Raw genomic sequence first — 288358 nt, forward strand, 5'->3', positions numbered from 1 at the left:
GATTGACCTGCTGGCGGCACCATAGCCCTGGAATGCGTAGATTTCTGTGTGTTGATTTGGCAATCTATCATTTTACGGTGCCTGGTTACTTTTAGGAAATTTAGTTGTTGTTGAATATTTCGGGTTTTCTATGTAGCTAATCATATCATCTGCAAATAGTGATAACTTGATTTCTCGTTTTTGCCAAATGTCTATGACAAGTACTTTCAATGCTATATTGAACAATAGTTGTGAGTGAAGGAATCTTGTCTGCCTGATTTTAGTGTTAAGGCTTCATTTTTTCGCCACTGAGTAAGATGTCAACTATGGGCTTGCAGTAAATGACTGTAACTAAGTTGAAGAAAATTACGTCTATACCCATTTTATTGAGAGTTATTATTGTGAATTGGCATTGAACTTATGAAATGCTTTCTTTGTATTAATTGATATATGACATTGTCTTTCCATGTATTCATATGGCATATATCATATTTGATTGACTTGTATATATTAGCCATCTTTGCATCCCTGTGATAAATTCTTTTTTGGTCATTGTATATGACCTTTTTGCAGTATTGATCCGGTCTACTAATATTTTAAGATATTTGAATTTATATTCATTACGATTGTAGATCTACAGTTTTCTTCTTCAGTGTTGTCTCTGCTTTCACTATCAGGGTAATGTTTGCCTCATAATAGCTATTTGGGAGGATGCATGTTTTTGTCAACTTTCTGAAGATCATGAAAAGGATTCATAGTATGTCTTCTTCAAAGATTTATAGAACTCTCTAATAAGACTATCTGGGCCTGACTTTTGTTTGAGGGGCGGTTTTGATCACCATTTCCATTTTCTTGGTAGTACTTGTCCTGCTCAGATCCTGTTTCTTCTTGGTTGAACCTTGGTAGTTTATAAGTATCCAAAAATGTATCCATTTCTTCCAGGTTCTCTAATTTCGTGGTGTATAGATTTTCTTAGTAATCCCTTCTTAAAACAGTCTGGACGTGATGACTGATACTGAGGAAGTACACAGAGATAGTTCTCTAAATTTAGTAGAACAATTCTAAACAACTGTTACACTTCTAGGGTTGCACATGGGTGTGTGTGTGGAGGGGAGTGGGGTGGGGATAGAAATTGGTTCAAGTTACTGACAGGCCTGCAGGACACAAACTCAACCCTCCAATCCTGTGTGCCTCCCACCTTTTGCAGAAAAGAAGCACATTCCTCTTTTGAGTAAATGTTCTGCAGACCAAACTCTAGAATCTGTTCTCTGGGAACCCAGAAAAGCCAAATTTAAATTCGCACAAGGATGCATATGCTGGTTGATTTTTTGTAAGGATCCAAGGGTAAATCAATAGTCTGTCAAGCAATGGACACTGAATTGAGCAAATAAAATTGCTTCAGGAAATGTTGTAAATCTGAATGTAGGGCGGATTGAAGAAAAGATAATGGTCCCATATCATAGTTTCAACACTAATCAGGATCTCAAGTGAGAGAGAATTTCATCTACATCTTCCTTACATTCTAAGGAGCTAGCTACCTTTTTGCATTTATATTCATCCTTAGGGAGCTTGCCAGAAGGGAAAGACATATTTTGAGTAACCAATTCTTATTGAAGAATTCCTCCATTCCTATAAATGAAAGAAGCTTATTTAAAATTAATGTCAAAGGCCTCAATGCATAAGAGCAGAGTGTCCCTTGGACCCAGGAGATCCAGGAGGAATTATGTGTAACAGTCTCCTGGTTCTTCCTGGGGACATTTCACTATATATTGAGACCACAATCCTCAGGCCAGTTTAGTCTTTTTAAACCCCAGCAAGGTCCTTATTCAGTTACCTCTTTTTTGGGTCATGACAGAGTTTGTCAATGACCATGCTCTTAACTTATAGTTAAGTATTATGGCGCTTGGCCTGGCCCATTTTGATACCAGGGTAGCTCACAGCTTGCCCTAGATCCATCCAGTCCCTTGCCAGGACCCTGTTCTTGGAGTGCTAGGAAGAGAAACTGAGGCTTAAGCCTAGTAAATATGGATGCCCAGGAGTAAATATTATTTTGGAGTCAATTAACTCCCATGTTACATAGCATAGCATTGAGTGTCTTCCTGTGTCTATACAAAAAAGACATAGCTAAATAAACCATACAAATGATATAAAGGAAAGAGAAAAACAATTTAGGATTATTAGTGCCTGATGGAATTGGGTGTGCCTTAGTTGCACTGTTGTGGAAGTGGCTCAGTAAATCTTAAGCTCCCTTCCAGAGAAGCAAGGACAACACAGTGTTATCCAATAGTATATTTTACTTTTCTTTAAGATATCCACTTGTTCAATCCTCTAAAAAACATTTGTAAAAAGTTGCTTGTAGCATTTTCAAAATCAAACTAAAGAAATCTCACATTTTAAGAACATTACTTATATATATACAATGAGCATTGGTTTATATTTCTTCTCTCATGTTCTTAGAAAAATATCTGATTGTCAAATTATCTGCTATTTTGGAAAAGTTTTGTTCTTTACTACAGCAAAGTAATATTAAGTCACTCTTAAACTTTTTATATTATTTAAAAATTTTGCTTGTTTACTTTATTTTCTTGAAATTTAGATAACAACTAAAGCATTATGTTATCTATCTACTTTAAATTTGTAAGGTTATTGAAAACCCTATAAGCTTAGCTTTAACTAAACCTTAATGACTTGAAAAATATTTTTAAAATGCTTTTTATTTCTGCTATTACATTTTAAACCTGTTTTATATTTAAAATAATTACATATGGGCTGGAGCGATAGCACAGCGGTAGGGCGTTCGCCTTACAAGCAGCCAACATGGCCGACCCGAGTTCGATTCCTCCACCCCTCTCGGAGAGCCCGGCAAGCTACCGAGAGTATTCGATATGCCAGACACAGTAACAACAAAGTCTCCAATGGAGACGTTACTGGGCCCGCTCGAGCAAATCGACGATCAACGGGAGGGCCTTTACCTTACCTTTACCTTGATGCTTTAGAAGATGGTAGTCATTGATATTTATTTCTATTTTATTTCATCATAATTTAATATATACTGTCTTAGTTTTTAAAAATGAAAAATACTCATTTGACTGATGTATGATCTGCATTTATGAAGTTTACTATTTTTGTGAAGAATAGATATTTTTTCTATGGACGTTTAAAATACTTTATAGTATTTTACATTTTTATGTGTGGTATATCATTATTTTTACTCTTTTTAGACTTACCAGCTATCCTAAAAATTTTCCTATTTCAGATTTATTTATAATACACATCTTTAATGTTTCATTAAACTTAAAATAGAGATGAATTTTATCAAGCATTTTTATCATTAGAAATAAATGTCTTAGTATACAAATAGATTTTTAGTTTTCTTTTAAAGTGAAATTTCCTCATCCTTCAAAAATATTGGTCTTCAGCTGGTCTGAAAACTACAAGGTATTTATATTATCTCTCTTATCTCCTGGATCTTTGCAATACTTGGCTAATTAATTCCACTCTCTTCATGTGGAATCTAAAGGCTACCTTGGATTGTACTGCTCAGTCAGTGTTACCAACCAATCACAGTTTGTCCTCAATTAAAACCCATTTGCCTTTGCTGTTTAAAACATTAGTCAAGATATAAGTAAATAAATAAATAAATAAATAAATCACAGTCACAGTCACAGTCCTCCCGTTGTTCATCGATTTGCTCGAGCCGTCCCAGTAATGTCTTTATTGGAGACTTTGTTGTTACTGTGTTTGGCATATCGAGTATGTCACGGGTAGCTTGCCAGGCTCTGCCGTGTGGGCGAGATACTCTCGGTAACTTGTCGGGCTCTCTGAGAGGGGTGGAGAAATCGAACTCGGGTCGGCCATGTTGGCTGCGTGCAAGGCAAACCACTGTGCCATCGCTCCAGCCCAAATAAATAAATAAATAGCGTTGACCAGGATCTACTGGACTTGGAAAATTACATCAAATTAATATTTCTTTAGTCAAGCAATTATTTGAGCAATTAACCAACACATTTAAACATAGATAATCTTAAGATGTACATTATCTATGATGTCATTAAGTAATTAAGTAATTACTTGACAGTTTTTTAATATGGATGAATCAGAATGGCCTGATTCCATTTTAGAAATTATATAAATTACATCATATTCATCAAAACCAAAAATTAAATGTCAGGCATGTGACTACAGCAAGGTATTCAATCACAGCACCACAAAAAAATTAAATAGACAACCAATTATAATTACAGAACAGAATGTACATCATTTGGACTTTAACAGTGGAAATGATACTACTGAGAAGAAATAAATTTAATCAGTTATCTAAAATCCATAACACCTTAATTATTGGGAAGATGTTATTGAGAAGTAAAAGTCTCTTGCCCATTTAACTTTTCTTTAAATAAATTAATAACTTAAGCACTGCACTTGCTAATTTGATTTGTGTGATAGGAAAAGAGTTCATATCTATTCTAGGCTAAGATTAAAATGATAGACAAGATTAGAATAAATGTATTTTTGAAGCTTGATTAGCAAGAATACCATACAAATTGTATTATTACCTGGGATATTAATTGAATATTTAATGAATAAAAAGCTTTTCTTCCTATAAATATCAGGAAAATTGCAACTAAATGCTTAATAGATTACTCTGGTCCAAAGACATCTTGTTCTGTAAGAAAAGCCTGAGAAACCAGAACTGATCCTTCTTTTTCGGTGCTTGTAACTTTCAATTATTGCATGATGAAATTACTAGCAAAGATTGATATTGAGTAAGACCATTGATTTTTCTGACTCATTTGATAATTCTTTAAATTTGCTGAGTAACAAAATCTGGAGATATGCATAGACAGAATTGCAAAAATGAGCATTGATTTCTCCTTCTTAGCTAGGAGTACAACAGAATTCTAAATATTACCTTATGGGGCTAATATATTTTAGTTTCTACAATTAATAAATTGTGTAGTATCTTGCATACTTGTGGGAATTTTAAGAAATAGTATCTCTCAATATGTACTTTTTTAAATTTAGCATATAACATATATGCTCCTAGTTCTTACCATTTTATATCCAAACAAACTCTTATTAATACTAAAATTAATATGTACTACCTAGTCACTCTAGAAAAATTTCTCTATCTACATATAAACCTACTTACCTATATATTTTTTCAGGAATACACACTTAAGAATATTTATTTGGAGAAATAGTTAATCAGGTAGAGCACTTGTCTTGAGTGAGACCAACCTGAGTTCAATCCCCAGCATCCCATATGTCTCCTGAGCACCAAGCATCACAAGCAGTCTCTGAGCACTGACAGATGTGACCCTCCTTCCCCCCCAAAAAACAAAGCAAAACAAAAAGAAGGTGTACTTAACATGTAATTCTTTATAGAGTACAATATAATGATTTCAATGACAATAGCATATTTTTTTTAAAAACTATTAGTCAGCTTTTTTCTAGAAACCATTGGAACTTTGCAAGCAAATTACCAAGGTACTTTCCCTTTGTGGGATCTGTGAGATCAATCTTGGCTATTTAAAAATGATCTGTTTCAAATATGACATTTCAGTTAAAAACCTTGATAATGCAACCATGTTTCTAATAATAGCTTAACAGGAGAAATGAAAGATCCTTCTAAGATTTCTGCAAACAAACATAAGCCACGAACAGGATACTAACAAAAACATTTCACATTCTGAGGGTCTCAAAGAGAGAAGGAAAATCAAACATTTTATTTATACTCACAAAGACTGTAGCACTGTAGCACTGTCCTCCTGTTGTTCATTGATTTGCTCCAGCGGGCACCAGTAACATCTCCATTGTGACACTTATTGTTACTGTTTTTGGTATATCGAGTAGGTCAAGGGTGGCTTTCCAAGCTTTTCTGTGTGGGCAGAGTACTCTCGGTAGCTTGTCGGGCTCTCCGAGAGGAGCAGATGAAAAATCGAACCCGAGTTGGCCATGTGCAAGGCATACAGCTCACTCGCAATGCTATTGCTCTGGTCCAAACAAAAGACATCACTGTCAATGTCCTCCCATTGTTAATCAATTTGCTCCAGCGGGCCCAGTAATGTCTCCATTGTGACAATTGTTACTGTGTTTTGTCATATCGAATACTCACAGGTGGCTTGCCAGGCTTTGCCGTGCAGGCGAGATACTCTGGGTAGCTTGCCAGGCTCTCCGAGAGGGGCGGAGGAATCAAACTCGGGTCGGCGATGTTGGCTGCTTGCAAGGCAAAGGCCCTACCTGCTGTGCTATCGCTCCAGTCCAACAAAAGACATAATTTAAAATATTGTTTCAGGTCACTGTCACTGTCGTCCCTTTGTTCATCGATTTGCTCGAGCAGGCCCAGTAACATTACCATTGTGAGACTTGTTGTTACTGTGTTTGGCATATAGAATACATCACGGGTAGCTTGCCAGGCTTTGCTGTGAGGGCGAGATACTCTTGGTAGCTTGCTGGGCTCTCAGAGAGAGGCGGAGGAATCGAACTCGGGTCAGCCATGTTGGCCTCTTGCAAGGCAAACGCCTACCTGCTGTGCTATCACTCCAGCCCTTTGTTTCAGGTGATACACAATAATATTTTTATGTATTTATTTTATTTTGTTAGTTTTTGCAGTAACACTCAACTGTGCTCAGGGCTTACTCCTGGCTCTATGCTCAGGGATCACTCCTGGTGATGCTCCCGGGATCATATATGGTGCCCTTCCAGCTATATTATCAATCCAGCCCCTCAGAGATTTTTTTTTTAAAGAAAATGTTTCTTAAGTCTAGAAAACAAAACCCATAAATTTTCAACAAAAGGCATTAAAAATGATATTCACCTCCATATTTCTTCCATTTCTGATTTTTGTTAAATATTTTTATATGGTTCAGTTTAATTTTACAAGTTCTGTAATTTCTCAGCCTGTTTTCCATGATAACCATACTTTCTAAAGTATCTGTCAAAATCATTTTTTTCTGATTCTCCTAAACAAATAGCACAGCGGTAGGGTGTTTGCCTTACAAGCGGCCAACATGGCCAACCCGAGTTCGATTCCTCCGCCCCTCTCAGAGGGCCCGGCAAGCTACCAAGAGTATCTCGCCCACACAGCAGAGCCTGGCAAGCTACCCGTGACGTATTCAATATGCCAAACACAGTAAAAACAAGTCTCACGATGGAGACGTTATTGGGCCCACTCGAGCAAATCGATGAACAACGGGAGGACCATGGACTGTGGTCTCCTAAACAAAAAAATCTGACTCATTTCACTTAGCATGATACTCTCCATGTCTATCCATTTATAAGCAAAGTTCATGACTTCATCTCTCCTTACAGCTGCATTCTGTAAATGTAAAGTTTCCTTAACCAGTCATCTGTTCTAGGGCACTTGGGTTGTTTCCAGATTTTGGCTATTGTGAACAGTGCTGCAATGAATATATAAGTACAGATGTCATTTCTGCTGTGCTTTTTTGCATCCTCAGGATATATGGAAGCTCAATTTCTAATTTTTAAAGGACTATCCAAATTGTTTTCCAGAAAGACTGGACTAGTGGGCATTCCCACCAATAGTGAAAGAGTGTCCCTTTTTCCCCTCATCCATGCCAGCACTGGTTGCTTTTCTTCTTTTGAATGTGTGCCAGTCTCTGTGGTGTGAGATGATATTTCATTGTTGTTTTGATTTGCATCTCCCTGATGGCTAGCAATGTGGAGCATTTTTTATATGCCTTTTGGCCATTTGTATTTCTTTTTTGAGGAAACTTCTGTTCATTTCTTCTCTTCATTTTTTTTGATGGGGTTGTAGGTTTTTTTCTTGTACAATTCTACTAGTGTCTTGTATATCCTGGATATTAATCCCTTATTAGATGGGTATTGGGTAAATATTCTTTTTCATTCAGTGGGCTCTTTCTGTATTTTGGTCACTGTTTCTTTTGAAGCACAGAAGCTTCTTAGTTTGATGTAGTCCCATTTGTTTATGTTTGCTTCCACTTGCATGGTCGGTGTTGTTTCATCCTTCAAGATAATATTAGCTTCAATGTCGTGGAGAGTTCTGCCTACATTTTCCTCTATGTACCTTACAGATTCATGTCTGATATTGAGGTCTTTAATCCACTTAGATCTCTGACTTTTGTGCCTGGCATTAGACAAAGGTCAGAGTCCATTTTTTTGCATGTAGCTATCCAGTTTTCCCAGCACCACTTGTTGAAGAGGCTTTTCTTGTTCCACTTCACATTTCTTGCTCCTTTGTCAAACATTAAGTGGTCATATATTGGGGGTCTGTGGTAGAATATTCAACTCTGTTCCATTGGTCTGCAGGTCTGTTTCTAGCCCAGTACCATGGTGTCTTAATTACTACTGCTTTGTAGTACAGTTTGAAGTTGGGGAAGGTGATACCACCCATCTTTTTTTTCCCAAGGATTGCTTTAGCTATTCGTGGGGGTTTATTGTTCCATGTGAATTTCAGGAGTGTTTTCTCTATTTCTTTGAAAAATGTCATGGGTATCCTGATAGGGACTGCACTGAATTTGTATAGTGCTTTGGGCAGTATTGCCATTTTGATAATGTTAATCCTCTCTATCCATGAGCAGGGGATGTGTCTCCATTTCCTAGTGTCCTTTTATTTCTTGAAGTAGTGTTTTGTAATTTTCCTTGTACAGGTCTTTCACCTCTTTGATTAAGCTGATTCTGAGGTACTTCACTTTCTAAACAGTTCTCCTTATGTGGCTAAGCTGCCCATGAAGTCTCAACATATCAGACATGTGTAGTTTATTTGATATATTTTATTAAAAAGAAAAAAATTACTATGGATTATGCCAGGATTTCTTTAGATCCATCACACATTTCTTTTAAGTAATCAAAGGCTTTATCTGTGCTAAAGGATAGTACAACTTGCAGGACACTTGATTTGCACATAGTTAACCCAAGTTCAATCTCCAACACCTCATATGGTCCCTCTGAAGCCCTGTTAGAAGAGATTTCTGAGCCAGAGTCAGGAGTGAGTCCTGAGCACTACTAGGTCTGACCAAAAAAAAAAAAAAAAAAGAGCCTATCTTTTTTTGAGTCCCTATTCCTGGAAAATGTGTCCTAGGTCTTAAAAGGTTTAAGCCATGCAGATTAAAGCAGGGAGAAAATGAAATGGGCTGGATGACATACCTTGAATGCAGCAGTCCTGTTTTATCTCTGGTTCTTCATGGTTCCCTTGCATAGTGCCAGGTATAATCGTGGTGGCTCCTAGTGGAACAACCTCATATCACCAACCTAAGAACCACTGAACTGTGGAGTCTGCACCACTGCACTGAGTATCATCTGGAGCAGCCCTTAGGACTCATTAGCACCACTAGGGAAGTCAACCCACAAAATAATAGGGGAAAGACCTTAATATAAAATTATGCTTAATTACTCATTTAACCAAAATGACAGAGTCCACGAGCAATTATAAAATCTTCCATTGTTGAAAAAAACTTAACTCACTTAAAATAAAAATCACAAAGTTTGCCTAAAGTAATTATGGAGGGGCCCAGAAGAGGCATGCAGCCCCAGAGTGCATGAAGTGACTTGGATAATATATATTGTCCTTATCTTCCAGGAAGACAATTTAAAATCTAAAATTTAATTTATAAGCAATTTTTAATCTGTTATTAAAAACTGATCATAGATTAAAGAATGTTTTTGTACTTTTAGCAAATGTAAGGAATTGAAGTTTGCGGTTCACACATGCACGCTATATTAAAGCTTGGTTTAAAACTTCTCATGAAAAAGTCATTTGACCTTATCCAACTTGACCAATTGTAAACTTAGGAAGTTTCTTTTCCTAAGGTTTTTTTTCACAAATCATGAATACAGTTCTTGTAGACTGTCTCATCTTTCCTTTAACCACTTCCAAATGTAACCAGTTTTAAGAAAAATTATAAGTATTCATGAATTTAGCTTAATGAAGGAGCATATATCTCTTATGCATAAAACTCTTCGTAAAATATGTGGCACCACAAATAATAATAATAATTTTATTTTTTGTGTAAGGACTGTGAACCTTGGCAAACACTGCAACCAAAATTTGCACAAGCATTAGAACCAAGTGTGAACCCTGGGTGAGCGCCATGACTGGAAGCACAAGCACACCCCAAGGTATGTCACTCCAGTAGGCCCAAGAACACAATCCCTAACCATGGCAGCACAAAGAGAAGGGAATGAGAATACAGAAAAGAATTACTGCATTTTTCTCAACAAAAATATATGCATTCTTATATGTTTTTTCTTACTGAAATGCACATCGTTTTATATAGAATTTTAAAAATCATTTTTAGTTAACATATTATGGGCAAATTTTATTTCTTCATGTTAAAAAATTGTAAGTTTAATTTAAAAAATAACAAAAGAGATGTGAACAATTGCACTGACCTTCCTTTAGATTGTAAAGCTTGCAAATAATTCTCTTACTCTAGAAATTGTATTTCCTTATATACATTTTTTCTCATGACATCAGATAGATTTTACTTGCATACTCAAAGTAAACCTACATTCAGCAATCAATATTTCAGAAGAATAATGATTTATATATTTAATGAATTCTATCATTAAGCTTACTAAAACTTTAACCTTCCAAAAGAGACTTGGGATATGAGTCAAATCCTGTTTAAAAGTAGCACTGTAGCACTGTTCTCCAGTTGTTCATCGATTTGCTTGAGCGGGCCCAGTAACGTCTCCATTGTGAGACTGATTACTGTTTGGCATATCGAACACATCATGGGAAGCTTGCCAGACTTTGCTATGCGGGCGAAATACTCTTGGTAGCTTCCTGGACTCTCCGAGAGGGGCGGAGGAATCGAACCCAGCTCGGCCAGGAAGGCTGCTTGAAGACAAATGCCCTACTGCTGTGCTATCAGAAAATGGTGGTGGTGCAGTAACTATACACATCCATGCAGTAAATTTATCTAGACTTCCTAAAGTATAACTTTTTTAAATGGAGTTGCAAAATCTTAACACATTTGTGATGTGCAAAGGAAATTATCTACTGCAGCTTTTGTTTTTAGAGATTAGGTAAAGAAACAAACAACAGGCAGACTGTATGATTAAAAAAAAAAGGGGGCAGTACTTTAGATAATCAAATGCCCAGAGAGAGATTGAGGGACTTATATAAATTGACTTCCAATGGAGTGGGGAGAGAGTCAGTAGGAAGACATCTGAACCAATCTACCATTAAGTAGTTTTGAATCCTGTCTCTCTATTGAGAGAGATTTTTATATTTCAGTGCTTTTCTGATAGTGAGAAATTTACATATACGTCTTTTTCAATGGTAGTGCCCCAGTCTCTCTGAACCTCCGTTCTAGTCTCCACTGCTCTCCATTCCTGTCTCTCCCACTCATCTCTCCATGCTCCATCTCGCAGCCTGGGCTCGCTCTCTCCACGTGCCTGCTCCTGTATTCTTCTACATTCTTCTCCTTCTTTCCCCCTTGCTAGACTCTTCGCTGTCCATCTTGCCGCCCTGCTCTCTCTCTCCTCCCTCTTACCAGCTCTCTTGCCTCTCCAATTCCTACTTGTCTCTCCTCCATTTGACCTCTGGGCCCATGCTACACCCAGTCCAGTAGCAAAATCAACATAAGAAAGCCCTTCCTGAGGGCCTACCAGGTTCAAAGAAAACACTACCTTAGAGGCATACCAAGCCCTTCCTGACTGCCTTGAGAAAAATACCCCTTAAGGTGTTTTTCTTTGGATACAGTAAGAGATAACATTGAGATTTGTAGGGCAGCTCTCCTGGGACCTTCTTGCCACAGACTCAGACTACAGCACTCAGGTCAGATTAATCATTTCTAACACTAGCAGGGTCGGAATCTAGTTATTATTTTTGGATCATGACAGCATTTGTCCATAACCAATTTGTCCATTTGTTCTTAACTTATAGTTAAGTACCATGGCACCTTGGCCAGGCCCATCTTAATGCCAGGGTAGCACATAGCTTACTGCTTGCCCTGGTTCCATCCAGTCCCTGGTTGGGACCCTGCTTTTAGGGGCACTAGGAAGAAAGGGCAGCTGAGGCTTGGGTGAGAGAACAGATGCCCAGGAGGAAAATATCACTGAGAGTCACATTACAAAAGCATAGCATATACAGTCTTCTTGTGTTCATACAAGAAGGACATTGCTCTGAATAAACTATGCAAAGGACTTAGGGAGAAGAGAAAAACAATATTTACAAGTCAACAGAGCACAAAGAAAGAAGTTAAAAATGAACACAGAGGAATGGGAGCACTGTGATGGGACCATCCCAATAAACCCAAACTACCTGAGACTATGCAGGAAAGACAAAAGCAGTGTTATCCTACACTCAACCTTTATTCAAAAATTTATTTTTAGATATGGATGGAAATAAAATCAAACAAGACATCCCCAGATCAATGATAGAGACTTGCCTAGGATGTGTGAGGTCCTAGGTTCAATTCCTGGCATCATTGAAAATAAATAATTAAACAACAACAACAAAAGGTTGCTCATTGTTAATTTTTTCAAGTGGATTCAGAAATTCCAGGAAACAGAATGAAAGCATTAATTGACCTTCACACTTATTGTTGCAGATGAGCTAGAGGTGGGAGATGTAACTCCATCAGAAGTGGGGTTTCCCAGGTAGTTTGCAAATTCTTTTGCAGGTCACCTGACTCCTGGCTATCTTCCCCAAGAGTTGTGGATGAGCTGGAAACATGATGCAAGGGAGGTAACCTTGAGAAAATAGTGCTTCCACCTCTCTGACTGATGCACCAGAAGTTCCTGGCATGAGTCTGGATGGATAGAGTTTCTTAGGAGCGTTTTTGAGGTACAAATGCTCATGTCCCACAAGTTTGTTGTCAAACTAAGTCTAAGCCCACTTGTTCTGTTCAGGATGGCAAGTGGCCCCCACTACTGGAGCTCTCCAGGAGACATGGACTCAGGCTGGAGCGAGGAATTTCTTTTTTTTTTCTTCTTACTGGAAAAGGATAGTTAGTCCTAACTTCAACAATGCAGTCCAAGTCTATTTAATGACTTCCCTTGCAAAAAAAAAAAAAAAAAAGAATTTAAGAAAGAGGTGCAACTGTGAAGTAAATTGTTTGGCAGAAGAAATTTAATGAATCCAAAATATAAAAATCATAGAAATTTTTGAAAAAGTTACTGTTTAAGGAACCCAGAGCTTTAGACTGAAAATGGCTTCTTGACCTCCTCTAATTTCTGCAGGCAAGGAGCAGGATAAGACAGTTATCCAGTTCACTCTGGAAGGACAAAGAAGATTCACCTTTCAGGGTTATTACTTAGAGCAAAGACTACAGTCAACAAAGTCAAAGATCAATGAATTAAGAGCAAAGGCAAAGAAAGTTCTCCCCAAGAACAGAGTCAAGACTTAAAGAAATCTCTGTACTTAAAGAAGAGCTCATTTGCCAAAAAAGACTTCAGAATTGATACCAATCTTCCCTTTCTATACCCCCATTTATGTACAAACTGCTATTGCCTCACACTTTTATCCACTTAGCAAATGGGATTGTTAAACTTTTAATTTATCAATTTCTGGGCCATTATTGGGAAGTCCTTCAGATCTGATACAGAAATTCATGCTCATTCCTAAAAACCCTAAACCTTGCCATGGATGTGTTGATTAATTAATAGTTGAGACTGTTCCCAGTGTCAAAAGTGTTAATATGTTGGAAGAAGGAAACAAAATATATATAGTAACTAGTAACATGGACAGTACTGTCAGTTATATATCTATGCAACATGAAAGTCAAAATATTTCAAAGCCAATTGGTTTTATAATTTTTCACATCTAGGTGTTAAATTAATAATAGCTCAGAACATTTGGATGAAGAATAATATAAAAAGATAAATTTTTAAAAGTTTACATTCTATGAAAGCTTCTTGCCTTCAGTTCTGGTAAAAAGTAATTTTATTCTAATATAACTTTTGTCTCCTAATTTGTGTTCAATCAATATTAGTGATGCTGAAGATTAAAGTGTAAAATAGAAATCTACTCAAAGTGTAGAAATTTTTAATATAAGGCAAATGTAAACAACCCAACCATATAATATGTATGTTTTAGATGTTATTTCTTGACCATTTTTCTCGATTGAAATTTAAGAAAATCACTATTTGGAACGAAGTTTAATGAGATCAATATGCATTTGTATTTTTAAGTTTATATAAACCAACCTCCCTCTTCGAGAGCCCGGAAAGCTACCAAGAGTATGCTGCCCATACAGCAGAACCTGGCAAGCTACCCATGGCTATTTGAAATGCCAAAAGCAGTAACATGTCTTACAATGGAGACAATACAGGTGCCCGCTCAAGCAAATCCATGAATAATGGGATGACAGTGCTACAGTGTTATATAAATCAAACTTGGTACTTAAGAAAATGGCGTGATGCATACAAAGCCCCGAGTTTAATGCTTGTCAACCCTGAGTACTATCTGATGTAGCTGTGGCGGATTTAGCAATTACTGTTATAATAATCTTGGGATATGTAATACTGGAGTACTCAAAAATATTTTTCTAGACTTTAAAGACATAAATATATAAAATCAAGAGATAAAATGGATCCAGTGTCCATGACCTGAGCAACTAAAGGGAACATTTGATAAACACTGTATCAATGTCATCCCGCTGTTCCTCAATTTACTCGAGTGGGCACCAGTAACACCTCTATTCGGCCCAGCCCTGAGTTTTTAGCAGCCTCTCTTTTCCAATGAGGCTCTTTCAGGGTCAGGGGAATTAAACATGTTATAGTTACTGGTTTTGGCATATCAAACATGCTATGGGGAGTTTGCCAGGCTCTGCCCATGTGGGCAAGATAATCTCTACAGCTTGCCGGGTCCTCTGAGAGGTATATATATATATATATATATATATATATATATTTTTTTTTTTTTTTTTCTCTATAATTTGGTGCCTACTGTCTGAACTCCATCAAACATGGTGTGGTAATCATGGAAAATGGGTAGGAAATGTCATTTTTTTTTTAAGTAGGAAATGTCTTAAGATGTGTCACATGGCTGCTTTAAATCTCATTTTTTTAAAGAACATATAGGTCTATGGATTTTAAGCAGAGTAAATGTAGTACATATCCTACATATTATAAGTGCAAGCTATCACGAAGTAACCGCTGAGCTAAAGCGGGCTGGAGCGATAGCACAGCTGTAGGGCGTTTGCCTTGCATGCAGCCAACATGGCCAACCCGAGTTTGATTCCTCCGCCCCTCTTGGAGAGCCCAGCAAGCTACCGAGAGTATCTTGCCCGCATGGCAGAGCCTGGCAAGCTCCCCGTGACATATTCGATATGCCAAACACAGTAACAACAAAGTCTCCAATGGAGACGTTACTGGGCCCACTCGAGCAAATCAATGATCAATGGTAGGGCCTTTATTTATTATTATTCTTTTATCCTACATATTATACAGTATATTATATAAACATGTTTAATTAATGTGTTATAAATGAGCATATTTTAATTAAAAGAAAGTTGTAGTATTTACATTAATGAGATAAAATAGAATCTAATGTATTTTTGATAGATATAAAAATGTAGTTAATTCTTTTAAAGAAATAAAATATCAAGGCAAACTTTTTGTAACTTATATCTAACAAAAATATTAATCAGTAAATTTGAGATGAATAAAAAAAAGTCCAAAACATTAATAGAATATTTTCACACATTTATTTCAGAAGCTAATTAATCAAGCAGAGAGAATAAAAAACAATAAAATATATTTTCAAAAAAGTCTAATGTTTCAAATCTGAAATAGTACATTTATATGGAGTCTGAAATAAGTAGAGAACATGCATTATTTTCAATAAATTACACAGCTGTAGGGCATTTGCCTTACAAACAGCCATCATGGCCGACCCGAGTTCGATTCCTCCGCCCCTCTCGGAGAGCCCGGCAAGCTACCGAGAGTATCTCACCCCCACAGCAGAGCCTGGCAAGCTACCCGTGATGTATTCGATATGCCAAACACAGTAACAACAAGTCTCACGATGGAGACGTTACTGGGCCCGCTCAAGCAATCGATGAACAATGGGAGGACCGTGACCATATGTGACCATATGTACTATTAACATAAATTTCTCATATTCCAGATCCCAAGTAAGATATCACTGTATCACTGTCATCTCATTGTTCGTTGATTTACCCGAGAGGGTGCCATTAATGTCTCTATTTGTCCAAGTCCTGAGATTTTAGCATCCTCTCCTTACTCGTATTTCCCAACGATTGGAGGCTCTTTCAGGGTTCGGGGAATGAGACCTGTTAGAGTTACTGGTTTTGGCATATAGAATATGCCACAGGGAGCTTGCCAGGCTCTGCCCATGCAGGCGGGATAGGTTGCTGAGGTAGGTTGCCGAGCTCTCCGAGAGGCATATGTGTGTGTGTGTGTGTGTGTGTGTGTGTGTGTGTATACATATATATTTCTCTATGATTTGTTTCCTACTGTCTGAACCTCATCAAACACGGTGCAGTAATTATGGAAAATGGGTAAAAAGTGTCTTATGATGTGTCATAAGTGGAAAGAGGCCTGCAGCATGGTGGTGGTTGGGTAGTGGATGTCAGTTGCTGATATCAACAATTTAAAAACCATTAAGTAAAAGAAAATGCTTTGAAATACCAATAATAAAAAGTAGTCATTTCTTTAAAAACAAATTTCATAAACAAAAGTTAAAGACAAAAATAATTCCTATAACAGTATCTGGAATAAAAATTTCTTCTTATAAAAATTGCAATGTAGAATCAAATAATAAAATTGTAGTGGCAAAGTTTTTGTAGTGCAGCTTAGATGTCCTAAGATGAAAATACAGATACTTATGTGTGCAAAGGAAATAAGAAATACTTAAATTTAATGAGCTATTATCTTGAGTCTATAAAATAATAATTGAACAACCCTAAAATATTAGAAATAAAAATAAAATTATAGAGCATAATAAAATAGAATGTGTAGATTTTTTTAAAGATTTTCTCTTTAAAAAACTAATACAGAAAAAATCAAGCTCTCACTATTTGCAGATGATATGATACTATAATTAGAGAACCCTAAAACCTCTACCAAGAAATTCCTATAAACAATAAACTTGTATAGTAAAGTTGCAGGCTATAAAATCAATACCCAAAAGTCCATGGCTTTCCTATATGCAAATAGTGAGAGAGAAGAAAGTAACATGAAGAAAACAATCCCATTCACAATTGCGCACCAGAAAATCAACTACCTAGGAATTAGCTTAACTAAGGAAGTAAAGGACCTGTACAAAGAAAACTACAAAACACTACTTCAGGAAATAAAAGAGGACACAAGAAAATGGAAAGATATCCCCTGCTCATGGATCGGGAGAATGAACATTGTCAAAATGGCAATACTTCTCAAAGCACTGTACAAATTCAACACGATCCCTGTAAGGATACCCATGACATTCTTCAAAGAAAGGAAGCAAGCACTCCTAAAATTCATATGGAACAATAAGCCCCCATGACTAGCTAAAGCAATTTTTGGGAAAAAGAAAAGGGGAGGAATCAACCACCCTAACTTCAAACTCTACTAAAAAGCAGTAATAGTAAAAACAGCATGGTACTGTAACAACAACAGAGCTGCAGACCAATGGAACACGATTGAACATACTGAGATCTCCCCCCAAATATATGATCATTTAATGATAAGGGAGCAAGAAATGCGAAGTGGAGCAAGGAAAGCCTTTTAACAAATTATGCTGGCAAAACTGGACTACTACATGCAAAAAAGTGGGCTCAGATCTCTGCCTAACACCATGTACAAAAGTAAGATCAAAATGGGTTAAAGAACTCAACATCACACCGGAATCCATAAAGTACGCTAAAGACAAAGTTGGCAAAACCCTCCATGACATTGAAGCTAATGGTATCTTCAAAGATGTCACACCACTGGCCAAGCAAGTGAAAACACAGATAAACAAATGGGACAATCTTAAACTAAGAAGCTTCTACACCTCAAAAGAAACAGTGACCAAAATACAAAGACAGTCTACAGAATGGGAAAGGATGTTCACCTGATACACATCCCACAAGGGGTTGATATCAAGGATACACAAAGTACTGGTTGAACTCCACAAGAAGAAAACCTCCAACCCCATTAAAAATGGGGCAATGAAATGAACAGAAACTTTCTCAAAGAAGAAATAAAATGGCTAAAAGGCACATGAGAAAATGCTCTACATCATTAATCATCAGGGAGATGCAGATCAAAACAACAATGAGATATCATTTCATACCACAGAGATTAGCCCACATCCTAAAGAACAAAAGCAACCTGTGTTGGCGCGGATGTGGCGAGAAAGGGACCCTCCTTCACTACTAGTGGGAATGCTGACTGGTTCAGCCCTTTTGGAAAACAGTATGGACGATTCTCCAAAAATTAGAAATTGAGCTCCCATTTGACCCAGCAATACCACTCCTGGGAATATATCTCAAAGAGGAAAAAAGTATAGTCGAAGTGACATCTACACTTGTTTGTTCATAGCAGCACTGCTTAGAATAACTAGAATCTGGAAAAAACCTGAGTTCCTGAGAACAGATGACGGGTTAAAGAAACTTTGGTACATCTACACAATGGAGTACTATGTAGCTGTTAGAAAGGATGAAGTCATGAAATTTACATATAAGTGGTACTACATGGAAAGTATCATGCTAAGGGAAATGAGTCAGAAAGAGAGGGACAGACTTAGAAAGACTGCATTCATCTGAGGAACATAAAGTAACAAAATAGGAGACTAACACACAAGAATAGCCAAGATAAGTCCAGGAGGTTTACTCCATGGCTTGGAGGCCAACAGCACACGCTAGGGAGAAAGGCAGCTCAGATAGAGAAGGGAGCACCAGATAAAGGATATTGTGAAGATCCGCCCAGGGTGGGAGATGCATGCTTAAAGTAGACTATAGACCGAACATGAATGCCACTTATTTCCTCTTTTGCAAAGCACAGCACACAAAAGGAGAGAGAACACAAGGGAATGCCCTGCCACAGAGGCAGGAGGGGGTGGGGGGGAAGGGGTTCAGAGGGATACTGGGATTAGTGGTGATGGAGAATGGGCACTGGTGGAGGGATGGGTACTCGATCATTGTATAACTGAAACCCAAGCACAAAAATTTGTAAATCTACAGCTGTACCTCATGGTGTCTCACTAATAAAAATTAAAATAAAATGAAATAAAATAAAAAAACTAATACAAAACAAGTGCAATACTAATAAAAATAGGTAAGAGATTTTACAAGTAAACAATTAGAAACAAGATATACTGAATGACATTAAAATAACAATTGGAAATTAGAAACAATTCACATATTCACACATGGGAAACAAAGAAAAGATGCAACTCTCTTCAAGTCAGCCTATAAATACAATGCAATACCAATAAAAAAAATCGGTGATATATTTTATGAAAATTTCTTGTCTATTGTAGATTACAAATGAGAGTCAATAATAAATTCTAAGACATACCTGTACTAATTATGAATTGTCACCAAAAACATGGATTACTATAAAAAGTGGTATGTTAGTATGTTATTGTTTTGTTATGATGTGAATATGTAAGGTGATGTGTTAATTAAGTTCATGGTAGGAATCTTTTCATGGTATGTATTCACATAAAATCAATACAATACACATTTAATATATTTGAATTTTAGTTGTCAAATACAATTCAGTATTGCTGATGAAGAAGGTAAAGTAAGGGAAGGGACTAGGAAAAGGTCAGTGATGGATTAATGGGATAATCTCTGGATGAAATCAAGTCTTAATATAGCATAGACGTTAGAATATTTTGATATGTTAGATATAACTCAGTGCTGCACCTTATGTTAGAAATTTATTTATTTGGTTTTAGAGTCACACCTAGTGGTGCTCAGTGCTTACACCTGGCTCTGCACTTAGGGACTACTCCTGACAGGGTCAGGGACCATATGGGGATGCTCTGAAGTCTTATCCACTGTACTATCTCTCCAGTCCCTTCAGGCCTCATTTAAGAAATTTTCAAAACAAAAACAATTAAGGCTTTTAAGGTAGCCACAACTTTCTCAGGTCTCTTAATGTTTTGGTGACTAACTCAGGACAAAAGTTCTCTTCTGATCTTAGGCCTGGACTCTTAGACCTTGTTACTCTCTCAGATGCTAGTAGACTAGCAGAAAGTTTATAAACTGTGGAACAAACCTTTCCCAAAGAGCCATGGTTTAAAGCAAAATACTTTTATCCCCTGAATTTTTGGACCACAACTAGTAGAACACAGGGACTACTCCTGGTTCTGTGTTTGGAAGTCCCTCCAAGTGATTCTTGGTTCCTTGAAATTCCACCTGGTACCAGGGTTCAAACCTTGACCAGCTGAATGTGAGATGAATGTCTTACCTACCATACTATGTCTCCTGTCCTGAAGCACAAAACCTCATCTTCCAGCTGCATTTACATTTCTGAAGTGGGTCAAATAAATCAAATCAGTGATTTTTAGCTTGGTGTGATTAAAATGTTTACAATGGTTAAAATGGTAAGCAAAGAAAGAGAAAAACTGAGACTTGCAGTGATCTAGGAACCTGCTTTATTTCAGAAGGAGAAAGCAGACCCACAGTCCATCAAACTGTAATTTCTTGGCCTGAAATACTTCAATTATTTCCTCAAATATTTGTCATTGTAGTAGGGGAAAAAAGAGTCTGTTGTCTCTATTAAAGGAATAGTCTAAAACAAATAATTTATCATTAGTGAGATTAAAGACTTTTTATTTAATTCTTGGCTGATAACAGAAGTGATTTGCCTTAATTTAGTATAAGTCAAATACATACAGAAAAAAGATGCTTTATATGCTTTTAGAGCTAAGCTTTTTAGGTCATAAATAATAAGACATTGCCAGAGCCAAAGAAACAGTAGAGGGGTTAAAGGTTAAACTTGGTTTCATCCCTTACATCACATATAGTAGCTCCCCCCACCCCTAGCATTGCCAGGAATAATCCTTGAGCATAAAGTCAGGAGTAAGCCTTGAGCATTTCCTGTTGTGGCCCAAATATCAGAAACAAAAATATAAAATGTCAAAAAATACATACAATATAATTTATACCAGGAAATTGAAGGACAATCAATTCTTAAAGAATAGTAATCAAAATACAAAGTATTCTGAAACTGATATAACCACTCTAAACCAATATGAAAAAAAGAAATATATTTTGATATACAATTAAAAATGTAATTATTCATTCTAAAGGAATGATTTCTCAATTTAGAAATCATATCTACCAACAACTTTCACTTATGTACATGCTCATTTTGTTTTTAAAGAGGATTCTTTGCTCTTGTTAATATAGTGATACAGTGAATATCATGAAAATAAACCTCTCACTCCAAGGATTATTCTAAAGTAAAAAAGCAGGGGGCCTATTACAAAGCCACATGAATTTTGAAATAAATGTGTACATATATATATATATGGCTATGTATAACAGATTGGCTAAGCACAAATGTTATAGCCATTTGAGTGATGGTATTTGGGGACAATTTTACTTAACCTTTTTAATACCTTCCCTCCATTTTTATTTTACAGTAAGTCTTTATAGGTTTTACATTTATTTTCAGACCAAAAACATTCCTTAGAAAGTAGCTTTGGGAGACTAGAGTCCAAAGCTTAAGGTGCTTGTCTAGCAGATAGCTTTCTAGTTCAGTACTTGACATGCATGTGGCACTAGAGCTGATCCCTGAGCAGAGTCAGGAATAAGCCTTGCTGGGTGAGGCACACGTGTGCGTGCACGTGCGTCCGCGCGCAGACACACACACACACACACACACACACAAATATCACACTTGCCTGGGTGAATAAGTTGTACGTTCACACGGAATTTTAAATGTGCATGTGGTTCTTTCTTCATAATGCTGGCTCTTTGCACAACTGGGGTTGAGTAAGATCTTTGCACTCTTCTGAAATGTTAATGCCAAGGATGTATTACCTTTGAACTATACACACACACACACTCACATGTACACACCTATACATCATCTTGAATTATAAAGGGTGACATTATATTATGGCTGTCCTATGTCTCACTAGAGCTAAATCACTGCTCTTTTATTCTAGACCTTTTATTCATGTCTTTTAATATCATCTCATTGTCCAGAAGCCAAATAGATTATTCCAAATTCTGAATAACTTGGTAACCTTTATCTGTCTTTGTATGGAAAAGGGAGCAGTGGCCATTATGGATGAAAATGCTGAATTTTAGGAACAGGAGCATAAAAATGAGAGGCAGGGTAGCATAGAATAGTTGGTAAATGTCAGGTCATGTTACGTAGTGGTTCTGGCGTTTCAAGGGGGATAACATTTATTGCTGCTCCCCCATACACGCTCCTAATGCTTCTGCTTTGTTTCTGCTTTTGATCTTGGCTCCAAATTTTCCAAGTCAAGAACATTTTTAGTGAGTTCCATGGAAAACTGAAAACTGTTCATGCCAAGGCAAGCCCTGGGGAGACTTGTTAACACCCACCAGGGAGGGTGGGTGCTCTGCTGGAAGACCTGAAGCTGGTAACAGCCCCATTTCATCTTTCACCGATACATGCTGCTTATAACAGAGGCTTCAGCTCAACCACCTTGTGGGCCCCTCAAGCAGCAAATGGAGAGAAGGAAGAACCATAAAACCCTGGGAGGGTCAGAGGTACAAATGCCCCAATCCTAAGGATGTATCTGCATTGGCTTATTTATCCGGTGAGATGATGGCCACAAATGTTAATTGAGTCCATCACCTCCCTTGCTTTGATGCTCAGAGCTTTCGTGACAGGTACCTTAAACGTTTCTCTTGTCCATTTCCTCACTTTCTTTCTCGTGGTGCCTCCTCAGGTTCAGTCGCATCTTCAGGAAAAGATAATATGCACATGTTTTTGGGTTTGCTTTCCCAGCAAAGTGTCACTGTGTGTGTGTGTGTGTGTGTGTGTACAGTGTGTGTGTGCTCATGCACGCATGCGTGCACGTGCACAATCCAGTGTACATTTTATGGACTGCCTGTGAGAACGAAAAAGGTTCACAAAGCTAATTTCCTCGTATTGCACACTGCAGACTACCGGGAAACATGGCTGCCCGGCAAGGGATCTGTGCCATCAGAACATTTGGTTTCTAGTCTCCCAAGTCCTCTTTGTTTCTGATCGTGACATTTCTTCACGCTCAGATGCATACATGATGTAACATTTTCTGTTGATGTTCTAAAATGTGTTTTAGAGTTATTTTGGCTGAGCACAAAATAAGAATGGGGAGCTAAACTTTTCTGGTTGAAATGCTAATCTTTTTCTCTTTCCCTTTTTCTTCTTTTTCTGCCTTGCTGTATCACACAGATTTGCAGGGCTTTAAACCCAAGTCTGGTGTTTAATAGACCCTAGACTGTTTTGTTGGAAACAGGGCAAATGGGAAGTCTCTCTAGGGGATTTGTGGGCCTTTATTGAGTTGGGGGAGAATGCCCTAAAGGGGAGCTCCTAGCAGCCTAATTGTTGAGGAATGATGGAAGTTCAACAGCATGGAAATTGTACTTCTCGCTTCAGCTAAAAAGGTGCTTATAAAGGTAGCTGGGCTATTTTAGCAATTTGCCTTATTTTGAAAATCCAATTTGGAAGCTTCATTAAAGGGCACTAATTTAGTGTCTTAGGGGAATATGTGTTTAAAGGAGCTTGTCAACAATCTTCATGTTTGCCAGTGTGTAGGTGAGCTCAACTCCCCAAGCTGGCATTCCTTGGTTACATATGTGCTCTTTGATTTCAAACATGATGTAAAGTTTAAGAGCACTGATGATGAGAGTGTAGCAGCATCAACTCCACGTTCCTTAGTCCAACCCTGCTTCACCATTCATTCAGGTCAGGATACTTTACGTGACCAAGAACCTCTGCAATTGGCAATTGGCCTTTAGGTCTGGCTTAAAGCAAGGAAGATACAGTTTCAGTGAGTTTAGGAGAGTAAACTTATGAAGGGTCAGTCATCTAGGGAAGTTAGTGAATCCAAAGGCACAAGAAAATAGAAACACTTTCTGAATGTCTAGAACAATCACTCATTGCTCACTGCCTGCCTAATATTCCCTCAAGAATATGTCAAACCCACATGAGGGAGACAAAATTTTAAGTTGGAAAGCTGAATGTTAATTAACTTCCTGGCCTCAAATAAACATGAGACTTTTGTAGGTCCTGGTTTGTTGGTAAAACAATAGAAGAAAAATTTAATCAAAGCAAATCAATGTTTATTCCTCATTGAGAGGCTTTCTTTAGTAAATGAAAGTTAAAATCCACAAGAAATTGCAGGACGTGCTGCCATCATGTCTCTACACTTAAGATGGTGAAGTGGTCTGTCTTGTTCTTTTTTATAATCACTGGAGTTTGTATTGAAGGTTTATCAAATTCTTCTTTTTCCATTTAATGTTTATAATTTCAAATCTAGTTTACAGAATCCAGTTTCTCTTTATTTCTTTCATCCTCCCTCCCTCCCTCCCTCCCTCCCTCCCTCCCTCCCTCCCTTCCTTCCTTCCTTCCTTCCTTCCTTCCTTCCTTCCTTCCTTCCTTCCTTCCTCTCTCTCTTTCTCTGTCCCCTATCCGCCCCCCCATATCTTTCTTGTGAACTTTTATTGACATCTGACTGTTCTAGAGTCTAGTCTCCTTTAAGCTAACTGTGTTGAGTATCTGCTTTTAAGGATTCCTGTTTGTAGATTAGTTCTCCATCCATTTAGGAGACACTTGGGTATAGACCTGCACAGAGAAAAATCAGAAAGACTGTTGTTCTTCCCATGCAGTCCCAAGTGTATGAATTTAGGATGCAGCAGAACTTGTCACAACAATTTTCCCCAAGGAAAGAAAAGGTTTTTTTTAGTACACAGTTTAAATGAAAGAAAGGATAGTTAACAACACATTTTTATTGCTTGCCCCTTGAATTCCCTGTGATTGCAACGAGGGGAGAAAGTTCCTGTCAAAATGCTTTTGGAAAAGACTGAGTATAAATGCTCAAAAATAGATTAAGTTAAAGGTCCTGAATTCTTTAGGCTTCCATTTTCCTGAAATATCATAGAGCAGATTCATTCTTATTCCAGTAAGAGCTGATCCCCCAGGGAGACAAATTGTAATATGTGGAAAATAATTACTATTCACCATGAACTGGTACAACCTTTTTCTATTTTTTTTATAATTTTCCAAAACCACACCTAGCATCTTTTGGATTTCTAATCACTTTCTTAGCATATATTAATATGGCCACAGCTGTTGAAACTGCATTTTTATAGAAAGTGGAAAATCCATCTCTTAATATTTAAAAAATTAAAATTATTAAAAAAATTTTAGTTATTAGACTTGGATGCCAATAAATGAAACCAGAAAGACTTGGGAAATTTCAAGACATAGAATATGTTGGTTTATTTATTTGTTGTTTTAGGGGGAGGGGTACCTAATTGCAGCTGGTAAAGTTGATTTTCTCCTCTTCAGTTTATTGTGGGATGGGGCGTTCATTGCCCCAGATCCACAGTTATCCAGAGACTACATTTCAGAAGCCGAATTGCTGGATAGTGTCAAAATGAGGTTTGGCAATTCCATGCAGGCGTGCACAACTATAATTTTGCTTCACATTAATAATAACCTAGCAAAGAAGCCCAGAATCAAATGCCTTGCTCTCAGCTGGGGGCAGAAAGCCAGAGGAGCTATCTTGGCTGGTGACCTATAATGTAGAAAAAGTGGGCTCCACGTTCTCTCCAGAGGGGTGGGCGGTATTCCGGAAATGTATTCCCGCTCCGCCAGGATCATTTTTTTTTTTTGGTAGTGTGTGCCCTGAGACAATGGGGGGAGAAAAATTACAGATAATAAAAATAGCACATCTCCAGAACAAACAGGAAATGCAGCGCTTTTATTTCTTCGGATGTCAACTCTGTTCCCTGCCCCACGCCCAGCCCTGCCTGGGTAGTCTCCGCAGCCCTTGGACCTTTTGCAAATCAGCGCTGCTGGGGGACCGCGCGCCGGGCAGTGCCCCCGGGGAGTGCCCCGGGCTCTGCGAGCCCAGACTTGGGGCTCTGCTCGCCACCGGCGAACCCCGAGAGCTGGAGAGCGGGCTCCAGTTGGGCGGGGTGCGGGGCTAAGATTGTGGGGTGTTCTCAGTGGAGTTGGGCTGGAGAGTGAGCAGCGCGCAGGAAGGGAGCGAGCTCGGCTGGGTCAAGAGTCCGCGGGAGTCGGAGGCGCCCCCTCGGAGCGGTACGCGGGATGTTGGGGCTCCTGGGCGGGGGCTGGGGGGTGGGGGCAGAAGGGGGTCGGCGTGGCGGGGCCGGGGTGGGATGGACGCGGGGCGGTGGGGGGTGGGGGGGAGGAAAGGCGTGCAGGTCTCCGCGGCGCGCTCGACGCTCGTTGCTGCCCAGCGCGAGGCTCACGCGCTTTGTCTCGGCTGCGGGGCTGCGGGGAGCGGCTGCGGCGGGTTGGCACCGCGCGCGCCCGGCGCGCTCCGACTCTGCCAACTCCGCGCCCCGCGGGCGGGCGCCCCGCGACCACCGACTCCGAGGGTGTGGCGCGGCGCGGGGCGGGAGTCTGCAGCCCGGGCAGCCGCGGGGGAGCGGCGGCCGCGGCGGCGGGGCGGAGCAGGGCGCCACCTGCAGCGGCTGTGCCAGCCGCGTGGGAGGGCAGCGACTCGCCGAGGGGCAGACGACGGGGGTGGTCAGGCGCGGGACTGACAGTGTGACAGAGGCGCGGACAGGTAGACGCAGCCCGACAGCTGGGGACAAGGAGATCGGAACGCAGAGAGAGAGAAGAGAGAGAAGAGAGAGGGGGAGAAAAAGAGAGAGAGGGAGAGAGAGAAGAGGAGAGAGAGAGAGAGAGAGAGAGAGAGAGAGAGAGAGAGAGAGAGAGAGAGAGAGAGAGAGAGAGAGACTCCTGCTCTCTCCGCCTTCCTTCCTCGACCCGAGGGACACTGCGTGGGAGAGAGAGAGAGAGAGGGAGCGAGAGGGGGGCACAGATCACCCCGGAGGGACCCTGCCTGCCTTCCGGGGGCCACGAGCGGCGCGGAGGGGCGGACCGACGACTCAGGCTCGGACTGACGGCGAGTGAGGGTAGCAGCTGCAGGAGCCGAGCCCCGAGGAGCCAGGACACCCGGCGCCGAGCCACGGGGCCGAGCCACTGGCTGTCCGACCGACGGACGCGCGCGGGGACAGACTGGCCGACTCCGGAGGGGGCGCGCCCACTCCCCAGCGCCCGGGCCAGCCCGAGCCGCCGCCGGCACCTTCCTTGCAGCCTGGGCCGCCGCGGCCGAGCCAGGATCCCAGCCAACGCCGCAGAGAGCTCCTTTGTACTAGCAGTTCAATAAATCGACCACCAAATCAAACAAACCAAAACTAAAAGCAAAAGCCAAGCCAAAGCAAACCAATCCAGCCAAATCAATCATTGAGAACAGTAATTTTAATAAAAAGCAAAAACTATATATAGATATATATATAACTAAACTAAAAATCAATCAAGACACCAAGACGCTGGGGGCACGTCCACAGTTCCGTCAAGGTAATAATCAAGGTCTTCCGACGTGAACATTGCGCGCCTTTTGTGATTTTTTTTCTCTTCTTCTCTGCCATTTATCTGTGCTTTTCTTTCTGACCATTTATAGTTTGCATTTTTCCATTGTGTTTGTGAAGAGCTGTCGTTGTATCTGTTTTGTGATTTTATGTGTAAAGTGGAAGGGCAAACTAACCCCTCCTTTAAATGGGGCAAAAATGGAGAACTGGAAGTCAATTGAAAGGGACATTTCTGTTCTTAAGAGATTTATGCAGGGCACCTGGTGGAAAGTTTAAAGAGCTTTTATGTCTTTTGAAGGAGACATATACAAGAGGCAGAAAGTTATGATGTGTTTGTCCTGGCTGGATAGGGGGTCAGGCTGCCTAGGAATTTCGGAGGGGTGGGGGGCAGGGGGAGGAGTGAGGATTGCTCCCCTTTTATATTTCGATTTTATATGTTTGAAATCTGTTTCATTGAAATTTCCAATTTTATGTCTTCTGTCTCAGGTTGTAGATGGTGGGAGAATTAAGTGGAATTGGATAGGTGTTTTAAAAGTTTTTTTTTTTTTTAAGAATAGAAATGGACTCACTGCATGCTTATGCTTACAAATACATCTGGAGTAGATGTGGTTGCTATTAGGTTTCCAAGGTTCAATACTTGTTCTCCTCCGTATAATAGAGGATAAGGGAGTTCATGAGAAAAAACAAAGAGAAAATTTTAAGTTGCAGGGATGGGCAGCTAGGGATAAAATGCAAGGCTAGAAGTCACCTTCAGGAACTGTGATTCAAGTGCATATATATATATATATATATATGTATATACATATATACACACATGAAGTTTTTTCATTTATGACTTTTTAAGTTTATAGGTATGACACTTCAGTCTCTCCAAACAAAAATAGTGTTCCCCCAAATTGAAATCTGTTTCAGATTTTGCTTAAATGTTGGATAAATAAATCCAAATGATCTGCATCCCCTTCCTCACTCACTCTGGAGATAGAAATTGCTATGATTGCCTTAAGAAAACAGAAATGGAGATGACAGGAAATCATTTTACATTTGATGGAAAGTTAGGAAATCTTTTGACACACACTTTAAAATAAATGCACCTACTTCTTTGATCCTCTGTGTTTGATACCAACAGGCTTACACAACATTCTTAGTGGGGTTTTTTAGTTAATATCCTTTTCACAAAAGGCGGTCCTTTGGAAGCCTGGAGTTTTAGCTATGTTTTGTTCAAATAGCTCAATAATCTGCTGTCTTATCAATAACCACTTCTGTTGCACTCCTCACGTGGATCATATGTGAGAAATTATGTATGCACTCTTTCAGATTATGTGGATTTTTAAGGTATGTATTTGTGCTTGATCCTGTCTTTTCTTGTCACATTATTTCACTTTGTATCATTTCAAACAGTTTTTTGAGATTTTCCAAAAAGTGAATTTAATGTATTTGTTTAGGAATACATTTCTTTATCACAGAGATACTAAAAGCTAACCTATTACTGTCTTTGATTATCTATACTATTATCATTTTGTTTTAAAAGTTATTTTTAGACATTTATGTATATGTGCCTTAATTTATCCTCTTTGGACTTGTCCGAAGACAAATGAGTTTCTCTTGATGAATGCCCATTTACCAGAATGCTTTGTTTAGTGAACCATATTTAAAGAAATTGATACAACTTTAAAAATTGACTTTCAGCTTCTCTGTGACTTAATTTTGGTACGTGCTGATTTCTCTGCCTTCAGCTCAGACAGAGATAGGTTTGTGAGCACTATAGATTTTGAAATTGCTGGTCTCCCAGTGACTTCCTCTTGCATCCCAACTGAGTATGGTTACCTTGAGAACTATGGCATTAGCCCTGTTAGAGCATGCTCCACTGGGGAGTTCAGTGCAGTCTATTTTTAATGCTATTTAATGAAGGAGCTAGCGCCTCACTCAGCTATAAAAGAAGCATGATGGAAGACAGAGCAATGCGTGGTTATGGATACTGGAGAAGGATATTTGGAAATGTTCAGACTGGCTGCTGGATATGGTAAAAGTCATATATTGTACTAAGAACAATCAATCATTTTACTGAATTACATATGAATCATTTGATACGTGTTTTCATAAACCTCTTCAGTAATTCTTAGAAAGAAGACTCAATAATTTGAATGCCTTAAAACTTAAGGGAGATATTAACCAGGGAGTTCCTTGATGATTTCTATTTTTAATACAAGCTGTCAGATTCTTGGGTGGTGAGAAGTGCAGAAATAATTTCAGATTCCTAAAATATTATTTTAGTGAAGAGAATAGAGCTTGTGAAATGCCCTATGCATAAAATAACTCACGTTCTTCTAAAATGTTATGGTACCTTGAAGTTCTGCCTTGTGATTTTTTTTTTCATTTTCCTTTATAAACTAAGAGTCTGTCTAGGTAGAAACTGAAACAGGAAGTTTTGTTGAACTTGAGTTGTTTTCTCACCTTACTTTGACATATGCATAGTAGATTATCTTACTGAAGGTATTTTTTTAATGTAATGAGTAGAGGCTGCACTAATAATATTTGGACTGTTAATGAAGAGGGAAAGATCTTAATATTATAGTGGGTAAAGCATAAAAAGCCATCTGTCTGCAACATTTGCATATATGCAGAACACCTGTCTTGAGGTAGAAAGGGAGGGTGTTCAGTCAGAAAGGTCTCAGTTTCTTATTAACAGCATACTATAATAAGGCTACTTCTTTGTTCAAAGTGAAGGTAATTAGACTAATGCTTATTTATAGTTGCAAGATTAGTAAACTTAAGATAAAGTGAATATTAAGCGGAGAAATCATACCATTGTCAAAAGAAACTGTGAAAATAATGTAAAAATTATTTTATTTTTTTTGGTCAATTTTTTTAAAGTCTTCTAAGGCACATACATTGCAAGGGCTTACTGTAATTTGTTGTTGTGGTTATATTTGTTAGGCTTTTCACCTGCTACTTCTGGAGGTGAGATAATCCCCACTGGCTGGAATATATCCCTTTGTGATCATGCTCTTTGGGACACAATGCTTATACTTTATTCAAGATTCTCGAGTCAGTGGGCACACTCTTCGGAATTCATTGTGCATTTTTTCCGTGGACAAGATAATGATAAGCTACAGGAGTAGATTGGGATGAGTCAGCCATGGAAGAAACAATATACAACTTAGCCAGGAGTGAATATGATTGAGAATTCTCATTAGTGTGGAAAGACAGTTTGAAGTTCATAAGGTTGAAAATTATAAATGAATGGTGAGAGTATGTTAGTTTAATTCAGGTATGCTTTGCGACATGGTTAGGAAAGAATATGGGATTTAAAAGTGATGTCGACACTGAAAGCCATTTCTTCAAATGGTAAGTACTGGCTTCTAGCTAGTACCACAGGGTGGTAGCCTGTTTTGAAATTTGTGAGTCTCTGATAAAGAAGAGAATGGCTTCCTTAAAAAGCATTGTGTCACTTGGAAAGTCCTAAGTCAATTTTGCTCAGTGATGATAAGTTTATAAAATATACTCTTCCTCTTTTCATATTTTTTAAGGAAATTGGTTTCCAAAGGTTCTCTGTTTCTGCTGACTTTGCGCTCTTTTATTTTTCATTCTAATATTTAAAGTTAAATATGATAGGTGATTTCAAGCAGTGACTCAAGTTAATGCTGAAGAGAATATTGAAGGTAAAATATTATTAGCAAAATGTATCTCTGAATAGATTTGTTCTTCTTGTGCTATCTTTGCTTCTGGGTATTAAGTTTCCTTTCAGGTGTATTTATGCCGAGTTCTAATAAATCAATTTTTTTCAGTGCCTTGGAGTCTTATAGTCTAAATTAATTTTGTTTGTCACAGATTAAACTTGACCTGAATGTTCAGAGTATTTGTTGCTTGTATTTGCATCATTTATACAAGGATTAAATACAAGATAAGACACAATGGAGCTAAAATATAAGCATTAATATCATATGCTTGACAAACAATAAAGTGTTTGAGATAGAGTATCGCATTCATTCATAGGTTTTTTTCAAGGTTTTGTAATGTTATCTTGGGGCCTAAAAATTCTCTATAGTCTGATATTTTCTTAAGGTATAATATGCCATATAACACTTGGATCGTACCTTTCTCTAAAATTACTGAGGTTCACCTGTGTCCTGTGAAATACAGGACGTGTAAATAAAAAGTAAATTAATAAAACTTTGTTAGAACAATTGAGGAGATTTTTTTAAAAAAATGAAATGAGTTGAATACACCAAATTGATTCTGTTTTCTAAATGAATCATTAACACTATTCGACACTCTTCTAGCTGTAACACAGAACCTTTGTATAAACAGTGTTAGATATTATTTTAATCAATGCCTATGCCATAGTAAATCAATATTTTCAATTCATCTACATACCTTTCCCAAGGAAATCTCTCCTTGCAGTTTATTATAACTCCCATCAAAATATATGTCAGTGCCATAAGTTATGTAAGATTTTTGTAAGTCTTATAATCAACTTATCCTATTAGGATACAATTATAATTGTGACTTATTAAAATGCTAAATTATTTAAAATTGTCTCACACAAGGTGCATTCATACTCATAATTGTCCTTAAGTTGTACATTATTATACAACTTGCTTAAAGTAATGTACTTTGTAGTTGATCCTTTTACCTAGCAATCGAAAATAATTAATTTTATCCAAATTTGAGAGTAGTCCACTAATAACTCTTTTAAAAACAAGCCCTTTAACCACGTTATAACATTTACATTACTTCAAAATAAGGTCACAGTTCTTACATTCCAGAGTTCATTGTGAATAGCACACAAAAAATGATTTGGATTTTGTTAATTAGATTGTGTGTATAATATTAGTTTTTAAGTTAAAAATAAAATGTGGCTTAATTGAAAGTGTTTAAGATCAAAAAGAATAAAAGTTGCATCACTTTTTATTTCAAGTATTTTAGCAAAATTTTAGAGATTTACTAGATATTTTGTGGTTAATGTCATTACGCAGTATTGCATAATACAATATACAGATTGCGGTTTTTTCCTTCAAATATATTCACGAAGCCTCTCTACCTAGTTAACTCTCCCTGATTGAAACCAACATAAACTATGAAAGAAATCTTTATAAAAACAGCACACGAAGGATGAACTAAGTGACTTCGCAACCAGATTTAGTGCTGTAATCCTTAATGGATGCGCATTCTTTTGTATTTGTATTGTCATTGGTGGTTTCATTATTACACACTAAATACTTGAGATAAAAATGAAGATTGCCTCCAGGGAATTGAAAATCAGAGGAATGGTGCTTATATATTTAGTGACTTTTCTTCTATTTTCATAGGCATAATACATAATTTAGAATATTCTAGAGGAATAAAATTATGCACGTTGGCACTTTGATCTTAGCTCAAACTGGAAATGAATGCAAGTAATGAAGGTAAAGTATGTCAAAGTCTTTAAAGATGAAAATGAAATTTAAATTTCTAAATTTTTTATAGTCCTACAAGTGTAAATATAATATCCGTACATCTGTGGTAAAGATGACCTAGCTACCATTTAGTTTTGCAGTAATTTGACTTGTTTTCTGGTGATCTCATCAACATTACATAAACCTAAAATCATGGGTCATCAGCAAGTGAAGAAAGGGCATGTACACTCAGAAAAACCATGGACTATAAATAAGCTTTTAACTTTTTTTTTGCTCACAAATTCAATAGAAAAACATAAAGCTATGAAATTGCATTTATGTTTCTAAAAACCTAAAGCTAAAATTCTCACATAAAGCTCTAATATTAATAAGTAAGTATCTAAACTCTGCATTGGTATAGTTTAGTTGTTTTTGTTTACTTATGTATGTATAACTTCAATGATAATGTCAGTGCTTCTGGCATCTGACTTAAATACTAAAGAACTAAAGGACAGAAAACAAGTAAGTTCTATGTAAGGATGCATCATAATCAAGAATTTGATATTTGCAAGCTTCAATCCTCAAGCACCATTTAAAGAAAAAAGGGTTTTAAAAACCTTTTGGTTATAAATTTTTAAAAATTTTTAAAATTTTCTTTCTAAAGAAAAAGTTAAGATTTTTAGCTAAATATTGACTCTTTAAACCACAATATACCATACATTTTTCTTAAAATTGCTATTGCATTCTGCTAAGTTAGCTAATTCTCAGGAATTTACAACAATTTTTATGATGCTATTTCTTTTACCTGGCTTATAAGAGTGATTAAAAGATCATGCCTTTTAATTACATAGATTTACATAGTCTTTAAATTTCTTGGGTATGTTGGTACTGTAGGAATCTTAGCAAATTATTGATCAAATTATTGATCTTTAGAATACCACTAAAAATGACTTCAAAAAATTGCACTCAGTTGGTATTAATGATTCTTCATTTTATTCATACTCATTTTTATTTCACCTTGGCCATAACACATATGTTCTTTCTAAAGTTTCAAATCTTTTTTTCAATGGCCAAAACTCCCAAAGACTAACTAACAGAATTCTGGGCTGATCACATAATACAGTATGATATCATATTGCATGAACATTCTATTGCCGTTTCCTTTAAGCACAGCCAATGCTCTGGCAATTAGATAACTTAATTGTCCAATTATTACAATCATTATCTTAGTCCAGAGCTATGGATCACTTAGTTTTGAGTATCTTTCACACCTTCAGGAGATGAGAGAATAGATGTGATTAAAAATTAAATATATATGTATATGATTAAGAATCTCTTAAAAGTATACATACTATTGGACAAGAATGTAAGTGTTTCTAGAAGAGGGGTGTTATATTGTTACTTAAATGATGTCATTTATATTGTTTGTCTAATACAGTGTGGGGAGTTACAGACAGTGTGATGGTTTCATCTCAGTGATAATACCCACTAAAATTCCTATTATACCTGGTGGAGGAATGTCGGCCTCATATGGTTTAACATGTTGATGGAATATATTTTAATACAATTTTATTTTATTAAAATAAAATTTTTGAGTAATCAAAACGTAAGTATGGTAGGATAGCAATACCTCACTTCATGAATACTTATTTCCATAACTATGCCTTTCACCACCTAGACAATCAGTCCTGGTATTTGTCTTCTGGATAACTAAAAGTATGACTGTAACTAAGATACTAAACTTGCCTCTGCATTAAAGTTCTTTTGGTAAAGTTGAATGGCAACACTAATTTAAACAAAGTACTAATAACATGAAGTTAGCAATTTAATTAACTCCTCATTGCTTCAACTTTCTCATTAATAAAACATAGATTTAACACACTGTTCTGTGTATGTGGTCTATAAGATACCAAGCCAAGGTCATAACCTATCTAGAATCTGTTATTCTAGAAAGATCCTGATGCCAAATAAGGTCATTATCTTCTGTCAGAAGGAAGAGCTGGCTTAATTCAGAGTTGTGTAAAGAATAAAGTGTTTTGTCCAAACACTTTAATAGTTTATGTCTGCCATTAGAAGGGGTGGCTGAAGAAAAAAAATATTGAATAGCAATGTGCTGTAATGTGTCCATGATAGAATAACAACAAAAAAAATTAATCCTATACTAATAAGTGAGAACCCATAAGCAGCAGATTTGGGGTGGCACTAGAGGTGGAAATGTCTTTGAATGACTTAGAGATGTTAAAACAAGTGGAGTTTTGGGCATGCTCTTAAGTCATGGCACTCCCACATTAGGTTTTGATTAGTAGTCCCAGAGTGACAAGAGTAAGCTGTTTGGAGAGGGCAGATGATATGGTCTGTGATCTTAAAGTAGCTGCACTTAATTTTATTGAAAGGAGCTACTGTCTCAGATTGTTTTGTAATGTCCTGTACCTGAGTGAAAATGACCAGAGGAAACAGATTTATCTCAGAACTAGGTTTAATTCATGACTTCTCTGTTAGTAAATGGAGAACCACTAAAAGTGTTTAGCATAGCAGGAGAGCTAAGCCAGCATAAATCAGTCAAATTTTAAAATATATCATTTGAATGTCAGCCATTCTTCTAAGGGATAACACAATTAGAAAGTTATACAGTGAAAATTTCAGAAGGTATCTGCCAATATTTATAATTCTTTGCTATTCAAATATTTACTGAAAAACAAAGATAAACAAAGTGTGGACAGTATGTATAATATACATAATATTTAAGGATATGTAAGCATAATGTATAAAACAAACAAACAAACACTGTCCTCCCATTGTTCATCGATTTGCTTGAGCGGGCCCAGTAACTTCTCCATTGTGAGACTTCTTGTTACTGTGTTTGGCATATTGAATACTCTCCATAGCTTGCTAGGCTCTCTGAGAGGGTCAGAGGAATCAAACCCAGCTGGTCGGGCTGGCTGCACGCAAGGCAAATGTCCTACTGCTGTGCTATCACTCCAGCCCAAGCATAATGTATATTTTTAGAAATAAGTTCGTAAGTAATTTATACAAAGGTAGGGTTTTTTTTTTCCATTGTTCTTAGCAGATATTTATTCTAAACTTGTTGGATTAAAGAGCAACCTTTACATTAATGATCTCTAATGTTAAAAATTTAAGATTAGTTCTATGTAAAGTTTGTTGTTTCCCCTTAAGTTTCAGCTTAATCAAATTTGATTCATCTTTCTGAGAATATGTTGAATCACAACTTCAGTAGATATTAGTTTGGCTCATAAATAACTTTCTTTTTCAAATCTCAGGCAATGACTGACTTCTAAAGGAACAGTAAGTTCCCTAAACTTCAGAATGCCTCAACTCAATATGACTTTTAAAAGACTAAGTGGAATTTTATGAAAAAGATATACATTTTTTTAAAGTCAAAAATACCTAAGTGAAATAGAACTACAGTTTAACAATATGGTCGTGGGGAGAAGAGATACAGTAAAGCAAGTTATGAAACAATTTTAAGCTACAGACAGGTAGAACCAGAAACAACTCCTGTTTAATGGACATGCGTTTTCAGAGACATTTACCATTGTGAAGGTGATCCAAGTAGTGAGGAAAGAATGTACTTCTCTAATGGACTGAATTCAAAGTGCAGTGGCATTAGAAAGCAAGGGTGATTGGAGTTGTCAGGGAGGAGGGAGAGAATGAGAACAAATAGGGACTTCTAGAGCCCTCTTACTGTCTTAAGCAAAACAACTACAATGAAGATATAGAAGAGTCACTCTTCTCTTCCTATGATAGGATTAACCAGGGTAAATGAGGGCCATTCAATTCACCTAGAACTAAGAAGAACTAGATTAATTTTTATTCCTAGCTAAAAAAATAATAGAAATCTAATCTGAAAAGAAGGGTTTGAGTTAACTGAGTAAGGTGAGTTGGCTTTCTTAACTTGCCTCCTACATTTTAAGATATGGTAACATGTATCTTAAATTCTGATGGAATGAACTCCTATTCACCCATCTACTTTCCAAAGAGAACCCAAATCAGGTTTCTTAGAGAGATGAGCAATATAGTCTCTTTCTTCTCCAAGACTGAAGCTGGGTCTAGGAATAGGTTGAAAGTAGTAGATTCTGACACAGTTGACATTCTCATAAGGGAACCAGAAATAAACTTTCTGCACACACTATGTCATAGTAAGGGACCCTTCAGGCAAGTTGAATTGTGGACTGGTTGCATGTGTTTTAATCCAGAAGACTTGTCTTTGCTTAAGTATTAACATACTTATTAATTATTTGATCATTTTTCAAAGATATGTTGATAAATTTTTATATGCACAACTCATGCTAACTATTTGTATAACTTGTATATATAAGTTTATATTACTTTGGGAGAGTTTGAACAATAAATTTTAAATGATTATAGTAAAAGGGAACTAAAAATTAAATAAATAGGACAGTGTCTTTCTTGAGTTATAAAGCAATATAAATTTGCTTTTTTAAAAAAAGAAGATTATTGTTACCATAAATTCCATGAGGACACTTGACACAGTGTACCTCAGGGTGGAAACCATGTTGTTTCCAGAAAACAAAGATGGAAGAATGATAAACACTATTAGTAAGTTGTTGGGGAAAGATTCTGTTGGTAATAGAACACAAACTCAAGTTAGCATTTGATAAATTTTCTAACATTGTGCAGCAAATGATTAAATTAAATGTATATGGAATAGTATGAGCTATTCACATTCCTTTTTTTTTTTTTTTGACTATCTTGGATCGCTTCACCAAAAAGAAAGAAAAGAAAAAGGTTTCAAGTAGGCCTAGAATTAGGTTCAGGCCTCACTCTCCTAATAACTTTGTTAAACTTTTTAATTTCATGCTTCCCATTTCTATAATAAACTTGAGAGATTTGGAGATAAAGTACTTAGCCCACTGATACTATTACTGTTTTACCCGATGCTGATATTTTTAGTATGTTTTGTCCTCATCACTACCTTTGCTTAATTCCATAGGCATCTCATATATAGCACACCTAATTTTGAGAATTCATGATGTGATTATTACTCTGAATATTTTGTTCATGAATAACATGAATCATACAGCAATAAATAAATACTTCTGTGTCAGTGGCTTGGTGAAGAAAGGCCATTTATAATTCCCAAATTTCAGACCAATATTTAGAGGCTATAGAGAATGAGGCATAATATTTTATAAGCTTAGATGGACAGTAGACCCCTTTGAAAAGAAATGTGGTCATGGATAATTTCAAAGTCCATGGTACACTAAATTCTATGTAGCATTCTGCTACCTAATAACAATATGCAGGGTGTAAAAAAGTGTTTCTGCTGCTTACTTAAAAACAAACTACATCTCCATTGAGATGTCTAGAAACTGTAGAGATTAGTCTTAGCACACTTATAGGAACAATTTGGGACTTAGAAAACTAGAAATGGTTTCACATAAAATTGTAGTAAACTTGTGATTTTTGCATTTGGCAGATAAGGTCAACAGAAATGTCTAGCAGAAACGCAGAAACTGTTCGCACAATCAGTGATTTGCCAACAGATCTAGAGAGAGGATGCTCCAAGATTAATGATTTCTTAAAATCACTAGATGCAAAACCCACTAGAGTTGGTTTTGATGTTTTAAAGGAAAAGATGAGGGAATTACACTTGTTGCATCTTGACTAACAGTTATTAATTAATTAATAATTAATAGTTAATTATTAATTAATAACTGTTAGTCAAGAAATTTACAGAAATGAGTCAGACTCATACCTGCAAACTTGAAAGAGGCTGATATAGTTTACTGCAAGTATTGTTGTACTGAATTGTAATGTACTGAATTGATGGAAAGCCAACTTTGGGATATTCCTGAGGAAATAAATAAATAAATTGTAATATGTATGTATATATGTATATATAAAGCATACTTCTTTCATATATATAAGAAGTATGCTTTATATAAAAATAAGTATGTATGTACATATACTTTTTTTTGAACTTTTAAAGGAAAGTTACTGAGTGGCCATTTATGGAGGAAATCTATACTTATTTCTGTATTGATTGGGCCATTAAGGCCATTTGTTATGCTCTGCAGGAATTACTTCATTTGGTTGGATCCTCCTGCTTTCTGAATTTACTTACTTCTTTGGGCAAAAATTCTGTCAAAGTAGTCATGCAAGATTTTTGTAGTCTTGTCTATTTTATTTGTTGAAACCACAACACAGTGATGAGTATCCTTTTACAATGCTGATATTGTAAAATATTAGTAATATAAATCCCACCATTAAGAAAATGAATAATGGATGAAATCCTTCTTTAGGAGACCACACCCATAGTCTAGGAGTTTCCCTGCTTCTTTTCCTTTAACTTAAAGTAAGTCTTTTTTGAAATTTGCTACTTGATAAGGGGGAAAAAAAGGAGAAAAAACCTATAATACATCTAAACTCCTAACTTCAGTGATTTGACCTTCATTATAAATAGACACCTAGAGATACCTAAAGTGCAATATTTATATTTTTTGGGGGGGTAGGTAAAGGTAAAGGCCCTCCCGTTGATCATCGATTTGCTCGAGCGGGCCCAGTAACGTCTCCATTGGAGACTTTGTTGTTACTGTGTCTGGCATATCCAATACTCTCGGTAGCTTGCCAGGCTCTCCGAGAGGGGCGGAGGAATCGAACTCGGGTCGGCTACGTTGGCCTCTTGTAAGGCGAACGCCCTACCCGCTGTGCTATCGCGGGGGGGTAGAGGTGGGAAATAAAATAATTAGATTAATATATAACTTTAAAAATGTATTTAAATGAGTGGTACTTAATTTTTTTCTTTTCTAATGGATATATGGGATTTGAACTTTTAAATGCATTTTTGATTGTCCTTTTTTGCAGGTTTTACTAGTTCAGGCCTATGGCCTTGTTTTTCAAACCTGTGACCCTCAGTCAGCAAGAGAAGAAATGTTCTGCTACTGATATTTTACCTCCTACCCCTTGGGGAGAGCTAATGTCAGGTAGTTAAAACCTAATTCAGCCAACCTGCCAACTCACATTTAGGCAATTTACTATATTGAAGATTACATTTTCAGTTTTTCTAAAAATGTTTCTGTTAAAATCATCTAGAAAACATGAATTACCAAGAGTGTTCTTGCTTCATAAATTGTTCTCAGTTTGTCTTCTACCAAATCTTAATAAACCCTGACACCTGGAACACATGTGTGTATGCATACACACTCACAACCATACACTTACACACTCCCACACCCTCACACTCTCACACATTCTAAATCACAGAAGCACTATCACTGTTCACACGTGTGCGATCGTACACACATACATACACACACTAATTTTTTGCCCAAGCTTTCTGTCTTTGTCAGAGAGAATGACGGTTACTATGGGCAGATGTGCAGGATCAAAGTGACCTTTCATCCTCTAACCCTCAGTGTCAGTTTCTCAAATGAAGGAAGTGGTGAGGTTATCACCACTTTCAGCCCTATTCTGAAATAAAAGTTAGTATAGTAGGTTTGGCACACCTATTTTTTAGTTAGTTGTCAATAGTAGTGACTTTGTTAAAAATATTTGAAAAGAGGTTAGGGACTCTGCTTGCAATAGTTAAAAGGTGAAATCTTGATTTGTTACCTGAAGCAAACTCACAACCTTAAACCCAACTGGTTTTATTGTTTTCTTATCTAGCCTAGCAGAAAAAAAGGAAAATCTTTGAAACACTATTCATAAATAGATAAAACTTGTTTTAACAGTAGTAATAATATACTTTACATCATATATAGAAAAATATTTTCTATTTTTTTAACCTGTGAGCTAAGTGTACTTACATACATATTAAACAGCGGAAGAGGATCACCTATAATTTAATTTCGGGGAACTTTTTTTCTGAAGAGAAAGTGCAGCAAAAATTGAATGTCTGCATTGTCTCTAATTACTCTAAAAATGCATGTACGTATACATATACATATATAAATATGCGCACATGTATATACACATATGTAGACACATGTATAAATATATATCTTAATACATATTAACTTAGAATATGCTTATATTATAAAATAGTAATCCCTATTATTGTGTCATTAACAATGAAATGACCTTACTGAGGACCTTTTTCTACTTAATTTCTTCTGAATTTAATTTCTTCTGAAATTTATTTTTATTCTTATGAACAATATCCCATTAAGGACAATTGTTACCAAAGGGAGTCAATGAAGTAAAGAAACTTGCATTTACCCATGCTTCAACCCATCAGCTTTGATCTAGTGCAAGGCAGATAGAGAAGGAAGGCTGATAAATTTATTAGTTCAAATAAGGACTTAGGGATTTTGTTATATTTTAAGTTTTTGATTCCATAGCTCTTCCCCAGGGACCAAAATCAACTATACTATCTTGTAAATGTTGCTTAGTGCTCTATAGCCCGTATATTAACACAAATGGGCTGTCCTAATCCTTTAGTGAATTCTATTATAGATGTAAGTCAGTGTAAGTGAATAAGTATGTCACCTCCAAAGGATATCACAGACTATGACTATGACATTCTTCCTTTTTTACCACATGGGGTTGGGATGGGAAAATTTGTTCTTGAGCCAGCAGTTCTCACACCTGCATGGACATCCAAAGCATGAGTGGTTGACTAAATACAGGTTGATAAACCCCATCACCAAAGTTTCCAAATGAGTGAATGCAGAATGAAGTCCACGTATTTGAATATCTAGCTAGTTTTCAGCTATTATATAGCTGTTTTTGCTAATCTAGAGACCACACTCTCTGAGAAACGTAGTCTAAAATATAACGTTAGTCCGAATGTAGAATTTGCATGATTGATGTTTCACAGTATGAACTACTAAAGAAACACAATAAAAGTTTAAGGCAAAAATCAAAATTCATTTAAATTTACTTTAAATTAAAAAGTACTTTCCATATATAGGGTTTCTAAAGAATAGATAGCACTGTAGAACTGTCCTTCCGTTGTTCATTGATTTGCTCAGGCGGGCACCAGTAACATCTGCATTGTGAGACTTGTTACTGTTTTGGGCATATCGAATACGCCACAGGGAGCTTGCCAGGCTCTGCGGTGCAGACGGGATACTCTCCATAGCTTGTGGGGCTCTGGGAGAGGGACAGAGGAATCAAACCTGGGTCGGCCACATGCAAGGCAAATGCCCTACCTGCTATGCTATAACGAATAGGTAAGAATTGCAAATCCGCTAGTCAGAAAAATGTGCCTCTGTTTTACATGATAAAAGTGACTGCAAGTTTATTATTTATTTTTTTTATGAGATAGTGTTCTAAGAGTCAGAAGTATAGGGTTATGAAAGATCTAGTCTAGAATACTGGTTTTATAACTAAGAAAAATTAAATAAACATTGATATGTACCAGAGGTTAAACTGTTAACATGAAAACATGTAGACAAAGCTTTCTGACAGTTTTATTTATAATCATTTTAAGCTGAAGCAGCTCAAGTATCCTTCAAAGCATGACTCTGTAAGAAAACTCTCATGCTTCCATATAAAGGAATATTATTCCACAATAAAAAGGAAAAAGACTATTAATATAGACACAATTTTGGATATCATGGATATCAAGAATATAATACTAAGCCTAACAACTTTATCACAAAATTCACAGACTGCATCATCTCCTTTATCTAACAACTTGAAATGGTAAAAACTATAATGTCAGGGGATAAGAATATGTTAATTATTCCAAGGAGATAAGTCTACGAGCACATGTGCTTTAGAAGGGATTACATGAGGACATGTTTTGGGATAATGGAACTATTCTATAGTCTGATGGTGATTACACAAATATATATGTATTAACTCTTCAAACTGCAGGGTTCTCTGACCCCACTGAGTCAAATTTACATGATTTTCAAAAACATCTTTTTTATTTGTGCCATGTAATTGGATTTCCATAATTAAGTGAATTAAAATCATAAGTTAATTTAAATAAGAATGCTATGTCTCAAGCAAAAGGAAAAAAGTCCTTTTGGTCTTTGAACTATACCAGGAGTTGTCCAGGTTTAAACTTGGCTCTGAGTTGAGGCATCACTCTTGGCAGTGCTATGGAGTTATATGTGGCATTAGATATGAAACGCAGGTAAGCTGCATACAAGGTAAATACCTTCCATGCTGCACTATTCTTCCGGTCTGGAAAAAATACTTTAAGAATGTACAAGAGAAGAATTCTTCATCAATGTTCCTAAGGTCATCTTCTATAGGTAATGATCCTTAGCAAACTTTGGAACATGGAAAAATCCTAGGCAACATTTGTATAACATAGTCTTTATTCTTGTCTTCCCTGGCACCCTTTTTCCTATTTCCTCATCTGCCCTTTTCTTAGAAATTTTTCCTGTAAGCATTGCCATTTTCTTTTTTTTATTATTTTTTTCTTTTTGTTTATTTTTCATTTTGGGTCACACCTGGTGTTGCGCAGGGGTTACTCCTGGCTCTGCACTCAGGAATTACTCCTGGCACTGCTCAGGGGACCGTATGGGATGCTGGGAATCGAATCCGGGTCAGTCGTGTACAAGGCAAACGCCCTACCCATTTTGCTATTGCTCCAGCTCCAGCATTGCCACTTTCAATCATGTTTGTTTTTATTATTTTTACTTGCTGAAAAAACTCTGATACCCTAAAATGTCTCCCAGGTACCTTCCACATATGAGTATAAGCCCTATGAAATTCACAGCTTGAATACCTCACTGATAACTCCCTGAAAGACTTGTAGAAAGCCCTTGTTGAAATAAGTATAATTTCTAAACACTCAGGTATCTAGAAGTATCTAGAAGGTGGATATTTCTAAAACCGTTAGCACTTCAGTTCCAATCAGAGCTCTAGTCAGATAAAATACCTGATTTCTACCCTGAATTTCTGTACTTCTGTTAACATTTCATTTCAGTTTCTACCAACCACAAGATAATCCATAAATTCTTATATAGAACTGACCTCATTGCACCAATTCTAGGGACATAAACATGTGAGTATCCAAATCTAGCCTCATGGGTTGCGGTTGTATTTGTGAGCTGCTGGTGTAGTTACATGCATTAACTACATGTTAAATTCACATTCCCAGGAAGAGAGACAGGGAAGTTTAAATGCTTGGTGCTGCCCGATGCAAAGCAGTACTTTTGTGAATTTGTGCATGATATTTTCTGTCTTATTTTAAAAATCTTATGCTTAGACCTTAAAAGTTCTGGTAGTTCAGAACTTCTAGATGTTAAGGCATGGGAACTGCCTGGTCATGTCATAACTAGTCCAAGAACTTTTCTGCTGAATTTAAGAGGCTGTTTTCCCCTGGATGACTATAAAAGTACTTGGCTGAGAATTGTGAGAAAGATTCCTTTTTTATCACTCTTTCTATGAATTTTCTTAAGAAATAGAAAAGTATACAAACTAAATCTTAGAAAGGTTTTCACTAGTGCTTAATGGATTCTCTTTTTTGCTAGAATTATGATTTCTGCATAAACATTCTCTTACCAAAGATAGTCAACTGAGTTTCAAAAGACAGCCATGGATTGAGATCAGATCACCAGAGAAGATGTACTACTCCTCAAAGCAATCTCTAAGTTATACAGATTCTAGCATGGTGGTCAAAGTGGTATCTCCTGAACCTCAGAAACAAGCTTTCTGCCCACTGATGTTAATCAGAGGCATGCTAACATTTAACAAGTTTATAGGAAAAGGTTCTGTTTTAGAATTAGTACAGAATAAAATACTGAGCATTTTTTTTGTTTTTGTTTTTGTATTTTAGCAAATCAGAATTTAGGACATCCAAGGAAACTTCAGTGATGGAAATGAAGTGCATGTTTCTGGTGAGGGATAGCAGAGATAATATTCATTTATAGTAGAAAACGTAGTTGCTTTGTGGTTTGGCATCTTTATTGATAAAGTACCTCTGATTTAATATATATACATATATATAAAATAAAACAAAATCCATATATATATATATATATATATATATATATATATATATACACTTGGGTGTTACATTTACACCCATCTAGGCAAATGCATACCATGTGTTTAGATTTAACAATGTGTTAGGAAGAAGCACTTGAAAGAAGCACTCAAATAAGTCTTTAAGACTCATTTTTTTATACAAACATTTAACATTTGTATAACAATTGTGTCATTTGACCTTGATCAGGGAATTACTCTTTCTGAACCTTAGTTTTCTACCTCCTTCTTTCCTTCCTTCCTTCTTCCTCTCTCCCTTCTTCCTTCTTTACTTTTTTGGAATATGTGTAGATGAGATTAGTGATAGTAGAATTAGAAACTAGTTTTAATGCATACTAATGTTTTTGGCACAAATTATAGTTAGAAAACATGCTAAGTTTTTATAGTATGGGTTAATATATCTCATTATTTAAATTGAATTAAATTTAAGTTGAATAAAGTACAAATCACCATGGAAATTTATTTTTATTATCTAGATACTCAATTTGTGATTTACTTTAGAGAAAATTGATATTATTATTAATTACCTTTGGCAACAAAGAATACTCTCCAGCTTGTTCTACTGATGGCATAAAGTAATTTTAATATAACTTTCATTCCTGTACAACAAAGAGGTAAATATACTTCTATAGAATGAGACACTTAATGCCTTTAAGTAGTTGCCTTTTAGATAGGTTCTATCTGAACTAACCACTCCTTGGCCCCTAGAATGATGTACTAGGCTGCACTTGTGCTGGGAGGAATTTCAAGCATGAGGACACAACTGTTGCACACATGGCCAGACATAGACTACAGGCCAATCTGCTACAGCTGGAAAGAGCAATTAGCAGTTAGATGAATTAGGATCTTGTTTATACTGTTGTCCAAGATAATCAATTGTTTGTCTTAATGAAGTTGCTCTATCCAAATCTGAGGCATTAGTCCTCATAGTTAAGTGATAAAGTCTTTGAATATCATAAATGATGTTTACATTTCACATCAGAAACCCAGTCACAGTCTCATTTTATCTCACCAGACATTGGTAGTTAGATGTGAATTATGTATATCCAAGGTAGTCTTCTGATAGATATAAGAAAATTGTGTGAACTATTTCAGTCATATTTTGGACACAAACATACTTTAAAAGACACCTTCTGTGTGAAGTCCCAACACATACACACACACACACACACACACACACACACACACACTATAAATACTTGAACACACATGTGTGAAATAGCATTTTACAAAACAAGTCATGACCTAACCAAGAATCAAGTATATAGCATAGTCTAATAATATTTTCTTGTGGGAATCAAACTTAAGATTTCACATAGTCAAGAGCTCTACCACTGAACTTCATCCCCTCCATTCCTGGTCCTGAAATCTAATTTATACATGTTTTATTCTAGTTAATTTTCCCTACTCTACTCTGCAATCCACTTATTTATTTATATATTTTAAATTATAACTAATTATTCTTGTTTATGATTTATGAATAGGTTGGCATTCATAATTTGAGAAAACTTTATCTTTGCATATGTTTATTTATGGAACATATTTGAAATTACTCTCTTTTAGCTTTGTCTATGTAAATTAAATCTCATCATTTATCAAGATTTTTATTGATTATTCAGGTAACTTGTTATCTAAATAATGGTCATAAGTCACTACTAAACTAAAACCAGCTTTATCTAGAATAATTATTGTTTAATAGGGTGGGCAGTGTATTTCTAGAAAATTCCAGCTGACCAAGTTATGTTTTTTCATTTAACCAGACCACATAAGAGCAAGTATTTTAAAAGGTGAAAAGTTTAAAAAACACGTTTTAAAATGTGAGAGGCTTAATATACATGCAGTTAACATTTTACATAATTGAAAGAAATAAGACACCTTTCCTGGTTAAAATTATTACGGGGAATTCATACACGGCATCTTTTTTAAAGCATTTATTGCTTTCTTCTTATGATACAGAGCCTTTGATGTTTTCTGGAGACCCAGAGGTAAAGCCCAGCATAGTTTATGTCCATCGGGAACTGATAGCCAGACTCTTAGAAATTTCTGGGACTTGTGACACTGCTAAAATGAAGTCATGTGCCCTGAGAGAGGTCAAAGTGAACTGAGAAGGAGCAGATCATACAGCAGAAAGACAGGAATTTGTCAGGGAAGTAATGCCTCTGAATCACACTATTGACTGGCTACTACATAGTTTTGGAACAGTGATGTTGTAAAAGAAATTTCTTAAAAGGGGGGATCCTTTTGAGAATGGAGCTGTCTGTATTTTTATTCTAAAAGGTATAAGAGTTTCCTGCTTTATACTTTGTGCTGTTCAGCAACTCAGTCAAGAAACATGTGAGTACAGCATGCTGCCTGGATGTGTAGATTCCTGTAAGTTCCTATAATAAAAATATCAGAGAGCTGTTTTATGACAAGTGTCACAGGTGTGCATTGCACCATCTGCTGGCATAGGGAGAGCATGAGACACATAGCCAAGGGCTGAAATATGTTCTCACTTAAGCATTCTTGGCATCTCTCTCAAGGATTCTGAGGGTATGGAACTTGACTTTTTTTCTTGCTTGATTAGGCACAAGACAGGAGTCCTAATTCAAATACTAACCATAAGGTGTCACTTCAAAGTTACTGGTGCTCTTTTAATATTTATATTTAAAGAGTATTTCTCCCCCCACTATTCTGGGTGACTCAGGGACCTTGTCTATTTTTATGCTAAAAAGTGAGTGCCATGACACCTAGCAGTGGTGGGCTGGCTCTCGAGAGGAACACTTGCTCTCCCACACCCATATGTGCTCTTGGCTTCAGACTGTGATAAGATTCTTCCAGATGTGGGTTCTGCCTCATCTCCAACCCCCATGCATATACAACCTAATGCACATTTCCACTTTAGCCTAATCTTTTGCTTCTTCAGGCCATCCTTACCATAGGCTATAGCCTGTGACCTAAAATAATCTCTGTTGTCCCTTTTCCTGGAGAATGTTTAGAAAGAAAATCATGCTTTGACTCTTAAGGAGGATGAGAGAGTTTTTTCCATCTCTTTTATGAATGAGAGCAGGTTATGCTGATGAAACAGTTCATTCTTAAAATTATAGTTTCCTGAGGATGTGGAGGAAATATTTCTTTTCTTATAGAACACTACTTCCTACATTAACACAAAACTTTTCTTTTAAAACACTCTTTTCTTCATCCAGATAAAGAAAGGTGCTTTCTTTGAATTGTGGATTAGTCTAACTTAACATTTTTCCTTATTAGATATCAGTGAATTGTACAACAAGGATTCATTTGGAAGCCACTATTTAGAATACTTAGAGAAAAACTGAACCAATAAGTCCTGTTAAGCTAAATTGAATGAACTATTTTCGAGGGTTGGAACTTTCTTGGTGACAGATCCTGGATGGACCATATCTGTCTCATAAATAGTGTCAAAACATCTTGTATCTAGTAAGAGCCGAATAAACCATTGTTTATTGTGTCTGTTGATATATTAACAGAACTTGATTACACACATAATCACACACATAGATTGTCTCAACTATTAACCCTAGATATCCCACGAAACAAAATGTTTCTACTTTGACCAACAAACCACCTCAATAACCACCTCAATCTTGTGAAATGTCAAAGACTGAATGCAATTTAATGTAATTTTATTGATTCAGTGTCATAGTATGAAAACTAGTTATTGAGCTTTGCTCATGAGAATAATGATTCATGCTGATACTTCACTCCCCACAGGCCTATCTACAAAGAATAATGAAGCACAGGACAATGGAGGGCTACAGTGCAATTAACTCAGTGCATCTTTATTGGTAAAATTCCTAGAATACTGCTCATCATAGAGGAACACAGTATAATAGGAATAACCTCTCTTACACTTGTTTCAGAAGATCTTAAAATGATAACTCACATGCACTTTATCAAATAATGACAGAAAAATCAGAGCATATACATTTCTGATGACCAGCTATAAAATTTTGAAAACCATCAATATGTAATGCTAATTGATCTTATTATGTACTGCCTCATCCTCAAAAGTATATTTTGTATATAAGCAACACATGTACAAGTTTTCAGGAAAAAGTGAGGAATAGTCAGTAGCTCCTAACTTGTGCTGTATTGGACAGGGTTCTTTGCCTCCTAGTCTCAGTTATCCTATATGAATAATAAACAGTCTAAACTCTCTGGTGATAGATGAGAGTGGAATTGATGAGATGGTTTATATCAAGTGCTTAACATTTTAGGGGCTTTAATTAAGCAAATAACCAATTTAACCACCTAACTAATTTAACTAATAAGGATATCTTGAATACAAACTATATGCTGGTATGGTATTAGAAGTTTATGGTTTGAAGTCACATTTAGTCACAGAGGAATCTACAAGAAGTCATTTAAAAAGACATACATAGATTGTTATGTAAACTAAATCTTTGTGAATTTTAAATATAGGCCATTGTTCATGTATGGGTAAAAATTCAAAACTTTGGGAAGAATAAGAGTTTTTTTTTTCAGTTGGCTTGAATTAAATATATGGTCTCATATCCAGTAACTCAGAAGTACATGTTGTTATATAAGGACCCAGGGCGATAGCTCAAGTGGTAAAACACATACCTAGAATGCACAAGGCTCTGAGTACTGCCCTTAGAAGATGATTTTCTAAACTCAGCAATACTTAGCCTTAATTGGCTCTGACTCTGAGCCATCATGGGGCCTCCTGAGCACCACTGATGTGTCAACAAGAAACCTATTTAATGTTTTTAAGTGTGAGAAAACACAAAGTGATATACAAGTGTGTACTGTGTAACTATGTTTTAATAGCTTCAGAAACATTTCAGCATTTGGATCAGCAATGAGGTGTCAGGAGTTAGAGAAAGTAATTTAAAGTAACTGCTTTGAAACCATGCCATGGTTTCTGATCTGAGTTCTATTACAACCAGAATGCATTTGCAACCTTCAAAGGATATTCTGAAGGTTGAGATTGGATTTTCAAAGCCAACTGATACTGACTCTAGTGTCTACAGTATCCACTAAAGAGAGTTCTTAGGATCAGCACTATGTTGGGAATGTTTTGGCAGGGAATGGAGCAGGAATAGCAGAAGAGAAAGCAAATTGCAGCTCAGGTCAAAGGAGGAGGATAGTTTTGGCCAGGTCCAGAGGGCCCTCTGTGTATAGAACACTTGAAAGGTAAAGATGGTCAATTCTACATTCTCATCTTCATCAGTAATTGAATGTGGACTAGTCAACGTAAGATCGTTCTCTGTGGGACTCAAAACTCTGTAGTGGAAACCTGTGGAGAGACAAAAAGTCCCTTGCAGAATGAAATAGGTCTTCCCCCTTGATCAATAAGAAAGCTGAAAGATTAATACCATGATGCTCTAAGTGTAACATAATGACTAGCTCAGTGTTTAAAAAAGTAGTTTTTCATAATTTCTAGGAAAAAAAGCCTTACCTAAAATGATGATGATTTCCAAAGTAGCTGTGATGTATAAGGGGTTTTAAATTTTAAAAAATTATGTCTGGAAATAAAAATCAGCAAAACATCAATCTCTCTCCTGTATGAACTGAAGCTCAGTTGGAGTATGTGGAGGATATATTTTTAAGATTATTGAATATCACACAAAAAATGTTGCAGCAACACATAGGGACTTCCATCTCCATTAGGAGTGATTCCTGTGTTCAGAGCAAGGAGTAAGCCCTGAGCACTACTGGATGTGGCCCCAAAACCAAAAGCCAAAGCAAATAAAAAAAACTGTTATCCATTATGGTTTTCATGATAGAAAATTTCAAAACATGCACAAAGGAGAGAGAATTGAGTAACACACCCCTAAGTGAACGTCATAGAATATCCCTGTTCTGTCCTCCTTGTACCAGGGGCATTTTCAATCATTTCAAGTACAGCCTCCCAGGTTGATCTGAAAGAGACTCCAGCAGGATTGTCCTCAGACAAGGGTGAGATTTCATAATGTTTGAAGTCATGAATATCTCTTAAGTGCTGACGTGAGTGCAACTGAAGCAATTGGATCTGTCGTTCTTAGAACAGACTTGTTCACCCGGGGATCCACACACAATTCCACAGTTCTGGCGTTGCAGCTTAGATTTGAAACTAGAATGTGTGTTGAGGTCTGGGGCTGTCTCAGTGTTTTGTGTCACCCAGGAAAGCTATAATAGCTTCACAGGTCAAGAAAGATGTGTTTCCATGTGTTACTTAATTTTTATTACTAGGTTGTGTTGGGGGCCGGAGCGATAGCACAGCAGGTAGGGCGTTTGCCTTGCATGCAGCAACCTGGGTTCGATTCCTCTGCCCAGCAAGCTACTGAGGGTATCTCCCCCGCACGGCAAAGCCGGCAAGCTCCTTGTGGCGTGTTTGATATGCCAAAAACAGTAACAAGGAGTCTCACAATGGAGACGCTACTGGTGCCCACTTGAGCAAATCAATGAACAATGGGAGGACAGTGCTACAGTGCTACAGGTTGTGTTGAGGAACCCTTTGGAAATTGATGAGAATAGGAGTGACATCTAGTTCCATGTTGAAAAACACAGATAAAAATTTCTGTTTAAGAAAGGGAATGAGGGTAGTTTCTGAGACTATTAGCAATGTTTGGGATATGATTGGGACGTGGTGACTTGAACATCCAAACAATTTTTTCTCTTATTGTTGTTGTGGTTCTGTCGTTTAAAATCATTGATATTTTGATTCTCCTGCAAGGCTGAGTCCCCAGGTGGACCCAATGAAGTGTTCAGCAGGATGTCCCAAGCCTGGTAAGCCATGCCTCTCTCTGCTGGGCTCTGTTCTAAGTAGAACAGCATGCGTCGGAGTGAATCAGCAGCTCACTTTTCTCCTCTGAATCAAGCAGGAATTTGTTGGTTATTTGGCCCCTGAGCAGGTGGCTGTGGGGGTTGTGGCGGTTGTGTTTCCTCTTTGAGGTGGGGGCTCAGCTGTTTCCTTGGTCACGGGCCCCTAGTAAGTGCTTGGAAGAGGCAGGAAGCCAAGAATACAGCTGAGACTTGAGCTGCAGCCAACTCAACAGCAGCTGCTACTCTGTTCTCTGGGCTGGAACTAACTCCAGGCTGCAATGTGGCCTGAGCTGGCATTTGGGGAGGGGCTGGGGGAGTGCTATTTGCACATTCTGAGTGACTTAACCCACCTGCTATTTGTGTGTGTGTGTGCGTGTGTGTGTGTGTGTGTGTGTGTTTGTGGTCTAAGTGACACTTCTCTGACATTCAAATTACATGAATTTTTTTAGATCAGTGGAAAATAAAAAATACTTTTACTCTTCAAGGGTAAATTGAATTTTCAGATCTTATTGAAAAAAATTTAAGATAATGCTGAAATTAACTCACCGATAGTGTATGTATTCAAGCTTGGTTTGCTTTATATTATGTGTCTCTACATAAGCATAAAAGCAGCTTAGAAAGGATATTGGGTCCTCAGCAAGAAACACTGAATGCTGGCTATGTAGCCTTTACAAAGAGAATAATTTGATTTTGGATATTACCATTGCCCTTGACCTAGCTTTATGTTTATCTGTTTGCTTAATATGCCAACTAAAGACAATAAATCTCAGATCAGATTCCAAAAGATTGCTTTTTTTCTTTTGTTTGTTTTGCCTTTCAGAATAAAAGTAAGTGGAACATTTTGGCATCTCTAAAGATGCTCAAAAACAATGTACAGAATGAAAATGTGCAACTAGATAACATATCTACATAGATGTAGATATAACAATTCTATATAAAAAAAGTTGACAAGGTCTTTAACATATATGTTATTTTATAAAATGTAAATATATTTACTTGGAGTAAAATATATCAAATACTGAAGAGAGTTATTTTCCATATTTTAGAAGAACATGCAGTTTTGTGGTTGAACACTAAACCATTACCCTTCTAAAAGTAATATGGTTGATGAAGAGTCACTTGATCTCTGGAAAATTCTTTAAACAATTAATACAACTTCCCCCTCAAATCTGTGTCCTCCTGTGGTGTGGGACTGTACTCTGGCTCTCATTGTATCTCTGTATCTGCCAAATAACCTATTAGGAGCATGTGCAGAAAATGAAAATGTATTTAATTTATCCCATTGATTATTGTTTTGAAAGGAAAATTGATGATGTGTCACTGCAGTTTTAAAAATACCTAAATAAAAAATCTGGAAAAATAGTAGAATGGGTAGGGTACTTGCCTTGCATGTGACTGACCCAGGTTCAATCCTCAGCATCCCATATTGTGTCAGAACCCTTCCAACAGGAGTGGTCCCTGAGTGCAGAGCCAAGAGTAAGCCTTGGGTATGCCAGGTGTGGCCCCCAAACAAAAAATAAAATAAAATGAAAATATCTGCTTCATCTCTCATAGTATTCCTTTCCTTTCATCCTCCAACCCTATCCCTAGAGAAAGAAAAATTGTTGCAGATATATATATATATACATATATATATATATATATATATATAGAGAGAGAGAGAGAGAGAGAGAGAGACAGAGACGGACAGAGAGAGACAGAGAGATTTCGTGCTCAGGGCTTACTCCTGGCTCTATGTTCAGGGATCACTCTCCTGGATGGGCTCAGGAGACCATGTGAGGTCTTGGGGATTGAACCCAGATAAGGTGCATGCCAGTCAAGTGTTCTGCCCACTGTACTATCACTCTGGCCCTAATAGTATTTAATAAAAAATCCCCAATTAATTATTGGCCTCACCCAAGCATTTTTCCTTGAATAAAAACTTATGAAACAGAAGGTCATCACCTTTCATTTAATGACGTATAGAAACTCTTCACAGTTCTTAATTATCCTTGAAACTTCAATTTTTATAGATAGAGTTAGCTTAAAAAGCAACATTCAAGCCATTGGCTCCATCTATTAATGTTAAATTCTTAAGAATTTTAACCCAGTCTGGTTAGCAATTATTTCTGATTTTAATTATAATATGCATTTGAGCTATTTTGACTTTGATACTTTTTGCATGTGTGAAATATATTTTATGATCATCTAACAGTGCATCTAGTATTCAGATATCTTGGCAGTATTAAAATAATTTTCAAAATGGTGTTTGGATATTTGGTTTCTGTGTAGGTTGTTTTTCTTTAGTTTAATCTATGACATTTATTGGAAACATGCCTTTTCAAAAACTTAATTCCTTTTATTACACATTTGATTAGAAGGATTTATTCTTTACTTTGGGTTTTATTAACAATTCTTTGTGTTGCATTTGCTTTCCTGTTTATCTGATTAAATGGATAATTACATTGCAAGCACAAAGATGTTGCACAGTTCAATTAACACCCTAGATAGGCAATTTGAATTCATTCATTGTTTTTTGGTCTTCTCTCCATCTTTATGTTTATTCTTTTGGTTTATAAACATAAGGGAGATTTATTTAAGAATGTTTAGCTAGCTTAGAGTGAGCAGACTCTCATTTATCCATCCCTTGTAATGACACCTCTTGAATCTGTGCTGGCCTCAGTTGGACTTGTCTTTATTATTATTGCCAAATGTGTGGTGATTATTACCTTGATATTTTCAAAGTATGGTGGTTGGGGATTGGAGAGATATCACAGGAATTAAGGCACCTGCTTTGAACATGGTCCAACCCAGCTTGATCCCAGACGGCGCATGGCTTCCATTGCGCTGCCAAGAATGACCTCTGTGCACAGAGCAAGGAGTAGCCCATAAACAACACTGGATATGCTCCTTCCCGCCCCAGTCTCTTCCCCACCACACACACACACACACACACACACACTCACACATACACAAAGTATTGTGGTTAAAGTTGTAGTCTTGAGACCAGTCTGAGCTTTGGTCAGTTATTTCCTAAAATGAAATCTATTTTTTAAAATTTGAGGATGGTTTAGGTTATATCTGGCAGTGCTCAATGCTTACTCTTTAGAGGAGTCTATCTTACTGCTCTCCGGGAACCATATTTGGTGTAGGTAATCTAAAGGGGGGTGGTCCTATACAAGACAAGTGCCTTACCCTCTCTGTACTGCTTATCTGGTCTAAGAGTGAAATCTTAGTGAGAATAGCCAGTGTCTCTGAATCCTTGTTTCTTCTTCTCTTTTGGGTTAATATTTTTTGCCTGTTTTATACATATCTGCTTTATGACTTGGAGACTTCATCTTGTAACATCTTTAATGTATATACTATTTATTTATTTATTTTTGGATTTTGGACCACTCCTGGTGTGTTCAGAGTTTAATTCTAATTATGCACTCAAAGAGCACTCCTGGCAGTGCTTGGGGGACCATATGTGGTGTCAGCAATAGAGCCCTGGTCACTGCCTTATCCACTATTGTCCCAGTTTCAAATTCTTTAAATAAGCATTTCTTCAAATCATTAACAAACATTAATTCAATAATGTTTCATTACAAAAATAAATAAAAAAAGGCAAGATGCTGGTTTTGCCTCTGTTTTGTATGGGGACTGCACACCTGGTCAAGGATCACTCCAGTTGGGACTCAAGGGACTCTCTCTGGTGCTGGGAATCATAACCATGTCAGCCACATGCATGGCAAGCACCTAATTATCCCTTCTGTTGTTTCTAAAAATGGTACATGAGAGAAAAAAGTAAGGGGCAGATTATTCTTAAGGATAAGACTGTCATTTTGGAGAGACACTGGGTCAAAAAAAGATAATATTAATTTAAGGAAAAGTCAAACTCATCTGAAATGGGAAGTTTTAATACACAAAACAATTTATCATAAAAACTTAAATGATATTGGCATAGCTGTATTCCAAAGTAAAACTCTTTGGCAAGTGGTGATGAACAGGTGTCTTGACAGTGTAAGTATCCATGAACACATACTGGTTTTCAAAAGGGAAACCTTCCATGGTGACTGGAGCATGCCTGCCAATGTGAATATCACCTGAAATATTTACTTTCCAAAATAGGAAGTCAAGTAAGAACTTAAACCACCCACTCAGAAGATCAGTAAGATCTCACAAAAAGTTCTTGCTACTTTTCAGTGTTAGGAATCTCTGAACTTTTCCTTAATCCATTAGGAGTGTGTGTGTGTGTGTGTGGGGGGGGGGTTACAATCCTTAATACCGATGTATTCATTTTTGCAGGGGCATATCACTTCTCTAATAAAAGAAGACAGATGAGATAAGAAGAGAAATAAGGGAACCAGAAAAAAAAGTTGGGGATTGAAGTTGTATATAGTATTTCTAATAAGTATCATCTTGCATTTTCACATAGGTCCCAGATGTGTATGAGTTTGTTTTGTGCACATGCACACAGGGATGTGTATATATTGGAAGTTTAGTCTGGGTTTCATTTTTCTATTTTTATTTTTGTGTGTTGGAATTGATCCCAGGGCTTGCACCTGCAAGGGAAGTGCTCTATGAATGAGCCCTATTCCCAACTAGAAAACTAATTTTAAGGTGATTGGAGACTACACCTTATGATAAATAAGGATTATACTTGCTGCCCAGAAAACTTTTATTTAATTTTCTAATTAAGTTTTAATAGGGGTCACCTCCAGTACTGCTCTGCCTAGGCCCAGTTTTGCAGTGCAGGGGAACCATCAGACCAAATTCTGCAGTGCTTGAGGGGCCATGTAGTGCTGAGGATCAGAATTGAGGCCCTGCACTTGCTAGGTATGTGCTCTGCCACTTGAGCTAGCCCCATCCCTGATATAATACATAGCTCAAGAAAAATTTTTCTTTACATTTCAAAGTTGTGTGCTGGTCTATTGTTCAAGAACAATCTTTCATTGACTTTGAAAATTCCCTATGAATCCTGCCCAATGTATTACTAGAGTGTTTTAAGACTAAAAAAAACCCAAGATAAATGGACACCTAATTTTCATAGGCAAATTTTAGAAAAAAAATACGTGAAAATGCTGCTTCATAATGCCTTTGAAGAAGTAAGTTACTGAGGGGAGGAAGAAAGAAGATGTAGACTGGAGTAACAGGGAAAGAGCGGGGCCCTCAGACTCTCTGATGGTGTAAAGTAAAGTAAGTAAAGGCCCTCCCGTTGATCATCGATTTGCTCGAGCGGGCCCAGTAACGTCTCCATTGGAGACTTTGTTGTTACTGTGTCTGGCATATCAAATACTCTTGGTAGCTTGCCGGGCTCTCCGAGAGGGGCGGAGGAATCGAACTCGGGTCGGCCATGTTGGCTGCGTGCAAGGCAAACGCCCTACCTGCTGTGCTATCGCTCCAGCTCTGGTGGTGTAGAGATGGGGTATATGTATATATCTGATCCACAGAACATCCCTGAAGGCAGGAGAGCTACACTACAATTACCAAACTTGAAAATGTGCCTGTCAAAGAGGCAGGCTGGGACCTGGAACGGACCTGGGGACACTGGTGGAGGGAAGTAGACACTAGTGATGAGATGGGTATTGGAAAACTCTATGCCCAGAAATTCAAGTATGAATAAGTTTGCAAATCACAGTGGCTCAATATAAAGTTAAAATACACACATAATTAATAATGAAAGTAATGATTTTTAAAAAACTAACTATTTACTAAGTTTGGGCTCATGAATTACGGCCTGCATGCAGTAGGACCCTAGTTCAGCCATGAGCAAAACAGGTGGGGTGGAGAGATAGTTCAGCCTCAGGAATGCACACTTTGCTTGACTGAGCCAGAGTTCCAAGTATGGCAACTCATGACACTCAGAAGACTGCAGATATAGCCCTGGAAGCCCCAGTACTATAGGGCTGAGCAGTTCTGCTTGCTTGGGCATCACTTTGGACCATCCAGCCCGAATCACTGAGTCTTTCTGGCGCTGGTTCCTGGGTCTCCAGAGCTTTTCTTGGAAGCAGCCTCCTTGTAAAATGAAATGAAATGAAATGAAATGCCCCTAACTAATTTTTAATAATGTTGCAAAGGCACAAAGCCAGAGGCTCAGGAACCTCATCAGGTTGTATCTTGAGAAAGCCAGGTGATAAGCTGGTTTGGGTTTACAACCATATTTTTTCTATAAAATGTTTTTGGTGCCCCAAAGCAAAATGAAATTTCAACATGGCTTACTTAGACCAGATAGAGAGAGCAGACATGAAGTATTTAGATTTTCAGCCTCTCTTTTTTATTTTTTTTTTAGTCACCTTCTGTTTGACATCTTGGTGAGCTCAGTCCCTCACCAGTTAGTTCTTTGCCTGTGTTACTCAGTCCCCCATGAAACTTCCGTGCATTGAAAGACTGTAAACTGACTTGGAACCATAATTAAGAGACATGCCCATGTTCTCTAGGTCAGGCCACAGTTTCCAGCATGGAGCTGCATTCTCAGCACAGAATTTATCAGGTTATAAAGAGAGCTTTGAACCACAGAGGCTTTAAATACCAGGGGATGTCAACATATATTATAAGATGTGTATATATTCTCTGCCCCCTCCACCTACATATTTCTATGCTTTAATATGCAAAAATTAAATTGGAATACCAATAAAGGTAGTCATAGTAATGGTCTTATAATTAATAGGTACATCACCGTCCTCCTGTTCATCGATTTGTTCCAGCGGGCCCAGTAACGTCTCCATTGGAGACTTTGTTGTTACTGTGTTTGGCATATCGAATACATCACGGGTAACTTTCTTGTTGACATGTACATAAATTTTAAGAGCTTACAAGATTCCATACATTCTTATTTTTTATTGGATAGTCTTTATTTTCAGTGAAAATGTATAATTGCTTGAATTGTAGAGCCAAGTTTTCTGTACATTATATACATAGTATTTAGTCACAAAGCTTCCTATTTATTTATATGCAGTGTATAGTATTCTTAATTCCATAATATACTTTTCTATACTAATTTTTAAAGGTTTTGTGTCTGACAGATGAATGATTTTTCCTTCCTTCCTTCCTTCCTTCCTTCCTTCCTTCCTTCCTTCCTTCCTTCCTTCCTCATTTAAATTGCTTTGTTGAAAGCTCATGTTGTAAGGGAACATTCCAACAGAATATTGGCTGCTCATCAGAAAAAAATAATTTTCTGTCAAATGAATTTATTTATTCTGCCTTTCAAACACATCTTATAGGAAGTCTAAGGATCGTATATACTACTTACTCATTTATCCTATTATTTCATCTTACATTCTTGCCTTATAAATACATTGATTTCAGCTCGATGGCTTTTTGCAGGAGTGTCTATGTATAACTTTGTGTCTGCAGGGGTATATATGTATAACTTCCTGTAGACAATATTAGATAGCACAGACAGGTGAATGAAAAATAATAGAACAGAAAAGGTTCTCACACTCAAGAAGGGAAAGAGCAGGTTCATCTGGTGGAGAGATATGATTTCCCCTTTTGGGTCTGAACACTGTGCCCTAAAGAGAGTGCTTCTTGATTCTAATAGGTGAGGGACTCATAGGTGAGGACCCTGTTAGAGAAAACACTGGATAGAGAACTTGGTGACATAACTGAACAGAGGAGAGGAACCAATTCTTTACCTCTCATTCATTTTATTTTATTGACACTGAAATATGAGCAAGACCTTGACATCTGACAAGTTTAATGTAAGAAAACACACATTATATAAATTTTTTTTAATTTAATTTATTATTTATTTATTATTTTACAATTTTTATTTACAATCAGCCAACAGCCTGAATCAACCCACACTTATATGTGCATTCAAGTGCTCAGCATTCTCCTTTTATCTTTAATGAAAAAATCCTTTGATAATGTCCATTTTCTATTCCTTTATCTACAATTCCCCTTAGGTTTATATTCAAAATTAACCTTTGAGAATAGGAGATGATGAGAAAACCTTAAATCTAAGGTGATGAATGAAATCTTTTATTGTACTATGTGTGTGATCTGCTTACACATATATTACACAGATTAATTATCTGCAATTTTTTTCTCCCAATACATTTATCTGTTCTAGAATTTTCAAGTTTGGTTGCTCCTTCAAACAATCATCATTTCTTTCTTTAGTATCTATCCATACTATGTGTGCCACATAGTAGGTAATGGTAAATCAACTTTGAGTTTCCCTCTGGAGGAATACACCTTCTATCATGGAGCTCACATGGTCCAAACCTACTTAAAGTACAGACAGCTAGAACTGCATCTGGATTTTTCCCTGAAATACCTTCGAGAGGTTGTTGGGTATTTTGCCTTAAATTTTGCCACACTGAAAACTAGATCAATGGGGAAGCAGATAATTCAGCTCTTAAGAAGAAAAACAGAAATGCCATACCTTTTTTACAGCCATAAAAAACTAAAAATTAGGTAGTTTGGAATTGCTTTTAATTCACTGGATCAACAAGTATAATATGTATTGGACAGTGCTCTCAAAACTGCTGTTAATAAAGAAGTAGACTAAAGTGATCTAAAGTAGACTAAAGTGATCAAATTCCAAGAATGCTGTGAATACAGAAGTAGACTAACAGTGGAGTGAGAATGATTTTTACTCCTTGGCTCAAACTCTGAGCCTTTTAAAAAGTATGTCAGGTTTATTGCTAAGAAGGGGCTCAATTTATTGAAAAAGGCTGGAACTAGTAAAGACAAAGGACAGGTGTGCAGTTTGCCGTTTTCTGTGCTGTGTGTTAGCAGTGAACCATGCAGTGTGCTTGATAGGAGGATAAAATGTGATGCTCTGTGAAAGGCAGTCCAAAATTACCAAGGTCATGATAAACTTGCAAAGCAAACTCTTACTGATGTGACTATTGAATCATACTCAGTCTGTGAGAAGAATCTGTGGTCTACATGTGAACACACAGTTGTAGCTCTGAGCTCTCCTACATAACTAGAAACTTCCTTTGTTCCCTTGTCATGAAAAGTCCACATGCTCTGTTTGGCATGGCAGCAAGAATCCGTCTCTCTTTCTCCCTTCCCCCCTCTCTCCCTCCCTCCTTCTCTCTCTCCCTCCTTCCTTCTCTCTCTCCCTCCCTCCTTCTCTCTCTCCCTCCCTCCTTTTCTCTCTCCCTCCCTCCTTTTCTCTCTCTCCCTCCCTCTCTCTTTCCCTTCCTACCTCCCCCCCTTTCTCTCTCTCCTCCCTATTTCTCCTGTTTTGTGTCTTCCCTTTGGGGCATGGAAGATGGCTCATAAAGTTATAAATCCTTTAGATGCACACTTGGACTTTTTATTCTGAGAAAACTCCTTGCTATTCCGTTGCTCTCTAGAAAATCTTTTTAATCTTCTGCTGTTGGGGGTGGGGAGGCAGCTGCGGTCACGGGTGGGTCGTTTAAACTTCTGTTGATTCCTTTTGATTAGGTTTGATAATGATGTTTGCTAATAATAATTCTGAAGAGGCAACATGAAGGTATAAAATATTCATGTGCTACCGTACCAAATACTGAGCATTGACATAGGGGAAAATAAAGACTTCCTAGCAATGGAGAGCACTTATTTCCCTCATTTACATATTACAAAAACATGACTGTTGCAGCCATTTCAAAAGTCCTACAATGCAACAATTTATATTTTTTAATAATTTTATCTAGATGTTTTATTCCCCCTTTCCTTTCTGCAAGAGAGATTTTAATAACTCAAATGCTTATCTCTCATACTGGCACCTATAACTGCGTCACACTTGTTAAGTTTCATTGTTTTTGAAATGACAGATGCTTCTTTTACTTCTTGTGAGAATAAAGGAGAAAGGAATTCATGTCAGATCTGTTGAATAAAATTAATATTTCTCCTCTTTTATTTGAAGTGCCTTTCCTTTTAGTGATGAGCTTTTATAATTTTGACTCCTCAAGTCAGTGTTGATTACATGTACTCTGTGCTAAATCCTTGCTCTAAGACATGGTATTGCCAGTGAATAACTGAATTGCCAATAACAGAAAAATAAATTATGAATTATTTTCTTAAAGTTTAGAGCAAAATACTTTTTATATATTATATTGAGTTAACAAAAACTCATTTGAGAATACATAATTTCTAGTATCTGTGTAGAGAACTGAAGTAAAAATGTTGTTTCTGTTCAACATTCCTCCATCCATGAAATTGTTTTACTTCTTGTAAAAAAAAAGTACAATTACATAGAGATAAAGAATTTAGGATAGTCCATTACTCAGTGAGATTCCTGGAATAGAATTATTTAGGAATATTTTTGTTTTACCATAGTTATATGGTATAATTATCAACATGGTCCAAGTGGTATTATTTGAAATTTCTGGAAAAAAATTGTTTTAGTTACACTTGAAATGTTGAGGAAATTCTACAAGTCTGGGATCCTGGGTTTTGTTTGAGGATTAAAGAGACATTTGCTTCTGAATGGTACATGTGTGCTGATACCAGTAGAAATTCTAATTAATTTTCACATTAAAAAAATATAGTGCCTTCCTAAAAACTCTAAGCACACTTTATGGAAATCAGACAAGCATGTCATTTCCTGTATGGCTTCTAAAATGATGGATGCAATGAATAAAAGAATGAAATTGGGCAGACCATGAGCAGATAATTTTAGGTCATCTGATAATTATGACTTTATAATTATGGATTTTCAGAATTTCCAAAGAAAAATATTGAACATGGTGCACAGAAACCCAAATGTGTCCATCTGATTTTAGAAATAAAGTGGGAAAGAAATATTCATATCATCCTGTATTTGTTTCAGTTTGGGAGCCATACCTGGCTATGTTCAGAACTTAGTCTTGGCTCTCTGTTCAGTGATCATTCATACAATCAAACTCAAATAATCTTCAGTGTGTCCTCATAGTCGTCTTGGATTAGTTTCTAATATGGCAGCAGAGCCATTGGCTTTTCCTATGTAACAATTATTTTGATCACTTAATACTCTTAGTCTGCAATAAAATATGCATAAAATCGATCTACTGATGTGAGAAAACTACTGGGTAACTGTGTTGTAACTCCCAGGTATCTTGTCAATAACATGGGAGCCATACCTGGCTATGTTCAGACCTTAGTCTTGGCTCTCTGTTCAGTGATCATATCCTTCAGGGAACGATATATGATTCCAGGTACCAAACCCTGGTTGGCCATGTACAAAGCAAGCACCTCACCCAGATTGCTATCTCTCCAATTCAGAGTATATGTTTTTTACATAGTATTTGTGGCTCATGTATGATGAAGGAAGATAACAGCATAGTTGAAAGCAATGTGTGAGTACCTCTATAATATTCTGGGAATAAATGCTTTAGATTGGGTGACTTTAATCTCAGTTTCTAAGAGAATTGGAGCAGTACAGTAGGTAGGGTTCTTTCCTTTCACAAGGCTGACCAGGGTTTGATTTCTGCCATCTCATATGGCCTCCCAAGCACCATCAGGGATAATTCCTGAGTGCTACCTGTGTCCAAAATCAATCTGTCAATCAAGTTAATCAAACAAAAAAGAACTCTTAATCCACATTAAAGGGACATTGTTTTGTTATGATTTTAGGTCTTGTCCAAATTATCTGATTAAGTGTCGACTAGATTCACTTGCTTCAAGTTTCTTAAGAATTTTCTCTGCGAATCTGTGCATTTGGTAAGGAGTACACCCAGCAGTGCTCATGGACTATTCCTCCTAACTCTGAGCTCAGGAGTGACCCCTAGTTGTACTCAGGGATCCATAATCATTGCCAGGGATAAAAACAGGGTCACTGTACACAAGGCAAGTGCTTTGCCCTCTGCACTATCTCTCTGGCCTATTAAAAAATAAAAATAATATATAAGTACTTATATATATTATTGTAGCTATGGTAACATATTTGCAATAATAATATTTATGGTATTGATATATAGTTACCATACCTCATCACTTGCACTTTTTTTTTCAGTTCCTACCTGATTTGGGTTGGGTGACCAAGTGTTCTCTATGGATAAAATAATCACAGAATCTTTATATGGTGTAGTAGAAGTATAAGCTAGTGTTTGGCTTTCATGAGTTATGAAACTTGAAGCTATTTAAACATCCTGGGAGGAGGTGCAGTGGTCATACAATCAAACTCAAATAATCTTCAGTGTGTCCTCATAGTCGTCTTGGATTAGTTTCTAATATGGCAGCAGAGCCATTGGCTTTTCCTATGTAACAATTATTTTGATCACTTAATACTCTTAGTCTGCAATAAAATATGCATAAAATCGATCTACTGATGTGAGAAAACTACTGGGTAACTGTGTTGTAACTCCCAGGTATCTTGTCAATAACATTGACGGGTTGATTTACCAAGGCTTTGCCCATTATAAGCTTTGAACCTCTCCCTTTCAAATAAAAGACAGGTTTGTCTTTTTCAGTTAGAAACAATGTCTATTGTTTTGAGTGAGGGCACTGTTCACATACATGTTCTGGTAGCGATGCAATGAGCGTTCTCTGAACAGTGTATCTTAACTTCTTGCAAATGCACACATGACATGGAAAGTTCACAAAACTTATCTATCCCAAGACAAGATTACTAAGATGAGGAGGAAGATTATCCCACTTATTGATATAACTGATTTTGCTAGTTAAGTACAAACCTAGGCAAGTTATATCACCCAACTTTTTACATGTACGTGCTATCACATCAGAGAAATTTTATAAAGAATAATAATTCCTCCTCTCCTACTAATATTTTGTGGCCCTTATATATTGATAAACATATTTGTTTTTTATTTATATCATAATCATAAAAATTAATATTCACCTCTATTGTGATAAAATATTCATAATATAGAATTACTCATCTTAACCATCTATAAGTGTAAAATTTAGAGGTATTAAGTATATTTCTTGTGTTGTGTAACTACAGCCACTTTCATACTCACAACATTCTTACAATTCCCCACCCCCCACAAAAAACAACACCCTGGCACTGGAATGACTCTGTTCTTACTTATTTATAGTTTCTGGTAACTTTCATCTATTTTCTATTTCTATGACTTTACTTTCTGAGTACCTCATACAAGAGATATTATGTTTTTATTCTGTGGTGATACTCCGAGTTTCCTCCAGGCTCTGTTTTCAGGGATCAATTATTACAGTGCTTGGGGAATTGTATTCCAGGGTAGTATTCAAGGCAAGTGCCTTAAACTCTCTCTCAGGTTCCCATATAATTTTGTTTATTCATGCATCCTGTAGATGAACTCTTAGATTGTATTTACTTATGGACCATTTTGAAGAATGCTGTTTTGAACATTGGTGTATAAATATCAATTTAGTAATTTTTCCATGCTGGAAATCAAACCTAGGTCTCCTGCACACAAGGCAGATTCTCTACTTACGCATCACCTTTGCAGTCCTGTTTCTGCTTTCAGTTCTTTTGAATGTATAACAGTGAAGGGAGTTCTTCATATGCTTTAAAGGACATATTCTCTCTTCAACTCTCTCTCTCTCTTTCTCTCTCTCCCTCTTTCTTAAGTGAAATTAAGTCCACTATCTCTTAATATGTTTCAGCATTTGCAACAGATATTGTCCTCCTGACTCATCTCTGTGTTTAAAATTTTGAACAATGAGTTAGAATTCTTTGGGGCAATGATGTAAATATAGAATACTATATGAATACCTGATATGTTTTGTCTTATTTCTTTCATAAATTATTTCATTCTGTGAGGATAGCCAACTATTTGTTCAGTGTTTTAAGACACCTTTCCCAAGTTTATGTCCTCTTACCTTTGAAATATGCTGAAGAACATTTAGGAATTAATAAAAGCAGGAGTCATTTTATTTTAGGGATCATGAATAATCAGAAAATAATGAAGAGGAAATTATGTAATCCATCTCTAAAATGTCTCATGTGCACCCTTTGAAATACTTAAATTTTATCTTATAATTTTGACAGTATCTTAGTTGACCTATCATGTCATTTATTATGTAGCTATCATCACATATAGTACGAGGTTCCATCAAGATTTGTCATATAAAAATGTAGAATTTAAAACTTGACTTTCTTCTTAATGTGTTTTATTGAACTCGGACCTCCTTAGTTTCAAATTTATGATTATTGTGAGATTTTTCTTAAGTTCAGACTTTTACCACAAACATGAGTTTCTGGTTAATATTTAACTAGGTTGTTTCTGTGTCTAATCTACTGTAATAAAAAGTAAACTGATGGTCTATATATGAAATATTATATGTTTATAAACTACAAAGTTTAAGACTTTAAGTAAGATTGTTTATGTAAAATAATTCTGTCACCTAAAGTACTGGTATGTAAAGTAATTTTTTTCTTAAATATCCTTCTTGGTTTTTACTCCTGTTTTTCAGTAATTTGACATTAATCTGGCAGTTCAAAAATATTGCAGAATTAATGAATTTCAGGCTAGTCACAAAGAGTTGAATTAAAGAGTGGAGCTTCGTGCTTGATTTTTTTATATACCTATTATAGAAGAAAAAATGTGGGGGGACTAAATGTGTGACAATTTTTAATTGATTTTTTTAACATTACAGAAAAACTCACTAAAAATATTAGTCTGCATACTCCTCTTTCTTTAAAATTAAAAAACAGTTTTAATGAGGTTAGAGAGCTAGTACAACAGATAAGGCACTTTGTTTGCCCATGGGTAACCCAGGTTCAATCTCCAGCATCCCTGAGCACTGCCAGGAATAATTTCTGTGTGTAGAGCCAGGAATAACTCCTGAACAATACTGGGTGTGTCCCCAAAACAAAAAAATCATTTTTATAGTTTAGTCAGCATGTTTACAATGGTATTAGTGTTTTTAGTTCTAATGTACAAAATTATTGATGTGCACTTCTTACCATGGTTGCACTCATTTCTGACAGAATTATATTTCAATTGCTTTTTAAAAACTGTTTAGCATAATCCTAAGTATTCAATAAATTTTCAATTCTAATTGGGGATCAAGAGGTAGTTTATATATATATACGTATATATATATATATGATAATAGGATCTGTCTTTGATTTATGACATGTACAGTAATTAAACATCTTATGCAGCAAATTGACAAAAATCACCAATATTACCAGAATTTTAACAATACATAGAAAACTGAAGGACATTTCAAAAAAGGAGCAGTACATAAAAAAGTAGAATTTTTTAGTTGTTCAACTAAGTGAACCTTGATTATGTTGTCAGAGTCTTAAAACACCCGTACTGATTTGGGACAAGATTAAATCTCTGTGTTAAATTTTAGTAAAAGAATTGTGGATAATAACAGTGTAGTGAACTTCTTCACTTCTTAATAGAATTCAGTTTTAATTCGCCGTTTTGTATATCCCTGGAAAACTAAAATTTAACTAAATTCTGATATTTTCCCCATATGGCACCCCCCCCCCATGTTTAATGTGCATTTTATGCACAGAAATAAGGTAAAGGTAAAGGTAAAGGCCCTCCCGTTGATCGTCGATTTGCTTGAGCGGGCCCAGTAACGTCTCCATTGGAGACTTTGTTGTTACTGTGTTTGGCATATCGAATACTCTCGGTAGCTTGCTGGAGCCATAGCACAGCAGTAGGGCGTTCGCCTTACAAGCGGCCAACGTGGCCGACCCGAGTTCGATTCCTCCACCCCTCTCGGAGAGCCCGGCAAGCTACTGAGAGTATTCGATATGCCAAACACAGTAACAACAAAGTCTCCAATGGAGACGTTACTGGGCCCGCTCGAGCAAATCGACGATCAACGGGAGGGCCTTTACCTTATGCACAGAAATGCAAAACATATTTATATTGTTTATATATTGTTGAGAACAGATAGAATATTTTTTGTTTGTCATATCTCATCCCTCTTTCATTCTGACAATCAGGTAATCACTATTATTCTCAATACTAAATAAGCTAAAAGCAAATTAACAAGCATATATATAGGGTGGAATGGTGATTATTTTACTTATTTTCCTCATTATAAATATCTGTAGCATTTTTTTATTAATCTTCTATTCCTAGTTTTACAAACAATTGACTGTCTTTGTTATACCACTCTCTAAATTATGGCTAGAATATTATTTTCACTTAGAAAAAAATAGTAGTTTTAATTTTGTGTCTGTACTCTTCACTACTTCCAACAATTTAGCTAGGATATCTATTAACCAAATGTTAAATAAGAGATATTTGTGGAAAAAAGTTCTTTTTGAAAGTGGGGAAATTATCAAACAGATTAAGATTAAAAGGCAGTGAAAGAGTGAGTTACAGAAAGCTGGAGTAGAATGAATTTTTGGCACGGCTTTCTTAGCAAAGAGAACAATTTTAATCAGTTACAAAAATATTTGTGATCCATATGTTCCTCTCTGCTCATTCCCATATGCCCATATTCTCTTTTATCTTAGTAGATTATGACTTTATGATTCAAGTATGCAAGAATAATACCTCGCTGACTTTAGAGCTCAGTGCTATTTCAAAATGAGTTCTGGTAATTACGCACACACATATTTTCAGGCTGTTCCTGCTTTGACTTGGTTATGTGACTATCAGTTTGTTCTTGCTGTTTCTTCATGGCAAGAATTTTATCTTGCATCCACCTACTGAGACTGGGATAAAGCAACTACAGCTCAAACTGGAGAACTACATTGCCATTAACCTGCTGGATTAAATGCAACTATTAAAACACTATGGTCAGAAAAAGGTTTGGTGATTGTTGATAAATTTACTTTCTTTAGGAAAAGAAAATCTGCATCCCAAAAGCACTTTGTAATTCCCTCTGTCTCTGGTGTTCATGTTGGGATATGCCAGATAATGGGGACGTGACCTAAAAAGGTGATAATTTTAAGATATGTTGACTTTACTCAGTATTGTGTGTTAGTGAATATCAGTTTGTTCTCCCCGAGGTAGCCACAAGGAAATTAATAAAAATTTAAAAGCTAAAATTTTGATTGATTATGGATCCACTGTGTTCCAGTTGTATGTTTGCTTTTCTTTCTATAGTCATAGAATTAGTAACAATACAAGAAACATTTTAAGGCCAAGTGTTTATTTTAATAAAACATGAATACAGACTCGAAATTATTGACTCTATGGGATTGCAGTTTCAACAGTCGTTTTCTTCTTGCACAACAAATGGTGCTGTAACCCAATATGTTGTTAATATAGCTGCAGTAAAATCCGGTGAGGAACCAGCTGTGCCCCTTTCAATGTGGGAGGGGGTGCAGCGGGGGGAGGCAAAGAAGGCTACTAAAGTTCAGACAAACTCCGATGCAGTTCGTGCTTTCAAAGATTGATAAATGTTAGAAGAGGTACATGTGATGTTGAATTTAGCAGGTGCACACCCAAGTAGAGCTGCAGAAAAAGGAGGAAGATAGAGCTTGGTTTTGGCAAATGTTATTAGGAATCTGTCTCTGTGTTTGCATTCAAGCTGTCTTTTGCCATTGCTCCTGTAGGAGTTGTGAGAAAAGAAAGTGCACATTATAGCATGCATTGTTTTCACCAGGCTCAAAGTTTGCAAATCTGTTGAATCCCTCTGACAGCATTTCTTTGCTGTCAAACAGAATGCCCAGCTGGTGGTGGCAATTCTAATGGGAAAGGAGGGGGGTAAAGATAGACTGTATTCATCATGCAACTAGAATATTAGGAATTCTTTCCAAACTATAAACAGAGAGGCAAGCAATGCCATTATGAAAGTTTTCTTTTCTCATTTTTTTCTTTTTGTAAACTTTTCCGCATAATGCCTCATAAAATCAAACATTTGAATACATTTCATTTGGTGACTTTCATAAAAAAAGGAGTCACAAAGACAGCATTAAAGAATATTAATCTATTATTAAAACAAAGACTTTGGTTAAAAAAGGAGGCAAGACTTTTGCTCATAGGTGCTCTTGATTCTTACTGAGGCAAACACACAAGCTTGTTTTTTTTTTTAATATAAAGTGCGAAATTTCACTAAAAAAGGTTAAAATTGAAGTGAGTAATCTTCGGTGCATAATGCAATTGTTAATTTTAGCTCCTTGCGTGGGTGCCGCTCTGACTTGAACAGCCGGCTGTAGCCTTCATTAGAGAAGAAGCAGGCAGCTTAAGACAGGTGCAGCCGGATCAAGCTGTGAACGTGATTTGCTGGAAGCTGGTCATTAGTGTTAGAAACCCCATCTTATTTATTTGGTCCTTCTCCCTACCATGATTATTGCAATTATTATTATTGACTTTTCATCTTTTTTCAGGTTGATGATGTGTCAAACTGTGTAGGGGAACCGTATGGAGATGGGTGTTCCGAACTGTTAATGGGGACATGGGACTCCAGTTGTCGCTGATCACCTGTGTGGATTTTCCTGGTGTAGAAGGACAGAAGCCGCTAGTAAGTCACCAAGACCTACAGCAGGAATTCTGCGCCAAAGGTAAGGCTTGCTTGTCTGGTGGTATTTTTTAAGTTATCATGTAAATATGGCATTTTATATAGAATAGTTCATTAAGTTTAACTGATGCAGAGACTCGACGACCTAAAAGTTTGGAGAACCAGAATCAGTTTGTTCATTGTGCTTTCAATCTGGTTGCGATCTGTTTTGATTAACACACTCAGAAGAAGGGGTAACAGAAGTCCTCTTTTTACTCCCTACTCAGTACACTGAGAAACAAGCTGTTTGCCATTGGAGGAAAAAAAGAACTTGTTGTTTTTTAACTACATTAGTGTTGCTGAAATCTGGAAATCAGTCAGAATACATTGGATGAAATGCCCTAAAACCTCTCTGAACTTTAAAAGCCCTGCTCATTTGTCACTCACAGACTCAAATCACTCTTCTCTGAAAACTTACCTTTTACATTCCCACAATCCTTTGCCAAATGAGTCTGTTTTGTTTTTAAAAGGTATCATTAGATACCAGCTGTTCCTGTCACGGTAGTTCTTAGCAAAATTTCCACAGATATTACTGTGTTTTAGATTTATCTCATGCTTCCTATATTCAGTTGCAAAGAAAGTTACTTGAATTAGTGAAAGGTAATTAAACACGCCCAGCAAGACATATGAACACACTGATTTGCCCAACACTAATTACCATTGTAATGACTGAGAACAGAACAGTCATTCTGTGGAAGAACTGACTTTCTAAGTTATCAGACCTTCTCTTCCCATTTCTTGCTCCTTCCTTCTGCTTTTCTTCCTTTTTTCCTTCCTTTCCTTACATTAAAAAGAAAAGAAGCAAATGCTAACTTATTCATAAACCTCATTTGACAGCCACTCAGAAGAGAATGTTGGGGCTTTTCGAGAGGAAGGGAGAAAAAATAATAACAGGCTTTAACTTTGAAAAGTCATTTCCACTGTCTTGATGCTAGTCTGTTGTGAGCCTGTAGTGGCGGAGTTCAGTGGCGACATCTTCATTAGAGTCGCCCGCCTAGGGCTTGTGTGGGATCTGAGCTGCTCAGGCAGGTGACAGGAGCTTGGGAGAGGGCTTATGCTTTTAATAATGTAGCTGTCAGTTTGAAGCCTGAAAATTTGGCCCCGAAAGGTTTATTGTCAAATTTAGATCTTGTGTTTATACTGAATTATTACCTCTTCAATTGATTTTTGCCCCTTGTAGGGTGTACTGTATTTGTTATACCTAGGAAAGGGTGGCTATGGTTGAAATTTACAACTAATTTTTGAGACAGCATAGAGATTCTACAGAACACCAAGTCCACCTCTTGACCTAGAAGTTGAGTATCATCTATTCGAGAGATAGAGCAATGCTATCTCTTTCTTCTACTTGGGCATGGGCCAGGAGACTCAGATACACTGAATTTCTGTGTCTTCACCTAAGATTTGTTGATCCATTTGGATGGCAAAGTACATTAACAGGTGTGCGTGTGTGTGTGTGTGTGTGTGTGTGTGTGTGTGTGTGTGTGTGTGTAAGTGGAGGTTTCTACAAAATCTTCCTATTTTGATTTGCCCTGAGAAAACCTTCTGGCTTGCACTTGTTTAACACTCCTTTTCTGTAAAATTGTATAACATTGGCAAAGATGCCTGAGTTGCTCTTCTGAATTTGAATACAATGGAGAAAAGAATTGGCTCCAGAACTGGAGTAAATATTTCACTCTCTACTGACATTATTTCCTCATGTCTGAACCTTACAGGGAATCAAACCTTGCTGTTTTAATTTGTGTCTGGGAGAATGTCTGATCAAGGAGACCTGAATCAGACCATAGTGGAGGAAAGTGGGACTGAACAGGAAACGGCCACTCCTGAGAACGGCATTGTTAAATCAGAAAGTCTGGATGATGAGGAGAAGCTGGAACTACAGGTAAGCCTGAAAAACATGTTTCTCACAACATGTAGTACATTTTCTTTCTTTCAGTTTTAGAATACTTTAAAGCTTTGTTTCCTTAAAAATAATTTTTGTCTAGTTACATGAATAAGAAATCCATAAAATTAACGTCTTCTTTCAAATTGTTAGTCACTGCCCCACCCCTTCTCCACCGAAGCATATTATAAAATGCCCTTTGGGGTGAAAAATGTCCACAGAATGCATGAGGTGACTTTAGTTACATGTAGCATTTCCACACTCATGTCCAAATCTCCTCCATGTGTGTGTGTTTGGGGGGCTTAGGGTGGGATACAAGGCAGTGTTCACCTTGCTGAGTTTGAAACATGGGCATGCTACTTCATGGAAAGACTAAGACCCAGCACATGAGAAACAAAGAACTTAAGAGCAAGGACATCAGAACTCTGCTGACCTTCATGAACAGGCTAAATTCCACTTTTTATTAACAAACAAGCATCAGAATTCCTCACATTAGGGGGATATATCTGCGTGTGTGTGTGTGTGTGTGTGTGTGTGTGAGAGAGAGAGAGAGAGAGAGAGAGAGAGAGAGAGAGTGTCAGAGAGACAGACAGAGTTGGAGACAGATAGAGAGACTTGAAAGAACTATGTGGAAGTGTGAGAGAAGATGGGACGAAAAAAGTGATATGATTAAATCTCAGTGATTTATGAGAGAAAGAAATTTGGTAGAGGGAAAACAAACTGTTCTTGCAAATAGCCTATATTGATTTTCTTTGAACGAAATGATAAAAGTGTTAACTCCTTTGATGTCACAGCAAGAAAAAGTGAGAACCACATAATGGCCCACAGTCCTCAAGGTCAGCTTTTCTCCCCTCCAAAGCCGCTGTGAGAAGAGAAAGAAAAAAGTTAAAAGGTCGAAAGTTTAGTGTAGAAAGGAGGAGTTGTTTCTTCTAAGTGGTCTTAAATTATCTAGTGGTTGTTACTTATGATTTCTATAGTGACCTCTCTCTCTCTTCCTCTCTTTCTCTCTCTCTCAATCTCTTTCTCTCTCTCATTTTTGGTTTTCTATTTGTTTGTTTTGTTTTGTTTTGTTTCTAACATACAGAGGCAACTGGCAGCTCAGAACCAAGAAAGAAGAAAATCCAAGGTAGGATTCTGGAGATGCTCTATGGACCAGATAGTTTAACTGTTAATGGCCGAGTTAAAGAATTTTGACAATAATCCAGATGGTTTTATGGAGATTCTGCAATGTATCTGGACTATCCTTGTGCTGTCTGCTTTTAATGGACTGCATTTGTGCTTTTTGGTCTTTTTTGTATGCTTTTCACTGAGGGAGCACTGACGGTTTGCAAAGTAGCAATGGTATATGTTTGATTCGGGTTCCCCTCTTGCAGATTTGCCAATGCATTACTAAACAGGCACTTGCTTAGTTTTCATTTTAAAATAAAACTGAGGGGAGGGAATATTATAGTCTTGCTTACTAGTTTCTACACTGAAATAAAGAGGTCTTAGTAGGGAGGTATCATTGTTCCTCTTTAAAGCATCTTCTCAGTCACATCCCTTTCAAACTTGGTTTTCTTAGACAACAGCATTGCTATCTTTTTCTGCTCCTATCTCCATGTCATGGTAGCAATCCCTTGTGTATTTCCTGTGTGATGGGCAGTTTGAATATGCTCCTTTCCAACTCACTGTCTCCGGAACCCGCATCCCATCACTGCTGGGGTGTAGGGCTCTGAGTTGAGACAGACAGTTCTGGAACTGCCAACTGAAACTCAGTTTCCAACATCTGACTTGGGACCAAAGGTGGTGATGATTTGACTATCAGAGAATGTTTTCTGTTTGTTTTCTTTATTTTCCTTTTCTTCCTTTTTCTTTGCCCTTTCCAGTCAGGAGCAGGGAAAGGAAAACTGACTCGAAGTCTTGCTGTCTGTGAAGAATCCTCTACCAGACCCGGAGGTGATCAGGTATACCCCCTGTCTTTATCCTTAATTGCATGCAGGGGATCCGCCTTTGTGTGCATGAGTATTAAATTGGTGTTATGCAATTATTGGCGGGGAGGGAAAGAACTCAATAAAGAATCATTTTCTGGTTTCACCCCCTTTTAATGGAACACTCTAAACTAGTTTGATGGTTTGTCACAGAGTATCACATTTGTTTTTTTCCAGACCCTCTGAAAACTGCAAATGGAAAGGAATTCAAAAGAATTTAGATTAAAACTTAAAAAGTTAGCACGGTAGTGCTGAATTTCCTCAAAGGCTCTCTCTTGATAAGACTGAACCAAATATAGTCCAAGTATCCCATCTCCTTCCTTTTTGGAGATTCTTACCTCTCACGTCCCCAAAATGCACTTGCCTATAAGAAACACAACTCTTGGCTCGTATGAAACTAGAAAGTCTGAATAAGGTGCATTGCGCTTTGGAGACATACTTTTATGGCCTTTGGTGGAGATTTTTCAATACTGGAAAAATTGTCCAGAAATGAATCTGAGTTGATGGTAAACTTAAGTCAATACTATTAATACATCATGGCATTTCCTTACACTTATTTTTACTCCTTTCAGTGAGCCTTTTAGGCCCTAAAAACTCAAATTGCAACAGAACCCGTCCATAACAAAATTTCATAATATTTTTCTTTGCTTTTTAGGCATCACTTAAGTTTTTATAAAAATAGTCTCATGATAGGAAGTTTCCTTATTTTATCAAAGACCAAACATAGTCAAGTCAGAAGCAAATGTTTTATTTGAGCCCAGGGGAGGGAAAATTGATAAAGATATTATTATTTTTGTTTGGTTTTATTTTACTTTTCTCTCTTTAATTGAAGTTCTCTAAATTCTCCCCATGGGTACAGAGAGCACTTTCTTTAAAAGGACCAAAAATAAATTCCTTATAGCTCTTGTCGTAGAGTATCTTTTTCTAGCCTCATTTTCTTAACATGCCCCCATGTTGTAAGGTATGGACACGCTATCATTCAATAGCCATCACTATGTTTCATACACAAGCTTTATTTTATTTGGGCTCTGAGAAATGCGTGGCTTTTCTTCAGCATTTTATCTGTGCTTCTCTTTGGAACGGAGATTGAAAAAGGGTAATATTGTGAATATCCTGACTTGTATTATTAAATGTTGATTGATGGCTTGTAACACACTGCACATGGTATATGTTAACTCTACAGAATCAAAGACTCTGGGAGAAGTCATGCCCTAGTTTCCCCCACTCCTAATGCCAGGAAGACAGCCTTTCTAGACATGATCTGCTTTGTGTCTCATTTGACAAGGTACCAGGAGGACGTTTTTTAAGAGATCATCTGTATCTTAGTGCCCGTCCTGGACCTCAGACTAGTGTCTCCAAACAATCGGTGCAGAGAAATAAGATGCAGAAATGGTGCTTTGTTCCTGCTGGTTCCAAGTTCAGTAATCAAGGCTAGTTTTATAGGAGAGAATTAGAACCTCGAGCTTCTTAACTGGCCTGGCTTATGGGTAGTGGGAGCAGGGGACTGATAGGAAAATATTCAGACTGATAAGCAAGTGGACATGCGTCTTCTTTAGTGAGTTAAAGAAAAAAAAGACTTTTGAGCTTATGCAATGCCTTCACTAGGCACCACTGGCACTTAAAAAATATGGGAACTGAATCCCAGAGAACCTTGATAAAAGTATACAGTATATGGAATGTATTGCTTCCCCAATGTTTGTATATTCACAGTATTTGGAAAACTGCCTTTATTTTCCTGTGTGGGAAAAACTCTTGCTACCTGTATTACTTGATCTCAGACCCATAGCTGATGGTTCAGCCTGTCTTTAAGTTAAAGGAGTTTTGCTTTTCTAATGTTATACTACTTACCTATCAGTGTATTACTGCAACTTGAATCATTCTTTTACTGTTGTTGGATATAAACTTATCCTGTACCAATGTATTTATTAACACTTGTATTTTATTATTGATAACATCAATAAAAATATTAAAAAATAACAGATTGTTTTTTACCAACTCTACAGCACTTTTGTGTGTTCTTTCAACACCATAATGTATCTTATTTATAGAAAATAACTTTTTCTGAACATAGTCTTTGTTCACACATGGCATTAGTTTATAACATTTTTTTTAGATGATGTCTTTTGGCCTGCAGTTTTGCATTTATATTCCCAAGACTTTTAGATTTTTGATTCAAGCTTACAGAGGCTGGTTGGTTCCAGTCCACTTCGAAAAAGCAATGAGGCCACCTCTGTGGACTGGTGCCCTCAGTTTCCCCTCCTGATCAACTGCTGAATCAATTCTCACCCTCTCTCACTGTTTCTTCTGAGCCAGAAATAGTTCAACTATCTCCTTACAAGTAGAAAACCATAGCCCGAATCTTTGTGGACAAAAACATTTCTGCCCCAAGTCATGTGATAAAATGCCCTGTCATTAGATTACACTCAGTAACGTATATCATATATTTCTGGCCCCAGCATTAAGACTTAGAAAATCTAGCTAAGATACTTATTATGAGAAATTGAATGTTTTATACCAGCTGGTGTACACAATGAAACCTCTCCCCCAAAGGAACTTGACTTTTATTTTATGCTTGCAAGATTAGCTGGACTTACAAAGAACATTAATAATTCCAGTTTGGTCTTAATTTGAGGATCTATAGGCACCAATACTGTCACGTGTAGAGAAGCATCAATTTAGTTCTCAGTGAGAAACACTATTAGTCACTGGGAATGTATTTTAGCCTTCATCATAAATTTTAATGTCACAGAATGGAAGAAAGCTTTCCAATCAAATGATCTCTTACATAAGAACAAGTAGGCTTAATGTTGACTAATTTGTCATAGTTTAATCATAGCATAGGTTTTTTATAAAGCTAAAAAGCATAATTTGGCTCATTCTCCTTCAAAACAGTTAACATACTGACAATGAAATGAGTGATGTGTGCATTAATACTAGATGATCTGTTGTCAGTGAAAAATAAATAAATAAGTAAGTAAGTAAATAAGTATATTCAGCCCCAATACCCTGAATGCTTGATTTTATATCAACTTTTTTCCAAAATATTATATTTTGGTAAGGATTAATTAATCCTAACATTGAAATAGTATTGAATATTTATAATAAATGTAAAATATAATTATACTTTATAATTGTATTTATAATTATAAATAAGTATAATTATATCTCTACCTTTTCAAAAAGACTGATTATAGTAACTATAGATTATAATTATACATATTTGTATACTAGGCATTTGTAAATAATATTCCTAAGATTTTTGAAGTTGTATAACTTGTTTTTTTATAGCACTAGAAACCACTATTGATGCAGTTATCAAACAGGCTTTTTATTGTAAATTGATTACTAGAGCCCTTATATCTGTTGTCTGTAATTGATTCGTAATCTCTGTCTGTGTTTGTGTCTATTTCTCCTTAGAAGACGCTATAGAAAATACTGCAGAATCCTTCTCTTCCTTTTGAGACATTATAGTGACTATGATGCAAGAACAATGATCAAGTTATTTTCCTAGGTGTTTAAAAATAAACCCGTAGGAAAAATAAAAGATGTGATCTTTGGGAATTTAACTTTTTTCAGGTTAATATTCATGAGACAAAGTTTTAGTACTAGATGTTTCTCATGACCTCCCATTGACTTCTGAAGTTTAATTCTGCTTAAAGGGCAATTATTTTTATGACAGGTTTAATTTTTTACCATTTAAGAAAGAAAAATCTGCAGCTGGCTTTCATTTTCCCATACTTAATGCCTCTATGCAAAAATGGAAACCAGAAAGAATTTAATAAATCTAGCCCTAAATTATTATATTTTTTCCCCAACAGGAATCAATTCATTTACAGCTTTCCAGTTTTCCCAGCCTTCAAGAGGATGATAAATCTAGGAAAGATGACTCTGAAAGAGAAAAGGAAAAGGATAAAAACAAAGATAAAACCTCTGAAAAACCCAAGATAAGAATGTTATCAAAAGGTGAATGTGAACATATTTTCTTCAGTCAATTTGGGCACATAGTCACGACTTCTAGATTTATAAACATTCCCCTTCCCATATAATACCTTCTAGATTTTTATAGACATGTTCCCCTACTACAGTACTATGCACATACTTGTGTGTGTGTGTGTGTGTGTGTAAAAGATGTGAACAGATTTCTTTTTTTGTTATGATGTTATTACTTGTGTAGCCAAGCTTATTTTTAGGATGACATTTCTTTCGTTTTTTTATTTGGGTATCCTATTTTCAATGATGAGTTGTTATATTTCCCTGAAACTAAAAATGAAATTATATTTACAAAGAAGTATATATGCATGCGCTTTTAATTCAGTTGATTAGTATAGTGGTATGGAGTGATTAACAATAGTGATACTGTTTTGTATCTTTGTGTTTATTTTAAAAGCGGATAGTGAATTCATAATTCTTAAATGATATGTGGTTCTCATCTCCAATGAATAGGCTTACATCAATAAAATACTTTATGAAAATTTCATATGGAAAAGATGAATTTGGTTTGGTCGCTACAATCCATGTACTATCATATTAAAATCTCATTTAAAATATGCACACTTTGTCTCAATAAAGATTTTCCCTCAGAGTCATTATTTCTAATACCCCAGACTTCTACAGCTTGTCTTTCAAATTGTTACCCTTTATATGTTTGTATGAAATGAAAGCAAAAGTTACAAATAAAGTTAGGTTAGGTTGAAATGAAACATGTTATGAATAAATAATTTTGCAGTCAATTCTTAAAAAAGAAAGAAAACGTAGCTGATTAGCTGAGGAATGACAGCTACTTCTAATATTATATACATATCTGCTTATAATGTTTATCTTTGTGAATATCTAAAAACCATAGTGTCAACCGAGTAAAAATATATGATTATTTGATACAGTTTTAGAAATTAGTGATGACGTTAGCGGATGTCATAAGATTTAAACAATTTGTAAGTATTTTGAACCCACCTGTGCTTTTCACTTAGTAACATTTGGTCTTAGAACCTGTTTTTTGTTTTGATTTTGGCTTTTCACCTTTCCTGGATTTGGAGAATGCTGGTTCCTTAGTGCCTCAAGCTCTTGAATTTTCTCTCTAAGAACTGGGAGTGGGAGTACACGTCACATGGCAGTGTGCCCTTGCTGATTTGTAGAACAGAAAAAACATATGACATTTGCCTTCCCCTGTACCTCCACCCCCCAGCAGCCCTCCTCCTGAGACTGTACATATTTCCCTTCCTATAGCAGTGGGATCTTTCTACACTCAGCATCTACAGGGTGTTCTCAGTTTCTAAACTTGATACTCATTTTGATGTTCCTAGTTGGGAAACACATAATCTTTCAAACCAATAGCTTCATCTTAAAATAACCTAAGCAGGAGAAAACCAGAAAAGATTAGGAGCACGTTCCTTTCCCCGTTCCACTGCACTGACTGACAATTCTATCCTACCATTTGTTTCAGATTGCAGCCAAGAATATACGGATTCTACAGGCATAGATTTACATGAGTTTCTGATTAACACATTAAAGAATAATTCCAGGTAAATTATTAGATAAACCTCTCATTTGCAAAAGAGTTCAGTAGTCTATTATAGTAATATTCCAAACACCTTTTTAAAAGGAAACTATAAAATGCAGTCATCTTTGCTGTTGTATTAAATACTTTTTTATATTTTCTTTTTTCTGTCAGTTGCTTGCATGTTTACTATTCACAGAGGGTCTTAATTATTGGAAAGTTACCCAATGAATAAATTCTAGTTTCTGGGTTCTACTTTCCTTGTCTGGAGCGACAGCACAGCGGTTAGGGCATTTGCCTTGCACAAGGCAAATCTGGGTTCAATTCCTCCACCCCTCTCAGAGAGCCTGGCAAGCTACTGAGAGTATCTCACCAGCACGGCAGAGCCTGGCAAGCTCCCCCATGGCATATTCTATATGTAAAAACAGTAACAACAAGTCTCACAATGGAGATGTTACTGGTACCCGCTGGAGCAAATCAATGAACAATGGGGGCGGGGTGCAGTGCAGTGCTTCAGTGCTACTTTCTTTGTCACAAAGAGGTATTGATTAAGAGGGAAAATAGATCATAAGAATCAATGTCAAATAAACCAATCATGCTTTGGCGCAGTTATATATCAATCTTCTTGGGCTTTGCTTTGTTTTACTTCCTCACAAATTTAAATACACAGTTTGTATAATGTGCTTTATGGGCCTAAAATCTTAATTACATTTAGCAATTAATACCAGAATGTAAAAATTTCAACATTACAAAATATTTAACTGATGAGATAAAAATAATCCTAAACAAAATGTAAGAATTTATAAATGGACATACACATGTTCAGTGGTCTTTTCCATACATCCAACTAAGTTTGAACAAAGAAAAAATATAAAAATTTTTATAATTATATTTATTTTGCAGGGACAGAATGATACTCTTGAAAATGGAGCAGGAAATTATTGATTTCATTGGTGACAACAAGTATGTTATATTGCAAGGCTGTTGAATTATATGATATGTCTTGAAAAAATGTAAGGATAGGAAAAAAATGTTGAATGAGTTGACTGATGTGTCGAATGGAGAATCTTGGGGATGAGGAGTTATATGCTGATGGGACTGTTGCTTGGCCCATGTGAACTTCTGCTTGTTAAATTTCTGACAAAAATGGCTACAGACAGGGACCACTGATTAGCATAGAATAGCAATAACAAGAAGCTCCCCTTTTCATTTTTATTATAGTTTTTTAATGGGATCCAGCTGGCTGCAGTCAGTTATGCCTGAAAATAATTGTGCTGCTTTCAGTGTAAACCATGTAATGACATGTCTCTTGATAGGCATCTGCAGTCACATATTATGTCATTGTCATTTGTCCTGTGGCTGGCTTCCTGGATAAGGTAGTATGGGCTAATCCATGGTACTTTCCAACTGGCACTAATTTCCCTTTGGTAGGAGAAATGTGCAACTGTCAAGGATACTAATTGTAGCATAATCAATAAATCCATAGTAAGTGGAAAATTTGTCTGGAAATAGGACATTAAGTGATACCAGAGGTGGAAAGAGGTTTAGTGGTTTGTATGAAAGAGAAATCATTTTGTGTGTGGAAATCATTTTGTGTGTGGACCCGTAATATGTGCCACAGTCCAGGAACACAATTGCTGACTCCACTTTCTTCCTATATGTCTTTCCAGTAATCATTATAAAAAGTTCCCTCAGATGTCATCATACCAGAGGATGCTTGTCCATCGAGTGGCTGCTTACTTTGGGTTGGATCACAATGTGGATCAGACAGGGAAATCTGTTATCATCAATAAGACCAGCAGCACAAGAATGTAAGCTCATTACTATATCTATTTAGCATTTTCTTTGTCTCTAATGGGTTCATTTATAAGACTATAGTATAAAATTCAAAGTACATGACATTTAAAATGTGCCATGTTATTTATCTCTTGCTCTTATCAGCAGGCAAGTGGCATTTATCTGTAGAAGATTATCTGAGGACCAGCAAAGTTTATAAAATTCACACAATAAAGTGGATTTATTCCATGGTCTTTTACATAGCTTTTGAAACATAATTTTCTTTTTACCCCTTTAATATTCCATGTGATCACATACAAAACCATGAAATATTTCATGTCAAAACATAGCCCAAACAGAAAACTACAGTCACTTTAAAGCACATAGAATGCTTGTCCTTTTTTTCTGCTTTTCAGGTCTGTTTTATTGTGACTTCTAGAGTAATAGGAAGCATTGAACTTGAAGACAGAAATCCTGTCTCTAAGATCAATTCTTTTAGCTTGTAGCTGTGTGACTTGGAACAAGCCATTTGAATTCTGCTATCTTAGTTTTTCTTTATTCTATAAAATGAGAGTTCTGAGCTTGTTATGAAAGAATGGCTTTGGCTTTTTTTTCCATTTGCATTTTTATTTTGCCCCTTAAGATAATTATTTATTTCCATTTTTAATGCCTTTTCATGATTCCACTTAGTCCACAAGATACTTAATCATACTCATTTGGAACCTGGAGCTCTTTCTTTTGAACCCATACAAGCCAGTTTTATAGTAAAATCCAACTTTAATTGGGGAGAAAAGTCTCCGTGTAAATTATTCTATTAGTACATTTGCATATTATCATTTTGTTTTTCACAGTATGCTTGGTAAATTGTGTAATCTGCATGGTGTTTTGGAATTCTATGTTTGCAAAGAGCAGCACAGCAGTGGAGTTAAAACACTATTTTATGCTCACCAGAGGTTGGGACAAGGCATACAGAGAAGAGACTCTTTATCTACTGAAGCTCAGTCTGTGTTCAGCAGGAATGAAGGTCATAGTGGAGAGAAAACAGACTGAGAGCTCTGAGACTGAGCTTGGCCATTATCTCAGGGACACTGAGCACTTTACAACTCTGGGCTTCAAATTACTTATCTGCAGGAGAGTTTGAAGTGGATAGTGTTGAAGGGCCCTTGAAGCTTCAGAATTATTGGATCCTGTGGTTGCTTTCTATTGTACTGGGAAAATACATTTAAAAATTTATCAGCTTTCTACTTTATCAGATTATTGGCACATAAACCTTTGATTCTGAACAATAGTCAGATGAAAGGTCACCATGCTTAGCTCCTCTCATATGTCCCTAGATGTTATTTTTTATCCTGCATTCTTGTTTTTATTAAGACTTTCAGATGTCATACAGGAACATAACATCCTTTTTGCAAAATAATCAAGAAATTGACTTTTATTTTATTTTAGTTTGTTTTTCTTTTTCTCAAAAAGACCATGACAGACCTAGACAAGTCCATCGATCTATGTAGTCCAACTTTTGGAGGAAGTGCACTAGTTTAATGCACATTATTTTTTTAATAACATGAATAGTGGTAAACATCTCTAAAACCTCTGTCAACATAGAATAGTCTTAGAGCAAATCACATGTTGAATACAACTCTTGATAAAATTTTATTAATGTCCCTAAACATGCTATCTTGTATAATATGGTAACCGTTATAGATAGCTACTTACACTCATTTAAAATATTAAATTTAAATAAATTTATACCTAAAATTTAATCCCACAGGCATGTTTAAAGAGAACATAGAGGACAGAGAGTATGTAAATTATTTTGCTTATTTCAGAAAGTTTTGTTAACTCTCTCTTAATTCTTGGGATTATTGCCATTCCCAAATACCACTAGAGAATATAATTTGGCCATTTTTTACTAGTTAATAGGCATCAGATTAGCATATTATTAGACTTCACTTATTAGACAATATTTATTGTATTTTGTTTTACTTTTTATAGAGGCAGGTTTTAAATAGAATCCATCCATGCCTTCAGAAAGACTGAGAAAACAGAGAACACCTCAGGTACAGAGTAGGTGGGCTTATTAGCTGCCTATTTTCTCTTCTTACACTCTACCTTTTAGCTCCCCAATAATGCCAAAACAAAAGTTGAACGGCTATACTTCATGAATGTCAAGGTATTGCCTGATCGGTTGTACATAACACTCTATAGTCTGTAATAGTCAAGTCAGTCAAGTATAATGTTCTCTCTCCATAAACTTTCTGACCATCCTCAGTTTGAGTAGCTCTTTTGTGGAGTGGGAAGAGGGGATGATATTTTTTAGGAGAAGATGATGAATTAAGTAGGCCATTGTAATTAGTAACAAATCATATAAATGGCTTTAGCAAAGGAGAAATGTTGTTCTGAGGAATGTTATATATTTGATTTTAAATCAGTTGTCATGTTCTTTTCCAGTTGAAGTTTGAAACAAAATATTCTGTTGGGGAATTTTGATTCAGGTCCTACATGTCTTGGTTTCTCTAGTTCTCTGAAAAATTTAAGTTGTACTATTAGAGATATTGGCATTGATGATTGTAGGGACTATACTAACTTAAGAATTATCGGATAGAAATGTTTCAGGAAAGCATGGAGACTGGGATTGAAATTCCTCAGATAGATCTTTATGGGTTTTTTGTGTTCTGGGAATGCCTTTTCAAAGTAGATGGTTTTATTCTATTCCAGAGCAAATATGCAAAAATGACTATTATAAATGCCATTGCAGCTTGGAGAATATAGAGAAAAATTTCTTTGGATATATATAAATGTACTATTAAGGTGAGGAGGAGAAACCTTTCAGCTATTTGCTTTTAATTTTTCTTCAATGGCATTGCGTTGTCATATAAGATGCTCTTCTGACAGAGATGTAGATCAGCCATATATTGGCTGAATTTACTTCTCAGAATCTCTGTTTTCCTAGACTATGGGCATTTTTATTTATTAAGAAAGGATTTTTTTTCATTTGTTATTTGTTTGGGAGCCACACTCAGTAGTGCTCAGGGTTTGTTTCTGATTTCGTGCTCAGGTCTCACTCCTAACTGGCTCATGAGACTATCTGGGGCTCTTGGGATCAAACTTGGGTCAGCTGCATGCAGGCAATTGCCTTACCTGCTCTACTATCTCTCTGACCTAAAGAATGTTAAGTTTTGCATAAATAAAAATAGTTTTATATGAAAATGTAAATAGTTTTATCATGGGAGCACACTAGGAGGATTACAAATGTATTACTACAATTATCCCTAGTATTTCCCTAGTAACATATATCCCTAGTATCATATTTATATATCTTAAATATGTTTCTTAATGATACATAGTTAGTATCAGTGACATAAGGTCTTACTCATACTCAGTGATAATTAGTTCAGTGACATAAGGTCTTACTCATACTACCTTTAGCTATTATTTGTTTATTGCTGCTTCGGTAATTTATCTCTTAGGTAGTAGAATGAGGTCTAAATCAGTGTGTCAAATGCCAAAAACAATTTTCTTACATAAACTCTCTTAAAACAAAAACCTCTGAGAATAATTAATGCTCAAGAAACTTTTAGAGCTGTATAGGAATTCCAACTCTTTTAAACCTTTGTTGTCAGATAGACAATGAATGAGGGATAAAATATATTTTATAAAGACTCACTGGTATCCATAAATAAAAATGCTTCCTACAGTTTGATCTTTCTTGTTGCATTTTATTATTTGGGCACTGATATAAGATGTGACACTTGCAAGGTGATGATAATTATTCCATTAAATACCTTTCTTTACTCTGTATCTATCTTTACTTTTTGGCATATAAAATGCTCATATATTTTCTAAAAATGAAGAATGTATTGATAATGTTAAGTGAGAAATGAGCTCACTTATTCTACTATTACAAAATAACTTGCTTACAAGTAACCAGTCCAGATCCAGGGTTTAATATCAGAGACAGAAAGTGTGGGATGGAGGCAAGAATAAGGATGTCCTGAGAGAGTTAGAACTAGCATATTTGTATTAGAGACACTTAAAATGCTGTCCTCATCTGAAAGAGCTAATGCACTCGAGAGAATTAGTAAAAAAATCAGTATAATAGTGTACCACTGACAGCGGTTTTAGGAGCTAGCCAGGTTCAAACAGGGGAGTGTATGTTATCTTCAGCCTTTCAACATGGCTATCAGTCCTAGAATGGGTCTAAATGATTGAAGATATTTCTTATGAAAATGTATACCTATTTGTTGAAATCATGAATGGACTTTTTGAGCTACAGTCTTGAGGTTTAGATTTTTCACTTTGGTTCAGCTATCAATGCCCCACAATTGCTCAGAAATACATTTCGCTCTCTAGCACTGAATGTTTATCCCTTTGGAATTCTTTGTGAACTGTCAGATTAGGTGATGACAACAAATAAGACCCTTAGAAAACTGGATAAAGGGTTTCTTAGAGTCTGTGCTATAAGCTGTTAATGTATTTTCTATCTGCAATGTGGTTTTTTTTGGTACAGTTTTAGCATTGAGGTTAAAATTGTAAACAACAATATTATTAAAAACAATCTAAATGTTATTCATCTGGGTCTATTTTCATGAGAGGCTTTGTTTGCCCTTCTCTTTCTACTCTCTACATTCTCATTATTTATTAATTTTTCCTTTGTTTAATCCAAAGAAACTCATTGTTACACTAATAAACAGTTTTTCTCCCAGTGACTATCCTCTCCGTCCTAGATAAGGGATACTTTCTCATGGTATATGATTTGATGACTATACGTCATTTACTTGAACTCGGCTTTGTAAAAGACATAGCAGGATCTGTTATATACAGGGTCCCATGCATATCAGAAAGTCTTTGCATATGTCAGAGTAACTGTTTAACTAGTTTCAGATAATTTTCTTGTTAAAGGTTGCCATTTCTTGAATACATTTTCTTTTGTCTTTTATATCCACCCACTGTCATGGCCTCAAATCCCCTTCTCTGTGAGTATAGAACAAAGAAGATAAATGGAAAAAAACATTAAAGGGGATTGTTACAGGACCCAAAATGCATAAAGCAAGAACAGGGGTTCAAAGATACTGGTTAGGTGATACCTAAACTTCTCCCAAGAGTACAACGCAATGCCTTGATTACTGAGAAGTGTGACCTGGCCTAGAATAATGAGTAGTTGATAGTAACTACAGTAGTTTACTGTAGTAAATGGAGGATTCGTCTGGTGTTAGTCTATAAATATTGGTTTTCTGAGGAAGTTAGGGCATACAGAGGAGATAATCAATTTTGATCATTTGGGACTTTACTCCTTGCAGGTTATTCAGGACTTTTATGAACAACCAACCAATCAAACAAAAAACATGCTTTTAATCCCACCTTTGTTATATATATTTTCCCTTTGGGAATAAAGTGCCACCATGAATAAACTGAATGGCATCCTGATACTGATGCTTGCTTTAATAATCCCCTGAAGAAGATCCAAGCATCCATTTATTTAAGTGCCTCTTCAAAATACAAGAGTGGTTGGTTGGCATTCTGTCATTTCTAAACATCGAAAATTTGCTCTGCGTTTTTTCTACAAGTAGCACTGAAATTCATCTGACTTGAAGTCAAAGACCAGAAACCAATGAAGAATTACATTGCTATCAGGAAAGTCAGGAAGTTTTGTATACTGTTTATAAGCAACCCAGTTCCTGAGTTATTGCATGCTTAAAGGAAGATTTACCCGTTAATATTGGTCAGATTTTATATCTTTTCTCTCTAAACTATATTCTCAAACACCACAGATAATGTAAACTCTGTAGAAATAAGTCACAGAAAAACATTGTGGGGAGAGAAATTAAATTTTTTTTTGTTGCCTTCAAACACTTGAAGTTATTTAGGGGCCATTGAGTGTTGAGTGAAAAAAATGACTAATTTTGGAAATGAAACTTGCAGGTACCTTGTATAACACAGACATACTTAAAAGTATGTAGATAATAATACCTTGAAATATTATTTTTTCTTACAAAAATTTAGTTAGGTAAGACTAGATCATTTTGTAGCAGAGAAAATTGAGCTTCATGTTTTGATCTTGGTCAATTCAAAGACAATCAAAACTGAAATCCACTGCTTCTGTCATTCAACCATGACTTTTCTATTAGCTTAAGGAAAGATGAACCAACAGTAGTAGAATCCATGGTAACTTATGGTAACTAAAGCAGAAGAGAATTAAACACTTTATTCACTGGTACCCATCTGCTCACTTACAAATTCCTAACTGGTCTTAATGACTTTAAAAATCAGAGAACCTAGAAATATGATAATAACATGAAGATAATAACATGAAACTAAAGCTATGATGTGGTAAAACTAGATCTCAAAGCACACTGGATTGGAAATTGTCCTACCTATTCAGTGACATAAAATTCAGTTCAAAATTCTTGCACCTCGTTATGCAAAAAAGTATGTCTCAAATGCTTAGTACCGGGTATGAACTAAAGTAGTATGTAGACTGTGAAATACTTCTTATTTTCTAGTAATAGTTTATTTCAAGAACTAGACTTATTCAATCATTTTAGACTTTCTCTAGAGGAAATTCATTTTTGCATAGAATCTTAAATGGAATACTTTTATGCAAACTAATTTTATATATAAGCAAAATTACCTTTCATCCAAAGAAATAATATTCAGCAATTCATTTTTTCTATTTTTATTTATTTTTATGAAGTTGTTCACAATAATTCATTACATTTAATATCTGGACACCAATCTCACCAACATTGCACCTTTCCACCACCATATTTCAAATGTTTTCACCCCAAATCCCAAACCATGACCTCAAAACAGAACCAAAATAATTAATTTTGTATTTCTTGTATGGATAATCCTCTAAAAATGATCCAAAAAAGTTTCCTTAGAGGAAAGTGTATGAAGATTGTTGCTTTTCACTCTAGAGCCATTAAGCCCTTGTATAAGAGATTACTAACATGTTTGCTAAAGATTGAGCCTTGCTAAAGATAGATGATAGATAGATAGATAAATAGATAGATAGATAGATAAAATTTTCTCCCCTGAAATTGGTTGCCTTCTACTTTAAATCCCATCACATGTGGTGTGCTACTCTTGGTACAACAGTGGTGTAGAGTATGAGATGTTGCAAATAGAGACCCCCCTCCAGGAATTCTAAAATTTAAAATGCAGTTGTACAGGAGATTCACTAAGGATGAGGTTCATGTGAGCCTGTGGAGAGCGACCTTGAGCATCAAAGCAATTGAGTTCTAAAGTTTTTCATCTGTCAGGGCTCTTTTGGGCCGGGGAAGGAAACTCATCCATCCCTCTCCTAGTTACCCCAGATGAGAGAGCCATTTTCAGCAATTTCTGAAGTAAACATTACCTCAGGAAAATTGTGACATCCTGAACTGGAGCTGGTGAATAAAAAAATTATTTGAATATTATAGTACACATTGTACTATAATTGAATTGAATATTATTAAATTGAATATTATAGTACACCTATTAGAGTCTAATACTAATGACAGTGTTGGTTCAATATTCAATGATATAATTTCTGATATGGGCTACCAAAACAAATATTAGCAGTGATATTTTCTTACATAAAATAAGCAATTGCAAAAGTCAAGACTTGCTTTTCAAGAGTGTATATTTTGAAGATTTATTAGACAGGACTTAGCAGTATTTATGCATGAATTTTTAAAAACTTGGTTATTGTTAGAACTACATTATATAAATGGAATTTGTGCCCATTTAAAAAAATAAAATTATTATTATATAAGGTAAAAGATTATTAACGGGAGGGTAGAGCTTCAGATCATGAGACACAATGAAAAAATTTGTACATTTTGAAAGTTCATGTAATACCTTAATGGAAGAGGAGAAAGATTAAAGAAAGGAATATGTACTAATAACCAAACTCTTTTTAGTTTTAAGTTTGTAAAAATTTCAGTTTATACTGTGAATTTCACAGTAACAACTGCTATGAATGATCACAAACATATTTATTTTTTAACCTCAAAAAACACGTTTTTTTTTTCTTTTTGGGTCATACCAGCGATGCACAGGGATTACTCTTGGCTCTGCAAACAGGAATTACTCCTGATGGTGCTCAGGGGACCATATGGGATGTTAGGAATTGAACCCGGATCGGCCACGTGCAAGGCAAACACACATTACCCGCTGTGCTATCACTATAGGCCCTCAAAAAACACTTTTTAATAATAAAATACATTAATTTATCTGCTTCTTGATGAATTTGTAAAGGAAACTTCAAATAATATTTTATGACCTAAAACTTCCAGGAAAAATGTCTATGTGTGTGTCTGTGTGTGTGCGGGGGGGGGGGGGGGGGGGCATGGTCGTGAGGAATATAATAAATCTAGGGGGCCTGAGCAATAGAACAGCAGATAGGGCATTTTCTTTGCATGTAGTCAACCAGGATTTGATCCCCAGTATCTCTATGGTCCTGCCAGGGTGACCCCTGAGTGCAGAGCCAGGATGAAGCCTAAACACTGCCAGATGAGGCCCCAAAACCAAAATAAATAAATAACTCTAATTACTACCAATTTAATAAATACCATGCCATTTTTCAATTTTGAGGGGTTTTATTAGAATTCTATCCTCATGTTGAAACATTCAAAATGATGTTATTTGAAACCATGGTCCATAATCCATTACTGTAGGACATTCATTTTATGGCTAAGGATAATATCACTCTGATGTTAATTTGTGGTAAAAGAGTATTTCTCAAAAGCTATAATGTAATGGTGAATTATCAGTAATTCATAGCTTAATCACATGCACTATAATGTAGATTTTAGTTTGCCTGAGTATAAAATGTAAATTGATTTTCAGCTCGTCATAGATAAGTCTCTATAAAATCAACCAAGAATAACATTATTAGGTTTATTTTATTCATTCCACACAAACTATAATTTGTTTCTCTATTTTCATTCAAAATATTTTTGGTTAAGAGTACAGGGAGAAAGGACAAGGAAAGAAATTGATTGGCAGTGGTGGGGGGAAGAAATAGATGAAAGAATCAGGGTACAGGGGGTCAAGGGGCATTCGGTACATCTGTGGTGTTAAGAAATGACAGCGCTAAATATCCAAACCAAAGAGTCAACAACACTGAAATCATGAGATCCAAACTTTAACAACCAAATTAAAAAAAGGCTGTTAAGATGGCAAGCTGAGATTGGGGGACTCAGAGAGAAACCTGTGAAAGTTGGTGGAGGAAAGCTAACACTGGTGGTGGGATTGGTGCTGGAACCTTGTATGTCTAAAACCCAATTATGAATAACTTTGTAAAATATGGTGCTTTAATAAAATAAAAATTTAAAAAATATTTTTGGTTAATAGATAAGGATAAGCAATTTGGACTATTAGATTAATATTTGAAGTAAATTTAATCAAAGTATTTTGAAAACCACTCGAGCAAATTGATGAACAATGGGAGGACAGTGCTACAGTGCTATTTTGAAACCAGTAGTAGTAAATACACTTGCATAATTTATATCAAAACAAGAGATTTTTTTTAAAGGGTACTTACATTATTGACTGGAACAGGCTCTTTTGGCTACTCTTTGCTTATTTGATGGATATGTTTTTCTTAATTATATTTTTTCTGTAAAAAACAGAAACCAGTGCAATCAAGTAATGCAAGTTAAATTTTATAATAATGGTTAAATAGTTCCCTTATAACTATAATATTTCAAGCAGAAAGATTTCAAGACTTGAAAAGTTATACTTTCCTATTCCCATCTCTCTTCTCAAGAGGCCCTCAAATTTGAAAAAGTTTTCCTAATGACTTTTAAGTCAACTTGAACTGTAATGGAAGTATAATTTTTAAAGATCTTATTGCTCTAGATTTATAATAAATTTATGTTCCTATTAATCAAACTTTGCCTGTTCTATTTTATAAATTATTTACAGATTCATATCTTAGTTACTCTGATCTGCCTTCAAATTATAGTGCGCACTAAAGTTTCATTCATTTATCCCCTGTTTTATTTATTCACTCAACTAGGGTCTCCCATGTTCCAGACAATGTTCTGGGAAACATAAATCTCACATTCTAACTTGTTACAAACCTTACTCAAAATGGTTTTCACCTTAAAAAAATAACTATTCCTTATGGTATAAAAAGAAATCACTTCACTTGTATCACTGTCGTCCCGTTATTCATTTATTTTCTCGAGCGGAAGCCAGTAATGTCTCCATTCGTCACAGCCCTGAGATTTTATTTATTTTATTAGTGAAACACCATGAGATACAGCCCTGAGATTTTAACAGCCTCTCCTTACTCATCCTTCCCAACGCTGCCATATTGGAGGCTCTTTCAGGATCAGGGGAATGAGGACCGTTATTGTTACTGTTTTTGGCATACTGAATATGTCACAGGTAGCTTGACAGGCTCTGCCATGCAGGCAGGATACCCTTGTTAGCTTGCCGGTCTCTCCGAGGGAGATGGAGGCTTTTGGGCCTCACGATCGCTGCTTTGCTCTCTTCCAGGAGCTTTGTTTTAGAGTCTCTGGATCTTGGCCATTGATGAGATTACGTGGCGCTGGGGGCACCCACAAACTGTCCCCAGTGCCACGTAATAAAAAGAAATATAGTAGGGAAACAGTAAATACCCAAAGGTATCAGAAACCTAGAACTGGTCTTTAGTAGGAAGCATATCAATGTAGGAGCATGGGGCGGGGAGGACAGAACATAGGACGGGATGGGGGCCGGGGGGTAGATATTAGCACAACAGTGGTAAGAAGCTTACACTCTAGGAGAGGGCATTATGCATGAAATTAGAATGCTTTATTAGAATGCTTTATGCATGAAAACTTGCCATTATCAATACTGTAAATCATGGAGCCTAAAATAAAATTTTAAAAAGAAAACTGAAGTTGCATTTTTACTTAAATTTCTCAGATTAATATCTAATCCATATCATCAAAAAGAAACAGATTTACTTTTGTGTTAATCCTGTATAAATGTGTGTATATATATATATATATATATATATATATATATGGGAAAATAAGCATTTTCAGTCATTTGTTGGTGAACTACTGCATCTTGGCAGGTTGTAAAAAGAATGAAAACCATTGCTCAAAAGTAAAGTCACTTTACATTCACAAGTCAAAAAGTTTTCATTCTCAAATCATTTTATTTCTAAAAAAATAGTCAACTACTATTAGCAGCAGTTACAAGAAATATATCTATATATCTTGCAACAAGAAAATAATTTCATTTACTATCGATTAGACTATAGATCATGGGGATTAGGAGAAAATTAACTATCATTGATAGAATCAACACTTTTATATTAGTTATTATATCATACTTTTATTGAATACATATAACTAATATATCAGTATTTGTTAAAAACATTAGAATGACCTGCCACTATTACAATGAAATATAATGAATTGTGAATTTAGCTCAGTAGTAGAGTGTTTGCTTTACACATATAAGGACCTGAGTTTCATTTCTGACAGTGCAACATCCACAGATAATCTATATATAATTAGATTTATAATATATGACTATACTGTGACTTTTCCATATCAAAATATACTCAACTTCTCTGTTACTTTCTTACTAAATAATGCCAGGTTATTTTGTTTCCTTAGTGTCCTACGAACAAAGTATCAATATTTGCAGTTCTAGGTTATTTTATTTTATCACATTTTAATTTGGTTGGGAGAGTTTTACTTCAGTCTTTTAGATAATATGATACATTGTTTTATTATTTTTTAGGGCCTCTAGCTTGTGTGTAACTAGATAAGTGAGAGAAAATGACTTTAAGTCTCTATAGGATGTGAGTATGTTGTTTGGTATGTGTAGCTTAGTGTACAAATCTATAAACTTGAAGCTATAGAGATCTCCTGAGTCTTTTTTTTTAATAATCTGTAAAAGAAGCAAAAAAAAGTTTCCTCCAACATTAGTTCTATTTTGGGTACTGAGCGCTGGAGCAATAGCACAGCAGGTAGGGCCTTTGCCTTGCACGCAGTTGACCTGAGTAAGATTCCTCCACTCCTCTTGGAGAGCCCGGCAAGCTACGGAGAGTATCTCGCCCGCACAGCAAAGCCTTGCAAGCTTCCCGTGACGTATTTGATATGCCAAAACCAGTAACAAGTCTCACAATTTGTTGTGAGATGTTACTGGTGCCTGCTCAAGCAAATCGATGAGCAATGAGAGGACAGTGACACTGACAGTGGTTACTGAGTAGAATAATAACACTGCAAAAATTGTAGAGCTCTAAAAACTATAACTCATGTTATTCCAGTTTTCTGTTATTGTTTTCAAACCAATGTTAGTATAATTTATGTACATGTATTTAAGCAAAGAATGCTTCTCATCAAGATTTGGATTATACACTCCAAATGTATTCCAATTATACAAACCAGTCCTTTGTTATCCAAATGCTATTTGCTTACTTTGGAATTATAAGGATCTAATGAGATTCCTTTAATTACTGGTCACCAACATTAAAAAATAAACTCTGAGAAGTAGTTTCCCATGATTAAATGCACAATAAACCCAGTAGGGAGAGCAAATCCACTGAGTTTCAAAAGAAATGAACTAAACATGACAATGCCACTTTAATGAGAATCATAAACTACAACTGCTTCTATACCCAGGACAAATATTTTAACACTTCCCCTGGGTATGAACCTAAACTCAACTCATTCATTGAGTTTTGTGGTGTCCAGTGACAGTTGTGGGAAATTACTAAGGAAGTGGAACCCTTTCCTATAATAATACAAAATGATTAAGAGGCCCTAAAACATTAATTGATTAATCAATAACGTGTAACTTCTGGGAGCAATTTCCCCATGCTAATAAGTCATTATGTTGTTTAAACTAAATATCTCTAGTTTCCCCAATTACTGAACCTTTCTATAAGATTTAGTCAAAGATGTCAGAAAGTCTTCTTGAACTAGATTCCAAAGCATTTCTCATTGGGAAAAAAGTGAAAATTATTTAGGGATAATGATCTTTTCTTTCTGTAAAACCAGAAGACTCTTGACAGGCAGCATACGCAAGGAAGTATTCTAGTTTCCAGAAGAGAACTTGTGAATTAATGTGGCAGCCCTACATTGTAAATGTGTATCAGTTGTTTGAGAATATGGGTGGAAACTTGATTTAATTCCAGAATGACAGAGGTCAGACTAACTATTGTACATTGCTCAGCAGTCCGTCAATCTCCTGCCTTGCATAAGCGAGTGGCACCTCTGTTGGTTCCCCAACAAAAATATCAAAAACATCTGCACACTATATATGCACAGGCATTCATATTTGTTTCACTTCAGTCATGTGAAGCAGCATGCTGCTAACAGGACTCTAAATTCAAATCAACAGAGTTATTCTAACAATACCTTAGGAAAGGACAGAGTATTACCTGTATATTGCCAGCAATTTAATGAAGAAAACCAACGTGTAAACTTAAAAAAAAATAATAAAATTGAATACCACTGGAGGGGATGGCGATGGTGGGGGAGAAGGGAGGGGAACAACACTAACAAATAACTTTACATCAGGGGGGAATCATTTTTATTGATATGTTTTACTTTGCTGGCAGACCAGAGCAAAGGTTTTGTGAACATTTAAAAGATGAAAAAGGTGAAGAATTCCAGAAGCGGTTTATCTTGAAGCGAGATAACTCTAGTATTGATAAAGAAGACAATCAGGTTGGTTCTGAAGTTTGAGAGTGGCTGACGTTGTTGTTTTTGAAGGTGGGCTGACTGATGTTCTTGTCATTCTTCTGTTGTTCCCTTCCCCTCCGAGCTCTCTCCCGCCTCTGATACTACTGTCCTCTCTCCAGCCTCCTTGCTCCCTGCCTCCCTCTCTGGCATTCAATGGGTAGCAAAAGTGAACGTGTGCTGGTCGCTTTAGCAATGGCTTTTGTTGGGTTGCATGGGTGGTGCTTGGCGCAGTTTCTGCTGCATGTCTTGGAGGGGGGGATGCCACAGACTCCGAGCTGTTGGGGAAAGCTTTGTCAGTTGCATTTCCAGATGTCTGTGTAACTATGGCAGTCGTTCCACTCCCTACAGCTTTGTCCTTCAGTTGTGCACAAATTGAGCTGGATTTTCAATACGGACCGATGATCAACCCGTGTAGCTGTAAAGAACAAACCTTGTTATGGTGAGGACAGGTGGATTTTGCAACTATCCTAAAATAAGTCTTCACAGAAAGGACTCAAGTTCATGTTTTAGTCCCCCACCCCTTCTCCTTCCCATGTTTTATTGTCCATGTAAATTGTCTGCTTGTTTTGCATGAGTTGTAGCAGAACTTTCTCCTTATGTGTATTTTGCTTGTGACAAAACATTATATTGTTCTAGAGTAGCTTTCTTCATGGTACTTCAACAAGGATAGAGGGCCTTGACTAAATCTCTTCTTCAGATGCAGGGAGGGGAGTGTGGGATCCAGGGTGATCAGAAAGAAAATGAAGTAAAAGGCAAAAAAAAAGCAACAAACTTTTAATGATAGGAATAGTAAAAAGCCATATAAATGCCATCACACTTACACTTTGTGTCTCTGACAATCAAAATAGATATTTTTGAAAAGGACTTTGCTTTTCAATTCTTAAAGGTAAGACAATATGCATATCACTCAAGTTATTATTTTAATTACTCTCAGTGAGTCACAGAAAGCCAGGATGTGCATCTCTGACGCACTTATTTTTTTAAAACCTGTTCATCATCTGTATCTCATTTCCTCCCACGGCCCATGCCACTGAGCTAACATGGTGGCTTGAGTTGACTCTGCAACATGTGCCTGTGTCGTGTTCTTTGTGGGTGTTTGTTGAATGGATGGATCTATGCAGTTAGCACAGAGCATTTTATGAGGGATGGCAAGAATTAAATGGGAAGGTAGTCCAGAGGCAAGCAGTGAATCCAAGGAAAGGCAGAACAAGAGCAGTCCTCATGCTGGGTTCTTTGAGTTGTTAATTTTCTCAATATTGACCCAAATCAACAAATAGGTCTTTCCAATGTCATTCTACTTCCTATATCAGTGGGACTTCTAGGAAATGTCCTTGAGTAAAAGTATTTAGAAGGAAACAAAGAAAAGTGTTCTATTATATTCCTAGGCTTCCTTTCCTGTTTCTCCAGTTCCCAAGCTTTATCAAAGTCATTTCTTTCCTTCAACTAGCCAACTTAAAACAAGTCACTTTCCAATTTTTCACCCACATTCTGCTTTCTGCCCAGGAGTCAAATCACATAGGTTAGCAAAGGGATGGAGGCCCTCAGTAATGTAGACATAATGTAGGTGAACTGGCTTAGCACCTACGTACTCTCATTCCAGAAGCACCTGTGCTTCTTGCAGCCAACAAGAAAGCAGACAGGAGCAGCAAACCTCTCCTGCTGCTGCATACAACACACCACACACACACACATACACACACAATACTCACACACTCTCACACGCACACACACACACATGCACACACCAGCACAGCTTCCCCTGGGACCAGAGGGAGTGAGATTTTTCATGCTCCATTTGTTTAAGTGAACATTTATTATACTCAGCTGACAGTTACTTAACTGCAGATTTCTAACAGCTCAATGTGGATAACCCTCCTGATTTCTTTTTTCTGTTCAGCAAAACAGAATGCATCCATTTAGAGATGACAGACGAAGTAAATCAATTGAAGAGAGAGAAGAGGAGTATCAGAGAGTGAGGGAGAGAATATTTGCACACGATGTGAGTAGTTGTTTTAATTGCCTCTTTAGTGTGGTCCTTCCATCAGCAGTAAGGCAGCCTCAATCCCCAGACAGTGAGCTGGCAGGGTCCAAGGGAGCTTGAGCCAAGGAACAAATCAAACTGTAGCAAACTAGAGGTGTTTCTGGAAGAGGATTTGATTCAGGCAAGTGATGAAAAAGAGGAGCCAGGCATTTGTGTGTGTTTCTAGAACATGACCAATGGGAAAATCTAGGTATAATTTCTATCAGTAGGACAGACTTCAAGTCCATAGGGACATTGCCAGCATTGAAGAAATGTCTGCATTTCTGTATGATTCAGAAGATACCCCCATTTTTGTCTTTTTAAAACCAACATTTGCTAGGGAAAATAATTACAATACAGAAAGAAGATTACAGGTGATCACATCTAAGCACAGAATTTTCTGCTTTCTTAGCAAGTCTGAACGTTTTCTTCTATCAAAGTTAAATACTATTCACTTCCCGTTCAAATCCCAAGCAAAACAGATTTGTGAGCAAATTCCTGGGCAAATAATCATAAAATAATGTCTTTTTGTTCAAATCCTTAGTAAAACTATGACTGGGAGTTTCTTTTTAAACATTTTACTTATGTCACAAAATAAAAAGCAATTAAATGAAATAAAACTGTAGGGTTTGAATGTGACTCAGTGGTAGAGCACATGTCTTATGGGTGAGGTCGAGGATTTGAGCCCAAACAATGCAAAAATAAAAATATACAGAAATTAAAAATAAAGGGTGTGAAAACTGTACTTAAATGCAATAAAATGATAGGAACTAGCTATTGTCAGAACTTTCCACTCCATGAAATCATTTGATAACCTCATAAAATGTGGGTTTCTCCCACTGCAGAAGTGGAAATATGAGTTTATTGTATAGACATTCTGTGGCAAATAGACCCATCTTTGTTATTTGGTGGGGCTACAGACCTCCAGTTGTACCTTGCTTCTGGTGACTATAATAAATCCAGGTTAGAGACCAAGGTTTACCTGTTTAGCCTGGAAGTGGATTGCTCTCTGTAGAGATTTCAAATCCAAGTCAAGTACCTAATCTCTTCCAGCTAAGGCTGGATGCAGATAATGCTACAGAGAAGTTCAAAATCCTCAAACACTGAACTCCTTTCACATTTGTGCAGGTTTCTGGTTTTCCACCTCTCTCCTAGATCCTCTCTTTCTGGATACAATAAAATAAAATTTTGATGATTGAATCATTTGGCTCAGGATTCTGGAATTAGGCAACCATGGCAGAGGGAGATGAAATGAGGTGGTAGGCTGCTTAGATTTCTGTTGTGGTCAAAATTACTGATGGTACAAAGCACTGCCCTATACATGGTAGGCTTTTCATTGCATTTGCTGGAAACAGGAATGAAGTGAAAAGAATCCTGATAGCTTCTGAATGCCTAAAGGGGCCTGGGAGGAAGCCTGTTCTTAGCTAATGCTAATGCCATTGGTAGAAAGAAATTTCCTAAGGCAAGATTATTTTTCATTTTTTTTACCCTCCACATTTACTGCACCATGCATGCACGCGCACGCGCGCACACGCACACACAGACACAAACACACACACACACACACACACACACACACACACACACACACCCCACACTCTTCCTTCCCCTTTACTCTGGTTGTAGTAAGTCATAGAATTTATGGATGAGTTATTGTGCTGAAGCACAAAAGTCAGTAACCCAAATAGCATACAATCAACATTACACTGTTTTCCCCTAAAGTTGTGACACACTGCTTTACACTTAAGAGCCAGGTGACGGAAAGTAACAGCCCAGAGGCCTGCCTGTTATGAGGGTGATGCTAGTATTCAGAAACTCATTTGCAGATGTTCATGCTCACAGAGAGAATCTCACAGGAAGAGGCCACGGTGGTTCCCCTCTCAGTGCCTTTCTCTAATTCTCTAGAAAAAAGATTCATAATAGGGGACCTGGGTCCTAAATTCGAAAGTAGAAGTGTTGCTGTTTATCTTTTCTGTGGCCGCATATTGAATTAACATTAAAAATTTTATTTGTGGCACTGTGATTTACAATAGGTTTTTATACATATAATGTTCCAGCACCACACCAACCCCCAACACACACACACACACACACACACACACACACACACATACACACACACCCCAGAGTGTCAGTTTCTCTCCATTATTTTCTCAGGGTGTCCCCACCACTTTCTATCTCCACACTATGGTAAACTCAGTTCTGTATTCTGGTTCTTACATTCTGTTGCTTTTGGCCATTTTTAATTTCTTTATTACCTTTCTCTGACATATTCAATATGCCAAACACAGTAACAACAAGTCTCACAATGGAGACGTTACTGGGCCCGCTCAAGCAAATTGATGAACAACGGGAGGACAGTACTACAGTGCTTTCTTTGTATCCCATATATATGAAGGGTCATTCTCACAAATATACTCTGATTGAATGTGAAAGGCTTTAATTCATATTGTCATAGCCTTCCTACATCATGAAATCATTTTCAGCCTTCTTCCACCTGCTGTGGCTTCTCCCTTCTACAGAAGTAGAAGTGTGAGCAACTTTTTAGGTCTCTTGTGGCCAAGACTTTTAACTAAGCTAATTCAAGAGGGCCTCTGGTCTGTTTCTCTCTCCCAAGTCTCTGTACTGAGAAATATGAGATCTTAGAACTGCAATCTCTGTGTTTTAGCTACTTAATTATACACAAAGAATCATCCCAAAATTGGGCAGCTTAAAAGCAAACGTACTTATCTCAGCTTTTCTGTGGGTCAGGAATCCAGGTGTTGCTTATTAAGGGTGATTCTGGTTTATGGCCTTTTTTACCCTTTTTAACGATGTGGTAGACTGTCATCTAGGGTGATAGTCATCTGACCCATGTCCTCAGCTGGTTGCAGGCTATTGATCTCACTGTCTTCACTTGGTCCCTCCCCATAAGTTGTAGAGCATCTTTGTGATACTGTAAGTAGTTTCCCCAGAGCAAGTGATCTCAGACAAAGAGAAACAAGGTAATTCCACAGTATTTTATGATCTAGACTGGGAAGTGATACACTTCCCATTCATAGTCCTTTGCTCATGAATAAACCAGCCCTAATACAATGTGAGAATACTCTGTTCAGGGCTGTACATCAAAGATGTGGGATTCGTGGAGGCTGCTCTGCATTAGCAGGATATGAATATAGCTGCTATTAGCACAAAGTCAAGGATCTGACACACTGATATGGACTTTTAAAGTATATATTTTAATGAATCTTCCTTATCACTTACATAACCAATAGCATACTTCAGAAGAGTTTCATCCATCCATGCAACCCAGATTCCCAAATCATTCCTACCACCCAAGTATTGAGGTAGGTACATGAGATAAAAATTAAAATAATTCAATTATAAGACAAATGCAAAGAATCCAGCATAAGGAAGCTATGTTATAGTCCTCTTAGTTCATCTTATTTCACTCTTAAACTCTGTAACAATGAGGTTATAAAATCAGCCCTTTGTTCAATTATTATTCAATTAGTGTGTTAGCAAAAGAGATTTAAATATTTATGTACTTAAGTAGAAATGTGTTTCACTTGAAGTAGAGTAGAAGCAAGAGAGTTATGAAGAAATTGGTACTATATTTTAGTAAAATTCAAATTTATTTTAAAGTTAGAAGTGTTCATGAGTATTTTCTAAATGTAGCCTATTGTCTAAAGTATGTATGTATATGTATGTGTGCTATTGTATGTTGGAGCACCATCTAAGTATGCATATTATTTGGGTTTCTCTGGAAAAAAATTAAATAAAGATTGAAAAGTTCTGTTATCTTGAGATAATACTCTTTTATTCATTATTTTAACATTAGATTTTGTATTAGAGCATACACCAAACTATTTCTCAAGTATTATGTTTTTATTGTAAGAAATATTAGAAATGTAACACCTATTTTCTTTGGCAAGAATTCCAACTCACTTTATAATTAATTCTATGCATTGTGGCTAGTTTGGGGGAGGTTAAGTTAATAAAACAATATCCTTGAAAAAGACAAGTTTTCTCTGGAAGGCAATCCCAGAATGATATTTATGTGTAAATAGGGATTCCTTGAGAAAGTTTTCTTTGGTGTTCTCAAAATATACTAAGATTTTTTTCTTCAGTGATAACTGATAAAGGCATGCAGTGTCACCTGGCTTGGGAGTAGGATGTAGGGAACAATTCCGTAAGCCATTAGGCAAAATTACATTTTCTGTTTTAAAAGAAAATGGAGCCATTTATATCTGGAATGCATACAGTGACGGTTTTGCAAGCTGCTCTTAATTACTGTGACGATTTTATCATTCTCTCCTATTAAATTTTGCAAGTTATTAATACTACTTTGTAAAATTCTATTTTCATCAGCAACTGAATCATAGCCCATAAATGTCTTATTTATGAAGCGGTAGAGTGATAAATGATCTTTGTTAGGACCTATCCACAAAACTAAAAAAAGTTGTGAAAATATGTTCGGGGGAACTTATCTTTGATTTACAGATGATTTATTTTCAATTGAAAGGGTTTGGGCTGCTTAATGTTCCCCCCAATACTATTGATGAATAAAACTGAAGAGCTTAGTAGGTCTTAGATCAATCCTTTCAAAGAAGTAGGTTCTCAGTAATTACAATATCCAACCAGAACATGAAAGACTTAATTGACTTCTTTACAACTACAGGTAACAAAGTATTGAATGTATAATGTATATCTCAAACAATCTCACTTTTTTCTATGTCCCATTATTTGAATCAAGCCAATAGTAAAACCAAACTAAAAGATATAAAGACAAAGGGATTTATATTTAGTTGACTGTAAAAAATCTTCATAAGAATGATGTTTGTGCCACATCATTTGTATTTGTTTCCCTTTATAAATATGAATGTCAAATTAAAACATTTTCTAAGGATCTGTTTTATGAAAATTAACCTTTGTTAAGTAAGGCTTTTGTATACTTGAAATTTAAGATGTATATTCAATATACAGAAATAATACAGACATGGTGCTAGGGCAACCCTTGATGAAATGCTCAGACCTTTGAGGAAAGCATATGCCTAAATTTAGCCTTCCAAATTCATGGAAGGAAATTAATTTTGCAGCAAACTAGAAAAGAATCTAGTAACATGCTTGCATTTGTGAGCAGTGGTTTCATATTAACAGTTCCTTTTAATTCAATAATGGATTTTATCATAAAGGCATTCCTGTTTTTCTAGCCTGTATTTATCTTAAAACGGACATGATAGGGGCTAGAAAGTTAGTTTACGGACTGGAACATGCAAGGCCTGGCATATGGAGACTCCAAATTCACAACCTGGTACCATATAGCCCCCTGAGCTCCTCTAGGCAGAGAGTACCAGGAGAAATCTTGGAGTATCTGATGCTCTCCCCATAAAAAATTATATATAAAGTCACATCTCTACTTATTCCTTTGTCAGGTTACTTTTTCATTTAGAAAATCTACACATACAGTACTCTACACATTAATGTCTGGAAATTTAATATTTTGAAAATGGTTTGTTCTTAAATCCAGTCACTCCATTTTAGAACTATTGTACCATAATTTAGGACTCTTGTTTATTCTTTAATTCTACTTTAGCTTGATGGGCTTTTTGCCAATATGTAGTAATAATGAAACTTTATTCTTTCTGCATTATGTATAAAACACAAAATGCTAAAGAAGTGAATGTAAGGGTAATGGAAGCTAAGCAGAAATCCATCGGTTTTTATGCAAACATTAAAAACAAAACAACAACAAAAAACATAAGATAGAACTTGACATTTTTTCTAGCTGCTTCATTTTATTCTCACCTGTCTTCTGCCCTCCTACTCCAACCTCAGCATCACTTAAGGCTCACAGTTGATGACATTTCTTCAATTTTAAAATTCTTCCAGTTAGTCTGTATGTGTCATGAGAGTTTATCACTGCCAGGTAATAAGTGAGGCTGTAGTTTTACAACTTTCTCATCCTCAAGTAGATCATGCCACATTTGCATGGTCTACCTTGGTTTGAACCTATCTTTTTCACTTATTGTTGGCTGTAACTGTACAGCCACAGAGGAAACCTCTTCCTAGAATTGATGGCCATGTGTTTCTCTAGCACTTTTATCCACAACCTCTCTCTTCTCACTTTCATGCTGGATGGGCTAAATCGCTTTGAAACCTGGAGATGATGGAAAAGTACTGTGTGATGCATGAGAAAGCTTTATACCTCTAACTCTAACCTGCTTTTCTCTCTTTTTTTAATCTCCATTAAAAATTAGTGTATATTTTTCTTTTCCTCGTGGAGGGGGAAAAGCAGTGTTAAAATCAGGCAAGCTTTACAAACCCTCAGCATATCTAGAACGTCTGATCCAATGCCTTTTTTTATCTTTCAGTCAGTTTGCTCCCAGGAAAGCCTTTTTGTGGAAAACAGGTAAAATAAAATTTGCTCTTCCATGTTTTGGGAGAAACAAAGTATGTCTTGTGTGTCTGTATATTCATGGATATATCTATATGTCTATATATTTATATATCTTTCATATATGTGTGTGCTTGAATATATGTATATGCAAATACATATATCTAACCATAAACACACATATATATGCATGTATTTTGTTACATAATGTCTAAAATTTATTCAGTTTGGGAAAAATTATTCTCAGTTCCATTCAACCACAATTTAAACATTTCCTCATATAAAGACTCAGTTACTTGTCCTTTCAAAGGCAATTACTATAACCTTGACCAGAAGTTAAAAAGTATAAATGTTGATAACACACAGGAAATTGCAGTTTCATTGGCTGATTAATTAGGCTGCTAAAACTTGTATATCTGATATTATTAGCTATTTCTGATGCTCATAATTACATGTAGGTTGACATGTGATATTGAATCATATTGGATAATATTGTTTTAAGTTTCTCATCATAAACTGTTAGTCTTCATGAAAGAATTTCTTTGAAAAATTTATCTCTATCTGAATTTAGTATACCTGACTGAAGACCTACTAGGTAAAATGGATGTTGCAAAGTATTGAGCATAAAAGCAGAAAATTTTCAAGTTTAAGGTATACTTTCATAAAAATCATTCTAAGCTGACATAGATATTAAAATGCTCCATTGATTTAATTGCAAATATTCAAGGAGAATTATGGAATTCAACATTAGCTATACTAATCACATTTAAGATGCACCAAAATGGACAACTTAGATTGGAAATATGGCATCCATTAAAAAAGTGGTGATTAATTTTATTTTGGATGTTGCTTTAATGAGTGCCCCAATAAAATTGATTAAAATGGAAGCAGTTTGATTAAATTCTCTTACTTAGAGAAAATTTAAACTGGGCTTTAGAGATGATAGTTTGAAAAGTGTCATTATTCATATTATCAGTTATAAATTTTCAGGTAACTAAACCTCTCAACTGACTAACATCTTTTAGAAGGAATTAAACCTGACCAGAGAGATAATACAATGGATGAGAAACATACCTTACATCTGACCAACCAGGGTTTGAGTCCCAGCAAATATGATACACTAAACATTGATAGCAGTGCTCTCTGAGCACAGCAGGGTGTGGCCCCAAAACCAAAAAATAAAATAAAAATGGAATGAAAGTTAAATACATTTCATATATGGCATCTGAAACTCTGTATATATTTAGACAAATTATCTCTATTTATAGTAAAAGAGAATTCACAAGTATTAACATAGAAGGCATGTTCCTGAAATAGTGAAATTTTTATAATCTCAGTAAAGATTAAGTATTTATAATTTAGTTCAGTAAAAAATCTAATCATCTAGTCAGTTGTTTTCTGTAACTAATGCCTACATTTGTATTTATATCATGTTTTTTGTAATAAAAAAGCTAATAATGTGCTGTTTTTCTTGTATTGAAATTAGATTATGTCATCAATAAGCTAATTGGTCACATATAGGCACTGCATATGTGAGCAAATATTGATGTGAATATCGCATAAAATATATAAAGATATATATGAAATATATCTCTATTCTTTGGTAATATGAGTTTTTCATTAAGCTCCAGAAAAAAATAATAATTCAGTATTGTCCACAGAAAATAACACAACAACTTTTTATAACTGAATATATTTCTTATATTGTCCTCTTCCTTTCTACTTTCTCTTTCCTCCTTTCTTCTCTAGCATTAGTGCTTCAATCTTTGGGTAGAAAAAAAATCAGTCTGTCATTATTTTATTATGGCAAAATTTAACATCACACAATAAAACATAGTGTATGGGTCTGATTTACAAACAGGTATACTAGTGAGTAGATATTTCGTAGTAGACTACACATCCATTTGACATAGACATTTAGTGCCTTTAGGTTTTATATCATAAAAACCATGTTTTTCATTTCCAGTAGGCTCTTGGAAGACAGTAACATATGCAATGAAACCTATAAGAAAAGACTGCTCTTTCGGTTGGTATGGTTTATTTTTTTAAAACTGTGTTTTTAGATATGTGGCAGAATCAATGTTAAATATAAGTGTGTTAGTGTAAAATATATCTGTTCATGAAATAAAATGTTTGGTTTTTCTTCGTAACGCTTGTTACAGAACTAGTGTCGAAGCCATATTGGATAATGTGAGATATGGAACAAGAAACATATTGCTTATATATAATCCTTTAGAGCTTTTCCTTTGATTTTCTGTTGTAGTTGCTTTCTCAAGGGCAAGCTTTGACAGCACACTGATTTAACATTTCCAAATCAACTTTGGTGAATTACTCTGAGTAAAAATTTCTCTGACAGTTTTGCAATTGTATATACATTTCCAGCACTCTAAAATAAATCAATGATAACTCTATTTGAGTAGTTTATTTTTCACTAATACTATCCCTCACAATATTTTAACAGTATTTTTAAGCACAAATTTTATTTCCAAAGGAAAATATGAAATTGCTTTTAATTACAATGAGCTACTTAAATCAGGATCTATATAGAATAATGGGTATATATATATATATTCCATACAGATGGTATATATATATCCCCATTATTCTGTACAGATCCACATGTATTTTATATACATATATGTATATAACATGTATTCTGTAGCACTGTCCTCCTGTTTTTCATCGTTTTGCTCGAGTGGGCCCAATAAAGTCTCCATTGTGAGATTTGTTGTTACTGTGTTTGGCATATTGAATATGTCACGGGTAACTTGCCAGGCTTTGCCGTGCAGGTGAGATACTCTCGGTAGCTTGCTGGGCTCTCAAAGAGGGGCCGAAGAATAGAACCTGGGCCGGCCAGGTTGGCCTCATGCAAGGCAAATGCCCTACCCGCTGTGCTATTGCTCCAGTCCACATGTATTCTGTATTTATAAAACACATGTTAGTTCTATACTAGTAGGAAAAACAACTGATAATGTTTTATGAATATTAGTATTATCAATATGTAGAAATATAAACAAAAGCCTCTTCAGAAGAAAATACTCAGAAATGCAAATAGTTTGCTTAGAAGGCATCTTTTTGCTGTAAATTTGAATTCATTGATTCATCATTAAAATATTAATTTATTTGCTTAACATTTTGGTAGAAACAAAAAGTTTTCACCTATTTTCAGTGAAATTATGTAATCTAATACCTTTTGCATCACTAGACAAATTATTTTCAGTTGAATAAAACCATCTAATATTTTTTTCCTTAAAAGTGCAGAGAGGAATTAGAAATTACCAGTGCTCCTTTATTCACATTCTGAGCCCTGTTTGTTTTGCTCAACAAGATAACAGGTGGGTTCTTGCCACCTTGAGACCAATTTGTTTTGAATAGCCCCAAAGCTGGCTATAGCCAGAGTTACTATCTAATCAGGTAAGTCATTCCCAATATGTACACTTTTACCCACTAACACTACCAATTACAGAAATTAAGATTAAAGCCATTTACAGGAAGATGAAAGCAATTCAAAGTATATATTCCACACATATCTGAGAAAAACAATTAAAATGTTTTCAGACACAAATGACAATAAATACTGAAAGTTATATAAATCAGCACAGAAACAGAACGTAAAGTAGGTGCTTTATCATTAATGTCATAAAATCAAATTTCAATAATATACAAGCGTGCCAGCCATACTTGACAAATACCCTCTTAGCATGGTATTCCTGTATAAGAGAATTAGGACTGGGCTTTGGAGGACTGAGTATGAATATGCTTTTCTATTATAACTATGCTTCCCACACAAACAGGTATCAGGGCTGGAGGAATAGCTCAATGGGATGGAGAGCATGCTCTGCAGGTAGATAATGGGATCAGAATTAATGAAATCAGTTCGGGGTTTATTCTCCAGCATTGCAGGTTTCCGAAGCACCCTCAGGAGCAACCATAAAACAATGAGCTGAGAGTATCCCCTGAGCTGGGCTCCCTAAAAATAGATATGAAATTCCTCCTGAATATCATGTTGCCTATGTTAACATGAGTAATTAACATATAGAACAACAATCAATACACAGAGAAATATTTTATACATAGAGGGTAGCTATATTTCTGATACATATCTAAAGATCCCAAATTAGGATTAGTTATATTATTTTGAATTTCCCTAATGCTGAGGTTATAAGAAGCAAATTAAATCCTGCAATTTTTTTAATGCATTGATCCAAACGTGGCTATGATTTAAGTTGGTTGAGTAAAGATAGAAGTTAAGGAAATTTTCGATTAATTTATTGGTCAAAGGTTACGGTACACATTTAGGAAAAGTACCTGGTGGTTCTAGATATTAGCTGTTCTATGGTGATGAGTGCAAACTAAGACATACAACTGCAGACCCTGCTTTGTAGAATAATGCTCAGCCAAATTGGCATTGATAGTCTTCCCAGGGGGTCAGAGTTCATAAGAAGAGATAATGGGATCAGAATTAATGAAATCAGTCCTGAATGAAGAACTTCCTTCTGAGGCAGCCTGTATGCTGAGTCTAGGGAACGTCGCAAATCTTTTCCCACAAACAGTATTTAAAATAGTTACAGATAAGATTATTGCCAAATCCCCAGTGCATCCTAAGATGCCAAATGATTTAGCCAGGCAATGTCAAAAATGAGTTGTTGATCAGAATACTATAGGGAAAGAGTGGATTGTATTTGGAAATTGGCAGAGAAATAATCAGAAAAGAAGTACCAAGTCCTAGATATTCCTAGGGTTTTTTTTTCATACCCTTCTTCTTTCAGGGTTCTTGAATTTCAAAGAATTTAAGAAGTAAAGTCATGTGACCATTTGTAACTGATCATTTCAGCTCACAATCTGATCATTTTTAGGTGGTCCTTGTTTGTAGAGCCAGTCTTTCCTAAGATAATATCTGTAGGAAAAATACTGCAGAAAACAGCAGGCCCTGAGCATCTTGTATCTTTGGGTTTTACTTCCTCCCCTCACTTAATCACATTCATATTATAAATTAGCTACTTTATTTTTTATCATATCTCAGATTCACTTACTTTCCTAAGCCTTTATAATAGGAAAGAAAAGTTCAGTAAGTAAAAACTGTTTTTTTTAAATATATAATCTGTTTGATGAGTTTCAATCAGATATAAAGTCTTCGAGCCTCTCAAAAGTCCATAGTCACCTTTCAAAGATCATTTACTAACAATTCTGTTGACCACATCTTTGAGAATTTTAGTCAAGACCTGAATCAGTCACATTGCATAGTGTTATATACTTAGGGGTTATCTCTATTGTCCAAGATTTATGGTTGGTCATTGATTTATTTAAAACCCATGATAATCTTAGTACATTTTAATGATGCATTATTTCCAACTATAGAAAAAAACTTTGAAACTGTTGAGTGACCTTTAAGCAGATTGGAAACCAATGAAAATGCAAATTTCATCAACTTCTTCAATTTTGCACACTGCTAAGAGATACTCTGGGGTCTTCAAAATTCACATCTGACTCTTGAATCTTTTCCAATACATTTACTCTTTTTCTATTTGAATTTTGACAAATGTGTTAAGTCACCTATGGCACATTTTTTGTTATTTCCATTTCGTTATTTTCTTGGGAAGTTTTATGTCAGTGCAATGTTTATACTGTTGTTATTATCACAAGCTTTTCAATGTGAAAAGGATGAAGGACTTTTTCCTCTGCCCATGAAGGTTAAACTCTCTAGAAAAAAATTTTTTACTCTACGTTTTTCACAGTAATCTTGTGCTGCCTGCCAAACCCTTCATAAATTTAGTTACCCATGTCATAATGTTAGGAAATAAGTTAATGAATAACTTTTCTGCATCCTTCTGCAATTTTCCTATGTAGTCAGATTATTTAAAGCTAAAGAAAGACAATTGTTTTCTCCAGTGGCAGTTGCTTTTATATTATTCAAGACCATAACTATTTCTGAACATCAATTCAACATTGACTTTGTTCAGGAAAATTTATCCCTTTACCTCCTCAAGAGAAGTGAACAATCATATTATATTTCTGATTGTTTTAGTTGTTTTTCCTTCAAAGGCAGAAGAATACTGTGGTATACCTAGGTTTGGTTTCCCCGTTTGTAATATGAGTGTTATGTGTGCTGTTACCTGTCTGTACATCCACAAAGTATTTGTGGCACCATTCATGAGACAGCAAGTTTAACAGGAAGGGTAGACAGAAGGATCTTGTAATGATCATCCTTCCAATAAGGATCCTTCTCTGTGTCCACATCGATTATGAAATGTAATGCTGTGCCTACGCTTCTTTTTGATGGCCACACTCCAGGGGCAATAGAGATGGCTCAGGAAGAACATCTGGGAGTCGACAGAGCAGCTCAGAGAATGAACTCAAGTGGACTGACCATCAGAGGGCCTGGAGCAGCACAGACTCTGACAGCTCCAACCGCAACTTCCGGCCCACTATGACCAAAACAGCGAGTTTTGGGGGCATCACGGTGCTGACCAGGGGTGATAGCACATCCAGTACCAGAAGTGCTGGGAAACTGTCTAAAGCAGGTAATTAGTACTGAGAGCTTTTTATGTCCTATGGTATTTTCTAGATTCTACCGACTGCACTCACCATTCCTTATTCCCTCTGACTCTCAGGTAACTAATGATAATGTTATCAATTACTAATAAAACTGGGAAGACAAAGTACAAGGAACATACTAGTACCAGTTCTTGCTATCCGTATGCCCGGGTCACATTAACTTTTCTAATATCAGTTTCTTCAATGATAAAATGTGTGTTTTAGTATTGTCATTCTATATAATGCATATTTTACATGTCACTCTAAACCATCATCAGCTTATAAGATAATTATAATATTACTAGCATTGGTTGCTGCTTTAACTAGCTCTTGATTGATCCTGATTATTTATTCATATCATTTTTCTCAGGTGAGATACAGGAAATCATAACAATAGTTCCTATATTGGAAGATTATTGTGAAGGTTAAGAATTAATATATACAGAGACTGGAGTGATGTCATAGGGGTCAAGACATTTGCCTTGCATGCAACTGACCCCAGTTTAATCCCCAGTATCACAGAAGGTTCCCTGAACACTGCCAGCAGTGACCCATGACACATAACCAAGAGTAAACCCTTGGCACCTACAATGTACCTCCAAATCACCTCCACAAAAGAATTGTACATGTACATGCAGAATTTTGTATAAGTCCCAGAATTGCATAATCCTGTAAGAAACAGTAGTTTGGTTTGTTTTTTGCTATTATCATTCAAAGTTTTCATCCTTGCTTTGCAGATAAGTGAGTAGGAGAGAGGTTTAGCATTCTAAGTAATTAGATACATGCATTTTAAACTTGTTTTTTCAGATTCTCTGCTCACTTCCCCTTCTGCTCCTTCTCTCTTTCCATTATTTTCTTTCCTCCTCTGCCTCACTCTCCTCCTCTTTTTTTAAAATAGTATTCTATTAAGGTAGGTAGTTCACTTACATGGACAGTCATTAGGGGTAACTTTGAAGGGAGATCTAGAAGAAGTATTACATAGAAACAAATTTAACTGAATGAAACAGTAACATTATGGAATTAATAGGAGGCTACAAAATATATCTCATAGCCCATGTCTAGCTCTTCTATAATTTCCAAATAGGACCATTCTCCATGGTCTTATTATTTTCTATTTTTATAATTAAATACTTTAAAAAATTCCAACAAGATGACATATAGTTATTCAACAGAATGGTTTGGTTTTAGTGTCTAGTTGATTTTATTTGGCTTTAGTTTTGATTATGTCTCAGAAATTTGAGTCTTGCCTAGGATGGCAGGATATGTGGGTTGTGCCTGTATGGGTAAGTGATGGGGAGGTCTGGGCAAGGAAAAGTTTATGTATGGACAATCCTGACTGGAGGTTAGACACAGACGCTCCTAAATTTGAAATACATTTTCAACCATGTTCACACTCATGCTAGAATGATTCTGATAAAACTCTTCTCACTTTACTAATTGTTTCACAAAGTTCTATTCTTGACAAATGCCTCTGAAGATATATCACATGAGCGATAGCACAGCGGGTAGGGCGTTTGCCTTGCACGCAGTCAACATGGCCGACCCAAGTTCGATTCCTCCGCCCCTCTCGGAGAGCCCGGCAAGCTACCGAGAGTATTCGATATGCCAAACACAGTAACAACAAAGTCTCTAATGGAGACATTACTGGGCCCGCTCGAGCAAATGACTTTATACATAGGCAGAAAATCAATAATATTTAATCACAGTCACTGCTTTGTGTAGATGTATGGGTAGGTTTGTAGCTAAGTAGACACATACATACAATACTTGCATACATAGATTCATCTTGCATCTTGAAAAGATTCAGGAGGGCTCCGATTTCATTCATCTTAAACTTACCAATTGGTAAATTCTGGATTTCTTGCTCCAATTAATTGCCTTTCTATCCTGTCACTGTTGCAACTACTGAAGTCAGGAAAAATCCACTGTAGTGTACAGGAGCTCTTGCAAATGAAAAAAATAGGTTAAATAGTTTTAAATCTCCTTAAAATGCAGAAGCCAAGTGCTTTAAATAGTGCACTTAAAAATTTCAGCACACCAAAAGAGCTCTTAAGATTTTTAAATTAATTGTCCTTTCCCATGAACCAATCTCCAATCGCTTCCAAAGCAAAGCTCTTTGGGAACATTTAAAACACTTCAAGAATGCTAAAATGCCATGTTCTTTGAAGAATGATTAGAAGTTGTAAGTGTTTTAGACTTTTTTTTCCTCTTTAAATCTAAGTGTTGCCATTTGAAAGCTTGTCAAGGTGCTGGAATGAAAAGCAAAAAAAAAAAAAAGGAAAAAAATTAAAAGAGATCAAGATAAGCTTGTCAAAACAAACTTACAATTTCCTAAAATGGTTTTATGAAGCAAAGCTGTCAGTTTTGTTGTCATGGAGCTCAGAACAGCGTTACTTCCTGATTTTTTTTTTTACCTCATTGTTCACAGGGAAATTTCAAACTACTGTCTTTTTTGACCTTTCAGAAACCAAGTCTGGAGTTGTGACATTTAAGTTATTCTGTTCATCTTCTAATTACATAGGTTCAAGCTTTAAGTAGATAATAATGCGACATTTTTTTTCAGGTGGATAACATGCTTTTCTACAGCCTGGGAAAAGCATGTAATGGAAGTCTGAAGGTACAAATGCATTCCCTTGTGACCTACAGCTTTTTCTTTATTTTATCCCTTTCCTGCTCAGCAAATAGTCACCTAACTGATACCCAGCACATCCTTGGAGGTAGATAAGGGCAGGGCAGCCTCCAGGTGAAGAGAGATATGAGAGCTCTCCACAACCTTGATTGTTTCTGGATAGTGACATTGTGGTTGAGAAATAAGTTTAACATCTCTCTTTCCATATTAATGGAACCACTTGGTTTGTCTCTCACTGCCTCTTGATCTCCACAGCAGGGCTTCTCAACTTGAGCTGCATTAGAATCACCTAAAGAATTTCTTAATCACAGGTTGTTCTCAAATCTACTTTGCAAACAACTGCACTAGAGAAAGAAGCTATCTTCTGTTTTAACATTTTTTACATTACCTTTTCCCTTTCCACCCATCCCTGATGTAAAGATATTCTTCTTGTTGTCACCTTCCTTGTCTAGAGAATGTCAGAAACCAATGCAAGACAACTTTCTTCCGTTGGTGTTAATCTTTATCAAAACGCTAATGAGTTTTGTACATGCTGTTCTCCCTCATAACTCCAGAAGTATTAGGTATTCCACTGAGCTCAAAAAACTATTTCTTGAACTACTAAATCAAGGTTGGAGCGATAGCACAGTGGGTAGGGTATTTGCCTTGCAAGCAACTGACTTAGCCGACCCAGGTTCGATTCCTCCTCCCCTCTCAGAGAGCCCGGCAAGCTACTGAGAGTATCTTGCACTCATGGCAAAGCCTGGCAAGCTATCTGTGATGCATTCGATATGCCAAACACAGTAACAAGTCACAATGGAGACATTACTGGGCCCGCTCGAGCAAATTCATGAACAATGGGAGGATAGTGACAGTGACTAAATCAAGAAACAATTAAAATAAAGGGTATTTAGAAAAGTATAATTACATTGGGAGCATTGAGAAAATAAAGAAAACTTTATAACTATTGCTATAGAGCTCAAGACTTTTACAACAGTGAAGAAATATTAAACTCACCCTTGCCGGAATAAAAGGTGAGAGTCTCTAAGTGCTGGTGGTAAGCTGGTCCAAGAGACTAGAAGATGTGAAAGAGGAGATTCATCAGTCAGTTTGATAAAAACATGTGTTTGCTAGAGGAGCTTCTACCTTTAACAAAGCCTGCTATGCAAGGCACTGTTTGTCTTGATGACGTATCAACGATATGGTTCTAAGTCCTAAACCATCCTGGATATTAAAACCGTTAAAGAGAAGCTTTAAGACTTAGATAGGACAAAATGATCTAAGAAAAGGGACATGGAAGGATAATAGTCTCAGAGAAGGCCATCTAAAGTTTTGTTAAACAGAGGATAACGTTAGCTCATCATCATCATCACCAGCATCAATGATACACTTAATCTGATAATATTCACAGAGAATGATATTGAGTCTAAAGATAATAGTAAGTATTCCTTTTTGTTGTTCTGTTTGGGGGCTACAATCAGTGGTGTTGAGAGGTTACTCCTTATTCAGTGTTCAGGGGTCACTTCTAGAAGTGTCTATGGAATCATGAGGTGACTAGGATTGAGCCAAGGCCTCCTGCAAAGCAGAGCATGTGTTCCAGCCGTTTCCACTCTCTCCCAGACTGTACGATGAAGTTGCTTTCTTAAAAATCATAGCTAGCAAGTCTGTGGCCCAAGTGGATCAGGTACCTTTCCTCTGTGCAGAAAGTGCTCCCTTTATTCCTACGAAGTCTCTCTGCAACTGTCCTGGTTTTCCATTTTGCTTCATCTTGTGATTGATTTGGCAATCTTTTTCCATTTTCCCTTTTGTTTTATTCTCTCTCTCTCTCTCTCTCTCTCTCTCTCTCTCTCTCTCTCTCTCTCTCTCTCTCTCTCTCTCTCTCCTCTCTCCTGTTATCTCAAATACCCTGATGTCCTCTCTCTATATATTCTCGCTAACTCCTTCTGGTTCAGTTGCAGCTTCTGAGCATCTCATTGTGAGTAGCATTGAGTTTATGAACAGTATTCCCTAAAACCAGACAAAGATGTGTCAGGGTCCTGCCCACCTGTTTCTTCCTTAAATGGCCCTAGAAAAAACAATAGTGTGACCTGCAGGCTGAGAGTAAGATTTATGTCATATTGCCTGAGTTCAAAATCAGGCTTTGTTGTATCCTAAAACTGCTTGTTAAATGTATACCATGTCTCTGAGGATTAGTTCTCATCTTCAAAATGAGGTTGCTGTGAAAATTAGTTTCTGTAATTCATATTGAGTGATTAGCACAGTGCTTGTCATGTAGACATATAGTTCACATAGTTCCCACTGCGATCATTAACTCTTTGAAAAAAGGAAAACAGAAGCACTAATCCCTACACCACAAATAGTAAACTTCTCAAATAAAAATTTCAGTTTACAAAACACTTTCAAGTACTTCCTGTGCCTTTTATCATCATGACTTGGTATTTCTTACTTGATTAAGAATCTTGGTCATGGGGTTGGAGAGATAATACAGCATGCTGCTGACCTCTGGTTCATCCCTACTACCTCATGGTCCTCTGGGCATTGCCAGAATAGCCAGGTTAATCCCTGCTGCCACAGGACACAAGCAATATAGCATCCTCTTTCCTCACCTTGGATTGATGATGATTGATGATGATTGACCATGTTTACTGAGAATTGCAGAGTGAGGCCCGCAGGCCTGCAGAACACCACCATGGAGGTTCCCCCATTCTCCCTCTCCAGAAAGAATATTGGATATGCTTCCTATATGTAGAACAATGTTCTACTGATCCTAATTCCAGCTGATTGATTCTCACTGCTTAAATGTGGTTATATGCTAACCAAAGAACAATTTACCGTACCTCACTATATGTTGATTTTGAATTGACTCCAAGGGAGTTTGAAGTTATCTTCATCTTGGTAGTTATTGGACAAGTATGTTAAATTTAGTCTTTGTTCATTACTTCTTTTTACCTGTGGAATCAAAACATTGTCCTTATACTGTCTTCTCATTTTTTTCCTGTTAATATCGTAGTGTTCCGCAGCTGATAGAAGGGAACACGATTACAAATCAGTGAATCATGGCAATGTTCAAAAGCTAAAATTAAATAATTTAGATTTATTTGTGGCACTCCAGTTTATATGCATCAGTTCTGAGCCCTCAGTAGACATTCCTGTTAGTACTAACTCACACCTCCAAGCAAAATTAATTCATGAGTTCTTGGTCCTTTTTTTCACAGTGTAGCTCTCAGCTTGCAGATGCATTGAATCAATTTTGTGTGATTCCAACTATCAGGAATGGAGTGGGGGCAGGTCAGGGACAGGGGTTTGTTATATTATTACAGTTTTGTTGTTGACTCTGCACTAGTGTCAAACTGAGATTGTAGCATCAAATCAACTATTACAAGTTCACAAGCACTACTAATTGCATTGAGGCTATGGTTTCAGGGTAATAATATCAGTAATTCAGTCTCAAAACTGCTCTGAACATTTTGAAATTTCCTTTCAGATTCATTTTGCTCCCCATACATTATTCAGAACCCCATCAGCATTCTACACCAGTTAAATGGAGCACCCTGAATTAACCTGAAACTTGACCGTTATTAATAAGCCAGTCATGGGAAAACTGGAAAAGGTTCCCAGCCCAAAAAAGATAAATTCTCTGTGTATGCTCATTTTCAGAAGGCAGTTTTGGGTCATGGTTAAATCTTGATCAATTTTTCTAGATTGAATTTTTGGTCTATTACTATCTAGCTCAAGGAGTCTGTGTTATCTAACTTCTTTATGCCTCAATTTTCCTATCTATGCAGGCAGTGCTAGCACTTTCAACCAAAACTTATATTCAGATGCTATTATACACTAGGTGCTCTATAAGTGTCATCATTCTGCTCCTTAAATACTCCAATAACCGAGCTTCTCTGCAATTGCATTCTTTCTTCCTAACATTTTCTTTAAAATGTCTCCAGTTTCACTTAAGGGCACATTTTTATTCTGAAAAGTAAGGTAAAGGTAAAGGTAAAGGCCCTCCCGTTGATCGTCGATTTGCTCGAGCGGGCCCAGTAACGTCTCCATTGGAGACTTTGTTGTTACTGTGTCTGGCATATCGAATACTCTCGGTAGCTTGCCGGGCTCTCCGAGAGGGGCGGAGGAATAGAACTCGGGTCGGCCATGTTGGCCTCTTGTAAGGCGAATGCCCTACCCGCTGTGCTATCACTCTAGCCCATTCTCCACCCCTCTCGGAGAGCCCGGCAAGCTACCGAGAGTATCTCGCCCGCACGGCAGGGTCTGGCAAGCTCCCCGTGACGTATTCGATATGCCATACATAGTAACAACAAAGTCTCCAATGGAGACGTTACTGGGCCCGCTCGAGCATTCTGAAAAGTGATGTTAACTATTCCTTACATATGTTAACTTTACTAACACATAAGAGTGCATTTTAATGACATGAGTAATTAGTTGTAAATTAAGACTTAAATAATTTCTTAGACTGTATTCTTAAAGCTATGATATAATCTATCAGTTGAACTTCTTATAGAAATAGAAATTTTGCTTAGGATACTTTTCCTCTAATGCTCTAGTTAATATTCAGTGTACGACATAGCTATGGTCAAGGGTGCTGATTACAGGAAGGATAGTGATCATTGGACTTGATATGTGAACATATTAATTTATCTATGATGGATGAAGAGGGAGAAATAATATTAGATTCCCCTTTCTGACCTTTGCACAGTTATAGTTACCTATCGTTTTGAGAATTTCACTGTCTCAACAGTCTCCAGGATTTTTACTCTCCTGTGCCACCTGAAGTTTCTCCATCAGTTTTATAAAGTCCATACACTCTTGGCCTCACATTGATAAGACTTCTGAAAAAATGTGAAATGCAGATCTTAGCATTCTTCTACACACACCAGGGAAAAAAATAAATTCTGACTATGATATTTCAAAATTCAACTCCAACTGTGTTAGGAGAATCAATGCTTAGAACCATCTGCAAGATGAGTACATCCAATGACTCTGTTACTGCATCTCAGTCATTTTATTATGTTAACGTAGCTCAGCAATATAGTTCCATGGTATTCATTACTCAGGATGTTGGGAGTTTTCAAGAACAGAGCTTCAGTTATCACTTACCAACATTTACCTCTAGTGCCACTCTAGAGAAAGCAGATAGAGTGCTCATTCTTAATCTCTTTTCCAAATAAATGGATACATCGGAAATACATGCAACAAACACTTAAATAAAATGTAAGCCTCAAAAGTGAGAGATGATGCTGTTAATGGGATCCTGCAGCAGCACCTATCTCTAACGATGGATTATGTAACCAAAAAATAGGCATGAAAACTTGTAACTATCTCACGGAAATTCAATTAAAAAAAGAGAAAGAAATAGAAAAAGAAAGAAAAAGTATGCATTGTTGAACACAAAGTTTTGGGTTCTCTTCTTGTCTCTCTAGTAAATGACTTGTTGATCTGTATTTTTGTGGCAGGTTCTGAGTCTTCCAGCAGTGCAGGCTCCTCAGGGTCACTCTCCCGCCCCCATCCACCTCTGCAGAATATGCCCTTGGTCTCTGGTGTGGCAGCCAGTTCTCCTGGCTGTGTGCCCTATGCAGAGAATGGGATGGGGGCGCAGGTTGCGCCCAGCAGCACCAGTTACATCCTTCTTCCACTTGAAACTGCAACAGGCATTCCACCTGGAAGCATCCTGCTTAATCCACACACAGGTTAGTGTATTTCCTCTGCTTTAGTAGAAATTCAGAATTGGGGCGTTGTTCTCATGTTGGCGTTTATAAACTCATTAGTATGTATTATGAAAAATTATTGAGAAGAACTCAGTGGATGAACAGCTGTTTGGGGTCTGAATAGAGTAAGAATAGAACTATATTTACAATATGTATTCCCATATCTATATAAATGTTGATATAGATATTTAAATATAGATACCTCCCAAAACCCACCTTCTTGTCACTGATCTCATGTACTGACAGGAACGTAGATGATGAGTTGGGACCTACAACTAAATCTTTATCTTTCTCAAGCTATATATCACCAGGTAGTCTTTTATTATGTGCAAAGTATTTTGACACATGCAAGATACATCAGGAACTTGGGCTGTCAATTAGGACACATAGTGAAGTCTTAACTCTAAATGCTGCTTTCTTGCTTTATGTAGCTTATGTAGCTCCAACTGGAGAAGCATTGCACTTGTCAAGATGGTATAGAGAATGCGGGCTGATGTTTTGTTGAGATTCAGGGTTACACTGGCTTTAGTAGGACATAGAGGATGACTAACTTTATGATTAGGATTAAGTGCATCATTAATGGACATTGCTGTTTATTCTTTTAATTTCTTTTATGATCAATGAGCTTCCACACCGATTACAAAAGACCAGATTACTGAGATCTTAATATCAACAAATAGAGTGATAATATATTTAAAGAGATAGTCTCTCAACTTAGATGATTTTGCCCAAACCTCTAAGATTATTTGGCAATAAAAACAGACATTTTGCTTATTATGACTTGAGAGGAGGAAACTGCTCATGGTATCTAAAATAGTAGAGGTCAGCGATTCTGTTAAACATCTTATGGTACACAGTACTTCCCTCAAACAGGATTATTCAGCCCAAAAGATCAGCTGCATAGTGGATGATAAACTCTGAGTTATAAACTTGACTAGTCATATGTCTATGAATTTTTATTAATAATGGAAAACTGTAGATTCCTTAAAATATATCTGTGAATTGGTTTAGATTATTCCACAGTATTTATTTAATTAGTAAGCTTGAAAACGCAAGCCTGTTTTGAATTGCATGAATGTGACTTGGCACAATCTTCTCACATACATAAGTATGCCTAGTAATTAGAAAATTCAGGGAAATATGAGAATGATAGTAAAATAGTTGAATGATTGCCACATATTCATGAAAGCATATGGCACATTCTCAAGGATACAGTTTGATTGAGACATTTTGAAAATGCCATAAGCTAGAGGGGAAAGAAGGCATAATCATTTTTTTGAAAACCATTTGAAAGCTTTCGGATTAGACACTTTAAAGGATAATATTATAGTGCCTTCTATTTAGGTCATTGTGAGCAGAATAAAGGAAATTAAAAGAAAAACTGGAAAATGTTCATTGTTGTGGGCACTGTTGAAAGTATGATTTTATTTTTTTGACTTAAATTCTTTCACTTTTAATTGAGATGAGAGCTTGTAGACAAGAGCAGACAAACTAATTATTTGAATAATTTGTGTTTTAAAAAGCTTAGCTGAGTCATTTTTAGGATATATTAGAAACAATAGTATTTGTAATAATAGCATGGTTGTGCATTATGTATTATTCTGTACATTCTTGTTGGTAGAAAAAAGAGATAAAGTGATGTCTTGTGCCAATAAAATCCTTATTCATTGTCTCTAGTTATTTATTATTTTCAAAATATCTCCTTTGAAAACATTTCCTCTGAAATGGAAAGTTTCTGATAAGACTGTTGAATAGCCTCTTCTGATGCACTGATGTGATCTAACAAATGCTAGGTGTAAAAATATCCTTTGACCAGAAGAAAAATATATTGATAATGTTGTAGATTTTTTCGGTGGTTATGTGATGGTATTTAACGAGAGGTATTGTTTCTGCATTTCCATAATGGGTTCATTTTTTGAACCCATTGATTTGAAAATATGCACACATATGTATATACGTATCCATATAGCATGTGTCCTATCTACATGTATGTTGATATATGAGTGAATATGTGTATATGTATCTATCAAATACCTTAAATGACTTTACAATTGAAATGGGAAATTGCCTCCTTTGAGCTGGAACTCCTGTCTATGAACTCCTAGAATCCATACCTCCTATACTATACTACCCTTACCTTTTTACCAAAAACATACCAGAAATGATTGGTGTAGGATTAGGAGCCTAAGACTACTTTGTGTCTTGTGTGAATTGCTTTTTTACTTCTTCTTAACATCATATTTATAAGATCTTTTCGAAGAGAGAGCAGTTACCTTTTTCCCACTTCTCTAGAAGTAAACAGAGTAACAAAGTAATCTATTAATCATTCATATATTGTAGCATTATGTATTTTGATGTGGATAGCCGAGGATTTTTTTCATCTAATGTGTTTAGATTTATAAATGTAGTGCATGTATAAAACCACAACTGATAAATTATCAGTCTTAGGCAAGTGAAACTCGAGCAATAATTTTTAAGTGCTAATGTTCCTAACATTTTTCTTTTTAATTTTTTTTTTTTTTTGCTCTTTGGGTCACACCTGACGAAGCACAGAGGTTACTCCTGGCTTATGCACTCAGGAATTACTCCTGGCGGTGCTCGGGGAACCATATAGGATCCTGGGAATAAAACCCTGGTGGGCCATGTGCAAGGCAAATGCCCTACTCGTTGTGCTATTCTCCAGCCCCAATGTGCCTACCAATTTTTATTTTTCTCCAGACTTATACAAAACCTGTTGTGCAATTAGTTTTTGCTCTCACTGAGTTATAAATATTTGACACTCTGAAAACGACCTTGCCCTATATATTCTTGCAGTTGTCTCAACACAACCACAGCATTTTATTTCTTCTGACCTCACGCTTAGCTCTCAGCTGGTGCATTTCTAACTCAGCATTTCTTGTTTGTTCCAATTTCCTTGCATTTTAGGCACCTTCACTAGTGGGTTGCTATAGAGAGCCTTTTTCCATGTTATCCCCATAAAACTTCATTTTTGCAAGTCATGCTTGATTTTTATTTTTCTCCATCAGCCTTAAATTCAACTTCCTCTTAAATTTAAAACATACAACTCATCTTTGCTTCTCCATTTTCTTTCAACTCACTGCTATACAGAGATGCCAACGACCATTTGAATCCTTAAAGTGCTCATTAGTGCTATAAATATTGTTTTGCCATTTTGCTTTGTCTTCATTTGAGTGCAAATTCATGTGTCAAAAGAAGGGTATGTCACCTGTAGAATTTGCTCTACTGTTAGAACTCTTCTCTTTCAAATCTACCTAATGGTCTTCTGTGCCACTACATTTTTGGTTTTTCATAGGACTCCTGCATTGTAGCACTGTCCTCCCGTTGTTCATCAATTTGCTTGAGCAGGTCCAGTAACGTTTCCATTGTGAGACTTGTTGTTACTGTGTTTGTCATATTGAATACGTCACGGGGAGCTTGCCAGGCTTTGTCGTGCGGGTGAGATACTCTCAGTAGCTTGCTGGGCACTCCAAGAGGGGTGGAGGAATCGAACCCAAGTAAGCTGGACTGGCTGTGTGCAAGGCAAATGCCCTACTGCTGTGCTCTAGCCCTATAGGACTCCTAAACACCTATTTATCTAATTTGCTTCCATATTTTTCTTAAAGTACCACGGTGTGTTTGGGTGCAGTCTATGAATTCATCTTCGCAATATCTGAATTCATCCTGCCTATTTTAAGCAGTGCTTTTCTTATAGTTTGGCTCATCACCTTTAAGAGCTGGGAAAGATAAACCTCTTTTTCTATACTCTTCTATTGGGGGAGAGGGAGGGGTGGTCACACCTGACCATGTCCAGGGCTTATTCCTGGCTTTGCTCTCAAGGATCATTCCTGTCACAGCTCGGGAAAACATATGGTGTGCTGGGGATTGAATCCATGTCAGCCGCATGTAAGGCAAGCACATGATGCACTGAACTGTTGCTTCTGTCTTTTTTTTATCTTTCTCTTTAAATAAGCTTTGGCAAATGCATGATAGAAATGTTTTGGTGTTCACCAAGAGCAATGGTTTTATTTCCATTTTAGTAGCATGTTCATAGTTGTTTGTGGAAAAAAATTGTTGTTTTGTTTTGCTTTGCTTCCCTAAGTGGGTAACAAATTAGTCACTGTGCAGGTGCTTGATAATTGGATATTAATCAAATTAATTCATCTATGCATGATGTATGGCTATAGGAACACTTTTTTCACAAGTAAAATATATTTGGGAGGAATAAGTACTCTTCATTTTTTCTGCTTTACTCCATTCCTGCACCCCGGTTTACCTCTGTCATTTTACACCCTTTTTCTGTATGAACATACATGCTAGGACTTCCTTGAAATGCTAGTACAGTTTCCAACATAGAAATTTCTTCTAAGCCGAATCATCTCATGGCTGGTATTATCTCCCTTCAACCTGGGTCTTCAGCATCTATTATTCAAACGAATTGCTCATGTCTAGTTGTAATTGCATCGGGAATAATGGAGATGGAAAAAGAGAGAGAGAGGTTATCATTGTCTTACTTAACACCCTACAGGCACCTAGCCTAGCTCTCCGGGGATTTTGTTTTGTTTTCTTTCGTGGAATCAGTTTTATTTTTCTCAGTTCTTGCAGTTTCTCCTTGGTTGCCATAAAAATCAATCTTAAAACCTCTTTCCAGAAGAATCTACCATCCCCAATACACAACTGAATGCTTAGTACTTTGCATATGCAATTATTCAGAACATTTCTTTTTTCTGGCCCAAAGAACACTGATAATATTTCAAACCAAAGATCAAAAATTTATCAAAAATCACATGTAAATATTTTGTAGTTGTATATTTTACCCTAGCAATAGTCTGTTTTTCATACAGCCTTAGTTCTTAATAGAACAAATAAAAAGTAATAGAAAAAAATGGTTCTTCTTTTACTCTCTCTCGCTTTGTGCATATGTGAATGTTTTTGTGTGTGCATGTATGTGTGTGTGTGTGTGTGTGTGTGTGCAAAACAAAAGAGAGAAACTGACTTAAGATTAGTTTCAGATGAAGATGCTGTGAATATTATTTTCTACTAGGTATGTAATATTTTCCCCATCTCAGGGGCCCCTCCCTATATTTCTTGGCCTATCCAGCCAGTGGTTCAGTGTCAGAAGCTGAAGTTGTGTGCTTGGGTAATGTGCTAGGCCCTCCTGGAAGTGCTCAATAGGTTTCCAGGGCCACAACCTGCACTGCTGGACAGTGCCAGGGATGGAATGAGGAGTGACTGGTTCCATCAGTCATGCAAGTCATGTGCTTTAAACTATGAGTTATTATCTCTCTCTGGCCCTCCTTTTATCTTTTTGAAGCATAAAACCAAATGAAAAGGCAGAAACTAAATCAACACTCAGTAGGCTGACAGAGTTTGGAAAACCGAACTCTCTTTTCAGCCTGTTCCAAATTGTTGGATTTTGGAAGGGAAATAGCTATAAAATATGGATTCAGAAAAAAGTTACTTTTTAAAAAATGAAATGAATTTGAAATAAAACTGCAGCTAAAATTAAATGACAGTGATAGGAAAACAAGTGGCAATGAAGAACATTTAAAAAATACCTTCTAAATTTAGTCATTGTTCTGTGACTGTAATTCTGCCACATTTGCTTTTCTATCACAGCTTATTGTGATTGTGATGAAACTGATGTCAGAACTTCCTGCGTTCTGGCAGGTACAGTTATAAATATGCAGCATTTAAGGTATCTTGATGCATGCACAGAGATACAACTGAGCAGAAAATTTCTGCTAACGATGGAGAATGCTTAACTCCCTTACAAGTCTGGAATTGAGCTGAAAACAGGTTTCCTGCTCTCTGCCTATGAATGTTTCACTGGAGTCCACTACATTTGTTAGTCCAACTTATTCCCAGTTGCATTCTTAATTTGAATATAGGCTACGTCAGTGAAGCACATGATTTGTACCCATATGATGTGTGACCTTAGTAAAAACATGCATATGTGGTCATCATATGCAAATGCTACCACCACTCCCAGAATAGAGACAGATAACATCTAGTTCCTCTCATAATGCTACTTTCCCTTTTAAAGGTCCCATAGTCTGGCTTCCATTCTCCTTGATAACATTTTCCTCATCTCAAATGTAATAGAAACAGAATTATGTATAGCAGCTGTCCTTTTGTGATTGCTTCTTTGATTCTTGTACATTAGCTAATTTGTTTTTTTCCCTTTCATTGATGATTTATTTCCTAGATTTCCTGAAATATAGGGAAGATTAGAACATTATACTCCAAGGGATAATGCCACTTGCGCTGAAGAAGCTGTTCAGTTTTAACAACATGAGGACAATTTACTTTATTTTTTTTAAAATTTTTATTATTGAAACACCATGAGGTACAGTTGTAGACTTACAGATTTTTGTGCTTGGGTTTCAATTATACAATGATCAAATACCCATCCGTCCACCAATGCCCATTTTCCACCACCACGGGTCCCAGTATACCTCCCACCCCCAATCCCCCCAATCCCACCCTGCCTCCGTGGCAGGGCATTCCCTTTTGTTCTCTCTCTCCTTTTGGGTGTTGTGGTTTGCAAAAGAGGCATTGAGTGGCAGTCACGTTTGGTCTATAGTCTACTTTTAGCATGCTTCTCTCATCCTGGGAGGGTCCTCCCAACACTCTTTATTTGGTGATCCCTTCTCTATCTGAGCTGCCTTTTCCCCTAGCATGTGTGGCTGGCCTCCAAGCCATGGAACAAACCTCCTGGTACTAACCTCAGACACTCTTGGGCGTTAGTCTCCTATTTTGTTACTTTATGTTCCCCAGATGAATGCAATCTTTCTATGTCTATCCCTCTCTTTCTGACTCATTTCGCTTAACATGATACTTTCCATGTAGTACCACTTGTATGTCAATTTCATGACTTCATTTTTTCTAACAGCTACATAGTACTCCATTGTGTAGATGTACTAAGGTTTCTTTAACCAGTCATCTGTTCTCGGGCACTCAGGTTTTTTCCAGAGTCTGGCTATTGTAAAGAGTGCTGCAATGAACAAACAAGTGCAGATATCTCTTTGACTATACTTTCTTTGCCTCTCTGGGATATATTCCCAGGAGTGGTATTGCTGGGTCAAATGGGAGCTCAATTTCTAATTTTTTGAGAATCGTCCATACTGTTTTCCAAAAGGGCTGAACCAGTCAGCATTCCCACCAGCAGTGAAGGAGGGTCCCTTTCTCGCCACATTCGCGCCAGCACTGGTTGCTTTTGTTCTTGTGGATATGGGCCAGTCTCTGGTGTGAAATGATATCTCATTGTGGTTTTGATCTGCATCTCCCTGATGATTAATGATGTGGAGCATTTTCTCATGTGCCTTTTAGCCATTCGGATTTCTTCTTTGGGAAAGTTTCTGTTCATGTTGTCGCCCCATTTTTTGATGGGGTTGGATGTTTTCTTCTTGTGGAGTTCAACCTGTGCTTTGTATATTCTTGATATCAACCCCTTGTCGGATGTGTATTTGGTGAATATCCTTTTCCATTCTGTAGACTCTCTTTGTATTTTGGTCACTGTTTCTTTTGAGGTGCAGAGCTTCTTAGTTTAAGAGAGTCCCATTTATCTATCTCTGTTTTTACTTGCTTGGCCAGTGGACATTAGCTAATTTGATTAGGTGCCATTTTATAACTTTTTGTTCTTGTTTGACAATACACATATTTTGATACTAGGAAATTTTTTCCTCTAGGAAACAATATGAAAAAGAAACAGTATGATTTTAGTGTATGTGTTCAATTTACATATGTATAAAATATATAAATAAATATATATTAAATAGTATATATATTAAATAAAAATATGTACCTATGTATGTCTCTCTTCTCTGTTCTATTTTTTCCTCTTTGTTGAAAAATTTCCTCGTATAACTAATAATCTTTAGGTCTGAGATGTAGCTCAGAGGACTGAGTTCATGCTTTTATGTGAGAATCCTAAGCTGAATCTTCAGCACATATGAGTCCTTTAGCACAGATCTGAGTAGTGCCCTCAGTGCTGCTGGGAATGGCCCTAAAACTGTCAAGGATGACCCTAAACCAAATTAATTATTCCAGATATTTTTCACTGATATATATATATATATATCAAACCCCCCGTGGTATACCCAATATGCCAAATACCAGTAACAATGATGGGTCTCATTCTCCTAACCCTGAAAGAGCCTTGAATATGGCACTTTTAAAAAAAAATCTCAGGGCTAGGACAAAGGAGACGTTACTGGGGCCTGCTCGAGGCAATTGATGAATAACAGGATGATCGTGATATATATATGGGCTGGAGCGATAGCACAGCGGGTAGAGCGTTTGCCTTGCACACAGCCAACATGGCCGTCCCGAGTTCGATTCCTCCGCCCCTCTTGGAGAGCTTGGCAAGCTACTGAGAGTATCTCGCCCACCCGGCAGAGCCTGGCAAGCTACCCATGATGTATTTGATATGCCAAACACAGTAACAAGTCTCACGATGGAGATGTTACTGGGCCCGCTCGAGCAAATCGATGAACAACAGTAGGACAGTGACAGTGATTTTTATCATCCATCCTCTGCCGGAGTGCCGCTCATGGGCTGGAGCGATAGCACAGTGGTAGGACGTTTACCTTGCACGCAGTTAATATGGCCGACCCGAGTTCGATTCCTCCGCCCCTCTCAGAGAGCCCAGCAAGCTACCAAGAGTATCTCACCCGCACGGCAGAGCCTGGCAAGCTACCCACAACGTATTCGATATGCCAGACACAGTAACAACAAGTCTCAAAACGGAGATGTTACTGGGCCCGCTCGAGCAAATCGATGAACAATGGGAGGACCGTGACTGTATATATATATATATATAAAGGACAAGGCTGATTTTCTTACCAGTACATACTAGTGAACCTGGATGAGAGTCCTTGTGGAAAACCTGTGAGGAACACAAGCTTGGGAAGAATTCCTACAGGTTATCTCTGCAAGAGGAGAACACCTCTTCTGAGATACCAGCTTCATTCTGGCAACTCTATTCCTTTCAGATATTTTGCTCTGATTCCTAGCAGATATTTCCAAGACTTCATGATCTGTGGAGAAACACTGTTAATGCCCCCCCCCCAACCCGACCCCACGTTGAGGAATAAAGTGGAAAAGGAAGAAAGGGATCAGAAACAGTTCCACAAACACTAGTTATCTATTTCTCCACATTTTTATTCTTCTCATTCTTTTGTCTAACAATTATGTCTGAGATTCCATTTTAAAATGTGACCCCTACCTCTCTTCAGTTATGATTGGATATTTTCACAGAGTCTAGGTGTATCGCTGACTCATTCTGTCAAGCCAAAAGAGTCATGTAAGTTACTTGGTGTGATGAAAAGTAAATGGGCTTTGGAATCATACTCACCAAAGTCATTTTCTCATTTACTGTTTTTTTAATCTTATCTTTCTGAATAAGTTGTTTGGTATCTTTGTGACCTAATTTTCTTGTCACAAAAGTGAGATAAGATTTTTTCATAATTAAAATATTGGAAGAGCTAAGATCATGCAGATTTCTTTTCTTTATTGCTTCCTCCCCATTCCCTTTTGCTTCTTCTTTCCTTTACTCTTCCTCTTTCAACTCTTTAGTTCTTCAAGCTCCTGGCGGACCCTCATTTCCTCTTCCAAGACATAGAAAGTACCATCTTCTTTCTTTACAAAATCATAACCAGGGCCCAAGGATACTCTTTTATAAATGACCCATTGCTCCAATAGGAGTAATAATAATAGAGAAAAATGTCATTGTTTCAATAAGAAAAGTCATATATATTTGTTTTCCAATGATAAAATGCTTTCATGATAAATTTACAATGTATCACCTTTAAAAATATATCCTTCAACTCTGTTTGTATGTATTATGATGAATGAGTTCAGGACTTTCCTATATTCCTGACCTTGATTATGTGTCTGAGCTGGTAGAAAGCAAAGCGTATGTATCTTTGCTTATATGAGCTCCAAATGCAGCTGGAGTTGTGTAAATTGAAAAGAACCATCAGCTCTGAGGAAATATCATTCCCTGATATTCATGAATCTGGGGTTGACTTAACATGGCTTCAGGAAGATTGTTTCTCTGCAGGCTTTCTCTACTGGATGTGACTGTGCACAGATGCACTTTACCTTTGGAAGATATCTCTGAAGATGGCAGATTTACTTGCTGCCTTTTAAGTGAGACCTGCTTTGACTGAATCAGTCATAATGAGTAACTGAAGAACGTACTGGCATGCAAGACTTCCACTGCCCTTCCCCTATATATATTCTGTACGCCCATCAGAGTGATTCGATCTACCAAAAAAGAGAATGACCAAGAAGCACACCTGGAACATGCTATGATTTCATTGCAGGTCAGCCCTTTGTGAATCCTGATGGGACCCCTGCGATATATAACCCTCCCACCAGCCAGCAGACACTGCGAGGTGCAATGGTGGGGCAGTCCCAGCAGCAGCCTCAACAGCAACCCTCTCAGCCGCAGCAGCCAGTCCAGCCGCCACAGCCACAGATGGCTGGTCCACTGGTCCCTCAGGTAAGTTGCTGATTGGAAGGCAGGGGGAGTGTTCTGAAGTTTAGAGAGAGGTGGGTAGCCTCTATGCAATGATATGCATGAGGGCAAATGAAGGAAGAGCTTTATTTTTCTTTAGATTTTGATTCTCTTTTTACTTATGAAAGAGCCTTTCTTGGAGACTAAATTCATAGTCTCATCCAGGATTTTGCATCACTTGCAACTCAGATCAGAGGATCTTGACTGCCAAGAAGTAGTATAAAAGTCTTGATCAATAGGAAGAGCAATTCATTCCAAGGTGACTTGGTTGTTTATGTCCCCCTCCCGTTGATCGTCGATTTGCTCGAGCGGGCCCAGTAACATCTCCATTGGAGACTTTGTTGTTACTGTGTCTGGCTTATAGAATACTCTAGGTAGTTTGCCGGGCTCTCCGAGAGGGGCGGAGGAATCGAACTCAGGTCGGCCATGTTGGCCGCGTGTAAGGCGAACCTTGTCGAAATATTGAGTTGTCCTTCTTTCCTAGGAAATGTCCACAGAAATCATGTAGGTTACCGAATCAAATCACATTTAAATTTTCTCTCAGTCCTTGAGTGATATTTTAAAACCCAGTGCATATAACCACCTAGAAAAACCATAACTTCAAGGTAGATTCTCTCTGGGCAAACAAGTGTCAGTTAAGGTTGGCTGGGTTTGGTCTCTATGACTTTGACATGTATTAGTGAATGGTTTATTCATCTCAGAAGTACACTGAACTAAAGGGACCTTACAAGGAAAGTGGTGTTCCTTAGATGTGATAACCATCCTCAGAATTGCCACTTTCCAATGCTTCTCTGTTACCTGATAAGCTTTTTCTCTCCTCCAGTCTGTCCAGGGGCTGCAGTCTTCCTCCCCATCAGTGCAATATCCAGCCGTCTCTTTTCCTCCCCAGCACCTCCTGCCTCTGTCTCCAACGCAACAGTTCCCCATGGTACTGTACCTAATGTTTAGGACATTTTTCCTAGGACCGTGTTTGCCTTGGTCCATCTCACTACTTGTCTGGGTCAGTGGGCTCTGGGTAGGAGCTTTGGCTGACTGTGAGGGTTTATGTGTGAGTATCTAATTCCATAACATTTCAACATGTCTCCAAAAAATGTTGAGTTCCATATTTGCCCTGCATTTAATATAAATCTGCTCAGTATACATTTTTTAAATGCTTTTCATGCTCAGTATACACTTAAGGAATTACCTATAATATAGGAATTGACTACCCTATAGGTTACAAATAAGGAACAGAAAGGCATAAGAACTTGGTTAAAGAGTTTGGAAAGTATACTAATATTATGTCAAAGTTTGTATCCATCATCAGCCTATGCTTCTTCAATAGGTGTTCCCCTGGCATTCAATCTCTTAATTACCTGGAACTGGATTCTTTTGAACAACAAAATATTAAATAAGCATTTTTCTTAAGTCTCAATAAATAAATATTCTCCCAAATACGAGTAACCCCACCCACCCACCTGTTGCTGAGACCAGCCCTGACTGCTCCATCTTAGCAACTGCCATGATGATGATGATGATGATGATGATGATGATGATGAACACAAATTCTTCTGCCTTTCTCTGAAAGACAGGTCCTGTGGTTTACTGCTGGTATGCCAGCTGACTCTTCAGGACAGAATCCCAAGCCCTGCATGGCTCAGAAGCATCTTAAGCCCAAGTCTTCAGTTGGTGGGGGACAAGGAAGAAATCATTTGTGTCCTTTGAAAAAGGAAAATGTGGGTCAGATAGTTTACTCTCTCGTGGTCCCAGAATGAATCTGGTTGCTCTTCTCATGTTCTTTTGGTCAGGAAGGAGAATTTCTTTATTTTAGTATTTTCAAATTAAACTTCGTCCCTCTCCAAGGATGGCAAGCATATATCCCGGGGGTTTGTCTGCCTCTGTCTTACTAAGCTGCTCTTGCTGATTTCCTCATTTCTCTCCCCACCCCACCCCCGCCCTTGACTTGCAGAGAGATGATGTGGCTACACAGTTCAACCAGATGAGCCTGAGCCGGCAGTCTTCAGGAGAGACTCCTGAGCCCCCGTCAGGTCCCATCTACCCATCCTCACTCATGCCACAACCAACCCAGCAGCCAAGTTACGTCATCACCTCTGCAGGCCAGCAGCTTCCTGCAGGGGGCTTCTCAGGCTCTGGGCCGCCCATCTCCCAACAAGTGCTCCAGCCCCCTCCCTCACCACAAGGATTTGTCCAGCAGCCACCACCTGCACAGGTCAGCATACTTTTTCTCATCTCTGTGACCTATAACTGATTTGTATAGCAGTTTAACCTCTAGCTTTCCATGGAGAATATCACCAGGTCAATCTATCTTGCCCTCCTGACAAAAGGTGGGAGCATTCCATTGCTCAATCTTGAGTAAGTAAGTTGAATGAGGTTGACCCAACTGCCTGAGTACAAAAGAGAAATGCCCCATTTTCCAAACTGCAGGCCTAGGGACCTCAGAAGAGCATTTCTTGCTGGGTGATGTTTTGCTCACTGATTGGCTGAAGACAGAAACACCTTGGAGATGAGGAAAGACTGCTTTTGTGGACAATCTTAGCACTGCTATGGAAATGTGTTCTTTCCTTTCTATGAATCCATAAGCATTTTTTGGAGCTAATCGGGTGCTCCAGGCAGAAGCTTCTCTATGAATATAAAGGAGGGAGTAAGCTCACATCTACTGTCCTTTTCTTTCCCTTTGGGGGGAACAGAGCTCACGGGTGCTCTCAAAGGTAGCCATTAATCATATTTAATTGACTTGAGCATGTAAGACACCACAGATCACTGATTTTTACTGTCTTCTGAAAGACTGATTATGTGTTACTGTTCACCACCAAACATCTCTGGTGCTCTCCTGGGCATCTCCTGCAGAATACTGCAAGTGATTACTGTCAAGATGTAAAATGCACAGAAGTGCTTTCTTGTCCATTTTCAAGGCACATATGTCCCAAGCAACTTCTATCTTAATTATGAAATATTATTTTATAGGAGCTGTTTAAAGTACAGTGTCACCTTTGTATCATTTGTTTCACTGCCTTAACATCTTGAATAAATTATTTTCTTTCCAAATCATACAAAAGCCTCTAGCATGAAATGATTTTCACTCAGTGGTTCATTTTATTTTGAGTGATTAATTGACAGTTTATCTTCAGTTGCCATCACTGTAATGGGTCCTTGCTACTAAGACTTAAGGAACTGTGAAAAAGAGTTCTAAGTTACAGAGGGAAGGGTTTCATTAATATATTAATTATATAGCTAATAATTTTAATTTTTCAAGTTTACTTTTTTGGAAGAATATAGTTTATCTCTTGTAGCCTGTAGAGGATGTAAGTGTTGTTTTACCAAGTTCTCTATTGATGAGACCAATTTGAAGATTGTTTAATTGAGGACTTTTTGCTTTTTCAAGAGTCCTTTATTGATGATTATTTATCAATGTAAGCACTGCAGGAACAAAGACAACTCAAAAACTTTAATGCATTAATTAAGAGAAAATGTTGCCATACTTGAAACTAGAAAGGGGGGGGGGGTGTTATATCATCATGGTTGATGATCCTCTTAACATCTGAGAACTTTTTCCTTTTCTTTCTTTTTTTCCCCTCTTTTTGGGTCACACCCTGCGATGCTCAGGGGTTACTCCTGACTCTGCACTCAGGAATTACTCCTGATGATGCTCAGGGGACCTTACGAAACTGGGTTGGCTTCATGCAAGGCAAATGCTCTACCTGCTGTATTATCGCTCAAGCCCCATCTGAATACTTTTCAAAAGAACTACAGACACAGGTATAGGATATATTACCCCACTGGCTTTCAATATAATAAACGTTTTTAAAATTGATTACCTGACTATAAGACAATGAAACAAACTCTTTAGAAGTAATCTGTGTGTAGTAGGGTAGTAGTTGTTACATGTACATAAGAAAGACCATATTTCACAATATTGAAGATCAGTTTTGTTTAACTCCATTGAGTGTGCATTCTGAATACTCAGAGAAGATGGAGCAAGAAATGCCCATGAGCAATCAGAGGGCTATGAAGAAGAGATGTGGGAGAAGTAGTTTATCCAGTTTATTAATATTGCTTTCTTTACTCTCCAATTTGCTCATATTTTGATTATATTTTAACAGTTGTTTAAAATATATCTTTCTTCCTTTCTGCTGTCTTATTATTTATTCTCCCCTTTTAAATATTCATACTAATCATGAAATTCCTCCTAGCCCAGTTAAACTCCATTATTCTTTGAAGGAAGGTGAAAATCAACCAAGTATCCATTTTCACCTGGTTTTGTGTGTTTAGGGACTGTGATTCTTAAGAAAAAGGGCTGTTATTCCTCTAACACAGCTGCTCAGAGAATCAAAGAAAATAAACTCACTAAAAAGAATAAAACAAGTAAGCAAAAGAGCTTGAGTACTAATAATGAGGTTCTTCTTTCTCTCATCCCTCAATACATTTTCATGTTTTGTACTGAATGTAAGAGAAGAGATGAAACATGTATGCAAGTTTATATTTAACAAAGATGCCATCTTTCCTAAAGAAACAAGATAGTATATCTTCTAAATAATATATGGATACAATTCTGACAAATAAAATTAGATACTAGTTTCTCTATTTCTAAATCTTAGCAAGTGTCTGATATATAGTAATCTTCAAAGCACCACAATTTACCAGCATGTTACTATGCTGATAATAAATTATTACTAAAATTATTAATTATTATTAGTTAATAGTAATTATTAACTAACTAGTTAGGTGATACATTATTATCAGGCATTTATAAATATCATTATTAATTATGCTGGAAAAAACATTTTTCCAGAATCATCTGGATTTTATTGGTATTGCCTTAAAAAGAAAAGAATAAGTAGTGCCCAAATTCTTTGTCATGTTTGTTTCAGAATCTTACTGATGAATTTTTGTATTATTAAACCATCTGGATTATAATTCCTAACGATTCCACAGGCTTACGGTAATACAAATGCACACAAATCATTATATTCTATGTCAGTTATCACACGCAACCTGTGTTTCAACAGCAAGATTTAAAAAGAAAAGAGTTTCCTATTTGATGTGAGCAAATCAGAAAATGATACAGCCATGAAAATCACAATTCTCAAACAGGAGACATAATTTTATTCTAAGTATAGAATTGTTACCTATTGCTGGGAAAACTCTAAACTTTAAGGAAGATGTTAGAAAAAAATCAGAATGTGGAAATTGAAAATAATTTTTTATTAGTCAGAAAATAGCCTTAATATTGAGGATCTTAGGCAGGCATTGTTCCAAATCATGTGACAACTGACGAATTTTATTGGAAGCAATTAAAGTTTCTCCAACCATACTCAGCCATTAGAAAAGGACAGAGGCGACACAAACAATATAGTAAAACAAGTTTCCTTTTTTTGATTCAATATAAATATTTTATATTCACTTTTTTTCAATTACTCTGCAGTTTTTTTGCAGACTTAACCCCATTTCATCATTTCTCTCTGCTTTCTTTTAGGCTGCAGGTGGACATCTGTGTTTGCATAAAAAAAAACTTATGTTAGAGATATTTGAAACGACCAAAAATGTTTATAGTTGGTTATAGTTGACTTACATTCTTTCAACATGTACTTTGAGGAGAGGAAAGTAAGCCTCTTAAAATCTGTAGTCATGTGAACTAAAAAGTTCTCTCAATCTTAAAATAAACCAAGTTCCATGCTTTAAGGGTTTTAAGAAAGGAATCAAGAAATCACTTAGAAGAGGTGAGCAGTGTGAGCAGAAAGGGCAGAGATGGCTCAGCTCTGCTGCAGGTGAAACTGATTCTGGCAGCTGGAAGGGAGCTGCATGACATATCTAGCACCTGGGGGAAGCTTGTATTTCCCATATGGCCAGTTCTACCTGGACTTCTTACCCTAGTGGTAGGGTATCCCTCCTAGAGGAGTAGAATCTCCAAGTCTTATTAAGGATCAGGCTCCAAAGTCTCAGAAACCATCGTTTCAGCTTACAGGCATTCATTAATGCAAGTTCTAAGACCAGCTCAGATGAAAGGGTTTGGGGATCTGGTTTAACCTCTCAAGCATGAACACATGCATAAATAGAAAAGTTTTGCGGACTATCTTTGCAGATCTACTACAACTGCACCCACCCCTCCAGATGACGTTTTGTGTTTTAGAAAATGTTGCTGATTGCAGAGTTCTCAGTTCTCTGCTGTTTCTCCCTCTGGTCCTCAGATACCCATGTACTATTATCCAGCCGGTCAGTACCCTACCTCAACCACGCAGCCGTACCGGTCTATCACCTCGGTCCAGTTCAGTTCACAGAGGGCTCAGCAGATGCCACAGGCAGCACAACAAGCAGGTACTTGGAATCTGTTTCTCCTTTTCTCTGCTAACCCAATTATTTTTGCATGTAAATCTCTCAGCTGTCTTCTTTGGATAAGTATCCAAGCTTAGCAATTTAAATCGGATCATTTCCCAGAGACGATAATGGAGCTTTTGATTAACACTGTGTGGAAAAGTAAAAGGTACAAGAAGGGGACAAACATGCCACTCCAGCCGCGCAGGCATGCATGATAAACAGTTTCCATCAATGAGTTTGGGACCCTCTTGGTTTATTTGAAAGCACAGCTTCAACGGCATCCTTGTCTCCCTAGATCTTACTTCTCCCCCGCCCCTCTTTTCAATTTAAAGAGACTTCTTCCCCTGTTCCTGAGGCTAAGGAACCGTAGCAGGTTGTTTCTAGACCATCCCAAAGAGCACTGTCAGTAGAAGAAGGTCATAGCACCGCAGCTTGTATCCTGGTGGAACTGACTCCATGGCCACTTTGCCCGCCCAGAGCTCGGCAGCCACTGTGCAGTGGGAAGGGGGGCCGATGCACTGTACGAGAGTGAGTAGCAGGTCTCACAGTGAACCGGTCTCTTTCCCTACTGTGTCACACATCTAATGAATGGGATGCCCAAGAGCAGCAGGAAGCAAGCAGGGCTGAGTGACCTGTACTAGGGAGAGGTTGATGTCCTGCCTGCTAACCACCTTGCAGTGAAAACTGCTCATTGTCATGCTGAAGACCGCCTGGCTGGGGGACTCTGCCTTCCTTCCGTAAGTAGGTCGTGTTCAAGAGCGCATGCTCCCCACCGCTGTCCAGCAATGTCTGCACCCTCATCTGCTTTCTGCACTGACTCCATGTATTTGCACATAGAATGTGTACAGATAAAGGTGTGCGATTTACACGGGAGATGGAGCACTTTGGTAAACCGTGGCATAAAAAGCACAATCCTTGCTGAGGATTAATAACGGTAACAGACGCTCTCGGAATACTAATGTGGGCACGGCTAGCATGATGTCAGATTGGAGAAATAATTAAATTGTTCTGTATTTCAGATAGCTGTTTGTTCTCAAGTTTATCTCAGGATCTATTTAAAGTCTGTGGGAGAAGTAGAGAAATGTATAGCTAACCAGAACTTGTCTTGTTTTGATTCTATCTTCAGTTGAATCTGGCTTGTGTTCTGAATGGACTATACTCTTTTTTTGTAGTAATAACAAAATAGTTTCAAATTATTATCTAAAGAAAATAATTATGCAATACTTTATCAGACGGTTATAAAATGCTATTATCCATTTGGTGGTAATTGTGCTGTCAGTTCAAGCACGTACTCTACTAAAGTACTGCTTGAATTTTGAACTCTTATTTTTCTCTTGCTAATGTTTATTGAAGAGTTAATTTACCGTCTCTTACTTATGAACCTATGGTCTCAAGTGGGAATTTACCTTTTGGTTGCCAGTGTTGCCAGAATAACTTTTGTACCAGGTGAAACAATCATATGAAAGTATAGTTTATATCTATGAATGTGGTTGTAGAAGTTCTTGGAAGATGAACCTGTTGTTGTTGGGTCTGTGCAAAAGTTTAATGACTATGTTAACAGGACAACAGAATTAAAAACAAGAATTTAAAATAAGCCTTGGGATGCCCACTGTCTCTTCTCCATTTACCTAACTCATGAGTTCCAATATAAGGTGGGCAAAGTATGACAATGTTGATTCATTTTAAAGGTACTTAGGGAGAATTTTGAATTGCAGTAGGCCCCTCTGCATCTCCCAAAGACTGAAATAACCGACTTCAGCTACCATTCCTTGACAGTCTGGTGGTTCTAACTTGTCCCATACTCCCAAATTGCTAAAGTAATGCCATGATTCGAATGAGGTAGCATGCTCAAAAAGGGAAGCAAATATTTTGGGCATCAAGATGAGTAGAAGCAAAAGTGGTTTGTGGGAAGGTGAAGACATGAGAAAAAGAAAACAATGCATGAACAGGTTCTTTCAGAAAATAGCACCCGTATGCAAAGGCACACTGAGACCTTATAGCTTTGGGGGGCAGCAGATCTAATATTGGGCCTTAAATTTCAATGTGGTTTCATAGTATTGCTGAATGTTGAGTGAATATTTTAAAAGGTCATTGGTGTCTCTGAACTTCATAAAGAGTTAAACTCAGCTAACAAAATCTAGGAAAATCAGATCAGGACATGACTCTGGATTTCAAGGGCCCTGCAGATGGCAGGACTTTTGATGATACTAAAGGAGACTTCTCAAAAGAACAGTTATTTGGGGATAACTTTATGTTGATGGACTGTTTCATAGAGGCAAGTGGCTCCTTGGATAACTGTAAATACACTACTGCCAAGAAAAGTTAGAAAATGCACCTTTCTGTCTTTAAATTGGCTTATAGACTAGTGTTGCAGGGTACCATCACAGAACGATGTCCTGTTTGACTCATTCCTTCCCATCTCTCCTCTATCTCCTGTAGTCTTAAGTCTGGAATCTGACCTCTCCTATCTTCATTTGGTAAAACCAGATTGTATTATAGTAAACTCAGCTATCATAGAATAATGCATTAGAGATTGGCAAAATTATGTCAGTTATAGCTAAATGGTATTTTAATCCTATTTGCTTCTTGGCACCATTCTTTATTTAATTGAAGTGAAAATTATCTCTTCTTTCTCCTACATTCTTGCCAACATGAATATCGTTATAACTTTGACTTCTTTCATAGGTCTTTAAATTATACACAGTTCACTTTTAGGAAGGGAATTAGAGTTTCTGTAATTTATAACATAGGACAGTTGAGTCACACTGGGATTGTTTACTCTTTATCCCAGTGTTTCTCAACCCCTCCCAACTGTGGACCCCTTCCAACTTTGTTTTCTTCCTACGCTACACCCTGCCCACCCCCCTCACCCAGTTCTACCATCTGGCTCTCTTGTCTGATACTGTATCCACATGTATGTGATTTTCATCTGTGGCCTCCAAAGAATATCATATTGGCATATAAGGTGGGTGATATATGGCCCCTGATTGAGGAATATTGCTTTATCCTATCCCCAAAGGTTTTTCACCAGTAGATAAAGCAGCTCATGCTGGAAGAAAGATAAGAAATTTTAGAGGAATTAAGAAATTGTACAGAAATAAAAGGGAGATTTTTATACTGGCATTGGATATAGTTGCTACATATATAAAAAGATTTATCAGAAATACCATTAGTGGAAAATTATTTACTGCAATTTGATATTATCAGTCATCCCTAAAAAGGGCAAGGAAACAATTTTCTTTATAGGACTACTATTGATAACTCAAGATAGGATAGAAAGACAGTTATTCGTGCATGACTAAAGTGTTTCTAATAAATCATTCTGACCTTGAAGACTTAAAATTGAAAGTATCTGATTAGTGAATATATATTTTTTCTGTGGCCAAACTTTTGGAAACAGAATTTCACAATGTTGAGAACATACCTTTCATTCCTTACTGATATTAGTTAATACTCATATTAGGCCTTACTTTGCTTAAACATTCTAAAGATCAGAAAATTGTTATTAATCATTATATCCACTATATTTAAAAACTTCCCCAAAATCACAAGACTGTAAGTAGTCATTATATCCACAGTCACTTCAGGATGTTTTATGGAGTAGTTTCTATGCTCAGTACTTACACACATAATATTGTTTAATCACCCCAGGGAATTTATACAAAGGAAATATTAGCAATTAGCTCCTTTCTTTTATAGGAGAAATGTATGCTCAGAGAAGTGAAAGAAGTGACTCTGGGTTCTAAGCTTGATCTAGTGCAGAAGAACACATAGGCTTGAGTGGTTTTAAGCTGGGAAAATATAACCACTTTATTGTTAACACAAAAACATTTATTAGCTAGATAATTGTATTGAAACTAGCATACTGGAATTCATCTCTGCCCACACTAATGAGTGACAAATAACATCTGATAAATTATAAATTATCCATGTCCACAGGTTGACTCAATAGCAAAACTCTAGGAGACTCTAAATTTTTGCCTCCCACTCCACTAGGGGGTTCCATATTATTTTGCAAAGCTGGGAGTACCAAATAAGAGAGCAACTGAGACCTTTATATAGGAATTTCTGGAAAGGGGAAAACATTCTCTCAGATCCTGTGTCTAACTTTCAATTCCCTTTCTATTTTGATTTAAAGAGATTGAGATAAATTTTTTGATGCTTTAGAATCTGAAGTATGTCCTAAAGTCAACAAAATGGAGCTTATAACATCTTATATACTTCCATAAATGGATATTTGAGGATGTACAAATCTGGCTTTGGTGATTTTAATAATACTGCTTTCATAAATGAATTAGAAAGTATTCTCTCCTTGTCTATTTTACTTCGAAGTTTTGTGTAAAATTGGTGCTAAATCAATGATTCCTTCAGTGAAGCCATCTAGGCCAGAAGATTGGTTAGAAGTATTTTTTTGGTTTTGTTTTTACATTTTATTTGAAGACAATTTTGGAGTTTTTAAATTGTGCATTTAATTTATTATTATAGGATTATTTCGACTATCTATTCACTGTACAGAGTTGTAAAACTGTGATCATTGAGAAAATGGCCAATTCTAAGTTATAAATTTATGAGAGCAAAATTGTTTGTAGTATTCTTTCATTACCCTTTCAGTGACTGCTTATGCTCTGATACTCTTTTATTTTCCTAATATTTATGACTTTTTATTCTTCCTAATTTTTGTCAATATCAATAGATTATTAATTTTATCAACATTTTCAATGAACCAGGTTATTGATTTTCTTAACTGGTTTATTATTTTGATTTCATTTGATTTTTCCTTTATTATTTTTTTCCTTTTGCACATCTTAGGTTGTTTGCTCTTTGTAATGTTTTGAGGTCAATGTTAGAATACTTATTTGAGACCTTTTTTCTTTTTCAAGAATATTTATTGTCATCTGTTTCCTTCTAGCTCTGTGTCAGTTCTTTCTTATGTTTTTAATAGGCTAATTCTTTGTTTCTCAATCATATATAATTTTTAAATTTTCTTTGAGACCTCTCTGGCTAATTATTTATTTATTTGTTTGTTTTTGTTGATAATATTATTGTCATGGTTGGGTCTAGGCCAGAGGTCAAATCCCAGGCTTCATACATACAAGGCTTTTCTTCTGTCACTGAACCAGAGCTTTAGCTCTTAGAGGTGTATTGTCTAAGTATTTGAATATTTTCTTGTGTCTTTTTCCTTAAGTCTAGGCAGATTGAGTCTATTATAGCCAGAACATACTACGTATAATTTCAGGTAATAAAATTGTTGAAATTGGTTTTATTGCCCAGAATATATGATCTTCTTGGTAAATGGGTCATTAGCACTTAAAAACAAAACAAAACAAAATCCCTGGATTTTGCTGAATGGATAGTCCTAGACTTCTTAAATCCTGTTTTGCTCTTGTTGCTGTTGTTGTTGTTCCAATCTTCTGTGTTTGTGCTGATTTTCTGTTTACTGGTGCTTTTCATTGCTGAGATCTTCATGACTGCAACTATAAGGCTTTCTGCAGTCCAAAAGTAATCTTGATGCAAAGATTTCCCCCAGAATCTCCATATTCCAAGTACTGAAATGAGTCTGAAGTTATTTAATGCATGCTATACTGTTTTTTTTTCCCAAATAAAAAATGTTGTATTCCCCAAAATAAGATAAAACCCTAGACACTGGACATTGAAGAAGCTATTCGTATAAATTGATACCTGAACTCTGGCTTCCCAAGTTTGGGGCACTATTAGTCAATGCCAGTAATAATACTTTTGGTTTAGGTAGAAGAATGTTATATATAAATGCTTACAATTTTCTACACTATGTTCAACTGCCCAAACTTTATGCTTCTTAAGTAGACCAGGAGACTGTATACCCAGACCTTAAGAAAATAGAAGAGGAAGATAAAAAGGCTGCAGATCTGAGCAGGAAGTAGAGGTGAGGAGAAAGGGAACAAAAATAAAAATGTCTGAGGTTATTATATTGGCCAGTCATTCAGTGTGTATTTTGAAAACTGAAGATGCCTTAAATTTGCTTTTACTCTTTACTTTTTTCTGTCATAAAGCTATTCAGTAGTGAGCAATTTTACTCCCAGTTTGGTGCTCTGAGGCCACTCTTCACAGTGCTCATGGGACATGTGAGGCTGGGGATCAGTTCAGGTCTCCTGCATGTGAAACCTGTGCTCAAAGGGCTGAACAGAGCATAGGTTTGGCCTGCAGGTGACCCGGCTTGATGTTCAGACTTACACCTCTACTTTTCAAAGTTTCCTTCCTCTTCCACCATCCCAAACTTCCCATCACCTTCTGAGTTAGCCATTTTGAGTAAAAACAAGTTTTATAGAACATTTTCCATGATTTTTTTAAAGCACCATTCAGAAGGAATCCACGGAAAGTAATTGTTAGTAGTATTTCCTGTGGCAAAACCCTCCACAGTTTTGGTGGAGCTTTATTAAGTACAGGCAGATTTAATCACTTAAGTTCTCTCATATTTCTGTGTTACATAAGTAATGCTTTAACTAGTCATCAGTCACAGACTTGATGTCTCTAGCAGGGGACAATTGTGTAGATCTCCATGAGGGTTTTGAGCTTCTTTCTCTCTCTTTTTGCTTTTATTTACAATGAGCTTCATTTGCACTTTCTCTTTCTCCTAAAAGTCATCATAAGAGTTGTTTAGTAGAAATAGCACTGGAGTTTAAGCACTCAATTTGGTTTAATGATAAAATTTGAGGAAGTGTTAGCATTCTTCTCAGATTGAACTCTATCTTGCCAGAACTTAGCTTCTCCTACATCCATATTTACAGACGTAAGTATCAACAAAAGCTTCAGAAACTTTCAGTTTAGTGAAATCTGACTTGTATATTCCTCTTGAGTACTTCAACTTAGTGTCTTCTAACACTGCCTGTGGTAAAGAACACACATACACAAAGTGAAAAATGACATTCAAATAAACTAGAAGATATGTTATCTCCCCACTAGTCCTCATCCTAAGGGTTTCTTAACTTGTCACCTGTATTTCTTACCTCTCACAGTATCTTCTGCAGCTATACTAATAAACAATGAAAACCAACTTTATAATAGGCCTGCTATTATTCAGTTAATGGGAGAAAAAAAGGGAGCTGGATATACAAAAGGCTCCAATGAATTAAAAAAATGTATGTAAATAAAAAGCATACAGAAGAGTGAGGGAAGAAGCAACCAGATGAGAAATGTAGTCCCTCTCTTTTTTATTTTACAAATTAATGGTAGGATAACAGAAATCCATGAACATTTCTGACCATCAAGATAGAGATTTCTGGCCAGGGCAATCTTACAGTGAGTAGGCAATTGCTTTGCATGCAGTCAATCCAAGTTCATTTATTGCCACTCTGTATGGTCACCTGAGCCCAAACAGGAGTGACCCCTGCGTACAGAGCCAGGAGTGACCCATGAACATCATTTGTTGTGGCCAAAAACAAGACAAAGCAAAACAAAAAACAAATAAGATAGAGATCATATTGATTCAAACCTCCATTCTGAATACTGAGAAAATAATTTGTGTATATGGTGATGCAGAGGGGGGGTCCTCACTTAGTAAGTGGAGGGTTTTAGGAAATCATCTTGTGTGATATATGAAACTGACAAAGAGGTCATTATATTTACCTGTTTCTCTGCAAAAAAGGATGCAAATGATTGCTTTTTACTTAGATAGATAGCTAGAGTGATTCAATTTTATCAAACCCAGCCATGTAAAAATCAAATTTAGGCCTCAGAAGATAATTCAGAAGACTTTGTAAATAAATTTTAGTACCATGTTCACACATATTATGGGTATGTGGATAAGGGTTACTAAAGCCAGTGCTCCTCAAACTTTGATATGTATATATATATATGTATATATATAAATATAAACATATTTGGGATTATATTCAAAGACACATTTAGATGCACAGGACTTCTGCTGTATGTTTTATGCTTGTTCTTTCATGATGCTGATATGCTAATATTACTGTTCTACTGCCTAGACACAATGTCATAGTACATTTGCCACAAGTACCTGTTCATATATATATGTGTACATATATATATGCTATTGCAAGAAGATGAAACCTAGCAAAATTCACATTTTTTTCAATATTTGCATTTTAGACACAGATCTAATATTTCATAGCCAGCATATATGATATATGAGTAATCTAGTAAGTTGTTTAGTATTAACAAGTCCTAAACACTTATTAAACAGTAGTTATAGATTGAAATTTTAAGAGATCATAATTATAGTATGATCCTACCACATAGCAGACAATTGTATGTGTTGAAAGAAGAGGATCTGGAGAAACAGTACATGTGTAAGATGTTTGACTTGTTCATGGTCAACCTGGGTTCAAATTTCAACACAACATTTGGCCACCCAAGACCCACCAGGAGTGATCCCAGAGCACCGGGTGTGGCCCCAACACAAAGCAAAAATGAAACAGAAAGAAAAGATATATATTTATAAGTTATTATGGTAGCTTTAAATTAGAAGAATGTGTGTATGTGCGTATGTTTGAGAGAGAGAATGGCTTAAAAGGCTAACTGGAGACCTCTTCATTGAATCAAATAAAATAGGAGCAAAACTGTTGCTACATGCCATGAAACAAAACAGAAAGTTACTCTCACATTAGCAGTAATATGCACATTTTTCTAACTTAAAAAATTCAAGGAATATGTTATAAAACCTTTAGAGTGTCTTTATAGAATACAGTATGCTTGGGTTTTTGTACCCATAGCAATTGGAGAATTTCTATAAGTTTAAAGTAGTACTGCTCCCATGAAAGCCATTGCAATGATTAGTTTTCAAAGTGTTCAGATGGAGGGGAATAACCACCTTGAAAAAATGTTCTTAATAATTCATTGTTCCTGGCAACTCTTTTCTGCCACCAGTTTTGTTTTCCTCTGAATGTGTAAGCATGTCATGTTTTTGGTGGCATCTCTGGCAAGAAGCTACAATATATGACATGATTATTTTAAAATACCAACCCTAGCTTCTTTGCTTGTAGAGATACACAGCAGTCCAGTAAGGAAAAAATGTGTCTTTTTTTTCTTTTAGGAATAATAATCCTGTTACTTTAGCTTATTGTCAACATTATCAGCTCTGTTAAGAAAGAAGACTGCTTACTCTTTTATATTGTTCTCAAACAGTTGAGATTGTGCAAAGTGAACTTTAATGGAATCTATTTAATCAGGGAAGTTGAAAGTAAAATTGACAGTGAATTTTATATTTTTAGCTTGACTTATTAAGCAATCATGTCAAAGCAATTGAGAACAGTATTTTTCATTTAAAAGATTCATCTCTTTATATTTTCTTAGCATATTATTCACCAGACTTTTCCCTTTTGGGGATTGATTGGAGGTAGGGGGAGGGAGCATAAGAGCTCATGAACTTAGAATTTCAGTGGGACCAACAAGATATATTATTTTATGGATAGCAGAATTTTGTCCTTTTATCTTAAAATGCCTTCCCCAAAGTTGATGATTTAAAAAATATATAGTTGTCAATGTATCCTACTTCCAATTTCCATGAATTTTAATACAGAAAATCCTTGTAATCAAAGAAGCAATTCAAAAATTATTACACTTGACAGGTCTAAAGAAGAGATTTATACTTTAGGTACCTGCATTACTATGTTTCTAAAAGTAAAGAGGTAAATTATCAGCATTATATGAGAATTTCATTGTCTGACTTTTGTTGACATCATTGGAAATCACATGGATAAATCCTTGTGGAACAAGCTGTTCTAAAAATATTATTCTGGAAAAGGTTTCTGTGGAAATGTTCACGTGTTCCTTTCATTAACTGGTTCAATTATTACATTTACAGAAACAGAACTTAAAAAGTATTAAGCTGAGGTTATGAGCAAAATTAACATTAATAGAACAATATGAGGTACCATGCTACTTTTAGACCTGAATGATATAGATAAACTAGAACCCTTGTCTCCTAGGAGTTTCCTTAGAACTTAGCATTTCATATGTATTTTGATGCTTATATACTAAATTTGTTATGCTCTTAAGCACTGTGAGAAAAAGGTTGAGATTTTAGTAAAGATAGGAAGAAAGACAGATCATAGCATTATCTGTTTTTATTATACAATAGCAATCATTAGCTTAGGGAGGAAAGGATAAGTTAGAGGTGATAAAAAGAGAAAAGTGGTAAAAAAAATTCCTGCTTTTTAGGAAAACCAATATACTGTGAAGTCTTTTGGAGACAAATCTAAGGAAGCTAAACTACTTATTCCAAGCTGTCAGTCTTACCTGATTGATTTAGCTGTATTAAATTAAGAGAAGTTAGGCTCTTTTTCTGGTCCCATATGCAACCTTAAACCTTCCTTTTTAGTTTTTTCCATTTATTTGTTCATTTGTTGTCAACTATTTCATCTGTTAGCTATATCCTGAATCTATGAATTATCCTATTTCTAATTTTTACTAAAAGTTCCACTTTTGTTGGAAACATTATTTTTTACAGTGAATTATTTCTCTCCACTCCTAAACCTGATTTTTATTTATTTTTATTTTCGAACTTTAACTCATGACTCTACACAAATTATCTGTATATTTTTTCTTCTACTAAACAATCTTTCACAGCAACCCCTGGGTAGTTTTCATATCATAATTTTACTGTATGTACCCTGTACCCCCTTATAATTCTCACACATTTCCCATTATAAAAATTCTTTTTATTAAGAAATAAGACTCTTCCTTCCTCCAGAGAATGACGAAAATCTAACATTCAAGTTAATAAGAACACTATGCTGAATTTCCCTCACTTCTGGATGCGACCACAAAGTATTTTAGACGAGCTCTTGTTCATCTCCATATTCCCAGAGTCAGCATAAAGTTGGCCCTTGGGTTTATAATTTAGCATAGGGATTTAAAGTGATAACAAAAATTGAACATTATAAATCATGTAATATATTTCACTTCTCAAAATTTAAAGATGCATTGGTACCAAAATTAAATTGTTGGCCTTTAAATATGTATGTTCCAAGTGATTCTTTGTTGCTTAAAAATTGGCTGCTTTTCCAAGTTAAAATAAAAAGCAATGTTAAAACCACTGAGTTTATAGGACACTACCTCAGAAACAAATAAAATAATCAGAAAAATATTTATGAAAAGTGTTGTTCTTGAAAATTTTTGGTGTGACTGCCTTCTGCAGACATATATTATCAATTCAACAAAACCATTCTGCATGAAATTTCTTCACTCACTGCATTCTTGCTTGTCCCTTTTTCATATAAGAACAAAAACTGTAATCATCCTGCTAGCTTTTCATTGCCCTAAGCCCTTTTGTTCAATTTAACTGGAGCCAAGGAACAATCCAGGAAGTTACAGGGTTGTATTTGCCATGTTGACTGAGGACAATTCCAAAAGAAACACAAACCCTCCTTACAGTCAATGAGGGTCCCTGGCTTACAAGTAGCATCACTGACTTACTCAATTGCTACAACAGGACTCGATGGCAGAGGCATTTTTGTACTTCTGTTCATTGGAGGAGCTTGTGACAGTGCCTAACAGCCCTCACACTTATGCTCTTGTCTGGATCTCTGAAGCCACCACAAACCTCCCTCTGTGGTTTCATTCAGGTGCTTTTCATAGTTGTCAGCAATTCTTTCCTGGTACAGTGATGCTTTTGATGCCCTTCAAGGACTCCCACCAATCCCTAATTGCCTGCTGCATCTTCTCCCTGATTCCCACATCATTTCCTTCAAGGTACCTAGAGACTCATTAAAATTGCATTTTTAACGGTCTCCCAGATGCTCTTACGCAGTTGTTTTTGTTTTTAGTTTTGCAGTCGGTCCAGCACCATTGCACTTTTTATGAGCCATTATGGATTGAACTGTTTCAGGGCGGGGGAGGGGAGAGTGACAGGAAAATGGGGCTACAATAGACTGCAGTTGAGTATAAATTTGATGTCTTATTGCAAGAATATACAGTTTTCTACAATACTTATTACTGACTCCCATCCTAGTTCCAAGTGTGTTTAAATAAAATTTTCCCAAAGGAAAATAATTTATAAACAAATATCACTAATAACTCAGTCAAGGTCAGGGTTAACAGGAGTGTGTGGTATTATACTCAGAAGGTCAGAGGTCTTGAGTTTCTATTAATTAACCTTGTTGGAGACTTGAATTTCTCTCGTAGAAAAAAATTTACCCACCAGATCTATTTGGTCATTTTAAAAGACTCCACTTCTATTAAAAAGGTGAGACAAAGCACAGTCCACACACTATTTATAACAGTGTGTGACACAATTTTGATAGCAATAATGAGTCACCTACTCCTGTTTTTGATATTGGGTATACCCACCATGTTCATCGGTCCAGAGGACATACCAATACTGCTGTGGGGACCATGTGGTGCCTTGGATGGACAAGTTCCACCAATTGGGATGTTTCCTGAACTTTAAATCCTAGCTTTGTAGGTCCAGAGAGGACTACCTCAGGTATAGGGGATGACCCCAGGTAAATCCCAATACTTCGTAGTGTCTTATGGAGGAAGAGCAATTGCAACCCAAGATATTTCCCAGCATTACCATATTCTGCCAGTTTTTTCAATACTAAAGCAGCAGATGTAGTGGGAAGTTAAGGCTTTCAAATCTCATCTTTATCTCTCCTCTTTAACTTCCATATTCAACAAACATTTCAGTCAGAAATTTGATACTATCTTTGCAGCTTTGGTCCCAAACAGAAACTATGCCAGAGAAGTTGCAGGGTTTTTCCCCCAATTCTGCCAGCGCTTTATTTTTTACATTTCCCATTCCTAAAATGAAACAATTCAAGGTGCTCGACATTGTTTGAGTTGGAGCCTATTTCAAGTGTCTCTGTGAAAGTGTCATACAGAGACAGTTTCCTTAGCAACACGACAACACGTACACATACCATAGAGACATTGCCTCCCTACCTTTTTCCCCAGTGCTTATCTGCACCACTGTCTGCCAGGCACAAAAACTACACTGTGGCAAGTTCCTGTTCCCGTGGGTTTAAACACTGGTGGCAAGATGCCACTACCAACCACTGACTGCCTTGAAAGTAGTTAGTTATTATTGGGCACTTTCTCTGAGTTTTAAGAGTGTGCCTGTCTCATTAGGAATGTGATTGTCCACATAAACTGAATAAAAATTACTGATAGCAGTTGAACCAATAGCATAGCGGGTAGGGTGTTTGCCTTGTACGCGGCTGACCTGGCCGACCCAGGTTCGATTTCTCTGCCCCTCTCGGAGAGACTGCAAGCTACCGAGAGTATCTTGCCCACATGGCAAAACCTGGCAAGCTACCTGTGACATATTCAATATGCCAAACACAGTAACAAGTGTCACAATGGAGACATTACTGGGCCCACTCGAGCAAATTGAACAACGGGAGGACAGTGACAGTCACAGTGATAGCATTCATTTTACCTTTGAATTCAATCAGTTCATGAAATTTGCATAAAAGTATATTTCAAATTCTGGCAGGGTCCAATGGTTGGTTTGTTTAATGCTGTGAAATTTAATGTGTTCATTTGGCAGAATTTATGACATTTATTAATTGGGTTTCTAAGTCAGCCTTCTTGGACACAAAATGCTGTCGTCCTATTAAATACAGCAGGATGAATATAGACATATAAAGTTATAGGCAGGCGAATCTGTGCTATCTGCTATCAAAGACACTATTCAGCAAGTTTGGGGATCAGCTGATGTGATTTTCAGTTCTAAATTCCCACTGTGGGCTGAGAAATCAATATATCATTCTCTGTCGGGATCCAGTGCTCAAACTCTTCTCAATTCACTATCCTTCTTATCTGTATTATTTTCTACTTTAGAACAATGATAAAGAAAACTTATATATAGTTGTTGATTTCTAAGTTATTTTGCCCCTGAGCTTTTCAGTTATTGAAAGATAGTGTGCTCGAGGCTTCCCCTTCCTTTTCTGGGTAATTGTACCACCTGTTTGTTCAGTTTGTAACTTGCAGAATTTTGGTGTTTGCCGCTAGATTTATTGCCTCTTCCAGAACAAGTCTTCAACACTAGTAGAAAAGTAAAAGAGAATTAGTGTTTGCTCCCTCTCCGCATTTCTTTGTAGATTATATTTTGAAATTTGTCTTCTCATTGTTCTTGAGGTTGTAAATTCAAGATTAAGTTGTTGGCAAGGTTGGTTTCTTCTGAAGCCTTTCTGGTTGGTTTGTAAAAATAAAATTAATGAAGGCAATGGAAATATTATGAAGTATGAAAACCAGTGTGCTTTGATGAAACATTCTTATAAGTAGTCAACACACTTTCACATCAGCTTGTTTTATTTTTTTTTATTTTATTTAAGCAGAACATAAATGGTGATCCAGTGTTCTTTCCCATTTTGAACCACTCTAGCTCTATAGGAATTACATTTCACCATCAGGTATAAAGTAGCACATCGCAACTACATGAGTATATGTAGGGAGATTAAGAAACTGAAAAAAAAAAGCCATATTTTTGTTCACAGAAAGTGAAAGGTAGAGGCAAAAGACAGCACAAGCTACCTTCAATTTCCACCCCTTTCTGGAAGTGCTTGTTAGTTTGTGGTAAGTGACTATAAATTATCTGAATCAGTAATACCAGTTCTCTGCCTCCGGAGAACTCTCTTTTCATATCCCAGCTCAAATCAGTGACCCTCCAGCTCTTCGGCATTGTTGCAAAGACTGGCTACTTGAATTCTTCACTTTTGCCTGTTGTTGACAGTCAGAACTTGTAGAACAACTGATACCTTGCTCTTCTAGATTTGTAGCAGATGCCTTTGTAGAGTTTGGGGGATGTGGGAATCTCCAGGAAAGCCAGAACCTCTGTGAAATTATCATGAATGGCTTTGTTTGGGGAGCTAACAGGCATGGAAGGAGAAAATGGAAGGCATGGAAGGAATGAGCTGGAACGCCAATGTCTGTATATAGGTCTTGAAGAAACTTGAGATAAACCTCATTGATTTGTTAGTACTGTGTGCCATACCTGGAACAATATGCAAGCATGGTAAAAGCAAATTGAAAGTTTAGCCTCTTCATCAGGAAAGATAGGGGTAGGATAGAATTAGAGATGAGTAAGCATGCACTTTCATGAATTCCCAAAAGCACTGCTTCTCAACACATATTACTCTTGCATTAGATTAGGAGGAAACTTATTAAATTGCAAATAACTAGTTTCTCTGCTTTTGCTAAATATCACCTCAATGATTATCCACATTATGTGAAGGGTGTCATTCTCCATTCTCTTAAAAAATTGTTGTTGTTTTAAACTAAGTATAACTGATGCTAATACTCAAATAAGCTTTTCTAAATTGCAGTCTCAAGCAATTAATATGTCATTAATATTTAAGAACCACTGACCTAAAGCTAATCTACTTTGAAAGTTCTTATTTTTCATTCCTTTTCCTATATTCTAAAGTATTCTAAAGTATCTGTGGGAGAAGGAAGCCAATGAGTTTAAATTGAGTAGAATTGTCCTTCCATATTGTCAAAGCTTTCTATGATAGTATTCATCAGGAATACAATCTGATACAGAAAATATTTACTTTTATTATATTTAGGGTTGCATTCAGAGATAATTGAGACTAGATATCTGGATGTTTAGGTAAAGGAAAGATATGAAAAAAGTAGTAGCTAACCAGCAATTCTTTACTACTTAGAAATTTTTCAGATGACCTCTCAGCCTCTGAGAGTGTTTCTTCTTTACCAGTAACACTACTCACAGCAAGATAGATTTGTATTGGAGAGGTGACTTTCTGTCCCAATATCTCGTAATGACCATGGATGTATCTGTTGCAAGCTGTTGGCAAATTTTGTGTTAGATTTAATTTTTAATAGGTGTATTTTGTTATTCTCCAAGAGAGAAATGATGTGTTGAAAAAAGAATCAATGCAATATTTAAAATTTTTTTAGTAGAGGCCATATTCATTCGTGCTTAGGTAGCATACATTGATGGAAAATTAATTTATGGGCTAAGAAGTTTAGCTATAGCACCAACCCCATGAATCAATGCAGTTTTTATTATTAAATGATGGAAATTGGAGCTAAAGATGACATGGGTAGTCAGTTTAGAAAGCTGGAAGCTAGCACTAAAGTCATTGGTGATTTTAATGCTGTGAGCAGTAGCTTGTTTGGGCTATATTATGAGTTATATTTCCTACAGATTTGATTTCTAAGTGAAAACAAACACCCATTTTGTTTCTAGGCATATATTTACTAAGCAAGCATTTATTATTGAGCCTCTCCTAGTATTGGGAAGAAATTTTGTGATACCTGATGACACAGACTTGGGCTCATTCAACATTGAAGCAGTGGGTACAAACCTTCCACAAATTCACCTAACTTATGATTTTTTTACAACACATTAAGTAACAAAAAATACTTTTTATGTTTTATAAAATAAAACTTTAAATATAAAATATAAAATAATACTACAAACACAGGACACTTAATACCAAAGTTGAAAATTTTATAATAATCTATATACACATTTTCATACCCACATAGTCATGCACAGATATTCGCTTGCTCATACAAAGTAATATCATGTCACCAAACTTAAAGTTATTTTTCAGGAGTCAGAATGTTAGTACAGTGATAAGACAGTTGCTTGGCATGTGGCTGACACAGGTTCGATCCTTAGTATCCCGTATAATCCACTGAGCACCTCCAGGAGTGATCCCTGAGTGAAGAGCCAGGGATCATTTCCAGGAGTGATAAAACAAAACAAAATAACAAAAAGTCATTTTCAAGTTTATATATATATATACATATATATGTATCTTAATCTTTGAATTAGAGAGCAATAGCACAGTGGGTAGGGTGTTTGCCTTGCATGCGGCCGACCCAGTCGACCCGAGTTCGATTCCTCCACACCTCTCAAAGAGCCTGGCAAGCTATCAAGAGTATCTCACCAGCATGGCAAAGCCTAGCAAGCTACCCGTGACATATTTGATATGCCAAACACAGTAACAGCAAGTCTCACAATGTTACTGAGCCCGCTCGAGCACATAGATGAACAACGGGAGGACAGTGGACAATGGACAGTGGACAGTGAAATTAGAGTCTATCATGATAGACTCTTATTTGTGTGGGTTAGCAAGATAGACTATACCTGAACCATGTAAATTCTGTATTTGTGATGCTATGAGGGAAGTTTCGGTATTATTTCTCATATTTTACTTTGTTTCTCTTCTAAAATACAGTTAATAATGCTGCCCCCACCACCACCACCATCACTGCAGGTGCACTAGCATTTAAGTTATTAGCATACCAGGCCTTTAATCTGAAACTTTCCATTTTTCATACAAACTAAATAATGCCATAATAAACACATAAGTACATCATGCTGTGGCTTGCTCAATTCTAATGGGGTAAGAGTCAATCTTCACTATTTCTGTATTATTTATTATATATACTACCCAAATGTCACTGAATTTTTACTCAGGTAGAACAGGTTTTATGAATGTTATATAGTAAATGTTAAATAACTGCTGAAGAACAATATCAGAGACTTCAATATAAGTCTCTTTATTTACACTATGTGCAAGTATAAAATATAGCAATTAGACAATACTGCATAGGAAAAATTCTAAACATGATGTTTAGTCATAATGTGAGTATAAGAAAATTATTACCCAGCAACTGAGAACAACCAAGGGTGTTCAGAAACTGAGAAAAAACACTTCTCTAATACAATTAAATGACATAATTTTGGTGCATGAATTAAAACCCCAATTACTCTAATAAGTGTGCTAGGTGCCTCCTTTCCCCTCCTTCTCAGCTCACTCATAAGAGAGTCAACACATCTGTACTGAAATCCTGTGGATATCTACATAGAGCTACATTGCAGATTGTGCATCTGATAAAGTTGCTTTGATAAAAGTCTTTTTATGTGTACACCATCCATCTGTTTCTCAATGTTATGTCTTCTGAGGAGTGATAAATTGAGCACAAGCTATCTCTTGTAGTGTTTTTCTTTCTATAATTGTATCTATAAGAAAGAGTTATATCTTAATCCTATGGAGCCACACAGAGCTTGGACAATCACCAAAATAGTAACCAAGGGATTCTGTTTCTAATAACCACAAGTCCTTTGGGGGTTATTGTAAACTCGAATCCATTTTTTCAGAAGTGACTCTGGTTTACTGAATCTGATTTTGAAATCACAATTGATTTTCACAACAATTTGCACTTGATCTTAGCCAAAAGGCTAAGAAGTGATATTTTTAATAACACAGCGGTAGGGCATTTGCCTTGCACGCAGCCAACATGGTTGACCCGAGTTCGATTCCTCCGCCCCTCTCGGAGAGCCCGGCAAGCTACCGAGAGTATCTCGCCCACACGGCAGAGCCTGGCAAGCTCCCCGTGACGTATTCGATATGCCAAACACAGTAACAACAAAGTCTCCAATGGAGACGTTACTGGGCCCGCTCGAGCAAATCAATGATCAACGGGAGAGCCTTTACTTACTTACTTTACATATAAATACCAGTACAGAAAGCTTGTGTTAAATGAGATTATTTCCAAAGTAGGTTATAATCAGGAGTTCACCTAGAGAATGGAACATCTTTGACCCTTACTCCAAATGATCCTCTACAACTTAGTTTTCTCTTGTCACAAAAGAACACAGAACTATTGACCATAAAAAGGGACTCCAGATAATATTTTATTTAATTTTCAGTTTGCATGGGTATTCATTTTGTCACAATGGTGTAGTAAAATAAATGTAAGCCTAACTCTTTTACTAAAAATTTGGGGCAAGAAAGTTTTAACACTTATTTTCAAAACCTCTTCACTCCTTAGAATCCAAAGCAATTCCCTTTTTTCTGTTGATTTGGTACAAAATCATGAGAAACACATATTTTTTCTCTTATCTGTTTAATTGCTCTTTCAAGTAAAATCCATTTAGATTATTTATTTTAGAAATGGAAGTTAGGGGCCAGAGAGATAGTACAGCAGGTAAGGTGTGCAACCCATCAGAGTTCAATCCCTGACATCCCATATGGTCCCCAGAGCATTGCCAGGAATGATTTCTTCAGTGCAGAGCCAGGAGTAACCAACCCCTGGGCATAGCTGAGTGCCCCCTCCCCCCACCAAGATCACTCAAAAATGCAAGTTACCTTTTAAAGTAACTAAAAAAATTTTAGACAGAAATATTGCAGAAGGAGTTTCCCTTTTCCACCTTACTAAAGAAAATATGTGCACCAAACATAATACTGTTCATTCTTATGTCAAATAACCCAAGACTACACATATTTTATTTATTCACAAGTCAAATGTCAAATTCCAAGCATAGTGTCAGTCCAAATTTTTCCCAAATTATTGTGATTTTAATTGAGAGAGTGATAACAAACCTTTTTAGAAACCTCTTTGAGACAGATTCTGAATAGTAGCTAAGTTTAACTAAAAATGCAGAGCAATGAGTTTAGTGCAGAAACACTATACCATTTGGTTTGAATATGACCTTCATTTTATGGCCTTCGTGAATATCGGTGTGCTGAAAATCTATCAGAGAACCATAATATCAGTTGTGTATTTCTGAGATGGAATTTTTTATGCTTCCCTACTAGGGAACAAAGCTCAGCTATAACAAGAAAAAAAGATGTGACATGAAAATGTAAATGAAAGTAGAATGCTTTCAATAATTATTAATTTAATTGAACGTAAGTGGTTTCCTCCTACTGAGATCGAAAATGAGAAAGATGGAAAAGATAAAAATATGTGCTTTTAAATAGATCAGCTTCAATAATCATTACATATAAATTATCCGATCTAATGGAATGGTTATGAATAAGAACTAAGGAATTAGATTACCTGGCTTCAACTCTGCCATTTATACCTGACTGTCCTTGAACAAATTAACCACTCTGTACTTCAGTGTTCTCATCTATAAAATAAAGATAACCCTGGGAAAAGGTCACAAGGATTAAATGCTATAATGATAGTGCATAGCTAAAATTGTTGAAAATTAGTAAGTTCTTGATATAGACAGCATGATCCATGGAACTGCATGGAGCCTGCAGGAGGAAGAGACACTGATACTAAAAACTCTTTTTCTAGTTAGGAGTTTTTTCTAGATGTTTTCTAATTAGGACATAGCCAATGCAGCAGAGTATTTCATTCAGCGATCTTCCATTAGAAATTTAACCTCATGGGTTTTAAAATGCTTCTCATGCAGTCAGAACCATTTTTTTATTTTTTAAGGGAAAGTTGGCATTTGGATTCTTTGACAAAATATAGGCATATGGCTCTGCCAAGTTCCATCCTGAAAACCGTTTGTAAATGTCTACCAGTTGTAGTTTTAATGACACACATGCATGAGGGCATGTGGAGTGCAGTGTAGAGATATTCACCAAATGATGATAGCAAGCTTTGTTATTTAGAAAAAAAAAAAGAAGAAAAGGTGGTATTACAAAATGAAACAATCAGGCACTAATTTGTTTCTTTGCCTACTCTAGATGCCACTGCATGTGAGGGATTATCATGAAAAACACATTCTTGCTATAATTTGGAGCCTTTAGGCATTTGATGTGCCAATTTCCTTCACTTGGATCTGGTCTGTAATTTATCATTGGACTGTCCCACCCTGCTCAAATGCGCCCTTTGTGGGCAGAGGCAAAGCTAATATACTTTCCAAGTGTATTTGAATTGCTTCAATAAATCACAGCTGCCACTGTAAGCAGTTTTATCATTTGCCAGAACAATAAGTTATCTTCATGCTTTATAGACACAATGTTCTTCAAGACTTTTATTTGTGTAAATTGTAATGCATAATAACCCATTTCCTAAAATGAATTTTGGAAGCTCATATATTATATATACAGAGAGGTATATATACGTATGTATCTAAGATGCAAAGAAGTATTTCAGAAAAATTGTGTAAGTTCAATGAGACATGAGGAAATTTTTATAGTTGTAATTTGTTTCTTTATTATCACTATAATGATGTGAGCATTAAATGCTTGCATTTGGGGTTAAACTTTATTTTGCTTTCTACTGCTCAGTGAAACCAGTGTCTCAGTGAAAACATTCTGCAAAGAAATAGAACTAAGCACAAATGGTGCTGTTGGATCCATGGATGAGATGAGAAAAACCTAACATTTTACAAATATCTGTGCCCACTAATAACCCAGTCATTCCAATAAATCAGATTGCAGAGCCATGTCTTTGCGCATAGTGATCTCTAGAACTGAATTCCAATCTTTTCTCCATTTCATAATGACCGATCATAATTCAAACCTGATTTGAACCCTAAAGGAGGAGAAATATATTACATAAAACTATTATGTCCCAAGATTCCAATGAGGAGAATGTAATCTAATTCTAATACTATTTTAGGACTCCCGTCAATATGATGGAGAATAAAGTCTGTTCTTTTATTGGCTTGACTGAAAAAAATAAATATTTATAAACAAACTTGTCACCACTTGTTATGTGATCATGAAATAATTTTGCTTTAATAGCATCAGTAGTTCACTCTAAGTAGAGAAAACAATATCTATCAAGAAGTCAAGTTTTATAATAAATTAGGAACTGATTTTTTTAAATTCAAGTATTTTCCCATGCACAGTGTCATAGTCGAATGAATTTTTATTATTTCTGTCTTTATATCAGCAAAGGAGTTATCTGTCCTGACATAGAAATTTCAAAATTTTCCACACACCTCCAGAAGTTTACTATGCAAATTCTTCTTTCATTAAACTACCCACTAGCTACTATTTTTTTTAAAAAAAAGACTTCATAAACTTTTCCTTTATGCATGAAACTGAGATCTCTAAAGCAGTGTTTCCAACTTCAAGGAAGTGGCCCCATCCTACCCTTAAATAAAATTTCATGACCACCTTAAATGTTAAAGTCAGTATCATAATTTTCCCACTAATCTTAGGTTAACCAGAATGTATACCTTGGTATCCAACTCATTACCGAATCCTCTATTACAATTCCTGGTTCTGTCAGCCACATTCTTATTTCTTTAATATTTAATGGAGGTAAATTCACCCACACAGGTGCATGTTCCATCTCAGGCACTCAAGTATGTATGTGTGTGTGTGTGTAGCCACGAAAACATGTGTGTCAAGAAGAGAAAGGATTGGGGTAAAGATGGGACTCAAATTTCACAACTTTTTTAAGTAGATAGAGATTTTCTATCTTTCCTGTTTCTTTTGGAAATCTTCACTCCATTTCGTTCTTTCCTTAAAGTCACGAAAGAATGCTAGTTTTCGACTCTCCAGAATGCATTCAGTGAAATTTTCTGCTACAGTTTAAATAGAAGGAGAACTATTCTATTTTTTTAAGATTTACTCATTTTCTCATTTCAAAAAATGTGGGAGATTGTCTACCACTGAGATATTCGTAATCTTTTTTAAATTACAGCAAAGAAAAACAAAACAAAATCCCCCAAAATACTATTTTTAGACTACACTATTTTACGAAGTCATGTTTATCTTATTTATCTAAAACATGAAATCAACTGATATTTGGCTTATGATGACACTAATTTTAATAGCAATATACCTAGAAAAGAGTAATACAATAAAAGATAGCATACAAGTATGTATGGTTATTTGGAAATTTAATTGGCAGCACTTTTATATGTAATTTTGTTCACAAATTTGTGCTACACTAAATTTCATTTTATCACATTTTCCCAATGTTGAGTTAAACATAACTTATTTGTTTGTCTGTTCATTGGAAGGTCTCCTGCATTCCTCTATAAATCATTACAATATTGCTACTGTATTTTATTATTAAATATTTGAAATCCATTGCCATTGTGTTCTGTCGTCAATACTAGTATTTAATATCCTAAGTCTATTTTAAAGGCATTTGATAAAAATGAAGAAGAATGGAAAGAGTTAAACAAAAAAGAATTCAAATGAAGGGCTTCCTCTTTTGAGGAAGCCAAACTGCTTAAATATAATGGGAAGTAAAGGGAAGTAATTAACAGTAATGCTTAACGAAATTACACACTCTCTTCTCTCCTTTCCGTCTTTCTATTTCTATATTATTACATATACACTAATTTTGAGAAAATAAATATTAGCTGAAGTAGATGAAGTAAAACTGTATAACCATTCACTAAGTAGAATAGATTATAGCACTATGAATAAGAACTGGTAACTTATTGGGGCTGGACAGAGAATACTATCTTCTGGGTGATAAATGCTGCCTTCCTCACTATAGGATGTGCCCTATGGTATCATGTGCTGATAAATTTTGTAATTAAATCAATTAAGAATAAAACTCCTCGGGGCCAGGGTATAGTATAGGGATTAAGGCACTTGCCTTGCACTCAGACAATCTTGTTTTGTACTCAGGCATTTTAAGTGTTCCTTGAGCACCATCAGGAATAACCCCCGAGAATCACCCTAGTAAACCTTGAGAGTCAAAAGTAAACCCTGAGAACTTCTGGGTGTAGACAAACAATCCACCGACCCAAAGTTAAAAACAAAACAAACTCAAAAATCCACTTTCTAGTTTTGCAAGGAAGACTGAACTCACTCTTTTATTGGGAAACAGCCTCCATTTATAGCTGTATGTGTGCAAAGTTCCAGATATTTCTGTCCACAGTATTTCATATTTCTCTTAATTTTATGGTTCCAAAGGAGGTAGACACCTGGGTCCAGTACTCAATTCAGATAAGATATTGACTTCTTGGCAAAGACCTTCTTCACTTTATTATTTATTTATTTATTTGTTTTTTTATTTTTGCTTTTTGGGACACACCAAGCAATGCTCAGGGTTACTCCTGGTTCTGCACTCAGGAATTAATCCTGCCGGTGTTTGGGGGACCATAAGGAATGCGGGGGACCGAACCCAGGTCAGACATGTGCAAGGCAGATGCCTCACCCACTGTCCTGTCACTCTGGCCCCATACCTGCTTCACTTTAAACTTACTCAAATGTGCTTCATGTGCACATAAGAGACAATACAGTGGCAAGATGCTTGCCTTGCACTCATCAGACCCAGGTTCAAGTCCCAAAATCTGATGTGATTCCCTGAGCCTGGCAAGAGTGATCCGTTAGCACAAAACTAGGAGTCAGTCCTGAGTACAGCTGGGTGTGGCTCCCAAAACAAAAGAAAAAAATGAAATAAAATTGTACTTCACTTAAATGCCACCTAAACTCTTTTGGTCTGCGCTGCAGTCTAACTTTGGTAGGAAAGCTTCTATCAAACCATTCAGAGCTCTTTGTTGCTAAGTTGAGCAAAGCTTTCTTTTATTACTTGCTTAGGCAAGTATACATTTCTGAAATTAAAGCGATATTATCTCATCGAGACACAGAAAAGGCAGTGTGGGTGTAGAGGCATTGCATATAAGGGCATATGGTGGTTTGGCTTAAAACATCACAAAAATTTGCCCCTAGCTACAAAAATAAATAGTACACAACTCTGTGGGAGTATATGTGTGAAGTGTGGGTGGAGAGGGTGTAGCTCACTAAGTATAGGGTTTATAATCTAGGTGAATCATGTCTTATAGGAGTTGTTCTAGCATTGTGAATCACATCTGTTGCCTGAGTGAAGGTCTGAAAACAACTCCCAAACTTCTCAAAACATTTATTGACTGATAAATATTTGTTTAAGAAATATATTGTTTCCTTTGTCTTTCATTAAGGCCAAATCTGTTTTTTCATGTTGTAGTCAGACCTAGCCTAGCCCCAAACTGGGCTTCTAAATTCTCTTATGGAAGGAACAGCTCTAATTTCTCAGATGTCTAAAATTTCCTCTTTTTTTTTTATCCCTTTGACCTAAGAAAGAAAATCTTGTTTTTTACCAATAGTTTCTTAAGAAGTATTATCAAAATGGTTCAGCATTCTTAGTCCTGGGGACATTGGACTCATGTAGCTCAGACCGCCTCTACTCTTGGAATTATAGCTTTTTATCTGAATTACTTGAGGACAGAGAATTCTGAAATAATGTGTAGCTCTAGCTCTTCTTTCACCCCCAGCTAGAATTTGCTGTTTATGGTCAAGTGTTGTTGCCATGTTTTTAGAATATTTAAAGAATGGCTGGACCATGCCCAGCTTTCAGGAGTGTGAACAGATTTGATGATGAGTTTCCCTGGTAAGCAATGACTTCACTGAATTGCGTTGATTCCACAAAAATGACAAAGCATCATTTTTTGAGAATTGAGGGTAACCTACCAGAAATCTTTGAGGTAAACATATTAACAAGAGTTTGTACCATGATGACTACATTTCTTTATGCCCTATAGATAGTTTGTGTCATAGATATGGTATATGTTACACTGGGGAGAATAGTGATTTGTGTGATAACACATAGTTTTGGTCAGTGGACGTCTGTTTGGTGTGAGCTCATATATCATTAATAAAATTCAGGATATTCAGTGTAGAACAGAAAGAGAACAGTGTGTATTGCCCAAAACATTATGATCATGAATTGTTGGACCAGAGGAATCATCTGTTACTACTCTCACTTTTCACCTAAAAAACCTAAAATATAGTGAATTCCATGCTTGGCCATGGAGTTCATTTGAGTATGACTCAGCTTCATACAAACATAATTTTCTTTTTCTTGCCTTTGTTGCAACGTGCCTGTTTCTCATAGCAGAAATCAACTTGATTAGGTAGGAAGTCAGAGTTGAGGATCCTGGTTCTTCCCAGGATCTTCAGCTCTTCAACCCAGTTAGACTTCAGAGCAGTTGGCCTAAACAGATGCATGCTGGTGTTCCTGACTCTATTGTATGCTGTCCCTGGGTTTTACTCCTTAGAAAGGATATTAGGTGAAATATTACATAATAGGCAGTATTTATGTTTTGGGGGGAGGTGCCAGGGATTGAACACAGAACTTCATGAATACACAGCATGTGTTCTATCTCTGGGCCACACCCCAGAACCCATTTTAACTATCAGTATTCATTTAGCAATAGATTCATTAGACTTTTGCTTTCCAGGCATTGTAATACATAGATATATCTAGGCATGATACTACATACAGGGTATAAAGTAGGGAAAGAAGAAATAATGGGCAAAATTGGATAACACAGAAACAGCCTCTGAAAGGGATTCCAGTGACAAAGAAGAGAATGACTTTTAAAGCTATTACATGGTCACATAGAGTAGAAAGCTCTTTTTAAAGCTTTTTTGATTATACGCTGCTAATATCAAGAGGATGTTTTTGGTTTAAAAGAGTTTTTGTATTGATACTGGCCATAACAGACTGAAAATCCAGTTCTCATCAGGCAAGAGCTTTTAAAAATACAAACTTCATGGCATGAGAAAGATAGTACATAGGTAAGGTGCATGTCTTGCATGCAGCTGATCTGGGTTTGAACCCCAGAAGTCCACATGATTCTTCCAGAATTTCAGGAATGATCCCTTAGAACAGAGCTAGAAATTATCCTTGATTACTACTGGGTGTGATTCCATAAAACATCAAATTTTGTACAGCCTCAATATTCTTTTTCAAGTAGCAAATGAAACTGTTCTTTAAATCATTAAAGTTCTAATTTTGGCTGCAGCTGGCTGTTGCTCTCAGATATATAACCACTGATGAAACTGACAAATTTAATCTAAAACATTTGGGGGCATCTCTTGAAGTCCCCCATATCACTTCATCTATTATTCTTAGAATAATAGTTAAATGGGAAGCATTTTTCACAGCTTAAAATGTTTGTATCAGAAAAAATTATTCATTCAGTGGTCCCCAATTAAAACACTGTTTAAATTTTAGAACCTTAGGGGCTGGAGTGATAGCACAGTGGGCAGGGCATTTGCTTTGCATGCGGCTGACGGGTTCAATTCCCAGCATCCCATATAGTCCCGCAAGCACTGCCAGGAGTAATTTCTGAGTGCAGAACCTGTGCATCTCTGGGTGTGACTCAAAAAGCAAACCAAAATGTCACTGTCACTGTCCTCCCATTGTTCATCGATTTGCTCGAGCAGGCCCAGTAATGTCTCCATTTTGAGACTTGTTGTTACTGTGCTTGGCATATTGAATATGTCACGGGTGGCTTGCCAGGCATTGTTGCACGGGCGAGATAGCCTCTACTCTAGGTAGCTTGCCGGGCTCTCTGAGAGGGGCGGAGGAATCGAACCAGGCTCTGCTGGGCTGGGTGTGCGCAAGGCAAATGCCCGACCACTGAAATAATAAATAAATAAATAAATAAATAAATAAATAAATTTGAGAACCTCAGAAGTAGAAGCCTTCTTAAAACAGATATAATTTAGCTTCCTTTTCAGTCAAATCACTGATAAGGAAAACCTAAGCCAAGGTGGTAGTATGTGTGTGGTGAGGGTGATTGAGTCTGTATAAGACACAGAGCCATACAATGAGTCAAGTGAGGTGGTCTTCACATTCACAAGCAAATAGTCAGTGAAGCATGACACAAATTTTTATCACATTTACTGTCTTTCAAAGTCAAGCTGTTTTGTGCCCAGTTCAATAGATTTACCTCTATAAGATATAGCCCTTCTCTCTTTCTTTGTTCCATTTGTTCTTGGCAAGCATCTTTGTGGTGAGAGATTTCTTAGTTTCAGCTAAGTCTGCAGACTTTGGGTACCTACGGGCAGCTGCAGAAGCTTCCCATGGGCCAATGCATTGGTACTGGCCTTCCATGGAGGGTGTGTTGGAGGAAACCTAGCTCAGCTGCTTTTCTAGAATTGCTTTCCTGTAACGGAGCTTGGCATTATTAGATTGCAATTATTTTTTGCCTGCAGCAGGCTGTTCTTCATAGATATATTACTTTTTATTGAAGTGAGATAAAAAGTGGTTCGTTGTACTTTAAAAAATGACTTTCTTAGTCATATCTTTCACATTTACCTTATTATTATTCATTGGACTCAAAACTATGCCTTGAAAAATGAGCCACAAGTACATCATTTCAAGGATGAAGCGTATTTTCAGAGTGTGATGCCTTCTGGGCCAAACCCAGGGGTAGTTTACTCTCAGCGGCACATGCATTTCTAACTTCAGATCAGTTTTTTTAAGTTATAAATAAATACAACTTGAATGCTTTCTATATGCCAGTGTGCTTACAGATCTCTGTGTTACTTAATCCTCACCCAGTCCTAGGATACTTATATATCAATTATATCACTGTCCCCCATTTCAGAGATAATAGAGACAGAGGTTTGGCAAGGGAGACGGCCCGCTCTAGGATACACACAAGGCTAGCTCTGCGACTGGGTTTTTCCTTTAATACCTTGCTTTCATGACTTGTCTCTCCATGCTCAGGAAAGAAAACAGTGATCACACTTGTTTTCTCCCAAGGAAGCATTTCTATCTGTCTTAGACTGAAATGTTTGCATCCGCTGAGACCTCATTAGATGTGTAGTCATGGATATTAGATATCAAATAGTAGCTCTTTCACATCTAGGTAAAGCAGTTGCAACCATCTATTTTTAAATTACTCAATTATGTCCTCTATCATGATCTTGTTAATAATGCCAGGCCACTCAGGAGTTGTTGGTCGTGAAATTTCATCATAGAATCTTTGCATGGGCCCTCACCTGCTGAAATACCAACTTTCCTTAATTAAAATTCTATTCTCAAAAGAAACAACACTATGTGTTTTTAGTGAGTTAATAATAAAACTAATTACTGTGCTGTGCCACAGTTTTGGCTACCTCTAGTTCAGAATAGGCATTTGTAGTGTTGTTTCCCCCCCAGAAGCATCTATGAAGGCACAGTGTCAGCTCAGCTGACATTTTTATCAGGGGGTTCTGCTGACTCCACTTTAATCAAAAGCTTTTGTAAGTCAGTGTTTGTGCCCCACTTTTGCCGTTAGTCATATTGATGGCAAAGTACGAAAGCCCAACAGTTAAATGTTTCTTGTAAGCATAGCTGAGGGAAGATGGAGAACATCCCCCAAATTTGCTTGCTAATGTAATAACAGATTAAAAAGAATTTCCCCAATGACAAGCAATTAAGAAAGCATGGCTGGAAATATCACTTAAATGAGAAACACTTAAAATGATATACATTATACCTTGGGCTATCTATATCAGAACACCGTTTCTTTTACACTCAGTTCACAGATACCTCTCAAAGGACCATCATACTTCTATTGGAGGTCCCACTTGGATCTGTCATAAATGCCTGAACTTGTCTAAGTGACATTAAATTACTCTTCATCAATGCAAATTAATTCTTTGTGAATTCTTCAAGCCTTCTCTGCCCCACCTCCTTCCACTCTGTTTTAATACTTAGACTTTTGCCGGAAGAATGTACTGAGAAGTGAACTTCATTTAAAGTATGCTAGAGTCAAATATAAAGATTGAGAATTGCTCATTTTCCAGTATGAAAAGAAATTTTAAATTCTGGATTTTGTTACTGGGTTTCTGGTATTCCTGAAGCCAGGCAAACTTTATATAAGAAAAATATATATATATATATATATATATATATATTTTCTAAGGTACAATTTATAAAAAAGGTGGTTTCAGGAATTTAATCAAATTTTTATGTGATCCTGCTCCTCCATAACTATTAAATGCCAGGTAAAGTTCTTGAACAATAAAATTACCATTGATGGCTATTGTTTTGTTCCTAGTCTCAGGCTTTAAAAGACTAGTGAGAAAATTTAGAAGCAGTTCCCAAAATTCATTTATTAAGAACTTCCAGGAGTTCCTGATGTTAAATAGGATATTTTACAATTTAAAGATTAATATGCAAAATTAACAGAACCACCGTATTTCCCTTCCAAAATGGATTCTGAAAATTCTCTCTGCGTAGGAGACAGTCGGTAGTGAATAGAAGAGCTATTTCTTGATTCAGTTATTCAGTTCTTTTGTCACCTGCCAAACTTTTAGTTCTGTTTTTTTAATAGCCATTTTATTTTATTCCCAAAGATTCTGGGAGGAACTGGGGCTAGGCTGGTGCAGAAAGTGCAACACTAAATACAAATAGGGCAGGGGAAAGGAACAGCTACCAGAGGAGTAGATAGATAGATAGATAGATAGATAGATAGATAGATAGATAGATATTGATATCCATAACTCATATGGACTACAACTCACCCATACACTTTATCATCATACCCAACATCTCCTTAGCCTCCCAGCATCCCTCTGCAGTTTGGGGCTGGAGTCTTTACCCCACCACCAGCCTCCACTCCATTCTCTAAGCTCAGGGCCAAGGTCTCCTGAAAGCCAGTGGTGGGAGTGATGGGACTTTGGGTGCCCCATCTTACCTGAGCGATGGCAGTGCTAGCAACTGCCATGCATTGCCAAACTCATATGCATAATAGAGCATTGGTTACAGACAGGAAAACAAATGTTCTAATACAATTTGTTAGTATATAAAGGGAAATATTTCTGTAAATTTATTTCAATCAAATCTGCACTATTACTGTGTGGAGTGTCTTTAGGCTCTGTGGTGATGGGGAATGTACTTGACTGTATATCAAAGCTATAAATATCCACACTATGTAATCATGTTAACTAAACTACAATAAAATTTAAGTAAATTTATAATATACGATTATACATACATATACAAGCATACACATGAAAATATGTTTGTAGGTATACATACAAACATATGTATATATATCCCAATGGGGTGTATGCTGACATCTATACATATGCACAGTCACCTTATGAGTTATCATTTTGACCCAAATATACCTGAAAGTAAAAAGAAAAACTATTGTTACTTACTCAATAGCAACAAGTGTCAATGCATATGTTCACCTAAATATGAGCAAAATTTGCCTCTATTAAAAACAAAACAGAGATGAGCAAGATTGCTTGATTTTTGTCTTTATTTTTTTTTGACTTCTTAAAATGTGTATATTAAATAAAAACAGGTGATAAAAAATAAATACATCCCTAAATTTGAAAGGAAAACAGTGATATTTAGATTTAATTTGATTTTCTGTTTAGAGGAAATAAGGGTTATTCTTATTTCCTTACAAAGGTAATCTACAGTGTCTTTTCTGTGACGTAATTTACAGTGTCTTTGTGAATATGTGCTCACAGTACACAGCATGACTCTTGGCCTTACCTTATCAATTAGAAATAAAACTCAGAAATCATCAAAACCAGACAGTTGTTATTTGGTGCATAAAATATAATAGCTCTAAACAAGTTAAGAAAGAAAATTTAAAGTATACATTGATGGTTTTACATGTCTTTAATTTAAATACAAGTTTGCTCATTCATCTGGCTCTCAAGCCCAACATTTCAGGAGATATTTGTTCATATGAATCACATTTTGTACATAGACATTTATTTTTGGTTTGGGGTACATCTGTTATGCTTAGAGCTTACTCTTGTCTCAGTACTCAGGGATCACTTCTGGAAGGGTTTGAGAGACTATATCATGTTCCAGGAATCAAACCCAAGTGGATTACATACAAGACAAGCACTTTACCGGATATACTATCTCTCTGGTCCTATTTCCTATATTTTTCAGCAAATATAAAAGAAAATATGTATCTCTTGTTAAATCGGAAAAAATTAAAATTGATCTCTTTCTATAATATTCATATAGTGTATTTGCTCTGGTTTCTCTTCAGATCATATAAATAGAGGACCAAAACCACTATTTTTTTCTTTATAATTATTAAGCACTAATCACAAAGAATAATACAAAAGTTTAGACTAAAATCTCTCATCTAGTGAGAAAGTTTGTTCCCCTGTATGAACAGTTCATAATGGTTCTAGGTACCTGGCAGCATAGTAATAGTCTAATAGGAGATGGATGAGTAGTCACCCCAGGGAAGAAAGAGGAAGGGGAGGTTACTGCTTTTTATCTATCTTTGATGTGATGACAAGGGGATCCATTTAGTGGGTTACCAAGAAAAAAAAAAAAAGACTAGAAGGCACCACCTCAAGCCCAGAGTGCTCTTAGCATCCTTTTGCTCTGAGATTACTTTAAATGAATGCCAGCTCTCCCTTTCCTGATCTGGGGAAACAAACATGGCCTGTGGGAGATGCAAGCATACCTTTGATTAGGAGATAAGACAGATGGGGACTAGGTATTTTTTGTATGGGCATAAAAGGAGTTCTTGTATTTCTTTCTTTGATGATAAACATGCAGCAGAGTTCTAACTAAAGAACACAAATGTCTTAGCTACACCTAAAGTTACCACCTAGAAATTGGTGTTCCCCCAGTGCTTGACATCTGGGACACAATGGTCCTGTCTGCTTGGCCCAAGTATTATTAAGTAGTAAGTGTTGTGTGTTGATAAAACTGTGTGATGTTATCCAATATCCACTTGACCTTCAAAAAAGCCCTGCTGGGAATTATTGGCTCCAGTTAATAGGCAAGCAGAAGAGTAAGGTCAAAGGTATTGCATAATCCCCAGTCCTCTCTAGACATCAAGCTAGTGGGTAGAACTAATGAAAAGCTAGTCGTCTGATTAGAGTTTGATTTTTTTTTTGGTAAGAATTGAAATTCCTTAGATTTAAAACTAGAATTCTTAAGGTATTATTTGAAAGTTTCTTCCTGTTATTTCATCTTGCTGATTATTGCTTTAAATATTTGATAAACTTATGGCCAAATGAACTAAACTTGATACTCATTTACAGCTGAATATTTGCTAAACCAACTGTGCAACAGAAATGCAAGGATTAGTTAGGGTCCTTATAGAAACAAGCTATATTTTCATTTTTTATTTTTCATTCCCCCCCCAAAATTCTTTATCCATTATTAGCCATTTGATCTCAATCATCTTATTCTGCAGCCAGCAAAGGAAAATGTCAAATTCAAGTGAATGATTAGGACTGCTTGAGTTGAATCATAATTTGACTTTTTTTTTGCCCTACAGGATATTTAAATAGTAACATTACTTAATATTACTTCCTAAGTTATTAAAAATCCCTTACAAATGTGACCATTTCCTCAAAATGGAAAGACAAACATTAGGGCAAAGAGTTAAATACTCTGCCTTAATATCTAATGACATATAAATTTAGAGTTAACATTTACTTAATTGTAAAGCAGACATGTTAAGTGCATAGTCTGACATATTATCAGGTGTTAAAAGGATAATTTCTGAGAGAAAAAAATCTATAAAACTAAAAAGATAGTATTTTGCGAAAATAATTATTGGCTTCTTTAAAAATCTTCATTTGAGCAGATTGACAACGGTGACGTGGGATTACATATATTCCTAAAATTGCTGAAGGGCAAGGCTGTACTTGTTATTCTCATTTTGTCTTTTTTATCTTCTCTTCTATCCCCACAGACTGCCTCTCTGTCTTCAGTGCCCTGTGCTTTCAAATGGGTTTTAGTAATGAAAGGCATCAGCAACTGAAACTGAAAGGAGAGACAGACATTTCCTTTTCTTATTTTTTTTAAATTTTTATGCCACACCTGGCTATGCTCAGGGCTTACTCCTGGTTCTGTGCACAGGGATCACTCCTGGCTCTGTGCTCAGGGAACCATACAAGGTACCAAGATTGCCCTGCACTAACTCTCTAGTAGAAGAGGAAGAGATATTGATTCATAAGCTTTCCCGTTAGTCTTGAGATACAACTAGTTCTTCAGTTAGTACTTTCTCTCAGCTCTTATTGGTTTCTGGTAGCATTTGCTCTTTCTGCAAGACCTTCAGACTATGGGGAGAAACCAGTTCCCTACTATTGTTATGCTCTAGGAACTTCCCTAACTTGTAGGTCCCTGAACTCGCCTACTTCTTTAACAATAATCTTTCTATAAATAGTTTTTAAAAAAATCATGTGATATCTGAAATCATTTGTAATTCTATGGCTTGCCAGGACCCTCAGGTGGAAGGGAAGAAATAAGAAAAACACCTGGTCTTAATAGTAGCACATCTGGGATGAGTGGTCCTAGAAAACTTATTCAAATTATTGTGTTTCATTTTCATTCTCAGCAATAGTGGTGCTCGCTCCTAAAATGCCTGGTTCAATGAATACAGTATGGATTGCACTTCAATGTCATGTTCTCCCTTGAACACATATCTTTGCTTAGTTTTTTTTTATTTTTCCACTCTGGAGAAGACTATTTTCTCTTTTTGAACAAGTATTTCCTCTCTTTCTCTCCCCTTGCATCTTTCTAAGGAAGCTTCATTCAGTAAAAACTACCTTGCTTAACTAAGTAAATAAGTTTATACTTATTTATTGTTTCTATTTATCATTAGATGAAGAAAGAAAATGCTTGCTTTTTCTGATTTGGAATTAGTCCCATGTGGTCTATACTAATCAACTAAATAAGATTTCTCCAATCACTGGTCCAAGGACCATTATCTGTCCACAGGTACAGAAAGGTTGAAAAATTCCTGCTAGTTCAGATCATATATGCAGAGCAGGTGCCATTTGAAAGCTATAAAAAGGCTAAAGACCACTGCATTGTATGATTCTCTTAGGATGTCTGTTGGTAAAAATGGATAATATTGATATCTAAACGTTGGGGATTTATAGTTGGATTACAAGTTTGAAATAAATGATCTAATTCCATTGTTCTCTGCATCTTATGATACGCTCTTTTGATCTCCCAATCTTTTGTTTCATTTACTTTCATGCCCTAATGTAAATTAGAAAAGTCTGTCAGAGAGATAGTACAGGATTAAAGTATTTACTTTGCATGCAACTGACCCTGGTTTGATTCTTGGCCCAGTTTATGTATCCCCAAAACCACCATGATCACTCCAAAGTACAGAGCAAGGAGAAAGCCCTTACCATAGCTGGGTGTGGCTCCCCAACAAAATAAAACAGAAAGGTTTTTTGGCAGCTATTGTGAAATACTGGATGAGCCCCATTTCATAGCTAGGTAACATAGATTCTTAGTATGAACATTTAAAAAAACAAAGAACATTCCTTGCAGCTCAGTTTGTTCCTTATGGGAGAAGCACTATAGAATATGTGCTAGTGAAATGATTAATAGGACGATAAATTTAGTTAATAAATTATAAGAAATTCTGCATGTGATTCTCTGCAAATACCTTAAGAGCCCATTAAACTTCAACTCTATCCCAGGCTTGTGGATAATCCATTGTTCACTGTCAGGTTAATGACTGCAGGCTTAATGGGACAAAGAAGAGCTTATGAAAAGCTAAAACTATCAACTGCATGTCCTGGGAGCAAAAGTAGGTGAGGTTCAAGTGTCTTGTTTGTTGTCCTTTACAATGAAATGAAAATCAAGGTAAAGCCTCATGGAAACATAACCATGGTTTATGGTAAAAAGAACATGAAGTTATGAAACCAGCATTAGTTTACTAAATGCTTCACAAGCTGCTCACAGATAGATTTGAAAATAAAAAAACATAATCTATGCCAGATACCTTCTTCAATTCTATCCCTCATTTATTCCATCTTCTTTACCTATCTTTGTTCCCCTGCTAAATCTCAAGTTTTTGAGGTAGGATTTAAAAACTGTTCTGTGTCCTTTTGACTTGCTGATAGAGGTGAGAAGATAAAGTGGTTGGCATCTGGTCAACTTTTCTTTGTTCTGCTGTGAAGGAAATCAAATGTTTCTCTTATATTCCTTATGCATTGGCAGGGCTTGACCTCTCTGTTCTGAATATATTCCTTCTTTTCCTGAAATGTTTTGTGCTTTGGTTTATTTTCTATTATGAGCTATTGCAGGATACCTACAGAGAAGTTTGTTTAGCAACATTATCAACAAATGTTCTTGAGGTGCTGCATATATATGTACGTAGGAAGAGATAAATTCCTTTTTCCAGTTTGTGGAACATGGCTACAGGCTCTAAGCAGATAAGACCCAACCTTGCAAAGCGGCCCACAAAGGAGACTCCTCAGAAGGGAGTATCTGGGTAAAACTGGCAAGAACAGGATGTCAGCACCAGGTTTCCAGCCTTGAGTCTTACTCAACCTTCCAGTCACATGAGCCCAAGACACAGAAACTGTCACATATGCTTACTAAATCATCCTAACCACAGTATCTAGCCTTAATTGAAATTAGACAGAGGCAAAGCAGAGTTGGAAAGATAATAGAGCAATAATGCTAAATTTTATGTGATTGGACCTTGCTGTAAAGCCAAAAATCCTCTATAAAATATGTGTGTATTTGGCAATAAAGTGAACAGCCAATAGCTGCTCCCAGAGGCCGTTTTCACCATCCACCCGTAATCCTGTGCCCCACATCTGCCCGGACCCAGTGTGCAACATGTCCAGGCACTGTTGTGGAAAACTATTCCCCAACACCTCGAGCGGGCCCAGTAAGTATAATCTACCTGGGAAGCAGTACCTAAATAAATAATAAAATATAATTTAAACCCATACAGGTACAATGTGAAAAGAGACAGGGAAGGGCAATCATTCATATTGGTCATTGCTTGGTCCTTGGGATGTATCTTACTAAAGTTGCCTTAATCCTTCTTATGACTTCTTGACAAAAGAATTGATCTCGTTTTCCTATATGGAAAAGGAAGTCAGGAAAGAGATATGGTTTCATGGGATGTGATTTGGTAAATTTCTTTACCCAGTTTAAGGTGTTTTTTGGTGGGGAGTCTTAATCAATTGTTTAAACAGTAAGCAAAACGATTGATATATTTATTGATAGTGAAAACTCAGACCTCTGATCTCAGACCTACAGTATCAGCACTAATACCAGTGCCACCAGGGAGCTGGGTGAAATGCACATTCTTGAATCCCAACCAAATCTACTGAATAAATTTTCAAGGATTGAAGCTCAGTCTTTCTTTTTTAACTAGCCATCCAAGTTGATCAGAAGCTGGCTAATGCTAAGAATCATCTACCTGGGTAAAATGGTTTCTGCTGAGTGGTGACGGAATCAAAGGTGGAAGCAATCAAACTTAGAGATAACGAAGCAGGGTTGATTGACAACCTATGAAAATCCAAAGCTTTGAGATAATATTGTGTAAATGTCTCTAAGGAAAAAAATATGAGCCAAATAGAGCAGTCTCTCAGCAGCCTAGTGTCCTGCCTGGGACAGAATTTGATGGCTCTGAAGGCTCTCTTGACATGGGAGACAGTAATGGCGCATTTAGCCCAGAGGGCAACTTCTTAAGGTTTAAGAGGACTAACTCTGTTGGGTAGTTCGTGGGAGGCCTTGGAGGGACTCTCTAACAACAAAGATTGTGACTATCTTAAAATGCTCATGCTCCACTTGGATGTTTATAAAGTAGTTAACCATGATAAAATGTAAGCATTAACCTCAAATGCCTTGGGTTGAAAGGAAAAGTTAACAAGGGAATGATCTGAATCATTTCTCTTCCTACCCAGGAGTAGGTCATTAAAGAAAATAATAAAACTGATCTGTCAAGGTGGAAATAGCCTGCCCTAGAGGATTGATAGAAAAAGGTCTTCAGGACACATCATTTGTTCTTCAATTTCATTTTCCCCTTAATTATTGTAAAATGGGATTTAAGTGTTAACTCTAATTCTATTCAGCTGAAAGATAGACATTTTGTATTTGTACTAGAAGCCTGGAGATTTCTGATTATTATTTCAATTCATATGAAAATGATACTTTTAAGTAACAGTTCCCCAGACCATGAGATTAAAGAGGTTTCTTACTGCTCCAAGCAAGGATAAGCATGAGTTGATTATGTAGTGAAAGAGAAAGATGTGACATCATCTAGTGCCCAGAGGCTTTACTTTGGGGTCATTGGTTTGAATATGGATGAAGACATGGAATTATAAGGAATCAGATGTTATGTTCACCAAATTGTAGCGTGAGAAATGGAAAAATATATGTCTCTAAATTCTCCTTGGGGAAAAAAATGGATGTAGTTAAGCTACATAAATTTATACCAACTTCATTTGTAAGGCCTTTGTTTGGTTTAGTTATATGTCATATACAAAGCAATAAATCACTCTTGGTTGCAGTATAAACAAGTTGAATTCATTGCATTCTGTAATTCAAAATTGACTAGTAATACTTCCCTGGATTTTAAGGAAAAATTGGAAGAAAATAGACTGAAAACATTTGATAATTTCTTAGAATATCATGTCTAGAGAGAGAATATATATATCTACTTATAACACAAAAAATCTTATGATTTTGTTTCTTCATGAAAATTGCATGTCTATTTCAACACATAATAAAGAGAATGTCTTGTTTCATTGATTTTTTTAGGGTATTTTCTTAGGTACAGAGGTCACACCGGCAATTTTCAGGGTCCTCTCCTAGCTTTGCACTCAGGAATTACTCCTAGTGGTGCTCAGGTGACCATATGGGATCTTGGGGATTGAACCCTGGTCGGTTATGTACAAGGCAAGGTCCTTACCTGCTGAACTATCGCTCCAGTTCCATACATGTCCTATTTCAATGAGTATTCATGATTAATGTTGAGTGGAGAGATCAATAACTCATTCCTTTAGAAATTCCAATCTCAGGTGGATTAAGGAAAATAACCAATGTCATAAAATAAATTAGGATTTTTTTTCAGTTTGTCAGAGGTTATCTTAATATCTTCTTTGCCTCCTCAAAATTATGTCACAACATTTTGTTTTGTCTCCTCATGAGCAGTCTCAGTTTCCCAACTGACTGAGAGACAAACATGGGGCACTTGACTTCTGGATTAAATGAAGTATGTAATAGTGAGTTGTTGACTTTAAAGCTACCAGATGGTCCAGAGAAGAAATGTAGATTTTCGGTCACTCAATTCTCCACCTTCCTAGTTCTATGTATTCTGTAATGTTTGATATTCAGGACAAGTTCCTGAATTTTCATACTTTCTCCCAGATATCTAACATATTCCTTTTTCTTTTCCAAAATGAAAAATCATCATATTTATCTCATATTAAGACAGCAATAAAACTAAACACAAAATGGCATGAGCTTTAATAGGTTCCCATCTGGCTCTCTACTTAGTTCTCTGCTTAATTGGTCTTGCCTTTTGAAGGAATCCCTGTCCCTTCTTGTACTTGCTGTATGACTCTGTTTGTCAGTTTCATCACGATATTTAGAACCTTGTGTTTACTTTTTTTTAATCTGCTGTCATTTATTCAGGCCTAGTTATTGTCATGTTTCTCTTTCTTGAAACAACTTCCCCCTCTTTTCTTCCTTGCTACCAATTTCTTTCTTTTCTCGAAATATCCTTTCCTTTCCTCCTTCCCTCTTCTAGGGCTTATATTAACAGACAAATCTTTGACTATTATTGTGTCTTAAGCTCTAATTTGTCATCTCACCCTCTGCTCTCTCATAAATATATTGTCTTTTTGAGCAACCACACCCTGGTGACTTTCAAATAGCTACTTCTAAGTCAGATTGCCGAACGGAGGTTCAGAATTCTTTGCTCTTTTTGTATCAGTGGCTGGGATATCACAGTCAACTCCCTTTTCCACACCAAAAACCTGGAAGTTAGTCATGGGTGTTACTTTTCTGTCATCCATTCCCTGCAGCACCAAGATGCTAGTTTGACAGTTCACACATCTGTGAGTGTCCCTTCTCACCATGATTGATGTATTCATTGCCCTAGATTATTGCCATACCTCTCAGTAGATTCTCTAACTCCAATTATGCAACCTTCAAAGTGATTCTTGAAGAATCTCCATGATATGGTTGTCCATCATTTCCCTGCTCTACTTACATGACATCTCATAACATAAACCTTACATAATACCCTTAAATTTTCAACATTATATTCCAGTTATATATGATTTATAGGCCACTAGAAGCTGGGTTCTTGCTTCCTTTTATCCTCCTGGAATGCTTCTCTACATTTCTCCCCTACTAATTCCTCTAAGTAATTGAATATATTGTTCATATTACTGGATTCTTCAGACTCTGGTCCTTATGTTTATACATCCATTATTGTTTCCCCTTTACCTCACCCAATTATCAGTTGCCTGCTTAATTTCTATTACTAGGTCAAAATGATCTCCTGGAAGCCTTCTATTCTATTATCCAATTTTCCACTTACTCTAGAGATAAATCTCCCTCTTAAGCAGTCCTTGAATTTGTGACATGCCCTAACCCAATGTTAACCTGCAATACTCAATTTATGTCTGTGCGTGATTCATACTGTCATTCTTACACCAAGTATTATAAAAAAAATAGTTAATACAACTTTAAAAGAAAGGATAAAAGAAAAAATTAAGTGAAACTGAAATGAGAGTTTGAAATTAAAGTGGAAAATTTATTTTGTGACATTGAAATCACAAATCACTTGTGTGCCAGCACTGTTTCACTGTGACTCACAAAAGTGACTGTTAAAATAGCAGCAACTTGACCAGCCTGACCTTATTCTTAGTCAGACTGCTCACACAGGGGAAATTAGAAAGAACTACAAATCCATGTTTTTGTTTATCAAAGTCATTTTTATATTAGATAACTGGTATTCATGATTATTATTCAGTCAATCAGCCCTGATTTATGTCTATCAAATATGAAACCACTGAAACTCATAGATGCTGATTTCTAAACCTTCACATCCTACATGTTTTAACTGCATTAGTCCCTGTCTTCATTGTCTTATGTCCTAGATTAATGTCTTACCTCTCCCATAGAACCTTCTACATAATATTTTTAATAGACCTATCACATCAAAATGTTAGGGTAAGAATCCTGCCAGTCTTGAAGGAAAGAGGTCTTTATCTTTGACTACTTGGGGGAATAATAAATAATTTATTTATGTATATATCATTATGGGCTGGAGGGATAGCACAGCGATAGGGCGTTTGCCTTGTGTGGCCAGCCTGGGCGAGCCGAGTTCAGTTCCTCCGCCCCTCTCAGAGAGCCCAACGAGCCACCAAGAGTATCTCGCCCACACGGCAAATCTGGCAAGCTACCCTTGAAATATTTTATAGGCCAAAACAGTAACAACAAGCCTCACAATGGAGATGTTACTGGACCTACTTGAGCAAATCAATGAACAGTGGGAGGACAGTGGACAGTGGACAGTAGTATAATTATAATATAAATTTATTATGTTTATTTTGCTTATTTGAACAATTAATTCTTATAATAATATCACTATCACTGTACTCCCATTGTTTATTGATTTGCTCAAGTGGGCCCAGTAACGTCTTCATTTTGACACTTGTTTCTGTGTTTGACATATCAAATAACGTCATGGGTAGCCTGCCAGGTTTTGCTGTGTGGGCGAGATGCTCTCAATAACTTGCCAGGCTCTCTGAGAGGGGAGGAGGAAGAACCCCAGTCAGCCGGGTTGGCAGCATGCAAGACAAATACCCTACCTGCTGTGCTATCACTGCAGCCCATAATGATATAAATAAATAAATAAATAAATAAGAATTGATGCTTCAAAGATCTTATTCTGCTATATCAATGTACATATTTGTATCGACTGGAGTGATTGCACAGTGGGTAGGGCTTTTGCCTTGCATGTGGCCAACCTGACTTTGATTCTTCACCCCTCTCGGAGAGCCCGGCAAGCTACCAAGAGTATTTCATCCTTTCAGCAAAGCCTGGCAAGCTACCTGTGACGTATTTGATATGCCAAAAACAGTAACAACAAGTCTCACTATTTGTTGTGAGACGTTACTGGTGCCTGTTTGAGCAAATCAATGAACAACGGGAGGACAATGCTGCAGTGCATTCTGCTTATTTATTATATTTATTAATAATATATAATTATTAAGTTTAACATGAAGATGTTACTTTATTCATCATTATTTATCTATGAAATAGTTTTTTTCTGTTGTTATGATAGATTTATACAGATAAAACCAGTGCTGATAACATTTATACTCAAAATAGTTAGCCAAGACAGGTTCTACCCTACAGCTATATGATAGTGAAAGTCATTTGACCATAATGGTCTTGAACTCATAATATTTGGCTGCATGGTTGGCCTATTCTAGCAAGTTGGTCAACAGCAATTCACCAATGAAAATATCCAAAAGGAAGAATATTATTGTGAGCACAGTGATAGAGGTTTCTCCATTTTGATGTTACCCTGGCCTAGTCTGGAGAATGAATGCCTTCTCTGCAGCAGCTATGTGGCACCCAATTTAGCTTCATATAGGTCTAAAATTAACACTGGTAGACACACAAGAATGCGAGAATGCCATGTTTTCTGCTAAGGCACGCAACCTCATTAAGAAAGTGAAACATTTGTGAGTCTTTTATGTGGCTTTTTCTCCCTCCGGGTTGTTGAAGCTCTCTGGCTGTCAGCACAGCACTCTGGGCCAGGAAAGTTCAGAGAATTACTTCAATAATATGACAGCCTCTTCCATTTAAAATGGAATTCAATGTTGGCTTCCCTCAGAGGCATTCATTGAAATTCTGTGCATGATCCATTCCTCTAGTCATTTAACAATGTCTCTCATGTTTGCCCTGATTTAAAAAAAAAAGAAAGAAAGAGAAAGAAAGAAAACCAGCTTTGTAGTTGTGATAACATGGATCAGGATGGTATAATTGCGATGAAGAAGCCCCCGAGCTTGCAGTAATAGGATGGTTCATCTGATGTGTACTGCCATTAGAAAATGACCCATGCATGGATGTTCTCAGGGGACAGTAAAGAGGCTTTTAAGAATTACACTCTGTGCAATATGAAAGCTAATGAGCAAAAGAGCAAGTACGAAGAAAAACTACTGCTTCAGGAAGCAGAGTTCCACTTAGGGTCTGTCACAGCTTCCCTCAAACTCATTAGGATGGACTGGTCGTCACAGGGATGTGGATTGCGTTACCTCCATCACTACGCAGGCTCCCTATGGGTCATTCTGTGACACATTTCTCAGGAATTAAAACCACTGAATAATAAATGGTGATGAAAAGACAGAGGATAAATGCAGAAACTAACAATAAATCAGGTGAAGGCCGACATTTAGGAGAGATGAAAGAAGTCATCATGGGTTTCCACAGCCAAACAAAACAAAACAAAGCAAAAAATAGAAAAAAAAAAGAAAAAGAGGGTAATTTTTCATACAATTTCTTATGAATTTTTAAGACGTTTTATATGCTATCCTATTTCACTTCATCTAAGAACAGAACACTATCAGATTATGCCTCCCAGATTAAATTATGTTTTGCTATGGTTATGAAAAATTTGAGACTGTTTTACTATTGTTGTTGTTGGCAGTTTTGGGGGAAGGAATCATACTCGGACTTCAATCCTAAAGGCAGTCAGTTTATCCCATTTGAACTATCTCCCTCCTAGTCCAGTTATTTCCTTGTTGTAAAAGACTTACTAGTGTTTGAGGTAACATAAATTGGAAAGTTTGAAGATAGAATCTTTGCAAAAATTCCCACACTGTTTTTCAGAGTTGACACAGCTTGACCATCAATGTCACACTTTTACATTTCTCACTTGGAAGCAACGTTAGAGCAAGAGAGACCAGTAAAATCAGATGCCTTTCTTTATCTCTGCCACCTTTAATGACCAGTAAAATCAGATTCCTTTCTATAACTCTAGATCTGGGACTCCTCAATGTCAGTGGGACTATTGATGCTATTTTCTATTTTACATAAAAACAAATGAAATCCTTACCCCAAATCCACCTCACTAGAGTACAAGGCATGACTCCTATTACAGGAAACCATAACAGATACCTTGAAATCATGCTGCTTAACTGTAACTTGCACCCCTATCTCCACTAAGGGTTATCTTGATATTAAGGTGCAGTAGGTAAGTGAAGCACAAAGGGACTCCAGTATTAGATACAATGCAATGTAAGGAGGTAAAACTTGTTAAGAAATCCATAGTGTTCACTGAATTAGAAAGTATAATGCTAGGGTCATAATTATAATACAGTGACAAGGGTGTTTGCCTTCATGCAGCAATCACAGGGTTTGATTGCCAGCACCCCATATGATCACCCTAGAACTGCTACAAATGATCCCTGAGTGCAGAGCGAGGAGTAATTCCTGAGCATCACCAGATGTGGCAGAAAAGCAAACCAAAAAAAGTATAATGCAAACATCTCAACAAGTCCAGAAGTACAGCACTCTATATGCACATGGCCTGGGATGAAGGGAGGTCTTGACTTCTTCAAACCCATCTGATATTCCTGTTTGTTTGGCAGAGACCCCACATGTATTATTTCTCCTTTCGGTTTCTTTCAAATACCACATATACTAATTTGATTCCCAAAGGCCAAGTAATTTTTCTAGGGGCAATCAATTGTGAAACAGTAAAATGACAGAATAGACCTCACCTCTGATATGGAAGTAAGTTATTTTTAAATTTTTTTTATTTTTACCTAATATTGTAAGATAATCTTGAGAAAACAATGCAGAGTAAATATAAAGTCTGTAAAAGTTGTGAAGAGATCCATTATTTAATATCTGTATAGTAACTATAAAACATGGTGTCAGTGTATTAGAAACTAATGAAATCAATGAAGAGGCTAGACTCTGACTAATTCCTCCTCCCTTCAGCCTGTCTGTGGTCCCATTATCTCAGTAACAAACCTTTTATTGGTTGACTGACAAGGAAATTATATTTTAACTTTGATTTTCTTTCTCTGATACCAGCAAGACCTTTTTCAACAAGCTGTGGATCTTAACTCTTGCCTTCATAATGTAATATTTTTAACTATTGAGAAGACAATTAATGTAATAAAACATTTATTGATTATCTGTCACAGTAAGGGGATTTTGTTAGGGTATTAAAGTTGCCAGACTGTATCATAAATAGAACTATAATTTAGTAGACAAGAACCAAGATGCTGCACTCAGAAAACCACAGTTTCAATTCTCCCTTCCCTCCTAGTATTGTTGTGATTTTACTAAGTTTCTACAGTTCTCTAAGTCACAATTTTCCCTTTTTAAAATTAGTTTATTAATAATGAATGCCTCCAAGACTTGTGATGATGAAAAGCTGAAAGCATTGAATTCACTGTTTGAATTGAACAATTAACCTGAGTGACCGAGAACAGATGACTGGTTAAAGAAACTTTGGTACATTTACACAATGGAGTACTATGTAGCTGTTAGAAAAGATGAAGTTATGAAATTTACATACAAGTGGTACTACATGGAAAGTATCATGTTAAGCGAAATGAGTCAGAAAGAGTGGGATAGACACAGAAAGATTGCATTCATCTGGGGAACATAAAGCAACAAAACGGGAGACTAACACCCAGGAATGGCTCAGATTAGTACCAGGAATTTTGCTCCATGACTTGAAGGCCAGCCACATGTGCTAGGTGAGAAGGAAGCTCAGATAGAGAAGAGAGCACCAAATAAAGGGTGTTGTGAAGATCCTCCCAGGGTGGGAGAGACATGCTAAAAGTAGTCTATAGACCAAACATGATTGCCACTCAATGCCTCTCTGGCAAAATACAGTACCCAAAAGAAGAGAGAGAGAACAAGGGGGAATGCCCTGCCACAGCGGCAGGGTGGGAGGGGGGGGTGGGGATGGGGGGTGGGAGGGATGCTAGGACCCATGGTGGGGGAGGACGGGCACTGGTGGAGGGATGGGTACTTGATCATTGTATAACTGAAACCCAAGCACAAAAATTTGTAAGTCTATAAGTGTACTTCATGGTGTTTCACTAATAAAAAAATGATTAAAAAATAATAATAAAAATAAAAGAAAAATTCTTTGGAATAAAAAAAAATTAAAAAAATTAAAAAAGAGACAATTCGCTTGTTTACATTAGAAAATCTTCAAAGAAGTTGAGTGTATAGAAAAAAACTGATAAGAAGTTAAAATTAAGAACTGGAAAAATATTGGCACAATGCATGAACTATAAAGTCTCAGCAAAGGAAGAAGCCAAGCCAGAAAAATCCATCTCAACCTATATATGAGTGGAAGTGAGGTGCATGATCAAATGGATAAATTGTTTCTTAGCAATTTGGAGAAATATGTGTATAATAATTGTCCAAAATAAGTGATATTATATCAGACTATTAATATTGATCATGAAAACACTATTAAGAATATTTTACTAAACAAATATAGTATGTTAGAACTGAAGAAAATGGACAGGAAGTCCATTGGAAGATAGGAAGGCCCATTGTCATTATATAGACTTTGCATATAGCTGAAACCATCATAACCCAAATTGAAATCCCTGGCACCATTTATGGTTCCTTGAGCACCCTCAGGGATCACTTCTAAGCAGAAAGCCAGGAATAGTTCCTGAACACTGCTGGATATGAAACCCCAAACAAAAATAATAAATATGTGTATATTGCTCTATGTAGGTGGGTTGGACTGGATGTCAGCAAAACCTAGCCAGTCTCTCTATTTGACTAATTTATTCTTAAGTACTTGCCATTTTAGCTACTTCCTTCCCTATCTTCAGCATCATAATCATCAACAATGGGAGCAACAAAACCCTGAAAATAGAGGTTACTGCACTCTTTATATTCATTTGCAAACTGTCATATCTGTAACAAAATATTCAAATGAAAATTAAAATAATGTGATTCGCAATCATGCCAACTTATAAGCTGTAATCAATTTACATTCTGATTTTTCATAATTGTGCTATATCAAGAGAAATGTTTCCTTGACAGACTCTGAATGAATTATCCTTAAACTACAAATAGTATTTGGTTGCTGTTGTATTTTAGTAGAAACATAATTAAATATTTCACATTTATAAGATCCAGTCATTTAAAATCTTCTAGCTCCTCAATCTTCACAGAATGCATTCGCTTTTTGCTAGTAAGAAGCATTTGTCCACTGCTAACCTTTTTACCTTTAGAAAATAAATGACATATCTGACTTGAAAATTGAATTAATTCTGAATGAAAAAGAAACAACAAAAATAGCTAGTGTCTTTATGATCTCCCTAGCAACCCTACAGGGCAGACACTATTACTGTTCTTATTTTGTAAGATACATTATATTTTGCTAATCCTTAATAAATATGAAAACTTAAACATTTCACAGATAAATATTAATAAACTGGAACACATTTCTCTTTTGACTAGATGAGATAAGCCAACTGCCCCAGTATTATCATCTCTGCCTTTGGATATGCCTTGTCCCAGGCAAATACTGTTAGTTCATTCTGAGGTCATAGTTATCACGTTTCAATTTGTCCCTTCCTGGACCAGAGCTCAAATTCACTTTCTAAACAAAATTCCATCATAGGGACTATTTTGCTACCTACCTTTGGTAACATACTTTAAAGAAATGGGCACACCAATTAAGCTACTCAAAGTGTAAATATCTTGGCCGAGAAAGAATTACAAAAGAAGGGGAATTCATGAATATAAATTGGACTTTCCTTACCCTTGAGTTTTCAGTGGGAAAATGTAGAGCAGATTTTTCCCCCCACCTAAATCTTTATTCACCTTGACCATGTTTGCTGTGGGAACCTCAGTGTAAAGCTGGTAGCCTTTTGTTCTGCATAACTGAATATCAAATATCACAAATCATTAGTAGATAAAGCCCAGGGAGAGGGAATACTTGGTTGTGACTGTCTCTGTCTCTTGGCCAAGACAAAATCACTCGCACCCAATGTCTCCATTCCTTTTCTCTTCTTGAATATTGTTCAGTGTTTGTTTTCAAGACATCCAGGCCTTTGTGTGTTTCAACGCTCTATTATTATAAGATTTACTTTGCCTTCACTCCAATTTTGGTTTAGAGTTGGAAATAAATGAGTCTCTCAGAGCCCACTTCAATTTATTTTTGAAGAGACTCAGTGAATCAGAGTCATCTTGAGATGGCTGAGTGAAGGGATGAAAGGATTCAATAAGCAAGTACATAAATAATCTTCAAGGCAAGGCCACCCACCATCCTCTCCTCTAGTCCTTTCTTCCCTTTCTCTCCTCTTCTTTATAAGTAGCTTTGTGTGTTCTACAGAAGGGCCAATGAGGCCACCTAAGCTTTCATCATTTGATGAAATATGTTCATTTTTAAACAAATTTCTCTCATATTCAACCTGTGCTTTGAATTCATCATGTCATGGGTTTGAAATATGTTTTATCATTTGCTCTTTGTTATAGAACTAGACATTAAGGAAGACTGTTGGCTTCCACAGTCATGTCATGTTATTTTCCATAATATATATAGTAATTCTTGCTACAGTTATTTGAACAATAATGTCATCATAAAAGGGCAAATTAGTAACCACATTTTTGGTAGGACTAGTGAACATATAGAGTAGAGGGGAAGATTAGACAGTGGAAAATATGAGAAGACTTCTTTTGATTTTTAAATTAATGTTAAAATAAATTTCTCCAAAGTTGTTGTGCATATGAGGTATTCTGGAAGGTTGTGAAGGTTGTGAAAATAGTGAATTAGTGTGAGCACCATTTCTTGTTCCCAAAGCTGATAGTTTTCCCCCACTGTAAAATTGTAAACGCTGTATATTTAGTCCTTTGAGCTGATTGTAAAAGTTTTAAATAGAAGCAGGGAATGTATAAAAGAAAGGCTTTCATTGTTGTGCTTGACCAAATGTATATTGAAGAAAAATAGTAATTACCCTTAATTATATTGTAATGTGTAGTATCTTTACAAGAAGTTAAAGTAACACAACATAAGTCTACTATGAAAATGACATAAAATGGGTAGTATCTATGTAAAATACTGACACACAAAAGAAGGTCAAAGGGTGACTTTCTATGTTCCATATATGTTTTATGCACCAACTTCAGACTTCATCTAATCCCCAAACTTCCCTCTCAGATGTTTCATAACACCAGTACCTTTTTTGAATCCTATCTGATGAATTAAGCTGACCTCTAGCTTGGTTAATATTTGCCAGATGATTTTTCCCCATATTTTTAAGATGAGTGAAGATATGTCTTGTAAAGCAAAGAATAACATAGTTCTTTGTAAAGACTATAGAAATCATTTTATGCTTCCTCATTAGAAAGTTACAACTATCGTGCATGTTCAAAATTTGGTTATTAACAATACACATTTATTACAAACTGTTTTACTCTTTGTTTCTATTTTTAAAATCTGATTGTAAACCTAAGCATCAAGTTTATGTTAAAATCTAGAGGGTGCCATGTTAAGTAAAATAAATAAGGACAAATATTGAATAAATTCGCTTATTAGGGGTTTATTAAGAAAATAATCAAGGGACTGTGCAATATTGAATTATGACAAACTTTTGGACTTTGCAGAATTAAGGTTCTGGTGGGTGAAGGTGACTGTTGGTAAGAACACTTTAGTGGAAGTTAAAGTACAGTAACTTGGTATACCAAAAGCATAAACAAATAGGACTTGTAAACATGTTATCTCAAATGCAATATATTTTTATATAAATAGAAAGAAAACATAGGATTTTAAAGATGCTCAGAAGTTCAACTTATTCTTAGATATTTTATATAATTAATAATGTGAACTCTGGCAGGGCCTTATTCTAAACCATGAAATGAATCAGTCTTTAAGTATCTGCCACTATGTTATTTGTACCTATATCATAATTTTTCTCTCAACATTTAGAAGAACTATCTACAGCCATTTTAAAAAGAATCTATGTTAATATTTGTTGATGTAAAGGGATTAAAATAATTAGAATGAACAAATACTGGTCCACTTATACAAGAAAGAAATTTAACCCAATGACATATCCAGAAGGACTCCAGATGCATTTTAAAATACTGTAGTAAAAAAAAAAGCACTGTAGTCTATCATATCTAGTCAATGTATTTATTTGATCATTAACTGAGTGTCTCTTATCAAAATTTTTATTGGGCACTGGTAGTGAAAAAGAGGAAAAGATTTCCTGGGGTCAGCATGATGATACAGCAGATAGGGCGCTTGCCTTGAATGTATCTGACACTGGATCTATCACCAGCACCCACTTTGGTCCCACATACACAGCCAAGAGTGATCCCTGAGAGAAGAGTAGTAGTAGACCCTGAGCACTGTTAGGTGTTACTCAAAAACAAAACCAAATAAAAAAGATTTTCTTATGAATAACTGCCTTTCCTCATAATAAATTACCTATGCTCATCATTGTTCAACCAATTCAAAATGTGCTTTTTCTTCACAGGTTATCAGCCCGTCTTGTCTGGTCAGCAGGGGTTTCAAGGCCTAATTGGAGTGCAACAGTCGCCCCAGAATCAAAGTGTGATGAGCAACCAACAAGGAACTGCAGTGCAAAGTGTGATGGTCTCCTACCCAACAATGTCTTCTTATCAGGTGCATGTCAGCAACTTGTGGGTGATAAAATAGCTAAAGTAGATGCTGAGAGATGTTCACATGTTAGAACCTTGGCTAGATGTTGGATGGTTGGCATGGCCCCTGCTCATGGTGGGCTTCAAATTAAGTCTCTTGACTTAAAATTAAATTGCACTTTTAACAGAAAGAAGCAAATGGGAAACTTCTATATTAATAACTTCTATGGCTTCTAGATAGTCTGTTAATTTTAGTTCCATAAAACTTTCTATTGATGGGGGAAGTAAACGCTTTAAAATTCTTTCCATAAATACCTTTGGGTAGTCTACTTAAATTTTGCTTATTAGAAAAGAGAAAACCTCATGAGAAATTGACATTAATCTTTGTACTTACCAAAAGAAACTTCATTTTACCCAAATTTTAACTTGAAAGAATTTTTTTAAAATGTCATTTCAGATTTTTAAAAGGGAATTTAGGAGTCTAAGTATTTTACAGTATTTTCTAGAATAAACTCACAAAGTGTTATGTGTCCTTTTTGGAATTCAAATTCTGAAATATTCTAAAAGTAGAAGAGAAGGATTAATGGAATGCTCTAATCATTAAATTTAACTGCAGTAGGTACTTCTGGAAATAAAGAACTTCTCGTCAGCTCTCTTCCCCTTGGATTACATATTTCATCAACTTCTGCCTCTAATTCCTTAATTGATGTTTCTAAAGGAACAGGTTGAGAGTAAGCTAGGTGCCTAGGTCTAAAGCCCCTTTTACTGCAGATAGCTTCAGTCCTCTGCAAAAAGTCAATTGGGAGTATAGTTTTCCAAACTGAGATTCATCACTAGTAGACAGCAGCAAGAGAGAAGTGGGAAGGAAACTCATATCTTTTAAGCATCTGTTTCTTTCCAAATGCACCAGGCACTGCACATCATCCCTTAAATTCTTTCTGTGTCATTATAAACATATTCTAGGGAATCAGAAGGGCTCTTGATTTTTCTCCAGTGTCAACCAATATACATTAGAGCTGATATTTGGTAACCTTGTTAGTTCTAACTAAAAAGCATATATATATTATATATATTTAAAAGCATGTATATTTTCTTTTGGGTAAATCAAATAATCTCTTCATGCAGAGTTGTCTCCTGTTTTTTCTTATAGGTGCCAATGACCCAAGGTTCTCAAGGTCTGCCCCAGCAGTCCTACCAACAGCCAATTATGCTATCTAACCAGGCAGGTCAAGGATCACTCCCAGCTACTGGAATGCCTGTTTACTGTAATGTTACACCACCAACCCCTCAGAACAACCTGAGGTTGATTGGTCCACACTGCCCCTCCAGCACTGTCCCTGTGATGTCGGCTAGCTGCAGGACAAACTGTACAAGTATGAGCAATGCAGGGTGGCAGGTCAAATTCTGAGAGATCTGGCTACGGTACATTTCTTCAGATTTTACGCATGGCCTTTAAGGGAAGAGGAGCAAGGTGGGCAGAACTGTCTGAGGACTTAGTATTCAACTCAATGCTCAAATGTATGCTGCTGGTATTCTGTACAAATCAAAGACAAATACACATTAGCTGGTTAATGGTGCATATTTCTGTCATGTCTGCTAGGTATGCCTTTATAGCTTAGCTAGTGACATGAATTCATCAAGGTAAGATTTTCTCCTACCACTGAATACCACTGTGTAGATTATAATATCCCTAATTTGAATTATTAGTTTTGTACTTTGTGTTGAGTTTGTGATGCTAAAATTATTTAAAAATTATATACTGAAATCACATTGTACCAAAGCTGTAATGGAAAAGAACTGATGAATGGAAGGAATAATTTATATACACTATAGAGTTTTCTTTTTTTTTAAATAGATATATACTGTATTGTAGTGTTTAATCAAAATAAAACTATTTGACCTTAAGGAGGAAGGTCATGTTTTCATCACCAGTTTGCTTCACTCTCTCTTCCAATGTGTGTGTGTGTTTGTGTGTGTGTGTGTGTGTGTGTGTGAGAGAGAGAGAGAGAGAGAGGAGAGAAAGAGAGAGAGAGAGAGAGACTCAGGACTCACATCGTTTGAGTATCAAATTTCATAAATAATGCATGGACAATTTGTCCCAGTTATTTGTGTCCCAGTTATTTGGAATTAATCCACCATCACTTTGGATGATGGCACATACACACATTTAACTGTAGTTATTGTTCAAATACTGCAGGGGAGGTGCTGGAATGATAGTACAACATGCAGGGTGTTTGATTTGCACATGGCTGACCTAGATTTAGTCCCCAGCACCTCCCATGGTCTCCGAATCACAACCAGTAATGAACCAAAAGCAAAGAACCAAGAGCACCACCAAGAATAGTAAAAATAATAATAATAATAAAATAAAATACTACAGGAATCCCAAGATGATATCCTATTTAAGTCATTGAATTCACATTATGGATTTGTATAACTTACTTTTAGTTTTAGGGATATTGAGTATATGTCACTTTACTTTGCAACTTAAAAAAACCTGAGTGCTGTTGGTAACAGCAGACCTGTACCAAACCTATTCTACCTTCATTCACATTTCACCATTTTCCTTTTCTCAGTAGAGAAATTAGAAGAAACATGTCCTAATTCCAACTATACATGCAACATATGATGTAAATGACCTTTCTATTGACAGTGAGTCAATAACTCAGTTGTTAATTTAGTTACTAATTTTATTTTATTTTATTATTTTAATTTTTTTGCTTTTTGGGTCACACCTGGTGATGCACAGGGGTTACTTCTGGCTCTGCACTCAGGAGTTACTCCTGGCAGTGCTTAGGGGACCATATGGGATGCTGGGAATCGAACCCGGGTCAGCCGCGTGCAAGACAAACGCCCTACCCGCTGTGCTATCTCTCCAGCCCCAATGTTACTAATTTTAAAAAAGTAAAATACAGAAGTAATTTAATCATAATACAGAACAAAGACAACTATTTCAAAATAAACACGATCCTATCTAACCTTTACACACTTAACCCCCTAAAGATTCTTCAGACAAACTGATTTATGACAGCACACTGAATATCATCTTTGGTTCTTCTGGGATGAAAGAATAAGACTTCACAGGACTATCATAGTATAATGAGTAATAATTTTATATTTTATACTTTTGCCTAAATATCAATATTACCAAGATAATAATAACATCGCTGGAGTGATAGTACAGTGTGTAGGGCCTTGTACATGGCTGACCTGGGTTTGATTCCTCTGCCTCTCTTGGAGAGCCTGGCAAGCTATCGAGAGTATCCAGCCTGCAAGGCAGAGCCTGACAAGCTCCCCGTGGCATATACGTTATGCCAAAAACAGTAACAAGTCTCACAATGGAGACATTAATTGGTGCCTGCTTGAGCAAATCAATGAACAACGAGAGTACAGTGCTACAAACATTGCAGTGCTACCAAGAATTTTACGAAAAATATTATAACTGGGTAATTACAATATTTTTTCATATTTTTATGTTTTCTTATTAGATGTTTCCATTCTCAAGGAAATAGAGATAGTTAAGTACTAATTAAAAGCTATAACTAACAGGGCAGTATAGCTTAATTTATGCTACCAATTTTTTTCTTTAAAAGGAAATTTTACACATATCTTCATTTATATCTTTTCTCATAAAGTCTGTCTCATTTCTTCAAATCTCAGTCTGATTTTTTTATTGTAAATGATAAGCCCTAAGTAGGAAATATATTATAAAAGGGCATGTAACTTTGTCTTATTGAGTCATTAAATCAATATACTAAGTATCTGTTAAACTATAAGCTTCTCTGAGAAGGTTCAAAGCATTTGCCTAACTAATACCTTTTCACAATGAAAAGAAAGAATTGACCAATATAGATTTATTTTAAAACAATATTCTCCATTTAACTTCTGACCTTGGCTGTAATCACAAACTCAAAGTTACAGATTTTAGTCAATGTTTATCTTTTCAGTTAATTTTGGAAAATTTTCATATGTTTAAAAACATTTTTAGAACTGCAGACATCTTTACAATGAATTATATATATTTATATATATTTCATCCCTTGTAAAGATATATATAAGATATGTATAAAATATCTATAATATATGTCTTATCTATCTTATCTATCTTATATATGATATACATAAGATATATCTTATCTATATCTTATCTATATATCTTATCTTATATATCTTTATAAGAGATGAAAAATATATATAAATAAATATATATAGTCCATTGTAAAGATGACTGCAGTTCCAAAAACTATAAGATACATATATGTATCATATATAAGATATATATTTTTTATATGTATATATAAGATATATTTTTTATCAATTTGCTTGAGTGGGCACCAGTAATGTCTCTATTATGACACTTGTTACTGTTTTTGGTATACCGAATACACCACAGGGAGCTTGCCAGGCTCTGCCATGCAGGCAAGATACTCTTGGTAGCTTGCCTAGCTCTCCAAGAGGGGTGGAAGAATCGAACCCAGGTCAGTCACGTGCAGGGCAAACACCCTACCTGTGTGCTATCGCTCCAGCCCATATACATACATATATATGTGTATATATATATACATATATATTGGCCTTTTTTCTCTTTAACCACTCTTTTTTTCTTTTTGGGTTAACTGACGATACACAGGGTTACTCCTGGCTCTGAACTCAGGAATTACTCCTGGCGGTGCTCAGGGGACCATATGGGATGCTGGGAATCAAATCTGGATCGGCTGCATGCAAGGCAAATGCCCTGCCCACTGTGCTATTGCTCCAGGCTCTCTTTAGCCACTCTTATCCTAATATGTTGTGCTTTCTCATATTTAGATATTGTTCTTTTATTGCAGAAGTCCATCTTGCCCACTTTCACAAATATTTATACCTACCATCCTATTCTTTCAAGTTTTATGTTGTGCTTCCTTGAGTTTTTGTTTTTAATATGAAAAAATTAGTAAAGCAGTTCTAGACATTATTTGTCAGCGCAACATTCAATTCTTTTATTTTTGACTAATAATTTTATGGCACTCACATTACAATCATATAATGTTCAGTTTATAAGCTTATATAAACATATATGAATACTTACACATGCAAATATATATAGTCATCCCTAATGATCTTCTATCTCTATGGGAGTATAAAAAGAGTGACTTATGTATTCATTTATTCAACAAATTTTTATTGCATACTTGATTCTATCCTAATTATGTAGTACCACTCAAATTAGAGTACAGATACTTTTAAAGCACTTAGGTTTATTCTTGTAAGTTTTATCATACATTTGGTTATTCTGTTAAAGTAGGAATTAAATGTTCTTGAATGAATTTCAGATATAATTACTTTATTGTTTTAATATAGTTCCACAGGATGTGGGATGGAATCAGAGAGTGTGTTACACAACATTATGGAAATGGAATTATGTAACTAATTATAAGTATGGTTGGAGGATTTAGAATAAAAAGAGAAATCATAATAATAAAATAAGTGGGGTGCAATGCACCAGAGTGGCTTGACAAGAGATTTGAAGGACAAAGCAAAACTAGAGGAGAGAGAATACTGCAGCAGAAATGGCATTTGAGATCTAATGAACACATATTTAGATGCTGCTTCCACTTTTTGCAATATCTAGGTTGTGCTTGGATGTTTCCATATCTCCATCCTCATTTTACCTGTAATCTGTATGCACAGATAAATATTATAGATGAGTACAGGTCTACCTCTGCTCACTTGTGTCCTAGCAATAATGATGACAAGCAAACTGATTATTTATAGACTATGAAGCAGGTATGGTACATATCTCACCGTGAGGCTGGAGTTGAAACAAATATTTTGTATTTACCAATCAAAGTTTTAACTTCAAATAGTAGATCCTCAAATATTTTTCATGGAAGACTCTTTCTCTGGGATATTTAAAGTTTTTACATGAAAAAAACTTCTGAAGAAATTAGCACTGCAATGTAGCACTGTCCTCCCGTTGTTCATTAATTTGCTCAAGTGGGCACCAACAACGCTTTACAACAAATAGTGAGATTTGTTGTTACTATTTTTGCCATATCGAATACGTCACGGGGAGCTTGCCAGGCTTTGCCGTGCAGGCAAAATACTCTCGGTAGCTTGCTGGGCTCTCCGAGAGGGGTAGAGGAATCAAACCCGGGTTGTCCACGTGCAAGGATGCCCTACCCACTGTGGTATCCTTCCAGGCCTGAAGTAATTAATAATTGTGAAACAAGTTTGCCAAAGGTTAAGCAAACCTTCAAAAGCTATTTGTTGACCCTTTACTATCACTTCCTATTATGAATTTTTGAAAGGGAAGCACAGTCTGCATAGTTTCTCAGACTTTCTTGAATATGATTTTACAAGTATATCAAAATACTATAAAGAATGCAACATACATACTAAATTCTACCATGGTATTGAAATAAAAGACTGAACTGTAGTTGTTCTATTGATATAGAAACTTTTATATCAATATGTAATATCACTGTCTCGCATGATATCTTGTAGTAACTATCTCTATTTTGTGTAGTATCTATTCTATGAATGGTAGTCTGGAAGTTAAGCCATAAAGCCTGTATTCAAAACTCCAGGATCTTTTAAAAATTAAGATTTATGGAGTTGGTATACTTACTTTTAAAATCATAGTAACAGGGTTGGAGTGATACTACAGTGGGTATGGCGGCTTAGACCTAAGACATGCTGGGTAAATGAGAGTAGATAATAGAGAGTCCCACCCTGAACAAAAAAGAAGCAAGCAATAATCCAGGCCAATGGGAGTATGAGATTATGAGATATAAGAAAGGAAGAAGAAGAAAATCTTAATGGATGTGGTTAGCATGATCTACAGAGTTAAGCAGTTAACTGGATACCAGAGGCTTCTATAGCTTTAGAATGAAAGTAGTATAGTGGATGAAGAAGAGGAGTTTCACAAAAAAATAAACAAGATGCTTGGAAAGGTTCTTTATCCAGAAACCAAGGAGTAACACAATATCAGAGCTTGTTAGACTCTTATCAACAATAACTATTAACAGTATTGGAGTAAAATCAGAAACCAGTTCTATCACTTAACACTCAACAATCCTCTTGCCTACACAACGCATCAGAGTGTGGGTTGTGTGTCTACTACAAAACAAAGCAAAATAGTATCATTGCCCACTTGAACATAAACATTTACGTATACATTTGTGTTCTGTCTTAACCAGCCCCACAATTCAGTGTACTTTGTTAAAGAAATGGATACTGCACAAAAATTTGAGACAGCATGGGAGGCTGTGGAGTCTATATCACATTATGATCAGTACTAATACACAATACACAGTAAAATATAATTCAGCTTCCTAGTTCCCCTTGTTTAAAGAATGTTGAGAATATTTATTCATTGTCTCAGGAAAAAAATCGTATCCTCATGGATGTCACTTATTTTACATAAGATCAGAAATCTTTGCTTCCTATCATGCTATTCTGTCCAAAACTCTTTTACTATGAAATCTGTTTTCCTTAGGGCTTTGACATGATTTTACAATAGTTCTAAGTTTTAGTGTTTGTTTCAAACTGAAGTATTTACTACTTACTTTCAGTGGAGCTTTTCAACCATCAATATTTTTCTACAAAAGTATATGACACCATTATGTGTCATCAGTGGTAAGATCTTTCCACTCCGAGGGTGTGCTTCTCTGCTGCTCTTGGCATTGTGTACATAGTGGGGGTGAGAGGCATCTTAAATTCTTCTTTAAAGGGAAATAAATTCTTGATTGATCTTCTAGCAGGGAATTGATTGTTCTATTGGGAACAAGGAGGAATTCTTTAAGACAGTGCAACCAACCCCAGCGCCAGAAGCTCAGAAAATGACTTAATGTTTGTGTTCATTATTTGATTTCATTTGTTTTACTGCTTTGTTCCATTTTACTCTCAATGTTGTCATAGAGAGAGAAAAAATTGGATCATATATTGAGCCCACAGAGGAGGTGAAAATCTAAATAGGGTTAAACCTCAAATCTGGATTCAGTGAACCACCAAGGAATAAACCCAGACAGCACTTATTATGATACATGTGCAGATGAGGCAGCTATTAGATAATTTTGCAGGACAGCATCATATTGAAGAAGTGTTGTTTGTTTTAAATATTCAAACCCCTGCTCCTTAGTTTACAATAGATGGTGTAGATGGAATGTCCGAAAATAACTCTGTGTGTGTGTGTGTGTGTGTGTGTGTGTGTGTGTGTGTGTGTATGTAGGATAGCATGCTATTTAGTTTTGATTCATGTGTTTTGTTTTCTTTTGTTTTGTCTTGTTTTCATCACACTTGGCAATGCACGGGGGTTATTCCTGGCTCTGCACTCAGGAATTACTCCTGGCAGTGCTCAGGGGACATACAGGATGCTGGGAATTGAACCCGGGTCGGCCGCAAGCAAGGCAAATGCCCTACCCACTGTGCTATCCCTCCAGCCCCTTGTTGTTATTTTTAAAGAATAAAACACTCTCCTAAGAGTGACCTAGGGAAACATATTGTATGGTTAAAGGTGTGGGTTAATTTGGAGCCCCATTTTTCTCTCTTACAAGTTTTTTCTGTGGTAATAGTTTTTAACTCATCAATGTTTGTATTGCCATAATTCTATCATTATGGCAACAATGACAAAATGTGGCCTTCTTTTTGCAAACAGAATTTGTGCTTATTTTCCTGTTTTCTTGAAGAAGTCGCTCAATAGGAACCTCTTACCTGTGCAAAACTCCTAATCTATAAGGAAGCTGCCATTTTCTTTAAATACTCGCATGTGCTTGTCTCTCCATTACAACACTGTGAGAAGAAACACAAGGTACAGAGTACAGACTAAGTCATTTGTATTAGTGCCATGAACTGTTTGTGAGCTAATAAAATAAAACCTTACTAGCTAGAAAATCACTTTTTTTAAGAAACAGGAAAATCACCTATCATTTTCAAGTGTTTAATTTTTGTCTATAAGAATGAGGCTGCATTTTTAAATTAAATTCACAAGTCAATTTCATCCTTTCCAAAAGAGAGAGGAGTTACTTAAGGTGCTTAATAGAGAGCAATGGCCTGAGACTGAAAAAAGAAGCTATTTAAATTGGACATTAAGAATTTCACTTGAAGCAAGGGCAATTATGCAATGAAATAATTCCCTGAGGGAGAAACAGTGAGATGCCATTAAAAGAGTTGTTTAGAAGAGAGTAAAAAACACTTGCAACTGAGTTGGCTGGAATATCATTTGTGATTTACTGTTTTTCAGTGCCCATACTTTGTCACTGGAAATGTGTCAGACCCTCTTAGCTTCATCAGGAAAGAATCTGTCCTGCACCTAGAAGACTGGGGTATCAGTGGAGTAATTTCCTGTATGCGCAAATGTAGAGCTCAGAGTAAAATATAGGTGAAGCAAGCAAAGTGGTCATAGGCGACTTTGGTCATTACAGACATACTCTGTGTGAGACTGAAATCCTAGGGAATTTTTAGGCACACACAAATATATATGTGCATATATATGCTTTCTCTCTGTACCTCCCATCTGTCAAAATATTCTACCTTCAAGTAGTTGAAACAAATATTCAAATTAGTGGCTATCAATCATTAGTAAGGGCATAAAGTAAATGGATAATCATTTCTTCATATTAAAAACATTACTATGTTTTAAGTGTGCGATATCAAAAGTTTTCTTTGTTTGATGTCAGGATCTTGAAATTAAATCCCTAAAAAACTTTGACATACACACAAATATACACACACAGAGATTTGTACAAAATCACCTAATCTCTCAGTTTCACATTCTGAAATTGTAAACAGAAACATGAACTGCCAAGCTGGTGAAACAACATTATGTTAATTTTTCGTATAATGTGTATATGATTCTTTATGATGTAAGAGATGTCACAATGATCTGAAAATACCCTGACATTTTCTTCATTAGGGGGCTTTCTGGAGATCTATGCATTGTTAGTGTGCTTTTCTCTTGTGCTAGAAGTGTCTTCCTGAAAGAATCATTCACTGCAGTCTCTTTATCTGATCTTGTTCTCTAACTCTTTTCAGAAAAGGGTCATGTCACACCCTCACTGGGCTTCATCAGTCTTCATTGATCTGCACCATGCTTCAGAGGAAAAATTTGAGTGTAAAATGTTTACATACACTCTTACTGAAGACTTGTGCATCAAATAGTATAAAACCAGTGACATACTCTGAATTCAGCTGCTGAATGTGGATTCAATTTTATATGGAGCAATCTAGTAGCAAAGACAGAGTAACTTGTAATACCTCTTAAACATTCTGTATATACACAGTAACTGTTTCTCTTTTTGTCTTCAAAATTTATACTAGCTTCCATAGTTACCATAAAAAAAATATTGCTAACTAGGTCATTTGAAAAAAAAATGTAACCAAAAAGGTCTCTCACAGCTTGGAGAGTCTAGAATTTCAAAAACATTGTTTCTTGGGATGAATCCATGCTTTTTTTTTTTTCAGTAACTGATAGCTCAGGTATGACTCAAAAATAAATGAGTCTGGGAAAGTGTGTGTGTGTGTGTGTGTGTGTGTGTGTGTGGTGAAGGAAAAGAGCTCATTTAAAGAAATCTATTTAGAGAAGTGTGAGAGAAGAGAAAGAAAGAGATGTTCAAAAAAAAAAACTGGCTGTTCCAGAGGACAAAAAGTTTGAAAGGTGATTCTTAATAGGGGTCACTTACACACAAAGGACACAACATAGCAAAGACACTCAAGACTTTGGAGGATAGTGAGTATTTCCTGCCACTTAGAAAAAATAAAAAGTGGATGAAGACAATAGTATCATACACTGAATGAAACTGAAGATAAAAATGACAAGGTGCAAATTAAACAACATTAGGAATAATAGGGTATAATTATAAACAGAAGATAAAATAAAATATCAATATGGAAACCAATAAATTCAATTGATACATGTACAAAATACTGATTACCCAAAATGCTAAGAAATACAAAATCTGAATAACATGATATGAGTTAAATTTAATTTATGCTAAAAGCACAGTGCTAAAATACAAGTCCCAGAATTGTTTACAGTAAATACTCAATCTTAAATATATATATATATACATTCTTCAAAGATATTTTTAAGACCACCACAAAGCAATGCATTAACCTATTTAAACCATAAAATTAAAACAAAACTAGAAAGAAATGAGACTAATTTTTAGAACAAACTCACTTGTAGAGCAGAGGTAAAATTTTGAGCAAAATTCACATGCAACCTAATAATGCATGTGCATATATAAATTGGCATCAAAAGAAACCATATTTGCCATATTTAATCTTGGACTTCATAGAAATTTAGAGAAATAAATTTTTACAGCTTATGTCACTTAGCATGTGATATTTTATTATAACATCCCTTGTAAATGAAAATAAGTGGATTCTACTCATAAAGAGGACCTTGCCCTAAAAATGTCAAGGAATTTTATGAAAGTATACAGTTAGGGTTGCATGGTACTGACAAATTAACATATCCATAGGAATAAAACCATGAGTACATAAACATCTATATTTAAAATAATACAAACTATAGGAAGTAATATGTAATTCTCAACAATGGGAAAGAAACAATATGTAAAATGAAAATATAAAAATCAGATTTTTTCAATCTTGCAGTGACACTGGAGTGGTTTAACACTGGAGTGGAGTGACATTGGAGTGAATTAAATTCTTGTGGTGATGAGTGCTACTTCCTTAAGAGGAATGATTCATTTTACAAAGTGGATGAACATTAAATCATCAGATTCTACACTTTAAATATATTTTGGTTTTGACCACTACACTTCCATAGAGTTAAAGAAACAAAAAGTAATAAATATGAATTGCAATGCTATAAAATTTTAGGATAAGCTATAAAAGAATATATTCATAACTCTAGGTTACATATTGATTTTTTAGCAAATGCACAGCTATCACAAGAAAGTAAAATTATTAATAAACTCTGGATCCTATAAAATTTAAAACTCTAAATAAATGTGAAAAGAGAAACTATTGACTGAAAGATATATATTAAAAAATATAAAAAGAACACATAAGTCAATAAGAAAAATGCACACAATAAATAGAAAAATAGAGTACAGAATTGAGCAATCAATTCACAGAAGTGTAAATGTAAATGGCCAATAAAAATATTTAAATAAAATCTTAATATCACGACTGACCCAGAAATTGAAAGATTTGAAGTCTCAAATACCACTGTACTCCCAATCATAAAGTAAAATAAAGGCCCTCCCGTTGTTCGTCGATTTGCTCAAGCGGGCCCAGTAACGTCTCCATTGGAGACTTTGTTGTTACTGTGTCTGGCATATCGAATACTCTGGGTAGCTTGCTGGGCTCTCCGAGAGGGGCGGAGGAATCGAACTCGGGTCGGCCATGTTGGCTGCGTGCAAGGCAAACGCCCTACCACTGTGCTATCGCTCCATGAGTACATAAAAATCTATATTTATGTAGCGGGCTGGAGCGATAGCACAGCGGTAGGGCGTATGCCTTGCACGCAGCCAACATAGCCGACTCTCAATCATATTGGCAAAAAATAATAAGCCTTGCAACAAGTTTTGAGGTGAGAATATGAAACAATGAAAGTTCTTATCCACAGTGGCAGTGGAGTAGTGGTGGGAAGAAAGAATGACCTTTTCAGAACCAGGGCAATAGTGGGAGGATGGAGCATTTGATTTGCATAGGGTCAATCCTGATTCCATCACCAGCACCCCCCATATGGTCCCTTGAACACCACTAGGAGTGATGCCTGAGTGCAGAGCCAGGAGTAACATACTGCTGCATATGGCTCAAAAATCAAAACAGGGAACAAAAATAACATTTTCTAATTCAATTTAAAACAAGTATATCTAGCATCCAATAATTTAACTTGTAAGAAAATACACTCTACAGGTAAATAAGAACATGGTTTTGAAAGATCATAAAAGGTGTTATTTTTGAAAAATAAAAATTTGCGCTTCAAGTAGAGCAGACAATAAGAATTCACTTAATGAAATACAACAGTGGAAATGAATAAACTTAAGCTCACATTCCCACATGAAAAAAATATTAGTGGCAAGTTGTGATAAACATACATATAGAAAAAATTTAGACATGATACTTACATTTAAAAATATTCAAAATAACCACTATGTATAGTTTAGTAAGATTGATAAAGTATTATTTAAAGATAATAATATACATGCAGTATAATTTTTAAATTGTGATTAAAAATATCCATGCAATTTTTGTCTAGTGATTATTTCAGGGGAGGAGAGAATGAAGGATAGAATGTGTGTATTTATCTATTTCAAAATCTGAATGTTAAGTGAAATAAATGGAAAATAATGAATTACAAAATAATAGGTGATCAAATACTGATTGTTTGCTAAATTTATTCTATTTTCCTGGAACCATGAAATTTCAAAGTAAACATTATTTTAACACAGAGAGGTATTTGGTTGTAGTTTTAGTCTTTATTTGCAGATCTTTATTGTTTAAACCTCTGAGTTTAAAGAACTTTGTTAATAAGAAGTATCTGATACCCTTTTTGTAAATATAGTGTATAAAGGATGCATTTCAGAGGTTTGTTAGTTAGTTCATTCCTATGAGTATTGCCAGAATTTTGATTTTATAAAACATGATTTGTTTACAATATTGACATTTAATGTTAGTTATCTACCTCTTTTTTTTTTCTTTTTGGGTCACACCCGGCAATGCACAGGGGTTACTCCTGGCTCTGCACTCAGGAGTTATTCCAGGCAATGCTCAGGGGATCATATGGGATGCTGGGAATCAAACCCAGGTCGGCCTCGTGCAAGGCAAAATCCGCTGTGCTATCTCTCCAGCCTCAAGTTCCCCACCTTTTATCTCACCTCACCCACCACCCAAGTTTCAAGACCATCCAATAACCTTCTCTACCCCTCCTTCCTTCCCTTTTTCCTCACATAAACATCACATTTTTCAATTTATGAGTGAGTTTTTCTATGTTTGGCAGTTTGGTTGGCTACCACAAATATTTTTAATAACTAAAAAAATAAATGATGAATTTCAATTGAGATTCGGAAATTACAAAATAATCAAATAGGCTTTCTGGAACTGTAAAAACTATATAATTCTTAGAACAGTACTGCTGGAATAGTTGAAAAAATACTTAGCAGAATACACAATTATTCAGCTCAAGGACAGAATAGAGAATACATTAAAATGGAAGCAAAGGCACGAAAATAATGTAAAAAGCAGAATAGCACTGAAAAAATGGTAGGTTTATGGCACATGTAAATGTAGTCTTGGAATAAAATGACAGAAAGATAAAACAATTTAACAGTAAAGATCAATATGACTCCTAATATGCTGAACAATAGCAACCCATGTATTTAAAAAGTTTGACACAACCTAAACTACGGATAAAGAAACTCGGGCTGGAAGGATAGCACAGTGGTTAGGGCCTTTGCCTTGCACACGGGTTTGATTACCAGCATCCCCTATGCTACCCCGAGCGCCACCAGGAGTGATTCCTGAGTGCAGAGCCAGGAGTAGTAACCCCTGAGCATCGCCGGGTGTGACCCAAAAAGAAAAAAAAAAACAGAGAGAGAAGAAAAGAAAAGAAACTAGGTATATCTATACAATGGAAAACTATTTAGCTACCAGTAAAAATGAAGTCATGAAATTTGATTATAAATGGATGGACATGAAGAGTATCATGCTGAGTGAAATGAGTTTAAAGGAGAGAGACAAGAGACAGAGATAGAATGATTGCACTGATCTGTGGGATTTAAAAGTGTAATATGAGACTAATATCCAAGGACAGTAAAAACAAGGACAGGAGGACTGGTCCATGGGTGGAAGCTTGCCACAAATGAAGGATGGGGGAAAGGGCAGTAAGGGATATACAAAATAACCTCTCAGTATCTATATTGTAAACCATAATGCCCAGAAGGGGAAAGAGAGAGAGAGAGAGAGAGAGAGAGAGAGAGAGAGAGAGAGAGAGAGAGAGAGAGAGAGAAGACAAGTACCTACCACAGAGGCAGGCTGGGACAGGAGTGTAGGAGTTGGGGGACATCTGGGAGGGGGGTGGGAAGAAACTGGAGAAACTGGCGGTCAGAAATGTACATCGGTGAAGTGATGGGTGTTGGAACATTGTATGCATGAAACTTAATCACAAATAGCCTTATAACTATTCCTTCACTATGTATCTCACAGTGAGTCAATTAAAAAATATATATATATATATTTATATATATATTTCTGTCCCTCTCAGAGAGTCCGGCAAGCTACCAAGAGTATTACACCCACACAGCAGCAGAGCCTGGAAAGCTCCCCGTGGCATATTAAATATTCGATATGCCAAAAACAGTAACAACAAGTCTCACAATGGAGATGTTACTGTTGCCTGCTTGAGCAAATGGGAGGACAGTGCTACAGTGCTATTTTACAAAAAAGAATAATTTTGCAACTTTGTAGTGATTAAAAAAATTTAAATATATCAAAAATAAGTACAATTTTAAATTTTTTTTAATAGTAGAAAGAAACCACAATGTTTTGGCCTAATTGATCTGAACTAATAGGTCTAAATTATCAATAGCTGGGTCAGGGGCTAAGGGCTAAATAGGGTAATATGACCCTAAGTAAAATGGACCATATCTCATCCATGTGTTACCCAACCTCTGGTTGACTATCCTTTTCATTGTTATGGAATCCTGAAAGAAAAACAAAGAGAGACAGATCTATGGCTCAGAATTGATTGAAATCACCTTCACTAAATTCTTTTTGCCAAAGCAGATTCAAGGAGTGGAAAATAGTTTTTTCATCCGATTGGTTGAACTTGAAAGTCACTTAAATGGAGTGTGAATATAGTTAGGGAGGGCTTTACAGTCGCCCTCCATATATCTAATAATGTTAAGATTTCAAGGATGGTAGTGCTGTATTCCTTCCCTAATTTACCAATGTAATCATTGCAAAGCCTTGGGAAAGATGAGCAAGGAGAGGCTGCTAAGATCTCAGGGTCGGGACAAATGGAGACATTACTGGCGCCCACTCAAGTAAATTGATGAACAACGAAATGACAATGACAGTGACAATCATTGCAAACAATTTTGTAGCAAAGAACGGATGCTTATGTGAAATATCCAGAGCCCTTTGTGTGTACACATGCACGTGCACACATACACACACACACACACACACACACACACACACACACACACACCATTGATTTTAATTTATGATCACTGTTCAGGTTAGGTTTTATGAATAAGAACTATTAACAATAATATTACACAGTCTATTTAAAATGGCAGTATCTGGGGGGCAGAGCAATAGCACAGTAGATAGAGGGCCTTTGCCTTGCAAATGGCCAACCCAAGTTTGATCCTCAGTGTCATATATGGTCCCCAGAGCCCCACAGGAGTGCTCTCTGAGTGAAGAGCCAGAGTAAGCCCTAAAGTAAGCTATGGCACCCCTCCTTCCAATTTTTAAAAAATGGTAATAAGTGGCAGTGACTTCACTCACAGCATTCTGTCTTTCATACTGCTTGCTCAAAGCCATCTATTACAAAACCCTTCGCATATTCAAAACACCATGAAAATATGTCTGAAAGACACTTTATTTGGTCATTAAACTATTTGTGAAGTTCTAAACTAGTTGCTGACAATACCAATATTTCAAACTCCACCCTTCTCTTGAACATCAGAAAAGCCATTGAACTCAGCCCACAGAACTTCATGCAGAAATCATGTACGAGATCATTCCCCCAGCTCTGTTTCACTCTCAGTACTCACCGTCTCTTTTCTTCCTAACTGCTTTCTGAATAGTAGACTTCTTTTTGTTTTTAGACATCTGCTTTCTGAGTATGGGCTGGAGCGATAGCCTAGCGGATAGGTTGTTTGCCTTGCATGTAGCCAACCTGGGTTGGCTTCCTCTGCCCCTCTCGGAGAGCCCAGCATGCTACCGTTTATTTTGCCCACATGGCAAAGCCTGGAAAGCTACCCGTGACATATTTGATATACCAGAAACAGTAACAAAAATTTGTTGTGAGATGTTACTGGTACCCACTCGAGCAAATTGATAAACAACGGGAGGGCAGTGCTACAGTGCTACTTTCTGCATATATCAGAGCTCAGTTCTGTTGTTAACTTACTAGCTACCAATATTAGGGGTAATACTTAATGTGCTGATTTTTCTTAGAGTAGGAGTATGGAATAAAAGGACAATTTTCTCTTTCTTCCTGTCTTCTAGCCCAAGAATTCAGCAATACTTTAATTTTTAGAATTGGGAATTTTGTAAAATATTGATTCTGATTTACAATTGCTGGTTGGCACCTAAGATTACTCAATTTTAATAACTTGATATCTGTTAGACCTTTTTCCCTGAGCAAGTTTTCTTGAGAATTACAACCTCTCTAAATTCCACATCAAGGTTTAAGAGATTTTTTTAATAACCTAAAATTTAAAAAGACAAAATTCTGGATTATCAAAGAGGATAAAAGATTGTCTTTTGGAGAAAAGGTTGGGAAAAGATAGAAAACTGTCCAGAGAGTAATTGACTGGGGTTCTGCAATTAGCAAGGAGATATTTCCTTAGAGAACCAACCAGTTCATAACTTAGATGACATACCTGGGAGAAGGTGTTTTAATGTAAGTGTTTTTTAATGTAAGAAATAGCAGCAAGAGTGAAGGTTTCACAGGCATGCAATATGTGTAATCCCAGGGAGCTTTGTGCTAGAGGGACCTGCAGACCTATCTTGAAATAATTAATATCCTTTAACAAGAGGCCCTGAATTTTTATTTTGTACTATGACCTACACATCTTTTAATTTTTCTTGAGTAGCTGTGAGTATCACCTCAGAAGTTCCTTAATTTGACCAGAAGTAGGGGAAGGCCTTTCAGCGAACTCCTGAATAAGCAGCACTTATAAGAAACAGTCATAATGAACTAAGTCCATGTACTCTGTATTTTGTTTGAGTGTTATATAAAACCCCAAATATTTGTCAGTTCCAGAAAAGTGAACATCTTCAAACATGATTGAGATGGAAATTTTCATCACTCACGGGTATAAAGGTTCAGAATTATACTTAATTTGATTTAAGTAGATAGGAATCTTTTCAATGTTTTCCAGTGAGGGGAAAAAAGGAAGCTAACTACACATGTTTAGAAAAACAGATCAATCTGATTAAGAATTTTGCAGGCAGACAGGAGCAGTTATAAGTAGATAAACACCTAGCCAAAAGGACATCATGTCAGCTAAATTGATTGACTGTTAAATGGAGGATAGCTTGTGATTACATCTGTTCAGACAGACTCTGTTGTACCCACATCATCAAAGCAGTGTTAGTGTGGGCCATGAGCCAAGAAGGGGAGAGAGCGCATTACAGGGACCAGGCGCTCTGGTGGCGTTCATTAAAATTGGATGCTGTCAAGCATCTTGAGTGATGAACTGAAACAGGAAGCAATTGACATTTGTTCAGATCTTTCAAAGGAAGTTGGATGTGTGAAGAAGAGTTTGAAGAAGAACTTCATTAGTGATGAAGTGATGCATCAAAGCTTGCAGGGGAGACTTTGATGCCCAGAGGCCCAAGAAAATACATGTGTCAAAATCAGAAGTTAAGTCCATGTTGATTTTATTTTCCTCCTTTAACATCAATTGCTTTGCTCATGTAAAATTAATTTCAGAGGATCCATCTATCCTGTATGGTTAGAAAATAAGACACAATTTAGAATGTCCGTATAATCTAATGGGGATGAAACATGAATTAGTGAGAGTTTCAATTTTTGCTTTGTTCTTTATAAATTAAACAGGTAATTTAATTAATATCTGCCATGTAAGTAACCTTTGCTTTGTACAGGGACTATAGAAGAAAACATAAATGAATTAGTCTTGCATCCTGCAGTCAAGTTGACACTTTTCAAAGACAGATAAGAAATGAACAAAATGTGTTTAAAAGCCACATTATTTGAAGGATACTATGAACAATAGTTAGAGTAATTATTCTAAAGAGCTTCATTTCTACATGGGAAGACTGAATGGAATGTAAAGCACAAGCAAATGACAAAGTTTTTCTTGTTAGTTTTATAGATGTTGGTAAAATTTGACTTTTAACTGTTTAATGAGATGGCCATTCTAAAAAAAAAGGAAGAAGAAGACATGGTGGTTGCAGACAGATATTTAGTTTTCTTCATATTGGCAACACCAAGAAGACAAGGGTGTTTTAATAAGTGAGTTAGGAGAGTGATATGATATGAAGCTGAGTAGAGGTGGACTAGTAGTCAGGGAATGGGACATACAAGTTCTGGTAAGAATTATAAACGGTTTCAGAAGGGGCCACATCAGTGCGACAGTATCACAGTTCATGCAGGCCTCATGATACTTCATTATACCTTATTTCCACATGCATAAAATTATTGTGCATTGTGTTCAAATGCCCCCCCTCCACTTTTAAAATCTTTATAGTAGCTCTGAAGACAGACTAGCATAAATGCATACTTTCCAATAACCATTAATATATATTTAATTTGTAGAAGAAAGATTACAATACAGAGCAGTGAGTGTCCATGTAATAATCTGAGATTATTTTATGACGTTGGGCTTATTTGTCTAGAGTCCTCTTTCTTAATCTCTTTCTGTCTCTCTAGTCCTTTGTCCTCACTCCTGCCTTTGGTTTCTTGGAGCTCTGAAGGCAAAGTTAGAAAACCAGCTATTCTGCTAAAAAGAAAGTATGAAAAGGTACCAAGAATACATTAAAAAGTATCTATCTAGATAGCATTTTTATATCTTCTAAAAGCAAAGCTGTTGACTTTGGATCATTAGTTTGACTACAGAGACTTCATGCTTCAAAACAAATTTTGCTTTCATTATATGTGTTTCCTATGTCATTCACATCAAGACTTTGCCCTACAGAAATTCTAACAATCCTATAGAAGACATTTCAACTGCTACTTTTTCATAAATCACTACCTGAGAATCACTATGTCAAAATAATAGAGATGACCTTTGTCTTGGGCAGTGATGTACTTTAGGGAAATTGTACTGACATCTGAATGCAAATCAGTGCAAGATAAAGAAGGAAAAGGGAATAGTTCAGTTTGGTAAGCCTCAGAAACTGTTATTTTTGAAAGACTTTGAGTAATTTTTCCAATCTCTTTGCAGTCTTGCACCTTTTCCCCTAGTTATATGTGTCAGTGGCACAGGTGGTCAGTAATTTTCTTTCTTAATGAGAACAAATGAACCCTGGATGTCTGATGGAAGCTGGCTGAGTCTCCATGATGATGACAAAATCACTACCTTGGTCTCTAGAGTTGAAAGAATACTATGTAAACATGGCTGTGAGTCACACAAATTCAATTTAGGCAATTGAATTTGGACATGTGATGATTCTATCTGAAAATAGGATCAGTCAGGGAGAAAAATGGACTTTGTGAGGTTGAACAAACAAGTCACTCACGAAAAATTGAAATTTCCATTTTATTCTCAAGTTCTTTGATGAAGCTGTCCATATCTCTAAAGTTGCCTTTTTTCTCCCTTGTGTAAAAAACGATTGCAGTGTGTACATGTGTGCATGCATACATGTTTGTCTATGTATGTGAAAGAGAGAGAGAGAGAGAGAGAGAGAGAGAGGGAGAGAGAGACCAGATGCCAACAGTGATTCTGCTTCATTGGATACAGAGGAGGATATGAGCAGCAATGTATCATTTACTGTGTTTGTAAATCTACATCCTACATGGCACAGAGAATCCGACAACAGTTACCTGGTTCATTGTCTTCCTATCTCTCTCCTTTCTATTTCTTTCCCCTTTCTTCACACTATCTCAATTTAAATAAAAATGAACAAAGATAATAAAAATTCCCTTGGAACAACAGTTGTGTTTCCTTACTCAAGCAAGATAATTGTAGATTCTTTGGAAACGAGTCAAATAACTTTATGTCTTTGTGTTTTTAAAACTATGGTTTCTTTTCCCCTTGCCCTTCAATCAATGCTAATCTGAAATGTATATTGTCATTATTCGTTCTAAGGTCAAAAACCCTTGTTCCTGAGCCGGATAATCCTCTAATGCACTTTCATTTACTGAGCAATTGATTAAAGATTAAAATCCAGAGCAAATCACTCATCAGAATTGTATCCAGTAATTTGTAGCAATAATAGTAGTGTTGGTGGTAGTATCAGTAATAATGGCAACAGTAGTAATAATAATATACATAATTTATTGAACAATTATGTGTCAGTCATGTAACTAAGCACTTGAGACATAGTACTATCTAATTTGGACCTACTAGTTCTTCCATGCAATAGTAAATCATATCCTCATTTTGTCATTGCGAGTACTATCTAATTTGAACCTACTAGTTCTTCCATGCAATAGTAAATCATATCCTCATTTTGGCATTGTGGGAATTGGGGCTCAGGGAGTATACAGGGAAAATAGTCTACAAATATTAAAGTTGGGATTCAATTCCAGATCCATTGATATTTTCAGCTTTACTCCTACTATCTGCCATACCATTACACTATCATAAGCAGGAGCTCTATGACTATAAAATGTGTGGTGTGTGTGGGGGGGAGTTGCAACTAATAGAATAATAAAATGGAGTTCATTTTAGAAGTTGAACACAACAATAAAATTCTCTCTACTGAATAAAGTACCATGAAACTTGAAATATGGAAAGAAAAGACCACAAAGAAGTTGTTAAGTGAAATTGATTTTATATTAAATATAAGTATGAGCAAAAATTAAACAAAGGGTGGTAAATAAATTCAATAATTGACTTGAACTACAGGTAGGACTATAGGTTCATACAATAAGTAATTGAGGTTAAGTGGTTTTAAAATACTGTATTTGTGAATCAAAGTTATACATTCTGTAGAGTACCTGCCTGGCACATGGGGAAAGTTGAAAGTTTATTCCCTGACACCACCTAATCCACATGTTGAGTACAATTTTGGCAGCACAGATGTTAATGATCTCCTGTACCACAAGGAAGTGTACAGTCTACAACACACTACAGCCAAATATGTGAGAGGTCCTCAGCTGTCATATATGACCCCCAGATAAGCGCTGCAACTGAAAAGTGAACAAGCACTATAACCAAGTGTATGAGCACTGCAAGTAAGAGTGTACAAACCCAAGCAATTTCAAGAACAATTCAAGGGTGGGGAAAATATTACAAATATTAGATAGAAAAGTAAACAGGGTGATCTACAGATCATTTCCAATATTTGGGACACTAATATGTCAATATCGGAAATGATACCAAAAATCATTTCTAGATTTGGAACACCAGGTTTTGAACAATAATCTCTAGAAACTTTTAAATTGACAACTACATGGAACCATATCAAGGACTCTAGTAAGGTCTAGAAGGAAGAGCAATCACACCAGAAATTTTGAACAAATAATTCTCCAGAAAGGGCATTCAGATGACCAACAGGCATACAAAAACCAAACAATTATCACTGATCATCAGGAAAATGTAAGTTAAGATAATAAGATACTACCACATACCTGAGAGAATGGCTTACATCAAAGTCAACCACGTAACAAGTATTAGAGAAGATGTAGAGAAAATGAAATAGCGGTGTGGGGTTGTGGGTGGGATATGTAAATTTGTGCTCTCATTTTGGAAAACAAAGTGCAAATTTCTCTAGAAGCTAAATATGGAGCCACCATATGATTCAGCAATTCTACTTTTGGGTCTCTACCTGAAGAATATGAAAATGATAACTAAAAAGGTTATTTTCATACCAGTGTTCAGTGCATTATTTATAATATATTGCATATGGAAGCAATGCTTCTATGTATATATAGTTTCCCTCTCAGGCCCGAGCAGAGCCCCAGCAGCTGAAGACCTCCAGAACCAGCCACAGCCATGCTTAAGACCACTCTCCACACGCTCAGAGGAGCCTCTCACGTGAAAGAACCGGCAGAGGAATCCAGGTGTGCAGGACCCAGGGCTGAGATCTCCAAGCCTGCTCAGATCGGGACTGGGCCTTCTCAGCCGGATCTCCCATCTTCCAGTAGCTAGGCATTACACCCACCAACTGCCCCCCATGCCATGTAATCCCATCAATGACCAAGACCCAGAGACTATAAACCAAGCTCCCAGAAGCGCTTAGTCTTCTTATTGTCTAGTTCTCTCTCTCTCTCTCTCTCTCTCTCTCTCTCTCTCTCTCTCTCTCTCTCTCTCTCTCTCTCGCTCTCTCGCTCGCTTGCTCGCTCTCTCGCTCTCTCTCAGAACCCGGCAGGCTACTGAGAGTATCCTGCCTGCAAGGCAGAGTCTGGCAAGCTCTCCGTTGCATATTTGATATGCCAAAACCTAGTGACAATGATGGGTCTCAATCCCCTGACCCTGAAAGAGACTCCAATATGCCACTTGCTAAAATCTCAGGGCTAGGACGAATGGAGACATTACTGGTGACTGCTCGAGGAAATCGATGAACAATAGGATGACAGTAACAGTCACAGTGATGGAAGCAACTAAACTGTCGGTTGATGAATGATGAGATATAGAAGATTTGGTGAATTTATACAATGGAAAACTACTGAACTATTAAAAAGGAAAAGCTTTTCCATCTGCAATAAAATGAAAGGAAGGTGAGGGAGTTAAATGACGAAGAGAGTCAGAAGGAGAAAAATAGGGACTAAAGTATTTCACTTCTTTTTTTCAATGTAAAGATGTAAACTTGAGTAATAGGCAAAATAAAAGACACAAGTCAGTGAAAATTAATAACTAAGACACTAACAATTAACAAGATAGTTCTGTCTCTAAAAAATGGGGTATAGGGAGGGAAATCAGTCAAAACTGATGCAAAAAAATGTAAAGCACAGACTATAAGTTACTCATTAATACGAATGTGTTCAGTGGGTGTCTTTTAAATAGTGTTAAAAGATTCTTTTTGTTGTATAAAGATAAATGGGACCAAAAAATAGTAATTTTGAAAGACTGCATGCTTCTCAAGCTGAACAGGTTGTTGATATGGGCACACAATGAAAAATTATGGGTTAGGCATAGACAATCTTTTTATTGTAGGGCACAACAATTTAGCCCAAGATTTAGAAATTATGTGTACATATTATTTATTGAAAAAACTTCAAATTTTTATTCAGAATTAGACTGACTTTAACCACTTCTAAAATCAAAACAACATGTACAGGCAGAGTTACACTTTTATTTCCTGCTTACAAAAGATGATCAAAACATTGCAAATTATATTTGATATACTGAGGAGAGCAAAAAGCCTTTTGATTTGCCCTCTGGGGAGACGAGGACAAGAGAAACAGGTGGTAGTGTGTAAGAAAATTATCTGCGACTGTCTTATACTCCATGAGTTCTAAAGAGTCCAAAATAGGAGCAGAGAAATAGCTTAGAAAGTTGGAGTGTGTGTTTTGTATGCTGGTGATCAGGGTTGAATTCCCAGTACTGCATGGTTCCCTGAGCACCCTCAAAAGCAACTCATGACCACTAGACAAGGAAAATTAGTGAACAATACCCTAAAATAAAATACAAATATAGCACAATACGGACAATTAATTTTCCTAAAGTCCAAAACACTTCAAGAAATGACACAGGAACACTCAGTTAAGGCATTTTTTCTTGCTCTGTCTCTTCCTCTCAGTCAACAATGATTAATTACTGAGTTGTGCTAGACAGTTTGAAATGAGTGACAGTTCAGAATGTGACTATGCCTGAATCATCTCATTCTATCACTTATTTCAACTAAATCAGAATTTTCGCATTCTCCTAAACAAAGAAAATAATATAGTTTTATTCAAAACTTAAAGGATAATTTTTGAGTTTATATTAAAATACGAAGCTCTTTATTTGTCATGCAAAAGTTTTTTAAATGACTCAGAATTATTCTGTTGATGATTCTTTTCTTCTTTTGTGTGTGTGGGGGGGGATAGGCCACACCTGGCAGTGCTCAGGGATTATTCCTGGTTTGGCACACAGGAATCACTCCTGGCTATGCCTGGGGGACCATATTAGGTGCTGGGGATTGAACCTGGAGCAATTGTTTGCAAGACTGAATACCACAGTCTCGGAACAAAACAAAGAAAAAGAAATCAAGGGTGATTTCTGAGAGAGCAAAGTCTATTTTTTAACTTTATAAGTAACCTCTATCTTGAATCTCATTCTAATAAGATCTTAAGAAAGTGACTCAGGGACAAATAATTAAGGATGTGATCCCAGGAAACACTAGTATGATAATTTCAAAGTAAATTATAGAGAAATAGAGGAAGGAGAAATAAGGAAGCCAACAGAGGATTTGTAATAGCAGGGGATTAGTATGAGACCCTAGATCTTGGTTTTGCTGAAGGAAGTGTGGAAAGATACTGAGAGGCTGCAGAATATGCCTCAACATAAATCCACTGAAGTCAAGGAATTTAGAGTATTTTCCCATAGATTCCCTCTCCATTATTTGTTGCACGTTCTCTTTGCCAGAACCTACCACTGAAAATTTAAGTGTGCTCTACAAACAGGTATTAATAACTAGAGAATTTCAGGTGGGAGGATGAGAAGTAAATACAGAAAGTAGGAGCAATGGTAGTGTCTCAAGGGGATTCAAAATAAAGACAATGTTTATTGCCTCATACTGATGTTCTAAGCCTAATTTGTTGATAAATGTTGGATCCCAAGAGTTGATTATAGGTACAATTGCTAAGAATGAACTTTAGTTTGGGTCAGCAATGGGAGTCCTGGAAAAATCTGGTATATAGGTGACATACAGAAATGGAAAAAAAAAGATGAGTTTTTCAGGCTCAAGTGACAGCATAGGGGTAGAGTGAGTATCTGAATACTCCAAGACAACCAGGAATGATTCCTCATCAAGATGATCTGTACTAGAAATAGAAATAGTTGATTTTTCTTTTAATTTTCAGAATGAGAAAAAGAAGTTTGCTGAAGTAACTGCATTTGCATAGTGTTTGGTTCTTTACTTGATTGAACCTTTCTTGATAGCATTTGCTCTGAATATAGCTGTATCTCCAAGAAAAAAGACTGGTTTTGGATTTATTCTAATGTGTTGTATGAAAAGAAAAGATTTTTTTGAGACCACTGGGAAGCATTACTTAAAGCTTCATACATTTTGAAACTATTAATTCATTCTTGGCTTAAGCATATAAATATCAGTATTTAAGTATACTTAGACAAAAACAGGGTTTTCCAAAACTTATGCTCACTGGTCATCATCATCAACAATTGCAAATAAGTTAAGATACTGCTCTATTCAAGAGATTCACATTAAAATTCAGACTCTCTTTATTTAAAAAAATGATTCTTATAAATGTGACCCTGAAAAAACTTAGACAATAAACTTAGACAATCAAATATGTTTAATGTACCTTTGAAAAAACTTAGTGGCATCAATTAGAAATTTAATATCAAACTTTACTTCTTGATATTTAGCTTATGGAAATACATTTACTGATGAAAGAAGTGGTATGATCATACTTTCCCCCGTTTATTTATTAAAAACATTCTATAAATATTAAACATATAAACTTTGCAAAGTTCCACATTACCTGGGTTTCATGGGTTTCATGGGACTTCTCTCATGTTTGAGGCAGGAGGTGGCTTTATGGGTGTGATTCCTGGGTTGCTGGAGACTGGGGAACCAGGCAGATAGAGATTATCTGCTCCCGGTCCTGTTGAGCCCAGATCCAAGGTCACAAAGTTCCACATTACCTGGGTTCTGTGGGACTTCACTCATGCGTGAGGCTTGGCCCCAGTGTGCTCAATGAGACCCAGGAGCAGAGATCCTCTGCCTAATTCTGCCAGGCTTTCACTCTGGGCGCCCAGAGGGGGGCAGGTGAGAGCCCTTCCTGATCCAATGGACCCAGCCCTGGCAGTCATCCTCTACTACCCAACTGCCATCACACTCCAGACACTCCAGGCCGCTTTCCACATGCTTGGCCAAGCCTCACACACGAGTGAATATATTCTTGCACTGCACAGCCGCTTTGTGGTTGTGCAACACATCATCATAGAGAAGAAGATAGATAGATAGATAGATAGATAGATAGATAGATAGATAGATAGATAGATAGAAAGATAGATATTTTGGAGAGCCCAGCAAGCTACCATGAGTATCTCACCCGCATGCCAGAGCCTGGCAAGCTACTTGTGGTGTATTAAATACACCAAAAATAAACAAAAAGTAACAATAACGGGTCTCATTCCCCTCACCCTGAAAGAGCCTCCAATACGCCAGCGTTGGGAAAGACGAGTAAGGAGAGGCTGCTAATATCTCAGGGCTGGGACGAATGGAGATGTTACTGGCACCCACTCGAGTAAATCAATGAACAAGAGGAGGATGACAGTGATACAGTGATACAGTGAAACTTTTGCAAAGCATCTGTTTGCCCAAATGTAACAATAACTATCATCTAAAAGATTGTTTATAATGTAAATGTCTGAAAAGTCCTTACCATCTCTAAAATTACCTTAAATTTTTTTTTAAATTTTATTTTAAGTACCATGGTTTACAAAACAGCTACTCTAAAATTACCTTTAAAATTGCACTATTTGTGTTTTTCCTACAGTTTTAAAGATATTATAGAGGGTGAAAATTAGATTACAAACTACTAAGACTTGGATTTTTATAACAAAATGTGAAGTGAGAATCTTGTAAGAGATGCCATGCTGATGAAACTCCCAGGCACACTAGTGTTTGGGCTGGAAAGTCTGGGCCCTTCTTAGGAAACAGATAGGCCACATCCCTGACCTTTCAAAGATTCAGCAGTTACTCCCACACTCCACAGTCTCTGGCATAAAAATGGCCCAGTTTTGCAAGTTCACAATTAATCTCAAAGATGCCAAGCCAAAGAATCATCCTAGTTCTACAGCTCCAGGAGCTGCACACACCTCCAATTTTCACAATACTGATAGTCCAGTAGAAGCATAGCAAATTAGATGGTTAGAAGCATAGAACCCCATTAACCTCAATAAATAAAAACAATTGCACAGAAAGCTCAACTACAAACATCCCCCAAATAATGATTGTAATAACTTCGTTGTGATTATAACAAATTTCATGAATTTTATTTTACTGATAATTTTGATAATTCTACTTACCTTTTTTTGGAAAATCAATATAAAATAACTAATTTTGCATCTTCTAAGGGGACAGACATGGGGTCAGGTGGGAAACTGGGGACAATGATGAAAGGAAGGTCACACTGGTGGTGAAGTTGATTTTGGAAAATTGAATGTTTGAAACAACTGTATTATGAACAAGTTTGTAAACCATGGTGTTTAAATAAAGTTAGAAAAATGTGAAGTGTAAAAAGACTTGGTGTTATAATTATGAATGTCAATAGCTGACAAATGTGCTGTCAGTTATCTTCTATCAAACGCTATGTTTATCTTCGGGTAATAGTGATTGATTAATAGTCATTTTGAATTTAATTCTAAAATAGCTTATATTTTATTTCAGGAATCAGCCAAATTTATGAAAGGACAGTTATTAAGGGGTTTAGATTCCTTGGGATCTATCATTTTTGTCACCACTAGTCAACTCTTATCATTTTGGCTTGAAAGCAGACATAGGCAATGCATGAAATAGTGACGACTACTACTATATTACCAAAAAATGCAAAAACAGGTGGTAGGTATATTTGCCTATAAGATTTAATTTCCTGGCCTATGACCCAGCTTGTTATAACTATGTAGAAAATAGTAAAAACAAAGGCAGTAACTATTGATAGTCAAGGATTAGAAGGAACAATGATTAGATTTCATTTGGTTGGTAAAATATGTGTGATTATTTTATTTTATCTACTTTTAAAATTTTTTTTTAGTTTGGGGATCACACATCATTCTATGCAGGGGCTATTCCCACCACTGTGTTCAATAGCTAGCAGAAGTAATGGCGGTTGAGTCTGGGCCTCTCACATACAAAAGATGTACTCATCACTTTGTATTATCTCTCCAGCCTCTTACCTACATTTTTGCGTTTTTAAAAAATTTCTCCCTGAGTACAGACCACCTCTAAACTACAGAAGAGAAAAGAACATTTTAAAATATTTTTTGATTTTTTTGAATCCTTGGAACAGCAAAAAGAAGCTAACCTGATACTAAAATATTTCAGCAAAATATCATCAAGAGTAGTATTATTTGGATAATATAGGACATCAAAACTACAGCTGCAATTTTAGACTCTATCATGCACTTTTGAACTTAGAGCTCTGTCACTGCATTTTTGCAGACAATTTCAAAAGTCTAGGGGTTTATGATTATATTTATGTATTTATGCAGCTATAGTTAAGATGATCTCATTCTTCTTGTTATATGTGAACTCAGGAGGTCAGCTTCATCAACCAAATAATATTCAATGAGTATAATTTATATAGCACCAAGCTAAAAACTATAAAACATAAAATAAGACAGTGTTATAAAAATACTCAAAAGTGTTTCAATACAGAAAAAGTTTCTTGATATTGGACAGAGTAGCAGGCAGGCATCATTAAGCAATTTCATTTGCAGCTGCTGTTAGCATCCTGGTTATATTTCTCTTGGTCATGTGTTGAATTACGTCTTCTCCAAATATGTTGAAGCCCTAACATCAAGAATCCAGAACATGAAAACAGGGTATTTGCAAATGTAATAAAGTTAAAATAAGGTCTTGAAGGTGAATCTCTAACCCAGTATGACTAATGCCTTTATACGAGGGAAATTTGGTCAGGGATTCAGAGATAATGACATATGAAGAGAGAGACAGATATTAAATTTATCATTTTAATTCTCCCTCAGAAGGAAACAATTCTAGAAGGAAACAATTCTATGAATCTCTTGATTTTTGACTTCTAGCTTCCAAAAGAGTTATAAAATAATACATTTACATCTAAAACTACCCAATTTGCAGCACATTGTTATAAGAACCCTTGGAAACTAATACTGTGCAAAAAAAATCATAATAATAAAATTGGATACTGTCTAAGTGGTTTAATTTGTTTTGAAGTGTGACTCCTAAGAGTCATTTTACTAGTGTATTTGTTAGAATGTCTCCATGTAATTGTCAACAGTTTCTCCACTCCTTGTAAGTAAATGCAAACCATATAAAATTTTTGAGGCTATAGCTGTGTGCCTTTGATAATAGAATACAGTGGTAGTTATATTCTGAAACTTCCAAATCCAGGCTTTAAAAGAGTAAGTTACTTCTAGATCTTTTCTTTTGGAGACAAGCTCCAGGTCCTCAGAATGTTCAAGCTAAACTGAAATGATTAGAGAATATCTGAAAGGAGCCTTGAGTCCTTATTGGATGCTCCAATTCCCTTTGAACTCAGCTGATTTAGCCAATTAAGTGATACCAGACAGCTTCACAGAGAACTAAATTACTACCAAGTTGATTCCTGCCCCATATCCTGACCTAGAGACTGTGACAAATAATAAATTGCTTTTGCTTTTGTTCTCTTTTACTGTTCGGTGCTATTTATTAGATGGCAATGGAAAGCTGATACAATTTATATGAATGCCAGCAGTAGCAGAACTAGAGAGACAGACAGTCGGCTATATTACAGTGGATTAAAACAAAAATAAGCTCAGAATAAAAGAAAAGGACTATTAAAATGAAGAACTTAGCAGTGACCATGAGAAATTTGTCTGCTAAGAAGGGAAATAGATCTTGTAAGTTCCCATGTCTTTTTACATGAATCTTTACAAAATCTTGAGTTTTGTATTGTCTCTAAATCTGAGGGCTCCTCAATAAAAGTTTCTTTCTCTAAACTTGGGAATTAAGTTGGTTTCAGAATATGAAATTGTTCATTAATTAAACGTAATAAATGAACACATAATCTGGTACCAGAATGGATGACCTCACAACTATGTGTGCATAAAAAACTTTCCACACTCTAATACTTCTCTCTCTAGCTGTGACTGCTACTTGCTCCTATTTTCTCTCTGCTGCTTTTTGAAATTTGGACAGTTAATCATCACAAAACACTGAGACTATAAGGAATGTGGAAGAATGCCAGATGGTAACAACATCTCAAGGCATCTGGAAGAGACCTCCTGATCAGTGTAAAGTCATGGAGCGCAGCTTCAAGCCCCAGATATTCTGACAGCTGCAGAATATTGTCTCTGTGTCATGCTGGTGTCAGGGATCCTGGGGACTCAGCTGTAAATCCTGCTGATTGATGTACTTAGCTTTAGTTCTGCTAGCACCTGTTTGAATGTATCATTAGAACGTGAACATGTAATGCCACTGCACTTGGCTCTGATATTCTAGCTCACAGGTGTTCATTATCTAAAATAGTTGCATCTCTTTTATATTCATGAATCTTACCTTCACAGGAATTCAAGGATGGAGTTCTCTAGGCAGAATTATGTTAACCCTGGAATGTAGAGGTCAATTATTGTCATGAAATTCACTATGCTCGGATATATCTAGAAAAACAAACATTGCTTTTTACTTACGTGTAAAAGATATACATGTAAATTCAGTTTCCAATATTTTCTATTTTCCAATATCTTCCCAAATTTTCTATAAATGTGGATCTCCCAAGTCACATTTAAATCACCCTCCCTGAGAGGTCAGTTAACCCCATTTTGCTCAGATCAAAGTGAAGACTCAAAAACAACTGCTTTTAAAATGTCTCTGCTACTTTACCTACTTTTCTAATTCCTGTAAGAGTTCACTACTTTAAGTTTATTTTGCATTATTCCTTTTAGCTTGTTTTTTTTTGAGCCACAACCAGTGGTCCTCAGGGATTATTCCTGGCTGTGTCATCGGAGATCACTTGTAGCATGGATCAGAGAACCATATAAGGTATCAGGGACCATATCCAGGTCTGCAACATGCAAGACAAACTATAATATATTTATATTACAAGCTATAATATATTTCTAGCCTTTTGCTATTCTTTTCAACTAATATCATCTTAATAGCACATAGGGATATTATGAAAATTCTGAGACTTAGTCTTACCTATACAATGAAGAAACAGTTAAATCTTTAATATTGAATTGTCTAAGAATTACCTAAGAGAATAGAATTAAACCATGCCATGCTATACACCACACATTGAGTACAAAAGGCTTTATAATTAAGGTGTTACCTTGTAAGCAGTTCCCAGAGAGTCCAAAGAGCCACTCCAGGCAAAACTTCATTAATTTAGCCATCACTTCAATTTGAGGGTCAGAGGAGTTGGTGGTGCTTTTCAGGACTGCGGAACTGGGGACCAACACCTGAAGACTATTAAAGTACCTGGTGATATTTAGTAGTTTCCAATGGCTACACCTAGTCCAGTGATCCTGGGGTATCTCACAATCCTTGAGGTTGAGGACATGCAAAGCATCAACCCCTCACTCCTGCTCTATCTGTCAGGCCCGAGATATGATAATTTTTTTAGCTATCTGAATGTTGCACCTTGTCATGTTGCTATAAAAATAATTTCAGGGAGATACATCACGGTCTATTAGATTTAAAATTAAATTGATACTGAAAAATCTTGGATTTTGGGGCACACACAGCTGTGCTCACAGCTTACTCCTGCCTCTGTGCTTAGAGAACATTCCTGGAGGAGTTCTAGACCATACACATTCTGAGAAATGAACCAGGGTCAGCTATGTGCAAGGCAAGCGAATTACCTTCTGTACTCACAGGTCCATCGGACAACAGATCATCCATACCATGGGATAAATAGCATGATATGAATAGGGACTGGGAGAAAAGGTTTTTTATCATTCACCTAATTTCAGTTGGAAACTTGTTGAATACTATGTCTAATGACCACATGGTTCATAACTGCAGATAACTAGAATATAAGCTTGTGCACTAGACTCCCTAGGATTATGGAGAGGTTACCTGACAAGCTACTGAGAGTATTCGATATGCCAGACACAGTAACAACAAAAGTCTCCAATGGAGACGTTACTGGGCCCGCTCGAGCAAATCGACAATCAACGGGAGGGCCTTTACCTTTACCTTTTTACCTGGTGTATGTATTTGAAGATTTATGTGATGGAGCATGCAGTCTAATTTGCTCCTAAAACTTCTATCTGTCTCTCTTCTGTTTAGACCAAATGAACTCTACCTGTATTGTCACTACTTCACACACTAAATACAATCCAGCATTGCCACTTGGAATTCCTGCAAACACAATATGTGCATCTCTGGCACACAGCAACAAAGTGTGTAGAATTTGGTGACCACTGCAATCAAATAAGAAGCACCACACCAAGTATGGGCAGCCTCTCATCATGCAACAACAGCATAAAGAGAAGGAAAGGAGGCAAGGCAAAGGAGGAAGTGGGGACTTCTGATTTCTGCATCTTTCCATGGTTCTGTGGCATGAATCAACTTTCTCCTTAAAGGTTCCCTGACTACTTACTTCCAGCTCTGTCAGGTACCTTAAGGAGTTATAATATGTCTACATTTTCCCAGGATTACAAAATTACTTAAACATTTTAAACTATATTCTAAACTTCACACTTTGTGCTTTTATTTCTTTATATTGCTCCTTTCTATTCCTTTGTTTCCACTTGAGGGTAGATTGAGAGGAAATAAAAGAAAATTTGTAAATCTACAACAGTACCTCATGGTGTTTCACTAATAAAAAAATAAAAATAAAATAAAATAAATAAATAAATAAAATGACACATGACAATAAAAAAGAGGAAATAAAAGAAGTGTATCAATTACATTAGCATGTTTAACAGAATATTTATTTAATTACTCTCAAGCTTTCTTTAGATTATAATCAGAAGCCAAGAGTAGACAAAGAGAAGTTGGGTTCTGGGTGAACAACCCTTTCAGAAGTGTTCATTATTGTAGAGATTTCTTAAACAAATTTAAACTATCAGGAATTGTACCCTTAGGGAATTTCACACAACACTCAAGTTTAACCATAGAAGAAACATAATAAAGGTTCTGTTGGGTTATTATTTATAGGACTGGGAGGCAAGGGCTCATCTTCCAGAGGCCTTGCCAATATATTCAGATCTGGAAATGTAACTTCCTCAGATGAGAAAATGTGATTTAACAACAATAAAACCAGTGATAATTACAGCACATTAAGGAAAATGTTCTTAAAAGAAATATGTTCTGAAATAGTTTCCTTTAAAAAGTCACAGGCACAAATTCCCCCCATGACTGATATTGGTCCAGAAGCTGCTGAACTTTCTACCTATAAGAACATAGAAAACTTAATCCAAGACATTTTGTTTGTTCAACTGCTAGCATTATTACACAGAAGACAGAATTAGGCTCATCTGAATACATTACATGAATATTTTCCAGTTTGATCTTTGTGCAGTACAAATGTGTTTCATGAATTAATGTCACCTCTTGTTCTTTTTCAGATGCTGTCAAATTTCTGTCATTCTTTTTTCTTATTTAGCTATTTGATGAAAAGGAAAAAACACTATAGCAGAGGGTATAATTTTAGAAATAAAAACAGCCCTTAATGGGAGCTTTTATGTGTGATTGTGTGTCTGTGAGGAGTGTGCGTGTGTGTTATATATTTGTGTGTGTGCGCATGTTAGTTTTAGAGATATATTATATAAGATTGATCATATTCAATATTTCACATAAAATGAACCTTATTAAGACTGCCTGGCATCATGCTAATCCATAGATGTTTTGTAGCAATTGCTGAGAAATATATATTCGAAAAGTTTCTGTGGTTACAATATAACAAAAGCATTAGATCTTTTGGCAGCTATTTAATGCTTTTTGGGCTAAACAGCTTAGCATTATGACATATTACCAAGAGACTTGTGAGATGGTCGCCTTACTCCAGAAAATATAAAGGTAGGCAATGAATAAATGAGTATATATGTATATATGCATTTTAATTTTAAATGTTAATAACAAAAAAGAAACAGAAGAGAATGCAGATAAAAACTCTGTGGGTAAGCAAGTGCCAGATTGTGGATTATTTGTAATTAGTATCAGAATTTATTTTTTTCATTTAGTTTTTATTTTTTGGTTTCTGGGCCACGATTGGCAGCCTCAGGGGAACATATGTGGTGCTGGGGATAAAACCCAGATTACTCACATGCAAGGAAAGTGCCTTACCCACTGTACCCTCTATCTGGCACCCAGAGTTTACTTTTTACGAACACAGTGTGCATCTTGAACTTTTTTCAAGCAGAAAGGCAACACGTCAAGATCCACAAAGTAGGAAAAGGTGGTTGGTAAAGATGGGCAGAAAGCTAAATTGAGTGGGAACACAGCTCACGGGAGGCTCAATGGGAAAGTACCTATATTGTAGTTACTGTCATTACTTCACATGCTAACTACAGTCCAGCGTTGCCACTTGGAATTCCTGCAGACACATTATGTGTATTTCTGGCACACAGCAACCAAGTGTGCAGCATTTGGTGAGCACTGCAACCAAATAGGAAGCCCCACACCAAGGATGGGCAGCCCCTCATCACTGCAACAACAGCATAAAGAGAAGGAAAGGAGAAAAGGCAAAGAGATTCAAGGAATCTGAAGATTAGCTAAAGGGAAATACCAACCACCAAGTTAAATGAATTGGTAGAAATGGATGTGGGAAATTTTGGAGGTATTTAGCAGATAAACTATAAAACTCACTCTTCATGGCTCTATGGTTAAATTCTTATCTGGCACAAGACAGATTTTGATCCTTAAAAGAAAGGGAAGGCCATTAGTTTCCTATTTGATGGCTGAAGTAAAGCACAGGAATGTAGTTTCTAACCAAGAGAATAGCTTCAGTTCTCTATAAAATAAAGGAGCCTGATTAAAATGCCGAGGTATCATTCATGTAGAGTAATATGTATGTAATATTTGAGGCAAAATATTACCACAAGATGCCACTCTTCCAGGTGAATGGTAAACTAGTTACATAGATGACTGTATACTCAGAACCAACATACCCAATCCTGGACCCAATCATGCTAAAAAGCAAACATATTACATAGATATATCCTGAACAGTTACATCTAAAAATTTATATTGAAAAATACACTTTATATGCAATTTTTTGTTTTTTGTTTTTTTGTTTTTTGGTTTTTTTTGCTTCTTGGGTCACACCCAGTAATGCACTGGGGTTACTCATGGCTCATGCACTCAGGGATTACTCCTGGCGGTGCTTGGGGAACATATAGGATGCTGGGAATCAAACCCAGGTCGGCCACATGCAAGGCAAACACCTTACCCACTGTGCCATCCAGCCTAAATATATGCAGTTTTTGATAAGATTTCTTTCAATTAAGAACTCTTTCAAAAATATTTCAAATAGTTTTATAAGAGAAATACTTCTTTCACGTATATGTGGAATAAAATGGTATTTATAATGCCAACTTTTTAAAAGGAAGGGGGTGTCATTCAGTCACATGATATAAACTTTGCAAAGTATGTCAAAGTCAAAGGACCATGCACTCTGTGAGAGCTTTACATAAATAAATTCCATAGCAAAGGAAGAGCAGAATTTTAAGGAATGACAGAGGAGATATGAGAGATGGAAGGGATGGAAGGAGAAAGAGTTACTGAAAAATCAGACTGATATACAGTTTGTGGAGAACTTCTCTCTCTTTGGGGAGGTGTGGATGTTGGAGCCATACTCAACAGTGCTTGGGGGGGAGTTATCCCTGGACTTGCTCAGGGGATCATATGTGATGCCAGGGATTTGAGTGTAGCTGGCTGTTGTAAGACAAGCATGTTTACCCCTGTAATATTAGCCAACAATGGAATTTGTTAAAAAATTAATGAGGGGCCTGAGTTATAAGGTTATGTGTGTCTTGTGTAAATTTTTATGTATCTTACTAGACACAATATAGTTATATAATAAATGATTTAGAAGTTAAGAAGGAACCTAAATAATATATGGAATTACCAGCAAATATCAAGAGACTTTGAACAATCTCAGATAATACATTTTGGTCTTAATGCAGTTTAATCATTGGGAAACTTGAGTATATCCAAAGTATGTTTAAGTAAAGCAATAGCATCATGAGAAAAATCAGCAAATATGTTCAGTAAAATTATTACTGAGATAAAATTAAAGATATTATTTGAAACAAATCTTAAACATTGATCCAATCTTTTATGGAATTCCTGCTGCCACTAGTGATTTCCAGCCACCCACACCACAATCAAGTGTGTGTGAACACAATCTAAAGAGATGTGACCCGCCTCTCTTCACTCCTGACAGCGGCGCCCATCTCATCTTAAATCCAGGCCAGCACAGCTGCCGGCTCGCGACCCTGGGACCTCCATCTTTCCCTGCAGGACCCCAGGTGTCCCCCGAGATGCCTGAAGAGAAGCAGTTTTCAGCATCTGCCCTGCCCCCTTCACTCCTGACGGTGGCGCCCATCTCATCTTAAATCCAGGACCCCAGGTGTCCCCCGAGATGCCTGAAGAGAAGCAGTTTTGAGCATCTGCCCTGCCCTCTTCACTCCTGACGGCGGCGCCCATCTCATCTTAAATCCAGGACCCCAGGTGTCCCCCGAGATGCCTGAAGAGAAGCAGTTTTGAGCGTCTGCCCTGTCCTCTTCACTCCTGATGGCGGCGCCCATCTCATCTTAAATCCAGGTCAGCACAGCTGCCGGCTCGTGACCCTGGGACCTCCATCTTTCCCTGCAGGACCCCAGGTGTCCCCGGAGATGCCTGAAGAGAAGCAGTTTTGAGCGTCTGCCCTGCCCTCTTCACTCCTGACCGCAGCGCCCATCTCATCCCAAACCCAGGGTTCTGTAGAGGCGTGGCTTCCTCAAAAGTGGGCGTGGCCTCAAAAGTGGGCGTGGCTTGATTTTCGGAGGGCGGCCGCTCACGTGGCCACAGGTTGTTTTCCCATACTAAGGAACCTAGTCCCCAAGGAATCTAGTTCCCAACCTACTCAGCAATATGAAGAAACAGAAAATCTCCAACACAAGGGGAGAACAACAAAAGCAATCTAGACCATTCTGTCAATACAGCTCACCTAAGGGACCTCTCTGACATAGAATTCAGATACGAAGTCATGAAGATGTTCAATCAACTCAATGAAACAGTCAGACAGACAGCCAGTAACACCACAGAAAATATCGACAAATTACGAGAAGAAATGAGGGCAGAAATGTCACGATTAAAAGATTCCATAGATGAAATGAGAAACTCAATTTCTTCTCTTAAAAATAGAATGACCACAGCTGAAGAGAGAATCAGTGACCTGGAAGATCAGCTGCAACAAGCCAACACGCAACAACAAACAGTGGCAAGGGACCTCAAAATGGCTCTACAGAGAATCAGAGTCCTAGCAGATGATTCCAAGAGGAACAATATTAGAATCATGGGACTACCTGAACCTCAGGGAAACAATCCCAACAAAAAAAACACCGTCAAACAAATCATTGCTGAAAACTTCCCAGAGCTGCACAATGCAGCCATTCAGGTTCAAGGAGCCCGAAGGGTGCCAGCTAAAAGAGACCCCAACAAAAACACTTCAAGACATATCATAGTTAGAATGATCGATACTGCCGATAGAGACACAATACTGCAAGCAGCAAGAGCAAAGAAGGAAATCACATACAAAGGAGCATCCCTTAGATTCACAGCAGACCTATCAGAGGAAACCCTACAAGCCCGAAGGCAGTGGTGAGATATAGTCAAAAAACTCACGGAAATGAATGCTTCCCCAAGAATACTCTACCCAGCTAAACTCTCCCTCAAAATCGAAGGAACAGTACACTATTTTATACGTAAACAGCAGCTCAGGAACTTCATAGACTCAAAACCAAACCTAAAGCAAGGCCTAAAGGGGCTACTATAAGAAAAGACAAACCCTACAACCACAACACACCGCACAGAAAGATGACACAAAACCCCATAACCATTCTCTCTCTCAGTGTCAACAGTCTAAATTCACCAGTTTAGAGACACAGAGTGGCAAAATGGATACAGAGACAGAACCCAACATTCTGCTGCCTACAAGAAACTCACCTCAACAGCCAGAGCAAACACAGACTCAAAGTCAAAGGATGGAAAACAATCCTGCAAGCACACAACTCCCTCAAAAAAGCTGGAGTGGCCATACTAGTATCCGACAACATTAATTTCACCTTGAAAAAGATTAGAAGGGACAGTGAAGGCTATTTTCTCCTCATCAAGGGATACGTACAACAGGAAGAAATCACACTCTTAAATGTATACGCACCTAATGAGGGAACAGCTAAATATTTAAAACAACTGCTAACAGTTTTTAAGGAGGACATCACTACCAACACAATAGTACTTGGAGACTTCAACATCACCTTATCACCTCTGGATAGATCAACAAGAACAAAACCCAGCAAGGAATTATTGGCTTTGAAAGAAGTAATAGAAGAGAAAGGGCTTATGGACTTATACAGGGCTTTACACCCCAGAAAGAAAGAATACACATTCTTCTCCAGCGCGCATGGAACATTTTCCAAAATAGACCATGTGCTAGGACACAAAACATACCTCAACAGAATCAAGAAGATAGAAATAGTATCAGCCATCTTTTCAGACCATGATGCACTGAGGATAGAAGTGAATCACACAAAGACACGGAGAACCAAATCAAACACCTGGAAATTAAACAACTCGATGCTGAACAATGAGTGGGTCAGGAACGAAGTCAAGGATAAAATCAAAAGGTACCTGGAAACAAATGAGAATGAAGACACAAACTACCAGAACTTATGGGATGCAGCGAAAGCTGTATTAAGGGGAAAATTTATAGCTCTGCAAGCATATCTTAAGTAGATAGAAACGATGCACATAAGCAATTTGACCTCACAGCTCAAGACCTTAGAAAAGGATCAACAGAAATAGCCTAAATCAGGCAGAAGGAAAGAGATCATAAAACTTAGAGCAGAAATCAACGATATGGAAAACAAAGAAACAATCCGAAAGATCAATGAAACCAAGAGCTGGTTCTTTGAGAAAATAAATAAGATAGATAAACCACTAGCAACACTCACAAAGAAACAGAGAGAGAGAACCCAAATAAATCGAATCAGAAATAAGAATGGGGATATCACAACAGAAACTAAAGAAATTTAAGAGATCATCAGAGACTACTTTGAAAGTCTCTATGCCACGAAACACGAGAACCTGGAAGAAATGGATAAATTCCTGGATTCCTACCATCTCCCAAAGCTGAATCAAGAAGATATAGAGTACCTGAATAGACCTATTCACATCAAGGAAATTGAAACTGTAATCAAAAGTCTTCCCAAAAACAAAAGCCCAGGCCCAGACGGATTTACTAGTGAATTTTTCCAAACATTTAAAGAGGACCTATTGCCAATTCTTCTCAAGCTTTTCCAGGAAATTGAAAAAACAGAAACTCTCCCAAACAGCTTCTATGAAGCCCATATCTCTCTAATACCTAAAGGAAACAAAGACACCACAAGAAAATAAAACTACAGGCCAATATCCCTGATGAACACAGATGCGAAGATTCTCAACAAAATACTAGCCAATAGAATACAACAACTCATCAAAAAGATCATACATCATGACCAAGTGGGATTCATCCCAGGGATGCAAGGATGGTTCAACATTCGGAAATCAATCAACATAATCCATCATATCAACAAAAGAAAAGATAAAAATCATATGATCATATCAATAGACACAGAGAAAGCTTTTGACAAGATCCAGCATCATTCATGATGAAAACCCTTGCCAAAATGGGGATAGCGGGGACTTTCCTCAATATAGTTCAAGCCATCTACCACAAACCTACAGCAAACATCATCCTCAATGGGGAAAAACTGAGACCCTTCCCCCTAAGGTCAGGGACGAGACAAGGATGCCCACTCTCTCCACTACTGTTCAATATAGTACTGGAAGTACTTGCAATAGAGATTAGGCAAGAAAAAGATATTAAGGGCATCCAGATAGGGAAAGAAGAAATTAAGCTCTCACTATTCGCAGATGACATGATACTATACTTAGAGAACCCTAAAACCTCTACCAAGAAACTCCTAGAAACAATAGGCTTGTATAGTAAAGTGGCAGGCTATAAAATCAATACCCAAAAATCCATGGCATTCCTATACGCAAATAGTGAAAGAGAAGAAAGTGACATCAAGAAAACAATCCCATTCACAATTGTGCCCCAGAAAATCAAGTATCTAGGAATCAGCTTAACTAAGGAAGTAAAGGACCTGTACAAAGAAAACTACAAAACGCTACTTCAGGAAATCAAAGAGGACACGAGGAAATGGAAAAATATCCCCTGTTCATGGATGGGGAGAATCAACATCATCAAAATGGCAATACTTCCCAAAGCACTGTACAAATTCAATGCAATCCCTATAAGGATACCCATGACATTCTTCAAAGAAATGGAGCAAACACTCCTGAAATTTATATGGAACAATAAGCCCCCACAAATAGCTAAAGCAATTCTTGGGAAAAAGAAAATGGGAGGAATCAACCTCCCTAACTTCAAACTCTACTACAAGGCAGTAATAATTAAAACAGCATGGTACTGGAACAAAAGCAGAGCTGCAGACCAATGGAACAGAGTTGAATATACTGACATTTCCTCCCAAACATATAATCATCTAATTTTTGATAAGGGGGCAAGAAAAGTGAAATGGAGCAGGGAAAGCCTCTTCAATAAACTGTGCTGGCAAAATTGGACGGCTACATGCAAAAAAGTGGGCTCAGATCTCTGCCTAACACCATGCACAAAAGTAAGATCAAAATGGATTTATGACCTCAACATCAGACCAGAATCCATAATGTTTATTGAAGACAAAGTCGGTAAAACTCTCCATGATATTGAAGCTAATGGTATCTTCAAAGATGTCACGCCACTGGCCAAGCAAGTGAAAACAGAGATAGACAAATGGGACTATCTTAAACTAAGAAGCTTCTGCACCTCAAAAGAAACATTGACCAAAATACAAAGACAGCCTACAGAACGGGAAAGTATATTCACCAAGTATACATCCGACAAGGGGTTGATATCAAGGATATACAAGGTACTGGTTAAACTCCACAAGAAGAAATCACCCAACCCCATCAAAAAATGGGGTGAGGCAATGAACAGAAACTTTCGCAAAGAAGAAATTCGAATGGCAAAAAGGCACATGAGAAAATGCTCTATATCACTAATCAACAGAGAGATGCAGATCAAAACCACCACAATAAGATATCATTTCACACCACAGAGACTGGCCCACATCCACAAGAACAAAAGCAACTGGTGCTGGCGCGGATGTGGCGAGAAAGGGACCCTCCTTCACTGAGGGTGGGAATGCCGGCTGGTCCAACCCTTTTGGAAAACAGTATGGACGACTCTCAAAAAATTAGAATTTGATCTGCCATTTGACCCAGCTATAGCACTCCTGGGAATATATCCCAGAGAGGCCAAAAGGTATAGTCGAAGTGACATCTGCAATTGTTTGTTCATTGCAGCACTCTTTACAATAGCCAGAATCTGGAAAAAACCTGAGTGCCCAAGAACAGATGACTGGTTAAAGAAACTTTGGTACATTTACACAATGGAGTACTATGTAGCTGTTAGAAAAGATGAAGTTATGAAATTTACGTACAAGTGGTACTACATGGAAAGTATCATGTTAAGCGAAATGAGTCAGAAAGAGCGGGATAGACACAGAAAGATTGCATTCATCTGGGGAACATAAAGCAACAAAAAGGGAGAGTAACACCCAGGAATGGCTGAGATTAGTACCAGGAATTTTGCTCCATGAATGTAAGGCCAGCCACACGCTCTAGGTGAAAAGGAAGCTCAGATAGAGAAGAGAGTACCAAATGAAGGGTGTTGTGAGGACCCTCCCAGGGTGGGAGAAGCATGCTAAAAGTAGTCGATAGACCAAACATGATTGCCACTCAAAGCCTCTCTTGCAAAACACAGTACCCAAAAGAAGAGAGAGAGAACAAGGGGGAATACCCTGCCACAGAGGCAGAATGGGACGGGGGGGGGAATGAGGAGTGGGGGGGATGCTGGGACCCGTGGTGATGGATGACGGGCACTGGTGGAGGGATGGGCACTTGATCATTGTATAACTGAAACCCAAGCACAAAATTTGTAAGCCTATAACTGTACCTCATGGTGTTTCACTAATTAAAAAAAGAAAAAATAAATAAAGGGATGTGACCCCCATAAGCATGTATATGAGTAGCACAACTAAAGGCAAGGGGATCACTGCTATGTGTGTGTGCATGACCCTTTTAATGCAGCAACAATGATAAGAAAGAAGGAACTTGAGAAAATAAAAATATTAGACAAAATGTAGCTTATCTCTTTATTAGAGCTCAAAGAAGACATTTCATAAATTATGAAGTGGATTGGCCAAAGTCTTATACTGAGTGACTTTCATAACTCTTAAATGTATACAATAATTTGAGAGAAATAACAATTTTAGCTTATAAGGATGGTCAGTTAAAAGGGTGAGTATATAATTGTCTTTTTATTTTTATGGCTACTCATAAATGTTTCAAGGTCTGATCAAGTATCAGTGAAGCTGACTTACACTTGCTTCTGCAGATGCGATCATATTCCTAATGATTATTAATGAAATCAATAAGGTCACACTAATATATCTCTGATCTCTGCATATCTATAATAACTTGTATCTTTCAACTATACTATCTTTCAAACTATAATGAATTGTGGGTTAGAACGTCTCAGTGCAGAGGAGGGAGGATTTTTAGGGCTTTTTTCACATGTACTGAATTGGAAAATGCTTTCATCTTATTGTATATAAAGGTCTGTCTGATTTCATGTTCTCATAGCAACACATTCTCAGACCAAAGACTTCACCAAAATAGTGCAAAACATCTGGAGATGTCTTAACAAAAGGGTCAGTGTTTGATCACCAGTCAATGGGAGGACAAATAGATATATATAGCAAACAAATTCTATGCAGCCAATTGGATGTCTTTGCGGCTTTTACTCATCTCTCTCTGCTGGAGTTTTGTATTTCTGAATTTCTCGCTGGGGTTCTTCCTGATGATGAAACCTCTACTCACCCATCCATTCAGCATTTCTTTCAAGTGCCTCTTTGAAGCTTGTCAAAGCACTTCTTTCCATCTTTTTAATCCTCCTCTTTAAGAGCATCTAAAGCCGAAGGTCCCTGACCTTGTTCCTTTTGGTTACTCCAAAGTGGTGTGTGTAGATAATGATATTTCAATGACTTTATAGCTTGATGATTCTCAGATTATTCACATGACCAGCCACTCTCATGAACTACCTAGGGACTTATCAGGAAGATGACTCAAAATCCAAGTAAATGGTAAAATACAATTTGGATGTTTCCAATGGATGTGACCTAAATGCCCTAATCTTGAAAAGGCATGCTTGTATGGCTAACAGAGAAGACTCACTTTGATCAGGTGCTCTGAAAACTGTTACTGGAGAATCAGTGACTTTTACTTTTGGTAAGGGCAAGCTAGGCAAACGAGACCAACCCTGTCAACCCTGTATCTGGGAACCATTAGAAGTACCGGAAATTAAGTCTGTTTGAAGGCATTGAACTTGTAAGAAGGCTGTTAAGAATTGCTAGAGAAAAGACACAGGGGAAAACTATAAACTCAGAAACCTAATGCTGCATTTAGGCCATTTTCTTCAGATGCTCTAAGCTGATTTCAGAAAAGAGATACTGGAGACAGTTTTAAATGGCTTAGTTGTAGTCTAATAAATAGACTATACCTCAGTATTAATTTATAACAATCCACAATATTGAGCTAAGGTTATCTTGGATTGTGATAATTCTAGGCTTTCTCTTGAGATAAATTCAAATAATCTTTATAGAAAGAGATAACAATGTGAGACTTCAGCACATTCATAGATATTTATTTAACTTTTAAAGATAATTATATACTCACATGCAGAAAAAATAGAGTAAGATTCTGTATGCCCTTAAGTTTTCTTCAGTGATTATATTATTTAGTATTATACAATAGTATAATATTATATCCAAGGAACTGACATTGATGGAATCAATTATTAGATTTTTTGGTTAATTTTATGTGTACTCACAGTGTGTATGTGTATATACTGAATTTATTGCCATTTTATCTTATGTGAGACAAGTGAACACCAATTCAAGACACAGAAATGTTTAATTATAATGATCCTCTTACTACCCTTTGTGGACACAACTACACCACAACCTACTTTTTCCTTCATCCCTAGAAACCACTAATATGTTTTCTGTCTCTCTGTAGCACTGAAGCACTGTCTTCCCATAGTTCATCAATTTGCTCGAGTGGGCACCAGTAACATCTCCATTGTGAGTAGAATCATACAGTATCCAGTTGATTTTTTTTTAGGAATGCCATAACAAAATATCACAGAAATGTTGGGTTTTTCTTTAATAATAGAAATATACTATTAGACAATTCCTTTTTTTCCCCTCCGAGGAACTCTCAATCCCTCTCTCTTCTACTACATTCTTTCATGACCTCACTAGAAATATGACACTTCAATAAGACAAAGAATATTAATTCAAGTCACCGAAATGACAGTTGTTCTGAGTTCTAGTTGCATGACTGCCTTTTCCTTAGTAAAAATATCTAGCCATTCTGTTTGCGTATTACACTCACATAGTAAAGTTTGCACTGTGCCCAATTTAAAGAAATTGTTACTCTGAATATTATAGAGAATTTTGATTAAAAATATCCCCAACTAGATTCTAAGGATAGTGTATCATGTTAATTTACTAGGATTGTGAATAAGGGAGCAGTGAAGACAGCTGTGTACCTTCATTATGAACATGATTCAAGGATCTTATATTGAAAGCTGTTACATGATGCTAGGCAGACACACCTGAAAAGAGAGGTCACACTCTTGCAAAGAGGTAAGATTCAAAATTCTCACAGCAGAACTTGGTTCCCTTGCAGCCTCTTTGAACTTTACTTCATAGATATTTAAACTTCTTTGATGTATAATTGTATATAAAGAGCGTAATTATAAATGTATATACATATGTATGTCTAAGGAGTATTAGAATGCTTGCAGATGAATAAAAGGAAAACAGTGTTTTATAGTCAAGGACCTATTAGATATATATTTTTATATAAGTATGTGTACTCAGGTTTGAGCAAAGTATATTGTACAATTTAATAGCAGTCATAATAATGCATACACCAAGTTCCACTTAGACCAAGAAATTGAATGTTCTTAGTTTTTATTCTTTTATCATATTTAATTCATACATGAAAGTTAACATTATCAAAATTTAACACTAAGTTTGTGTTTTCCAAAATTTCAGAAATGGAGAAATTAAGGATATAACCTTTTATGTCAAGTTTTACTTCAAGTCTATATTATTTCCATAAGCTTCAGTGTTGTAGTAATTGTGGTTCCATCACTTCAGATTATATATTTGATTGACCATTCCACGAATTACATATCCATTGTTTGTTGATGGATGTATCTTTCCTTTCTTTTTCCTTTATTACTTTCAGAAACTGCTGAGATCTTTCAGCATATGTCTTATTTCTTTTTTCAGGCAATCACATTTTTCACTGACAGATGAAATTTTCTCTTTCTTTGCTTTCATACAGTTTCACTATAATGTGTCTAGCTATAGATTTCTTTTACCTTCTTAATATCAAGTTTTGTGTCTTCAATTCCTGCACAATCTTTGGAACTCTTTCATATTGCCTGTCATTTCTCACAATAACTTCTTGAAAAAATACACAGAGCTTATTGTAATTGTATCAGTTATATATTTCCATATTTATTCATGTGTGCTTACAGGCCTATACAACTTTGTCATGTGTAGCTGCCTATAACCACCACCACAAACAAGATCCACACTTATGTCATGATCATCAAACTCCTTTTGCTTTATAGCCATTCTTATTCATCATTCCTTAACTATGACCCCTAAATGACTTTTGTGTGTGAATTGCAATGATTAAAACTCAAGTCTCATTCATGCAAGGCATGCACTTTTCTATTAAGAAGACCCAGACCCAGCCCATGAAATTATCTTTAATTTTGAGTCAGCTTTGACTATATTAATAAGTCCTATTTGACCTTTATTTTGTTTTATATTTTTTTCTCATTTTTATGGTCCAGCAGCCAACCTCAACTACCCAGCTGCCACCATGCTCCAGGACACTTTCCACAGGCTCGGGCCAAGCCTCATGCATGAGCAAAGTCCCATGGAACCCAGGTAATGTGGAACTTTGTGACCTTGGACCCGGGAGCAGAGATCTTCTGCCTGTTTCCCCCAGTCTCTGGTGACACAGGTGTCACACCTATAGGCCACCTCCTAACAGCGCCAAATAATCTCCTCATCACCAGATAATCTTCTCATGGGCAACCCTCCAGAACTCATGGATGCTTCTTCTGGGAAGGGAGCATAAAATGAGGCCCCCATAACCATGCTACCAAACTCTGCGCCAGGTTGCTTTCACTTCGGGGTGCCCTAGAAGAGGGTGGGTGAGAACCCTCCCCACCCCAAAGTACCCAGCCCCGGCAGCCGACCGCCACTACTCAACTGCTTCCATGCTCGGGGCCTCTTTCTACACACTCGAGCCAAGCCTCACATATGAGGAACATATTCCTGAACTACGCGGTTGCAAAAGTGGCCGCGTGACACATCATAAGACACTCCCTACTCATTTTCCATAATATATATACACACATATATATATATTTACTTTTTATATATATTGAATTTTATATATATTTAATATATAATATATTAAAATATATTATATATATTTTTTATATATATATATCACTGTCACTGTCCTCCTGTTGTTCATCGATTTTCTCAAGCAGGCCCAGTAATGTCTCCATTGTGAGACTTTGTTGTTACTGTATTTGGCAAATTGAATACGTCACGGGGAGCTTGCCAGGTTTTGCCGTGTGGGCAAGATACTCTCGGTACCTTTCCGGGCTCTCCGAGAGGGGTGGAGGAATTGAACTCGGGTCGGCCATGTTGGCTGCGTGCAAGGCAAACGCCCTACCTGCTGTGCTATTGCTCCAGCCTATATATATATCACAGTGGTAGGGTGTCTTGCACACGGCCAGCCCAGCCAACACACTTTCGATTCCTCCTCCCCTCTCAGAGAGCCTGGCAGGCTACTAAGAGTATCTCACCCGCACGCAAAGCCTGGCAAGCTCCCCGTGACGTATTCAATATGCCAAACACAGTAACAACAAGTCTCACAATGGAAACGTTACTGGGCCTGCTCAAGCAAATCGATGAACAACGGGAGGACAGTGCTATATATATGCCTCTCGGGGAGCCCAGCAAGTGACTAAGAGTATCCTGTCAACATGGCAGAGCCTGGCAAGTTCTCTGTGGCATATTTGATATGCCAAAAACAGTAACTAAAAGTCACCTGTCACCATCCTCCCATTGTTCATCGATTTGCTCGAGCAGGCCCAGTAATGTCTCCATTGGAGACTTTGTTGTTTCTGTGTTTGGCATATCGAATACATCACAGGCAGCTTGCCAGGCTCTGCCGTGCGGGCGAGATACTCTCGTTAGCTTGCCGGGCTCTCCTAGAGGGGCAGAGAAATCAAACTCAGCTCGGCCATGTTGGCTGCATGCAAGTCAAATGCCCTACTGCTGTGCTATTGCAAAAGCCCAAATAAAAGTAGTAATAATAATAATGGGTCTCATTCCCCTGAACCTGAAAGAGCCTCCAGTATGGCAGGATTGGGAAAGAAGAGTAAGAGAGGCTGCTAAAATCTCAGAGCTGGGACAATTGGAGACGTTACTAGTCCCCGGTTACTGGGGGTGGGGGGGTGGGGGGGTTGTGTATTCGATATGCCAAAACCAGTAACTACAACTGGTCTCATTCACCTGACCCTGAAGGCTTCACTGACATGGCAGCACTGAGAAGGATGAGAAAGGAGAGGCCGACGAAATCTCAAGGCCGAACTAGGCTGCCACAACGAAGGAAGACAAAAATGATCGTCTGTACTTTCAATGCACGTACGCTAGCATCAGATGCATCCGGCGAGGACCTGATGGTACAAGCACAAATGATCAAGTATGACATCATTGGTCTGACCGAGACAAGAAGGCACGAATCTCACCACGCCGTTTTCGACACTGGAGAAGAATTGTTCCTCAGAGCATGCGATAAAAGAGGTGTCGGGGGCGTCGGTGTCCTTGTCAACACAAACTTGGCCAAGAGCATTGATTCATTCTAATGCCTAACAATCCGAATCGGACGTTTACATTTGAATAGATGTGGCTCACTGCCTGCAGTTTCTATCTTCGTTGTCTACGCACCAACATCTCATTATGATGAAAGAGAAATCAAGAAGTTCTACATGGAGCTAGAGAAGTTCTATAAAGAAGACCATACCTTCTACAAGATCATTGGGGTGATTTTAATGCCAAGATAGGACCGAGAAGATCTGCTGAAGACTTCACATCGGGACCCATGGCCTAGAATGGAACGAACAGGGTGAGAGACTGTCTGAGTTCATCAGGTCGACCAAGACCATCCATGGTAACTCACAGTTCCAGAAGGCAGAATCTAAACGATGGACATAGGAGTCTCCCAGTGGACGATTCCACAACGAAATAGAACACATCATATTCAATCGACGGTTTTGCCTGACCGATGTCGCAGTTGTCTCAAAATTTCGAACAGGATCGGACCACCGTCTCCTTCGTGCAAAATTCTACTTCACAGAGCGGGGAGAAAGGGCTGAAAAGTTCAAAAAGAGAACTCCCAGAACGTCCAACAATTGGGAGCTCTTTGGCACTATTGCAGCAACATGGGAAGATGCCATTGTTGACAACATTGACGAGGAATACGATCGACTGGTTCAGCACCTCCATGAATGTGCAAGGAATGCCAAGAGAGAGATAGCCACAAAAAAGTGCCTATCTTCGAAAACTCTTGAACTAATTCGCCAGCGTGGTTTCGCGCATGACTCAGGCAACCGCAAGCTAACGTCCGAGCTCGCAAAGCAGTGCAGAGATGCGATCAAGGAAGACCTTAAAGAGAGAAGAGCAGAAGTACTGGTAGATGCGGCAGAAGCCGGGAAAAGTATTCGTAACGCCCGCCTGTCCTTCGCCAACTACAAGACCAAGATGATTGCCTCCGACGTCCTGATGGATCCATCACATCCTCCAGAACGGCAATGGAGAAGATTATCCATGACTTCTACTCAAATCTCTTTGATAGCCATGTCCACTTGCCGACATACCAAATTCCACAGGATGGATATGTCGTTCCCAACGTTCTCCCTTCCAAAATCCCACACGCCATTTCGTCGGAAAAGAAACAAACAGCACCCGGCCCAGACAAGGTCAGACCTGAACACCTGAAGAACCTGCCGTCAGTACTCATCAATACACTGGCTCGGCTCTTCACTCACTACCTGTCTGAATGCAAGGTTCCGTCCCAATGGAAAACCAGCTGGACTGTACTACTGTTCAAGAAGGGAGACATCCATGACATTGGCAACTATCGCCTGATCTGCCTATTGTCTGTCATCTACAAGTTGTTCACTTGAGTCATCCTAAATAGGATTGGCAGAACACTAGATGAAGGACAACCATGCGAGAAAGCCGGGTTCTGCAAAGGATTCAGCACCATTGACCATATCCACACGATAACCAAGCTCATTGAGGTTTCTCGGGAGTTCGAGATGCCGCTCTGTTTAACGTTCATTGATTTAAAGAAGGCCTTTGATTTTGTTGAGATGGAAGCGGTCATTGAAGCCCTAGCCAAACAGGGCATTCAAGCCCAATACATCAGGATCCTCCGTGAGCTGTATTGCGGATTCACTACCAGGATCTCACCATTCTACAAAGAAGTGACGTTGATGTCAAGAGAGGGGTGCGGCAGGGTGATACCATTTCACCGAAACTCTTCAGTGCCACCCTCGAGAACATCATGCAACGACTGGAATGGGAAGGAATGGGAGTGAAGATAGATGGTCGGCAACTATACCACCTCCGCTTTGCTGATGACATTGTTTTAATAACACCAAACATCAGCCAAGCAGCACAAATGCTGGCCGACTTTGACCGTGAGCATGGAAAGGTAGGACTACAGCTGAATCTTACGAAGACAATGTTTATGAGAAACAGCCTCGTTCCTGATGCCCCATTCGCTCTCAACAGAACGACCATCTCCGAATGCAAAAGCTATGTGTACCTAGGTCGAGAAGTCAACATGACAAATGACCTGGCACCCGAGCTGCGCAGGAGGAAAAGAGCGGCTTGGAACGCCTCAAGAACGTCGAAGAAATAACTAAGAGGACGAAGAACCTCCGGCTCCGGGCACATCTCTTTGATTCCACTGTTCCTCCTGCATTAACATATGCCTCAGAGACCTGGGCCCTACGCAAACAAGATGAGAACACTATTCAGGTCTCCCAAAGAAGAATAGAAAGAGCTATGCTTGGAATATCATGTTTCACTCAAATGAGAGAAAGAATCCGGAGTTCTGACATTCATCGACGATCAAGAATCAGGGACGCTGCCTCATTTGCCAAAGTGTCGAAAATCAGATGGGTTGGTCACGTAATGAGATTTAAAGACAACCGCTGGACTAGAGCTGTTACCGACTGGATTCCACGGGATGTCAAAAGACCGCGTGACCACCCACCTACTAGATGGTCAGACTTCTTCGTCAAGATCATGAATGATCGGTTTGAGGCTCTTCATGTTCCCAGAGCGAACAGATGCCATTGGGCTACACTAGCACGCGAGAGGGACAAACGGAGACGTTACTGGCGCCCGCTCGAGCAAATCAACTACTAACGGGAAGTTAAGTGATGATTAAGTGATTAAGTGACTGGTGCCCAGTCAAGTAAATCAATGAACAATGGGAGGACAGTGATACAGTGATTTTTCACTTTGATACTAACTTTTAGGTTTTTTATATCTAAGGATCATTAAAGATATGAAGCTTTAGTTTATTTCTTTATGCTGCCTTTAGTTTCTTTGTAAAAGAAATTCTCAGATATAAAATCATTTAGGAAATACTCTGTTTTTAATTTCTAGAAGATACTATACATATATGTTAATTCTCTAAATGTTTGTCAAAAATTTAAATAACCTGTTTATTTTGTAATTAATTAATGTATTTAATTGAATCACAGTTAGATACACAGTTACAAAGTTATTTATGATTGGGATTTAGTCATACAATTTTCTAACACCTATCACTTCATCAATGTACATTTTCCCACCACTAATGTCCCGCCCCACCCTGCCTCTATGGCAGGTACACCCCCTCTCTCCCTCCATCTCTCTCTCTCTCTCTCACTCTCTTTCTCCCTCTCTCTCCCTCCCTCTCCCTCTCCCTCTCTCCTCCATCCCTGTCTCTCTCTTGCACTCTCCTCCCTCACCTTCCTCCCTTTTGCTCTCTTGCTTTATCTCTCCTCCCTCCTTCCCTCCTCCCATCTTTTACCTCTTGTACATTATGGTTGGTAATACAGATACTTTAAGGTTGTCAAGCATATCTCTTTGTGTACTTTTAAAACTCAGTTCCTGTTCATAGTTATCCTCTCCAACAATTTTTGTCATACTGAGCTGGAGTGATAGCACAGCAGTAGGGCGTATGCCTTCCATACGGCTGACCAGAGTTCCATTCCTCTGCCCCTCTCGGAGAGCCTGGCAAGCTATCGAGAATATCTCTCCCACAAGGCAAAGCCTGGCAAGCTACCCGTGACATACTCGATATGCCAAACACAGTAACAAGTCTCACAATGTTACTGGACCCACTCGAGCAAATCGAACAACGGGAGGAGAGTGCAGTGCAGTGCTATTGTCATACTGACTCTCTTCGCTATTCTAACTGCTCTTCACCTCCACACACACTTGTGACAAGATTCCAACCATTGACCAGTTCTCCTGGCTCCTATTTGCCCTATTTATTTAAAATTACCTGTTTATTTAAAAATATTTCTCCCCTGAAAAAACATTTCTCCATTGAAGAATTTCAAAATATTTCTCCATTGAAATAATACAGCACAGGATACTTTACATAAAATCTGGGGACGAGCTTTTAAGTTACAAATTCTGTTCTTTTAATGTCTATAGTCTCTGGGTCTTGGCCGTTGATGGGATTACACGGTGCCAGGGGGCCAGTTGGTGGGTGTGACCCCTGCCTACTGGAAGGTGGAGGATCTGGGTGGAGGATGCTCAGCCCCAATCCGAGCAGGCTTGGAGATCTTGGAAGAGAACAGTGCAGAGTCTCCTGCCCCCGCACCTGGCTGTCCTCACCGAGGCCCCTTGGAGGGGGGTGGGTTGAGTTTCCCTCCCTGCCCCGAGCAGAGCTCCAGCAGCCGAAGACCTCCAGAACCAGCCACCACCATGCTGAGACCACTCTCCACACTCATGAAGGTACCGGCAGAGGAACACAGGCATGCGGGTCCCGGGGCTGAGATCTCCAAGCCTACTCGGATCGGGGCTGAGCATCCTCCACCCAGATCCTCCACCTTCCAGTAGGCAGGGGTCACACCCACCAACTGGCCCCCTGGTGCCGTGTAATCCCATCACTGGCCAAGACCCAGAGACTATAAAACCCAGCTCCGGGAGCTTATTATCTTATTATCTCATTCTTACTTTGGACAATCTAGCAGGCTACCAAATGTAACCTGCCCACACAGCAGAGTCTGGCAAACTCCTCGTGGAGTACCCTATATGCCAAATACCAGTAACAACGATGGGTCTCATTCTCCTCACCCTGAAAGAGCCTTGAATATGGCACTTTTTAAAATCTCAGGGCTAGGACGAAGGAGATGTTACTGGGGCCTGCTCGAGGCAATCGACAAACAAGATGATCGTGATTGTGATTGAACGTCTATAGGATAATTTCAATTAGATTTCATTTGGTTGACTTTTGGATGTTATTGTTTATAGACAATTCATCTATAACTTTCATGTTGTCAAATTTATGAACATATGACCATTTTATGACTAAAAATCATGAAACTTTGTAACTGTATCTCATGGTGATTCAAGAAGAAAAAACTTTAAATTTGTGAACAAATAGTCTATACTATTCCTTTATCCTTTTTAGTGATTGTAGGATTTGCCTTACTATCACTTGTTTCATTTCTTATGTTGAAGACTTGTGTCTTTGTCCTTTATATCTTAATCAGTTTTGTTAAAGGTCTGTCAATTTCATTGATTGCTTTTGAAAACTTTTGTTTTATTAATTTCTCTATTTTTTCAATTTTTAATTTTATAAAGTTTAATCTAGATTATTTTTATCTGCTCTTTTGCGGTCTAGTTCATCCTCTAGAATTTGAGAAATTTAAATTTTTGAGCTGGAGTTTTATTAAAATAATCATCTGGTGCATAAATTTGACTCTCAAATCTATTTTCACTACACGAATATACTTTAATGATTTTCATAGTTATTCATAGTTGAGTTTTAGGAGTTCAATGTCCCAACAAAAGTCTCTCAACCTCCCTTCACTAAAGTCCCCAAGTTCCCATTCACCCCCACCTCCCTACCCCCACCTGCCTCCATGGAGCAGGCATAGTTTTAAATTTGAGATTTCATATTCTTAGAACCCAGGGTAACTTGTGCTTCCTTTTTCATTGTGTGAAAGATTCCACACTATAATGAACCCCCCCACTCTCACTCTCTGTATTTCATGCATACACACACACACACACACACACACACACACACACACAGTCACACTCACACTCCTCTACTGGTGAGGTCAGTGACTTCATGATCACATCATATTTTTTCTTTACTTCCCTAAACGGCCATCATTTTTGGAACCTGGTATATAATCCACCTTAAAAGATGATTGTAATAGTCACTTTTGATTTTTATGATATCTTTTTCTGTTTTTTTTGACCTATGTATCTTGTTATATTTTAAGTGACTTCTTTTGTAGATATCATCAGTCGAATCTAATTTTCATATTTAGTTTATTCTGAAACTCTTATCTTTTAATTAGTATATTTATGCCATTTAAAAATAACTATATGCTAAAACTTAGGTTTGATTCTTTTTTTCTATTTGTTCATATTTTTCTTTTTTTTTCAGTCTATGTGAGTGACTTAAAAAATTACATGGTTAACTCAATATCTCTTTCCCAAACCACAGCACTCAAAAGGAGAGAGATAACAAAAGGGGATGCCCTGCCACAGTGGTAGAGTGGGATGAGGGATGGGGGGAAGGGGGGTGGGAGGGATACTGGGACGGGTGGTGGTGGAGAATGGGCACTGGTGGAGGGATGGGTATTTGATCATTGTATAACTGAAACCCAAGCACAAAAATTTGTAAGTCTACAACTGTACCTCATGGTGTTTCACTAATAAAAATTTAAGGAAAAAAAATTACATGGTTAATTATTAAACACAGGTACACTTATATATTCAAAAACATTATATATAAATTCATTTGATCTCTGTATTTGTGGGTTTCATATTTGATGTTGGCTGGCTAAATTCATGAATTCATTTTCAAATATAAAACCTTTGAAAAAGAAGGGCCTACTATAAAATATATTTGTATGCAATGATTAAATATCCTGAAGCCACTTCCTTATAGAGACCAAAAGATGATGGTAGTTAAGTTTTGGAAGAATTAGAAATTATACTTGGATTTTGACTGTGCATGAGTCATTGTCTGTAGCACCTAGGTTATTCAAAGGTCAATTATATTATAAAATTTCTTCCATTTTTACATCAAATTCAAGAGATATACAATTTTACAAAAATATACTAAGTCTGCCTACTTGTTACCATTTCTACATCTATCATCATATACTCTACCTGGGTCACTGAAAGACTGATCTGTTTTTATTCTTGCTCCATTTTATAGCACTCCTTCAAAGACTTCATAGTTCGATTCATCTTTTATAATATAATTATCAATATGCCAATTTAAAAATTATTATCTATGTGCTCATTGTTATAGAATAAAATTTAAGTTTGTCATAGATGTCAGCATCACTGTATCACTGTATCACTGTCATCACATTGTTCATCGATTTACTCGAGCAGGTGCCAGTAATGTCTCTATTTGTCCCACCCCTGAGATTTTAGCAGCCTCTCCTTACTCATCTTTAACAATGACTAGAGGGTCTTTCAGGGTCAGGGAATGAGAATTGTTATAGTTACTGGTTTTGTCATTTTGAATACGCCATGGGGAGCTTGCCAGGCTCTGCCTGTGTGGGCAGGATACTCTTGGGAGCTTGCCGGGATCTCCAATATCACGATCACGATCATCCTGTTCTTCATCTATTGCCTCGAGCAGGCCCCAGTAATCTCTCCTTCGTACTTGCCCTGATATTTTAAAAAGTACCATATTCAAGGCTCTTTCAGGGTTAGAAGAATGAGACCCATCATTGTTACTGGTATTTGGCATATTGGGTACGCCACGGGGAGTTTGCCAGACTCTGCTGTGTGGACAGGTAACATTCGGTAACCTGCAAGGTTGTCTAAAGCAAGAATGAGATAATAAGATGTCTTCTTGGGGCCCTCTACAAGAGCAGAGGACCCCGAGAACCCAAACCTCCGACATATATTTTTTTTTCTACGATTTTGTCTACTGTCTGGACTCCATCAAACATGGTGTGCTAATTATGGAAAACGGGTAGGAAGCCGCTGCATGGTTCAGAAAGTGGCCCAGACCGTGACGGCAGTTGGGTAGTGGAGGTCAGCTGCCAGGACTGGGTTCCTTGCGATGGGGAGGGCTCTCGCCCACCCCCCTCTGGGACGCCCTGAGTTAAAACAGCCTGGCGCAGAGTCCCATAGATGTCAGTAAGATAACAAAATAGGGAAGTCCACGTTGGCTTCCTTATCCTCACTAAAAATTAGCAGCAGTTAGAGAAATAGAGTTGAACAAATCTGGTCAAGTATCCTCATAAAAACTTTCAATAAAAAAATTAAAAACTTCAACAAACATCAATCATAAAACATTGAGAAAATAATATCCTAAAATGGAGAGTAAAAAGAACGACACTTACTTGACATTAACAAAAATTTTCACTTCCCTAAAAATACTAATATACATTCTTCTTCAGTTCACATGTAATTTTATCAAATACAGAACAAGTGCTGGAATACAAGTGAATATCTATCCCAATATGTCACATGTCCAGTGTCAATAAAGTCATGAAGATTTAAATTATGTGAAATATCTTTTTCAGATCATGATTCTATAAAGGTATCAGCCAAGCATTGATAAAATGAGAAAAACTCAAATATTTGGAAACTAAACATGTTATTTAATAACCACTGAATTAAAAAACTTTATGAAAAACTAAAGTTTTTGAAAAACAAGAATAAAAAACTGAGTGAACAGAATATATAATACAAGACATAGCAAAAACAGTACTAAGAGGGAATTTCAGGTTTTCTTACATCAAGGAAAAGAAAAATCTCACATAGGAACTAGAAAAGAACAAATAAAAATATGAAGAGGGAGAAAATAAAAAATAAAACATAAATAAATGATCTTTAAATTAAAAATAAAGTACAAAAAATCAATGAAACCAATATCTGGTTGTTTGAGTAATAAACAATATTGATATCTTTAAGTAGGTGAACACTCACCTAATAAATAGGCCAGAAAAAAAGAGAGAAATTATAATCTATATGACAGATCTTAGGCAATGACTATGAGAATCTAGAGAATTTAGATTGAAAAAAAAAGTTCATACAACATCCAAGACTGAATCAGGAGGAAACAGATCATCTGAGCAGGCCAATTACATGCAAGAAAATTGAAACAGCAATCACATGTCTCTCTTTAAACAAAAGTGCAAATCCCAATGAATTTACTGTAGACTTGTTACCAATCCTTTCCAAGCTCTTAAAATAACAGTTACAACACTAATAAAATAAGTAAGTAACAAAAAACCAAGGATATTTTCACTAAAAAAGAATGAAGAACAACTTCATCTTATCTGATTAGACAGGAATTTCATCTTATACCCCAGATGCTCAGTGTATTTAGTCCTATAAATTTCCAGATTCAATTAGAGTTTTCTATACCTTGTAAAGTTTAGGATATTCGATCTCCATTTTAATTAGTTTTGTGCATTTTTAAAATTTCCCTGTTTCTTCACTGATCCAGCAGCATGTTGTTTTTTATATACATAACAGTGTATTATTAGAATTTAATTATAATTGAGGCAGGAGAAAATAACAAATGAGATCTTACTGCTAGAATGAAATAAAGAGTACAAGCAAATAAAATAAACTAAAAATTTAAAAGACCAAAGAAACCAAGAGTTGGTTCTTTAAAGGAATAAAAATTAAATGTGCCTTTACTAGACTCATGAAAGAAAAAAAGAAGGGTAAATTGTACAAAACAAGAGGATATATTAAAATTGATATCACACAAATTCAAGTAATATAACACAATCTAAACAATTGTATATTAATAGACAACCTAGATAGGCAATAAAAATTTATATATTCATAGAAAACATAACCTGATAAGGGAATCATGAATAAATAAAAAATCTGAGCATACTTATTAGTACTAATGGCATTGAATCAACTATAAAGTACCTTATGAAAAGCAATAGTCCAAAATCAAAAAGGTACACAAGAAAATTTTACCAAATACTCAAGTACAACAACTGTCAACTGTCCTCCCCTTGTTCATTGATTTTTTTCGAGCAGGCCCACTAACGTCCCCACTTTGAGACTTGTTGTTACTATGTTTGGCATATTGAATACGTCATGGGTAGCTTGCCAGGCTTTGCCATGCGGGTGAGATACTCTCGGTAGATTGCTGGGCTCTCCAAAAGGGGTGGAGGAATCGAACCAGGCTCGGCCGGGGTGACTGCATGCAAGGCAAACGCCTACTGCTGTGCTATCGCTCCAGCCCTCTGTGCTATCGCTCCAGCCCTATTCTCAAGTAATATCAATTATTTTCTAATTCTACTCAAAGGGTTGGAGAGGATTGATACTTAACTCATTTAAAAGTTCACTATTATCCTGATACCAAAGCCAAAAGGGATACCATAAAAAAATTAAATTACAGTCAGTATCCCTGATCAATGCAAAAACATACAAAATATCAGAAAATGGAATTTAACAATTCACCAAAAGTCCATGTACTTTTATCAAATGGGATTTATTTCAGCAATTCAAGGAGGACTCAGTATCTGCAAATCACTGATCTATACCAATTAACACAATGATAAAACTATATGATCATCTCAATAGATGTAGAAAAAGCACTACAACATCTTAAAATATTTTCATAATAATTCTGAAGATTTAGTATAGAGGAAACATATAAAACTGGTAATACATGGCAAAAGCACTGATAATATGAGTCGCTGGAACAAAGCTAAAACTTCTCCTTCCAAACAAAACAAGAAATAAGGACACCCATTCTTGCTACTTTTATTAATATAGTACCAAACTCCTAACCAGAGCAACGAGGGCATGACAGAGTGGTCAAAAGGCCAGAGTGTTAAACTAGCATGTACAAGGCCGAGAATTAGATCTCTGCCATCAAATGACCCCTGAAGCACCACTGGGTATATGTGTCAGGGCTTCCAGAATTACTAGACCAAGCAGCACCACCTCTTATGATTAAATATGGAAGAGTCAGTTCTACACCATAGGGCTGAGAATCACTGAAAGTGATGAGTGGCCCTCCAAATAGGTTAAGATAGTAATAAATAATCATTGTGGTAAACATATCTTAGGTTTAAAACTATTACAATGTATACCTTAAACTTAAATTTTGTTGTATGTCAAAGTTTTCTCATTAGACATAGAAAAATGTTCCTCATCATCAATTTCTTGACCTCAGGTCTGCAGCTACTATTCTGAACTTCTCATAAAACTCTGCTTACTAGATTCCAACACCTGTGGCCTCTGCGTTCTGCAAACTTGCCAAGCTAGTCTAAACTTTGTTTCCCTGCATCTCTGGCGGCCTTAACACTGTTCCCCTAGAAGTTTGAAAGTCAGATTCCTTTCTATTTTCCAATATGAAGCTCAAACATCTTCTCAATGGAATTCTGAGTACCTTCTCTCAAATAAGCTTCCCAACAGATACCAAAATAATTCTCTTTTCTTTATCCTGTCTGCATTTCTCACTCTCTGCAACTATATTATATGCACACATATTTATTTGACTCTGTAATTTTCTTTATCCTTCGATTGTGATTCAATTCAGGGTAAAAACCTATTGGTTTTGTTCCATGGTATTTTCCCTCTAATTAAAAATGGAGTATCTAGGTACAATGAATTGTGCTAATTGAATGAATTTATTTTATATTCTAATTAGCTATAAGCCTACTAAATGAAGTTCATGAACTTGCTTTATTTGTCTCCAGTGCCTTCTATGCAGAAAGTTCTTTGTATTGAGTTAATCATTTTTAAATTATAAATTTTTAATCAGTATATAGATGTTTATTATTATTGAATAGTGTACAAGACAGCTAATAATTTTGAAATGAAAAAAAGTAAACTTAAGATGTAGACTTGCTATGAATTGGTCCTTTTTAATCTTGTCAATTAATCCACAATAAATTAGTATTCCTCTTTCCCTAGATATAGTTTTGGAAGTGTCTTCTAAGCCCATGTAATTTCTCCTTACCTTATGACTTTGGTATTTTTCTGTCTTGTACTCATTTTTCTTTTCAGTTAATTCATAAATTGGATGTCAGGGACAGTTGGATCCCTGCATAGCTAACCAGATGCTCTACTATCACGGGCATATTTTCCATGACTGGGCCAATTATATTTATTATCGTCACATAAATTTCAGTGCCATTTCAGTCTCTTTGGGGACTGCAACTGATCAAAGCTCTCTTCCTTGGATGAGAAAGCTTTATTTATTTAAATAAAATCAACAGGAAGGTGACAGCAAAGAGACTCATACATTCTCCAGTTGGCACATAATCTTTATACTCCTCAGGAGGAGTCTACTGGTTGTAGGATCACAATATTGAGAAAGAAAGACCCTAAGGAGAAAAGAAACATGAATGAGAGTTGACAGTTCATACACACTAGCAGACTGTTACAAACTGTTATTTGACATTAAAAGCTGTTTAAAAGTCAGTTTCTCCTCATTGGAGGCAAAAAGTCCTAGTACATTTCTATGTACCAAGTACTGCGCCAAGTATTTATCTATGGAGAGTACAAAATTAATTTTTGTAAAAATACTTACTATAGACATTAACTCTTCATCCTTCAGTATTAGCTAATGTAATTGCTAGGAAAACATGGATCTACCCCCCCATTAAATGTTAAAATGGAAAATCTCTCCTTTACTAAACTATACACTAGACATTTCCATTCTCAGTTTGAATAATACCTATTCTATAAAATCTTATTTGGCCCATAGCAACCTGTCAAGGGCTTCACTTATTCTTATATTTCAATAATCTATTATTCATCTCTGCTGGCAGATACTTGTACCATGGCTGAATCTCCACTGTGTCTTAGGACCTAAAATTGTGGCTAGCTAAGTCTACTTATAAAGAATATTTAACATAACTTTAAATGTATTAACATAACTTTAAATGTATTGCAACTTCAGTATCTTATAAATTAGTCATTTTATATTGCCATGAAACAATTATTACCCTGACAAACCCAATTCTGTTTTTTATTTTGGTTTTTGTTTTGAGGCCACACCCAGAATTGCTTACTCCTGCCTCTTCACTCAGGGATTATTCCTGGTGAACTCAGACCCATGTGGGGTACTGGGGATTGAACCCAGGTATATCAGTGCTAGGCAAATGCCCCATCTGCTGTATTATATCTCCAACCCCTTACAGAATGATTCTGAATAAAGATTAGAGGTTTTAAGTGTATGTTCATCAGTTAGACTTCATTCTTTAAGAGTAAGAAATTATCTCTGAATTTCCTTTCTATTGTGAGCATGGATAAAAGTACAAAAGAGGCTATAAAAATGCTGATTGATAATATATAGAAAAATACTACACATTACTGGGAATCAATAATACAAAGTTGAGTATGTACAATTGATTTCAAAATATCATTGTCTAAGTTCCTATGATATTTATATTTGTAAAGCAGAAGAGAATTTGGTCTAGATTTTCACCTTAAATTTGCTATGTTGATAATGATGCAATAAGTAGAAAGAAAAGAGGTCATGAAATAGTAGCTTTGTTCTAAGATTAATTAAGTTAATGAAGTCTGGTCAAAAATTTCAGTATGTTGGACCAGAGTTATCATACAGAAAACAAGACACTTGCCTTACACACAGTCATCCTGGGTTCAGTCTCAGGCACCCCTGAGCCCACCAGGAGTGATCCCTGAATGTAGAGCCAGGAGTAAGCCCTGAACACTGCTTGTTGTGCCCTCTGTCCACCAACAAAAACCCTCACCTCCCCCCAAAATATCAACATGAAGTTAAGTTGTTCTTGAGAAAGATGTTTCTTATTTTTGCAAGAAATTTGCTGAATAGCTTTAATTTAGGAGGTCACCAATGTAGCTCTCAGGGATCCCGAGGGCCACTTGCAACAATACTTTAGCCAGACACACAAATAATTTCAAGGTTCAGGTCTGCATTACAGTGTAGTACAGCACAGGGCCTCCAGCACTGCTTGGGGCCTCCAGAGTTACTCTTCACGATGCTTACTTGCCATGCAGTGCTGAGAATCTCAAGACTTGTGCATGCTAGGCATGTACTCCAGCACTTGAAGCTATTTCCCTGATGACTCCTGACTGAATAACTTTGTGTGACTTTCCTCTACTCTGAAATTGTGCAGCATAAATTCTTAGGTTGGGTTTAGGATTTTTGATGTGTGAATATTATTAGTAGTCTAGTAGTCAACTTAACATCAGAAAGAACAGGACTGGACATAATATATTGAAGTTCATTTCTAAGTGAGATTTTTCTTCAGAAGTGGTAGGTTCCCTAAGGATTCCTAGAAAGACTTCTTTTATTAAAGTAAATCATACCTGATCATTATTTCTTTTCTTTATTTAAAATTTTATTTTTAAGTTCTCGCTGAGAAACATCCACATCAAATAGACTTAGATGTTTTAGCCATAAATTCAGTAACTTAAGATCAAACATAGCTATTTGAGTAAGGAGGAAGAAGAAAGAATCAGCTGAATACATCTACCAACAGAAAGAAACTGCTGAGTATAAAGAACTACCCACAAATGCCTGGATAGCGGAAAGACTAAAGATTAATGATAAGAAGAGAAAATATGATGGAAAATTAGGGAAAGTCATGTGGGATGCACAATATATTATTTAATTTCATTTTGCATTAGAAAATAAGAATGAATAAGTTTGTGATAAAATGCTTTGAGTTTGAGACTTCATCTTTAAATTTCTAAATGCAAAGTTTTGGAAACTACTGGAGTAAATGGGACAATGCTATTGTATAACCACCTTCACTAAAATGCACATGATCCTGGTACTTGATAAGAAAAGTACTTTTGGTGGTGACAGAATCGGTACTGCAATATTTTATGTCTAAACTCAACTATGAATACCTTTATAAATCTCAGTGCTTCAATAAAAAATGTGGAAAGTGAAAAAATGCTGCCTTCTCTTTTCTTATATTGTTATGCAAATAATAGCAGCAGTGATATCAAGCAATATCAGCTACTTTTACTCTCCTCCTCCCAAAAAATACCCTCTCCCAGATTCTCATAATTTCTTAAGTGAAATAAACCAAAGGTAAAAATTGCATGGTTACACATACAATTTAAATAGAAGCATTCATAAAAATAGAAAGCAGATGTTTCTAAGGGAAGAGAGAATGGCAAATGGAATTATTTACTAAATGAATAAAGAGTTTCTGTAGGGACGCTTGAAAAAGCTTTGGAAATTGTAGTATTGCTGCACCACTTTATGAGGGTAAACAGGGTCACTGAATTATATATTCCAAAATGGTTACAATGAAAATATGTGAGAGCACAGCAAAAAAATACATTTAAGTCCTCCTTAATTCCTTATTCTGATCTTTATTAGAGTGGCTCTTGATTCCTGCATAGTTCCACCTTGAATCAGTATAAGTGATATAAGAAACTAATGTACTCTAATTCAATCCATATACTATCAACTCTATAGTACTACAATAATCTCCTGAAGAGTTGAAAAAAGATGAGAGCACCAAGATTATCACAGTGCCAGGTTCTATATGTCAAATTTAGAATGTAAGGTTCATCTCAGCCTATACATTATCTGCAAATGTTTATTTTTGAAAGTTACGTAGGACTACTAAAAATTCACGGTAAGTATTTAGGGAAAAGATCACAAATAAAAGAAATCTGTTGGTTTCAAGTTTATCAACAAGCCTATGAATAAAGCAGATGTTTTTGAATCTCTGATTTGTGTTTTTAAACTTTTTTGACAAAATCATTCCATTAATTTTTTTCAAACACTTATTTTTCACCAATAATTTCCCATCTGCCACTAACCATCAGAGATTAGTTCTGCCTCTGTGGAATAAAGGTATTCAGGAGTGGGAGAGGATGTGAAAAACACACCTGGACCTTTATTTCCTCTCTAGAAATTTTCACATGAGACATTGCTACCTTTTGCAATCAAGAATTGGAACTTAGTCACCTCAGGCACTAAAGTCTGCTATTCCTTCAATGGATTCATTATCTCAATTTTTCCTGCCTCTCCAAGCTCCTTGGAGTTGTAGATTGTGGCTGACACTTCTGAAAACAGGTGTGCGTGTGTCCTAAAGGAGTGGAAACCCAGTCCAAGCAGTTTCATCGATGTTAATAACAAAGTTTTTATTTCTTTGCAGCTCCAGTCATAACAGCTTACCTCAAGAATGAAAGATGTTCAAACACTTCAAACACTGCTCTTTAGAGCTTGGGAATGGCATTTCTTCCTCCATAGGGAGCAATCATTCTGGTCATTTTCAGTTCTTGATAGTGTGCCTAGGACTTCTCATAGGGTAGCTTCCTTTTACTCTAAGCATCAGAGTAAAATTCCATCATTACACTGGAATCTAAGAGACTTGTTACTGGATCAATTTCCATTTAAATGCTATATTTTTGTTCCATATTCTGTAAATTTGACTGATTGGTTTCAATAAATAGGTAAATTAAGCCTGGTAAATACCTGTTATGCTTGAAGCTCTAAGACAGCTAAGAAACAGGTGTACTAAAATCCACAGTCCATTCAATTAATTTAGTGGAGTCACTCTGATCTAATTCTAAGAAAATCCATTTAGTGGCCATCAAGCTGTCACTCAGAAGCCCTTGAGTGAAGAGATGGCAAAGCAATAGGATTGTAAGGCAATTATATTTGCCAAGTAGAAGGCTTTATTTCATGAAAAGGAACAGCAACACCAACAGGTGCTAAATTGAATCTGATAAAATTTTTGTTACTATGTCAGTGATTTTTCTTTCTTTATAGCTTTACTAGAAAAGCCTACAATAACGTTCTTTAATTTACTTTTATTACTAAGTAAGATTCTATGTAACTGTAACTTCTGCCTGAAGTTTGTGCTCCTTTTGTATGACAGGGTGAAAAAAAATTCTTACCTTAAAAATCACCCTACCTGCTTTTACTAGTGTACTCTTTGAATACAAATGTTTATTGCATTTGTATTAATTGCAACCCCAATACAAAGCCATTATCCAAAGATCCAACAAGTCAGCTAAAGATATTGGTAACTTCTGAAACAAGTAACAAATGACTAACTTCTGATATGTAAAAGAACCCTTCTAACCACAAAGAGATAAAAATAAGGAATGGAATAATGAATAAAGGATATGAAATAAAAATACAAATGTCTAGTGAATATAAGGAAATCCAATGCTATCAGTCATCAAATTGCAAATTAAAACAAGAATAAAAAAGCTTGATCTTAGTGAACTATGCAAGTGTTTTAAGTTTCTGAAACTTAGTTTATGGTGATACTTTTCCTTATTATATTTCAGTAAGATAAAAGGGATTAAAATAATGAAAAAGAATATTTAATAATATACCAATTTATAACCTTATAATGACAAAAATTAGACAACTAAAATGACATTAGAAGTGTAAGTAAATAGGATACCTCTCGCACATTTATTAGTATTATAAATCTGCACCACTTTCATGGAGGAAACTGGCTATTCATGGAAATGAGAATTTTCAAATTCTAGGATACAGTTTCCACTACTGTAAATATATCCACCCCAAAACTCAGATAAGATGGTCAGCATGAATGAGAAACCACTGAGTAGATAATTACATGAGGTATTGAGATATTGCACATAAACTGCATTAGATAGACGTTTTCACACTCAGTGAAGCACATTTAAGTTAGCTAATGGGGTGTGTATGTTGGGGGATGGGGGAGCAAAATGCAGAGCACACCTGACTGAGTGCAGGATGAAAGGTAGAAAATGAAGATACTGAGTTGAATATTTCCACTCTAAATCCATTTTAAGGAATAAATAAAATCTTTTTTCCTTGACATTTAGTCTTGTGGAGGATAGGGGAGGGAAGGAAAAAGAGATACATTACAGAAGAGTGAGTGTATGAAAAGAGGTAATGAAGCTTGAAACAATTCAGGTTTCTAAAATGTCTCTGGAACCACAGGGAACCTCTGAAAGTGATTCTGGAAGATACAGATGATGATGGTGGCTTGTAAAGCCATCAGAGCAGCTGAGATCTCATGGAGTGACATGACAAGCAAAGAAAGTATAGTCAGCAGATATAGTGAGTGGCAGAAGAAAAAAAAATAAGTCTTGAAGCTGAAAGTACATCAGCAAAAAAAAAAAGCAATGATACAGGTAGAGGTGAAATGATTGGAGGATCAGTGCTGTTAAAGCTTTGGAGTTATTCTTTTGCCTGGACTCATGGGGTCTCTACTTCATTTTGTCCTTCATAAAAATAATTTCCCCAAACTCTATAATTCCAACAGTCACCCATACTGCTCTATTTCTTGTCTCCACTCCAACAAGAAAAACCTTGTCGCTTCTGGTCCTGTTTAGTTGATGGCAATTGTCCACCGTGTCACTTCTAGAGCTGTGGCTGAAGGGTTACAGAAAAATGTCCCAGGAATCAACAAATTCTCTACTGTTTCATTCTGCCTCCCCTTATCAGTAGAAAATCAGTGCTGTTAGGGATTATCAGAGAACAAGTGCTGAGCAGCAGCAGCCAAGACAGGAGAGGCAAAGAGAGTCTTGATCCTCAGTCCCACAGAGGGTGACAGAGGTAATCAGGGTTGCCGCAGCCTCTCTAACATATATAACTTATTTAATTAATTACACAGTTCAGCTTTCTCCTGTATGCCCAGAAATAAACTCTCAAAGAGCTGGAATTCCTTTGAAGAGGGCACCAACAGGTCACTAGCCAAATCCTCATTTATCATCATGAGGATTGATTGCTTTTCTACCTGGGTTGCAAAAGGACACCACAGAAACCTGCATAATTACTACATTTGGGAAGAGATTTTCAGCATTCTGCAGACCTGGAAACTCATTTTGCCCCCTGTAGGGTCTTATTATTGCACTCAGTTAGCTAAATAAACGTGTAATCTGTAACCGCTGGCATAAATTACCTATTTCACAGCCTGCTCCTGAGCATGAAAGAAATCAGGGAGAGAAAGATTCTTTTTTGTAATTCCATCCACTGGGGGCAAATTGATGAAACAGTTTATGCAGCTCATTAATGAAGCAAGTTGACCCCTGAAGGGTAATGCGTAACAGCTGGAAGTGTCCAGCCAATCAAAGCCAGTAAATGTAGACGCGACCTACCAAACTGCAACTTGCCCTCAGTTTTTACAGAATTTACTGTTGCTTAGCGCCTTGCTACCTTCTCAAAACTTGAGCCTGTGTCAGCAGCATCAACACCACCAGGGAGCTCATTAAAATGCAAGATTCTTGGATACACACACCCACTCCTGCCCCCACCGCCACCACCACCCACAGAACAGAACCTACAATTAAAGCTCCCAGAATGATTCATATGCAAAATAAAGTTTGAGAAGCCCCCCTGGTTTAAAGGAATGACATTGAGAGGATTAAAATAATCCCCTGCAGGCTCTTTCTCTCTGAGGTCTAAACTCACCTTTGAGAATGAGAACACAAGCAGGGTGTTAGTTTACATAGATCCTGAAATCAAACAGAAAGAATGCAAAGGCTAGATCAACTTTAACCAATTGTGAGCTCTTGAGTAAGCTATTCATCTCTGTTGCTATTTCCTTCACTACACAATGGTATAATATTTTGTTCCTAAGATGTGGCATGCATGCCAAACTCAGAGTAAAGCTCTCCCCATAAAGGCAGGGCATGGTTTGCTCAGTGTAGATCCTAAGGGCATGAATTTGGAAAACGTCAGGGAGTCCACTCACCTCTGCTTCAAGTCTTGATCATTCTTTAAGTATATAATTGATCAACTTCTGCTTGCTTCCTCTTGGCTCAGTTCTGTGCAGAAAACACATAACCACCCTCCATGTAATGTTGTCCAGCTGAATTCTAAACACTCCTCTTGTCTCTCAATGCAACAGGGGTTTGCTTGCCTTTGTAAAAACTTCTATTTTCTTGAGGTGTTGCAGCTTTCAAAAGTAGGCCAAAGCAGAAAATGTGCTATTCTTTGCACAATTGTTTGCGATTCAGCAATACTAATACACAACAGGACTGTCTCTACATTTAGGTATCTCAAAGGAACAGAAACAGAAGGAAAAAACATGATTTTGCAAAAGTATTGCTGTAGTAGAAATATGGCTAATCCAACAGTCCAGGTTTCTGTATTTTATAAAAGCAATTATTTGATGGAATTAGAAGGAGTATGGGGAAGTTCCATTGGTTAACAAAACAATGGACAGTCTGACTTGAGGAATAAGGGACTATTATGTTCCATATAAACAGTATTCAGTCAAGTGATCCTTCTTTCATTGTCAACTATTTTATGATATAGTCGCATACAATTTCTTCTCTTTCATAACAAATATAACAATAAGAAAGTGAAAAACATGAGAATTCCACATAACTTTGTGCAAATTAAAGAATTCAGGGTAGTGATCAAATAGAAGACGTTTGCTATGCATTCTTTAAGCCTTCTTTTGCTCTATTATAAAATAGGTCAAAGCAAACAGAAATACCACTGGGGGAAAAATATATACAAGCCTATTTCATTGATGAATCTACACTTATAAATACTTAACAAAAATATTAGCAAATTAAATTCATCAATACATCAAAAAGATCACATATCCTGACAAAGTAGAATTTATCCCAGGGATTAAAAAATTATTTAATATATGCAAGTCAATCAACATAATGCATATCAATATAAGGCATAAAATATTTTTTTTCTTTTTTTTCCCTTTATTTTATTTTATTGTTTTTTACAATTGTAGATTTACAATTTTTTGTGCTTTGGTTTCAATTATACAATGATCAGATACCCATCCCTCCACCAGTGCCCATTTTCCACCACCATGGATAATATCCCTTCCACCCCCATCCCCCCATCCCCCCTGTCTCTGTGGCAGGGCAATCCCCTGTGTTCTCTCTCTCCTTTTGGGTGTTGTGGTCTGCAAAAGAGGCATTGAGTGGCAAACATGTTCAGTCCATAGTCTACTTTCGACATGAATCTCCCCTCCTGGGAGGATCCTCCAAACATCCTTTATTTAGTGCTCCCTTCTCTATCTGAACTGCCCTTTCCTCTAGGATACCCGCTGGCCTCTAAGTTATGGAGTAATAGTCCTGGTGCTGATCTCAGCTATTCTTGGGTATTAATCTCATACTTTGTTACTTTATATCCCCCAGATGAATGCAATCTTTCTATGTCTATCCCTCTCTTTCTGACTCATTTCGCTTAGCGTGATACTTTCCATGTTGTACCACTTGTATGTAAATTTCAAGGACATAAAATATTAATATGAGCTTTTAAATAGATGAAGATAAAACATTTGACAAGATCCAACACCTATTCATAGTAAAAACTCTGAAGAAAATGGGTATAAAAGGTACTTTCCTCAAAAAGCCATTTAACACAAACCCACATTTAGCATCATACGCAGTGGGAAAAATACCTAAAAGTCCTTAAGTCTTTCTCTAAGATCAGACACAAGAAAAGGCTGCCCTATCTCACCACTGTGATTTAATAAAGTATTTGAAATCCTTGCCACAGTAATTAGGCAAGAAATATATATATGTATAATATATATATATATATATATATATCATCCAGACTTGAAAAGAAGTCAAACTATCACTCTGCAGATGACAAGATACCATACTTAGAAAACTATAAGGTCTCTATAAAAAGAAACTTCTAGAGGTAAAAAATTGTGCAATTAATGTGGCAAGGATACAAAATAAACATGCAGAAATCCAAGCCATTTTTATGTGGAGACAATGAAAAAGAGAGAAATTCCCATTAAAATTTTGCCTTGGGGTCCGAGCTATAGTACAGCTGGTAGGGTGTTTGACTTACGTGTGGCTGACCCAGGTTCGATCCCCAGCATCCCATATGATCTCTCAAGCATCGCCAGGAGTAATTCCTGAATGCATAGTCAATAGTAACCCCTGAGCATCACTGGGCATGACCCAAATAAAACACAAAAAACAAACAAACAAAAAAATTGTGCCTAAAAAAGTCAAGTACCTGGAAATAAGGGATAGGACCATGACTTCAGTGGACACAGAGACAAGTAAAGTGGAAAAAGTAAGAGAAGTTTATTGGGATGCTCTCCCGGGCAGACCCTACGAACTTCAGATGAGGCTGGGGAAGTTTAAGAGGGCTTGTAAGTTGTCTAGGACTGGAAAGGGGAACCAATACTAGTGGAACTGGTCTGGGACTCATTATCTGTAGTGGGATTGATGATGAGGAAGCATGGAATGCAGCCTAGTAGCCTCCTGGCAACAGATGGGCCATAAAACTTGTTTTCCATGCTAGGGGCATGGATCTCTGGTTCCAGGAAAGTTATTGTTTCATCATTTTGCCTAGGTCATCATTTTATCCAGGTCGCCATTTTGTCCAAGCAAACCTCACAATAAGCTTAACCAAAGAGGTGAAAGATTTATATGAAGAAAACCATAAACCATTGCCAAAAGAAATAGAAAAAGACATAAGAAAATGGAAGCACATACTCTGTTAATTAATTGGACAGATTAATATTGTCAAAATGACAATCGCTACCAAAACAATATGCAAATCCAACATAGCTCCTATTAAAACAACCATGATGCTTTTTTTTAAAGACATAGAACAAGTGATGTTGAAATTTATATGGAGTAATTACCAACACCAGTGCTGCCTCCTCTCCACCCAAAATAAAAATATCCCAGGAAAAAAGAATATGGGAGACTTCTACTTCCCCACGGTCATGGTCCTCCGGTTGTTCATCGATTTGCTCGAGCAGGTCCAGTAACGTCTCCATTTTGAGACTTGTTGTTACTGTGTTTGGCATATCGAATACGTCACGGGTAGCTTGCCAGGCTCTGCCATGCAGGTGAGATAGTCTCGGTAGCTTGCTGGGCTCTCCGAGAGGGGCAGAGGAATCGAACTCAGGTTGGCCATGTTGGCCGCTTAGTAAGGCAAACACCTACTGCTGTGCTATCGCTCCAGCCAATTAATACAGCATAATATTGAAAAAAGGACATACTCTCAGGCCAATGAAATAGAAGAACGGAAGAAAGAGAAACCCAGAGACAAATCCATATTAGATTGAAATGGATCAAAGGAAGCCTCTTTAACAATGATGCTGGGAAAACTGATCAGTCACATGTGAAAAATGAACTCAGATCCCTATCTCACACCATGTACAAACATCAATTCAAAATGGATTAAAGGTTTATACATCAGACTAAATACATAAATTATTTTGAGGAAATCATAGGCAGAAACTTTTATGACACTGAATCTAGAGGTATCTACAATGGTTAAATGCCATCCACAAGCAAATGGAAACAAAGATAAACCACTCATATGACAAAGGGTTATATTCAAGATATATAATACACTTTATAAAAGTTAGCAACAACAACAACAACAAATCAACAACCCATCAAAACAAAGGGGGGGCGAGAGTTGAGAAAAACTTCTTCAAAGATAGCTAATAGAAACAAACAAACAAAATACTCTGCATCACTTATCATCAGGGAAATGCAAATTAAAACAACAATGGGATATTACCTCACAGCAGTGACACTGTGACACATCAAAAAGAACAGATAACCAGTAATAACATGGATATGGAAAAAGAGGAACCCTCCTCCATTGCTGGTAGAAATGTCAACTGACTCAACCTTTTTGGAAAACAATATGGACACTTCTCAAAAAGCTAGGATTGAGTTTCTATGTTACCCAGCAATTGCACTTTTTGACATTTACCCCAAAGGCACAAAAACATTTTTCCTAAAAGACATTTGCATTCCTATATTCACTGCAGCACTATCACTATATTCAAGGTATGAAAACAATGTGACTGTCCAAGAATAGATGACTGGATAAAGAAACTGCAGTATAAATACATAATGTCCATTGGTATTATGTATTTATAAAATACAGCTATAAAATCAGAAAATAAAAATACTCAGCTATAAAAATAGAAAAAGTCATTTAATTTGCTGTTATGTGGGTGGAACTGGAGATAATCAGATTTAGTGAAGTGATCCAAAAGAGAGAGAGATACAAAATAATTTTTCTTATCATATGTGGGATATAAAGAAGTGCAGTAAGAAAACAGTAAATGGCCAAGGGCAAAATAACTTAGAACTCCTCTATAAAATTGAGTTTACCATTGTGGAGTGACAGGTATGTAGGGGAATGGGTATTGAGGGGAGACCCTGATAAATTGGTGGAAGAATACTAATATTCTGGTGGAAAGTGTGGTGTGAAAACACTGCATGCATAAAACTCTATCATTAACATTATTATAAATCACAGTGCTTCAAATAGATGTAAATAAATAAATAAATAAATGATTTGCATTTCTAACAAACTCCCTATGCTACTCAACCATTTAGCACTCCTGCACGGGTAATGCTAACCCAGAGAGAGAACCACCAGATGTCACAGGTTTGTTTTACTGTTTCTCTACTTTTAATGAGAAAAATATAGTCCAAAAATGGAGACTAAAAATTAGTGTTTACAGCTTTTATCCAAGACTGCATACTAATATCTTAGTTTTCCTTCTCATTTGCACTTGTTAACATTAAACATGAGTTTCTGGGGGCAGCAGGGTTAAGATGTGGGAAACCTTGAGCAATGGTGGAGGAAAGTGGATACTTTGGTGGAGGGAGTGCTGCTTGATTGTATTATGCTGAAATCTTACCCTTAAGTACTGTAAACTGTGGAGTCTAAAATAAAAATATTAAATAAATAATATGAGTTTCTATTACAATGTCTGGACATCTCCTAAGGTTCTGAGTGGGGTGGTGTAGAAGGCCCATGAAGCAATGATTAAGAACTGAACTGAACAGGGTTCTGTGTTGGAATGCCGTTTGCTTACCCATCTAGCTATGTGGCCTTAAGCAAGTTTTATAATCTGTAGGTGACTCAGTTTTTCGTTTTTGGTTTGATATATTTTTTGTTTCCAAATAAAGATCATATCAACACAATGCTTTTAGAGATTTTTAGGGGATTAAATTAAAAAAATATATTGGATAAGTATCTGCAAAGGGATTTTGTACAAAATCTTTTAAACTAAGTTAGGCATGAGTATGGCCACGGAAACAAATACAAACTGTTTGGATGCCTCTGAGTTTTAAAGATATTTTATCCCCCTGTCTTTGAGCATCATTTGAATAGGTTGTTTCCTAACTTTTAATATGAGAAGGGGGAATAGAACTTCTTGAGGTCATTTTCCTAAACAAATGAAAAAGTTGAGTTGTTCTCCCCAGGCTCTGTTATCTTGCCAGCAGAGAAACAGCACAGTGTCAAGTCTCCAAAAGTATATGATACCAACAATCTTCCCAGACAGACTGGTCCATGCTGAGAACTCTGCGACCTTCTAGAAACAGGGGCATGCAGATTCCCCTTTCTGCCAGAAGGTCAGCAGTCTGCACCCATATGCGATAGCCTACAACACAAAAATGACCCAGCTCTACATTGAAATGCATTAAACTGCCAACCCACCAAATTGTTTCAGGTCTGTAACAGTTGGATAGGAAGGCTACCTTAAAATTTTATAGTGCTGTCCAGCCCAATAGGATCACAGCAAATCTTACTGAAAAGATGAACATAAGACCCCCAAGCCCACTAAGACTAAATAATAACACAGAAGGCTCAATTAGCACTAACCAAACAGTATATCCTCAGGCAATTACTTTAGTAACATCATGATGAAATAAAACAATTATGACAATTTGACTACTACTTATCTAAGGTTTGGATATTCCATTTGCCTTTATGTTATAACAAACAACTTGTGCCTGCAAGGGCCAGGCTGGAGTAATGGGTAGGACACTGGGAACATTGGTGAAGGGAAGGGCTCACTGGAGGTGGGATTGGTGTGGGATTGGTGTTGGAAGCTTTAATGTCTGAAACAAATGTATAAGGAACAATTTGGTAAATCATAATCACGACCATCCTTTTCGTCGATTGCCTCTAGCAAACACCAGTAACGTCTTCTTCATCCTAGCCCTGAGATTTTTAAGAAAGTGCTATATTCAAGGCTCTTTAGGAGAATGAGACCCATCATTGTTACTGGTATTTGGCATAGTGGGTATGCCACGGGGAGTTTGCCAGACTCTGCTGTGTGGGCAGGTTACATTCGGTAGCCTGCCAGGTTGTCCAAAGCAAGAATGAGATAATAAGATGTTGTAATGCTATGCTTGTAAATCATAATGCTATGATTAAAAAATGGAAAACAACAAAGCAAAAAGTTTTTTTTCCCCAGTTTAGCCTATTTAAAGTCCCAAACCTTATTTGTTCTCATTTCTTTGTTAATTTACAAATAGAAATACAAGGATCAGGCATAGGGACAAAGTTTAACCTCAGACAACATAATTATGACTTTATTTTATAATTTTATGAATAGAAATATTTTGCAAAGTTTCAAGAAAGGAGTACAATTAGTTGTATTTCCTTCAGCTTCTTAAGACCCCACTGAAATAAAAGTAGAAAAATTAGTTAAGGAATCAATTGATAATAGCAAAGGAATGGAAGATGCTACTGAGGTTACCAAAACGCAAACTATCAAAACAAAAATTTTAAAGATTAAAAAAATTTTAAAGGCTAGAGAGGTAATACAGAGGCTAAAATCATGCCTTTCAGGATGAAACAATGGCACAGCAGGTGCTTGCCTTATGCATGTCTGACTCATGTTTAATATACAGCATCAGATATGAGCCCCTGAGCACCAAAAGGAGGGCTTCCTGAGTGCAGAGACAGGACTAAGCCTTGAACAATGCAGATGTGACCCAAAATTAAAAATAAAAATGTCATGCTTTGCATGCATTCATCCAACATTTGATTAACCACACCACATGGTTCCTGGAGCACCAGACTGTGGTCCTGGAGTCTCACTGGCCCCCAGCACCAATAGGGTGTCCTGAGTAATCCCCCAGCACTGAGGGGGCTGAGCAGCTCCACATCCTCAGGTTCTTGCACTGAACCAACAATTCAGTTGACTGAGAATCTACACCTTCTGAGCACCCAGATCTTCTGAGCACCACTTGGGAGGCCCAAAACAAAATAAACATGTGAAACATTGATAAATGCAATAGGTAGAGTAACCACGTCTTTGATGTCTTAGGATAAACAGCAGAGAGTAAGAAATATATGTTATGCTGTAGCAATCTAAGAAACCTCTAGATGCCAGTTGTAACAGGGTGGCAATAAAGTTAATGAGAGCTTCTACCACATTCATCAGCTGCTCCATTTTGCCCTATCACTGCCTCTCACAAAGTGCCCATGCCTTGACATTTTGCCCGAAATAAAGGACTTATAGAAGGAAATTAAATGAAATGACAGCAATAACGTAGAGATTTGGTGCCTGTGGAAAAAATAAATAAAAATAAAATAAACAGTCCTCATTTAGACGTTTGGAGGATTTGATCCTGATTTTCAGTTCAATACCTGCAGTTCTATGAGTCTGCCTGTTAAATACTTCCTGTTACTTCAGTTCCCACACCTCAAAAGGAAGATCTCTGACAGTGTCTTAGGTAAAGATTCAGACTTCCCCAGAAAGTAAGGAGGATGGGTATAAGAAAATAAGTAAAGAGAATATGAAGCAATAATTTTAAATGAAAGTGAAAAACAAAGGAACCAACAAGAAAGAAACATTAACAATTATCATTTTAAAAAAAACAATAGAAAAACATGATTCTGAGCAGCTCATAAGTTGAGAAGCCTAAAAGTTAGTAGACTTGATAGGCAACTCCTCCTGATCTAACCTGGAATTGATAGGACAGTTGACTTCAGGAGCAAACTGAAATGCACAAGACCTTATTAAAGATCAAATATTTAAATAAAATATGCAATTAAGTATACCAAGAAATTAAACGGCCAAAAGTTAGGTATGTGGGAACCACACCCACAAACCACCTCTCTCTCAGCTACATAAGCTCATTTATTATTGGCCTTGCTTCAGAGACCCCTAAATAAATCTTGAAAGAGATCAAAACTTCAGAAAAGTTTGGACCCATGCATGGCTGAAGAGGTCGGGGTAAATTGGAGGGGGGGTGGTGGGTTGACCTGTGCCCACCCAAGCAGAGTCCCTGGCAGTCACTTGCTTCCAACAATCCAAAATCGCCATCATACACCCAGCCTGACTCCACAGCTCAGAATGGACCTTACCAAGATATAATCTGCTGAAAATGTTGTAATGTGGATCTTAGCGCACCAATAGCCCTGACCCAGAGTCACAGCATCAAGTCCCGGAAGACACCACAGCACCAGATATCTCTTGGGCCCCATACCAGGCCAATTTCACTGGCGCACACCAAAAGGAGCAGGTGCAGTCTCCCTGTCTACTCCAGATGGAATCCCGGCAACCCAGAGCTTCCACAGGGAAGGCCCCCCTCCTGGTATGTGGGTTCTAGGCTCAATCTCCAGGCCAAATAGTGGCAGAGGACCTGGGCTGCCCCTTCTGGGTCCCCATTGGCCCAGAAGATTGGCTGTCATGCTCACAGTTTGCCTCTGAGGTGCCATCTTAGCACACCAACAGCCCTGGTCCAGAGACTCCCAATTGAATCCCCAAATGGATTAGTGCCATACAGAAACGTCTCTGGAACCAAACCATTTACAACCTAGAAATTTACATTTACAATCATGGCTGAGTGAGCTCTCATGATATTCAAATGAGCAATGGGAAATAAATCATCTAGTGTCTGCCCCTGGCAAGTAGGCTTGAATGGTGGTGGGAAATTTCAAGCAAAACATAATGCCCAAATTTAGAGAGAGAGTATTGGGAAATAGTCTGCTGTAGAGGCAGAGTTAGGACTGGGATGTGGGTGCTGGAAAATGTGCACTGGTGGAGGGATGGGTGTTCCAACATTGTATGGATGAATCTCAAACATGAAAGCTTTGCAACTCTATCTTACGGTGATACAACTTTTAAAAAAAAGTAATGTGGAGTTCATGCCCAATTTAATCAGCTTAATCAATAGCTTGACAAATAGCAGTACTCCTACATTGTCACTGTCCTCCCGTTGTTCATCGATATACTCGAGTGGGCCTAGTAATGTCTCCATTGTGACACTTGTTACTGTGTTTGGCATATCGAAATGTCACAGGTAGCTGCCAGGCTTGGCTGTGCAGGCGAGATACTCTCGGTAGCTTGCTGGGCTCTTCAAAAGGGGTGGAGGAATCGAACCTGGGTTGGCCAGGTTGGCCTACATTATTAAAAAAAAATTATAAAAACAAATATGTACAAGGGCATAATCTAAAATAAATAATAAGAAAGCACACAATTGCATAATATATTCAATAAAGATATTTTTAAAAATATATAAAAATTAAAAAATTGCTAAAAGATAATAAGACCAAAGTAACTATCACTTTGTCAACATAATATATATTTAATAACTTCATATTAATTATCAAAAGTTTTTAAATAAGTGAAAAATTTTAATTACATACAAATTCATACTCTTAGTGAAAATTGACAAAGCTATATTTTATATGGAATTCAAATTATCAAGAAATATGATACTATTAAAAAATAATAATTAAGGACTGAGAAGATAACTCTAAGGGCTACAGTGAATACTTTGCATGCAGTAGTCCTAGAGCACCAAATAATCCCTCTGAGACCACAAAGAGTGAGTCTTTAGCTCCTGAGCAATGCTAGATATTCCCCAAACTGAAAAAAAAATTAAATTAAATAACTTCATATCACATTAACAGGACAAAAAAATTACAATGCATTCCAAAATGCAAAATAAATAACTTGAAGATGTAAGTATCAAATTTGTGTTTGCTACTGATTTTGTGACTATCACTACAGAAATATAACAACTATTATTAAAATTCTAAGCACTTGAATAAAGTGTACAAGATGTGTTAGCTAATGGATAATGAAAGCAAAAAGGAAAAAATCTTAAGTAAGCCAAAAAGAAAAGCTAAAGATTGAAAGTAAATAAGTGAAAAAATTAGTTTATGGATAATAAATAGGAAACAATAATACATGTTTAATAATAAGGCAGATGATAATTAAGCAATATCAATAACCATAGACATAGTAAAAATGCTAATGGTCTAAATGCACAAATGAAAGGACAGAGATTGTTACTGTGAATCAAAAAACAATACCAGGTGATACATTATTCAGAAGTAACCAATTTTAAATATAAAAACACATACTTTAAAAGTAAATTGATGGGGTTAGGGATGGAGTTCAACAATAGGGCCTATGTTTTCCCTTTGTGAGGTTCTGGTTTGATACCTAGCAACACACACACACACAGACACATACAGACACATGCACAGACACATACACTGAATAGGAAAAAAATGCATCATGCTAACATTAACAAATTATGTTGATTTCAAATAGAGAAGGATTTGAAGGAAATTTTTCTGGAACCCAGCCACAGTCATGCTCAAGGCCACTGTCCACACTCGGATGAACCTTATGCATGAAGGAACCTGCAGAAGAACCCAGGTGTGCAAGATCCTGGGCTGAGATCTCCAAGCCTGCTCAGATCTGGACTGGGCCTCCTCGACCCAGATCCCCTGTTTTCCTGTAGTTAGGCAGTTACACCCACAAACTGCCCACTCCGTGCCATGTAATCCCATCAATGGCCAAGATCCTTAGATTAGAAAATGAGAAAAATATAAAATAACAGACTGAATTTTCACCTACGAAACTATATTAAAAGAGCCAATAAAATACAAAGTAATGAGAAGAAAAAAATAGTAGTTTCATCAACAGAAATTGATGAAATTGAAAATAGGAAATCAATCAAGAAAGTCAATAAAGCAAAACTATTTCTTGGTAAAGATCAATAAAACGGTCATTTCTATCCAGCCTAAGAAGACAAAACACACAGTTGATTAATACTAGAAAATTAAAGGGAAAATCATTATAGTGTACATTATATGATAAGAACTGTATAATATAGGAACATGAATAAAGTGTCCATTATAGTATAGAACATCATTGTCATATAAGATCATTATAATAATAAATGAATATACTGACAACTCCAGGAACAAAAAAATTTTATAATCTATATAAACCCCAACAATGGCCAGGATCCAGAGATTATCACACTCAGCTCCCGGGAGAGAACAAGACAGAGTCTTCTACCCTGTGCCTGACTGTCCTCACCAGGGCCCAACAGCTGAAGACCTCCGGGCCCCAGCCAAGGCCATACTGGGACCACTCTCCACACACTTGGATGAGCGTCACGCATAAAAGAACTGGCCAGGATCCAGAGATTATCACACTCAGCTCCCAGAAGCGCGACCGCGAAGCTTATCATCTCATTCCTACCTTGGACATCTTATCATCTCATTCCTACCTTGGACAAACTGGCAGGCTACTGAATGTAACCTGCCCACACGGCAGAGTCTGGCAAACTCCCCGTGGCGTACCCAATATCCCAAATACCAGTAACAATGAAGGGTCTCATTCTCCTAACTCTGAAAGTGCCTTGAATATGGCACTTTTTAAAAAAATCTCAGGGCTAGGATGAAGGAGACGTTACTGGGGCCTGCTCAAGGCAATCGACGAATAACAGGATGGTTGTGATTGTGATTGTGATAAAAGGAGTGTTTGAAGACTGTCAAATCTGCCAAATTCATGCAAAAATAAAGACAATATAAATTGGATTACTGTCACTGTCACTGTCACTGTCCTCCCATTGTTCATCGATTTGCTCCAGCAGGCCCAGTAAGGTTTCCATTTTTTTTGTTTGAGACTTCTTGTTACTGTGTTTGGCATATTGAATATGTTTCAGGTAGCTTGACAGGCTTTCCCATGTGGGCGAGATACTTTCGGTAGCTTGCCAGGCTCTCCGAGAGGGGCAGAGGAATTGAACCTGGCTCAGCCAGGCTGGCTGCATGCAAGGCAAATGCCCTACTGCTGTGCTAAAGTTATGATTTAAAAATAATAAATCATAATTATATAACACTCCCAAACAAAAAAGCACTATTCTCAGAAGCCCATATAGGTTCATTGGTATATTTTTTTCAAATATACATGAAATTAATTATCTATAGTCTCTTTTCAGAGCACAGAAGAAGAGGGATACATCTTAATTCATTGTATGAGGTCAGTGTTACCCTACATCAAATCCAGACAAACACAGTACAAGCAACTCTCATGAACATAAATGTAAAAATATGCAACAAAATATTACCAAATCATTCAAAAAAGCACAAAAATAATTATGTACTATAATCAAGTGAAGTTATCACAGGTTTGTCACAAGACTGACTCAAAATTGGAAAATTAATTAATGTACTCATTTATATTACCAAATTAAAACAGAAAAATCCCAGGATTTTGAACAAAATTCAACCTCTGTGATAGAAGCTCTTTGTAAGCTAGAGACACAGTGAGACATTCTCAGTTTCTTAGTGGCTATCTGTAAATTATCATATTAAATGGTGAGAAACTTCAAGCTTTTCCACTATCAGATATGAAATAAAGATATCGCCTTATACAATTCTTTTTCAACATCATACTGGAAGTCCTTGTTACTGCAATAAGGATGGCAAAGGAAATAAACTAAAGGAATAAAGATTAGGAAAAAAGATACATTTGTCTTGTCATTGACAAGCTTGTCTATGCGGAAATTTTATTTTTGAGAAAGGAAAACAATTCCTGGAACTAAAAGACAGTCATAGGAAAGTTTTAAGATACAAGATTAGGAGCTGGAGCAATAGCACAGTAAGTAGGGCATTTGCATTGCATGCAGCCAACTGGGTTTGATTTCCAGCATTCCATATGTTCCCCCGAGCACCTCTAGGAGTAATTCCTGAGTGCATGAACCAGGAGTTACTCCTGTGCATTGCCAGGTGTGACTCAAAAAGAATAAAAAAAGAAGATGTAAAGTTAATGTACAAATGTCAACCACTTTCCCACATATGATTAATGAACAAGTGAAAATAAAAATATTTATATTAATAATCTTAAATGAAATCTTGATGCATAAATTTAACAAAACATGTAGATGCATGTAACATATAAACCTCTGATGAGCAAAGTCCAAGAGGAAGAATGAATAAATATATATATTTTTAGACCATGACAAAGCTATTCATGATTTGGGTTCAGTCATTCAGTATTTTAACATCCATCCTTCCACCAGTGTACATTTTCCACTGCCAATGTCCCCGATTTCACCCACTATTCCCACTCCCCTCCCCCCTGTCTGTCTCTGTGGCATGCACCTTTATTTTTCTTCTCTATCTCTCCTTTTGTACGTTATAGTTTGCAACTGGGTATTGGCTTTGGGTGTGGACATCACTGCGAGGGCTTCTGGAAGTACAGAGCGGTGGACAGAGGTAACTCATAGTGACTCCAAGAGATCCTGGAGACTTCAGTCACAAAACCCACGTATCTGAATTTTCAGTAGGTTAATATCTTGGTGAGATTTTTCCAGGGACCATGTGGGATCCAGTTGGGGGCATGACAGTGATTTTGGACTATGGGAGAAACTGACTGCCAGAGGCTCTGATTGGGTGAGCACTGGCAAACTCACCCTCCTACGATGGTATCCCATTTTTACAACATTTTTGTGGTCTGAGATTAACTGTGACTTCTGATCTCTCTCAAGATTTATTTATGGGTCTCTAAATATCATTTATCAGCGAAGCTGATAAATGAGCTTGCATGGCTGATCTGGAGATGGTTTTGGGCATGGGTCCCTCATACCTAATTTTTGGCCCTTTAATTGCACAGGAAACTTGGTCTTGAGTTGTTGGAGTCATATCAGAGACACAGCAGTGATTTGGGGTTCCAGGAAGCCTGAGGGCAACATATGTCTTCTAATGCACTCACCCCACAAGTTCCGGTTGTCCTACAAGCAGTACCATTCCCCCTGGACCACAGTAGCAACATAAGCAGTGGTCCTGAGAGGACCAGGACCAGGTCCAAGATGCTACAGTACATGGCTTGGGCACTCTGGATGGGCTGCAGTCACCAGTCCAGCAGAACCTGACCAGGGGGCACGCACCCCCATCTTCAGTCTCAATACAGTGTTCAGGGAGGATTTTTATTTCCTCTATAATATGCTGCAGACTGCATGGGCTGGTCCAGGGAGGAAATAGCAGCAGGGCTGCCCTGCCAGCAGTAAATCGCAGTGGCCCCATAGTGGGGATCTGGAGCACCTCCTAAACAGCGAGATCTCAACACTTATGCTCCACAGTGGTGCCGAGTTGGACCTGAAGTGTCCTGTTCAGACCTGTTAAACCTCTGCTGCAACCTATAACGCCAAGACCTTTGGGACCTTTGCCATCTAGGGCTCATACCGCCCTCATTCCAGGCCAATGCTCAATAATGAGCAACTGGCCAGTTTTACTTATGGTACTCTCACTGGGAGCTGGAGCGATAGCACAGCGGGTAGGGCGTTTGCCTTACAAGCGGCCAACATGGCCGACCCAAGTTCGATTCCTCCGCCCCTCTCAGAGAGCCCGACAAGCTACCGAGAGTATTCGATATGCCAGACACAGTAACAACAAAATCTCCAATGGAGACGTTACTGGGCCCACTCGAGCAAATCGACGATCAACGGGAGGGCCTTTACCTTTGCCTTTACTCTCACTGAACCAGAATATCCAAGGAGCACCCAAGTTCACTGATGAAGAATTTTTGTGGCCTACCTATTGGCTATTTAGTATGCTGAAAGAGCCATCCTTCCCATGCTTGCTGCTCTAAACAAATATTCTATGTTCATGGAGAAGATAAGAACAAAGCTGAAGGACTCTCTCTCTGACTTCAAAACTCTAAAGTTATTGTCAAGACACTGTGGTACTGGTGAAAGACTAGACAAATTGACCAGTTTTCTTATATTCAAAGCAAATCTATGATGTTTGATATCAGAATAGGGTTTACTTTTCACAAAGCAATGATTATGCAGGCCTGAGATAACACTTCTGCTTTACTGTCACAACAATTAATTTTGAGCACAGACTTAGGTGTAAATGCCAATGTGTGTTCTGTATGACCTTTAGGCTTTGAATTGACCAGTAGGTACCATGGTCACATTTATGAGTATCTTGTGGAGAGTCATGATTGGGCTGTAGCATAACTAGATATGCTGTGATGCTGTTCTCTAGCCAAGGGACCTGTGCAACAGGCACAAGAGCAACATTGTGTGGGTGCCATAGATATTTGTCCTTGTATGTTAAGTAGTCTGAGATCAAGCACTGATGATTTAAGGAAATTCTGAGAAACTCAAATCTCCTGGTATACTACATACAGCACTAGCAGCTATGGGTTCTGCAGGGATTGAGTCTCTAGAAGAAGCCTGACTCATTCATTCATGATTATACAACCTAGAGTAGGCCCTGAGGCAATTTATGAAGAATTCTACTAAACCTCTCCATACACACCTCCTTTTTAAAATAAACTCTTGTTTTCAGGATTTATCATTGAGAATGTTAATTTTTTTAATTAATTTTTTAGACACTAAAATTTATAGTGACCAGCAACCTGACTTGTAAGCAACATATCTAAAAAGTGGGTCTCAAAGTGATAATTGATGAAAACGGGAATGAAACAGTGCAAAAGAACAAATCTTTTTATAAACACATGCTCAAATATGCTACATTTGCTATTCCTTTAACACCTCTATACTGTTGGTATTACTGGTCCTCTTAATAATAAAAAATAAGAATCAGATGAAAGAATTCGCCCAAGTCTCATCACTATAAAAAGAAAGTCATTTCTAAATTCAAACCACATTTGCTAGGCTGTTTTTTATTGCTCCATTCAGAATTGTCTATCACACACAATTTTTTTATGATTACCACATAACATGTTGGGGTGAGTAATTCAGTATTATATGCAAGCCCTTAAATTGTGTTAGTTACTTTTGTCTTTCCCACTCTATCTGATCATGCTCTGATCCTGCTCATTGATCTTCAGTGAATTTTCTGAACAACTTCCAATCAAACCACAAATCAATGGATTTTCAATTCTCTTTTATATTTGTGGACTCTATTTTTAAGCTAAAGTCTAAGATTGAAGTCTGAACTATAAAAATGATCAATGGGGAACTGATCTGTGTAAATTGGGGATGAGTGCTCCACACATACTCTTTTTTTACCAAACATAAGTAACCCTTGAAAACTATTTTGAATGGTGATTACTCATAGAATATGAGATGTGAAAGGTGTTGCTGTAGTCAGAAAATTTACTAGAAGAAACAAATGAGCTTCCGTTTCTGAGTTTTTTGGTGTTTCAGAAATTCTGCCTTGAATAGAAGGGCATGCCCTGTAGGAGACGTGATGGTGGTTCACAATTTATTGAGCTGCTCCAGCAACAAATGGAGGACAACATTTTCTCTAAAGTCTCAAAATACAAAATGGGAGAATCAGCTCATTAACTTCTGAATGCCTGGTGCTGCAATTCAATTGTACAGTGTACAAATGTTTGTGTCACAAAAATTATGCTCTCGATCTATCACGTTGAAATTGATCTAACCTCACCCTTACAATAAACTCTTATGAAATCACCTGGATCTGAAGTTTGAACTCATTTGTTTTCCTGATCCGTTAACAGTGCATTTATCATCAGATAAACTTAAAATGATGTGCTGCTGTCTTCTTTCACCAGTGCATGTGACCTAAGCAGAAGGTGAATCTCAACGCAGAGAAGAGACTTTATAAACATGGGGGGTGGGTGTGAAAATTCTCTGAAAGAGAATAGATTCAGCTGAAGGTAAAACAGAAAGTGAAAATGATAAATTAATTTACCTATTGTAAGAGCATTTCTGCAAACATGATATAACAAAAACCTCTCTTTTTGGCAATGGCAAGAAACATCTTCCATATGTTTAGATCTTATTCTGCACCAATAGTTTTTACTAACAAAATGTACCATTAGAGGGACAGGGTTATAGTTCAATAGTGAAGCACATACCTTGAAGGTGTAAAGGCCTAGATTCAATCCACAGCACTGAAAATAGAAGGTAAATTTGTCCAAAGACCATAAAATAACAATTAACATTGAAATTATATCCTTATACTTTGGAGGTAAGAAATAACAGGAATATTTGATACCAGTGTTACTTGTTTCCATTTTGTTACTTTAAATTCAAAGATACTCAGTTTCATCAATTTGATATATAAATCAAAACTGTTATCTCTCCATGAACCTCTTCAGTCATTACACCCATATGGTCCCTTTTTGGTAAAGCAACTCTATGCACACACACACACACAAAAAAAAAACAGAAACATTGGAGATTTTTTCCCATTTAATAATCACTGTCTCTGTTGCTGTTCTCCCATTTTCATCGATTTGCTTGAGAGGGCCCAGTAACATCTCCAAAGTGACACTTGTTACTTAATAATAATTCTGTTTAAATAAATGGATAAATGGATTACTTAATAATAATTCTGTTTAAATGTATGCATCATATATGATACATATACTATATATACATACTGACACACAATGGAATATGAAACTTCTATAAGAAAGAATGAAATCTTCCTATATCTACAATGTAGATGGAACTAGAGAGTGTCGTGTTGCATGAAATCAGTCAGAGGAGAAAAGACAAATACCTGATGATATCCTTCCTACGTCATTTAAGAGGAAATAAAAACAAGGGATAGACATTAGATAGACAGTATCTAATGATAACAATTCTTGGACTTCGACTAAAGAATTGAGATTACTAAGCAGTGGGACTTTGGGAAGATAAAAGGAAGGGACAGGATACACATAGTCATCCTTCTGGGCCCCAAATCAGGCTGTTTCATTTGGGGAAACCCAGATTGGGGTGGTGAGGGTCCTCCCCACCCCAGTGGAGCCAGCTCTGAAAGCCGAAAACCTCCAGAACTCAACCACCACTGCCATGCTCACAGCACTCCCCATATGCTCAGGCCAAGTCTTACCCATGAGTGATTCTATTCTTGGACATCTCATACTTTACACCACCAATATACCATGAGTAGGACAACATATTTGGTTGGGTTTAAAGTAGAAGACAACTGGACTTCCCCCCCCCATTTGGTTGGGTTTAAAGTAGAAGACAACTGGACTACCCCCCCCCCACTAGTGGCTCTCCCATACGGCCATGGCACCAGAGGCACATGGACTGAATCCAGAGCCTGGCAGCTTGCAGCAGACATGTTAATGGACTATGCCTTAATCTACAGTGCCATGCCCGCCAGGGAGGGAAAGAGTGTCTGTCTCTTCCACCTTTCCCCCCCCCCCCCCAGCAGCACGGTGGCCACCGCCTCAGAGCTTATTGGACAACCAGGTATGAGCTGGCAGTGATGGGGCAACTGCAGTCTCATGGGATGGGGGGGCGGAACTGGCTCGTCCTTCATGCCCAAACAAGGCCACGAGTTGCCCGTCCCCCCCCCCCCCCCAACGAGTGGCTCTCTGGCATGGCCATGGCACCAGATGCACAGAAACATTATCTGACTCTTGGCAGAAATCCCTCCAGACTTAATTAGTAAAATACCAGAAATCCAAAATCATGTGGCCACAATAGCAGCCACACGACATAATATGGTTTTCATAACCAGCAATAGAAAATAAATGATTTCATAATGCCTTTTCAGTAGTTCTGATTGTTGGAGGGAAATTCCAAACAATAATGGTGCATCTTTTGTTGAAATAATGAACATAACCAACGTATAAATAGAGTTAAGTAGAAATCAACTGCCTCACAGGCATTGGGAGGGGTGGGAGAGGGGGTATACTGGGGTTCTTGGTGGTGAATAATAATTACTGGTGAAGGGAAGGTCATTGTATGACAGAGACTTAAACATGAATGTTTTGTAACTTTTCTCACAGTGATTTAATAAAAAATTTTAACAACAACAATCAATCAATCAATAATTAAAATTATGAAAAGAAAAAAAGTAGAAGACACCAATCTTAAGGTAAATTATATTACACACACACACATGCACACATATATAAGCACACAAGGCTCAACCTTTAACAATATGTTACTAATCTCATAGCATTGTAGCATGGTCCTCCCATTGTTCATCAATTTGCTCGAGCGGGCACCAGTAAAGTCTCCATTGTGAGACTTGTTGTTACTATTTTTGGCATATCAAATATGCCACGAGGTGCTGGCAGGATACTCTCAGTAGTTTGCCGTGATCTCTGAGAGGGACCGAGGAATCAAACCTGGGTCAGCTGCGTGCAAGGCAAAAGCCTTACCTGCTATGCTATTATTGCTCCAGCCCCACTAATCACAATAATCTCACTAATCCCACTAATCTCAGGAATCTCTTATAGAAGGGCTTAATGGATCCTGGATGAAATTCAACAATCTTCACACACTTTCCTTTAAGAACCATTTTTGTCTCATTTTTAGTAGATTATTTATAACAAGAATAAAAAATAAATTAGTTTGGTTCTGCTTTGGGGGCAAGATTTGGAATTCGGAGTAGAAATATGGTGGTGGGAAGGTGTAATGGTGGTGGTGTTCAAATATTAAATGCAATAAAATATTGTGAGCAACTTTATAAAAATTTAAAAATAAATTTGAAAAATAAAAAATAAAAAGGAATGAACAGACTAGAAGTGACATGAGAACAATAGTGGAGAGAAGTCTTCGACACTTTGATGTTGGTGGAGGTACCATAATCTTATACATCAAAGGTATAACAATAACACTGCTATAATCATGTTACCTCAACTGTAGTACTGTCCTTCCATTGTTCATCAATTTGCTTGAGCAGGCACCATTGTGAAACTTGTTGTTACTGTTTTTTGAATATCAAATATGCCATGGGGAGCTTGCCAGGCTCTACTGTATGGGCAGGATACTCTCGGTAGCTAGCCAGGCTCTCTGAGAGGGATAGAGGGATTGAACCCGGGTTGACTGTGAGCAAGGCAAACCCCCTACCTGCTGTGTTATCACTGCAGCCCATTACCTCAACTATAATTTTTTTAAACAACAAAAACAAGTCTTCTAAAATAAAAATGCCATCTTGTTCTCTTTCAAATCTAATCTAACTCTTAACTTGTATTCACATAATTTTCTTCTTCCTGGGTTATAAACTTTGAGTTCCCTTTCTACTCTCATCTAATCATTTCTCCCTTTAAATCTTGAAGATGGAATACTGCATCTGGAGCTCCCTGAGATTCTTTGAAATTTTAGCCTATTTGGCTAGGGCCTGGACATGCTTAGAATTTATACAATGATTTCAATAGCATCGCTGAATAGGATATAAGATATGCAGGTAGATTATCTGAGTCAGAGACACTAAAGTGAGTACATTGACGTACATTGAAGAGCAAACCTTGGAAAGAAAGAAAAAGTAAGAGTCCTGGGGTCCAGAAGTAGAGTCTATCTGTTCCTTATAAAGCAAGACATTGTATGTACTTATTTCCCACCTTGCTGATTTAAGTCAGTGGTGCATTTGAATGAAACTTTGGTAGACTCCATTACTTACTTTTCTGTTAAGAGAGCCTGAGATTAGCCATCTTTTCTTTATAAAGACATAAAAATCTCTGCACTAAAATTTCTTTCAGTTTTTGTGACCATAGCAACCTTCTTGAATTTTCAATTCACCACGCATTTCCCTGTGAATATATTATATGTTATTTCAATACAAATTTCCCAACATGATCATGTAAATAAGCCATCAGAATGAGAATAGGTTACCTTACTTTACAAATTCAATTTGGGATAATGCCCACTGTGTTCTACTTTTTTCTAACCCTTAAGAATAGGGAATGAAGCACTGTGATATCATCTTATTCAACAAAACTAAATGAGGCAACAGCCTGAGCTAGCAATTGGCTGCCTCAGTGTCAGAAATAAACTCTATGGTGCAGAAAGGAAAAACCGAGCTGTGGATGTTTTCACGGTTACTTCGTATCATACATACACAGTCGAGGTGTTGTATCTCAGAAATTGAAAATAAAATTCTGATAAACTAGACATTTCCATTTTTAACTTCTCTGAAGCTAATAAGAAGAGGAGCAGAGATATAGAAACTCTTCAAAATAGGCAAGGCATCTGACTCTTTCAGAAAGGCTAAGCAGTAAGACAAAAAGAATATAACTCCAGCACGATAGACTGAAAAAGACAACACATTCTCTCCTTGAAAACAAAAGGTTGCTGAACAAGATTGTCAGAAACAACCATATAGGTGCTCTGGAAACTGGACAAAAAATAAATAAACTATAAACAGAGATTCATTTAAGAAACATTTGAACTTTTTACAAGAACAAGGTATCCCATTTTCCATTCCCAACTCCTCAGTGGATCATTCAATAAGGAGTGGGAAGACAATGAAAACCAGCAGTTTTCCTGCTACTCTTGAAGGGACTGTGTTAAGTAGGAACATGTCAATTAAATGGGATCTTAGTGGCAAGTATATAAAATCATCAATTTCACTAATCTAAAGCTAGAGTCCTGTTTGGAGCTGTCGCTGTCCTCCCATTGTTCATAGATTTGCTCCAGCGAGCCAAGTAACGTCTCCATTGTGAAACTTGTTTCTGTGTTTGGCATATTGAATACATCACAAGCAGCTTGCCAGGCTTTGCCGTGAGGGCGAGATACTCTCAGTAGCTTGCTAACTCTCTGAGAAGGGCGGAGGAATCGAACCCGGGTCAGCCGGGTCAGCCCCATACAAGGCAAATGTCCTACCCACTGGGCTATTGCTCTCTGTTTGGAACAGGGGAATAAATCTGCCAGAAATTTAATAGGACTAATTTGCCAGAAATTTTATAGTACTAATAGGTAATACCCACAGAGGCTTGAAGGTTCTCATTTCCAGCTGGGTTGAGCAGAGTTGCACTGTCATAGAGAAAAGACCTATACAGCTGAGAGCATGTAAACACACATGTAAAATTTCTAAAAAGAAAAAAATATTCTAAAACCCGACATTTTAAAATTGTGTAACTATAATTTACAAAATTGTAACTAGTGATTATAGTTATAAAAATCTATAATCACCTTTAGTGATTATAGTTACAAAATTCTAAAAGTGTACCAAAAACTGATGAAATAGAAGATTTACAGTGGGTAAACTTCATGGTATATAATTTGTAACTGAATAAAGTTATAAGGAATTCACAAGAACTCCTAAAACAAAAAACATCTGTTCAAAGGGCTGGAGAGATTATACAAGGTGCTTACCTGATGTATGGCCTACCCTGGTTTTAATTCCCAACATTGCATATTATTCCTAAGCACTGCAGGGAATGAACCTTCAGCACAGAATTTGGAGTCATATCTGAGCACTGCCAATGTGGTCCACGCCTCATCCCCAAAAGTTATTCAAAAGCAAAGACACTCTCTAGGTATCTGAATACCACAGGAACATGAAGACAATATATTAATAAAATTGGTCTTACTCAAAGGTTATAAATTAATAGGCAAACTAAGTTTGAAAGCATCTATTACTACTTAAACGTATTGTATAATATAAATACAAAAAAGCGCTGTGTCTGCCATGAAGTTCTCAGCCATGATGGAAATATATAGTTGTTTAGCCCAATAGTTGAATCCTATTCAAATATGGCTCTGAGTACTTGAAATGTAGTTGGTATGACTGGACAACTGCATTTTTTATCCTGTTATTCTATTACCTCAATTTAAATTAAAATAGAAATTAAGGTAGTGGCTAAGAGGATAATACTAATCTAGAAGTAGCCTAAAAGTGCAGATAATTTAAAAAATAAAAATGGTCATTTCAAAAAAATAAAAAATGAATAGGAAATTATTTTTTATCTGCAGACTTTTTTTAAAGTTTCCAATACAAGAAATGCAGAATATACTATTTTGCCAAATTAAGTTGACCAAAAGAAACATGTTATCCATTATTAAATAGATAATTTGCTAATGGGGGGAGGAACTTTTAACTTGATTTTCAACACACTGCTGATTAAATTATCAAGGAATCTGGTTTCTGAGGAGAAATTCATTGTGTATATAAAATAATTAAAAATCATGCATATAGTTGACTCAAAAATATTACTTGTAGGAAATGATCTAAGAAAATAATGTAAAATTAGCATAACTAATCTCACTACAGTGTTTACAATTGCAAAACACGAACAAAATAAATTATATATTCCAAGATAGGTGATCAAAATTAACAATTTTGATGTGACAACAAAATTTATTATAATACTTCATTGGGTAGAACAATAGGGTATGTTAATATTCATTTGATTTAAAATGTATTTGTTTGTTAGTAAATGCTATAGTTAATTTTGCAATATCAGAAAATGTGATTTTATTTTTACTACCTGTGTCCATGTTTATCTCTATTTTGGAGCAGATAAATCAATGGAACAGCATTGTTTATCTATGGGTGATAAAATTATGGGCATATTAATTCAGGATCTCTGTTGGCACAACACATCGATTCCAGTTACATTACATTAGCACTCTTCATTTATGAAAACTGAGAGAAAAGATTAGCTATATTTAACACAGCTGATGAGAGAGGGCATAACTACAGAAATATGAGTATGTCACTTTAGTTCTATGATAGTTCTTGACAATAAATAAATATTGAGGATTGCTAATGACACTGATATTGAGCCTTTAGTTACTGAACCCTGAGAAGGCTCAAGGAATTTGAGGATAAGAGCCAATCAGCAAGGATTGGGGACTATAACTAAGAGTTCAAATATCATATCAAGAGCTATGTTCCTCCCAACATCCTTTATTTGGTGCTCCCGTCTCTACCTGAGCTGCCTTTTCCCCTAGCTTGTGCGGATTGGCCTCAAAGCCATGGACTAATCTCCTGGTACTTATCTCGGCTATTCTTGGGTGTTAGTCTCCTATTTTGTTACTTTATGTTCCCCAGATGAACGCAATCTTTCTATGTCTGTCTCTCTCTTTCTGACTCATTTTGCTTAGCATGATACTTTCCATGTAGTACCACTTGTATATAAATTTTATGGAGGGATGGGTATTCAATCATTGTATACTGAATCCCAGGCAAAAAAATTGTAAGTCTACAACTGTACCTCATGGTGTTTCACTAATAAAAATTTTTTCATTTTTTTTCATTTCATTTCATCATCCTGTTAATCGTCGATTGCCTCGAGCAGGCCCCAGTAACGTCTCTTTCATCCTAGCCCTGAGATTATATTCACGGCTCTTTAGGAGAATGAGACCCATTATTGTTACTGGTATTTGGCATATTTGGTAGGCCACGGGGAGTTTGCCAGACTCTGCCCTGTGGATAAAAATTAAAAAAAAAATAAATACAATATGTTTTATATTGAAAAAAAGAGCTATGTTCCAAACCCTGCAAATTGTGTTTCTGTATTTTGACAATCATGAAAATTGTATATTTAGAATTTAGTATCTTTTTAGAATTTAGTATCTCTAATATTTAGATAATTACTACTTTTTCTTTCTTCTATCTCTTTTTTTAAAATTTTCTTTATTCTTTATTCTACCTCTGAAATGTACACATACTAGAACTGTAGATTTTCCAAGGCATTTTATTTATCCATGGTAATTTTCAATTACTTTTTATTTAGTTTTTGAGATTTTTGATGATTACCCAGACCGCTAATTGAGGCCTCGGGGCTGGAGCAATATCACAGTGGGTAAGGTGTTTGCCTTGCACGCTGCCTACCCAGGTTCCATTTCCAGCATCCCATATGGTCCCTCAAGCACCGCCAGGAGGAATTCCTGAGTGCAGAGCCAGCAGTAACCCCTGAGCATTGCCAGGTGTGATCCAAAAAGCTTAAAAAAAAAAAAGAAAGAAATCGAGGCCTTAATAGTAACCAGTCCGGATGTCAATTAGCCTACATAGTGTTAACTTGTGAAATCACATTTTATAATGCAAGAAGTTATCTTGCTGTTATTCTTAAATCCCCATGATTTTCATCTAGTATTTCTGTATATTAGTGTTTATGTTTTTCCTTTGTCTTTTCTCAACAATCTATACACTTTCTAGTAAATATGTATTCATTTTTTCATTCTACCAGCTAAAAAATTGTTATTAAAATAATTTAACAGGTAACATTGAAAATCACAAATAGTTGCTTTACAGATACATGTTATTAGGCAGAAAATGCCCCTGATAATGGTGAAAATCTGTCAATGTGATGATTTTTTATCAATTTATACTCTTAAATTTTTGTTTTCCAAAAATAGGTATTTTTACCTATGTTCACTCTGGATTAATTAATTGATCAGTCTTTTAATTAAATTTTATGATGCATCACGACTTACAAAGTTATTCAAGTTGGTTTTCAGAGATACCTTGTTTCAGCACCAATCCCACCACCAATGTCAACTTTCCTTCACCAGAATCCTCTTGCACCCCACCTCTCTAGCACCACATCTGCCTCTGAAAGGCAGATTTTTAAGTTTGGTTATTATGGTTTGAATGTCCTACTCTTAATGTTGTTGGCTTTATGGTTTAGATATATAAATATACCGTACATCTACACCCCAATATGCCTGAGGTCCCTGACTTATCCTGTTACCTTCCCTCTATCTCTTCTTAATCTTCCCCACAATTTCTTTTCTTCCCTGTTTTCATTGATCAGTTTTAAGGGTTATTTATTTTCTAGCAACTAATCCTTTATTGGATAGCAGATTTTTAAATATTTTGTCCCACATGTAGGTTGCCTTGTAGCCATCTTAACAATGTCACAAAGAAAAAGTACTTAATTTTGATAAAGTCAAATTTACTTGTATTTTTCTTAGATGAATCAAAATTCTGACCACATAAATAACAATTCCCAAAAACTCTATATTTCTCAAACATTCTCCTAAAATCTTAATATCTAAAAACATAATTCATTTGAGTGAATTTTGACATGTGATGGACTTGGAGGAAGCTTTACTTTTTAAAATCAAGTTGATCTTACTAATTGACAAATCTTGAAGCAATCAAGATAATTTCCCTATGATATTCCCCTGAATCTCTAAAAATATCTGTATCTGTATATTCTCTGCTTTCCCCATGCTTTTACTTTTACAACACATTTACTATCTACATTGTAAAAGCATTTTCTTCAATCCTCTCTACACAAAAACAATACTAATCTTTCAAATATCAGCTTCCTCCCTCAACTGGGTTATTTATATCAAAATATGAAATTGTTTCTACTTTGTTTATTTTAAAATCTATCTTAAACATGCATTTTCTTAAAATATTATTAATTTGGAGCTGGAGAGATAGGACAGCAGGTAAGGCACTTGCCTGGCAAGTAGCTAACGCAGATTTGATTCTTGGGCCCATGTCTAGTTCTTAACTCTAGTCAGGAGTGATTCCTGAATGGAGAACCAGAAGTAAGCCCTGAGCACAGCAAGGTGTGACCCTAAACCCAAAAAATCAAAGCAAAACAAGCGAAAATATTTGTGATTATTCTCATTCAAAAAAATTCAAAGTATTACTGTACCCAATGTCTATGCACTATAGCACTGTCCTCCTCCCGTTGTTCATCGATTTGCTTGAGCGGGCACCAGTAACGTCTCACAAAAAATTGTGAGACATGTTGTTACTGTTTTGGTGCATCAAATACATCACAGGTAGTTTGCCAGGCATTGCCATGAGGGCAAGATACCCTCGGTAGCTTGCCGGGTTCTCTGAGAGGGGTAGAGGAATCAAACCTGGGTTGGTCACGTGCAAGGCAAACACTCTACCCACTGTGCTATAGTTCCAGCCACCCAATGTCTAAGAAAAACAAATCACACTGTCACTGTCCTCCTGTTGTTCATCGATTTGCTCGAGCGGCCCAGTAACGTCTCCATTGGAGACTTTGTTGTTACTGTGTTTGGCATATCAAATACATCACGGGTAGCTTGCCAGGCTCTGCCGTGCAGGCGAAATACTCTCGGTAGCTTGCCAGGCTCTCCAAGAGGGGCGGAGGAATCGAACTTGGGTCAGCCATATTGGCTGTGTGCAAGGCAAACGCCCTACCACTGTGCTATCGCTCCAAAACAAAAATTATTTGCTCCTCTTCTCATTAAAAATATTTCAAAGCATTGGGACTGGAATGATAGCTCAGCCAGTAGGGCGTTTGCCTTGCATGTGGCCAACTTGGGTTTGATTCCCAGCATCCCATATGGTCCTCTGAGCACCGCCAGGAGTGATTCCTGAGTGCAGAGCCAGGAGTAATCCCTGGGCATCGCGGGTGTGACCCAAAAATAAAAAAAATATTTCAAAACATTATAATACCCGTTGGGCTGGAGCGATAGCACAGCGGGTAGGGCATTCGCCTTACAAGTGGCCAACATGGCCAACCCGAGTTCGATTCCTCCGCCCCTCTCGGAGAGCCCGGCAAGCTACCTTTAAAGGACCTTTACCTTTACCTTATAATACCCATTGTCTCCATTTCATCCCTTTTTATTTCTATGGCCACACTGGATAGTGAATTTTCCTATTACTTCATTAAAATGCTTTTTAACAAGTTCTTTATATGATTAAATCCAATGTTTAAATCTAAGTTTACATTATTGGCTCTTCCTTTAACCAAGAAACTTGATCTTCAATTTAGATCCTCTTCTGCTTTATTAATTGCATCTCCTACTTGTCTTCCCCCTTTTTCCTTGGTCTCTGCAAAAAAAAAAGTCCCAGGGATTTTAAAACCTAAAGGAAAGTCACAAGTATTATTCATCTTCTATCAATAAAAAGGTCACTTTCTCAGTACAACTATATGTTTCTTTTGTCCTCCATCAGGAATATAGGTACTATTGTCCAAAGATCTTTGTAGAGATGGTCTGCAAAGACGTAGGTCTTATGTCCACATTGCCCTGTGGTTTATCAAATATTCCTAAGCATGTGAGGAACTGGGGCTTGGGGTAGTAAATTAAACAGAAGGCAACATCAAAATATCTGGAATCAAATGGAATGAAAGGGAGTGAAATCACTCATAGATATTTAAGTACCTTGAACATGCTTTGAGTTTGTGGTTTGGAAAGAGAATTTTAAAACAAAATTTTATTTTTGATTTTTTATGTCACACCCAGCAATGCTCAAGTGTTACTTCTGGCTCTGCACTCAGGAACTTCTCTTGGCAGCTCCTTGGAGGACTATATGGAATGCTGGAACTAAAACCCAGGTCAACCACATGAAGACAAACAGGCTACCAGTTATATTATTGCTCCAACTGAAAAGACCTATTTTCACAGAGCAGAATGCTAAAAAATGAAGGGTCAAAATTAAAGTATTCTTTAAAGCATCTGTAGCTACAGTACCTACTGCTTTTGTTCAAGAGAAAACACATCAATGTTAAATAATACGTCTTTTTAGTGAGCATGATTTGTTCTCATACTCAGGGGTTTCTTGGCAGGGATCCCTAATAAAAATTTATTATTTTTTCCATTTTTCATTTTTGTCTTCATTAGTTTCCTGTAGTGCTTCTCCCTGTCCCTCTTTTCATTTTATTAAAGCTCATCTGTGGAAATTATCTTACGATAAGGAACATAAATAAACTTTTATTTAGCAAGCTGTGGAAATTAGGGATATGCAGGAAAGACGATTGAGTTCATTAAGCACCAATGTCACAAAGCTCTCTCACTCATTACTCATTCATTACACTGATTGCTTTAACAGAATAGGAAGCAACACTTCTTTCCTGGATGATCAAATCATGTTCTGTGCATGTTATAAAAGACAGAAGATGGTGGTACACTGGTCTTGGTGCTTCAGGAGACACAAGAGGAGTGAGGGAATCCATCACTGGTAATTCCAAACTTGAAGAGAAAAAAAAGTCTATCTGGCCTTGTCTCTACGGCTCCTTCTGTAAAGCAACTGAAGGAAGTGATAGAGGCATGTGTGTTTAAGAGTGCCTCTCAAATGGGAGTTTGTACTCGGTATATGCTGGGAAAATTTATCAGGAGAGTGCTTTCCTCATATAATGCAAAGCAATGGTGATAAATTTCATTGAAAATTTTGTTGAAATTTTTTATACCAGAAAGCACTGTCCTGTAGCACTTTCCTCCCATTGTTCATCAGTTTGCTCTAGCGGGCACCAGTAAAGTCTCACAGCAAATTGTGAGATTTGTTACTGTTTTTGGCACATTGAATATGTCAGGAGTAGCTTGCCAGGCTTTGCCGTTTGGGCAAGATACTCTTGGTAGCTTGCCAGGATCTCTGAGAGGGGCAGAGGAATCGAACTCCGTCCGGTCAGCCGCATGCAAAGCAAACACCCTACCAGCTGTGCTATCACCCAAGCCCTTCAACTCAGTAAAAAGTATAAAAAAGAAGTGCTTAAAACCAAAAGGGGTGTCCAACCAGGACCCCACATGTCAGTGAAAATCCCAGCACAAATGGAATGCACTGTGCATGTGCCATGGGAATTGAGGTGAGGTGAGCCCGCAGAGGTGTGGTGGGTGCTGGGGTCAGTCAGTGCTTGTGGAGTCGCTTCCCTCCAACCCCCTGGCCCCAGGAAGTCACCACACTCACACCGATGCAAAAATCCATCCATTTAATACAGTTTGACATTCAGAAGCAATACAAATGGTGGAACAGTCTGGCGGTCCACTAAGTAAGTAACTAAGTGGGGTCCTGCTAGGCAAAGATCCTGGGTTTTGGCCTTTTGGTGCACAGGCCCTGGTGTGTGGGGCCGCCAGACTGTTCCACCATTATACCAGAAAACGGTAGAGAAAACCATTTTCAGACTCGAAGTCATGGAAGGCATTCTGCAAGCCTCTTCTATTTTCTACATGGGAAATAATTGCAAGGAATTATCAGATGTCTTGATATAAATTATAAAAAAAATGTTAAAGCATTACATCAAAAAGGGCAGAGAAATGAACTTAGAGAGAATGTTTAAAGTAGGATTATTTAAAATACAGCCTATGTGCACCTCTGGAATTTAATTGTGTGGATCTAACAAGATTAGGAGGTGAGTAGCACCTCACAGTTTTGGACCCTCATTATTCACAGCAGCTGGTATGCAGTGGAAAGCTCCCCACTGAAGGACATCATAACAGGAGCTCCAAGGTGAGTAACTTCAAGTTACTGTTCATTTAACAAAAGCCAATTACTCCACTTTGGGTGATAGCTAATAATAACATAATATCTAACATTCCCTTGATTTTTTCCTAGACCAGGCACAAATATGATATAACCAAATAAAAATTTGGGTTATATCATCAACTTTTCAAAGTGCCATTTCATATGGTAGGACTTACTGTTACCCATGCACCCCTTGGCTTCACCAGGAGAAAAGGATTACTAAGCTAAGGATCACTGAACAAGAAGAGAATAGTACCAGAATTGAAAACCAGGGAAGGATACAAAACTTGAAAGGTATTGTTCTTGACAGTTACCATCCAAAATTTTAAAATCCAGAGATAAAATAAAAAGTAAAGCACTCCTGGTTCAAAAAGACATATACAACCTCATCAAAGTAGCCTCAAGTCATCAATGAGTTGAGAATAAGAGGAGAGATTGTCACTAAAATTAGTCATTTAGAGACCGCAGAGCAATCAGTATTAATCAGAACTTTCAACTAAACATTAAGGATACCACTTCAATATCCCTTGGGTACAAAAACACAAATAGAAAGCAATTTTCAATCAAAATGAGGAACCTACCACCTCTTTGGAAAGGGTAATTTCTTTCTACTTTCAATGAGAAATGAATGGAGTAGAAGAAATTAGCAGAAAATTAATGATTTCTCATTGCAGGATGCTAATTAATCTTTGTCCAAAATAATTTCATGGGAACATCAAAAAAATCTTAGCTAGGTAACAACATGCCAGATATAGTTGGAATTTGATTGTTGAAGAAATCAAGGTAGTCAAGGCCATAACTATACAAGTCTCTCCTGCTTCTTATTTAGTCCAAATGAAAAACTACTTTAATCCACCCATCGTAGAGACACAAGGGCTGGCAAAGCGGGTAGGGCGTTCGCCTTACAAGCGGCCAACATGGCCGACCTGAGTTCGATTCCTCCGCCCCTCTTGGAGAGCCCGGCAAGCTACCGAGAGTATTCGATATGCCAAACACAGTAACAACAAAGTCTCTAATGGAGACATTACTGGGCCTGCTCGAGCAAATCGACGATCAACGGGAGGGCCTTTACCTTTACCTTTTAGGAGGAAAAAATAGAGTTGTGCTTCATTTTTATGACCTGATTATAAAATAAATATATAGTTGTTCTGGAAATAATTGAATTTATTAAACTCTATATAAAGAATTATATATCACTCGTATTGCTACTCTTAAGAGGTGACCATTGTGAGCTACAAATCTTATTAGTCTCTATCTACTGCCAGCTTCAGACCGCAGATGACCTGCTAAAGACTGAGGTGTTCTAAAGGAGGCTATTTATAATTAATGGGGTCTGTACAACTTGTGCTGAAAGGATATGAGAAAGAAATCCTCTTTTCCCTTTTCCCAGGCTCTGAACAACCATTTTTTACCCTATGATGGACAATTTGATTAAGGTAGACTGTCTACTCTCAGAGTAAATTTGACATGTTATTGGGGTAAAGGATTTTTCTATAGCCATTAGAGATAAGATTAACTGGTGATAAGGAAATATGTGCTTTTCTATGGTAGCCAGAGAAAGATCTTCAGATAACAGTTCCTTTGTTAGCTTCATGCCAAACTCAACAAAGTACCTGAGAGAAAGAAATTAGTTGGCAAACCACTTGCTTATCAAATCTTTTCCTATTTTAGGGCTGTCACCCCTTCAGGGAAGATAGTGGGTGAAAAGGTGCCACTTCCCATCACAGGAGGTTCTAAGGCAGAGAAGATTCTTTCTCAAGACTTTTATTACTTTGTGTTAATAAAAAGCTCTCCTCCAAAACTGAGCAAAAGCAGAAACTAGAAAGAGATGATATCAGGGGCAACTTTCACCAACTTTTCCACTTCTGGATTATACTTCATTCTGGGCCGGTGCTATCACATGGACATGAACTTGCTCACAAGTCCACACTTGCCTAAGGATTCCCAATATAAATGTGAAGGACGTTTTTAGTGTCTTTGATTGTGGTTATAAAAACCATTTCTTTTGTGATAAGGGTTTTTTTAGTAAGGGATATAAGCAATAAACAAATAGATAATCTCTAATATAATTCAAATTATATTAGTGTTCTAAAGGAGGCTATTTATAATTAATGCAAAAAACTGTAATAAGTCTCACAATTTGTTGTGAGACGTTACTGGTGCCTGCCCAAGGAAATTGATGAACAACGGGAAGACAGTGCTACAGTACTTATTCACATGATGAACTGTAGCACTCACAATTCTCTAAGGAATGGCCTTTCAGTAGAAATTTGAGTAAAAGAGGCATGCATTATATGACTCATATAAAATTTAAAGGTTTTGAGGGAGGTGGTAGTAAGTTTGTTTGTTTATCTAGAAAAACCTTGGGGAGATATCAGTTTGGTACACTCTGTTTATCAACCCTCTGCAGTCTGAATGCCTTCATGTGGTCTCCACCATCTTTGATGATCTAAAATGTTTTTATTCATTTTCAACCCCTGGTTCCTAGTCATTATTTTCTTCAGTTGTACTGAGCTATCTTACGCACCCAGCCCCCATCTCCACACACCTGCCCTTCCCCTCCCCCCAGATTCTTCTTTATTCTCTGCCTTTGCATATAAATTTCCACAGCCTCACATGCTTCTCTCTTTATTGACCAGGAAATTATGACCCTTCTGAGAAAAAAAATCTTTTTTAGGAAGCTTTTCTTGGCATGCAGAGGAAACCACATGTCTTTATGACACTCTTATTTCTTGCCTATCTTACAGCTGCTTACAGTAATTACTTGTTTGCCTTACTACTTCCTTCCCACATAAGAAGATGAATTTCACAGCTCACAAACTAAGTCTTTGCCTTTAGATCTCCAATATATATCGAGCACAAGGACAGGTACAAGGGAAATAAGATAATTATGCACATTAATATAGAAGTAAGTGAGCTAGTGTCTGAATGAACAAAATCACGTGAATGAATTTGGATTTGTTTTACTTCGGGTCAAGGATACAAAATGTCATCTCAAAATGGACTTCTCTTTTATCTTGTTTAACTAAGTGATTTTTTTCCCAGAACATTTTCTTTTCAAACAGAAAACTGCAAGTGAAGTGAATGTCAAGAATGTTCTATGCATGGAAAATATAATAACTACATAATACACCTGTCAAAATGGTGTTTAAAATAAAATGCTAACAGACCCATATAACTGAAGAAGTTTTGTGGGAGTTGCTATTATAAAGCAGTTTTTAACAGTGCATAGAAAATTATCACCTACGTGAAACTTTTAGAGCAGCTGTAATTTAGAGTTGAAAAGTGTACTTGACATTACCAGTAAGTCATTTCCAGCATTTTATACCTCTGATCATTGGTTTGTGCATCCACAGAATGGAACAGTATATGTTTATGGTTTGATGGAAAGGCAATGAAAGACATCTCAGAGAGCTTCTCATTAAATTTTGCCCTTTGTTTGGGGTAAAAAGCTGAATTGAAATATAGAATATTAGATATTTGATAGGAAATGTGCCAAATATAATATAGACTACTAAACAACCTTGAGTAAGATTCAATGATCAAAGTAATTTGGAAGTAAAATGTCCTCATAAAAGTCAAGATATTAAAAATGACAGGCTTAGAAAATGAACTAAAAATAGTTCTCTACCCCAAGCATGTTTAATTTTGCTTCTCCTTTCTACTTTACTTATTTTTGCGTGTGCACAGAAACCCTAAAGTTAGTCCTCCTTTTCCCGATTGAGACAGAGTTCACAGAATGTTTGAGATCCACCACAGAGTCTAACAGAGTTTCTGCATCTAGTGAGCAAATGATAAAATCTAAATTGTGGCTCTGGAGAGAGCTAAAATAAATTCAGAGGTTAAACTTGCTAATATAGAAATGGAATCTGAATGAGTTCACAAAATGGAGGGGCTAAACATAAGGTTAATACCTGTAAGCACAAGAAAAGGACCAGGGTACAGTAAGAGCAGATTACCACTACATCAAAGTGAAAGGAAAGGGTGTGGGGGGCAATCTCCCTCGTTGAGTTTTAAAATAAGCCAAAGTAGGATCAGGGATGTGATTCCAGTTTAGAATACATGTTCTGCATTTGTGAAGATGACCTGGGCTTGATGCTCTGCAATGCATATCCCCCTGATCCCTACCAGGTCTAACACTGGCCCCAGCATTATCAGTATAGCATAAAATTGGTAAAAGTAAAGTAAAAGGCCCTCCCGCTGATCATCGATTTGCTCGAGCAGGCCCAGTAACGTCTCCATTGGAGACTTTGTTGTTACTGTGTCTGGCATATCGAATACTCTCGGTAGCTTGCCGGGCTCTTCGAGAGGGGCGGAGGAATCAAACTCGGGTCGGTCATGTTGGCTGCGTGCATAAAATTGGTACTACAGAGAAATCTGAGATAACAAATCTAGAGTTTAATACTTGAATAAATATTCAATATATACACCTATATAAAGAATTCTTATTTTGGGATATGATTGACATCATGGCAGAAGGTATCAAAGTTAATGCTTTGAATAACTAGACCATTTTATAAATGCTTTCCTATTTTTTTGTGCCAAAGAACCACCTTCACTTAGAATATGCTTATAAGGGTCAGAGGAAATTTCCTCTGATAATTATCTATAGTTCCCTATAATTGTGGGCATATTATAATTAAGAACACTGTATAAATTAATTTGGAAACACTTTAAACTAATGAAGTTAAAGCAGACAAACAGGAAACTACATGAAATAGCCTTCACAGCATTCACCTTTTATGAGTAGGAATGATAAGAATAGATTGAAGAATATCGTGAAGGTAAGCATTATATCCTACATCCTTCTGCTTTTTAGGGCTAGGACACTATCCAAAATCTTAAATGTTGGCTGTCTTGTGGAAAGTATCTCCACCTGCTGTAGTTAACGGTTTCTGTCTTTGTTATCATGAAACAGTACTAAAAATTATCCTAAAGTACTTCAAATACAATTTTGCATGTATACAGGTAAGATAATTGACAGTAAAACTTGTTACACAGGGTCGGAGCAATAGTACAGCAGTTGCCTTTCACATAGCCCATCAGGGTTCCATCCCCAACACCCCGTATGGTACCCGCAGGGTTCAGGTACAGAGTCAAAGAAAGTCCCATACACCACCAGATGCAGTTCTCCAAAAAACAATACAAATCTTGTTACACAAGTAGGTCAAAGATAATCTCTTTGTATTCTTTTTCAATTTTGATTAAGGTGCTGTAATTTACATAGTTGTTAGTGATAGTTTTGTGTATACAATGTTCCAACATCACACCCAACCCCAGAGTTTGCTTCCCTCTAAGTTTCCCATGTCCTCTCTCACTCACCTCCCCTGACTCATTCTAAGGTAAATTCTGTAGACCAACTCTCAGCTTTTGCTAAGTTAGATCATTTGCTGTCCCCTTACTGTTTTTCTTTATATCCCCTACATAAGAGAGATCTCTCTGTACCTATTCCTCTCTTTGTGTCTGACTTCACTCAACATACCCTCTAGTTCCATCAACTTAGTGGCAAATGGTATGATTTCATCTTTTCTTATAGATAAATAGCATTCCATATATATATATATATATATACCATCTAGGTATATATGTAAATATATCAGTTTCTTATAGCTAGAT

The 288358-nt window shown here is 36.8% G+C and overlaps 1 protein-coding gene across 13 annotated transcripts; it reads left to right on the forward strand.

Moving 5' to 3' along the window:
• The first annotated feature begins 25804 nt into the window (after nt 1-25804).
• On the forward strand, nt 25805-186433 carry ARPP21 (cAMP regulated phosphoprotein 21). 13 transcript variants are annotated; one of them, XM_056129898.1, is made up of 21 exons: nt 25805-26145; nt 69657-69830; nt 71539-71705; nt 72790-72831; nt 73571-73648; nt 77491-77635; nt 79113-79191; nt 80070-80129; nt 80837-80977; nt 94501-94609; nt 96522-96623; nt 102998-103035; nt 104987-105046; nt 109312-109541; nt 117625-117858; nt 128205-128383; nt 129222-129326; nt 130347-130607; nt 134584-134710; nt 184387-184535; nt 185661-186433. In XM_056129898.1, the coding sequence occupies exons 3-21, from the start codon at nt 71577-71579 to the stop codon at nt 185916-185918; spliced, it is 2526 nt and encodes an 841-aa protein (XP_055985873.1). In that variant the 5' UTR covers nt 25805-26145; nt 69657-69830; nt 71539-71576; the 3' UTR covers nt 185919-186433. The 13 variants fall into 13 exon arrangements, with proteins under 13 accessions (XP_055985873.1, XP_055985872.1, XP_055985876.1 ...); XM_056129897.1 differs by lacking the exon at nt 25805-26145 and adding an exon at nt 26743-27435; XM_056129901.1 differs by lacking the exon at nt 25805-26145 and adding an exon at nt 29328-29466.
• Nucleotides 186434-288358: the final 101925 nt, after the last annotated feature.

Source organism: Sorex fumeus, unplaced genomic scaffold, assembly GCF_029834395.1.
Source record: "Sorex fumeus unplaced genomic scaffold, SorFum_2.1 ptg000072l, whole genome shotgun sequence".
In the NCBI taxonomy this organism is placed as follows: Eukaryota; Metazoa; Chordata; class Mammalia; order Eulipotyphla; family Soricidae; genus Sorex; species Sorex fumeus.

Excerpts from the sequence above, each read along its gene's own strand:
- ARPP21 (XM_056129898.1), top strand. The coding sequence starts at position 71,577 with ATGTCTGATCAAGGAGACCTGAATCAGACCATAGTGGAGGAAAGTGGG. Across the intron at positions 71,706-72,789 it reads AGGAGAAGCTGGAACTACAG|AGGCAACTGGCAGCTCAGAA; the intron begins GTAAGCCTGAAA and ends TCTAACATACAG. Across the intron at positions 96,624-102,997 it reads AGAGAATATTTGCACACGAT|TCAGTTTGCTCCCAGGAAAG; the intron begins GTGAGTAGTTGT and ends TTTATCTTTCAG.